The 267,134-nt window shown below is 43.4% G+C and overlaps 9 protein-coding genes and 1 long non-coding RNA gene across 16 annotated transcripts; 7 read left to right on the top strand and 3 right to left on the bottom strand.

Annotated features, from left to right (window-relative positions):
• Nucleotides 1–7,304: 7,304 nt before the first annotated feature.
• ttc22 (tetratricopeptide repeat domain 22) lies at nt 7,305–20,224 on the top strand. The gene is made up of 7 exons (XM_067989683.1): nt 7,305–7,940; nt 9,056–9,111; nt 12,267–12,382; nt 14,163–14,281; nt 16,599–16,760; nt 17,892–18,044; nt 18,652–20,224. The coding sequence occupies exons 1-7, from the start codon at nt 7,374–7,376 to the stop codon at nt 19,147–19,149; spliced, it is 1,671 nt and encodes a 556-aa protein (XP_067845784.1). The 5' UTR covers nt 7,305–7,373; the 3' UTR covers nt 19,150–20,224.
• A 4,744-nt stretch (nt 20,225–24,968) lies between these two features.
• Nucleotides 24,969–44,452, bottom strand: LOC137325218 (uncharacterized). Its single transcript, XM_067990058.1, has 5 exons — nt 44,435–44,452; nt 30,735–31,299; nt 29,680–29,828; nt 27,024–27,148; nt 24,969–25,644 (listed from the first exon to the last, which is right to left on the bottom strand). The coding sequence occupies exons 2-5, from the start codon at nt 31,225–31,227 to the stop codon at nt 25,536–25,538; spliced, it is 876 nt and encodes a 291-aa protein (XP_067846159.1). The 5' UTR covers nt 31,228–31,299; nt 44,435–44,452; the 3' UTR covers nt 24,969–25,535.
• A 16,884-nt stretch (nt 44,453–61,336) lies between these two features.
• LOC137325216 (uncharacterized) lies at nt 61,337–86,534 on the bottom strand. Of its 2 annotated transcripts, none has more exons than XR_010963845.1 (3): nt 86,359–86,502; nt 76,316–76,384; nt 61,337–62,002 (listed from the first exon to the last, which is right to left on the bottom strand). It is a non-coding gene; the product is annotated as an uncharacterized lncRNA (long non-coding RNA). The 2 variants fall into 2 exon arrangements; XR_010963844.1 differs by lacking the exon at nt 61,337–62,002 and adding an exon at nt 63,034–63,861 and having other exon boundaries at nt 75,979–76,384; nt 86,359–86,534.
• pars2 (prolyl-tRNA synthetase 2, mitochondrial) lies at nt 68,224–75,191 on the top strand. 3 transcript variants are annotated; one of them, XM_067989681.1, is made up of 2 exons: nt 68,224–68,260; nt 73,140–75,191. In XM_067989681.1, exon 2 carries the CDS (start codon nt 73,164–73,166, stop codon nt 74,574–74,576), a length of 1,413 nt encoding a protein of 470 aa, XP_067845782.1. In that variant the 5' UTR covers nt 68,224–68,260; nt 73,140–73,163; the 3' UTR covers nt 74,577–75,191. The 3 variants fall into 3 exon arrangements, with proteins under 3 accessions (XP_067845782.1, XP_067845780.1, XP_067845781.1); XM_067989679.1 differs by lacking the exon at nt 68,224–68,260 and adding an exon at nt 72,261–72,420; XM_067989680.1 differs by lacking the exon at nt 68,224–68,260 and adding an exon at nt 72,261–72,677.
• Nucleotides 86,521–108,283, top strand: ttc4 (tetratricopeptide repeat domain 4). The gene is made up of 10 exons (XM_067990057.1): nt 86,521–86,726; nt 100,048–100,165; nt 100,728–100,889; nt 101,685–101,762; nt 102,505–102,629; nt 103,075–103,161; nt 103,580–103,803; nt 104,366–104,450; nt 105,784–105,866; nt 106,597–108,283. Exons 1-10 carry the CDS (start codon nt 86,619–86,621, stop codon nt 106,694–106,696), a joined length of 1,170 nt encoding a protein of 389 aa, XP_067846158.1. The 5' UTR covers nt 86,521–86,618; the 3' UTR covers nt 106,697–108,283.
• A 1,239-nt stretch (nt 108,284–109,522) lies between these two features.
• Nucleotides 109,523–156,743, bottom strand: si:ch211-121a2.4 (transmembrane protein 205). 3 transcript variants are annotated; one of them, XM_067990054.1, is made up of 4 exons: nt 156,662–156,743; nt 116,189–116,347; nt 112,152–112,315; nt 109,523–111,090 (listed from the first exon to the last, which is right to left on the bottom strand). In XM_067990054.1, the coding sequence occupies exons 2-4, from the start codon at nt 116,307–116,309 to the stop codon at nt 110,788–110,790; spliced, it is 588 nt and encodes a 195-aa protein (XP_067846155.1). In that variant the 5' UTR covers nt 116,310–116,347; nt 156,662–156,743; the 3' UTR covers nt 109,523–110,787. The 3 variants fall into 3 exon arrangements, with proteins under 3 accessions (XP_067846155.1, XP_067846154.1, XP_067846156.1); XM_067990053.1 differs by lacking the exon at nt 156,662–156,743 and adding an exon at nt 128,726–128,835; XM_067990055.1 differs by lacking the exon at nt 156,662–156,743 and adding an exon at nt 126,506–126,576.
• On the top strand, nt 129,356–154,045 carry pigb (phosphatidylinositol glycan anchor biosynthesis, class B). Of its 2 annotated transcripts, none has more exons than XM_067990052.1 (12): nt 129,356–129,599; nt 132,981–133,078; nt 136,680–136,793; nt 138,035–138,139; nt 139,677–139,807; nt 141,819–141,959; nt 144,930–144,981; nt 145,628–145,839; nt 147,866–147,930; nt 148,519–148,735; nt 150,820–151,000; nt 151,832–154,045. In XM_067990052.1, exons 1-12 carry the CDS (start codon nt 129,476–129,478, stop codon nt 151,946–151,948), a joined length of 1,557 nt encoding a protein of 518 aa, XP_067846153.1. In that variant the 5' UTR covers nt 129,356–129,475; the 3' UTR covers nt 151,949–154,045. The 2 variants fall into 2 exon arrangements, with proteins under 2 accessions (XP_067846153.1, XP_067846152.1); XM_067990051.1 differs by having other exon boundaries at nt 129,357–129,599; nt 132,939–133,078.
• A 37-nt stretch (nt 156,744–156,780) lies between the features above and the next one.
• Nucleotides 156,781–169,265, top strand: uqcrh (ubiquinol-cytochrome c reductase hinge protein). Its single transcript, XM_067990056.1, has 4 exons — nt 156,781–156,874; nt 163,357–163,380; nt 168,098–168,259; nt 169,094–169,265. Exons 1-4 carry the CDS (start codon nt 156,830–156,832, stop codon nt 169,124–169,126), a joined length of 264 nt encoding a protein of 87 aa, XP_067846157.1. The 5' UTR covers nt 156,781–156,829; the 3' UTR covers nt 169,127–169,265.
• Nucleotides 169,266–176,289: 7,024 nt separating this feature from the next.
• Nucleotides 176,290–185,592, top strand: nsun4 (NOP2/Sun RNA methyltransferase 4). The gene is made up of 6 exons (XM_067990050.1): nt 176,290–176,425; nt 176,609–177,033; nt 178,322–178,476; nt 179,633–179,793; nt 183,990–184,114; nt 185,292–185,592. The coding sequence occupies exons 1-6, from the start codon at nt 176,324–176,326 to the stop codon at nt 185,566–185,568; spliced, it is 1,245 nt and encodes a 414-aa protein (XP_067846151.1). The 5' UTR covers nt 176,290–176,323; the 3' UTR covers nt 185,569–185,592.
• A 3,433-nt stretch (nt 185,593–189,025) lies between these two features.
• LOC137324888 (vitamin D3 hydroxylase-associated protein-like) lies at nt 189,026–253,454 on the top strand. The gene is made up of 16 exons (XM_067989581.1): nt 189,026–189,094; nt 195,481–195,636; nt 197,362–197,478; nt 199,343–199,483; nt 204,447–204,580; nt 208,547–208,753; nt 210,116–210,156; nt 211,456–211,580; nt 217,999–218,124; nt 225,782–225,879; nt 232,154–232,253; nt 240,413–240,456; nt 241,893–241,932; nt 245,341–245,449; nt 246,558–246,703; nt 252,999–253,454. The coding sequence occupies exons 1-16, from the start codon at nt 189,026–189,028 to the stop codon at nt 253,122–253,124; spliced, it is 1,779 nt and encodes a 592-aa protein (XP_067845682.1). The 3' UTR covers nt 253,125–253,454.
• The last annotated feature ends 13,680 nt before the right edge of the window (nt 253,455–267,134 follow it).

Below are 267,134 nucleotides of genomic sequence, written 5' to 3'. Positions count from 1 at the left end.
TGTGCTGTAACCATTCTATGTTACAATAACTTATTTGTCATTATTGTTTCCATGACTTTTAATATGGCTAGCAGTAGGGATACTGACCTGTAGCTATCAGAATCTCACCATAAAAGAGAGGAGGTAAACTTCAAGCTGTATTTAACTCAAAGGATATCTGTAAACCTGATATAATCTGAACCATTTGATAAATTGTTTTCTTATTACTCACACCCAGCCATCAATAATTCTCTACGTAGTTCTCTGCTAACCTAATAATCTATTATTTGCTGTATAGTTTCCTCCTTCATTTCCATTATTATTTATGTAACTATTCTAGATATCCATTATCCTGTATGTAACTTTGTCCTAAACAACTGTTTTGAAGCAATTCCTTCCTTACTGTCGTTATGTTCAGTGTAATTTTGCAAATGTCCATTAGAGTACTCTCTTGTAAGTCCCTCCTAGGTGTCCATTATTGTCTTCTAATTCCCTCTTTGGCATCTGCTATTCTCTATTTGACATTATTCTCATTGTAATCAACAGAGTATATTTAATTCCATGCTTTTTTAAAAATTGAATATTGGACTGTGACATTGATTGAAACTATCAACATTAATTGTACTAATAATATATTTCCTTTCTGCATTGAGTAGATTTAGGACTCCTGCATCTGCCTTAAGACTGACAGGCAAGTTCACTTCCAGTAGGTTGATGTTCTTGTGATACAGGAAGGACATGCTCTGTCACATTTTTCAAATTAGATCCAGTCCTAAAAGAATGTGAAGCAACACCTTAGCAATAGCTGCCAAACACACCCACATTGCATAGATTTTTAAGCACTTGATTGATGTATAACATTCAATAAAGGTTGAGCAGTTCTGATAACAGATTCCTCAAGTAAAAGAGAACATTGTTGCGTGGACCTTGTCTGGCAAGGCGTGTATACAGCAATGAAGATTATATTGTGTTGTTGTAATGTATTGATAGTTATGCCTTTCCCACCCTCTCCAAGTGGAGAGACCTATCGCCACATCATTTTCTTCTGAGTACCCACAGTGTTTCCTATCACTCACCCAATGTGGTGGAAAATCTCCACTCCCATCACTGCTCCCTCATTGTGAGGAAGACATTTGTGCACATATGCAGAAACATGTGCATTTATTTTATTTCCAATTGCAGTATGTACCAAGTGCTCTATTGCCTCACTTAATATCCTTTTGTGGGTTAAATGTTTGTGCTCGTCAAGGTGAGGAATGTAGGTGTTTGATAATTGAACACTTTCCCAATTTGGGCATTCAGGATCAATCATTTCCAGGTCAGATTACAGAGCGATTAGATACCCTATTTTGTACAGACCAATAATGGGAGGATTAAGTGAAGACCAATCTTATCACAAGGGTCCCTCCCCCATCCCAAAGAGAATACCACTTACAAGAACAGGTGGTTCGCATCAATGAGTGGCTCCGGCCAACCAGGGCTGAGATTGGGTGGCAACGCTCCATTCTCATAGAACCCTCTCAATGCATCTAACAGAATCAAGGCCTAGCATGGAATGTGTTGGTGACACACAGATGTAGCAGAAAGACATGTGTGACTAACATCTCTGTTGACAGCCAGTCTGCCTGTCCATCCCTGACCGATAAGCTTTGTGGCTAGGGTCCGATTATTGAATTCACTGTGTGTTGTTCAAACAAAGTGAATGCAGATAAGATTTGAGAAAGAGTGCCCCAGTGAGCATCACTGCTTCGTCAACCGGAGAGAATTCTGCTCCACCTTCAGCAGATCGCAGTAGGAGACAGGCAGATTAGACAGGAAAAATGTTCACAGATCATCAGAAAAGTTTGCTATCGTAGTTCAGGCTGTGCAGCAAAGGACAGAAAAAGATATTAGCAGAGTGCAGCTGATGAATTGCTTTTCTTAACAACAACAACTTACATTTCTATAGCGCCTTTAATGTAGTTAAACATCCCAAGGCACTTCACAGGAGCGAATATCAAACAAAATTTGACACCGATCCACATAAGGAAATATTAGGACAGGTGACTAAAAGCTTGGCCAAAAAGATAGGTTTTAAGGAGCATTTTAAAGGAGGAGAGAGAAGTAGGGAGGCAGAGAGGTTTAGGGAGGGAATTCCAGTGCATGGAGCCTAGGTAGCTGAAGGTATGGCTGCCGATGATGGAACAATTAAAATCAGGGATGCACAAGAGGCCAGAATTGGAGGAGCGCAGAGATCTCGGAGGGTTGTAGGGATGGAGGAAGTAACAGGGAGGGGCGAGGCCATGGAGGGATTTGAAAACAAGGATGAGAATTTTAAAATCGAGGCATTTCCAGACCAAGAGGCAATGTAGGCCAGCAAGCACAGTGGTGATGGGTGAACGGGACTTGGTGCGAGATAAGATATGGACAGCAGAGTTTTGGATGAGGTCAAGTTTATGGAGGGTGGAAGAAGGGAGGCCAGCCAGGAGAGCATTAGAATAGTGAAGTCTAGAGGTAACAAAGGCATGGATGAGGGATTCAGCAGCAGATGAGCTGAGGCAGGGGCGGAGATGGGCGATGTTACGGAGGTGGAAGTAGGCGGTCTTGGTGATGGAGAGAATATGGGTTGGAAGTTCAACTCAGGGTCAAATAGGACGCCAAGGTTGCAAACAGCTTGGTTCAGCCTCATTCAACAGCCAGGGAGAGGGATGGAGTCGGTGGCTAGGGAACAGAGTTTGTGGTGCGGACCAAAGACAATGGCTTCAGTCTTCCCAAAATTTAGTTGGAGGAATCATCACAGAAATCATATATCTGTAAAAAACTTACAGCACAGAAGGAGGCCATTTGGCCCATCGTGTCCGCGCCGGTCGAAAATGAGCCACCCAGTCTAATCCCACTTTCCAGCACTTGGTCCGTAGCCTTGTAGTATATGGCGCTTCAGGTGCGTATCCAGGTACTTTTTAAATGTGATGAGGGTTTCTGCCTCTACGCCCTTTCAGGCAGTGAGTTCCAGACTCCCACCACTTTCTGGGTGAAAAAAAATTTCCTCAGCTCCCCTCTAAGCCTTCTATCAATCACTTTAAATCTATGCTCCCTGGTCATTGACCTCTCTGCTAAGGGAAATAGGTCCTTCCTATCCACTCTATCTAGGCCCCTCATAATTTTGTACACCTCAATTAAATCACCCCTCAGCCTCCTCTGTTCCAAAGAAAACAACCTCAGCCTATCCAATCTTTCCGCTTAGCTAAAATTCTCCAGTCCTGGCAACATCCTCGTAAATCTCCTCTGTACCCTCTCTAGTGCAATTACATCCTTCCTGCAATGTGGTGACCAGAACTGTACGCAGTACTCAAGCTGTGACCTAACTAATGTTTTATACAGTTCCAGCATAACCTCCCTGCGCTTATATTTTATGCTTTGGCTAATAAAGGAAAGTATTCTGTATGCCTTCTTAACCACCTTATCTACCTGTCCTGCTACCTTCAGGGATCTGTGGACATGCACTCCAAGTTCCCTCACTTCCTCTACACCTCTCAGTATCCTCCTATTTATTGTGTATTCCCTTGCCTTGTTTGCCCTCCCCAAATGCATTACCTCATGCTTCTCCAGACTGAATTCCATTTGCCACTTTTCTGCCCACCTGAAACAGCCTTCCAGTCACAAAAACACCCGTCGACCATTATGCTTTGCTTCCTGCCACTGAGCTAATTTTGGATCCAACTTGCCACTCTCCCTTGGATCCCATGGGCTTCTACTTTTTTGACCAGTCTGCCATGCGGGACCTTGTTAAAATCCTTGCTAAAATCCATGTAGACTACATCAAATGTACTACCCTCATCGACCCTCTTTGTTACCTCCTCAAAAAATTCAATCAAGTTAGTCAGACACGACCTTCCTTTAACAAATCCGTGCTGACTGTTCTTGATTAGTCTGTGCCTTTCTAAGTGACAGTTTATCCTGTCCTTCAGAATTGATTCCAATAATTTGCCCATCACCGAGGTTAGACTGACTGGCCTGTAATTACTCAGTCTATCCCTCTCTCTCTTTTTAAACAACGGTACAACATTAGCAGTCCTCCAATCCCCTGGCATCATGCCTGCATCCAGGCAGGATTGGAAAATGATGGTCAGAGTGTCAGCTATTTCCTCCCTTGCTTCTTTTAACAGCCTGGGATACATTTCAACCGGGCCTAGTGATTTATCTACTTTCAAAGATGCTAATTCCCTTAATACTTCCTCTCTCACTATGTTTATCCCATCCAATATTTCACACTCCTCATTAACTACAATGTCTGCATCATCCCTCTCTTTTATGAAGACAGACACAAAGTATTCATTAAGAACCATAACAACATCTTCCGCCTCCATACATCGGTTACCTTTTTGGTCTCTAATAGGCCCTTCTTTTTCCTCTTGCTCTTAATGTATTTATAAAACATCTTTGGGTTTTCCTTGATTTTACTTGTCAATATTTTTTCGTGCCCTCTCTTTGCTTTCCTAATTTCCTTTTTAATTTCACCCCTGCACTTTCTATACTCCTCTAGGCTTTCTGTAATATTGAGTTCTTGGTGTCTGACATAAGCTTTCCTTTTTTGCCTTTTCTTACCCTGTATGCTCCTTTTCTGCTCATCCATTACTAGATGTCAGATAAGCAGTGTGCCGTATCAAAGACAGTGGAGGGGTCAAGAGAGGTGATAGTGAGGTAGAGCTGGGAGTCATCAGCGTACGTGTGGAACCTGAAGTTAAAAGCTAGAAAGTAATTAAGAAAAAGAGAAAGTGATTAACATGAGTCTTATGGCCAATTAGAACCTGTCAGCTCATAATGGAGACATGGCCAATAACAAAATCTCTTACTATGTGACTGTGGATCATACTGAGGCAAATACCAAGGCATCAAAGTGCAAAGATCTCTTTAGGTTACAGAGGGTGTTCCACATCTGAGGAAAGAACAATGTTTATAAGTTTTTTTGGATGACGGTAATTGTGTGAGAATAAATTGGCTCTTAAAGGGGAAGTGTACTCCTCTGACTTGCCACACAATTCTAAATGATATAAAGTTAGAAAAGATGAATGGGGGATAAAGCACTGTGTGGACCACTTCCAATTCATTGGAGTGCATTTTCACAATGTCGCTGAAAAGAGAATCCTATACAAACCATATGTTTCCAGACTGTCTGTGACCAGCAGTTTTAAAATATAAGGCACCAGTGAGTGTATAGGCAGCTCCCTCTATAACACTTATGAATATGTGACTATTCAGATGAATGCCTTTCCTCTTTAAATAAATACTCCAGAAAAAGGCTTTATACCTTGAGTTTCTTTCATAAAAACATTGCTGCATTAAAATATAATTGAACTGTTTATAATTTTAAGTTTAAAACCTCAATTCATCCAGAACAGCTTTTCGAGCTCTTTTCATCGTATTTTAAATCTGGTTCGATTAATAATTTTCATGGAATCTGCATTACAAAAATTTCAGTTTTACATGCATTTAAAAAAAAACTATTGAGTATCGATGAGGATAGGAGAGAAAAATACTTTAGAAAGACACAATCTCAAACTAAACATATAAGTTAGTGAGACAGATCCAGGAGTGTAGTGCACAAGATGGCAAATCACACAAGGTCAAGATGATTATGAATAGTGATCTAATGAGAAAAATTATAAGACTGTGTGACAGTTATTGCAATGAAGAGGTATTTTTACACTACACAATTATATTATCAGTGATCTACTTTGAGCCCAAAATCTAGAAATTGCCATTGGCAATATTAGCAGATGAACATTTGAAGTGTTCATCTAATGTTCCTTTACCTGCTATTTTAATAGAAATTTTACATGTTTAAAATAAATAGGTTAAATAGGAATATTATATTATCACAAATAGTAATTTATAGGCTGAAAAAGGTATAATTGTGTCACAAGAAACAAGTATATTATTAATAATAGATTACCACAATGTACATGATTCATCAATATAGTTTTTGTTCTGGCTTAGTGGGATGTATTGGGTTGATTTTCCACTTCCGGTGTAACCAGGACAATGGTGGTGACAAATTGGGTGGAGATTAAGGTTGTGAACTCTCCCAGAATTTCCTGGAGCCCATAAGAATTAAAGATTAATCTCCCGGACACTGCTGCGAGCAAGCCTGGAGGAAAGACTGGTGAAGGGGAGGGGGTTTGTCTAAACATTGGGGGCTGTACAGCCACTTGGTCACTAGGATGGCAATATGTTCAACAAATGATTCTTCCACAACCCAAGGTGCGCTCAACCAAGATATAGATCACTTTTGGATCAGGAGGAACTGTTAACAGTTACTGTAGGGGGTCGCTGACTTATGCAAGTAATCAGCTCAACCACTTATCTGTGTAACTGCAACCGGGTATCCATGTTACCGTATCCAGCTATCCATGTAACTGCTGCCAGCCATTCATTTGACCGAAGCAAGCTACCCGGTCATTATTTTCCACTGGCGGCAAATTGTGGGCAAGCTGCTCACTCCAGAGTTAATGGGTTGAGTAGCTTAACCCTTAAAGCCTTTATCACATTCCATGTGATGAAACCTCCCGGAATATGTCCAACCAGAGTTGGCAACTCTAGCAGGGACCTGTCCCAGCAGATTTCTGCCGCTATCTGCTCCCGGAGCAATCTTCTGGCATCACTTCCACGAGATGGCAGAAGCGTGGAATGGTGTAACCAATTAAGGCAGGCATGACAGAGTAAACTCTTATGTCACATTTCCTATCATTACCACCCAAACGATACTGGATGTCAGAAACATTCTGTGACATGAAGCGTGCCAGGAGCATGTCAAAAAATATTTAAATTTGTCTGTTCCCAAGAAACTCCTTGAGGTCAGCAGTACAACTGTCAGGCAGGTGGAAAAATTGCCAGCCTGACGAAGGAGATAATCTCCGAAAACTTGTGATTTTAAAATAAAATTGTTGGACTATAACCTGGTGTTGTAAGATTCCTTACATTTGTCCACCCCAGTCCATCACCGACATCTCCACATCACAGCCATACATAGGGCAGCACAGTCGTCAAAGAGGGAAACGCTGGCTGTTCTCGCAGATGAAGTATCATTGCATGTCACAAAACATAGCATCTACTCCAAAATAAAACATCAAACATAAAAAAGAATTTGGGTTGCAGGGACGGGATGCCCCAGTTCTCCTGTACCTGATTTACATTATACCCATGTCGAAAAATGCCAGTACATGATAGGTAGATGTAGATGGATGGGCGGACAAAGTTACAATGTAAATTGCCTTGGAATAAATAGGAGAAGTTTGGTTGTTTGCAGTCGCACCCTTGTCAAACCCCACCCACTAGAAAGGACAGCAGTACCAAGAGATTGACATTTGGTCATAAAAAAATAAAACCAGATGAGAGATTTTATTGTGTAATAAAAGATGGGGGAAGAGCCGGATCGGGACATCGAGGAGATTATTCAGGAGATGGATTACATTCCCGGACACTTCCACCTGGAATTGAATTTAAACTTCGAGCCTCACCAACCCGAGAGGCTGCGCCGGAGAGATACCAAGCTGAAGCGGGACAGCCTGCAGCTGGAGGCGGAGAGCGGGGCTCAGCCCTTCGCCGTGCGCAACCTGCTGGGCGTCTTCGCCTTCCACCTGGACGAATATCAGGCGGCCGAGGAGATCTTCTCGAGCATCTGCCAGGAGGAGCCGGGCAACCTCAACGCCTGGGCCAACCTGGGCTACGTGTACGACCGGCTAGAGAAGGAGGGGCAGGCGGCCGAGTGCGTGGAGCGGCTGTCCCAGCTGATGGGGCTGAAGCCGGGCGCCGGGCAGGGGGAGGACGAGTCCCTGCGCTGGCTCCGCGCCGCCAGGTGCTTGGCCGAACACGGCTACGCCAGCGCCTTCGACGTGGGGGTACAGAGCGAGGAGGATCACGCCGAGAAGCTGAGCACGGCCATCGGGCTCTACGACAAAGCCTTGCTGTACGGCAAGAATAAGGTGTGACAAGAGGGTGGTCCTGGTAGGAGGTCTCTGCAGGTCGTGCTTTCGTTTCATAGAATCATACAGCGCAGGAGGAGGCCATTCGGCCCATCGTGCCTGTGCCGGCTCTTGGGGGAAGACCTATCCGATTAGTCCCACTCCCCCCCCCTCCCTCCCTCCCTCCCGGCTCTTTCCTTGTAGCCCTGCAATTTTTTTTCCCCTTTCACGTATTTATCCAATTCCCATTTGAAAGTTACTATTGAATTTGCTTCTACCACCCTTTCAGGCAGTGCATTCCAGATGGTAACAACTCACTGCATAAACGTTTTTTTTTCATTCTGTAGCCTCTGGTTATTTTGCCAATTACCTTAAATCGGTGTCCTCTGAGTGGTCATTACATAAGGATGAGTCCATCAAAGAAAGGGTTGGCATAATGAGCCCCTCCCCATCTCTTTGTTTGAAACATTGTTTTTTTAAATCTTCCAACCTGTTTTTAAGGTAAAGTGTCACGTGCAGAAGATTAAGGTTTTGTGTTGTCACAAACCCTTCGTCGATTCTATTTGATACAGAATAATAAACTAAGTAATGAAATAAGTAAATGCTATTTAAAATTGCAAATATCTCTTCAGAACTAAAGGTGAGTTGGAAGCTTTCAAAAGGGAATTGGATATATACTTAAAAAGGAAAAATTTGCAGGACTATGGAGAAAGAGCAGGGGAGTGGGACTAATTGGATAGCTCTTTCAAAGAGCAGGTACAATGGGCCGAATGGCCTCCTTCTGTGCTGTATGATTCTATTTTTTTATGATTTATTAAAGGAAATTCATTCATTCTTGTGCCACACACAAAACAGAAAAGAGTGGACAGGTTACTTGGTCCCAGGTTTCTAACAATGCTGCTCTATTAATGGCCTTTAGGCGGTCTGTGAGAGTGGCCCCAGAGAATTGGGAGGGAGCCCACTCAGATGTCAGTGTTGCAGTATTTTGATGAACAAAAGAAAGCTCTTTCAATTGTCTAATGAGGCAGAACCAACATTATAAACCTAACCTATCATGTGTATATTTAAAAATGATAATGCACTTTTAATTGAGTTTCCATTTTGAAATAATGTATTTTATTTCTTTATTATTGCAGGTAACCTCAGAAGAAAAAAGGAGCTGGTATTTTACAATGGCTACCATGTTTATTAGGTGAGAGAAACTGTTATAATATCTGCACCAGATCAGTCAGCATGAATGACAAAAATATCTCACCTGAAGAGTACCTCAGTATTATTGCACAACACAGTGGGTTCCCAATGGATTCTCACTTTCCTAAGAGGCCTGTGAGCAGGTAGCTGTGTGTCGCTCAGGCAGCTTATTCCTTACGTATAACTGTATCCAGTACAGACTTGTCACGTACCCTCCATTTAGATCCAGCGATCAGTGTTGTTTTTGTTGTGTCAAGATACAAATAATTCTGCTAGAGGAAACACAGTGCCAAGTCAGACATTAATTTAGAATTTTCTCCAATTGCAGTTTAATTTGCGTGGGACCATTGTATGTATTAACAAAAATAAGAATGGTGCTTAAGTTCCCTTTGCTTTGAAACACAGTAACCATTCATAATATTGATATATTCCACTCTGTAAAATACCACATTCCTCATACTATTAATATATTCCACTCTAATATACCACATTCCTCATACTATTAATATATTCCACTCTAATATACCACGTTCCTCATACTATTAATATATTCCACTCTAATATACCACGTTCCTCATACTATTAATATATTCCACTCTAATATACCACGTTCCTCATACTATTAATATATTCCACTCTAATATACCACGTTCCTCATACTATTAATATATTCCACTCTAATATACCACGTTCCTCATACTATTAATATATTCCACTCTAATATACCACGTTCCTCATACTATTAATATATTCCACTCTAATATACCACGTTCCTCATACTATTAATATATTCCACTCTAATATACCACGTTCCTCATACTATTAATATATTCCACTCTGTAATATACCACATTCCTCATACTAATATATTCCACTCTGTAATATGCCACATTCCTCATAATATATGCTACATTCCTCATACTAATATATTCCACTCTGTAATATGCCACATTCCTCATAATATATGCTACATTCCTCATACTAATATATTCCACTCTGTAATATACCACATTCCTCATAATATTAATATACCATCACATCCCTAACTATATACTCTAGGTCTCTCACTTAAAAAAAATCTGATAAATTCCCTTTACTATCCTAAGACATACCCCACCCTCAGTTTTAAAAAAAACCTCAATATACTTAAACCTGCTGACACTGGAATTAAGCCTGGAAGGCTGAATTCTAAAACTAGTGTTAAACTAGGTAAAGCCCAGAAATGTCAACGGCAGCATGTTACAGTATTGATGTGATGAATATGGCCTCTTTAGGTTTCAGGGTGTGGGGAATAGTTATATAAGAGCAGGGAGCACTTCACCTTCTTACCATATTGAAGGGCAACATCAACATAGAGTGTACCTGCATCATGTATAAACAACCAAAGATGTTTCCTGAGAGGGGAGGTGTGTAGTTATGATACATGCCAACTGCTTTAGCATGACACTTTGTGAAGCTAGTTGTAAATATTTCTTACTCCAGTATTTTATTTGTCTCTTCTGAAGTTGTTTTATTGATTTAAAGTTTTCTGATTGAACATTTTTGACCTGATAAAGCACTAATTTGCTTGCAGCTGATTTCACCTGATTATTATGGCCCAAATTCAGGAAAAACTAAAATCTGAAAATCAGAAAGCCTAGCTGTGCAACAACTTCTGATGTTCAACAACCCTCATTGGAACACTGATGAACCAACTTAGGGAGAGCTGGGGAAACAGTTTCTCTTCTAATAAATTTGATGGTGCAATGCACCTGCCAATCTGAGATCTGTTATCAAGTTGCTCAACAGTCACCTGCTGATTCCCTCAGGTTCACTACCAGCCTCCAGCATAGCTTTCAGTCCCAACTCTGCACTGGCATTTGTGAAGAAGAATTTTGTAGGAGGACAATGCTGACTTTTCACTTTGTTTCTGACTTTGCACACAGTCACTTGGGCATGGGGCTGTATAGGCTGGGGCTCTTTTCTCTTTTTTAAAAAAAGAGAAGACTGAGGGGTGACCTGATAGTCTTTAAAATTATGAAGGAATTCAGCAGGGGAGACATCGAGAAGATGTTTCCATTTGTTGGGGAGTCCAAAACTAGGGGCCATATTTATAAGATAGTCACTAATAAATCCAATAGGGAATTCAGGAGAAACTTCTTTACCCAGAGAATGGTGAGAATGTGGAACTTGCTTCCACAAGGAGTGGTTGAGGCAAATAGCCTAGATAAGTAGATAAGTAGATAAGTAGATAAGTACATGAGGGAGAAAGGAATAGAAAGATATGTTAATAGGGTGAGATGAAGAAAGGTGGGAGGAGGCTCGTGTAGAGCATAAACACTGACATAGACCTATTGGGCCAAATGGCCTGTTTATGTGCTGTAAATTCTATGTAATATGTCAGCTGTAATTGCCTGTACTGCACTGGACTGGCTGATGTGTCAGATGGTTGGGGAGAAGTCAGCAGTCAGGGCAGGGCTCTCTGTCTACTTGAGTGTGCAGAGGCAGCAACTTAGGAACATTAATCCTGCTCACCCATTACCCACATCCTTGCTGACCTACATTGGTAGCTTTCTGTCCCCCAAAGCATTAAATTTAAAATCCTTGTCCTCATCTCCATAGCCTAACCCTGCCCTATCTGTACAAACTCCTTCACTCCTATATTCTCTCCTGAACATTCATTCCTCTGACTCCAGCCTTCTGTGTATCCTCCCTTTCCTTTGCTTCACCATTGGCAGCAGAACTTTCAACTACCTCAGTCCTACTTTCTGGAACTCCCTTTCTAAACCTCTCTGCCTCTCCACCTTTTAAAAAACTTCTCAAAATCCATCTCTTTGACTAAACTTTGTCATTTACTCTTTCACTGGTTGGGCATCCATGTCCTCATGTCTATTTCTAAAGCTTCTTGGAACATTTCTTTATATTAAAGGTGCTCTATAAAGGCAAGTTGTTGCTGCTGCTGTTGTTAACAATATTACTGTGAATTGCGTGAGTGTATGGCAGTAACTGGCAAGTTGGATTGTTCAAATTGGCCCAGTGGAGTTTTTGTTGCAGGCTCTTTAGTTTTAAAAGTATGAGTTGCTACATAGGCGATGCTTATACTCAAATTTAAAGTAGTTTTATTTAATCCAAGGTCAAAATACTCAACTCTTCCTCTTCTTCCTTATCCTCCGGTAGACTGGATGGAATGTTAATGAACAAGGACGCCCCTGCTCCTAAGAGACTGCTGTCTTTCAACAGATCATTAGTGTTGCTGCGGGAGGTTCTCAAGTCTGACCGTGCTCAATATAGAGGTAGTGTAAGAGGTGGTGAACCTCTCTTTTTAATTGTCAATTGAAGGTTATTGTTCTGAGAAACAGCTGCAATTTGTAGCTTTGTGATTTTTTTTTAAAAAGTAATGAATTCCCTATTTCAGCCATGCCATTGGGGACGGACAGAAAGGAGGTCTGTATTGTTCCTAACAGGGAAGAGAGAGAAGAGAAACCAGAGTGTGAGGCACCATCCTTCTCTTCCTTTCCTCTCGCACGTTGCACATGTGCATTTCCTAGTGGTCGTCTTAAGAGTAGCACTGGCAAAATTCTGGTAGCAGGCAGTCGACCTGTCCTCTCAGTTGGAAAGCTGTACGTGGTCTGGCAGACACATAAAGAGGGGAGTAAAATCCATTAAAAAAATACGAGCAAATAAAGAAATAAAAATGGAGGATCAGATCAATCCCATATCGCAGTCTCTGTGTACAGACGTTTATTTTCTGTATTGGGACTGCTTCTAATAAATGTGGGGAAACAGCACAAAACATTGCTATTATGAAGCTCTTTAAATGTTACTTCTGTTTATTTACATTTTTCTGTGTCACATTGATGCATCTCATCCTGTTCATCTGTCAGATCTGTAGCTGGTTAGGCCAGGAGATGGAACAGCGGTGAAATGTTGTAATAAAACAGTTTCTGTTATAGCAGATAAAGCATCTACTTCAGCTTAAACCTTTCCCTGTGGGCCAATGTTAAAATGTAAAAACAGAAGGGGCAATTTTAACCCTACATGCCCGGCAGAAACCAGGCAGGTAGTTAAAATAGCCCAGGAGAGTTACCCACCTGCGTCCCACTCCTTGCCTTTACTTTTATAATTTAACTTGCTCTTCTGAGTAGGCGGGAAGGACACCCACCAGAAACCGGCAAAGTCCTTCTTTCAATATGCAGATCAGGCTCCGGTGACGTCATCGGGGCCCGACTGCTATTTTAACTGGTGGCCTTTGTGGTGGGTTTTGGGAGCGGTTTTGGCTTTTCTGTCAGGTCAACCTAGCGAGAAGAAGAGTCCAGGCCAGAAGAGGCCGAAGCAGGTACATTTTAAAACTTTTTTTACTGTCCTTGTACAGCCAGGAGGACCAGAAGTTCATCTGAGCCCCACAAGGGAAATTTAGGCCTCTCCTGCTGCCCCCTTCCCAATCATAAGGCCCTCCAGAAACTCCCTCCCCGTGACTTACCTGAGTGCCGGGGACCGTTTCTTTGGTCACCGGTGATGGCCTCCTGCTGCCCACCAAACGTTCTGCTCCCTCTTGCCGGCCAAATGCCACTTCCCGCAATTTTGGGTGGGCGACCGACTGGGGTCATGCAGAGGCCTGGGCAATTAAAATCGCCCAGGCCTCTCACTGCTGAGGTCAGGACGGTTTGCCACCCGCCTAGGATTCTGCCCGATTCGTGCCCTGGGTTAAAATCAGGGCTAGAGTTTTTGGGGCGTGTTCTTGGCTATTCCAGGAACTGAGCCCGCTGGGAGACTCCATACTGAGTTGTTTGTTTAAATAAGCAGCTTATGGATCTAACTATAGTCCATTTATAATCCTCTCCAACTGGATTCATGATCTGTATATTGTATAAGTGCATTTATAATGTGCAAATGCATAACTATTTTAAAAATATAACTTATGCATAACTATTTGTAAAATTATTTGAATAACTGTGGACTGTGTAACAACATTTGTAAAGCTAGATAAATATTTTCCACTCTATAGCTATGATCTTCAATGATTAGCAGCCATTCGCCATTATCTGTGTGTATATTTTGTTTTCTCTTTGCCAGCTCTTGCCTGGTGTTATTTGGGGATGATGCTGGAACGGAAGGACTCTTTCCCCAATACTCCAATGGCAGTTCATGATTGTGGCTATTCTGGGACTGATCCACTCGACTGTTATGGACAGGTGAGGCCTCGTTACATTTAGCAAATTTGTAGACCGATCAGGGCTAGGAATAATAAAATTATTGTTCCAGGAGATTTTAATTACCCACTTATTGATTGGGACAGGGAGGGAGTAAACAGAGAAAAGGAAATACAATTCCTAATATGTATGCAGAATATTCATATGCCTACAAGGGGCGAGGCATTGCTAGATCTAGTTATGGGTAACAAAATAGATCAGGTAGATGAGTTAAATGTGGATCGTCACCTCAGGAATAATGATCATCATATTCCTCCATGGCCCGGCCCCTTCCTATCTCTGTAACCTCCACCAGCCTTCCAACCCTCCGAGAACTCTGCGCAGAATGTTTCCTCACCCAATTTTCTGTCTCCATCTGCCTGAGGTACATAAAAGAAAATTCTCCCTATTGCCCATTTGGTTCCTTGCACCCGTAGTAATTATTTGGCACACCTGCTGAATTGTACCTGCCATCTATTAGCTTAATTACAAAAAGATCTAAATCCTTCTCAATTTGGTTATATCGTTCCTCATTACTTGCCCTGCCTCCCATTTTCATGTTTACAATATGCTTATACTGAGTTACTCTACTTGTAATATCTTTCCAGCCTTAAAAGTTCTTATCTATGGCTAATGTTTGTTTCCTATTTTTAATCCACTTTTTTTATCCAGCGTAATATTTTACATCCTATTTTGTGATGCTTTACATTAGTTATTATACTCCTATCTTGGATCTTCTCAAAAGCTTTCTGAAAATCCAAATGTATAAGTCAACTGTATTTCCCCATTCCGCCATGTCAGTAATGTTTTTGAAAAACTGCATCAGATTGGTTAAACAAGACCTCTATTTTCTGAACTGTCCTTTTAACAAGTTATATATTTGTTAAATATTCAGCAACTTGATCTTTGAAAAAAAAATTCAAAGACTTTCCTTACCACAAATGTTAAATTTAAGTCTATAGTTTCCAGGTGTGTTTCTTGACTCCCTTTTAAATAATGTAATGAAGTTAGGTATTTTCCAATCCTCAGGAATCTCTTCCGGTTTAGCAAATTTATAAAAATGTTAGAATAAGCCCTCATCTTTTGTAAGATTCATAGGTATAAATTATCTGGACCAGATACTTTGGCCCTGATATTTACTTGGGGCCATGAAGAGAGCAGGGGGGTGGATTTCTGGACGGGAGACCCGGAAGTACGGCTTTCCCGGACGTCCTAACGATTTTGACGTCACAACGTTTTAAAATTTTTTTCAGCAGGTTTCCCGCCCGACAGGCAGCATGATAGACAGTCTGGCTGCCTGTTTGGACGGGAAAGAAGCCGGGGAGTAGATACCAAGTAAGTGGGACATTGGGTGGGGGGGGAGGGTGGTGGTTGGTTGGTTGGTCGGTCGTCGGCAGGGTGGTTCGGAGATCGTGGGGTGGGTTGGGGACGGATATGGGAGGTGGGGGGGTTCGGCCGATTGCATGTATGGGATTGCAGCAGGTAGGTTTGTTAGGCCTGGAGGAAACGCTCCTGCTCCTCCTGGCCCACAAGCAGTGCAATAAAGGCACTTCGCTGTTGAACTGAGCCATCGTACCTCCTCTTACGTGGCAAGAATCAGAAGGCCCGGGAATCCCGGCCCCCAGGAGTTAAAAATAAAAAACTATTAAAATTGAGGTCCGCAGCCTCCTTTAAAGATTTTACTGACCGACCCGCCTCCTGAGAGCGGATTGGTCGCCGGCCCCTTGACCCGCCAACGGAAGTGGGTGGGTTGGGATCAGGTTTTACAATTTTTACCTTCCCACCTGCCCCCAACCCACCCATGCTTAAGGGTTAAAATTACCCCCTTTGTCTGTTTTAAGAACATGTAAGCTTTTTATAATCATACGTGGATCTCCCATGGCGGTGCTCACTGAAATTCAGGACGAAACAAATTTACCTCAGAGTGCATTAGTGATGCTGTAGGTATAAGTATAGGGATCTGCAACTTCTGAGGCTTAAGAAACACTATCTAATGGTAGGAATGTGCATCTACAGGGATGACTATGTGACAGGTAGCTTTATGATGGGGAAAATCCTGTTGAGATGCCACCCAGAGGCATGACTTAATGGTGCTGCCTAAATAAGAAATGTTTGACATACATAGTAAATTTAATATATTATAGATATATCCTTTCTTATTTACAAACGGCATCACTTATCTTCTGCTGTTGCTGAAAATCTGATATCTGACTTGAGTGGTTTGCCATCATCTTCCAGTTTAAAGACAGATGGAAAGTAACTATTTAATAGCTCTTAAAACGTACAAATTTAATTTTCTTTTCCCCTCTTCATTTTCCAGGCTATTGAAACTGCAAAAACCGATCCATTCATCTTGAATCAACTTGCTAAGGTTTTTCACTTCCTTGGAAAACAAGACATGGCAATTGGTATCTGCAACATGGCCTTGAATATTCTTCCGGACCCAGGAACAAACTGGCAAGCTTATTGCACTAGGGCGAAGGTATTTCACTCCAAACGTTAGTTGTCACCATCAACAATGTAAAAGCTGTTTGTGTGCATGTGGATGTGTGATTGTACGTGTGAGTGTGTGTCTGTCTGTGGGTAGGGTGCTCTGCTGCCTGTCTCGAGGTACAGCTGAACAGCAGAAGTAGAATGAATGGTCTCTACCGGCCCTGAGAAAGGACCCTGATAGGGGAACTGCATGAGCTCAAAGGACTTCTCTTCTACTTTCGGAGGCAAATGAATGTTAGTGCTATTGAAGGCAGCTCTGACATGCGGAAATGCGATGGACTGTGTCAGGAATGGTAGGATGTAGATTTACCCTCTGCATGTCAAGTTCCCTGCTTTGATCATTCTGTCGGGGGAGGCTGGGAGGTGCACCACACCTACTAAGAACTGGGTGGGGGTGGGGGGGATTTTTCTCAATTCTCTTATTCTAGTAAAAAAGTAGACAAATTTGAAGTGGTGATTTCCACTAAAATTAGCAATTGGAAGAAAATATAGTCCCAGGATGAAACTGCTTAAGTTCATAGCACATTTATAGGCAATAGTGAGAGGGGATTTTAAGCCTAGGCTGGATTTATTATCAATGACAACAATTTGTATTTATACAGCTCCTTTAACATAAAAAAACATCCGCAGGTGCTTCACAAAGGTGTAGTCAGAGAAAAGTGGACATCAAGACAAAAGAGAAGATTTTAGAAGGGGTAGCCAAACACTTGGTGAAAGAGGTGGGTTTTAAGGAGAGTCCTACAGGTGGAGAGGCAGAAGGGTTTAAGGAGGGAATTCTAAAATGTGGGACATAGACGGCTGAAGGCACGGCTGCCAATGCTGGGGCAAAAGGAGGAGGGGTACTCGAGTGAGATGAACAGAAGCTTGGAAGAGGGGGTTATAGAGCTGGAGGAGGTTAGAGATAGGGAGCAAGGCCATGAAGGGATTTAAACACAAGGATGAGAATTTTAAATTGTAGGCTTTGGGGGACTGGAAGCCAATGTAGATCAGCAAAGACAGGAGCGATGGGTGAGCAGGACTTGGCGCGAGGAGGACTTAAATCCAATCTCAGGTGAAAAGATAGTACTCTTACTCAATTGACCACCCAGTTGACATTTATTTGTCATATTCCTTCCCCCAGATTTATATAAAACTGTACATTCGAGATCTTAAGCGTGTCAAGATGGGTCAGGGTGGAGTGCCAGACAGGCAGCTACTAACTAAAGCAAAAGCAGATTTGGATTTCATACTGCCTGTGTGCCCCTGCCTAAAAATGTACCTGGATATGGGACAGGTGAGTACTGAGTGAATGGGCTTTGTGAAGTGTAAATGTTCTTTCAGCCAACAGTACGAACACATCACAAGCAGTAGACAGCCATAATGTGGTGGTCAGGTAAGCTTTTCATTCAGTAGCCCTGATTTCAGTAGCTCGATAGCCCTGATTTTAACCTAACCTGTCCAGCAAGAACGGTGCAAGTTCGGGTCAGGTGTCTGTTTTGAAGTCAACGGAGTGTAAAATTGGGTGGGCTGTAAAATGGGTGTCCAACCTGAACCTGCTCTGTTCCTGTCTGGAGGGTTTGGTTAAACTTGGTGCTTATGAGGCTGATGTTGAGAAACCATAAAGTAATCATAGAAAATAGTTTTGAAAATGGCCACTGCTGGAAATACTGTGGTTCAATATGTTGTTATATTTAATGCATAGTAGGCAGATTATACCTGCAATTCACTGTACATTAAATTGATTACTAACAAACTGTTGAAGCTTTGCTCTTGTGGATTATGACCTTCTCTTGAATCTTAGATTTGAATGCAGTCTTGTAATGCGCTCCCACTCATCCACTAATCTCTGTATATTTCATTGTTCTTTATTGAATAGTAACCTAATTCTGTATTGTCAACAGGTCTGTTACTACATGGGTGTTGATGCCGTGCAGGAACTCCAAGTAGTGGATGAAAGTGCACTGAACAGTGCTTTGGTTTTCTTCGCCAAAGCCATGGAGTATGACTTGGGGGACACCCTGCCTGAGATCCAGCTCCTGAGAGGGAAGTGTTTACAGGTTATAGGTGAGGAACACAATGCAGTTGAGTGCTTCAAGCAGGCAATTGAACTCGATGATGTAGGATCCCAGTACTCTGAGAGCTTCCGCTGCCTCATGGAGACGCTGCTGTCACTGTTCAACCAGGGAAAATCCAGTATGGAGATGGTTATCCATGAGGTAGAAGTATGGGTGGAAAAGGCTGAGGCAAAGTATCAAATGGAGAGTGTCAGACAGGAACTGCGTTCAGTTTGTCGAAACCATATGCCAAAGATTTTACAACTCTCCAGAGCTATGATCGTAGCTGGGAAGCTGCAATTAGTAAAGTTACTGTTAGAGACGATGAACCCTGAACATACCTGAATTAGCAAGAGGTCAGGTAAGCAGTGAGTTGTGCGAAGAATCTCCCTACTTGTCCATATAAATGATAGTACTTGAAACAGAAAGACTCATTGTCAACAAACCTTGCCTTTTGTAACTCTTAGTGTATCTTCAGATTGAACAATGGTCAGCTGGTCTGAGGCCAAATTGTAATCCAATCTCATGTTTTTACAATCATTTTGCCTTTCTGTTGACTGAACTGCAAAACATGTATTTGGTGTAAAGCAAAATTCAGTTGGAAGATACTTTTTTTTCAAAGTGATTTGTTCACCCTTGCACACTCTCAAGCATCTTTTAACTGTATAATGTGCATGATTGCTATTTCTTAGACTATGTTGTTGTCTAGGAGTGAACAATAAGACTTAGATAGCCTACTTCTTTAGAGTATCAGCTGGACCAATGGCCAGGTTATTTGGGATGTGAGTGAAGTGTGCAAGGCCCCATTTATTGCCAATTCCTAGTTGCCTTGAGAAGGTGGTGATGGGTCATTTTCTTGACCCGGTGCAGTGTGGAGTTTTCTTGCACAATTTACAATGAGGTAAAAAATCTGCCAGATTGAAGTGGCATTCATAATCATTGAATTCTTTGCTTGGAGGAAACCCCCTGCTAATGAACAAGCATTCTGTTGTAACACTTGACTTTACCACTAGATGTCATCAATGTCACCATACAATGGTGTCTGGCAGTGTGAGTCAGACACTCCAAACTACAGAAGGAACTGAACAAGATATGCTTTGTCTCAGAACTTGACAGTTTGGACTCGTGTCGATCCTAAAGTAAAATCCATTCCATTTGTTGCTGTGCTAGTGTCATGAATGATTCAGGAAACCAAAGTAAGAAATTGTTTGCATATAATGTTTTTCTTTTTAATTTTTAAACTCTTGTATGTTGAAATTGTGCTGTTCATTCAGGGCCTGAGCACCAAGAACATTAGGGGCTCCCTCCCCCACACAACCCCACCCCAGATCCATTAAAACGCGTGCAATAAAATGCATGAGAAAAGAACCCCGTAGAACGTTTACACACTATTAATAATAAAGCAAACTATATCACAAGATACTACGCTTAAACAAAACTGCTTAATTTTGTCTCACAAAAAAGTTTGCTTTAGGAATAATGGTTATAAAATATGCTACAAACACAAACATAGGTTACGTGTACATGTGTCTGATAGAAATTGCCTGCTTTTTAATAATACAATTATATTAAGTGTGTAACCAAATATGAAAGAATACAGATACATAAATGACACAAAAATGTATGTATTAGCTTTTAAATGGTCAGGTTCTTCAGAGCTTTATGGCGGAAATCACGGAGGAGGTCATCGAAGTCCATTTCTGGTACCAGTTCAACTGCATTGCCTTTGCTGCATTGTTGACCTCGACTCACTTTTTAATCCTTTTTCAAAATGTATGGTAAGGTCAGAAAATTCTAAGGGTGATGCCCACGTTAGGAAACATTGACTGACGGCCACTGCGCCTCAAAACTTGCAGCTATTTGCTTGAAGACTCATCTGCCTTAAATAACATTTTAAGTGATTGTCTAGTACCTAGTCAGCATCTATTCCCACTTACAATTCAGGTGCACTCCATATACAAAAACCAGCTTCCATAGGAACGTAGGAACAGGAGTAGGCCATTCAGCCCCTCGTGCCTGCTCCGCCGTTGATAAGATCATGGCTGATCTGTGATCTAACTCCATATACCTGCCTTTGGCCCATATCCCTTAATACCTTTGGTTGCCAAAAAGCTATCTATCTCAGATTTACATTTAGCAATTGAGCTAGTATCAATTGCCGTTTGCGGAAGAGAGTTCCAAACTTCTACCACCCTTTGTATGTAGAAATGTTTTCTAATCTCACTCCTGAAAGGTCTGGCTCTAATTTTTAGACTGTGTCCCCTACTCCTAGAATCCCCAACCAGCAGAAATAGTTTCCCTCTATCCACCCAATCTGTTCCCCTTAATATCTTAAACTTTGAGCAGATCACCCCTAAACCTTCGAAACTCTAGAGAATACAACCCCAATTTGTGTAATCTCTTCTCAAAACTTAACCCTTGAAGTCCGGGTATCATTCTAGTAAATCTACGCTGCACTCCCTCCAAGGCCAATATGTCCTTCCGAAGGTGCGGTGCCCAGAACTGCTCTCAGTACTCCCGGTGCGGTCTAACCAGGGTTTTGTATAGCTGCAGCATAACTTCTGCCCCCTTGTACTCTAGTCCTCTGGATATAAAGGCCAGCATTCCATTAGCCTTATTGATTATTTTCTGCACCTGTTCATGACACTTCAATGATCTATGTACCTGTACACCTAAGTCCCTTTGGACAGCCACTGTTTTTAACTTTTTACCATTTAGAAAGTACCCTTTTCTATCCTTTTTTGATCCACAGTGGATGACCTCACATTTGTCCACATTGAATTCCATTTGCCACAGTTTTGCCCATTCACCTTATCTATCAATATCCCTTTGTAATTTTATGTTTTCATCTACACTGCTTACAATGCCACCAATCTTTGTGTCATCGGCAAACTTAGATGAAGGCATAGAAAGTCTCATATTTAAGTCATTAATAAATATTGTGAATAATTGAGGCCCCAAGACCGATCCCTGCGGGACTCCACTAGTCACATCCTGCCAATGTGAGTACCTACCCATTATCCCTACTCTCTCTCGCCTTTCACTCAGCCAACTTCCTAACCAAGTCTGTACTTTTCCCTCCATTCCATGGGCTTCTATCTTAGCTAACAGCCTCTTAGGTGGGACTTTATCAAATGCCTTCTGGAGGTCCATATAATTAACATCCATTGACATTCCCCTGTTCACTACTTTAGTCACCTCTTCAAAAAATTCAATCAGGTTTGTCAGGCATGACCTACCTTTCACAAATCCATGCTGGCTCTCTCTGATTAACTGAAAATTCTCAAGGTGTTCAGTCACCCTATCCTTAACTATAGACTCCAGCATTTTCCCCACAACAGATGTTAGGCTAACTGGTCTATAATTCCCTGGTTTCCCTCCCTCTCCTTTCTTAAAAAGCGGAGTGACATGTGCAATTTTCCAATCTAGAGGGACAGTTCCTGAATCTAGAGAACTTTGAAAGATTATAGTTAGGGCATCTGCAATGTGCTCACCTACTTCCTTTAAAACCCTGGGATGGAAACCATCTGGTCCTGGGGATTTGTCACTCTTTAGTGCTATTATTTTCTTCATTACTGTTTCTTTACTTATGTTAATTTTATCGAGTCCCTGCCCCCAATTCAATATTAGTTTTCTTGGTATTTCCGGCATGCTATCCTCTTTTTCTACTGTAAATACTGACGCAAAGTAATTGTTCAATATGTCTGCCATTTCCCCATTGTCAATGGCAATATCCTCACTTTCAGTTTTTAAGGGGCCGATACTGCTCCTGACCACCCACTTTTTCCTAATGTAACTATAAAAGTTCTTCGTATTGGTTTTGATATCCCTTGCAAGTTTCTTTTCATACACTCTTTTTGTAGCTCTTACTATCTGTTTTGTGACTCTTTGTATCTTTCCCTATCATAGTTAAGCCCTGAATTGATACATTACCTTATGCACAAAGTAATCTGTGATCGCAGGCAACAGGGTGAACAATGAACTGTTTTACAGATGAGGTAAGAACAAAAAATAGGCAAGAACCATCATACACGTCTCTCTTTGAATGACAGAAAAATAATGCTATGACAAAATGTGTTTTTCAGGTTGAAAAATACTAATTGTATTTATTAAGAAATATTATGAAAAAGAATCAACAACACAACAGATTTGAAAAAAGTAAAAGAATACTTGATTTCTCATCTGTACTTCAAACTCATTTTAAAACAATAAAAATACCAAAGCTATATTAGTTCCCTGTAGTTTGGAGGGCAGGACATTGATGAAAAGCTTTTACATGAGGAAAACAATTCATGAAGTCCTTCATTAAGCTCTGCCTTTATAACAGTACAGCAAGAAAAAAAACTGCCAAACTTATTCAGGCAGCTTCTTTCTACAGACCTGCCAATCAGGAATAGACTTCAAAGGTACCAGCTCCCCCCCCCCCCCCACTTTCTCTCTTTCCCCCCCCCCCCCCAACCCCCAGAAACCTGTTTCAAGCCCTTCATCTATTTCTAGAAGAAAACGTGTTGTCATAAACAGGGTCCCCTGACGACCATCGTAGCTAGTGATCCCTCAAAGGCCTAGTAGAATAACATATAGAATAGACTCTAAATGTGTAAAGATCACGGCCTGGTATCAATATTAATTACTCTGCCATCTGTAGGAACTCATTCTTGTTGCAAGGCGAGGGAACTTCCAATCCACATATCTGACCTCAGTCTTATGTATTTCCTTAAATATAAAGACATGAGAAGTAAAATAACCCAGTTTCACACTATTTGCATAGATATGAGCCATTGATCTTGGAGTCATGGTCCTGATAATGGGTAGAATTTTTCCAATTAATGCTATCTGCCTAAAGGTTTGTGCAATGGGAACACAGACTGGGAATTTGGGCATGGAGGTCAGGGTGCCCCACACAACTTTCCATTCATTAAAATTAATTGATGGAAAATCACGTGGGACATGCTAACTTCTGTGCCCAAATTCCCACTATGGGCTCCTGTTGTGTAAAGTCCTGTGATGGGAGTGCCAATTCATAAAATCTACTCCAATTATGTGTGTGCTTTGTAGACATGCAGCTCCCACCAAGCAGTAACCAACATAAAGTGACCAGGACAGCTAATGTTCTCTCCCACCAAAAAAAGTAGATTCTTATGATATTAAACAGGATCTAACACATGCACTCATTCTCTTTACCTGAACTTGCTGTTATCTATATGTCTAACCTGACTTAGAGGAGAGCAATGGAGACAAAGATAGGAAAATATTGTGGAGGATAAAGATGGGGTAACAAATACTACCTTGCCAGTATTGCCCACATCCCAAGAACAAATAAAAACAAATCAGTAGCTTTGGCAATTGATTATTTCCTTTCAAGACTGCAATGTACCATCTGCCCTTCCCTTGACTAAATAACATTTGTTCTGTACTTCCTTCCTGGCCTTAATGTGAGTGGCTGTGTGCATCAAAAATGTTATCCTCCCTTTATGAGGAACTGAGTCTATGCTGGAATTTCAATTAAATGTAAGCCAGGAAATTCCCTCCCCCACCCCTTCCAGAATCCAGAGCTGGAAACAGGGATCACACTGAGAGATGTAGGATGCCCATCACAGGAGGAGGAACTTCACATGCCAGGAGCAAGTGACTGGATTAGTAACTAATGCCAGGTAGCTAAAAATGGTTATAATTGAAAGTGATCCTGCTCAGAGGAAACAACTTCTCTATCATAGGTGAAGTTAGGAAAATAGATTGCATATGCAGAACCATTTAGTCCATAATATTTCCCCATCTTAGTCTCCATTTTTCTCCTCTAAGTCAGTGCTTGTTCCGTAGGTACCAGCAACCTTCTAGTACCTCACCCAAAGAACCATTCTTTACATGAATGAATGTCAGAAGGTTTTACAATTGGAAGATACTGAGCATGAACAATTCAGTCACTCTTAGTTAAAAAGCTATTAATTAGAATAGATTTGTGACACCAACTCTTTGAAGCGTGCTTTCACTCTCTCATTTTCCAGCCAGAAGTGTGCACGTGCTTCCTGCCCGCCACAGTGGGGCTTAGTAGGCCGCTTATTCATAGGCCCAACTCTGTGGAACTTGTTTTCACTGTCTCATTTTATTACTTATCCTGTTTTCATAGTATTTTAATCTTCTGAGTGAAAGCAAACCTCAAACACAGGTAGAATAAAAGGTAAAACTTTATTTCAGCGTGAATATATTTGAGAAAGTTCTACAAATGAGGCTTTCAGAGAAAATAAAATCAATGGCAAATTAACAAATTGGATTGAAAACAATTATAGTAGAAATAGAAAGTGAGGGGGATTAGAAACATTCTGGATGGGAGGCACTGACAAATAAAGTTTCACATGGATCTCTTCTGGACTCAGTAATTATTTTCCTAAATGATTTAGAGGAGGAACTTCTTATAAATGATTGCACAATATTCAATGACATTAAGTAATGTTTAGACCAGAATTTTTAAAAGTGTACACTTAAGTTAAGAGACATCAATGCTGCAGAATGTAACACTTTTTCTACTCTGTCATTGTCACATATCCCTGGTCAAATAAAGCATTAGATACAGAAAAGCTCTCAATAGTGTTTGGCCCAAGATGATATTTTGGTTAAAGCATAATCTGAATCAATCATATTATTCCATCTATAATTCCCTGTCCCAACATAATATTCAGTGGCATGCTGGTTGGGGATTGAGTAGCAATCACTGGTGTTACTCATGCTAACTGCAACTAGAGATATTGCTGCTGACATGTATCGGTCAATATGTTTTTCATCAGCTTCTCTTGGTCCTCAGGACCGAATCCAAAACTTGTCAGGTATTCTTGTACAGATCCGTATCTGATAAGTAAAAAAAGATGAGTAAAGTCAGTTTGCGTATCACAAATAAGTGTCCAACCTGGGGACAGACAGGTTTACTTGTCTTGGGTGCTTCGGTCACATGTTTACTCTCAACAACTCTTAACTGATACAGTTTACTCTCATTAAAGGGTGAGCCTTTTATCAGTTGCTGCAAGTTTCAATGTAATATGGGGCTGAATTTCAACACCAGTAAACCAGCTTAACTTGGGCAGGCAGGGTCAGAAAATCAGGCTGGGAGCTATTCCTCCAACTCCGCATCACCCAGGATTTTCAGCTGGAAATAATATTGGACATATACGTTCACCCAGATATTAGCAAACGTATTGCAATTGGACGGAAAGGATGAGAATGTCTCATGGTATATTTTACATCATTTGCTCCTTATCAATGCTGGGCACAAGGAATGCAGTACATTCCTGATGCCCAGATTTGCTATGGCTCACTATTAGAAATTTGAATGTTAAAAGGGCCACTTTGCCTAATGCAGTGCATCATTATACCGACTCAGGCACTGTAGCAATTTCACTCCTTGCCACTTGAGGCAGGCAATCTGACCGTAGCAGAAACACACCCAGAACCCACCCAAGGATGAGCCTAGGAACTCTGAGGTCTGGAGCATAGGTATAGGAGGGTGGAAGTCCCAGCCTGCCAAAGATCTGCTGCCATTGCTGCAAATAGGAAAATCTGGTCCTAGTTGTCGTAAAAGCCCCTGTTTCTATTAACTATCCCATCCTTCATCATTTTAAACACCTCTATCAAATCACTTCATATTCTCCTCTGTTCTAATGAAAACAACCCCAATTTTTCAAATCTTACTTTGTATTTCTATTGCCTCAACATCCTTCCTAAACTCCACACAGTACGCCAGCTGTGGTTTTACACAAATTTGCCATTACATCTCGACTTTTAGATTCTATACCTCTTTCCACAGAACCCAGTACTCCATTAACAATGAGTTGAGAAGCTTTCTGAGGCTCTATAAAAGGCTTTCTAAAATTTTACTTACAAACAATATTTCACATTCACCAGCAGCCTATTCTTTAGATCTATTCAAATCTACACTTGAAGTTATGCCAATGAGCTGTCCAAGGAAAACAACCACTTCTATTTGAGTTGCCTAAAACCCACCAATAGCCATTCTAGCAAAGACTGCACCAAAAGTGGAAAATATAGACTTAAGTTTCTGGGACTAAAAACCTGGGAATCTCCCGTGCAAAGCCGGGACCTGGTGTTTCTGGATTCTGGCCTAATTTCTGGTCCTTGCAGCACACTCCCATCGGGGTTATGGTAGAAGTGCTGTAGATCTTTGTCCCCATTATTTTCCAAGTATGAAGCAGGTCCCTACAATTTTCATTTACTTTTTGTCTATGTGCTCCAATAATGTTGCCATTGTTTCTTTTGTACTTGATAGAAACTCTTCAGTCATTCCTCGTTTTCTGACACAATAGTCATAAATTTTATCATAAATTTCCTTCAAGCCTTCCTGAGGAGAAAATAAAATGAAAAAGTCAGCTGTGCAATCAACTGGTGCAACATTAGATTCAATTGCTGAATTCATGCAGACAAAACATAAACTGGAATCTTCAAACCCACAATTAAAAGGCAGCAAACTTTCATATCAAAGGTCAGAGGGGATAATTGATAAAAGGGTCAATTCCATGTTCCTACACTCTTAGTGGGAGCCCTGTTCACTGAGAACTATAATGGACAGAAAATCAAGGACTATACACCCACGATCTACAATGTGCTCCCAGGCAGCGCAGCTACCCATTGGAAGTGTGGGATCAAGAAATAGACCTTAAAATGCATTTGTAATAAATTTAAAATAACCAGAACTATTTGTGAGAAGATGCTGAGCTATTTTAAAGGAAAGGTTAAAAGAAATTGGAATAGAAATTGGATCTCTGCGCCCATTTTAATGGCGCAACAAGGCCCAATTTTGGGAAGTAACGTCCTGGGACTCAACTACTCCTGAAATACATCCGACCTGAAATTGGATCGGGCTATTTTTCAGCAGCTTACAGCAGGAGTTAGGCCCTTTGCATATGCCAGGGGAAATATCCTCCCTGCATCCAGTCTGTCTAGCCCTGTCAGAATTTTATATGTTTCAACAAGATCCCCTCTCATTCTTCTAAACTCGAGTGAATACAGGCCTAGTCGACCCAATCTCTCCTCATACGACAGTCCTGCCATCTCAGGGATCAGTCTGGTGAATCTTCGCTGCATTCCCACTATGGCAAATATATCCTTTCTTAGGTAAGGAGACCAAAACTGCACACTACTCCAGGTGTGGTCTCACCAAGGCCAGTGTATAACTGCAGTAAGACATCCTTGCTCCTGTACTCAAATCCTCTTGCAATGGAGGCCAACATACCATTTGCCTCCCAAACTGCTTGCTGCACCTGCATGTTTGCTTTCAATGTCTGGTGTACAAGGACACCCAGGTCCCTTTGTACATCAACATTTCCCAATGTATCACCATTTAAATAATACTCTGCCTTTATGTTTTTCCTTCCGATGTGGATAACTTCACATTTATCCACATTATACTGCATCTGCTATGTATTTGCCCACTCACTCAACTTGTCTAAATCGCCTTGAAGCCTCTTTGCATCCTCCTCACAACTCACGATCCCACCTAGTTTTGTGTCATCAGCAAACTTGGAAATATTACATTTGGTTCCCTCATCCAAATCATTGATATATATTGTGAATAGCTGGGGCCCAAGCACTGATACCTGCGGTACCCCACTAGTCACCGCCCGCCTCCCTAAAAAAGACCCATTTATTCCTACTCTCTGTTTCCTGTCTGTTAACCAATTTTCAATCAATGCCAGTATATTACCCCCAATCCCATGTGCTTTCATTTTGCACACTAACCTTCTGAAAATCCAAATACACCACATCCACTCGTTCTCCCTTATCTAGCGGTCGCCACTGGAAAGGTAAGTTTCATTCATTTTTAGAGTGATGTGCTCCACGACACTCCTGATGGCCGCTGCTGACCACGATCGCCCCCCCCAACCCCCAAGATCCTCCCGGGGACTTAACTGAGGGGGCGCTGCCAGTGAGGCAGGCTTACCGAAAAGCGATTCTTCAGTCGCTCGAGCTGCCTGTGGAGGCGAGACAGGTGCCGGCAGCTCGCCGTGATTATTTAGATGAGGCCCGAGGAACAATTTCTTACGATCCTCGGGCCTCCGCCTTCAGGTGCTTGAAAACCGGCCTCAATAGATTTCTAGGCCATTATGTCTGTGTCTGTTTTTCAGTGTGTCTGTGTGCAGATGTATATCTGTGGTGTCTTTCTTTGTACAATTTTCTTTTTGACAGTGAGTATTGCCAGACTATTTGATCTTGGTGGACATCACAACTGAATCCAATCTTATCTGTACCCAATGTCCACACACTCATGCTTCCAAAAAGGGCATTTAGATAGTGACCGGGATTGTGAACCCTGGCTGAGGTATAATTTAATGGCACTTTCAGCCTTTTTTCCAACTGCTTATTCCTCAAGTGGAAGTGTAGACACTTTGGTGTAGAAATGCATCAATGGGCAGTAGTGCTTCAGCCACATGGTAAAATTGGGCGGGACCTATAACAGGCAGCCGATACAATGCCTCCTGTTTTGCACTACCTCCCAAATTGAATTTCTACTCCTTAGTGTTGCCATGTACCTTGTTGGCTATTGCTGAGTTGCATTACATTATGAAACTTTGTCCTCCTAATACCACCATCCTGGGTAATGGGAAAGCATTTAGTTCTCAGTGTTCTGCAGGTAACTGCAGAGGAACCCATGGCATCTGATCAGAAAACGTCACGCAAAGGAAAGGTACTTTTCGGAGCAGGATTTAGGAGAAAAGAGGTGGGCCTTGCTCAGGTTTTGAATATCTCCTGCTGAGTAGTAATAGAGGGGCATCGGCAGATGTTGTTCCAGTAGGAGCAAGAGGAGGTGAGAGGCACAACTATATGTAAGATATGAAGCCTGTGTTTGTCCTACATGATATTCAGCTTACTTACTGTGGAGGCTGTGTAGTCTTCAAGAACCTTATCCCTTGTCAAGCCAACACAAGCCTGTATCAAAGCAGAGGCGATCCCAGTCCTGTCTTTCCCAGCAGTGCAGTGTATCAAAGCAGGGACATTTTTTGGTTCACTCAACAACTTCAAGACTGTGAACAACAGTATTAAAATAACTTTTCAATCACAAGGGCAATTACTAATTTCAACCATTCACGTGATTCATTTTGTTTTTAAGTTATTATACTATAAAATACAGCTGATTTAAAAAAAAAATGTTTTAAGTGTACATGATGCATTTAAAGTACACGGGGGAGAAAGGAACAGACGATTATGCTCACAGGATGAGATGAAGTCGGGTGGGAAGAGGCTTTTGTGGAGCACTGATGTTGACTGAGTGCAAATCCCATTTATAACACCGGCGTACAGGGGGAGTGGAAACTTGAAGTGCAGCCTTTAAGAAGTCCATTATGAATAAAGATTTCAGCAACAGCCTTGGGGGCAGCAGGTAAATAGTAAACATTTTGAGTCGAGTGTCAGGTAGGTGTAATCAGTGGCTCTTGTGAGATTTTGTGGCACTTTTAAAGAATGTTTCTCACGGGGAAAACGGGCAGAGGCCACCATAGAAGGGAACAGAGCACTAGGAGGAAGCACAAGAGTCGAAGTTATCATTAGGGGCACAGGTCATGGGTTTAAGCTACTCCTACGTCAGTAGTCTTCATTACCATTTCTTATGGCGAACTCCACGCACTTGTATCGTGGACAGAACCCAGACCCAATGCAGCATAGCTATTAGCGAGCGGAAACTTGGTGTAAACGGGTATCGCTCCTAATTGCAGGCTTCAAAAAGCTCGAAGGATATTTGCGACATAGGCGAGGCACTGGAAATGGCGTGTAAAAAATCCGGGCCAAATGATGGGAAAGAGCCAGCTCTGCAAAGTGTGCTCCAGGCATGCGCCAAGAAGCGGTGAATCGGAATTTTTACCATTACAGCTTTTTTTTTTTTGCAAAAAAAATATATTTCCCTCATTCGGTTTGACAGAATATTAAACTCTTACTTGTAAACAGGTATGTTTGGGAGGTCTCAGTCCAATCGATGTAGAGCTCCGCCAGCCCCCTGGGATTGATAACGTGTTCCATCAAATACCTTTCAACCTCTGACTGATTCAGCTGGCCCATTTCATGCTTTTGCGGCTCTGTCAGTCTGCTCACACGAAGATGTGCACACTTTCCCGATACAAAACCCAGGCCGCAGCGCACGTATGGCACATCCTCACTCAGCAGGTCTCTGGTGGTTCCTTTTGTTTTCATGTCTTCAATGTCTTCCTCTGTAACAATCACTCTTTTATATGCAGCATCAATCGGCTTCTCCTCCGCTGGAGAACTCACTTCGTCAGGCTGCCGAAGGTCGATGATCATTTTAATTCCCAATACATCCGTCAGATATTCCACATCTTCCTCCGTCGCATCATCTGGGAAGGCTGAGCGGAAGATTTTCACTGAGCCTGAGCACAGTTGCCTGAAGTTTACGACCTTTTTCAGCTGAGACATGTTTTTTTTTATATATATATATAATATATCAAATCAGAAAATACTGGAGAAGCTCAGCAAGTGAGGCAGCGTCTGTGGAGAAAGAAACAGGGTTAACGTTTCAGGTCAATGATCTTACGATATTAAAAGAGTTCACGTTTTTAAGCAAATACCGAGCCAGGGAAAGGGGGAGGAAAAGACAAAAGGGAAGGTCTGTGATAGGATGGTGGGCGGGAGTGATTAAATGACAAAAGGGATGATGGTGCAAGGCAAGGAGGGTGGTTATGGGACAAGTAAAGAAATAAAAGGTGGGTCTAGAGGAGCTGTAAATGGCAACATTAGAACCATTACCAGCACTGATGTCTGAAAAAATGGGAATGGTGGTTATGATCTGAAGTTATTGAAATCATTGTTGAGTCCGCAAAGTTGTAAAGTGCCTAATGGAAAGATGAGGTGCTGTTCCTCGAGCTTCCGTTGAGCTTCATTGGAACAGTGTAAGAGGCCAAGGACAGAGAGGTCAGAGTAGGAGTGAGAAGGGGAATTAAAATGGCGAGCGATCGGCAGGACAGGGTCACGCTTGCGGACTGAGCGGAAGGTATTTTCAGCAGGCTGTTTTTCCTTATGTGTGATTTCTGCTATAGCTGAAGTGTAGTAATTGGTTTGAGTTTGCAGAATTGAAATTGGGAGTGCACAGTCTGGCTACTGTGCATCGTCTATAGAACAAAATAGTTAGATTAACCTGTTAATGACTGGACTGAACTTTCCAAAGCAGTACATTCTTTGCTCAGAAAGATATCTTGCACAATGAACAGTAAGAGGTGCCATGTATTTAATTTAATAATCAATGAAATGGTAGCCTTATTGGTTAGAACCAAATTAGTTATATATTCCTTTAAATGTGTGTTAAGGAGCAGTCAGGGAATGGTTCCTTCGCCAACCTGACGAAGTGAATTCTCCAGCGGAGAAAAAGCCGATTGATGCTGCATATAAAAGAGTCATTGTTATGAAGGAAGAAATTAAAGACATGAAAACAAAAGGAACCACCAGAAACATGCTAAGTGAGGATATGCCAAACGTATGCTGCGGCCTTGGTTTTATATCCGGGAATAATGGTCATCTAAACTTCTGTTCTGTGTCTTATGTTTTTCATTATGCTTCCCTATATTGTGACTTCAATATAAATTAAAATCAGGAGAGATGTGAAATGAGCTGCTGACTCGCTGGGCCAGAAATCACGCAGAACGGTAAGGCAATGCTCACTGCAACTCCAACAAATTTAATTAACAAAAATACTCTTGAGTCTGTGGCATCCAATTCCTTGAATTTGAGCTTTAAACAAAATGTGCGCTATCAACCCAGCCTCTGCGCGACTGGAAACGTCTGTGAGGAGAAGACACGCCCACAAAATCTGTCAGCAAGAGAAGCCGTGTCCACAGATTCAGGCTGCATTGCTCAAGCAGGCAAGCAGACTTCATTCATTTAAAGTTAGTATTCTTGATGTCTGTAAGGAAAAACTCAATTAAATGATTCCTCATGGTTCAGACTCGAGCATATTGTCCAAATGCAAGCTTATTACTCAGATGCCAATAGTTTTTTTATTTGTTCATGGGATATGGGCGTCGCTGGCAAGGCCAGCATTTATTGCCCATCCCTAATTGCCCGTGAGAAGGTGGTGGTGAGCCGCCTTCTTGAACCACTGCAGTCCGTGTGGTGAAGGTCCTCCCACAGTGCTGTTAGGTAGGGAGTTCCAGGATTTTAGTATAATAACTATTACGGATATACAATAAACTCATACAACCTGGTTTCCTGCAGACTCAAGGTGATCTGGCCTGGCTTCTGTAGGTTGGACTTCTGACCGTCCTGTCCGTTTAACTCCAAAAAGCCTGCTGCTTGTCCTTATATCTTCCTCTTCCATGTCCAGAACCTTCCCCTTTAATGTGAGTCAACTCACACGATGTCCAGAATGTATATTGAAGTGAGGTTCCTCCAGACCCTGACGTAATGGCCATGTTGATAGTTTAATTGCTAATCAGTTTAACCTGATGTCTCCTGTCTGGCAATACATAGGGACAGGAAATGCCCTGGGCATCCCAGATAGATAATGTGATGACTGGCTGGCCTCCATTGTTCCAGCTAACCTCAGATATTAACACATATCCTTATCTGTTATTCACACCGAGATGTGATTAACTTTGATGGGACACAAAGCAAATTCTAACATTCCCCCCTAATGAATCTTAGTTTTAAACTATTTTTTGTTTCTTTCCTCTCCAATCACGTTCACCTCCCAGCCTGATTACCTTAAGTCTACAAACTCACAAATCACACAGTACCAGCTTATTTACTAATGATTTTGTGGATTTTGCTAATTGCATGGAAGCTCTGCATACTAATGGAGACCTCCCAAAAGACCCACATACATAGGCAGAGCCTGCCAGAGCTGCCACTGGTCCTCCAACCTGCGACACACGCCGCATATATATATCAAATTAATAAGGACAATAATGGTCAATACAAATTGAACAACTAAGAAAGCATGAGAGAGCATACGAGCCCAGACGGATTGCCCCACATTATATACCACGTCGCACCATTTGTTTTGATTCCTTTCTCGCTACCTTTATTATCCTGTTGCATACGAATCAAAAGTTCTTGCGAGGTAGCTGTACGTTGAAGGATTGACTTCAGGCTAAGAGATAAGAGGGGGAATCGGGTGGCTGAAGTGGACTACCGACCTGAGAGCTTCCTTCTGAAGGGACAGCTCCAACTGTATTTTTGTAATGTGGTGCAGGTGAACTGATAAAATTTACCTCCAACTTTGATCGGTTCAACTGGGAAGAGACAGAATATAGGAGTATTAATCAGGCACCGGGTTTCCACATGACGTAGGTGTGAGGCACTGGTTGTAATGCAGTACCTTCCCCTGCCCACGTGGGCCGTTCTCACTTGGCCAGGACTCCATTGGCTTACGGCAACAGTGCAGTTTGGAGAATGTTCGTCCAATGTGAACCCACATGCGGGTGTAGTATGCTGGTACACATCGCATCTACACACCCCTTTGTTTCCAACTTGTCGGCAACACTCGAGGTCTGGGGCTAACCACGTGGCCTTGCTTTGTTAATCAACGATTGGGGATAGTCCCGAAATTCCTTAAAGGTGGTACTGTCATCAGAATGTTCAATGACTCCTATGGATTCCACCTTGTACAACGGCACAGGAGGGGCTGTGGAGTTCACGATGATCGGGATTGCTGATATCACCGGGACCTGGCCATCACTGCCCTGAGAGTGGGCCCAAGGGGTGAAAAAGGCCAGGCTGTGCCAGCTAATGCGTTTATATTCTTCCTCCGTCTTATTGGTCCCTAACCAGGTGGCCAAGTGGTGATTCTTGACAAAGGCAGGAATACGATTAGATTGAAAGGTCAAACAATCCTTTTTATAGTAAGGTAAGCGCAAAGTTTCCATACGTACTACAGGTAACCGCTTTGGAGATGTTCTGCTGCGGATACTCCTGGTTGTTTTCCACAATAATCTTATTGACGTTATCTGAGATAAACTGCATGGCCGCCACTATCTCTTGGGTATATAACAGAGTTTCCCCGCTTTGGTCATTTAATTTGGTCAAAAGCCCTTTTAGTTGCCTCCGCAGGACTTCATTACATTCCCACATAGATTCGACATCGATACGATTCAGGCCGGCCAAGCCAGCGGTGGCTCCTATCCCCACCCGTTCAGCTCGACCTCTTCATTTGTGTCGGACCTTCGGCCCTTCACCCATGTCTGGGTCAGGGCTCCTCCAATCTGTTCCTCGCCTGCGAGTCCCCTACCACTTCATTTAACATGAGGCGAAACATATTAAGATAGCTACAGTGGCACAATCCGTCAGGCATATGCAGAGAGGTTAAATTAAAAACAACCGGAACAATTTCAAAGTGCACATCGTTATATAACAAATCTCCTGATTCCATCACTTCTAACACATTTGTTTGTGGATTAGGGAGTAACCTGGGACAAGGAGGACCCAGACTCCTGGCAGTGTTTTTACCTGGTTTCACGATGGCCTCTAACCTCACATGAGAGCTGACATAGGCACTGTCGTCACTCGGTTCACAACGGACGTTACCACTTTGCCTATCCCAGAACTGGGGCCAGTTAAACTGGGGCCAGGCCATTCTTTCCATCAAGTTGTTGGGATATTTTCCCCTTATAGGACACCCCGCCAAATTGGCCTAGAAACCACTGCCACTGGATGCCCACCGCTGTTCCATTCCCGTTACAGATGCATTTTACCCGAACCCCTTGCCTTTCCTCCACGTGCGCGCCAATAGTTCGAATCCCATACAACACAGTTCCGCTATTTCTCTCACCCTTTCTTCTCCCATCTGATTATATTTATACCGTCTTTCTTGAGGGCCATGCCAGCACCAACCCTTAATCACCGCTGAGTGACACATTTGAAGCACGCCCAACTTGATTATCATACACATCCACCCAAAGATTCTTGCCATACCTGGGAAGTGATCAAACACAGTATCTGGTTACCTATCATTTTTTGCTGTTTCTTCTGGCCTCATCTCCTGCCCTGTTTTGGCCAGTGTGAGGATAACCGGAGTGAGGGAGCGGGGTCCCAGGGCCATATAATCACTGGACCATGCCCATGTGGGCTGGGTAGTTGGACGGGGCTGCAGCTCCCTGTCGGTAACGGCCAATGGTTTGTCATGTGGCCATCATTCATCAGCGTTATCCGACATGATAATCTTTAAACTGTCTGCTCGTCCCTTAGGTACATCACCTTTATATGGTTTCAGCTGGTTAACATGGACCCACCAGTCAGCATTTTTACATTTAGATCCTTGACAGTGTATTTTGTACACTTGTGGACTTAATTTGTCGATGATTGGATAAGGACCCTCGAACTCTGGGTTCCATTTCCCCTCTTGACAATTGACCCGGGCCATCACCTGGTCTCCCACCTCATAACCTTCAGATTCGGCTGACGAACACCCAGGGGACCCTATTCTGATCATACCCAAGTTACGGGCTGTGGACAGCTGCACCTGCTCCAAATGGTTTCAGAGCAATTGCATTCTTTGATCCATGCGGACTCCTTCCACCTGGGGGCTGGATAGACAAACAGCCACCCACACTTCTGGCAGCCGCATTCTCCTCCCAGTCATAATTTCATACAGGCTAAATCCCATACTCTTGGAGGTGGTTCCCCTAGAGCCATTAGAAGGAGGGGTTGCAGGCTGTCCCACTCCTTCCCTGAATCAGTGAGGGCTTTCACTAAATGATTTTTAAGGGTTCGGTTCATTCGTTCCACTATTCCTGCTGCTTGGGGATTATACGGGATGTGGAAACGTGAAAACATGATTTAATCCCCAACAATTTAAGAGTTTCTTTCATCACCTGACCTGTGAAATGGGAACCCTTGATCAGATTTGATATTTTCTGGCAGACCCCACCGGGTGGAAACATGCTCAATCAGGACCCTTGCAGTTTGATTTGCAATAGCCTTGGTGACTGGGAAAACTTCGACCCATTTTGAAAAACAATCTACTACCACCAGGGCAAACGCTTTGCCCCTAGAGGCACGAGGCAGTGGTCCAATATAGTCAATTTGGAGGGTTTTCCACGGACCACTTGTTGCTTTTACATGGGCCGGTGGGACTTTGATTTTTGGGCCTGGATTGTACTGGGCACAGACAATACACTGATCCACCACTTCATCCACAATTTGCCTTATGTTAGGCCACCACATATTTTGGAGTAATCTCTGTGTTAGACTCTCTCCCTTCTGATGTCCACTGGGCACATGTCCATTGGACAATTTCAGCCCGGAGAGAGCTAGGAATTATCACCTGGTTTTGGAACCATCATAATTGATCTGGATCCCAGGTGATGTCCTCCCTGTTTTTGGGACACCCTGGGGGCCATGGCACGGTGCCGCTCATGGCTTGCCTAATTGCTTCAATCCAAGGGTCCTGGCTCTGCACTTCCACCAACGTCAGGCTATTCCGACGGGTGGACTGCACCGGAGCCATGGGAGCCTTAGCCACGATCGGGCTGCCCAATCCTCCCCACTCTCCCAGAAGCCTCTGCCCAATTCATCAGCCTTGCGGTTCTCATCTGCCCAGGGGGTATTTCTGGAATGTGCTTTAACCTCCACCATGGCTACAGGATGTTGCCGCTCCCTCGCTTGGCTTGGACATATTGCAGTAATCCAGCGAGAAGGAATAGTTTGCCATCTGCAGAAGCAAAGCTTCTCTTTTCCCAGATGCATAGATAATCACATCGTTCACCTGACGAAGGAGGAAGCCTCCGAAAGCTTGTGAATTTAAAATAAAATTGCTGGACTATAACTTGGTGTTGTAAAATTGTTTAAAATTGTCAACCCCAGTCCATCACCGGCATCTCCACATCATAGATAATCAGTTAGGGATAGACAGGTAAAGTGACTATCAGAGAAAATAGTTAAAGGCTTTTCCCTACTGGCATTTGAAAGATGTAGGCTACAGCCACCAGTTCAGCTTGCTTTGCCGATCGGCCTCCCACCAATTTAACCGATTTTCCTATGCCCTCCTGGGGTACATAAACTCCAAATCCTGACACAGGTCCCTCTGGTGTAAGGATACTAGGCCCGTCCACAAATACGTGCAGTGAGTCAGGTAGTGGATGGGTGCCAAACAGCCCTTCACCCGGTTTCTCTGGTACCTGAAGGCCAGCCGCTAAATACAAGGGGTGGCCGTATGTCTGACTATCAGGTTATGTTCCTGCAAACCTAACGTCCATCGCGCAATCCTGTTACTGGATACTGTTCCATCCCGCAACAACACGGACAGTAACAGTTCAGTAGGAGTATGAGCAGTGAGGAGGACCACCTCCTCTAAACCAATAATATATGTGAACTTGTTAGTGGCCCAATACACAGCCAGTAGATGTCGCTCACATGCATTATATGTGTGTTCCACAGGCGATAGGCCGTGGGAGGCATATGCCACAGGAACCAGTGTCCCATGTCGTTCCTGCAAAAGGACCGCTAACAGGGATACATCGTTGGTAGCTACCTCCGTGGAGAAGGATGTCCCTGCCTCCGGAGTTTTTAATGCTGGTGCGCCAGCGATAGCCTGTTTAACCTGTTCCGCTGCTTGTTCCTGCAAGGGCCCCCACTCCCAGGGAGTTTTTTTTGATTCGTTCATGGGATGTGGGCGTCGCTGGCGAGGCCGGCATTTATTGCCCATCCCTAATTGCCCTTGAGAAGGTGGTGGTGAGCCACCTTCTTGAACCACTGCAGTCCGTGTGGTGACCGTTCTCCCACAGTGCTGTTAGGAAGGGAGTTCCAGGATTTTGACCCAGCGACGATGAAGGAACGGTGATATATTTCCAAGTCGGGATGGTGTGTGACTTGGAGGGGAACGTGCAGGTGGTGTTGTTCCCTTGTACCTGCTGCTCTTGTCCTTCTAGGTGGTAGAGGTCGCGGGTTTGGGAGGTGCTGTCGAATAAGGCTTGGCGAGTGGCTGCAGTGCATCCTGTGGTTGGTACACACTGCAGCCACAGTGCACCAGCGGTGAAGGGAGTGAATGTTTAGGGTGGTGGATGGGGTGCCAATCAAGCAGGCTGCTTTGTCCTGGATGGTGTCGAGCTTCTTGAGTGTTTTTGGAGCTGCACTCATCTAGGCAAGTGGAGAGAATTCCATCACATTCATGACTTGTGCCTTGTAGATGGTGGAAAGGCTTTGGGGAGTCAGGAGGTGAGTCATTCGCTGCAGAATACCCAGCCTCTGACCTGCTCTTGTTGCCACAGTATTTATATGGTCGATCCAGTTAGGTTTCTGGTCAATGGTGACCCCCAGGATGTTGATGGTGGGGGATTCGGCGATGGCAATGCCATTGAAAGTCAAGGGGAGGTGGTTAGATTCTCTCTTGTTGGAGATGGTCCTTGTCTGGCGCGAATGTTACTTGCCACTTATCAGCCCAAGCCTGGATGTTGTCCAGGTCTTGCTGCATGCGGGCTCGGATTGCTTCATTATTTGAGGGGTTGCGAATGGAACTGAACACTGTGCAATCATCAGCGAACATCCCCATTTCTGACCTTATGATGGAGGGAAGGTCATTGATGAAGCAGCTGAAGATGGTTGGGCCAAGGACACTGCCCTGAGGAACTCCTACAGCAATGTCCTGGGGCTGAGATGATTGGCTTCCAACAACCACTACCATCTTCCTTTGTGCTAGGTATGACTCCAGCCACTGGAGAGTTTTCCCCCTGATTCCCATTGACTTCAATTTTACTAGGGCTCCTTGGTGCCACACTCGGTCAAATGCTGCCTTGATGTCAAGGGCAGTCACTCTCACCTCACCTGTGGAATTCAGCTATTTTGTCCATTTTGGACCAAGGCTGTAATGAGGTCTGGAGCCGAGTGGTCCTGGCGGAACCCAAACTGAGCATCGGTGAGCAGGTTATTGGTGAGTAAGTGCCGCTTGATAGCATTGTCGACCACACCTTCCATCACTTTGCTGATGATTGAGAGTAGACTGATGGGGCGGTAATTGGCCGGATTGGATTTGTCCTGCTTTTTGTGGACAGGACATACCTGGGCAATTTTCCACATTGTCGGGTAGATGCCAGTGTTGTAGCTGTACTGGAACAGCTTGGCTAGAGGTGCAGCTAGTTCTGGAGCACAAGTCTTCAGTACTACAGCCGGGATGTTGACAGGGCCCATAGCCTTTGCTGTATCCAGTGCACTCAGCTGTTTCTTGATATCATGTGGAGTGAATCGAATTGGCTGAAGACTGGCTTCTGTGATGGTGGGGATATTGGGAGGAGGCCGAGATGGATCATCCACTCAGCAATTCTGGCTGAAGATGTTTACAAATGCTTCAGCCTTGTCTTTTGCACTCACGTGCTGGACTCCGCCATCATTGAGGATGGGGATGTTTACAGAGCCTCCTCCTCCCGTGAGTTGTTTAATTGTCCACCACCATTCATGACTGGATTTGGCAGGACTGCAGAGCTTTGATCTGATCCATTGGTTGTGGAATCGCTTAGCTCTGTCTATAGCATGTTGCTTCTGCTCTTTAACATGCATGTAGTCCTGAGTTGTAGCTTCACCAGGTTGGCACCTCATTTTTAGGTACGCTTGGTGCTACTCCTGGCATGCGCTTCTACACTCCTCATTGAACCAGGGTTGATCCCCTGGCTTGTTGGTAATGGTAGAGTGAGGAATATGCTGGGCCATGAGGTTACAGATTGTGCTGGAATACAATTCTCATGCTGCTGATGGCCCACAGCACCTCATGGATGCCCAGTTTTGAGCTGCTAGATCTGTTCTGAATCTATCCCATTTAGCACGGTGGTAGTGCCACACAACACGTTGGATGGTGTCCTCAGTGCGAAGAAAGGGACTCCGTCTCCACGAGGACTGTGCTGTGGTCACTCCTACCAATACTGTCATGGACAGATGCACTTGCGACAGGTAGATTGGTGAGGACGAGGTCAAGTAGGTTTTTCCCTCGTGTTGGTTCGCGCACCACCTGCCACAGGCCCAGTCTGGCAGCTATGTCCATCAGGACTCGGCCAGCTCAGTCAGTAGTGGTGCTACTGAGCCACTTTTGGTGATGGACCTTGAAGTCCCCCACCCAGAGTACATTCTGTGCCCTTGCTGCTTTCAGTGCTTCCTCCAAGTGGTGTTCAACATGGAGGAGGACTGATTCATCAGCTGAGGGAGAGCTGTAGGTGGTAATCAGCAGGAGGTTGCCTTGCCCATGTTTGACCTGATGCCATGAGATTTCATGGGATCCAGAGTCAATGTTGAGGACTCCCAGGGCCACTCCCTCCTGACTGTATATCACTGTACCGCCACCTCTGGTGGGTCTGTCCTGCCGGTGGGACAGGACATACCCAGGGATGGTGATAGAAGTGTCTGGGACATTGGCTGAAAGGTATAACTCTGTGAGTATGGCTATGTCAGGCTGTTGCTTGACTAGTCTGTAGGACAGCTCTCCCAATTTTGGCACAAGTCCCCAGATGTTAGTGAGGAGGACTTTGCAGGGTCGACTGGGCTTGGTTTGGCGTTGTCGTGTCCGGTGCTTAGTGGTCCGATGCCGGGTGGTCCGTCCAGTTATATTCTTGTTATGACTTTTTTTAGCGAGATTGTACAACTGAGTGGCTTGCTGGACCATTTCAGAGAGCAATTAAGAATCAACCACATTGCTGTGGAGTCACATATAGGCCAGACCGGGTAAGGACGGCAGGTTTCCTTCCCTAAAGGACCTTAGTGAACCAGATGGGTTTTTATGACAATCCGGTAGTTTCATGGCCACCATTACTGATACTAGTGCCTTTCCTAAGGGGGCGATTCGGGCCGCAAAGTCCTCAATAAACATCCTATGGTATCCTGCCAACTGGAGGAATCATCGCAATGATGGGACACCGAGAGGTAGCGGGGTACCCTTTACGTTGTCTATCTTATCTTCAGCAATTTTCCTACACTGATGCGATAGGATAATTCCCAGATACGTTACATTGGGTTGTGCTATCTCTGCCTTTTTGGGGTTTAATTTCAGCCCACTCTGGGTGATCAATGTCAACAATTCTTGGAGCAGTTCCACATGGTCCTGCATGAAGTCTGTATGGAGTAGGATATCGTCCACATATTGGACCATGGGCCTCTCTCCGCGAAAAGCATGCCAATTGGCCTTGTAACATTTGGTGAAAGATGGACGGGGAATTGTGGAATCCCTGTGGTAGGTACTGTTGGCCCTGCAGGGTAAGTGCGAATTTATATTGACATGGTTCATTGAGGGGGACAGACCAAAAGCCATTTGAGGCATCCAGTACCGTGAAGACCTCTGATGTGGCCGAGTTACTCATTTGAGCCTCTGGGGAAGAGGCGACCGTTGGCGCCACAGCTGGGGAATGATGATTGACTTCTCTGTAATCAATCGTCAACCGCCAGAACCCATCCGGATTCTGGACCAGCCAGACCTGGGCAATTACAGTTACTGGCTGTCTTACGCAACACTCCCTGTGTTACCAAGGACTCAACGACCTGTGCCATATGTCCCTCTGCTTCCTTCGGGAACCGGTACTGTCTATCGGGCTAGGTGGGATCAGGGCCTTGTATATTAACTTCCCAGTCCATTCTCCCACAATCGTTCTTATGTGTGGCCCAACATATAGCCTGTTTGATCACCCCCTCAACCTCAGGCTAGTTGTGCCTGAGAAGTTGGTCAAGGCGGTACTCAACCTATACCCCCACAGACCATATTTTCCCTTCCGGTCAGAGTACTACATTCCCTCCCGTATTCCCTTGCCACAGACATTGATTAATCATGTTTAACACAATATCATGTTTCCGGAACTAATCCATCCCTAATATGCCATCTGACTCCTCGCTGTCTCCCTTTGTCCAAACCATTGGGTGGCGGGTGGTCATATGCCCACAGTCAGGCTGGTTTCTGCTAACTGATCGTGGACCATCCCTCCCCCAAAGCCTCCCAGTTCTATCACCCCTTTATAGGCGAATGTCTGGGGAATACTTCTCCATATTCATGTGTGGGTCACCCCGGTATCGACCAACAACATTCGGGAAATACCCCCCACACTTGAGGTTACATGGGGCTTGCTGTAGGGGTCTGAATGAAACTCACTTACAGACCCCCGTTACCAGCACGGCCACCAACTGTCCTAGTGGACTTGGGGCATTACGCGACCTGGGCCCTGTGGCGTACATCCGCCTCACCTGCCTGGATTCCCTCATATATCGTTTCAATTCCTCAATCTCTTTCTGCAAACGGTCCACCTCATCGGTCCCTCTTCCTATCGGGCCCTTCCCATGGGGCCCACTAGATCCCCCTTTTGGACATTCCCCGGAAAAATGTCCCCTTTGCCCTCAGTTCCAACACCCTGGAGCTGACCGAGTCTGGGTTTTAGGGGAGTGCTGGACGGGGGGCCCACTCGTCCAGTTCCATTAAAAATTGCGTGGTGCTGCCGATGACATAATCGGGTCACTACTTTTACATTTCAATCAGGCTCCCGTCTGTCAGTAGCGGGAGCTTCAGCCGACTTCAAAGTCGTCAAAGTTAAAATCCCGCTGGGCGGGAACAGACCAACCTCGGGCCGGTAACTCAACTCACCCGATTTTCACCCCTCCCATGCACTGGGGAGGGGTTTCAAATCAACCCTGTTTCATATCTGTGAGAGAAGCATTATACAAGCTTTCTATATAATATTACTAACCTTGCAGGAAAGGCATTATATAGACTTTTCCTGCGAACAAGGCTTTCTGTTCTCTGATATTAAGCATCAACAGGCTTTTGGACACCTTGAATAGATAAGGCTCCCTTGAGTAATGAGCATCCTGTGTCATCCTTATCTCATGTGCATAAGATGGGTAAAGGGAGTTGGCTATAGTTTAGTAGGAATACAGGATGCTTTGTGCAAACATGGTGTCCTTGATAAGTCGGAGACAACTAATCATAAGGATGGCGGTGATGTCAGATGTTGTGTGTCATCTGGAATGTAAAAGAAGTAAAATGGATGGCAGCTCCATGAGACACAGAGGGTGATCGATTGGAGGCCCCATGTTTTCATACAACCCTAATACAACTAATGTGTTAAAAACTTATATAAGCTGAGAATTAAATTGTATTTGTTAGAACGTACTTGGAGCACAGCTGAACAGCTCAACTATAATTTAAAGGACCGTTGAGAAGAGCAGCTCGGAACCTTGTATGCTGATAAACTTTGTCAGGTTGTACCCCAACATTTTATTAGTATCTTTAATTGTACTCTTGTATTTTAACATCTTTGCTACTTATTATAACTTCTTAATAAAGCTATTATTCTTTGGAACAAAACACCTCCTAGCCTTTTTGATTAAAGACCGCACCATTTAATACATCACTCATAATATCTATCAACCTACTAGTATCAAGAAAGCCTCCAGAAAAATGTTTTTTTTACTGAAAAACAAGTAACATATTCACATGCTCAGATGCACTCATACATACATTTATAAATACATGTATGTGTGCCACTATACACGCATTGTAAAGCTACTCAAAAAAAGGGACAAAAATCAGAAATGGAAAAGGAACAAGTCCTCACGCCGTAAAGAAATAAAAGAGAGATGCAGAAAACGACACTAAAATTACATATCAAAAGAATTCAACAAAATTTCTTACCAGCATGATTGCTGAACCTGTTTCTAAACCAGAAAGTTTACTTACTATGGCAGTCCTTTTCATAGCTGAACAGATTAGTACAGATTTAAACTTCTGGGTTCAGTTCAGCAGACTCTTGTTCTGTTTTGGATTGAGCTGACCTTTATATGGTGTTCCTGATTCCAGTAAAGAGGATGACGAGCTTGAAGGGGAACTGCCCCATTTGGACAGCAGGATGTTTCATTTAGATTAACACTGAGAGTTGGAAAGTTGGAATTACTGTGTAATGTTTTCTTACGAATATGTGATATCAAATTTTCCTTTTGCTAGTTTAACAGATAGTAACCTGTTTAAAATAAATGGGTTATGCTTCTGACAAAATAGCAGTGGAATTTAATGCACATGCATTCAGCATTTGTAGCTAACACTTCACACAATAGTATGGTGACTTGGAAGGTTTGGCAGGTTTCCAATAACCGTGGAGTGCTTGGCAACAACAATTGTATTTACAGTTTAAAAACTAGAATTCTTTGAGGAGGAGACATGTATTGTAGAAAGGGGAACATGGGCCGAGAAATGCAATGGCCCCGAGCCTGTTTTTCTGGCGCAAAATGGGCGTCTTAACAGTCAATATGACAGGTGAGGCGGGCCCGCCCATTATGCACTGCAAGTGCACTGCCCACCATACAAGTCGGAGAACCCCTGCATAAATTCACTCTACGACTGTTTCCAGTGAATGAAGGGTCTAGAAGAAGAGACATAGATATAAGATTAAATGCAAGGGATTTAGGACAGAGGGCAGGAGAAACTTTATGAGGTTGTGAGGCAGTGGAACAGTGGGCCACTCAGCCCCTGGGCCCTCTCCGCCACCCACAGGGCATTGACCGATCCATTGACCGAAGGCAAATGGTATGTTGGCCTTTATTACATGATTTGAATACAGGAGTAAAGATGTCTTGCTGCAATTATATAGGGCCTTGGTGAGACAGCACCTGGAGTATTGTGTACAATTTTGGTCTTCTTACCTAAGAAACGATATACTTGTCATAGAGGGAGTGCAACAAAGGTTCACCAGACTGATTCCTGGGATGGCGGGATTGTCGTATGAGGAGAGATTGAGTAGACTAGGCCTGTATTCTCTAGAGTTTGGAAGAATGAGAGGTGATCTCATTGAAACATATAAAATTCTTACAAGGCTCGACAGGGCAGATGCAAGGAGGATGTTTCACCTGGCTGGGGAGTCTAGAATCAGGGATCACATTATCAGAATAAGGAATAGACCATTTAGGACTGAGATGAGGAGAAATTTCTTCACTCAGAGGATGGTGAATCTTTGGAATTCTCTACCCCAGGGGGCTGTGGAGGCTCAGACATTGAGTACATTCAAAACAGAGATCGATAGATTTCTAGATATTAAAGGCATCAAGAGATATGGGGATGGTGCAGGTAAATGGTGTTGAGGTAGAAGATCAGCAATGATCTTGTTGAATGGCGGAGCAGACTCGAGGGGCCGGATGGCCTACTCCTACTCCTATTTCTTATGTTCTTATATGCGTAAACCCTGTTTACATGTGTAAACAGAGATTTCACTGGACTTTCAGTGAAGTTACATCGGTGAAGTGAGAATAGCTCTGAGGAAATTCCCTGTCCATATAAACATTTTACAATAGGTTAGATAAGGAATGTCCTTAAGGTTGGAAACCTGCCATCCTTACCTGATCTGGCCTATATTTAACTCCAGTCCCGCACCAATATGGTTGACTATTAACTATTGACTATTAACTATTAACTGCCCTCTGAAGTGGCCGAGCAAGCCACTCAGTTGTATCAAAATCACTACAAGGAATAATTACACGGACTGCAGCCGTTCAAGTAGAAGACCCACCATCTTCTTAGGGCAACTAGGGATGGGCAATAAATGTCAGCCTTGCCAGTGATGCCCATATCGCGGGCATGAATTTTAAAAAAGGTGGTTGAAAGAAAGAGGATTAAAGGGATAGTGCCAGCAGCATCTAAATTAAATTGTAAACTGAGAGCACTTTGAAACAAGGCTCGAGCTGTAGTTCTTTAGGAAGCAATGACAATGAGAAAGAATACCAATTATTTTGCTACTCTTCGGGATATGATACAGGTGTAAAAATAAACAGTAAACTCCACACTTATAATCCTAGCAATTAGCTTTTAACAATAGCCAAGTTGCTAATTTCCTGAAGTGTAATTCCCATTTCAGTCATTTAATGCAGTATAATTCAATCTTTTCAGATGATCCTCTCTGTTTCAAGTTGCCTCTTATATTATGCAATCACACTGTTTCCAGAGGGTTGTGCTCCTGGTACATAATGATTGCTTTTCATTCCTCCCTCAGAAAGTGATATAGATGCCCACATACATAAAGTACATTTTTATAGTGCACAACGTACCATAAATTAAATACATGTAGCATATGGTAGGGTGCGTGACCTAAAATATGCATCATAATAGAATGTGTCTCTGAAATACAGTGAGAAACAATTTCTTGCAACAATGCAAAAAAATCTAATTGAAAGCCAATATTGTTTGTCTAGCTACACTATTAACAGTAAGCAGGGGATGGAGGTTCTCATGGGAGCAATTGGATTCTTTATTGGTTTCACATCACAGACTCTTTCAGCCAGAAGTGCCGAGTGGACGATCCATCTCAGCCTCCTCCCCATATCCCCACCATCACAGAAGCCAGTCTTCAGCCAATTCGATTCACTCCACGTGATATGAGGAAACAGCTGAGTGCACTGGAAACAGCAAAGGCTATGAGCCCCGACAACATCCCGGCTGTAGTACTGAAGACTTGTGCTCCAGAACTAGCTGCGCCTCTAGCCAAGCTGTTCCAGTACAGCTACAACACTGGCATCTACCCGACAATATGGAAAATTGCCCAGGTATGTCCTGTCCACAAAAAGCAGGACAAATCCAATCCGGCCAATTATCGCCCCATCAGCCTACTCTCAATCATCAGCAAAGTGATGGAAGGTGTGGTCGACAGTGCTATCAAGCGGCACTTACTCACCAATAACCTGCTCACCGATGCTCAGTTTGGGTTCCGCCAGGACCACTTGGCTCCAGACCTCATTACAGCCTTGGTCCAAAATGGACAAAAAAGCTGAATTCCAGAGGTAAGATGAGAGTGACTGCCCTTGACATCAAGGCAGCATTTGACCGAGTGTGGCACCAAGGAGCCCTAGTAAAATTGAAGTCAATGGGAATCAGGGGGAAAACTCTCTAGTAGCTAGAGTCATACCTTGCACAAAGGAAGATGGTAGTGGTTGTTGGAGGTCAATCATCTCAGCCCCAGGACATTGCTGCAGGAGTTCCTCAGGGCAGTGTCCTAGGCCCAACCACCTTCAGCTGCTTCATCAATGACCTTCCCTCCATCATAAGGTCAGAAATGGGGATGTTCGCTGATGACTGCACAGTGTTCAGTTCCATTCGCAACCCCTCAAATAATTAAGTAGTCTGAGCCCGCATGCAGCAAGTCCTGGACAACATCCAGGCTTGGGCGCATAAGTGGCAAGTAACATTCGCACCAGACAAGTGCCAGGCAATGACCATCTCCAACAAGAGAGAGTCTAACCATCTCCCCTTGACATTCAATGGCATTACCATCGCCGAATCCCCCACCATCAATATCCTGGGGGTCACCATTGACCAGAAACTTAACTGGACCAGCCATATAAATACTGTGGCTACAAGAGCAGGTCAGAGGCTGGGTATTCTGCGGCGAGTGACTCACCTCCTGACTCCCCAAAGCCTTTCCACCATCTACAAGGCACAAGTCAGGAGTGTGATGGAATACTCTCCACTTGCCTGGATGAGTGCAGCTCCAACAACACTCAAGAAGCTCGACACCATCCAGGACAAAGCAGCCCGCTTGATTGGCACCCCATCCACCACCCTAAACATTCACTCCCTTCACCACCGGCGCACAGTGGCTGCAGTGTATACCATCCACAGGATGCACTGCAGCAACTCGCCAAGGCTTCTTCGATAGCACCTCCCAAACCCATGACCTCTACCACCTAGAAGGACAAGAGCAGCAGACACATGGGAACAACACCACCTGCACGTTCCCCTCCAAGTCACACACCATCCTGACTTTGAAATATATCGCCGTTCCTTCATTGTCGCTGGGTCAAAATCCTGGAACTCCCTTCCTAACAGCACTGAGGGAGAACCTTCACCACATGGACTGCAGCGGTTCAAGAAGGCGACTCACCACCACCTTCTCAAGGGCAATTAGGAATGGGCAATAAATGCCAGCCTTGCCAGCGACACCCACATCCCATGAACGAATAAAAAAAAAATTCTCATGCATACTCACACAAGTCACTTTGCCCTGACAGAACTACATAAGCTGCACAGTCCTTGCCTGAGCGGCCAAACTGTAGTAGTGACCACTGCAAATCAGCAAGCCTCTGGTGTAAGAATTCCCATCGGAGGCCATGGAAATGGCGTAGCCTCGGTTTCACAGCAGTGAGCCTTGGGGAATCTCTATAACCTAGGAAAGTCTGACACGAACCAATTGGTAACAGTCGAGTACTTTATTTGGAATTATTTGGGCTTATCTTTATAGTAGAAATGATGCCTGATGATCGATAGGCATTAACCCATTCAGGTTACTTTCCTCCATCTCTAATAAGAGTGGGCCAATGGAGGGCTTGCAACATTGGGCCCTGGGCTGGTAATGTTCACATGCCCAAGGGTTACCTCCTTCCAAGTTGGAGACCTTTAACCTTTCTTTGTTCAACTTTCTTGCAGACCCTGCAGTTTTTGTAAAACTATGAAGCACGTAGCCATGCCTGTTCCCAGACATGGGCCTCTGTGAGTTATTGTGTTAGCCAGGGTCGTGCTGACAATTGCAAAGAAACCTTATGCTTATGAATGCATCACAGAAGCATCTGAAAGCATTTGCAACTACATTAATGATTACATAGTTCGAGCTACTGTAAGCTATCATCATCAAGTTTAAATCATACATCATTTGTTTGACCAAACTATCTACACAATTTATCTTCACATACTAGTGATTCAGAAACATTGTGGTTACTTATTGTGGTTTTATATTATATATATTAAGCACAGTATAAACAAAGTTAAACATAAGTAAGTGGAAAGTATAAACATGCACCCTTGATCTCCTTGATTGCACAATGAGGTAAAACTGCTGCAGTCTGCTCCTTTACCTGCTGCTTCACCTTGTAGTCTATGCTAATAGGCTAGGCCTGGGGCTGCATTTCTGCTGCCAACAGGCCGGTCTGAAGGCCAAGCAGGCCGAAACTCACCATCTGTCTTTTTATTATACCGGCCAGGAACCCTATGCTGTTTTGTCATGCAGAGAACTGGTGCTAAGAGTGCTCAAGTGAGTTCAGAAGATCGTATATGTACTCTCCTTATCTCTGTGACATTCCTTTTCTAGATGCCTCACAGAGATTAGGAGAGCCTCTTTGCCTGTGCCTCCATACATTTTTCTGATGGTGGGCTGGGATAATTTTTTGGTTCCTCAGGCGTCCCGTTTTAATCTTTAAAAGATGAGCAAGACCCAGCATGCTATGCATGACTTTCAGGGGGGAAATGGGTGTTTGACTTTATGCATGGATTTTCTTGGGGAAGGCATCATCAAACTCTGCCACTTTGCCACCATCATTTGCAGGTGTGTTAGTGGGCCCATTTGCAGGCCCAATTGCGGTTCAGCTGAGGACCTGCTACATAATCATTTACATTTCTGTGTTTGTCCCTCTGTCTCTTTTCCCTCTCGCTGTCTGAGTCTATTTCTCCTTACTATGGTTGTCTGCCTGTCTGTTTTGCTCTGTGTGTGTTTATCTTTACTGAGGTAGGTATCACAAAGTTGTGTTGTAAGTTGATACCAGTAATCCTCCACACCATTAGTACCTGGTCTCAACTGTCCTGTTGTGGGGAGGTGGCGAACAGGGGCATTGATGCTTAAACTACTGCCATATTGGAGAGCACTTTCTTTTGCTTTGAAGGATTAGAGACAATCACCTCTCAGGGCTACACTGATTTGATTGTTACCATTAGGTCTGTTTTACTGCAGATCAGTGTCAATACAGAGCCAGTGCATGGCTTGAATGCAATCACATGATGGTGCAGTCTCTCAGGATAGCAGCACTTGTGTGCCCTCCTGCTAGCTGCCACGGATACCTGCACATAACAGAAAAGGGGGCAAGACCAAGCTGCCCATGCAGAAGCATAAGAGGTGCAGTCTGCAGCAGGTCTATCTCAGAATGTAGTTGCCGTGAGACAAGGGCCACATCCGTTCCAGGAGACAACCACACTATGTTGGTAGCACCTAGGAGAAGCACGAGGCTAAGTATGAGGTCACAGATGGGATGGTACACACAATGCACACAGAGAAGTGTTTGTCAATGAAGGCATCTTTGGGATTGGAAGAAGGAAGCCATAAATGGGACTGTTCATACCGTGGGTAGATATGGTGGTTAGAAGATCTCCCATACAGATTGTAATGAGTGTCTCTTGCAATTGGCAACATGTTGTGCTCTTCTTCCTCTTCATGTTGCTGCTGCTCATCTACAAGATCCCCTTTCTGCGCTTGGAGAAGGGCATCCCCGAGGAGGCCTCTTTGAAAGGACACAACCACTATTCTTGAGACTATAGCAGCCAGTGACAGTGAATTGCCAATGGTGGAAGTGGGTTGCAGGTCAGGTTCCAGCATATGGCGTAACTCATTGATGGCTTACCTTGCGAAGCATGGCATCCTGGGTCAGCTGGAAATAGGAGCTCCTGATTCTGTATATTCTGATGCGCAGATATCGGCCAGTCAATGCCATACTTCTCCTGCAGTGTCTTACTAGCCTGTCCTCTTTCTCTTCCATCTCTTCTAAAAAATAGAGATACTGGGGCCTTTTTAGATTTGGAGAAAGGACAAAAATGGGAGCCCCCAGAGCAGAAGGCAGATATTGAAGCAGTTGTCAGCAGCTAAAAAGCAAAAGAAAACTAAGGAAAATGGTTCAGAAATAAAGGGCAGAATTTTCTGAGACTCCATGCCACAAACTAAGCAGGCAGCTTTTTGGAAAATCACAGGTCCACTGCCCAAGATTTTCCTTTCATCGAAATCAATGAATGGAAAATTATGGACAATGCACCTTCAATTTTCCAATAAACCGCACATTGCTGGCGTTGTAAGAGCTGCTGACAGCCTCCTGGTATTAAGAGCATGGCTACAGCATCAAGGTGGTGATCACACGCTCCATGGTAGACTGCAGAATGCACACTGGCATGAAGCTAAAGCCCAGCAGGCTTGCCCAGGTTTATCATACGACTGCGCTGCTTATGCTCTGAACAAACAGTGTGGTCCAAATTCACTGAAGTTCACACAGGGAAATGCTGCTCAATATGTCTCTTACAGCCTGTGAACTGACAATCCTTCAGTGATGACAAGTAGTAATAGGACATTAATTAGCTGCATTCAGAAATCGAGCAATGGAATTGGCCAAATGCCTGTAGACAAGGAGACTGGCTTCCCCGAAAGGATACGGTATTCTCACAGAAAAAGGGGGCGCCGATAATACAGCGCTATTGAACTATTCACGGGAGCACTGGGTAAATCTCCCAGCTCCCCATATGGTCAATCCGGCTCTGTATCATCCCCCATTGATGAAGTTTTTCTTCTGCAGTTTCATTAAGCCCTTCGCCACAATAATAAGTAGGCTACCTGTTGCCATGTTTTTGCTTATGTCACTTGATTGATTGTGTAGAGGAGGCAAGTCTTCAGGAAGATGCACCGTCACTCGATCTGACTCTTGCAAGCACCAGCTCAGATACTGCTATCACGTGGACTTTAGGGGCTAGGTTAGAGAAGGCGTCTACATGTGGTGAGTCACTTGGCACAAGTGCATAGGTTGGGGGATAGGACGCCATAGATGCCAGCTCGCCGGAGGGCGGGATCACATACTAGTTCTGCTACAGAAGACTCAGATGCTGATTTTGAGGGCCCAGCTTACTGAAGAAGGCTGATGAATATCTACCAGGAAATGCTTGAAACACTGGGCAGCCTACCAGCGAGCTTGCACAAAGTGTTGCAGAGCATGGAGGAGTCGAACTCATGTAAGTTAGAGATGAGGAAAGGTACTGGGAGTGTATGTGTGTCATATGCAAATTGTAATGTTATGCAATGAATTAAAGCACATCAATATTTGTGGACATTCGGGCCTCCATTTTAGCACCCGCTATCGGGTGCGTTCCTGGCGGGGGGCTCCGAAAATCGGGGAATCCCGGAGCGGGTCGGGAGCCCGGCTCCAACCCGCCCACTTCCGGGTTCCCCACAGATGCGCTGACGTGCGCGCGCAGCCCCCGCATGTGGGACTCCCGCAGGCAATTAAAGCCAGCGGGGTGCCACTTAAGACTATTTACATTGCTATTTCAGGTCATTAACAGACCTGATTAAGGGAATATGTCTGGAGGGGTGGGATTTTAGAAACAACTGGGACTGTTTCCTGTACTGGGGGAAACACTCCCAGTTGAAATGGACGTGTTGCAGCTATCAGCCTGTGGCAGCTGCAAAGTCCATTTGACAGGTGTGGGGGGGAGACCCTCACTCATCGCAGGAGGCCACTCTGTCACTTGGGACAAAGTTTGGCCTCCACCACCCTCCTCCTGACAATCAAATGCACCAACTTGCACACTTACCCCGGGGTCCAGAGACATGTACCTACCTTGCGGACCCCCTCAGATGTACATCTTCCAGATGGGGGCCGCCGTAGCTGCAGTCATGACCTCCTCGGAGGATGAACAGCATCACCAGCCTCTCTGGCCACGCCGTCCACTTCTGACACGTGGAGCTCCACAACACAGTGCTGTGACACATCCACCTGCACAGCAGGAGGGAGGGCAACCGCAGAGAGAGATGCGTCGCAGAGGGCACTACCCTCGCCACAGGGTCCACAGACAGAGGCTCAGCTTCCTGGACCTCTCTGAGCAGCAGTGCACACGGAGGCTCAGAGTCACTCGACATGTAGTCGTGGACATCTGCAGCCTCCTTCATGCCGACCTGCTCCTGGCTGGCCCCAGCACCATCTCTTACCTGTCACCACTGCCCTCAACAACTTCTCCTCCGCATCCTTCCAGGGTGCCACCCGGGACATCACCGACGTCTCTCAGTCGTCTGCACAAAAGAGCCCTGCAAATACACCTACACCCACTCTGCAGTGACACAATGGGTGGCATCAGGTGTGGGTCTTCATTGTGATCCTCAGGAAAGGGCATTATTGCACAAACCAGACAAGATTCGCAAAGACGTGGCAGTAGTGGTGCCAATATAATATGTGATGTGAGTTGGTCAGAAATTAAATAGCAGTAAAAACCATGACAAACCCTCAAACACCCTTGCGCATCCCCTTCATGCTCATGACACGTTTGCCTTACGCTTCCTACTGCACATATGTGATACATGCCCTGTGGCTGCAGCACAGGTAGTGGCAGGTTGAGTGAGGCTGACCGTGAAAGAGATGCATCAGAGGGTGAGTATGAGATAGTCATGAGATTGAATGAGGATTGGGTTGAGTGGTAGTGGCGGGATGAGTACTGGCGAGGTGAGTAGGTGCAGATAAGATGAGGATGAGGTTTGAGTGAGTGTGAGGGGTGATGTGACAGAGTAGTGTTGACAGTGCAGAAGGAGATGTGGGGTGGGGGCGGTGATGTGGCAGACGGAGTGCAGGGGAATGAGTAAGTGTACTCACTTTGGCTGACCTACTTAGGGCATTGCAGCGCCTCCTGCACTGTATGCAGGTGGGCGATATGTTGGTGGTGCAGGTGACTTCCTCTGCCACCTCGAGCCAAGCCTTCCTGGTGGCAGAGGCAGGCTGCTTCCTCCCGCCCGCTGGTGAGAAGATCTCTGTCCTCCCCCTCCTCCTCACCCCATCTAATGATACCTGGAGTGAGGCATCATTAAACTGGAGCAGCCTTCCCCCTGGGCTGCTCCATGCTGTAATTTTTCCTATTTGTTGCAGCATCTGTCAGTGGAGGACTGCCCCTTTAAATAGAGCGCCTCCAGCTGACAGAGCTTACGGCGCATGCGCAGTCTGCCCGACGCGCAGATCAGCAGCGGGGAACCTGGAAGACCAGGTAAGTGGATCCAATTAGGCTGCGATCGCGCACGTGGCAGACTGATTTCACTGGGCGCGTTACCCACGCGTCCAATAGCCCCCTCGCCGTGAACCCGCAGCCCTGGCAATATCGAGCCCTTGGTTACAAGGCAATATTTAAATATTATGTCTAATACAAGAACGATTGGTGTGTTTGAGAGATTTGGAGACAAATAAGCAGTGATTTTCCACATGTTAAATTATGAGGACAGTGTGACAGGGTGATAAGGTGCAATTGTTCTCATGGGAAAAAAAGATGAAAAAGGAACTTGACATGTCTTTAAATAGATGAAAAACACATTTAATGTAAATTGAGATGATTATTTAACCTATGTTTGGTTAAGACCATGAGGACAAGATTGTTTGTTTAATATATGCCAGTTTACGTCCCGTAGCAGTGCATGGATAAAAATAAAAAGTTGAGCTCATGAATAAATAACTGATCTAAAAAATCAGATCGACAGCCTGCCACCCTCAGGGGAGCCTTCAGGCCGAAGTGGAATGAAAATATTTTCCACAAAGGGAAACATGAACTTTCATTGTAAGGTTACCAATCACCTCTGGGATTTTGTGGGCAGGCAATGGCGGGCTCTTTCTTGGTGGCAGGAATCCGATCAGGAGCAGCAATGCTTGGGCGAGAAGGTCAGAACCAAGACATCTTTCCGTGGCTGGCTCATCATCCTGATACCTGAGTGAGAGAACTGCACAGTACTTAATAATGGAACTTTATGTGGTACACCTATCAGAGGGGACTGGGATTCTTCCCACTCAGCTCCAGGTAAGACTGCTGCAAGTCACTTGGGGACCCTTAAGCCACGAATCACTCAACATGGGCCTAAGCTCTCTGGACTTAGGTAGATGTAAAAAGTTGGGCTCATCAATAATCAGTGTGGTCCTCACCTACTGCAGCGTGATAAATAAAGAAATGAGCAGCGTTATAAATACACGTAAACGTGTTTCTCGTACATTACAGTTACCTCTGACTGTCTGGTGATATACTATAATGATGCAACATGGAGCAGTACATTAAGGAGTTCTCTTTATCCACAATTCAGTTTCTAGCCTCATATTTATAGTTTGGGGAAGACAGTGGATGAATCCATACACAGTTTCCTGGTAGATATCCATCAGCCTTCTTCAGTCGCCGGGGCCCTCAAAGTCAGCATCTGAGTCCTCTGCAGCAGAACTAGTATGTGATCCCACCATCCGGTGAGCTGGCTTATGTGGCATCCTATCTCCCAGCCTGTGCACTTGTGCCCAGTGACTCACCACATGTAGACACCTCCTCTAACCTAGACCCTCAGTATCTGAGCTGGTGCTTGTGAGAGTCAGATCAAGTGACGGTACATCTTCCTGAAGACTCACCTCCTCTTCCTCCACTGGCACAGGGGCTTCCACATTCTCAGCAGCTGAAACGAAAGAGAGGGATAAGGGTTATCTTGTGGTGTGAAGGGAGAATGGAGAGGGAGAAATGGGTGATGAAAGCATCTGCAGCTTGTCATGCAGCATGTGTGTGGGGTGGAAGGGGTGAAGAGGATTAGGTATGAAGAAACCCTACACAACATCTCTTTCTGCATTGCCAGTCACCACGGCCTCGGCTCTGCCCCTATCCTTGATGGCAAGTACGCTTTCTTCGAGGGGGGAGAGGGTATGCAGAGGGCCTCTTCCACCTCTGGTACCAGCCTGTTATATGGATCCGTGTGCAACCTTCTACTCCAAGAAAGGAGTGTGTTAGTGAGTCTTGTGAGGTGTATGGAGAATGTGGCTGTCATAGTATAATAGCTGATAGTCAGTGTGTGAGATGTGAGTTGTGGGTAAATGAGAGTTGTAATAGTGATGAGTGTGTTATATGGGGTTGAAGAGGTTTAGTGAAGTGTGGTGCAGTGATTGTAGGAGTGTGAAGAGAAGTGAAGGGGAGGGGAGTCTAATGAATGCTGTGTGCCTTGTGATTAATGAGGCTCTAAGTGGTGCAGCTGTGAGCAAAGAATGTTCCTATCTACATAACTCTAGTTAGATCATTTAATTTCTTCCGGCATTGTAGCCATGACCTGGATGCAATGCTCCTACTATTGAAATGCTCTGTAATTTCTTCCTACTGACGCGGAGTAGATGCCTGGAGGGCTTCCTGCCCTTCGGGGAAAGAAGATGTTCCTCCTCCTCTCCACTGCTTGCACCAGGGCCTCCAAGGCCTCGCTGTCTCTGTAATCTCCTCCAGCTGTACAACCCTCTGAGATCTCTGCGCTCCTCCAATTCTGGCCTCTTGCGCATCCCCGATTTTCATCACTTCGCCGTTGGCGGTTGTGTCTTCAGCTGCCTAGGCCCTAAGCTCTGGAATTCCGTCCCTAACCCTTCTGCCTCGCTACCTCTCTTCTTCTTTAAGATGCTCCTTAAAACCTACCACTGTTGGTCACCTGTCCAAATTTCTCCTTATGTGGCTTGATTCCAAAATTTTGAGGGCTAACACTCCTGTAGAGCGCCTTGGGATGCTATATAAATGCTAAAGGCGCTATATAAATGCAAGCTGTTGTTATTGTTGTTTGTGAATATCAAACCAGTCTCTTGGGCTCTTTTGCTCCAGGACCGAGACATTCAACTTGTTTCAACAAAACCAACTGCTCTATTTACTACAGCTGCATTATTGGAAACATCACCATCTCATCAGTGTGACACCTTCTCCCTGCAGACCCATTTACCCACAGTGCTTTTTATCCCATGGAAGGAAGGAACCCAATGACCCTTCCTCGTACATACTTATGAAACATCATTTTACACTGAAGGAGTGCGATATTCAAGAATAGGAATAGTATTTGTCCTACCCAACTCTGCCCTGACTGAATTCCAAGTTGCTATAGACACTCACTGTGCTCAGTTGCAGCTGTAGTCACTGCTGTTGATCATTTTCTATGGCCTGAATGGCACTCCAGTTGTGGTGTTCGCCTTTGTATTAATTCTTCGTTTTTATGAAATTCATAAAAGTTTCTCCTTGTTTGGTTGACTACTGATTTCACTTCCTCTGATGGTTAGTCTGTCCGCTATGCCCCACTATTCCGATACATTTAATTACAGGGAAATACTGCTCCATTTCCTATTAGTATAAAAAAGAGTAAGGGGCATTCTTGGACCCCTGGGTCTGTCAAGGTAGGTAATTATCATGCGGACTGCCTTGCAGGTTCCGGCACCCAAGGTGGGGGAGGATGAGGAACTATGGAAAGTGCCCTCTTCTATATTGATGGCCACCCCAACAACACGTACACATAAGAACTGGCAAGATATGAGTGGTGGTACGCAATGACTACCATGCATTTCTGCATTACAAGAAGAGGACGGAATGATTCGACCACTTAACAAATCTTTGGAAACTAATGATCCAGATCTGTGTCCTCCTGAATTTTGGCTACACCTGAATAAATTGAAAGAGATAGTGTTCTGTTCAGAACCCTCATCTGTGCTAAAAGAGGGATTTAAAAAATGGGTTGTTCCTGAGCAGCAGAGAATCATGTTATTATATTTGGTGGATCATTCCTCAACGGCAAGACACCCAGGAGTAACAGAGACCATGCACTGGCTCAGCGAATTAGACTGGTGGCCAGGAATGCTGAAAGATGCAATGGCTCACTGTAATAGGTGTCTCGTTTGCACTCAGGTAAACTCAACCACCACCAAACAAAAGGCTCCCGCAGTGACCCAAAAGAGGGACCGTGGTGCTTATTACAAATTAACTGGAAGGGCCTTTATCCATGACTGCGAGGGAAAAGAAATACATTTTGACTCTAGTTGGCCCCTTTTCAAAATGGGTAAAAGCTCTCTCGGCACTGGATAATTCAGCATTAACAATGGCTAGGACCTTGGCCTGATGGGACTTGCCGAAGGAGATTGATTCTGACTGAGGCCCCCACTTTACTGCAGAGGTTATACGTAAAACAGAGGTTCAATATCCCCTACCCCAATCATCCGGGTTAGTGGAGAGAGAAAATTGTATACTTAGGAAATTTGTGGCAATAAATGGTAAGGATTGGGATGTCATTAGCCTTGATGGCCATAAGGTCCACTCCTTCCTCCGCTACAGGGTTGAGTCCCCACGGAGTAATGACAGGGCGAAGTATGAGACCCCCAAAACACCTCATGTATGAGAGGTTGTCAGATGCTGTGGAAGGAGTAGTTGATCAAACTGAGTAATCAATTAATCCGGAGAAGTCCATCAAGAAAATTAATGAGTGGATTGCCCACCAACTGGAAAGAGCTGCTGATGGAGTAGAACTTAAGTTCATGCAGCATTTCACTGGAAATAAAATAATGTTAAAATGGTATAGCAATCTGTCACATTGTACCCAAAATGAAGAAATCCCTTTGTAGTCATAGAAACACTGGAACCTACAATATTAAAGGTTATATTGAAGGACCCGAAGGGACAAGAGGAGGATAATTGGGTCCATGTGGATCAGACAATCACTCCTAACACGATGTTCTTGTGTCAACAGGCAGTGTAGAAAATGAAGGTCCTTATCCTCCTCTGTGTGGTGGGTACACTGTTAGAGAACCCAACTGGTCAATCCGAATTGACTGAGATCATGGGCACTATAAAAACATTGAGGCACCCAAAAATGGTATTGTTACATCCACATCTGGGTACAGTATTTTGATAACTAATTTGTGATATAAAATAAAGCTGGTTGTATTTAACATTTCCCGCCTGGTATCCGGGTTGGATGAAATGTGTAAACATTCACCAATAAGTGTGAATTTCTTTGTTGTATTTGCAGACAATCTTATTGAGAAAGCTCATGAGAGGCTAAAGGAGATAAACCACAATGTAATCAATTACACAAATCCACCTAGACAGATGAAGAATGACCTGGACAGCCATTTGTACTTAACTCTTGTCAATTTAATTAATGGTTATTCCTGCATTCCTCTGCTATTTCAAGTCAATTACAAATTTGTTTTCAATTTCTTCAATGAAGAACATCTGTTTACATGCATTTTTTTGTTATCACAATGAAGCAACAATTTTCCCACAAAAGAACACCAATTTCACATCCCAATTAGTTTACCCAGGCACAACAGGCTGTGCTGGATCTGCCCCGCTGCTCCAGTTGGACTGCATACTCTAGAATCATTGCAATAGCTCTCCATGCATGCGAGAGTTGGACTCCTCCACCCTTTCTGCCATGTGTTGGAAGCTGGAAGATAGTTCCTTCAAAAATTCCAACAATCTTTTGTACTTAAGCATTTCTTTTCAAAAGCTGTGCCCCAGCGATTAGAATCCCCGGCCTCACCAATTGTGGATGAAGGTGACCTTGCACTCCGGTGAGGAGCCTTCTGTTCCTCCCCTTGCGCTTCAGTGCATCATCCAATGAATGCCCCTCAAACAGATGAAACATTAAACCAAGGCCCCGTCTGCCCTCTCAGGTAGATGTAAAATATCCCATGGCACTATTTCGAAGAAGAGCAGGGAAGTTCTCCCTGGTGTCCTGGCCAGTTTTTATCCCTCAACCAACATCACTCAAAAAACACAGATTTTTCTGGTCGTCTCATTGCTGTTTGAGGGACCTTGCTGTGCGCAAATTGGCTTCCATGTTTCCTACATTACAACAGTGACTACACTTCAAAAGTATTTGAAAAGTATTGGTTGTAAAGCACTTTGGGACATCCTGAGGTCATGAAAGCCGCTATATAAATTTCTTTCTCAGTAAAACTTGAATGCAGATCATACAGCTGAAAGTGCCAACATAGTAGTTGTTCTGTGACAGCAGCAAGTCACGTGCAGCGTGATTAAAAAATATCAATAACATGAGTAATGTATTAGCACACACAACAAAACACAAATAAATTCAACTATAAACAGGACTGCAGTGTTTCCATGATTATTGCAGTGTTCCTATTCACTTCACCAGCTGTTTTAGTGGCAATCTGTAAAAGATCTTGGCCCTGATTTTAACCCAATCCACCCGACAGGAACAGGGCAGGTGAGTGGTTAAAATCAGGAAAATCGAATTACCACCTTGTTCCCACCGAATACTTGCCAACCTCCATTTTGACTCTGCAGCTGACTGAGGTTGGAAATGCACCCACTGGAAAGAGGCAGTGCCTCATGAATACATTCAAATAGGGGGCTGATGATATTAAAGGTCCCGCCCAGTGGCCAATCTGTTGAGTAAAACTTAGCGGCGTTGTCTTCACAGGAAGCTGCATTTAAAGGGGCACTCAGGTCATTGGGATCTGTGTGACATTGTGAGTTGTGCATTTCCAAGTCACTTCTGAGCTTCCAGTTTGTTTCTTTCTAATTTTTTCCACCCTTATCTACCCTCGTTAAGCACTCATTGCTTAGCAAGAAGAACAAGGACGTTCTGCAGCTGGGCCTGTTAGAAGATGGCATGTGACGGGAGCTTCTCAGAGAAGGTCTTATCCAGGCTAGAGGGTCTATAGGCTGAGTTACGTTCTTGGATATTTCTGAGGAGCAATCATTAGGCAGGCTGTCGCTGACCCATGCAGCCTGTTGCACCAGGGAGCCATGCTTTGCCAGTAGCTGTCAAAGTCACCAACACCCTTAGCTTTCTTGCCACAGATTCCTTCCAGGCTATGACAGGGAACATCACCCACATCTCCCAGGTCTGCAGTGCACAGCTGCATAAAACAGGTCATCAGTGCCCTACTTGTCAGCTGCAGAGTCAAAATGGAGGTCGGCAAGTTTCCGGTGGAAACAAGGTGGTATGTCGATTTTCCTGATTTTAACCACTCATCTGCCCTGTTCCTATTGGGTGGATTGGGTTAAAATCAGGGCCAAGATCTTTTACAGATTGCCACTAAACAGCTGGTGAAGTGAATAGGAGCACTGTAATAATCATGGAAACACTGCAGTCCTGTTTATACATTACCTTCCTGATGGACACCAACTGTCAGAATGAGAGAGCTCTGAGATTTGCAGCAGTGGCCAGCTTCCCCGTATTCAGGGCTTAACTGACTGCACTCATGTAACTACCAGGGCATTAGAAAGGGAGTCAACAGCTCATGACAACAGCGAGGGCTTCCACTCCATCAATGTTCAACTGGTGTGTGATCACCACAGAAGGATAATACAAGTCTTTGCCAGTTTCACTGGAAGCTGCCACGACGCCTTCATTTTGAGACTCTCATCCATCCCCCCACTTTTCCACCTATCCAGGAATGTCAGTGAATGACTGCTAGGAGACAAGGGATGTCCCCGTCCACACATGGCTGATAACACTCCTCCGCAGTCCCACCACACCTGTGCAACACAGGTACAATGAGAGCCATGGGACCACCAGGAACATCACAGAGCATATCACTGGCATTTTGAAGCAAAGAGTCAGGTGCCTTGATTGCTCTGGTGGCTCCTTACAATATGGATCTTGCAGAACCATTGATCTTGAACGTTCATTGCTCCAGCTCAGACAGCACCGTGAGGTTGGGTGGAACCTCCCCTGGTCTTAGTCCTCTCCCTGCTGTTGTGCATTGTCTTGTACTGCAGAGAGAGAGGGTGAGAGTTAGTGAGTGTCACGTACAAAGCAGAGTACCTTTAATAGCACCTGACGCCACATCAGATTGATAACGACCTGTATACAAAGTAACTTTAACAATAACTAAAACCACCATTACTAGTTTCGTATGGCAGGAGTGGTGATTGGCAATGTTCAGGAACACTGTAACTGACACCGCTGAGACAATCAATGACGAAAGGTTGTCACTGCTAGATTTCACTTACTGGGTGATCATTTGGAAACAGCTGTGACAGCAGGATTTACCCATATCAGAGATACCCTACAGACTGCTCTCATACAGTTTGTGGGGGAATCCAGCTGGGAGACTCAACATGAGTAGAAAGATCTAAATAGCTAGCCTCCTCTCAAGAAGATGCCACAAGTTCCAGCTCCAGCAAGGCCCCTTAAAAGAGTGAGGAAGTGCTCGAGAGCAGGCAAGTATTGGCAGTCACTGCATCATCAGATGTGGCTCCAGCAATTGCGGGAACATCATAAGACCCTGCATCCAAAGGTTCAATGCCATGACTATCCCAACAGGGTTGCAGTACCTCACAGCATTCTAGCACAGATGCTCCTCTGATTTGTGGAGTATTTCTCAAGTGTTAGGTTTAGGACAAGCATGCTCTATGGGGCCACCATGTGGAAGTATAGGTATTAGACCACTTGCATTTATCATAGGAACCTCTTTCTGTCCATATAAATGTTGGAGTTCACATGTGGAGCCCTAATAACTACTTGGGTTTCATCTATGATACTCTGTACTCTTGGAAACCCTGTCATCTAGAAAAAAGTTCTTTGTCCTCTCCAGTTTCTGGGTCCTTTCCGCTGGGAAAGTTATGAAGATATTTCTCCCTGTCCAAAATAAATTATGCATGCGTGAATAGCAGGTTGTCTGATTTGACTGCTGCCTCCTGCAGTGGGCTGGGAGGATCCTGTAGCTCAACACTTAATGCCATTGTCACAGGGACTGCAGTGAATGTAGTCTTCAGATTTTTTTTTTCCAAAAATACACTTTATTCATAAAATTTGCAGCAATACATACAATACAGTTGTCATATCACATTCCAAATATACACAATACAGATTATGCAATTTGCAGGTTACATCAAGTACAGTTCAATGAACACATTGTACATAATTACAGTTCATGACAGTCTAGGGTGCCTCATTGCATTACACTCAATACAGATTATTGATTACAGATTCATTACAGGTACATTACATCAATTTGAATTTTACATTCTGCCCGAGGGGGTTTTTCCCTGATTGCAGCCCATCGGTATACAATGGCAGGAGGGCTCTAAACGGTTGCCTTTTCCCACAGAGCCTTTGCAGTGGCTGCATCCAGCCTCAGTGCGTCCCTGAGCACGTAGTCCTGGACATTGGAACGTGCCAGTCTGCAACACTCAGTCGAGGACAGCTCCTTGCACTGGAAGAACAGCAGGTTTCGGGCAGACCAAAGGGCGTCTTTCACCGAGTTGATGGTCTTCCAGCAGCAGTTGATGTCTGTCTCGGTGTGCGTCCCTGGGAACAGCCCGTGGAGCATGTAGTCTTCAGATCAGCCTGCAGCAGGTAGCACAGTTGTTACTACCTTTCTGGTGCAGCAGAAGCGCTGCAGACAGGTCTCCTCTGACATCCCCAGTACGATTGGTGTGGGGTATCACTGAGAGTGCAACCATCCCTTAAGGTGCCTTTGTACTTGAAAATAGTGTGCCCTCAAATTCAACCTCCTCATCTAGGTCATGCAGCCCAATTGGAACACTCAAATGGATTCCCAGCTTGTTCTTCCTGCACTTTATGAAATAATGACCAAGACTGCAGACTTTACCTGGTAAAATGAAGTCTACAACAAAAAGGAACAAAGATGGAGGCTTCCACAACAAAGTAAATGCAGCAAAACTGAATAAAATCAGCAATCTGTAGGCAAATTCAAACCCTTTTAAGGAAATTCTCTAAAGTAGGCCAGGACCGTTTCTTAGAGAAACTTCCAGTTTTTAATGAACAAGGTCTGCGTTGTGGGCATTTGAGAAATTTGACAGCGGACCTTATTTAAATAAATTAGGTATGGCAAGTGATGGCTTTCAATCCCTGCAATTTGGTCAACTTTAGACAGTCAAAATCAGTCATCAGTGCCTCTAAAAATTAGGGCTTTTGTGTAATAGTCAAAAAAGAAACTTGTATTATGTTAATTTTATGTGTGTTCTCTAAGCCTAGAATCAAGCCTAAGGGAATAGCTTGATTTTATCTATATTACCCAAGGCATTAATGTATTACATTCATTTGAGAACTAGCCCATATTTGTCAGCCTCTCCTCATATTTCAGCTGTGGGAACATGATGATGGTTTCTCTCCAAAGCATCAATTTTCTTTAGAAGTCACATTATAACACATGCGTGGTTCAATTAATATGTTTCACCTGTAAGCAAATGTGGTCGAGTCACTTTGAAGGACTTGATTTGACTTTTGTTGATTGATTAGAAATGCTTTAATCTTTTAATAAGTCTACAGTTTCTATATACCGAATAGGTCAATAAAGACAATGCTATGCTCCCTGAATTTCGACATAACCTTATTCTCTGACAATGACCCCCGAGTGAAAAAATTATCAACTCCTTACAGAGTACCGCTTAGATATATAATAGGTGGTCATTTTGACTTTGTGCGATAGTGTAAAACGGTTGATAGCGAATCGGTAGCTGTTTTGCATCTCTTAAGATTTTTATTTCCATTGACTTCAACGGGCTGCAAATACGCTATCACCCGTTTTACACTATCGCACAAAGTCAAAATTACCCCCCAGAAGGTCTAAAATTCCACATTTGCTCCGATATTGCACTGCTGAGTAGCTGACACCGCCCAATGATCCTCTCCATTGCTGACCCTGTCGTACATTGCAGATTCAGCTGGTTTTAAATATCTATTGGTGTTGGCTCAATGCGACATTCCTGTTCGATGAGAGTACTACGCTGGGGGTTTGGAAATTGTCAGTTGTAGCTTTTAAAAGGCCTAGAATGGCTGACGATTTGCAGCGACGGGTTGGAGGTACGGCAGGTAAGTATTGAACAGTTTGAAGGACTGAGTAGACTGTCAAGTGGCTGTGATAAATGGCTTGTGAGATTTTGAGGCACTTTTAAAGCATATCTTCAACAACTTGCATTTCTATAGCACCTTTAACAAAGTAAAACATCCCAAGGCGCTTCACAGGAGTGAATATCAAACAAAATTTGACACTGAGCCGCATAAGGATGCATTAGGACAGGTGACCAAAAGCTTGGTCAAAGAGGTAGGTTTTAAGGAGCGTCTTAAAGGAGGAGAGAGGTAGAGACACGGAGAGGTTTAGGGAGGGATTTCCAGAGCTTAGGGCCTAGGCAGCTGAAGGCACGGTGGAGCGATTAAAAGCAGGGATGTGCAAAAGGCCAGAATTGGAGGAGCGCAGAGATCTTGGAGGGTTGTAGGGCTGGAGGAGGTTACCAAGACAGGGAGTGGCGAGACCATGGAGGGATTTGAAAAGAAGGATGAGAATGTTAAAATCGAGGCGTTGCCGGACCGAGAGCCAACGTAGATCAGTGAGCACGGGGTGACGGGTGAACGGGACTTGGTGTGAGTTAGGATACGGACAGCAGAGTTTTGGATGAGCTTAAGTTTATGGAGGGTGGCAGATGAGAGGCTGACCAGGAGAGACTGAATAGCCAGGTCTAGAGGTAACAAAGGCATGGATGAGGGTTTCAGCAGCAGATGAGCTGAGGCAAGGGCGGAGATGGGTGATGTTACGGAGGTGGAAGTAGGCAGTCTTGGTGATGGAGCGGATATGTGGTCGGAAGCTCATTTCAATGTCAAATAGGACGCCACGGTTGCGGGCGGTCTGGTTCAGCCTCAGACAGTGGCCAGGGAGAGGGGTGGAGTCAGCGACCAGGGAATGGAGTTTGCGGCGGGGACTGAAGACAATGGCTTCGGTCTTCCCAATATTTAGTTGGAGGAAATTTTTGCTCATCCAGTCAGACAAGCAATGTGACAAATCAGAAACAGTGGAGGGGTCGAGGGAGGTGGCGATGAGGTACAGCTGGGTGTCGTCGGTGTACATGTGGAACCTGATGTTGATGTCACCAAGGGGCAGCATGTAGATGAAAAATAGGAGGGGGCCAAGGATAGACCCTTGAAGGGACTCCAGAGGTAGAGGTGCAGGAGCTCTGGCTACGACTGGAAAGATAAGAATGGAACCAGGCGAGCGCAGTCCACCCAGCTGGATGATGGAGGAGAGGTGTTGGAGGAGGATGGTGTGGTCAACTGTGTTAAAGGCTGCAGACAGGTTGAGAGGATGAGGAGGGATAGTTTACCATCATCACAGTCACATAGCATGTCAGTTGTGACTTTGATAAGGGCCATTTCACTACTGTGGAAGGGAAGGAAACCTGATTGTAGGGATTTAAACATGGAGTTGCGGGAAAGATGGGCACGGATTTGGGAGGTGACAACACGTTCAAGAATTTTGGAGAGGAAAGGAAGGTTAGAGATGGGGCGGTAGTTTGCAAGGACAGAGGGGTCAAGGATTTTTTTTTGAGGAGGGGGGTGTTGACGGCAGATTTGAAGGGGAGGGGGACAGTACCTGAGGAGAAGGAACCGTTAACAATATCAGCTAACATAGGGGCCAGGAAGGGAAGTTGGGTGGTCAGCAGTTTGTTGGGAATAGGGTCGAGGTAGTGGGAGGTGGGTCTCGTGGTCAAGATGCATTCGGAGAGGGCATGAGGGGAGATAGGAGAGAAATTAGAGAAAGATGCGAGTTCAGGGCTAGGGCAGGGGGGACCTCGGGAAGTTTTACTTGGTGGGCTAGAGGAAGGGAGGGAAGCGGCAGACGCAGCTGAACGGATACTCTCAATCTTAGTGACAAAATAGTCCATGAGCTCCTTCAAGTGGAGAAATGGGCACAGGCAGCCAAAGAAGGGAGCAAATTATTGGATGGAGGCAGAAAAGAAGAACACAAAATTTTAATAAGGCTGATCTACAGACAAAGACTTCTGGGTGCCCATTTGGAGAGAGATGGCAGCAGCACTGATTGCCACCTCTCTCTAAACTGCAGATCAATGCTAGAAAAAAGTTGAATAATCTGATGGGGGCAGGCAAGGTAACACATCAACCATTCTGCCTTTTCTTCCTTGGGTACCATGGGCATCAACATACTTGTCACCCTCTAAAATTAATAGGCGCACAAGCAACCACACCACTCTGTGGTTAAGGAGCTCCCTAACTCTGTATCTTTTCTGCCTCCTTCCAATACATGGTGAAACAAAGCCAAAGTGGCTAACTGGTCATGTCCAAGGACTAATCTAATTTAAGCAGAAATACTTTTACAGATTAAAGAAAATAACTCTCATGAAACTAGGGATAGATATCGTAATCAGCTTAAGGTAACAAAAGCTGCTATCAAAGCGGCCAAAAGGTCAGTAGAAAGGTATTTGTGGATAATTGCAGCAACAGTAATAAAATCTTTTTTAGTTATGTTAGGATTCAAAGGGCGATAAAAAATTGCACAGGGCCGTTGAAAGATTCCTCAGGGTAGATTCACTTTGACTCCAAGGACGTGGTGCAGTTTTTAAATGGCTACTTTGCATCATTAATGTGAAAGTTAAAGTAGATGAAAATCTAATCCTGGAGATAATAAGGGATCTCAAATTGAATCAAGCTGCGGGTCCAGACGGCATTTACCCAAGGTTGGTCAAAGAAATGGGGGCTGTGCTAAGTGAGCCCCTTGCTCATATATTTAATAGCTCACTGGTGTCTGGGATCACTCCTAAAGAGCATCAAGTCAGAACGGTGAAATTATAGGTCCATTAGCTTGACGTCAATTATAGAAAAGTTGCTAGAGGAATCCTTAGGGATACTCTGTACGAGGCCCTCACCTTGACTGAGAGGGGGTTATTAGGATAGGCTCTGGAAGCTGGGTCTTTTTACTCTAGAAAAGCGTCGACTTCTGGGAGACTCATTTGAAGTATTTAAATTGATGAAAGGACTAGACTGTGTCCATGTGGACAGATTATTTGAATTAGATAAATTAGGGAGAATGAGCTGACATGCGTATGTTAAGTAAGCATAGAACTTGGTTAGATGTCAAGATGTTTTTCTTTTCCCAGATGGCCATTGACCTTTAGGATATGTTGCTGGCCCAAGCAGTGGATGCAGATTCACTGCAAACATTCAAAGGGAGCTGGGCGAGTTCCTGGAGGGAGCCAATATTGCTGAGTACAAAAGTAGGTGGAATGTTGGGCGATGCACTTTGTGCTCATTGTTATCTTCTAGAACTCTTTTTCAATCGCCTTTGGAGTTGGAGAGGAATTTCCCAGAATTCTTTATTCCCTGAATTGGCCCAGGGATTTATGTATATGCTTTTTTGCCTCTCCCAGGAGATTGCTGCTGATGAGTCGGGAGCATTGAGGTCATGGTGCTTAGTTGCAAAAGGGCAGAATGGAACAGACTCAATGAACCACCTGGTCTTTTTCTGTTCATTGTTTTCGTATATTTGTATCTTACACAATGTATTTCCATCTCCCCTAACAGGAATTACTTGTGTGCAGAAGCTTTAAATCCCTTGCTCCGGTTTAACAAGGTGATACCAACTGATCTATTACATCAGCTGTCTGACGCCACCTTGGAAATATCCCCCATATGCTCACTTTCAGCTAATTCATTCCATCCGGTTGCAGGAGAAACATGCCCACAATGTCCGTGGAAGATAGATCACCAGCAGGGACAGCCTTGACATCTGAGATATGACCCCCTAGAGGAGCAGGCCATAATGCTGGTAGGAAGGCACTCTGCTCATGCAGTGAAAGATGGTGAGATTGGTGGGGCAGTGCAGGCAACAGGTTAGTGGGTGCAGACTTAGTTAGTTGCCATGGGAAGAGGATGATGAGGACCTGGATCAAAATCTTCCCCATTTTCTTCTGCCCCAGTCCCTGCCTTTCTCACTCTCACACACAAGCTCAAATATTGTCACCTGGGGAATTAGTGTAAACGAGAATGTAGCATTGGTTGATTCACAGAGCACGAGGAGCCAGAGGAGTGCGGAGTGCGGAGTGAATGATTAAATGGCATCTTCCCACCAGAGGATTTGTAATTTATGTGAAAGCGGAGAATGAGTAATGGCAGTGGTGCCAAAGGGAGACTGTTAAACAGGTGAGAACACTTCATTGATAAGTTGAGTTCTGATGCCCCTTGCAGCTTTGAGAAGTCCTCTGAGTGACCATCCTCCTGATTCTCCACTCCATGTTCTTCTGTCTCTAAAATAGCTAAGGCCACCTCCCCAGCAAATTCTATGTCCAAGGCCTTTATGGGCTGCAAAGTTTTGTAGGGCACAGCAAAGTAAGCTATGTGGGCTACATGCTCTGGAGCATATTGCAGAACCTCTCCTGATCTATCATCAATGACAACTTGCATTTATATAGTGCATTCGATGTAGAAAAACGTTCCAAGACACTTCACAGAGGCATACTCAGAAAAAAAAATGGATGCCAATCCTCAGGAGATGTTAGGAGGAATAACCAAAATCTCGGTCACAGAGGTGGGTATTGAAGAGAAATTTCAAGGCGAAGAAGGAGGTTTTTAGGGGCTTTAGGGAGGGAATTCAGAGCAACAAAATCACCCTTTTGAGAATCCTGTGACAACTCAGTTAGAGGCATTTGCCTTATTGTAGCACTGTTCAGTTGCTGTTCTTGCAACTCTTTGAAGGGTCCTTATACATGGCAACAATGTCGCTCACAAGTCATTAGTTCACTTGACTATATTCCTTAAGAGCTCAGAATTACTGAGGGTGAATTAATCATAGCAACTTCCAGGAAATCAGACATTGAGATGAAGAATTCTTTGCTTGTGGTCAAACACACAATCGGGACATTCATTAAGTGACGCCCCTTTCTATTAAGAAAGTTGAGGGTGATGGGGAGGGGGGTTAAGTTTAATGTTGTATGTGTGCCATTTATTGCATCCTGCACTTTGCTGAAACCAGCAACACGATAAAACTGGACATTGCTGCCTTGCTGTCATTTAAATTGGAGGGATTCTCCAGCTCTCCTAAAAACCGTGACTGTTATCTGACAAATGCAAGCCCAGCTGGCAACCTGGGTTACACAGAGCCCCCGTGGCTGCTAAAAAATATACTGGTAGCAAAATAATTGAGTATGGTCACCAATTTCACAACCTCAGGCAGAGCTGTCTGGGCTGATCATCTTGACCACAGATCATCATGTAATAGCTGGCACCGCTCCCCTATTGCCTCTTTAGTAAAGCACACTGTTCTGATGCAGAGCCCCTCACTGAGATCTTCATGAAATCTGTGTGGCCTGTAAACTTTTTGGGGGAGTAATATCTCATAAGGCACAACCTGCAAATACGCAGCCTCACTCTGTTTTCCTCCATTTGTACTGCTCCTCCTCCATTACAATTACAAACAAATGAATGCCCATTCGGGAGGAATCATAGTAGACACGACATTAAATATGTTCAACCAATGCAGAGAATGATTACTGCTCTGCATTGGTTGGACATATTTAATGTCGTGTCTACTATGACTCCTCCCGAATGGGCATTCATTCATTGGGCGGAGCATTAGGATCTCTCTGGACGGGTGAAACAAGATGGGTCAAATAATGTTTTGCATCTATAATTATCATGATCATGTAAACCATGAGGTGTCTATTTTGTGTTTTAATTGTATTTTTGTTTATCTATAGCTCAAGTAGTATACAGATCATAAAATATTTACATATGTATAAAAAGTCTACTCCAAAATGCTTGAAAAAGCGCTGAGTAAATCAAAACTTTCTGGCATGGGATAGAAACATAGAAAATAGGAGCAGGAGTAGGCCATTCGACCCTTCGAGCCTGCTCCGCCATTCAATATGATCATGGCTGATCCTCTACCTCAATACCATATTCCCGCTCTCTCCTCATACCCCTTGTTGCCTTTTATGTCTAGAAATCTATCTATCTCCTTCTTAAATATATTCAGTGACTTGGCCTCCACAGCCTTCTGTGGTGGAGAATTCCACAGGTTCACCACCCTCTGAGTGAAGAAATTTCTCCTCATCTCAGTCCTAAACGTCCTACCCCGTATCCTGAGACTCTGACCCCTCGTTCTGGACACCCCCCAGCCAGGGGAAACATCCTCCCTGCATCCAGTCTGTCTAGCCCTGTCAGAATTTTATATGTTTCAATGAGATCCCCTCTCATTCTTCTAAACTCGAGTGAATACAGGCCGAGTCGACCCAATCTCTCCTCATACGACAGTCCTGCCATCGCAGGGATCAGTCTGGTGAACCTTCGCTGCGCTCCCTCTATAGCAAGTATATCCTTTCTTAGGTAAGGAGACTAAAACGGCACACAATACTCCAGGTGTGGTCTCACCAGGCCCTGTATAACTGTAGTAAGACATCCTTGTTCCTGTACTCAAATCCTCTTGCAATGAAGGCCAACATACCATTTGTCTTCCTAACTGCTTGCTGCACCTGCATGTTTGCTTTCAGCGACTGGTGTACAAGGACACCCAGGTCCCTTTGAACATCAACATTTCCCAATGTATCACCATTTAAATAATACTCTGCCTTTCTGTTTTCCTTCTGAAGTGGATAACTTCACATTTATCCACATTATACTGCATCTGCCATGTATTTGCCCACTCACTCAACTTGTCTAAATCGTCTTGAAACCTCTTTGCATCCTCCTCACAACTCACGATCTGGGGGGATGCCTTTCATCCACTAAATCTGCATGATGTAGAATATACTCACTTCTAAAATTGTCTCTACAGTAACAACTTACATCTATATTTACATTGCACCTTTAACACAAATGTCCCAGAACACTTTACAAAAGGGAAAAAACGGCTCACACCTATTATTTAAGTTCATAGCTTAAGAATAACCACTTGATCAAGCTGTTGTGGAAGTGCCTCCTCAGCATCAATCAATGCCAGGACAGTAAGTGGAGAAAGAAATGCTGGAAAAATACTTGAGGAAAAGCAAAATAGCAATTTTTATATCAACAATTCATCCTGTAACGTGTGTGGGAGTAGGGGTGTCGTTTAAAATCATCAGAATTTCCGCTTGGAAAATAAAACTAAAGAACTGTAAATTATAACAGACGGGAAGCCTCCGCCGCTTCAATTCCTGCGCTGACTGAGAGCCGCGCGGTATCGAGATTCGCGATTTCGTCCATTCTGAGTCCAGTGACGGTCCGTTGCAGCGTCCTGCGCGTGCGCAGTGTGCCCGCCAAGTGGAACAGGCCCGCAGGACGAGCGGTCATTTCACGTCACAGCCTGGCCTAGCTCACAGGGCGAGGGTGACCTGCTGCCTCTGACTGTGTTCGAGTCCCGAGTCCCGAGTCCCTCTCCGGCTTTAAGCAGGTCGCCCTACAGGTCTGGAATTGCTGTGACTGAAATACATCACGCTGCATTTATCCCTATTGAAGGACATCGCCCACATCTGGGCCCATTTCCCCACTGTATTTAAATCAGCCTGTTTATTTTGTTCAAAGTCCTAACTCCCACCCACACCTGTAGGATTGTACCCCCCCCCGCCAACACCTCCATCCAAATCACTGACAAGCAATGGTCCGAATACAGATTTCTGCAGGACTCATCTAGTGACCAGACCCCATGCATTACTGCTGCCAGTAATTATTATCCTCTGCCTATACAATAGCAACCAACTCACAACCCAATTTAAAATCCCAGCGGATGTAACTACTTCAATGCCATAGGAGATCTGCTAGGATAATATATATTCCACTCGAGGTTATAGTGACAAAGTATGCTGGACCTACAGTAAAGTAGACAGGAGTGTTTCATGTGATCAGTTCCTTCTCTTGGTTATGCTCCTAGGAATGCTTACTAGAAGTTAGATGCTTAATGGTGACCCTGGATGCCACAAGTGGAAAAGCTTTGCATTCCCCAGCACTGGCATCCCTCATCTTAATAAGCATGGAAATGAAATAATACGACCTGTAATGCAGCAACCCCATTAATTACTAAACATTCAGGGCACTGTACGTTCCTTCCTTAGTAGGTGTGTGGATTTTGGAAGTGTACTGTTTTCTCAGAATGGGCATTAACTTTGTTTTTTTTTTCCTTTCTAGAATTATCTATTTGTTGGACTCATAATGGAGATGGCAATCCATTCATATTCAAGACGACTGTTCAACAGCCTGTTCTGTGGCTTCTTGCATTTACACAGGTCCCATTATCACCATGGTAGGTCCAAGCGTCAATTATTATCTCGCCTCTTTCAGCCCATGAACATCCGCGAGGACAGAATGGTTGGGGCTGGCCGGTCCAGTGAGCTCACCTGCAAGAGCCAGAGGCTGATGCTTCAGGCAGGCCTCATTCAACCAGCCAATACAGGCTGCTTTTACTATTTGCCATATACAGTCCGAGCCATGGAGAAACTTATCCGTGTAATTGATGAGGAAATGCAATCCATTGGAGGCCAGAAGTTGAATATGCCTAGCCTCACCTCTGCGAGTCTGTGGAAGATCAGTGAACGTTGGGACCTCCTGGGGAAAGAACTATTCAGACTGAAGGACAGGCATAATATGGAGTACTGTTTAAGTCCTACACATGAGGAAGCTGTGACGGAGCTCATAGCCATGCAGGGTAGTCTCTCGTACAAACAGCTACCATTGATGCTGTACCAAGTAACAAGGAAGTTCCGAGATGAGCCGAAGCCACGTTTTGGTTTGCTCCGCGGACGGGAGTTCTACATGAAGGACATGTACACATTTGATGTCTCAGAAAGCGCCGCCAAGGAGACATATAACCTTGTTTCTAATGCCTATAGTCGTATATTTGACCGGTTGGGATTGCAGTTTGTAAAGGTGCAGGCGGACACAGGCAGCATTGGCGGAAAGATGTCTCATGAATTCCAGCTGCCAGCAGAGATTGGGGAGGATCGCCTTTTAATGTGTTCTGACTGCCATTTTGCTGCCAATGTGGAAACAATGAAGGACGTTGAAACAAACTGCCCACAGTGTCATGGAAAGCTGATAGAAAGCAAAGGCATTGAGGTGGGGCACATGTTTTATCTTGGGACCAAGTATTCATATATTTTCGGTGCTTCATATTCCAATACTGAGAACAAGCCCATTGTAGCAGAGATGGGTTGTTTTGGCCTTGGGGTCACACGCATACTAGCTGCATCCATAGAGATTTTGTCAACTGAGGATGACATTCGCTGGCCAAGCCTCCTGGCCCCTTATCAGGTTTGCATCATTTCACCTAAGAAAGGCAGTAAGGAGGAACTGATTACCGGTCTCTCAGAGACACTGTATGATACTTTGATGGACGCTGCCCCACAGCTTCGCGGGGAGTTACTGTTGGATGACCGAAGTCACCTGACCATAGGCAAGAGATTGAAAGATGCCAACCGTCTGGGTTACCCATACGTCGTCATCGCAGGGAAGAGGATTTTGGAAGATCCACCTGTTTTTGAAGTCAGTTGCCAAAATAATGGAAAGACATTGTTTCTCACTCAAGAAGGTGTCTTGGATTTTCTGAGGAATGTGCAGATTGCTTAGTATGTGACATTGTTCTAGGGTCTCCTATGCAGGTGAAAATGCCTTAACGTGGTATATTCGACCCTTGAAACCAGGGTCTTTTGGAAGTATACAGAAAAAAAATCATGTATATAATGATATACCAGGTTTAGTTATACAGTTTCCCTTATTGGTGGGGAATCTATAAACATTGTGTTAAGCTATGGTATGTCAAAGAGAGTAATAGTCAAAAGTGTTTTTATCTGATTCACAATTAGTGAGAGAGACGTAATCAATGTATTGCCTTGGCGATTATAGCAAAAAACTTGAAATTGGAAAGTATAGAATCGCAGACAATGTGATCACTATTAGACCAAAGCCATTCATCTGTCAATACATTAAAAACTACAAACTGTACCAAGTATACCTTATACACACTACTGCATATTGGTGATTTGTAAAAATCCTGCATGAGAAGCATCATGCATGGAGCATGCGGTGTTGTTGGATTGTTTTTGCTGTGTTCGTTGGAACAATCACACTTCCATAATCACTGGCCGGTTTCTAAGTGTTCTGATCTTGTTCTGGTGGCCTGATGTTTATTTCAAATCTATATTAACGTGTTACAATGAGGGGGCTACTGTATCTGCATGCTTCCCATTTTACATCCACAAAATATAATTTTCTAAACATTTCCAGTGCCTCCTGTGGAATGGGAGACCCACACAGATTATTACATAATGTCTGAATTCAGAGAAATTAGTTCAAGTAAAACTGTGAGGAAGAATTTAAGAAAGTTGGTCTAGATTTACATACATAGACATAGAATTTACAGCCCAGAAACAGACCCATTCAGCCCAACTGGTCTATGCCAGTGTTTATGCTCCACACGAGCCTCCTCCCACTCTACTTCATCTAACCCTATCAGAATACCCTTCTATACCTTTCGCCCTCATGTACTTATCTAGCTTCCTCTTAAATGCATGTATTGTTAGAAGTAGGCCAATTTTCCTGGAAGACATTAGGAGGGATGGCCAAAAGCTTGGTCAAAGAGATGGGTTTTTAAGGAGGGTCTTACAGGAGCAGAGGGAGATGGAGAAGTGGAGGGGTTTAGGGAAGGAATTCAAGAGCATGTGGCTAGACACTGAAGGCATAGCCGGCATTAGTGAGGCTAAGGAAGGGGAAGATGCACTAAAGGCCAGAATCAGATGAATGTAGAGTTCGGAGGGATGGGGGCGGGGTGGTTTGTAGGCCTGGAGGAGGTAACAGAGATAGGGAGGGGCGAGGCCATGAAGGGAATTAAACACGAGAATGAGAATGTTAAATTCTACATCATTCTTCAATCAGCGATGCAAATGGATGGAAGATTTTCTAACTAATATAGAACGTCTTACAGGTCATCTCTCAATCTAGAAGGTAATATGAAAAATTCCAGAAAACTTACATTTTGCAGTCACTTGCTGCTTCTCCATCATTCAGAGCATCAGATGCTGCAAGGCATCACTGCATTTATAAGATCTTGGCTCAACCTCTTAGGAAATAATATCAATAGTTCTAAAAAACATAATCTTCCTGCAATTTCCTTTATGATGCATTATTATCTTGCTGTATGCCAGACACTGTGGTGTATGTCTATGCATGCTAGGCAGGAGATTGGTGTTTTGCTTCTATCAACGAGGCTGTGTAACTGGCTGCTGAGAGATTGCTAGAAATGTATCTGGCTATTTTATCCCGTCCTTGGGGGTGAGGTAAACTGTCTGTACCACTCCACAATGACTTGCCTGAGAGTGGTGACTCACTGTAGGAACCCACATTCGATCGTTCTGTAGTACAATCTCTTGGAGCTCCCGCTGCAATAAGAATATAAAAAGTCAAGCATGAGAGAAAGTCATTCGACCCATCAGAGCTCTCTGATACCCTAACTCCCTCGTTGGAGCAGACTGAATCTGATCCACGTAATGATTTCAAAATGGCCCACCACGCATCTCCTGCTTGAAGAAAAACCCACTGGCAGAAGCAGCTGATCTGGAATGAAAATAACAATGAGAGAAAGTGCTGCAGGCTTTCAGTGGATGTTCAGCTCCCAGCAGGTGCTGCTCTCCCCCTCCAATCGGAACCTGCTTCAGGTATGTAGACCCTGACTGGAGGGGGGGGGAAGAGGCCGTGGGAAGTGTGTGTCGCTACACAAGGGGAGGGAGGCAACAATAGAAGAGTAAGAAATGGAAAGTGAAAAGAAGCATATGAGAGAGGAGACAGATAGGTAGAAACAACAGAAATGGAGGTGAAAATGTGATTGCCAAAGAATGCAAACTAAATTAGGAGAGTATAAAGAAAAAGAAAATTGCAAATACTGGAAATCTGAAACAAAAACAGAAAATGCTGGAAACGCGCAGCAGTTCAATTAGCATCCGTAAAGGGAATAGACAAGTTAATGTTTCATATGAAATCCTTTGCCGGAATTGAAAGTTTTAGTGGGATTGGAAACAGAACAGATGGACTGATCATAGAGAATGTTAATGATATGAATGACCTACAAACTTTTACATCTGAAGGTTTGCTATTAACAACAAAAACTTGCATCTATAAAGTGCCTTTAATGTAAAAAAAATCTCAAGGCGCTTCATAGCGACGTAATCAGACAAAAATGGGTGACAAGCCAAAGAAGGAGATATTAGGAGGGATGACCAAAAGCTTGGTCAAAGAGGTGAGTTTTAGGGAGGGTCTTGGAGATAGAGGAGTTAATGGAGAGAATTCCAGAGCGCAGACGGTTGAAGGCATGGCTTCCAATCTTGGGGCAAAGGGGGTAGGGAGTTGCACAAGAGGCCAGTCAGGGGAATGGAGAATTTTGGTGGGGGCAAAGGCTGAAAGACGTTACAGAGATAGGGGCAAGGCCATGAAAGGATTTAAACATAAGAATTTTAGGTCAGCAAGGACAAGAGTAATGAGTGAGTGACACGTGGTGAGGATAAGATATAGGCAACAGAGTTTTTGATGAGCTGAAGTTTATGGAGAGTAGAGGATGGGAGGCTGGCCAGCAGAGCATTGGAATAGTTGAGTCAGATGGTATCAAAGGCGTGGCTGAGGGTTTCAACATCAGATAGGTTGAGATAGGGGCCGAGGCAGGCAATGTTGCAGAGGTGGAAGTAGGCAGTCTCTGATGGAGAGGATGCGGGGTTGGAAGCTCAGTTCAGAGTTGAGTAGGAAGCCAATGTTGGAAACAGTCTGGCTCTCTTGAGAAAGTAGCAGAGAGGTGGATGGAATCGGTGGCAAGAGTACAGAATTTGTGGTTCTGGATGAAGATGGTACCTTTGATCATCTCAATGTTTCCAATATAAGTAGAGAGGTGGTGGAAAGGTAGAACTGGGTGTCATCATTGTACATGTGGAAGCTGACCCCATGCCTTTGGATGATGTTGTCAAGGGGCAGCAAGTAGATGTGGAAGAGGAGGGGGGTCTGGCTACGATTGGATAGGTATGAGTGGAATGCAGCGAGGCCAGTCCCACTGAGCTAGACAATGGGGAAGAGGCTTTGGAGGAGGATGGTGTAGTAATCCATGTCAAAGGCTGCAGAGAGGTCGAGGAGGAGAGAAAATGCACCACGGTTACAGACATAGAGGATGTCGTGACTTTGGTTAGGATCACTTCAGCGCTGTGGCAGGGGCGGAAACCTGATTAGAGAAATTCAAACATGGAGTTACAGGAAGGATGGGCACGGATTTGGGAAGTGACAACACGTCGGGAGGGAGTAGGGGATATCGCTGGTTGCATACATAAAAGTGATCAAGACCAAAGGAGTAGAGAGGCCACATAAGATGGCAAGGTTGAGGGGGTGCCCGTGAATATGGGCAGACTGGGTTTAAGCAGCCAGCTCATTCAACCCATTAAAAATTTCTCTGTGGTTGTAGTGTTTTGTATCCCTTTTTTTTAACCCAACCCCAGTAAAATGCTTATCTTTTGGTTTTCAGTTCTGATGAAGGATTTCAACTGTTAATGTTAACTTGTCTTTTTTCGATATGGATGCCAACTGACCTGACCTGCATTTCCAGCACTTTCTGCTTTTGTTTAAAAGAGATTGGGAGTCAGATGTGATGCTTACTCATGATGAAAGCCACTGGTTTGGAGCTTTCATAGAAAAATGGATAGAATCAAAGAATAGGGTCCCAAACAACAGTGAAAATGCAGCGCACTTGCTGGTTAAGGTGAATGGATTAGGCACACTGCTACAAAAGATTGGACATCCCTGCATGAAATCATCCAGCTTCATAGAGTGTCTGTGATGCTTTGGCTTCTCCTACCCCACTTGGAAGATTGTTCCTACATTATAAGATATGTGTTGCCAACTAACAGACAGCATCAGACACTTCTAGGTCAGGTGTAACATAGAGTAAATGCAGATTTATATTCCCTCTGCTCTACCTCAACAATGTGTTATCTTTACAACAGCATTAATATTTCCAATTCCCACAGCTTGTCAATCTTGTGCTGTTTCTAAGTGGGTTCATCGCCTGTGAGCAATTTTATGCCGTGGCCTTTACCCAGTAGAAGGTGGGTTGAAATTACCTAAACCCAGCTGCCAGAAAGAAAAGACTTTCACCCCATCAGCCTGGGTTGGATTTATACCCAGGTGTCAGGATGGGGGGATCCCTGTTCCCCAGGACACACACCGAGACAGACATCACCTGCGGCTAGAAGACCATCAACTCGGTGAAGAAGGCCTGACACCTGGTCTTCCAGCTGAAAGAGCTGTCCACAACCGAGTGTTACCGACTGGCAGTCTCCCAAGGACCAGACCTACTGGAAGTGTATTGGGGCATGCTTCTGGCAGGCAGCATGTCAGAGTCCATGAGGAAAGGCATTATCACCCTCATCTACAAGCCAAAGGAAGAGAGGGAAGAAATCAGAAATTTGCGACCCATTCCCTTCCTAAATGTCGACTACAAGATTCTGTCTAAGGTCATCGCCAATGGGTTCAAGTTTGCTCTGGAGCTGGTGATCCACCCCGAACAGACCTGCATTGTAACCGGCAGGAAGATCTCTGATAGCCGTGCACTACTCAGGGATATGATCGCCTACGTGCAGGACCAGGAGAAGACCTTCAACAGAATATCCTACACGTACATGATGGACGTGCTCTCCAATATGGAATTTGGGGAAAGAATCCGCGTTGGATCCGACTGCTCTACGCAGACATCCTAATCAACGGGTGAGAGTTGGAGAGCTTTCCGATCAGATCTGGAGTCAGGCAGGGCTGTCCTCTCAGGTCTTGTTCGTATGTCGTATCGAGCCATTTGCCGTATCCATCAAGAAGGCCACAGGTATCAGGGGGGTGACGATCCCAGGCAGTGGAGTTTCTCAGATTAAGGCCTCCCTGTACATGGATGACATCAATGTCTCTTGTTCCAACCAGCGGTCGGTCCACAGGTGCTGGGGATCTGGTTTGGGGGGCCTCAGGCCTGCACCAAGAACTGGGAGGAGCGGATTGCCAAGGTCAAACAGAGGCTTGGTTGGGGGGGGGGGGGCATTCCCTCTCCATGGCCGGCAGGAGCCCGATGATAAGGTGTGAGGTGCTCGCGGTGTTGCTCTATGTGGTCATGGTCTAGCCCATTCACCGCTGCTCCGCTGTCATACTCACCTGAGCTATCTTCCACTTTATTTGGAGGTCCAAGGTTGAACATGTCTGCAGGGACACCATGTACAAGCTCCCAGACCAAGGGGAGAAGGGCATCCCCAATGCCGCCCTGATCCTGATGGCCACCTTTGTGTGTGGCTGCCTCAAGATGTACGTAGAGCCCTAGTACGCAACCATCAAGTGTCACTACGTGCTGCGTTTCTACCTATCCACCACACTGAGAAGACTGGGTTTGGCCACGCTGGCCGAGCAGATGCAGGACGACTCACCCAGCTGGATCGTAACCCACCACCTGTCCCAAGCAGAGAAGTTCCTGAGAAGGAACCCCTTCAATCACTAGGCCGTCAGACAGTGGTCAACACGGAACGTTCTGGGGGCCCTGCAGGGAAAGGAGAGGGTGGATCCGATCGGGCAGTTCCCCGACCGGACGGTCGTTGCCATTTGGTGGAACGTCTTGTCACCGGAACTGACCAATTAGCACCAGGGTGTAGTCTGGATGGTGGTGAGAAGGATCCCAGTGCAGTCTTTCCGACACACACAGAATCTCAGCACCACCGCGAGCTGCCCTTGCGGCTGCGGAGGGATCATAAGAACATAAGAAATAGGAGCAGGAGTAGGCCAATCGGCCCCTCGAGCCTGCTCCGCCATTCAATAAGATCATGGCTGATCTGATCCTAACCTCAAATCTAAATTCATGTCCAATTTCCTGCCCGCTCCCCATAACCCCTAATTCCCTTTACTTCTAGGAAACTGTCTATTTCTGTTTTAAATTTATTTAATGATGTAACTTCCACAGCTTCCTGGGGCAGCAAATTCCACAGACCTACTACCCTCTGAGTGAAGAAGTTTCTCCTCATCTCAGTTTTGAAAGAGCAGCCCCTTATTCTAAGATTATGCCCCCTAGTTCTAGTTTCACCCATCCTTGGGAACATCCTTACCGCATCCACCCGATCAAGCCCCTTCACAATCTTATATGTTTCAATAAGATCGCCTCTCATTCTTCTGAACTCAAATGAGTAGAGTCCCAATCTACTCAACCTCTCCTCATATGTCCACCCCCTCATCCCCGGGATTAACCGAGTGAACCTTCTTTGTACTGCCTCGAGAGCAAGTATGTCTTTTCTTAAGTATGGACACCAAAACTGTATGCAGTATTCCAGGTGCAGTCTCACCAATACCTTATATAACTGCAGCAATACCTCACTGTTTTTATATTCTATCCCCCTAGCAATAAAAGCCAACATTCCGTTGGCCTTCATGATCACCTGCTGCACCTGCAAACTAACTTTTTGATCTTCTTGCACTAGGACCCCCAGATCCCTTTGTACTGCAGTACTTTCCAGTTGCTCGCCATTAAGATAATAACTTGCTCTCCGATTTTTCCTGCCATAGTGCATAACCTCACATTTTCCAATATTGTATTGCATCTGCCAAATCTCCGCCCACTCACCCAGCCTGTCTATATCCCCTTGTAGGTTTTTTATGTCCTCCTCACTCTCTACTTTCCCTCCCATCTTTGTATCATCTGCAAACTTTGATATGTTACACTCGGTTCCCTCCTCCAAATCGTTAATATAGATTGTAAAGAGTTGGGGACCCAGCACCTACCCCTGCGGAACACCACTGGCTACAGGTTGCCAGTCCGAGAATGTACCATTTATCCCAACTCTCTGCTTCCTGTTAGATAACCAATCCTCCACCCATGCCAGAATATTACCCCCAATCCAGTGATTCTTTATCTTGAGCAATAATCTTTTATGTGGCACCTTGTCGAATGCCTTCTGGAAGTCCAAATACACTACGTCCACTGGTTCCCCTTTATCCACCCTGTACGTTATATCCTCAAAGAACTCAAGCAAATTTGTCAGACATGACTTCCCCTTTGTAAAGCCATGCTGACTTTGTCCTATTAAATTATGTTTATCCAAATGTTCTGCTACTGTCTCCTTAATAATAGACTCCAAAATTTTACCCACCACAGATGTTAAGCTAACTGGTCTATAATTTCCAGCCTTCTGCCTACTACCCTTTTTAAATAAGGGTGTTACATTGGCAGTTTTCCAATCTGCCGGGACCTTTGCCGAGTCCAGAGAATTTTGGAAAATTATTACCAAAGCATCCACAATCCCTACTGCCATTTCCCTCAAGACCCTGGGATGTAAGCCATCAGGTCCAGGGGATTTATCCGCCTTGAGTCCCATTAATTTACTGAGTACCAATTCCTTAGTGATTTTAATTGTATTTAGCTCCTCCCCCCCAGAGCCCCCTGTTTGTCCAGTGTTGGGATATTCTTAGTGTCCTCTACCGTAAAGACTGAAACAAAATATTTGTTCAGCATTTTTGCCATCTCCATGTTTCCCACCATTAATTTCCCGGTCTCATCCTCTAAAGGACCTACGTTTGCCTTAGCCACCCTTTTTCTTTTTAAATAACTGTAGAAACTCTTGCTATCTGTTTTTATATTTTTTGCTAATTTATTTTCATAATCTATCTTCCCTTTCTTAATCAATCCTTTCGTTACTTTTTGCTGTCTTTTGAAGACTTCCCAATCTTCTATCCTCCCACTAAGTTTGGCTACCTTATATGTCCTTGTTTTTAGTCGGATACTATCCTTAATTTCTTTACTTAGCCACGGATGGCTGTCATTTCTTTTACACCCTTTTTTCCTCAGTGGAATATATATTTTTTGAAAGTTGTAAAATAACTCCTTAAATGAACACCACTGCTCATGTACCGTCTTACCCTTTAATCTATTTTCCCAGTCCACTTTAATCAATTCCGCTCTCATACCATCATAGTCTCCTTTATTCAAGCTCAGTATGCTTGTTTGAGAACCAACCTTCTCACCCTCTAATTGGATATGGAATGTAACCATGTTATGGTCACTCATTCCAAGGGGATCCTTAACTAGGACATTATTAATTAATCCTGGCTCATTACACAGGACCAGGTCCAAGGTTGCTTGCCCCCTTGTAGGATCAGTTACATACTGCTCAAGAAATCCATCCCTAATACACTCAATAAACTCTTCCTCAAGGCTACCCTGCCCAATTTGATTTGTCCAGTTAATATGATAGTTAAAATCCCCCATAATTATAGCTGTTCCCTTATTACATGCCCCGACTATTTCCTGATTAATACTTCTTCAAGACCGTCATCCACCTCCTGACGGACTGCCTCTTCGCACAGAAGTTGATAGTTGGTATCTGTCTTGGTTCATCCCCAACAGCTCGATAACAAAGGACGCTGTGCTCTACGGGCTGTTCCCCGGGACACACACCGAAACAGATATCAACTGCTGCTGGAAGAGCATCAACTCAGTGAAGGAGGCCCTTTGGTCCGTCCGAAACCTGCTGGACTTGCAGTTGAAGGAGCTGTTGATGAACTAGTATTGCCAACTGGCACACTCCAAGATCCAGGAGTACATGCTGCGGGATGCACTTAAGCGAGGTGCGGTCTGTGGGGTAAGGCCATCATGTAAGGCCATCCTACTTTGTATTGTACAGAATGTATTATAAGATATGTACTGTGTTTTGAAATGTAATGACGAGATCGGAGTGTATACGATCCGTATTGTATTTTGAATTGTAATTACGTATTTACATTGAACTGAGTGTATCCTTAAATTTTATGAAATAGAGTATATTGTGAAATGTAAGAAAAGTCAGAAGTGGAAGTGTCAATCACCTATATCACCTAGTTCCTTAGAATTATATTTTTTTCAAAGCATGCTATCGGGTCAGTAACATTTTTAAAAGGTTATCTAGGTAATAATGGCTTCTCTCCTCCCGCCCTCTCTCCTCCCGCCCTCTCTCCCCTCCCCTTCCATCCACCTTGCACCTTCCCTTCTCTGCTTTTTTCCTCCCCTCCTTCCTTCCCGCCATCCTATTCTCTCTTCTCTTCCCCCCTCACCCTGTTGCCAGTGCCCCTCTCCTCTCTCTGCCCGATTCCCCCTCCTTCCCTACCTTGGTTCAGTTATCTCCCTGCCCTCACACCCTGTTTTTCTTCTCTATGAGCCACAACTAATGGATTTATTGCCAGGAGCGCCGATTTTTATTGGAAAAAAAGACCCTATGCTTTTTTAAAAAAATGTAAGCCCCTCAAGAGAAAGGTGGTGGGGGGGCGGGTTGTGTGGACGTGTCCCACTTTACAGGGCCACCCCATGTCATCCTGACAGGTCAATAAACAGAGGTGATACGGTGGCTACTCTCCAGACTTAAGACTCAATTTGCATATCTAAGGAGAACTGAAAAATTGTCAACAATCTCCTCTGACTTCCTTCAACATCAGGGCCCAGTGACTTATAGAATCATAGAATGGTTACAGCACAGAAGGAGGCCATTCGGCCCGTCGAGCCTGTACCGGCTCTCTGTAAGAGCAATCCAGTTAGTCCCATTCCCCCGCTTTTTCCCCTTGGCCCTGCAATTTTTTCCCTTCAAGTATTTATCCAATTCCTTTTTGAAAGCCACGATTGAATCTGCTTCCACCACCCTTTCAGGCAGTGCATTGCAGATCATAACTACTCGCTGCGTAACAAAGTTTTGCTTAATGATGCCTTTGGTTCTTTTGCCGATCACCTTAAATCTGTGTCCTCAGGTTCTCGACCCTTTCACCAATGGGAACAGTTTCTTTTTATTTATCCAAACCCTTCATGATTTTGAACATTTCTATGAAACCTCCTCTCAACCTTCTCTGCTCTAAGGAGAACAACCCCAGCTTCTCCAGTCTATCCACGTAACTGAAGTCCCTCATCCCTGGAACCATTCTAGTAAATCTTTTTCTGCAACCTCTCTAAGGACTTCACATCCTTCCTAAAGTACGGTGCCCAGAATTGGACACAATACATCAGTTGTGGCCAATCCAGTGTTTTATAAAGGTTCAGCATAACTTCCTTGCTTTTGTACTCTATGCCTCTATTTATAAAGCCCAGGATCCCGTATGCTGACAGGGTAGATACTGAGGTTGTTTCCCCTGGCAGGAGAGTCTAGAACTAGGGGCCATAGTCACAGGATAAGGGGTCAGCCATTTAAGACTGAGCTGAGGAGGAATTTCTTCACTCAGAGGGTTGTGAATCTTTGGAATTCTGTGCCCCAGGGGGCTGTGGATGCTGAGTCTTTGAGTATATTCAAGGCTGAGATAGATAGATTTTTGGACTCTAGAGGAATCAAGGGATTTGGGGATCAGGCAGGAAAGTAGAGCTGAGGTTGAAGATCAGCCATGATCTGATTGAATGGCGGAGCAGGCTCGAGGGGTTGTATGGCCTACTCCTGCTCCTATTTCTTATGTTCTTATGCTTTTTTAACCACTTTCTCAACCTGCCCTGCCACCTGCAAAGATTTGTGCGCATATACCCCCAGGTCTCTCTGTTCCTGCACCCCCTTTAGAATTGTACTGTTAAGTTTATATTGCCTCTCCTCATTCCTCCAACCAACATGCATCTCTTCGCAATTCTCTGCATTAAATTTCATCTGCCATGTGTTTGCCCATTCCACCAGCCTTCTACATCTTCTTGAAGTCTATCACTATCCTCCTCACTGTTCACTACACTTCCAAGTTTCATGTCATCTACAAATTTTGAAATTGTGCCCTGTATACCCAAGTCCAAGTCATTAATATATATCAAGAAAAGCAGTGGTCCTAGTACCTGGGGTACACCGTTGTATACCTCCCTCCAGTCCGAAAAACAACTGTTTCACCATTACTCTGTTTCCTGTCATTTAACTAATTTCGTATTCATGCTGCCGCTGCCACTGCCCCTTTTATTCCATGGGCTTCAATTTTGCTATTATGTCGCACTTTATCGAACGCTTTTTGGAAGTCCATATACACATCAACCGCACTACCCTCATCAACCCTCTCTGTTACCTCATCAGAAAACTCAATCAAGTTAGTTAAACACGATTTGCCTTTAACAAATCCGTGCTGGCTATATAAAAAAAATATACTTTTTATATTCATGGATATATATTAATTTACGTACCTATTAAGCCATACTTACCTCCAATTAATTTATAATAATTATTTTAACATTATACTTCGATACATTACTTAATTAATCATTTCTATATTTTACTGTATAACAGTTAGATTTTTTTGCTCTAATAATACAATATTCCTGATGGGGATACGTTGGAGATTTCAGTGTAACTCTGCTCATTGTCATCACACTGTGTATAAACAGAGTCAGACCTCTCACCCCTTTTAATGTCTTGATCCATTATTTTTCCAGCTTTGAGTGCTGCAGATTCCACTGCTCTTTAAACAGAGAGTAAACAGCCCAGCTCTTCCTGTTGTGAGTGTTGTGTTCGGGCGGAACGGTTCTCGGGACCATGGGGACAATTTGCGGCGGTGGAGCCGGAAGCACGTGTCGCTGAATGTAGCGAGTCGCCCAGAGTATCGGTTCTGGACACGGCGCGTTTTTTGAGCTTGTGAGGCGAGTCCTCTGGAGCGGGTACCATGGCGTCCGGTACACCCCCGGGGGAGGACGATGGCATGGATGCATTCATCGAACAGTTCAAGAAGCAGAAGTACAAAGCGGGCTTCAACGAGGATAACTGGGAGGAGGTGGGATTTGGAGAACTGGTTAGAAAATGAGGGGGAGGGGGATGTTTGCAAATGTTAGTTTCCTCAGTTCGCAACTTTGGGAAAAACATGCGATAAATACGTTGCCTAGGGATACTGGCACACGAGGATTAACAAACTCTTATTGCAAAGCTAACTGAACGATGGCTCGTAACATTGGGCGCTTGCTGAGGATGGCCCGGCTGAGATTAGCTACCTCAGGATCAGATCAGAAGTTCAAAAGCAAAATACTGCGGATGCTGGAGATCTGAAATAAAACCCGAAAATGCTGGAGAAGCTCAGCAAGTGAGGCAGCATCTGTGGAGAAAGAAACAGGGTTAACGTTTCAAGGCCGAAGTCCTTTCGTCGGAACTGGAAGATGTTAAAGAGTTAAAGTTTTCAAGCAAGTACAGAGCCTGGGGGTGGGGAGGAAAGAACAAAAGGGAAGGTCTGTGATAGGGTAGAGGGCAAAAGGGATGATGGTGCAAGGCAAGGAAGGTGGTAATGGGACAAGTTAAGAAACAAAAGATTGATCAGGAGTAGTTGTAAATGGCAACAGCAGAACCATTACCAGCACTAGCTGACGGAAAAAATGGGAGCAGTGGTGATGAAGTTATTGAAATCAATGTCGAGTCCGGAAGGTTGTAAAGTGCCCAATCGAAAGATGAGGTGCTGTTCCTTGAGCTTATGTTGAGCTTCATTGGAACAGTGTAGGAGGCCGAACACAGAGAGATTAGAGTGGGACAGGGAATTAAAATGGCAAACGACCGGCAGATCAGGGTCGCACTTGCGGACAGAACGGAGGTGTTCAGCAAAGCGATCACCCAATCTGCATTTGGTCTCCCCAGTGTAGAGGAGACCACATTGTGAACACCGAATACAGTATACTAAATTGAAAGAAGTACAAATAAATCGCTGTAAAGTACTTGTACTTACCCTCACCCCTTCCCTTCCCTTCCAGAACCATGATAGGGTCCCTCTTGTCCTCACCTTCCACCCCTCCAGCCTCCACATTCAACGTATCATCCTCCTCCATTTCTGCCACCTCCAGCGCGATCCCACCACCAAACACATCTTCCCTTCCCCTTCCCTTTCAGCATTCCGAAGGGACGGTTCCCTCCGCATCACCCTGATCCATTCTTCCATCAGCCCCAACACCTGCTTTCCTCCCCACAGCACCTTCCTGTGCGAGTGCAGGAGATGCAACACCTGCCCCTTCACCTCCCACTGTCCAGGACCCCAAACACTCCTTCCAGGTGAAACAGCGGTTTTACTTGTACTTTTTCAATTTAGTATACTGTATTCGCTGCTCACAATGTGGTCTCTACACTGGGGAGACCAAACGCAGATTGGGTGACCGCTTTGCTGAACACCTCCGCTCTGTCCGCAAGCATGACTCTGACTTGCCGTTTTAATTCCCTGTCCCACTCCCACTTTGATCTCTGTCCTCGGCCTCTTACACTGTTCCAATGAAGTTCAACGTAAGCTCAAGAAACAGCACCTCATCTTTCATTTAGGCACTTTATAACCTTCCGGACTCAACATTGATTTCAATAACTTCAGATCATAACCACTGCTCCCATTTTTCTAAGGAGTCTTACAACACCAGGTTATAGTCCAACAGCTTTATTTAAAATCCCAAGCTTTCGGAGGCTTCCTCCTTCGTCAGGTGAGTGTGGGATTCCATAAAGGTACAGTATATATAGTCAGAGAACAATGCCTGGTGATTACAGATAATCTTTCCAACTGCCCGTTATCAAGGCAATCAAAGGAGTTGAATAGTGTTCAGACAGAGAAACGTTACATACAAGACTACTGAATACACAAACAGTCAGAGCACAAAGACAGCGAGAGAGAGAAACATCCGAAAGGCAGAGAAAGAGAGAGAATGACCAGTTGTATTAAAAACAGATAACTTTTTTTTTCGCTGGTGGGGTTACATGTAGCGTGACATGAATCCAAGATCCCGGTTGAGGCCGTCCTCATGGGTGCGGAACTTGGCTATATCAATTCCTGCTCGACGATTTTGCGTTGTCGTGTGTCTCGAAGGCCGCCTTGGAGAACGCTTACCCGAAGATCGGAGGCTGAATGTCCTTGACTGCTGAAGTGTTCCCTGACTGGGAGGGAACCCTCCTGTCTGGCGATTGTTGTGCGGTGTCCGTTCATCCGTTGTCGCAGTGTCTGCATGATCTCGCGCAACAATCGTCAGACAGGAGGGTTCCCTCCCAGTCGGGGAACACTTCAGCAGTCAAGGACATTCAGCCTCCGATCTTCGGGTAAGCGTTCTCCAAGGCGGTCTTCGAGACACACGACAACGCAAAATCATCGAGCAGAAATTGATAGCCAAGTTCCGCACCCATGAGGACGGCCTCAACCGGGATCTTGGATTCATGTCACGCTACACGTTACCCCACCAGGGGAAAAAAGTTATCTGTTTTTAATACTGGTCATTCTCTCTCTCTGCCTTTCGGATGTTTCTCTCTCTCGCTGTCTTTGTTCTCTCACCATTTGTGTATTCAGTAGTCTTATATGTAATGTCTCTCTGTCTGAACACTATTCAACTCCTTTGATTGCCTTGATAACGGGCAGTTGGAAAGATTATCTGTAATCACCAGGCATTGTTCTCTGACTATATATACTGTACCTTTATGGAATCCCACACTCACCTGACGAAGGAGGAAGCCTCCGAAAGCTTGGGATTTTAAATAAAGCTGTTGGACTATAACCTGGTGTTGTAAGACTCCTTACATTTGTCCACCCCAGTCCATCACCGGCATCTCCCCATTTTTCTGGACAGCAGGTGCTGCTAATGGTTCTGCTGTTGACATTTATAGCTTTTCCAGACCCATCTTTTGTTTCCTTACCTGTCCCATTACCACCCTCCTTGCCTTGGACCATCATCCCTTTTGTCATTTAATCACTTTTGCCCTCTATCCTATCACAGACCTACCCTTTTGTTCTTTTCCTCCTCTTCCCCTTCCTCCCCCCCGCTTTTCCCTGGCTATGAATTGCTTAAAAACTTTAAATCTTTAACATCTTCCAGTTCTGGCGAAACGTCTTCGTCCTGAAACGTTAACTCTGTTTCTTTCTCCACAGATTCTGTTTCTTTCTCCACATATGCTGCCTCACTTGCTGAGCTTCTCCAGCATTTTCTGGTTTTATTTCAGAACAGGAGTTACCTGTTACAATTTTTTTAAATGTCCATGCTCTATAACATTCCGTTCTGATGGGTAGGCGATTTCAGTGCCACTGGCTCAGCCAGCCCTTGTTACAGAATCCTCTTTCTGATTAAATGTTGCCACGATTTGCAACCGACTGGAAGCTCACAGACGTGCAGTGTTGCACATTTATCCAGATAGATTCTGTCCTTCTATCAGCAGTGATAATGATGCATTAGTCCTTGCACTCAATATAACAATAGGTGACTGCACTTCAAAAGAAATTCATTGGTTGTAAAGTACTTTGGGATATTCTGAGAAGATGATAAGGGACTACATAAATACAAATTAGATTTCTATCATAATATCAAGCTTCCATTTGTTAAGATAATGATGAGCCAGTTTCCCCCCCTGAATTTAGTGACACTGCTGGCAGCAAATACTGCATAAGAATCTTCATCAAAAGCAAAATATTGCAGATGCTGGAAATCTGAAATAAAAACAGAAAATGCTGGAAATCATGTCAGGCAGCATCTGTGTGGAAAGAAACAGAGTTAATGTTTCAGGTTGATGACCTTTTGTCAAAACTGGAAGAAATTGAAGATTTAACAGTTTTTAAGGTCTCTGATAGGGTGGAGGGCAGGAATGATTAAATGACAAAAGGGATGATGGTGCAAGGTAAGGAGGGTGGTAATGGGACAAGTAAAGAAATAAAAGGTGCAGTGGGAAGCTCTCCTCCCCACGGCACCTTCCCGTGCGAGCGCAGGAGATGCAACACCTGCCCCTTCACCTCCTCCCTTCCCACCATCTAGACCCCCAAACGCTCCATTCAGGTTAAACAGCGATTTACTTGTACTTCTTTCAATTTAGTACACTGTATTCGCTGCTCACAATGCGGCCTCCTCTACATTGGGGAGACCAAATGCAGATTGGGTGTTCGCTTTGCGGAACACCTCCGCTCTGTCCGCAAGCATAACCCTGAGCTTCCGGTCGCTTCCCATTTTAATTCTCCGTCCCACTCCCACTCTGACCTCTCTGACCTCTCTGACTTTGGCTTCCTACACTGTTCCAATGAAGCTCGAGGAACAGCACCTCATCTTTCGATTGGGCACTTTACAACCTTCGGGACTCAACAATGATTTCAATAACTTCCGATCATAACCATTGCTCCCATTTTTTCGGACAGCAGGTGCTGGTAATGGTTCTGCTGTTGCCATTTACAGCTCCTCTAGACCCATCTTTTGTTTCTTTACTTGTCCCATTACCACCCTCCTTGCCTTGCATCATCACTCCTGCTCACCACCCTATCACAGACCTTCCCTTTTGTTTTTTCATCCTCTTCCCCCCCCCCCCACCCGCCTCTTTCCCTGATTCTGTACTTGCTTAAGTATTGTTAAATCTTCAGCTTCTTCCAGTCCTGATGAAAAGTCATCGACCTGAAACGTTAACTCTGTTTCTTTCTCCGCAGATGCTGCCTGACCTGCTGAGTATTATCAGCATTTTCTGTTTTTAGATAAGAATCTTCTTGCTGTTCCCAGGTTTGATGTCTGTTCTGACTATGAGGTTGCTAATCTCAGCTGGGCCAATTGTAGAAATGCTGCAATTGGTTTGAGTCCCTGGTTTAGAAAAGGGGGAAACTGTCTCGGGTTCCTTCTCCTGATACTATCCAACAAACTAAAAAGTGTGCTTTTGTGGAATTAAGGAGAGAATCAATCAGTACCCCTCCCTGCCTGGGTTGACTAACAAGCTAACACTTGCCAAGGCTCACACATGAATAATGCCTGATTTGCAAGGGGGTGACTGTGGTCAATGGAGCCACAAGGAAAGGGAGGCTAGAGGAGAATGTTGAAGAAACATTGCCAAAGGAAGTAGGAATTTTGTGTTCCTTGGACGGTTATGTTGCTAAAACTAAAAAAAAACTTGTATAGTGCTTTATATCGCAACCTAAGGACCTTGCAGAAGTTACAACCAGTTAATTACTTTTGAACTTCAGTGACTTATTATCATGTAGGAAACATAGCAGCTAATCTGCCCACAGCAATGACCCCACAAACAGCAAAAGAATGACCAGATAATCTGTTTTTGGTGGTGTTGGTTAAGGGAAGAATGTTGGCCATGTCACTGGGAGAACTCTCTGCTCTTTGAATAAGGTCATGTGATCTTTTATATCCACCTGAATAGGCAGAACCTATGTTTAATATCTTGTGCAAAATATAGCACTGCTGACAATGCCGTACTTCATTGGTGATGTGCTGGTTAACGTAGATTATGTACTCAAGTGGGCCTTGAGCCCACAATTTCTGACTTAGAGGCAGGAGTGCTACCAACTGAGCTTATCTGCCGCTTTAAATACTGTACTGGTGTAAGGTGATCATCTTGCCATGTTTATTGAGTTGCAGTAACTGAGCAAGTCTATGTGGCATCCCATTCCAATTAGATTTCAGAGTAATAGCTGCCAGCTTTTACTATGAGTTTGTGTACTGGGTGTATATATTGAGGATTTGAGGTCAAGGGTCAAAATTGTGGTCAGTTGGCTAAATTTACTACCTCCAGTGCACTGGATCAAAGCAGCCATTGGCATAAAAAATGTAATATTTTAGCATGTATTTGAATCACATAATGAATTACTTTTGGAGTATAGTGACTTTTATGATGTATGCAAATTTTGCAGCTATTCTAGGGCAGCAACATTCCACAAACAACGAGATTACATTTTTTTGGTATATAGCAAATGTGGTATATAGCAAATTTTCTATCTCCCTCATGAAAGGAGGGAGATAGAAAACAGGGAACTACAGGCCAGTTAGCCTGACATCAGTCATTGGGAAAATGCTGGAATCCATTATTAAGGACCTGGTAACAGGGCATTTAGAAAATATGATTAGGCAGAGTCAACAGGGTTTTATGAAAGGGAAATCGTGTTTGACAAATCTATTAGTTTTTTGAGGATATAACTAGCAGGGTAGATAAAGAGGAACCAGTGGATTTAGTATATTTGGATTTTCAAAAGGCATTCGATAAACATAGAAACATAGAAAATAGGAGTAAGAGTAGGCCATTCAGCCCTTCGGGCCTGCTCCGCCATTCAAAATGATCATGGCTGATCGTCTAACTCAGTACCCTGTTCCCACTTTTTGCCCATATCCCTTGATCCCTTTAGCATTAAGAAATATATCTGTCTCCATCTTGACTACATCTAATGACTTGGCCTTCGCTGCCTTCTGTGGTAGAGAATTCCACAGGTTCACCACCCTCTGAGTGAAGAAATTTCTCCTCATCTCGGTTCTAAATGGCATACCCTGTATCCTAAGACTGTGACCCCTGGTTCTGGACTCCCCAGCCATCGGGAACATCCTCCCTGCATCTAGTCTGTCTAATCCCGTTAGAATTTTATATGTTTCGATGAGATCACCTCTCATTCGTCTAAACTCTAGAGAATATAGGTCTAGTCGACCCAATCTCTCCTCATACGTCAGTCCTGCCATCCCAGGAATCAGTCTGGTAAACCTTTGTTGCACTCCCTCCATGGCAAAGACATCCTTCCTCAGATAAGGAGACCAAAACTGTACACAATATTCCAGATGTGGTCTCACCAAGACCCTGTATAACTGCAGTAAGACATCCCTACTCCTGTAGTCAAATCCTCTTGCAATGAAGGCCAACATACCATTTGCCTTCCTAACAGCTTGATGCACCTGAATGCTCGCTTTCAGCGACTGGTGTACAAGGACACCCAGGTCTCGTTGCACCTCCCCTTTTCCCAATCTATCACCATTCAGATAATTGCCTTTCTGTTCTAACAACCAAAATGGATAACCTCACATTTATCCATGTTATACTGTATCTGCCATGTTCTTGCCCACTCACCCAACTTGTCTAAATCACATTGGAGCCTCTTTGCATCCTACTCACAGCTCACATTCCACCCCAGCTTTGTGTCGTCTGCAGACTTGGAAATGTTACATTTAGTTCCCTCATCCAAATCATTGATATATATTGTGAATAGCTGGGGCCCAAGCACTGATCCCTGTGGTACCCCACTAGTCACTGCCTGCCACCCGGAAAAAGACCTGTTTATTCCTACTCTCTGTTTCCTGTCTGTCAACCAATTCTCAATCCATGCTAGTATATTCCCCCCAATCCCATGTGCTTTAATTTTGGCACACTAACCACTTGTGTGGGACCTTATTAAAAGCCTTCTGAAAATCCAAGTACACCACATCCACTGGTTTGCCCCTATCTATTCTACTAGTTACATCCTCAAAAAAACTCCAGTAGATTTGTTAAGCATGATTTCCCTTTCATAAACCCATGCTGACTTTGTCCAATCCCGTTAATGCCCTCCAAGTGTTCTGATATCACATCTTTTATAATAGACTCTAGCATTTCCCCCACTACTGATGTTAAGCTAACGGGTCTGTAATTCCCTGTTTTTTCTCTCCCTCCTTTTTTAAATAGTGGGGTTACATTTGCGACCCTCCAATCTGTAGGAAGTGTTCCGGAGTTTATAGAATTTTGGAAGATGATCACCAATGCATCCACTATTTCCAGGGCCACTTCCTTTAGTACTCTGGGATGTAGATTATCAGGCCCTGGGGATTTGTCAGCCTTTAGCCCCATTAATTATCCTAGCACTATTTTTTTTTACTAATACTGGTTTCCTTCAGTTCTTCCATCTCACTAGACCCTTGGTTCCCTAACATTTCTGGGAGGTTATTTGTGTCCTCCTTTGTGAAGACAGAAGCAAAGTATGTGTTTAATTGTTCTGCCATTTCTTTGTTCCCCATTATAATTTCCCCCATTTCTGACTGTAAGGGACCTACATTTGTCTTCACTAATCTTTTTCTCTTGACATATTTATAGAAGCTTTTACAGTCAGTTTTTATGTTCCCTGCTAGTTTACTTTCATACTCTATTTTTTCCCCTCTTAATCAATCTCTTTGTCCTCCTTTGCTGAATTCTGAACTACTCCCAATCCTCAGGCTTGCTGCTTTTTCTGGCAATTTTATATGTCTCCTCTTTGGATCTAATACTATCCCTAATTTCTTTTGTAAGGCACAGTTGAGCCACCTTTCCTGTTTTATTTTTGCGCCAGAGAGGAATGAATAATTGTTGTAATTCCTGCACATGTTCTTTAAATATTAGCCATTGCCTATCCACTGTCATCCCTTTTAGTAAAGTTCCCCAATCTAGCATAGCCAACTGGCACCTCATACTTTCGTAACTTCCTTTATTTAGATTCAGGACCCTAGTTTTGGATTCAACTACTTCACTCTCCATCTTAATGAGGATTTCTATCATGTTATGGTCACTCTTCCCTAAGGGACCCCACACAACAAGATTGTTAATTAATCCTTTCTCATTGCACAATACCCAGTCTAGGATCACCTGTTCTCTAGTTGGTTCCTCAACGTATTGGTCTAGAAAACCATCGCATACACACTCCAGGAATTCCCCCCTCCCCACAGTTTTATTGCTAATTTGGTTTGACCAATTTATATGTAGATTAAAGTCACCCATGATTATAGTTGTACCCTTCTTGCATTTGTCTCTAATTTCCTGTTTAATGCCCTCCCCTACATCTCCACTACTGTTTGGGGGCCTATAGACAACCCCCACCAACGTTTTCTGCCCCTTGGTGTTTCTTAGCTCCACCCATACAGATTCCACATCGTGATTTTCCAAGCCAATATCCTTCCTCACTATTGCATTGATTTCCTCCTTTACTAGCAGCGCTACCCCACCTCCTTTCCCTTTTTGCCTGTCCTTCCTAAATATTGAATACCCCTGGATGTTCAGTTCCCATCCTTGGTCACCATGCAGCTATGTCTCCGTAATCACAACTATATCGTAACCGTTAATATCTATTGGCGCTGTTAGTTCATCTACCTTATTGCGAATGCTCCGTGCATTAAGACACAATGCCTTTAGACTTGTCTTTTTAAGATTGCAAGTCATCTTAGTTTTATTTTGCACTATAGCCCTATTTGTTTTTCACCCTTGTTTTCTCTGCCTTCCACTATTGCTCCTTCCCTTTCTGTCTTTTGTTTCTATTCTTGTTTCCCCTTCCTCTGTCTCCCTGCTCAGGTTCCCATCCCCCTGCCACTCTAGTTTAAACCTTCCCCAACAGCAGTAACAAACACCCCCGCGAGGACATAGGTCCCGGTCCTGCCCGGCTGTAACCCGCCCCGCTTGTACAGGTCCCACCTTCCCCAGAACCGGTCCCAATGTCCCAGGAATCTAAATCCCTCCCTCCTACACTATCCCTGCAGCCACGCATTCACCTGGTCTATTCTCCTGTTCATATACTCACTAGCACGTGGCACTGGTAGTAATCCTGAGATCACTACCTTTGAAGTCCTGCTTTTTAATTTATCTCCTAACTCCTTAAATTCACCTTGCAGGACCTCATCCCTTTTTTTAACCTATGTCGTTGGTACCGATATGGACCACGACTACTGGCAGTTCACCCTCCCCCTCCAGAATGTCCTGCAGCCGCTCCGTGACATCCTTGACCCTAGCACCAGGGAGGCAACATACCATCCTGGAGTCACGTTTGCAGCCCCAGAATCGCCTATATGTTCCCCTTACAATTGAATCCCCTATCACTATAGCCCTGCCACTCTTCTTCCTCCCCTCCTGTGCAGCAGATCCACCCGTGGTGCCACGAACTTGGCTCTTGATAAGCCATCTCCCCCAACAGTATCTAAAGCAGAATATCTGTTTGATAGGGAGATGGCCCCAGGGGACTCCTGCTCTACCTGCCTAGTCCTTTTACTCTGCCTGGCAGTCACCCATTTCCTTTCTGCCTGCGTAATCTTTACCTGCGGTGTGACCACCTCACTGAACGTGTTATCCACGATAAAGTGCCACACGAAAGGTTGTTACACAAGATAAGGGCTCGTGGGGTTGGGGGGTTATATATTGGCATGGATAGAGGATTGGTTAATGGACAGAAAACAGAGAGTAGGAATAAACGGGTCATTTTCAGGTTGGCAGGCTGTTACTGGTGGGGTATTGCAAGGATCAGTGCTTGGGCCTCAGCTATTTACAATCTATATTAATGACCTAGATGAAGGGACTGAGTGTAACTTAACAAGGCTGAGATAGATAGATTTTTGGATTCGTAAGGGAATTGAGGGACATGGGGATCGGGTGGGAAAGTGGAGTTGAGGTTAAAGATCAGCCATGATCTTATTGAATGTCGGAACAGGCTCGAGGGGCCGAATGGCCTACTCCTGCTATTCCTTATATCCTTATAGTTGAGGAACGATGTTGGTCAGAACTCTGATCTTCGAATAATGCCATGGGATCTTTAATGTTCGCTTGACTAGTAGACAGGCCCTTAGTTTAATGTCTCATTTAAGAACAGCCCCTCCAACAATGTAGCCTTCCCTCAATCCTGCACTGGAATTTCAACCTGGTTTCTGCATTCAAGTCTTGATGTGCAACTCACACCCACAATTTTCTAATCCAGAGTGAAAATCCTACTAACTGAACCAATTGCACCCATCCCCTTGGAGTGGAGGGGGTGGTGGATTATAATTGAGTTCAGGTGATTGTTTCTTCAAGATTTGAAAGCTGAAATGTGACATTAGTTACATCATTCAACGGGGGAAGGGTGGGCACCTCTGAGCTGATTGTTCAGATGCTGGGAGCTTCACTTCTTATCCATTCTTGGGTAGGAGCCTGTGATGTTTTCTTTGACTTGTTAATGTTGTTAATTGCAGGAATGTTACTCCTGCAAATCTTAAACATAATTTCAATTTTGAAGCCTTATTATTTTGTAGAGGATGCCCATGTATTCTTAAAACACTTACAACTGCCAGCTGCTAGCTAGCCTTGGGCCTTCCAATCGCCACAGTACTTCTGTAGCCGTTGAACTGTTCATCCATTCCTTCACCTCCACCTTTGATGACCTTGTCTCCAATAAAACCTTTACTCCTTCTCATCTACGTTCCCTCAAGTCCAAGGGGTGCAGACTTGATAGAATGCCAAACTCGTGCGCCAGATACTATCACCAGATCTGGCTGGCCCATATCGTGTTATCAGGCTTCAACGACCTCTGCCAAAACTGCCCATTGATCCAGGATCATCCTGGAGAGCAAAGAACACCCCCCCCCATTTCTTTTCTCCAATGCCAAGTGTCCCCTCAAATCCCCCTCCCATTCCCCCTCAAATCCCTCTCCCGTCCCCTCACCTCCAACAAGTCTGAGCAACTCATGGACGACTTCGTTACTAAGTCTGGGATCATTGTTCAACATCCTCTGTTGCTTCCCGTACCCATCCCCCCCTTGTCCTATCCCTGAACCCACGTCATTCTCTAGCTTCTCTCCTATCTCCCATCATGCTTTCCCTGAGCTCACCTTCTCCATGTAAAAAGAAAGAAAGACATGCATTTATATATAGCACCACCTCAGGATGTCCCAAAACGCTTTACAGCCAATTCGCGCCCAGCAAGGTCCCACAAACAGCAAGGTGATAATGACCAGATCATCTGTTTTTAGTTGTTGGTTGAGGGATAAATATTGGCCAGGACTCAAAGGAGAACGCCCATGCTCTTCTTTGAAATAGTGCCATGCGACCTTTTACATCCACCTGATAGGACAGACGGGGCCTCGGTTTAATGTCTCATCCAAAAGAAGGCACCTCTGACAGTGCAGCACTCCCTGGTTACTGCACTGGATTGTCAGCCTAGATTTTGAGCTCAAGTCCCTGGAATGGGATTTGAACCCTCAACCTTCTGACTCAGAGACGAGGTGCTACCACTTATACCGGACCCACATCCTGTTTCTGTGACCCCATTCCCACTAAACTGCTGACCATCTAACTTTCTTTCCTTGCCCCCATGCTAGCTGACATTGTAAATGGTTCCCTGTGCTCAAGTATTGTTTCCCCCTCCCTTTCAAAACCACCGTCAACGTTCCCCCCCCCACCCCCCCTCCGAAAACCTACCCTTAACCCCTCTGTCCTTGCAAATGACTGCCTCGTCTCCAACCACCCATTCCTCTCCAAAATAAGTCTGAACTTATTGTCACCTCTGAAATCCATGCCCATCTTTCCTGCTACTCCATGTTTGAATCTCCTCAATCAGTTTTCCATCTCTGTTACAGCACTGAATCAATGTCACAAATGACATCGTCTTTGACTTTTACCATTGTGCATTTTCTCTCCGTGTTCTCATGACCTTTCAGCAGCCTTTTTAAATGGTGGACCACACTGTCCTCCTTCCATACCGCACCTGAGTGGCACTGCCCTTGCTTGGTCCCACTCTTGGCCCCACTTTCGCCTATATAATTGTAGCCGGAACATCTCCAGCATTGGTATCTCTTCCTGTCCCGGACCGTTACCTCTGGAGTCCCCCCAAGGATCTATATTTGCCCCCCTACTCTTACTCCATCTGCATGCTACCATTTGGTGACATCATCCGCTGACATGGGGTCAGCTTTGACATGTATGCTGACAACACCTAGTTTTACCTCTCCACCTCACGTCCCCTCCATTGTCTCTCTGTTGTCAGACAGCTTGTCTGACATCCAGTCTTGAATGAGACACAATTTCTTCCAGTTAAACATCAGGACAACCAAAGCCAATGTCTTCGGTCCACTGTAGACTTGCCAGATGTTAATTGTATCCATACGATTTATATCAATTAGTGTTAATTGTATTCAGGTGGTGCGTATCAATTGGGGACGCTCTTGTATCCATTTAAATGAGAGCTTATCTAGGGGATGCACGGTGGGTAATGTGGAGCTCTGTGAATAAAGGCTTGGAAGCAACTGAAGACCAGGCTCTTGTATTCTATCCTTCACCTCCTGGCTATCCAATTCATTACACCAGAGAATGTCCATTTTAAATTTTGGTTAAATCAAGTTATTTCAAAACAATGTAATATAAATTACAGAAATTTTCCATTGTTGATGCAGGACAAAAAGTCTGCCTTTGTCTTGAGGAAGAAACCTCACTTTATCAATTGTAAACAATTTTACAACACCAAGTTATAGTCCAGCACTTTATCAGATCATTAAAGGAGAGACATTTCCCCCCTCTAGTCTTATGTTGCCAGGAAGCAACCAGGAGCCAAAGAAATAAATCAATGGCAACAAACTGAGGTGGAAAGGGGTCAGTTCATGCTGACCATATGCTTATTTGCTTTTCCTGTCTAGGAGTTTGACAAGATTCCAATCTTTATGAAAAAGGCACCAGAAGAACTTGATCCTTTGGAGCATCCAGAACTTGCTTGCATCCAGACAATATTGTATGATGAGGATCAATCTCCAGAAGGTACTGGAATTAACTTCAAGCAAAAACATTTAAAGCAAAACCCCCTCTAAATTGCAAATTTTCATTTTGCCCACAACTGACTGTCTCCACTCAGATTCCTTCATCAGAGAAAATGGTGTAGTTCAAGGAATGTAATTTTCTGTTATTGGCAGGGTATTCAGTGTTATCGTGTGTAAAACTGATAGCTGGTAATGTGATGAATTCTCTAAACTGCAGTCTTTTAGCCGGATTCGATGTTTATTTTCACAAGATTACAAAGAAAAAAGATACTCTTGTGAAATTATTACTAATTAAACTTTTAAATGAAGTTTTATTCCTTGATGTAGTCAATGTTGGAATCACTGAAACTGATTGTTTATGGGGAAATCACTGGGGAGAATCTTAAGTCTACCTCTCCCAGTGTAATGCTGCAAACCACCAATTTACAAATTAACTCCTTTTGAAAACCCTTATGGGCCTCCATGCAAGATTAAATGATGAGCCAGATTTTTAAAAAAACAGGTTGGATGGTAATTGCAAAATATTTATAGATTTACACTTTTTTTTAAATGACATTTTCCAGAGCTTGCAAAAACATACAAGAATGAAGGGAATCATTACTTCAAGGAAAAGAATTATAAGAAAGCTATCATCTCCTATACAGAGGGGCTGAAGAGGAAATGCAGTGACTCCGAGTTGAATGCCATACTCCATACGAACAGAGCTGCAGCACAATTTTACTTGGGTATGGCTAGTTGGTACTTGTCAGCTCTAAGATTGTGGAAATGGGGTGGAGTTTGGTGTTGTGATTCTTTAGAAAATCAGTATCGAGGATTTAGGATTGAATCTAGGTCAGAACAATGGGATAAAAGTTGTGTGTCTCTTAGATGTAAGCATCTTAAGTGAATTGAGTTTGGGGCTGCCTGAATCCTATTCCTTATGGATTGGAGTTTACAATATAAAAGTAATCACAATTCACCACTGGTATTAAAACCATAGAAATACATAGAAGTTACAACACCGAAACAGGCCATTCAGCCCAACCAGTCTGTGTTGGCGTTTACCTCAATGCAAGCAAATAGTTCTAAGAACATTTACTCACTCTGTTCCCATATCCCTTCAGCCCCTTTTTCTTCATAAAACCAGTAATCTTACTTGGGGGCCGTAAGGACGGCTGGTGTGTTTAATAGAAATGTCACAATATATAGTTGGGTTGGTTCTGAGGTAAGGCACGATATTCATTTTAAAAGTGTTACCGTAGCACTACCATCCAGATCAAGTCTTGAAAAACAGTTATAGGCCATAACTCAAGAAAGAAAAAAAATGGTATCTATAGTAAAGTGGTGTTTTCTTCCACTTGCCATTGCACTCAAGTAAAGCCAACTGTTTGGTGCGGAAATGAAAATGTGATGAAATTTTGTTTGATAACGCTTCTCTGAAGCGCCCTGGGACGTTTTACTACATTAAAGGCACTATATAAATGTTGAACAGAAAAGTAAAATTGTTTCTCTTACTCTCTGCTTTGATATTTGATATCCAGGTAATAATCGTTCTGCATTAAATGATGTTATTGCAGCTCGGAAACTGAAACCAAATCATCTGAAAGCAATAATTAGAGGTAAGACTGCAGAAACAGTTCTATGTTTTATTTTTCCTCCCCTCCCTTCCAAGGGGAAGGGTGCTCTGTTCCCTGGTTGCTCCTAGAGTTGTTTTGTGACTCCACTAGGAGCAATGAAGCCTCTTTGTTCTTTTCCTCCCTTTTCCCTAGCTTCGAGTAAGTCCACACAGAAGGTTTGGAGGTGCTTTTCCAATTTCCTTTTTCATATTTCCCTTTTCATTTCAGCAGCAGCACAGGTGACATGAGGAACTCCAAAGGCAGGGCACCAGAGTGAACTCAAACTCCATGACAGTATCTTGGAATTCCCAACAATTTGTGCTGCTCTGAGATACACATATGCAATTGTTAATTTAGCAATGTTGTGCTCCACTATTTGATTTTTTTGTTCTTAACAGAAGGTTATAGTCAAAAAATGAGATGTTCAGACAAAACAACATTGTGCAGAATCAATGTTTGTGCTGATTGATCGCGAGCCTTCCCTTCCCGCCCCTCCCCCATTTTTTGCAGCTGTTTATTGTAATAAATAATTAATGGGGCACTGCTAAGAATCAATACTTGCCCCAGAGGTCATGTTCTGGTGACCATCTAACATTAAAAGTAGTACAATATTATGAAACAGAAATGTGTTACTAAGCTAATGTTTCACTGTGACTTTTTGATTAGTGAATAATGTTTTGGGAACTGGGTTCTCCACTGGCATTAACTGGTTGAAGTCTTAACTTTTTATTGTGGTTTTTGACAGGTGTCCTTTGCCACATTGAACTGAAAAATTACAGCAAGGCAATAGCATGGTGTGACGAGGGCCTCCAGGTTGAACCCAAAGAGAAGCAACTCATTGAACTGAGAGCCAAAGCTGATAAACAGAAAGTACGGTTAATGACTACATGTTATATACTGAATGTGGGAGGTACAGTCAATGATTGCATTGTGTGTACTGAATACAGGAGGTATAGTCAACTGTGACTATGATGTGTGTACGTTGCAGGGAAGTGATGGTCAGAGTGGTTGTACAAGGCGGAGAAGAGCTTTGTTGCTGTGGAGAGTGGCAACTGATAAACTACTATGGTGCCTGGCATTGCATTGTAATCTCAGAGACTGGTTTGTGCTATGATCCTGTGATCTCTAGGAGCTGGGTTGAGCCTGTCCAAACACATTGTACTTAAAGCCCTCACAGCAAGCAGAGAGTAGGTGGCTTTTAATGCCATCATTTTGAACAGGAGCGGAACTGAGGTCAAAGACTTGAAAGGAGAATGTTCTGAATGATTATGCCACCTAGTCTCATACTGAATTATTAATGTAATTTTTTTTGTAGCGTGTTGAAGAGCGTAATCTAAGGAAGGAAAAGTTAAAGGAGAAGAAGGAACGTGTGCAAACAGAGGCTTTACTGAATGCCATCAAGGTGGGGAATGTGTAATAATGGAGAAAATGGGCATGTCACTCAAATTAGTTGAGTATTTCTCACGATCTGACTGGAGATGGGTACGTTTCTAGAAACCTGGTCTCTTGGCTTGGCGATGGTATATGGAGACTGACTTACAGAAAGAACATTACATTTAAAAAAAAAACTCTGCTAGGGAGTAAAAAATGATTTTTCATGAACTCTATTTTAAAAGTATTTACTCTGCACTCCCCACGGGCCTATCTCCAGGGGATGGATGATTGTCACGTGGTGCCCCATTCCAGAGTATAGGTGAATATCTTATGGTGGCCATTCTTCGAGGATAAGGGATTAGCTTGTCCTTGGTGCTAGGTGATGCAAGCAAGCATTTTCCATACTTCCTGTGCTTTGCTTTAGTTTCCTTTGTTGTCTCTTGTAGGAAAGGAAGATCAAGTTATTTCAGCCTCAGGAGTTGTCTAGTCAAAACTCTGATGATGAGGAAGATGACAGGGTATTAAAGGCACTGTTGTTTGATGGTATAAACTCTGAGAACGGCATCGTAGTGCACTTGGATGAAAATGGCAACTTAAATTGGCCTGTACTGTTTCTGTACCCCGAATATGAACAAATGGACTTCATCTCAGCGTTTCACGAAAATACCCGGTAAATATTAAAAGAAAGATACCTTTCAGTTTTAGGCAATTGATATCAATATCCTTTTGAAGGTAGGGTACCCAAAACTGTACGCAGTGTTTCACTAGTGACCTAAGCAAGTCTAGAACAATTTGTTTCGGTTTGTAGTCAAATGTTCTTGTGATGTGGGCTGATATTTGATTGTTATGTTGATGAGAGCTACATACTGACTGGAAACTTTCAACGAATGAGCAACAACTACATCTAAATTATTTTCCACCTTAGCTAACGGAGAACTTTTTGTACAAACTTGTGTCTCAGTCCCTGCATTCTGGAGATATCTGCATATACTGGCATTTTGCAATCTTCCTCTGTCCTTGTTTTTATACTGTGAAATTGGATCAAGACAGTTTAGTAGCAGACACTTTCCAAAGGATTTGAACCCGGATCACGAGGTGAAAGGACAATGTGCTGACTGATTCTGCCACCTAGAATCATTATACTGAATCATTAATGTAATTTTTTTTTCGTGTTAAGGAAGGCAAAGAATTTTGCCTTATAGAGAATTAACTTTGGCTGTGCTTCTTTGCAGGTTTATTGATCATTTATCAGTGATTTTTGGTGAGAATGTTCCCCCCTGGGATGCAGAAAAAAAATATGAGCCCAATAATTTGGAGGTATGACTTGAATTGTGTTTAAGAATGCTGCCCTGATTGGAGAGCGAGAAAGTGGCTCCGATTAGGGCGGAACTATTCTTGAATAAAAACGCCACAAATGTTAGCAACCTCCCTCACCATATTAGTTTTCCTCAATTCTAATGCTCTTTACAAAATAATCCAAACTAGAAAAAAAAAACAACATCGTATTTCCTTTAATTACTGAGTTAGAACAGAAAGCTTTTTGTCCCGGTTGACCCGTGGTTATCTTCACCGGCAACTTTACGATCACAAGTTCCAGTTTGACACAGGGCTCCCAGAATTTGCCATAATGTCTCTGTTTAAAAAAACGGAAAAAACAAATTCAGGTTTAAGATGACAAAGTCATCCACACATTTGTGAATACAGCCAAGGAACCTGTACCTGCATGAAGCAACCACAATGAGCGATGGCCCTAAAAGTGAGTCTCTGAAATGGAATTTGTAAATGACTACAGCCCTCACTCGATATTCTTTGGTGCCAAGGAAACTTTGTTGTATCAAGTATATTTGCATGTAAGAGTTTGCTGCCCGCAACCATGTGTTGGTCTGGTTGGTACTTGCACAGTCGTTGAGGAGACCAGATTGATGAGTTAAACAGTAATGTAGGCTGCACATGTCACTTCGGGAAATGTGAGGTAGACAGGGGACATTCTGTTACAACTCTATTTTAGAGTAAAGCAAAATAGGGTGCATGTATCTGAAATAGTGCTGTAAAAGAGCACATCAAGGAACATGGGATTCACATCTTTAAAGATTCTAGTCTTGCGCTCACTTGGTAGACACTAACATTTCACCCCACAGTTTGGTAGGTAATGAAGCTCTGAATGGAGCTGCACTTGAATTACATATTTAAAACAATCATGCAGCATGCAATGTAAATCTTTACCTCTGAATTTTTATTTTCATTTGGGAGGCTGATCACAACTTGCTGAATATGTTAAAATTTCCACATAATAGTCTCTGTATTTCAGGGAGTTGAATTGATCTCTGTGGGTCAGTAATGAAGTCAGAATCCATTCTAGTAAAGACATGATTCCATTTCTTTATTATTCTGCAGAAGTCAGTTTAACTTGTGTTGCGGGTTTGTGAAGAGAAAGACTACTGTGCATGCATGTGGGGACTGGTTACCCACTATAAAATGTCTGCTTTTCTATTGTGGAATCTATAAGCTTCTAATGCTTCATTCTGCTCTGCTGAAGTAACCAAGGGAGGGCAGACTGAGATGTTTGAGAGGAATATTAAAAATGTAATTGAAATCCTTTTTGTTGATCAATTGTTCTCTGATGCTCAGAATACTTTTTTTTTGTCAACAGCTGTATTTTGAAGATGAGCAGGGAGGGGATCTGTTCCAGGTGGACCCCATGTGCACACTGCAGCAGGTGCTGAGTCATGCCAGGTGAGCAGAGTGAATGTTCTTTTAACCAGTTGTTTGCTGCTTTCATTGCCTGCTCTCCCTTTGTCTTTGTTAGGTGTAGCAGTACCATATTTTTGTATAAAGTAGCTTGCGCTCAAATCAATATTGCAAAATCATTGAAGGGGTTGGGTTGCATAGTCAGTTAGAGCATTGCCCTTTTAATCTCATGGACTTGTTGCTAAAAACATGCTTTTGGTCTAAGGGTCTCAAGTGAAGCGAATCTGGACAATATCAGTCCTATTACCTAAAGTCTAAGTCCACAATTTCAAAACTCCTTGTAATAAATTGAAGCTCTCACTCAGGCAATATGGATGGCAGATGTACAATGGGAAATATCACACTCATGCAGTGGAATACTCCCGAAGTTGGGGTTGAGATGAATTGTGCCAGAGAGGAGGGAGTTTTACTACGCACCTAAGCCCTGTTAAACAAGACCAAGGGATGCTCAGTGTTGACAAGGAGAAAATAGAACAGTGGAGAAGAGTTCTCCGAGCTCAGTATTCACCTAAACTCAAACCATTGAAAAGGGTGAAGATTAGACTTGCCTGCCAATGCCTGGTGACACCAAACAGTTCATCGTGCCTGCTATTTGTTGTACTTTATATTTATAAATCAGTTAAGACTTTCTATATTTGGAATATTGATCCTTCCATTCCATCAAGATGGTTGTTGTTTATCAATTCATGCTTCATTGAACCTTTTTTGTCTCTAGATACGTTGTGAAGGCTGGCAATCCAAGAATCATAATTCTGGTTAGAGGTTCATCATTCTCTAGAGACTTTCTATCCGGAAAGAAACTTCAAGTAAATTGAGTTGTCTAAATCCATATTTGCACATAATCAACAGCGGTAACCGGATGTCTTTGGAATACCAAGCAAATACATAAAAAGACAAATTCCCCATGATTATGATTGGCATTTGAAAACTCTACACAGAAATGGGGAAAAATAGACCCGATCACATCTCTCAAAAATGTTGGAACTATATGCAAGTGTAGCAACCATTTTGTGCATAGCAAAATTCCACAAACAATAATGGATGACCAGTTAATCTGATTATAATAGCTTTGGTTGAGGAAGGAATGTTCGCTAGGACACATGGCAAACTCCCTGCTCTTCAAATAGTGCCTTAGGATCTTTAATGTCCACCTCAGCCTCCACAACAAGTAGCTTGGACCTTCATTTAACGCCTCCCTGACAATGCTGTAATTCCTCAGTGCTGCACAGGAGTGCCAGCCTAGATTATATTCTTAAATCCAGCAACGGGACTTAACCTGTCAACATTCTGACCTGGAGGGAAGAGTGCTACTAACTGAGCTAAGCTGACACTGTAAAAAGATACTGCTTTTGAAAACATAGGAACAGGAGTAGGCCATTCAGCCCCTCGTGCCTGCTCCGCCATTTGATAAGATCATGGCTGATCTGTGATCTAACTCCATATACCTGCCTTTGGCCCATATCCCTTAATACCTTTGGTTGCCAAAAAACTATCTATCTCAGATTTAAATTTAGCAATTGAGCTAGTATCAATTGCCGTTTGCGGAAGAGTTTTCCAAACTTCTACCACCCTTTGTGTGTAGAAATGTTTTCTAATCTCGCTCCTGGAAGGTCTGGCTCTAATTTTTAGACTGTGCCCCCTATTCCTATAATCCCCAACCAGTGGAAATAGTTTCTCTCTATCCAATTTAAACATTGTGACTTCTAACTGCAGATAAAAAAAACTCCCATCAGATTTGATGTGAAAAGGCTTAAAATGGGCTGCTTGTACCTATGGACTGACTGGTGGGTTTGAGTAACTCCACCTGGACTATACAGCACCTAACCTGCCCTGGCATCCCTTGGGGATCATGGCAGTCTTCTATTAGCTTCACCTGCACCATCCCGTAGAGGGCCAGTTATCTCCCAGGTTGCTGCTAGGGTCAGTGTACAACTTGCTTCGAGGTGTACAAGAGGAACGGTTGAATCTCTTCCCTTCCCCTCCTTTTGCCCTGGGTGAAGAAATTGCATAACTTCTGCTCGGCATCTTTGAGTAATCTGCACACTACCATTCCACAGCAAAGTATGCTGGAACTCCAACACGTTACTTCATGGTGCTGCTGTGTAACAACAGGTTCTCCTAACATTTCACACCCAGCTCCCGCTGAATGTATAAAATGTTATGGGAAAATAAGCAATTGGCTGACCAGGCAGAGTGCAGTTGGTAATCAGGTACCAAGCAACTGTTTAATTAAACGGGCCTAGTTACATAAATCACAAATTTCTGACCATTCCCAGAACCCAGAGACTGATGTTCAAGATTGTGTATAAAATAGGTAAGAGACTAGTTATTTAAAAATCTATTCAGTGACTGCAGCTGAATAGAGACAAAAATGAACTGGTAATAAAACTGTGATGCAAGGACCTCTGACTAACTTTGGACTCTCATTGTCTCCTCCTCCCAGTTTACAACCAGGACAGTGAAGTGGCTCTCAACTTTAGCATTTGTGATACCACTCATTCAAAATGCTATTTCCTGGCCACTACAACAACAACTTGCATTTATATAGTGCCTTTAATATAGTGAAAGATCTCAAGGCACTTTACAGGAGAGTTACCAGACAAAATTTGACACCAAGCCACACAAGATATAAGGACAGGTGATCAAAAAAGTAGGTTTTAATGAGCATCTTAAAGGAGAAGAGGTTTGGGAGGGGTGGGGGAGTTCCAGAACTTGAGGCCTAGACAGCTGAAGGCACAGCCACCAATGGTAGAGTGAAGGAAATTGGGGAGACACAAGAGGTCAGAATTGGAGGAACACAGAGTTCTCAGAGGGTTGTAGGGCAGGAGGAGGTTACTGAGATAAGGAATTTTTACCTAGTTACCTGAACAGCTGTCTACTTTTATACTTGTAAACAATTTTACAACACCAAGTTATAGTCCAGCAATTTTATTTTAAATTCACAAGCTTTCGGAGGCCTGACGAAGGAGGAAGCCTCCGAAAGCTTGTGAATTTAAAATAAAATTGCTGGACTATAACTTGGTGTTGTAAAATTGTTTACAATTGTCAACCCCAGTCCATCACCGGCATCTCCACATCACTACTTTTATACTGGTATAGGACAGATAACCTGCATTAGCACTGGGCACAATGCACCCAGGCATGGTTTGTACTTTCCATAGTGATCGACCCCAAGTCCAGATGTTTTTTTTTCTTGCTAGTGAACTCAAAGACCGACTGGATCCCTACAAAAAATAAACAATCATCTGCATATGCGCAAGTACCCAGACAGAAACTATTTTTAGGTATGTAAGAAGTTTAAGCTCACACTGGGGTTTTAGGGTATGTCTTGTTTCATTGTGATTAATGACACCAGAGTTTTCTGCTGTTGTGGCTGCCATTATTCTTTTGCAGGGAATTTCCTATGCCAGAATGAAAAACATCATCATTCGTGGGCCTGGCTGATACCAGTTTGCACATAAGGACCCATCAAATCAAACTTACTCACATAGCAGTTTATACATAACTGGTAAAATAAACTATAATCCCACATTGTCAGACCATCAATCATTCTTAATTCCAGAACTTTTTGGTCCTAATCAAAATGACATGCAAAAATGAGTGATAGAGAAGTGCAATAATGGATCTTTCCATAGCCCACATACTCTTACAATACTGAAAGTTTTATTGACATAAGAAAAGCATTTATAGGTGTTTTTGATCTTAGAGGATACATTCAATATACATCTTATACAATGATATGAGAGGCGATCTTATTGAAACATATAAGATTGTGAAGGGGCTTGATCGGGTGGATGCGGTAAGGATGTTCCCAAGGATGGGTGAAACTAGAACTAGGGGGCATAATCTTAGAATAAGGGGCTGCTCCTTCAAAACTGAGATGAGGGGAAACTTCTTCACTCAGAGGGTGGTAGGTCTGTGGAATTTGCTGCCCCAGGAAGCTGTGGAAGCTACATCATTGAATAAATTTAAAAACAGAAATAGACAGTTTCCTAAAAGTAAAGGGAATTAGGGGTTACGGGGAGCGGGCAGGAAATTGGACATGAATTTAGATTTGAGGTTAGGATCAGATCAGCCATGATCTTATTGAATGGCGGAGCAGGCTCGAAGGGCCGATTGGCCTACTCCTGCTCCTAATTCTTATATAGAATGAGAGAAAACCTATAGAAGTTGATTTATCCAGAGGGTCGTGAATATATGGAGCAGACTGCCCAGAGAGGTGCATGTTGTCATCAAATTAGTGAGAACCAGATAGATATTTGGTAGATAAAGATACGAGAGAGAGAAGTGTATGGCATTTTTTGAACTTTGGAACTAGCCAGATTGACCACAATAGTCTCTTCCAGTCCTATCCATTCCTATGAAGGGTGGACTCGGGCTAACTATGCGATATGGCCAGCAGCAGGGAATCTCATTGGCTACCAGCACATATTAGAAAATCACAGGTAGTTCATTCACAATGTTCTGATAAGCCCATGGCACAGTTCCCCACTGCTGGCATGTACTCAGAAAATTCCTCCTCACTGTGCTCCCAAACTTGGCTAATCCCATCATTTTTTGGGGGGGGGGGGGGGGGGGGGAAGGGAAAACACATCCATCATTACATATTGCCTGGGAGACCAGGTGAGCCTACAGCTGGACAGAAATTTACCACCCCAGAACGCTCTCCATTGACTAATTCCAGCAGCATTGTCATCTTTGATTTAAGATTTCTGCTTCTCACTGATTTTTGTACTGTTTAAATATCGCAGATAGTGACATTAACACTTAAAAAAATAATTATTGAAAAGATCATGTTGGATTATTGCCCACCATCGCAGTCAACACTGAAAAACATTTCAAGTTCTCCTGGCTTGTAAATAAATTCTTCTCCAGATGACACTGGCCCTTTAAATATCTTGCACCTTTATAACGTGGATAAATTGGCTGCCATGTAGTACAAACTTATCCCGTTACAGATGATACAACACAGATTACACAAAGAGGAAGCGTTGTGATATAGGGCTAATTGGTGTGAAAACTTCTTGTATTTGGGGTTACTCTCCTCCAGCTGGTTATAGGCTTCTCTGTTGATTGTTAGTCCAATATCCTGACCCAGCCCACAGCTCTGTTCAATCAGATGCATGTCAGTCATGATTTCAGAAGTTATCTGCCCAAACCATTGAGCATTGATCCCAGCAACAGTTACACAAATGAAGAAAATTATAATCTGTAAGAAAATAAATTCAAAATGTTTACACCCAATCAGCATCACTGACTGAATCACATACGCAGATGCAAGGCAAAGTTCCTTCTATGTTGCCAATTAATGATCAAGTTAAAGGCATTTTCTATGGTTATTAGAAACTAGCATAAAGCTATCAAAACATATTTCAGAGGCCCATTAGCAAGTAAGTCACAGATGAAAACAGCACATTTAACAAACTGCCATCTAGGCCCCCTTATTTGACATTCTTGAACATTTTAATACCTATTTAAAATAGGCCCAGAGAGTGCTCCCAAGTATGCGTCTATATGTTTGTGAGTGCATGTTACAAGCATAGGCATAAGCGACCAGATTTCAACCTAACAATCTACATTATTTAACTCGGATTACTGCGTTATGACAGAGCCCTTGACTCATTTTTACAGGACACCCTGGTAAACACCTAGGATAGAGTACATTAAGCTTCCACATCCTCTACTGGCCCTCCCAAAAAGCTGTAGCAGCAGAGCATGAGCGAGTGCTTCAGAGAGACTTCTACAGTATATTTAACAATACAGTGCTGATCTCTAGTTCAGAGGATGTTTCCAGAATCCAAGTAGAACGCTTGACTGCTACTCATCACCCTTTGGTGGATCTAGCAGTGCTCAATGACTAGATTTTCTTTGTACAATGACAAGGGACCAGACAGCACCAATGTGTGCCACCCGCATCATGGTGGGTTAAAGAAATTGCCCATTACTGAGCTCATCTCAGCCAAATAGCTGCAGGAAAGGACCCACAAGGACTGCAAAAAAAGGGGGAGCTGTCAATGGGCTGCACTCCTGCAGCTCCCAAGCCTGGTTCAAAGTAGCAGAGCCGGCAAACAAGTTGAAAAGAGTTTGCGCATACTCCAGACAGAGCTGGAAAAGGGGAAAATGTAACTTTGAATGAAAGGGCTACATCCCCACCCACAATTTAAAAAAAAACAGGCTTCCAATGATGATCATTATCCCCAACACAAGGTATACATGCTCCCATCCATTCCAAATCTTCCCTGTGTAATGGCAAACACTGCCAAATGGTACCTGAAATGTCTCTTCGTTACTTAACAGCTCGCTGGGATGATGCACTGCAAAAATGGTTAAGTTAAAGAAAGCACAGGTAGATCCAAGGTGAAAGTAGTATGGAAAGAGTTTGCTCTGAATGAAGCCAAATGTGTGTCTGGTGAGGTTACTGCCCATAATCAAACCTGTAGAACAAACAGAAACATTAAGGGTTTCTGAGGAGAGCGATGCAAAGAGCTGACTGTAGCTTCAACAGCAAGGAGGAAACCTCCCCCCTCAAATAAAAAGGAAACAAATCTATCATACAAAATCAGCCTTAGGCTATCCACATTTGTTATCTTTTTCACTATTGTATTTACACAATATATCTATGAAGTTCAGCATGAATTCCCTTACTCCACCCTAAGTTATTTTTTGCACTGTAAAAACAGTAATTATGGATTGCCACTCAGGCAGCTTTGCTACAGCAATAACTTAATTACAAAAATAAATTTAGTGCAGCACTCTGGGTTCTCTGATGTTAATATTAAACTGGGTGTAGGGGTACTTAGTCTTGATGTAGGCATTTACCTCTATAAATGTCACATTCCTCATACTGAAGTCTAAATAAAGCAGTTTTCACACAGTGCGCTTGTACAAGTCAGCAAACACAAACACAATAGGAGACAAAACATTTGGAAAGGAAAAAGGATCCTGTGCAATACATAATCACTACAAAGCAATCATTCTCGTGAGCTTAAAAACACAATAGCCAATATCAAACAGACTAGTACATTCCTCTGTGTCCCTTCATTCCCCATTCCAACAGCTGACTCATGACCCACCTTGCCCCATAACCCCTCAATTTTCCGATATGAGAAATATTATTAGGTAAACTGGACCAATGTGCAGGCTTGTCTGCACCTGCAATGCAGACAGCTGACCTGGGCCATATTACATGGGAATCTCACCCTATTTTAAATCGGCTACAGGCACAGGAAAAGCTTGCTCGGACCGCTTGATCTGCAGTACACTTGGCTGAGGAATAGGAAAGTCTGGCAGGGGAGCAGATCTTAATGGGCTCGACCTAGTCATTAAAAAGGGAAATTATAAAAAAAGAACTTGCATTTCTATAGCACCTTTCACAACCTCCCAGAGCGCTTTACAGCTAATGAAGTACTTTTGAAGTGTAGTCGCTGTTGTAATGTCGGAAACACGGCATCCAATTTGCACATAGCAAGCTCCCACAAACAGCAATGTGATAATAACCAGATAATCTGTTTTACTGATGTTGGTTGGGGGATAAATATTGGCCAGGACACCAGGGAGAGCTCACCTGCTCCTCTTCAAAATAGTGCCATGGGATCTTTTACATCCACCCGAGAGGGCAGATGAGGCCTCGGTTTAATATCTCAACCGAAAGGTGGCACCCCTGACAGTGCAGCACTCCCTTGGTACTGTGCTGGAGTGTCAGCCTGGATTTTGTGCTCAAGTCTCTGGAGTGGGGCTTGAAACCACAATCTTCTGACTCAGAGGCGAGTGTGCTACCAACTGAGCTTCGGCCGACACTGCCATGGCTGACATTATAGTAGGGTTAGAAACTGGAGGAGAAGGAGGTGGAGAGGCTGAGAGGTGTAGGGAGTGCTTTCCAGAGCATAGCCGTTAATGGTGAACAAAGGGATTTTGGGATGCACAAGAGGCCAGAGTTTGAGGAAAGCAATGGAACCAAACAAGGAGAGTCCCACTGTGCTGGACAACAACAGAAGAGGTGTTGTAAGGATGGTGTGGTCGACTGTGTCAAAGGCTACAGAGAAGTCGAGAAGGATGGGGGCTGATAATGCACCACAGTTACAGAGGATGCCATCTGTGACAATTGGGGCTGTTTTGGTGCTGTGGCAGGGGCAGAAACCTAATTGGAGAGATTCACATGTGGAGCTGTGGGAAGATGGGCACAGATTGAGGGAACACCACATTCAAGGACCTGAGAAGAAAGGGTGGTTGGAGATGGGCAATAGTTTGCAAGGACAGAGGGTGGGTTTTTGAGGGATGGGTGGTGGCGGTTTTGAAAGGGAGGGGGACAGTACCTGATGAGAGAGAGAACCATTTACAAACTGACAACTTCCACAATGCAATCCCTGAAAATACTGGCCCTGTGATCAAGATTGAGAACAGTCACAATCTTAAAAAAAAATCACTGCTAGATGAATCGATTCTGCATAATCGCTGTCATCGGCACAGTTGCTCAGGGTTGAACTTTGCGAGGTTGAAAACTGACATGAGTCTGTCCTGATGCCTCTCCTTTATTACAAAATCATCCTGACTGGAAAGATTAAAAATTTGAAGACCATGAACAAACATGATGTCAAAGACATTACAGTCAGCAGTCAAATTATTCTCACGCTCAAGTAGGTGATGGCAGAGAGGGGCAGACAAGAGCTTTGCATGCACTACCACTTCCACCGACAGGATAAACATGCGCATTTCTTTGGTCAGTGGCTTCTTAAGACCAGCCAATACGCCCGTTCCTATATTACATCGTCATGTCTGCTAAACTGGTGTATCTCTTTACTATTTGTACTGCCAAATAAAAAGGACACTAACATTCCTATGCCAGTTTTGGGACAGGACTGCTATATAACCTCCCGCCACTTCATTTACTTTTCCATCTGGTACTGTACCTTAACCAGAAGTACAGCCAGCAAATCTGTGACAGTTCATAACATCCATAATAAGTAGGTCTTTGCTGCTACCAGAACGAGGTTTGTTGGTCCTTTTATATTTTCAGGTTTGGCCAATGGCAGGAGTGCTGGTGTTCGCAGTGGGCTGCACTTGTATAATGTAAAAGTAGCCAGTGAGAGAGAGAAAAAGAATGAAATAGAAAGAAAGGCAAAACTGGGAATGGTGCTGGGGGGGGGGGGGGGAAAGAGAAGCTAGGAATGGCATTTTGGAGTGGGGATGGAAGGATAGTGGTTGCATCAAGTGAGGGAGAGGGGAGGGAGTACACCATCATGACATGGGCATGGCAAAAAAGTGCCAGTATGACCTCTGGAGTGGGGGGGGGGGGGTGGAGGGAAGGCAAGAAACAGCACCAGCTTGAATAAGGGAGATTGGAAAACAAGTGCCATCTTAACTTGGTTGGAGAGGGAGAAGAATGGCAGGTTGAATTAGCGAGGGAGTGGGAGAAAAGTGCCAGGATGAACTGTGAGTGTGGGAGAAGAGTGTGCCTCTGGGAAAGGGTGGGGAGTTGGATTTGGTGCAGTACCTCTATAAATTGCATCTGGATGGGTAGAGTGCTTCCATGAATTGTGGTGGTAGAAGGTTACATATGTAAATTATTTTTGGCTGATCACACTACATTTCAAAAATGTTGGAAAGTGTACCAAAAAATGTCAACTATCAAAATTCCCTGGAGGGGGGTGGTAATGCCCCAGACAGTTCTCTTAAAACAAATTGTGCACCATCAGAGTTCACTTCCTTCTTCAAACATTTTTAAATTCACCAATGCGAAAATTGAACTTCTGTGTACATTAGTTTCTTTCCCCCTCAATACAATTGATGGTCTATTGGGTACAGCTGCAACACAAATCAATGCACTTGTAAACTACTTCTTTTTGTATGTCTCACATGGGTTTCATTTTTCATTGAAAAACAAACTGAATTGCAGAATGATCTCAAAACATACAAAAAATCCTGAAATCCAGGAATCCTGTAATACAAAGGAATTTAATTTATTCAAGCCATTTTGATGCAGTGGCCTTGGTTATAGGTCTTTATTAAGACCTATAATCATTGTACATTGTTTTTAAAAAAAAAATTAGTTGTCTTTTTTTTTGTGGGGGTGGGGGTTGGGGTGAGGATTGTGGCAATATTTTTGAAGCTGTTCATCAGCATTCCAAATTTTATAGTTTGGCATGTATGCATGCTGCAGGTGCATGTTCATTGTGACATGGTTTGAACCTGCTAAAACTTGGTTCTGTTACTGGGAATTCAACTATTAATAACAATAGTTCACGATGGGAATCTATTACAGTAAAGAGGAGAGACACAAGAAGATTCAAATAAATATTTTACATTCTTACCTGATATAAATGTGACCCATATCTGCATCCCCCAGAATGTAGACAGGAATATCAGGTGGAGAAGTTTGGCAAACGTTGTGGGTTCTCCTTCAGTAGACATGGCAATTGGCACAGATGACATCACACAACCAAGGAAGGCAGAAACCCTGCACTAAGTTACTGAAAATACATAGAAGGGAGGTGAAGTGGAGAATGAAAATTAAAGCTTAAGGTGATTATCTCTGACCCAATTTGCAATTAGCAAAAGGCAAAATATATATTTGCAAAGTATATGTTTGGTATAGACAAGGAAGGAGTGCGCCTTGGCTCAATGGTACTATTCCAGCCTCAGAGTAGGTTATGGGTTCCAGCTCCACTCCAGTCAGCCCCGGGAAGTGGAGACGAGTGTTTCTGGTCTCTAAATACTGGGTTGACATCCAATGGGATACTAGTGTCCAGAGGAGGATCATCCTGGAATGCAAAGATAATCCCCGGCTTCTCTTCACAACAAACAGTCTTCTTAAACCCCCCCTCCCCTGCCTCCTCTACCCTCACTTCCAACAACAAATGTGTGGAGCTGATGGACTTCTTTGTCGCTAAGATTGAGACCATCCGTTCAGCTGCCTCTGCCACATCCCTCCCTTCCTCTAATCCACAGTCAAACTTACCCTACAGTTTCCCCCTGCCCTAGCATTTTTCTCTAATTTCTCTCCTATCTCCCCGAACTCATCTTGACCGTGAGACCCACTTTCTGCTCCCTTGACCTTATACCCACCAAACTGCTGACCACCCAACTTCCCTTCCTGGCCCCCATGTTAGCTGATATTGTTAATGGTTCCCTCTCCTTAGGTACTGCCCTCCTCCTTCAAATCGTCCTCTCCTCAAAAATACAACCCTTGATCCCTCTGTCCTTGCAAACTACTGCCCCATCTCCAATCTCCCATTCCTCTCCAAAGTCCTTGAATGTGTTGTCGCCTCTCAAATCCATGCCCATCTTTCCCGCAACTCCATGTTTGAATCCCTCCAATCAGGTTTCCGCCCCTGCCACAGTACTGAAATGGCCGTTATCAAAGTCATAAATGACATCCTATGTGACTATATGGAGGGTAAACTATCCCTCCTCATCCTTCTTGATCTGTCTGCAGCCTTTGACACGGTTGACCACACCATCCTCCTCTAATGCCTCTCCTCCGTCGTCCAGCTGGATGGGACTGTGCTCGCCTGGTTCCATTCTTATCTATCCAGTTGTAGCCAGAGAACGACCTGCAATGGCTTCTCTTCCCACTTCTGCACCGTTATCTCTGGAGTCCCCCAATGATCTATCCTTGGTCCCCTCCTATTTCTTATCTACATGCTGCCCCTCGGCGACATCATCCAAAAACACGTCAAATTCCACATGTACGCTGACGACACCCAGCTCGACCTCACCACCACCTCCCTCGGCTCCTCCACTGTCTGATTTGTCACACTGCTTGTCTGGATGAGCAAAATTTTCCTCCAACTAAATATTGGGAAGACCGAAGCCACTGTCTTTGGTCCCTGCCACAAACTCCGTTCCCTCTCTCTGGTCATTGTCGGAGAGTGAACCAGACCGTTTGCAACCTTCGCGCCCTATTTGACCCTGAAATGAGCTTCCAACCACGTCTCCGTTCCATCACCAAGACTGTCAATTTCCACCTCCGCAACATGACCCGCCTCAGCTCATCTGCTGCTGAAACCCTCATCCATGCCTTTGTTACCTCTAGACTTGACTATTCCAAAGCTCTCCTGGCTGGCATCCCAACTTCCACCCTCCGTAATCTTGAGCTCATCCAAAACTCTGCTGCCTGTATCCTAACCAAGTCCCGTTCATCCATCACCCCATTACTCGCTGGCCAAAATTAGCTCCTGGTCCGGAAACGCCTTGATTTTAAAATTCTCATCCTTGCTTTCAATCCCTCCATGGCCTCGCCCCTCCCTGTCTTGGTAACCTCCTCCAGCCCTACAACCCTCCGAGATCTTTGTGTTCCTCCAATTCTTGCCTCTTGCGCATCCTCGATATTAATCGCTCCACCATTGGAGGCAATGCATTCAGCTGCCTAGGCCCTAAGCTCTGGAATTCCCTTCTTAAACTTCTCCGCCTCTCCATCTCCTTTAAGACGCTCCTTAATATCTACCTCTTTGAGAAAGCTTTTGGTCACCTGTCCTAATATCTCCTTATGTGGCTGGGTGTCAAATTTTGTTTGATATTCGTTCCTGTGAAGTGCCTTGGGATGTTTTACTACCTTAAAGTCGCTATAGAAATGCAAGTGGTTGTTGACAACACACGTACAGACGTCTGTTGACCTCACAAACGCCGGAGATCCCCAGGATTCCCAATTTGAAAACCTATAGGGGAAAAATGTCTGAACATTATGAATTACTTAATTTCCCAAGTACCTTGGTCCAGAAAGTAAAAAGATAACTAACCAGGGACTGCAGTTCACAACTGTGATTCCCCACTTCCCTTCTCTCTCTCCCCAACCACCTCCCCCCCCACAATTAGGACAAGGCTGAGTCCCTTTTTGCATTCTAGTCATATTCTCATGAACCACAAGTACGTTCTTCCAGTACTGAACAATTTTATTCCTGAATGCACTAGTTCAACTAAGTGGAACCAGAGAGTGAGAGACAAACAAACAAAAGCACTGAGCTCAGCAATGAGTGTAGCAGAGGTCATGAAGTAAAATGGAGCGAAGGGAGGCTAAACTGCCTATCTAGTGGCCTATTAATCAGAAGCCGCCAACATTCTCTACCAAGTGGTATGTTTATCAAGCCTATTCCCTTGTGTTTGAAAGGAACAGGAGTAGGCCATTCAGCCCCTCTAGCCTGTTCAGCCATTCAATTAGATCATGGATGATCTGTATCTTAACTCGATCTACCCGCCTCGTTTCCATATCCCCTAATACTCGTGCCTAACAAAAATCTATCAATCTCAGTTTTTAAATTTTCAATTGATCTAGCCTTAACAGGTTTTTGGGAAGAGAGTTTTCCAGATTTCCACTACCCTTTGTGTGAAGAAGCTGTTTCCTGACATCACCCCTGAACTGCCTAGGCTTAATTTTAAGGTTATGCCCATTTGTTCTGGACTCCTCCACCAGAGGAAATAATTTCTCTCTATCTACCCTATCAAATTCTTTAGTCATCTTAAACACCTCAATTATATCACCCCTTAATCTTCTATACTCAAGAGAATACAAGCCTTGTCTATGCAATCTGTCCTCATAATTTAGCCCAGGTATCATTCTGGTGAATCTGCATTGCACTCCCTCCAAGGACAATATGTCCTTCCTGAGGTGCAGTGCCCATAACTGAATGCAGTACTCTACATGGAGTTTAACCAGAGCTCTGTACGGCTGTAACATAACTTCCACCCCTTCGTATTCCAGCCCCCTTGAGGTAAAGGTTAACATTCCATTAGGCTTTTTAATTATTTTCACAAAAGGTGCAGGATGTAGCTCACAGATTGATGTCATAGTAATGGCTTTGCTTTTATGTCCACTGATAACTGACATCACCCATTATATCAACCAAGCCCAGCGATTTACATCTATATAGAGTAGCTCAGAGCAATTTACAAGGGAAAATAACTTTAGGCACATAGGAACACCACCACCTGCACGTTCCCCTCCAATTCACACACCATCCCGACTTGGAAATATATCACCGTCCCTTCATCGTCGCTGGGTCAAAATCCTGGAACTCCTTTCCGAACAGCACTGTGGGAGAACCTTCACCACACGGATTGCAGCGGTTCAAGAAGGTGGCTCACCACCACCTTCTCAAGGGCAATTAGGGATGGGCAATAAATGCTGGCCTTGCCAGTGACGTCCACATCCCATGAACGAATAAAAAAAAGTTTACAATCCAGTTTAAAATCAGTCAATCCCAACTTAAATCTTATTTAACAGCCATCTGTACGGCACTTTATCAAAAGCTTTTTGGAAACAAGATATACAATATCTACCTAGCTAATATCATCATCCAACATTGTGACTGATTCAAATAAATTCAACAAGTTGATGATACAGGATCTTCATTTCCAAAAGCCATGTTAGGATTCCCTAAAGACTTTCCAATTCTTAACACAGCACATCTCTAATAATTTCTACTCGGAACTTGCCTATAACTAATGTGAAATCAAATGACCTTTAATTCCCAGGTTCTTACTTGCTCACCACATGAGCCTGCCTCCAGTCCACGGGAACAATCCCAGGCTTCAAAAAATTGAAGACTGATGGCATATTTGATGAGATAGGTTTTTAAAAGAGTGTTTTGAAAGCAGTGAAAGAACAGCAAGGCAAATTGATTTTAGAACAGAATTCCAAGGTGAAGAAGCATAGTGGTTAAAAGATCAGTCTATGATGGGTGAAGCAAAAGAATAGCTAACAGAGGAACAGAGGGTATGAGCCAGGTCTTAGGGCTGGAGAAGAGTTCCCAGTCTAGAGCGAGGCCATGGAGGCATCTCTGTGAAAACAATGATCTTGAAATTGATTTTCTGGGGTACAAAGAGTTAGTGATGAAAATGGGGCAATGGTTATGCAGGATAGAACTCATGCCACGGAAGTCTAGATTAGCTGAAGCTCATAAAAGTGGAGGTGGGGAGGAAAGTAAGAAGAGCATTTGAACAATCAGTCCCCGATGTGATGAAGGGCGTAATAACGATTTCAGCAACAAGGAGGTGAGGTAGACGCAATGTTTTGAAGGTGGAAGGAACCTGTCTTAGCAATGGACTAGATGTGGGGTTTAAAATTCAACTTAGGTTAGCCTTAGTGGCAGCTTGGGGAATTAATAAATTCAAAGCCAGAGAAGATAGTACAATCTTCTTGATGTCAAAAAATTCTTATCCAGGATTTGATGCTTGACAGACATCAGAATAATACCACAACAGCTCTGGAATCAATGGCATTTGTAGAATGTAATATTTGGCCATTATAATGATATTAGAGCTGGTAATTATAATAATAAAGCTGGCTAACTTTTTTTTTAAAAAAAAGATATATCCTTACATTCCTCAAGGCTATATCTGGAAGCATCCAGCTTTCTTTTTAAACCTTACATATTTTAACTTTTTCAAGATATTTATCCATTATGTCATCTTGGTTTAGTTGGTAGCATATTCTTTGAGTCAGAGGTTGCAGGTTCAAGTTCCCACTCTAAGATTTAAGCACATAATTCAGGCTGACACTTCTGAGGGAGTGCTGAAGGTGCCATTTTTTGGATGAGATGCTAAACTAAAGCCTATCTGCTCGTCTAGGTGGACATAAAAAAATCCTACAACATTATTCTAAGAACAAGGACTTCCCCAAGTTTTCTGCCAACGTTCATCCCTCAACCAAGAATAAAAAATCAGATTAATGTAACTGGTTATTCATCTCATGTTTGTGGGACTTTGTTGAGCACAAATTAGGCACCACACTTGCCTACGTAAGAACAGTGACTGTACTTCAAAAAAAAAATCCATTCGCTGCAAAGCAGTTTGGAACATCATGAGACTAAGATAAGGCACTATATAAATACAAGTTCCTTATTTCATTCTATGTCACTGACTGGTTATATATTTGTAATTTTATTTTGTGTGTACTTGCGGATAACTATGTTTGTTCAGCTAAGTTTTCTGATAGGCTAGTGGATTTGAGTGTGTAGTGATTTGGTGGGGGATGGTGCATGTCATTTCTTTGGAGGATTACTGTGGGGAATGTGGGGGAGGAAACCTAAATTTGCTAGTGAGAGACAATGCTCTATGGTTATCTAAAGGACAAAGGATATGTTTGAGTTCCTCTGTAATCCAGTGGGGAGAGTCACATCCATTTTGTCTGGAAGGGAAAGATATCTGAAAATTTAGCAGGGAAGAAGCACCTCAAGACATGATGAGATCCAATGAAATGAGATGCATTCAAGTTCCTAGAGTGGGGAAGAGTGCATCGGAAATCTTCATTATGGAAAAGTTTTCATCTAACTTTCCTGGTGGTTTTATGGAAGAGGATTGATTAGAGCTCACTAGAGATTCATATTCACAATGTATTGTTGCAGTTCTTCATGACAACCAATAAATGGATCTCAAACATTTTTCTTGGCATAAATCAACTAAACTAAAGAAGTTACTAATAGCTGTGTGTGTGTCTGTATTTCAAGCAAAATGAATTTATGCAGTCTCAACCCAGGTCCTAGTAGGTGTTAATCTACACCACAAGCTGTGCATAATTCAGCAAGGAAGAGATTCCATATCAATAATCTTGAACCACTCTTGCATATGATTCCACTCTACACTCATCAACTTCCTTCAGATCACATGCCCGCTATGCTCATACCTTAACTTCTCTTGCAGTGCAATAGTTAAATTACTGTATCTTGATCTCCTCCATAACTTTTGACAAGTGAAAATTTAGCTTCTTTCAAATCTTAAGAAACAGTCTCTTAATTTTATTTTTTACAGGTCCAGCCAACAGCTATATTTTTAATCTGTCTTCATCTATTAATATTCTTAGCTTAACCTTCTCTTCTGATCTCAAACGGAGCTCCTACATCTTTATTGTTAGAGTTACCTCTGAAAAGTATGGTTCCCTCTTTCAGGTCAAATAGTTCTTTTCTCCTCAAAAATCTCAACTCTCAATATACAGTCTCCTATTCTAAATCATTCTTTCCCAGGATCTCCAAACTATGGAACTTGTTACCTCAGTCATCTTTCCACAATCTTCTTCTACTCTGTTCAATGTTGATGGCATCCTGCACTTTGGGCCTTCGCCCTTCACTTAAATTTAAAAAAAAATCTGAGTGAAAAGAACAGAATTCTGACTGTGACACTAACCATATTTGACAATAGGATACCTTTCATATTTGTTATTAAGCATCTGTTGTTTTCCCCTTTGTTAATCACCTCTACACATTCTATTGCATTGACCAGGAAAGCAGGAAGACAAGCTGGTCTCAGGTCTCTATCAATGCTGCTCAATAGCTGGCACCTAGAAGTACTTGACAGCATCCAAGGTGATCATTATCTAAGCTTTTTTCTTACTTTCTAACACAGAATATTAGTGATGAGACTAAGGTAGTCAAATTATTGATCTACTTTTTGGCAGAGACTCTAGTGCTGCATCAGACACTGTGAGGGAACACCTGGGCAACAGTGATCACAACATAATTAGATGTAATCTTATTAGTCAAACAAAAGCTACGAACAATTTAAAGCTGGTTCCTGATTTCAAGAGGGTTAATTTTACAAAAATGGATGAAGATTTGGAAAAGGTTTATTGGGCAACCCTATTGGGGATGAAATTAATGCTAAGGAGAAATGGGTAGTCTGTAACCCCATTCTAAAAAGGAAAAAGAAGTCATGGATGTCCCAAGAGTTTAAAAAAAAGGGCACATGGCAAAACAAATCCAAAATAGTTAATTAGATATGTGCAAGGACAAATTAGACTTAAGCAAAAATACTTTCAGATTAAAAAGGAATATAATTCACATGAGAAGAGACAAATATTGTATGCAATTAAGAGAAACAAAAGCAGCTACGAGATTTTTTTTTTATTCGTTCATGGGACGTCAGTGTCGCTGGCAAGGCCAGCATTTATTGCCCATCCCTAATTGCCCTCGAGAAGGTGGTGGTGGTGAGCCGCCTTCTTGAACTGCTGCAGTCCATGTGGTGAAGGTTCTCCCACAGTGCTGTTAGGTAGGGAGTTCCAGGATTTTGACCCAGCGACAATGAAGGAATGGAAATATATTTCTATCGGGATGGTGTGTGACTTGGAGGGGAATGTGCAGGTGGTGTTGTTCCCACGTGCCTGCTGCCCTTGTCCTTGTCCTTCTAGGTGGTAGAGGTCACGGGTTTGGGAAATGCTGTCGAAGAAGCATTGGCGAGTTGCTGCAGTGCATCCTGTAGATGGTACACACTGCAGCCACTGTGCGCTGGTGGTGAAGGGAGTGCCGATCAAGCAGGCTGCTTTGTCCCGGACGTGCTGTTGAGCTTCTTGAGTGTTGTTGGAGCTGCACTCATCCAGGCAAGTGGAGAGTATTCCATCACACTCCTGACTTGTGGCTTGTAGATGGTGGCAAGGCTTTGGGGAGTCAGGAGGTGAGTCACTTGCCGCAGAATACCCAGCCTCTGATCTTCTCTTGTAGCCACAGTATTTATGTGGTTGGTCCAGTTATGTTTCTGGTCAATGGTGACCCCCTGGACGTTGATGGTGGAGGATTCGGCAATGGTAATGCTGTTGAATGTCAAGGGGAGGTGGTTAGACTTTATCTTGTTGGAAATGGTCATTGCCTGGCGCAAATGTTACTTGCCACTTATGAGCCCAAGCCTGGATGTTGTCCAGGTCTTGCTGCACGCGAGCATTGACAGCTTCATTATCTGAGGGGTTGCGAATGGAACTGAACACTGTGCAATCATCGGCGAACATCCCCATTTCTGACCTTATGATGGAGGGAAGGTCATTGATGAAGCAGCTGAAGATGGTTGAGCCTAGGACACTGCCCTGAGGAACTCCTGCAGCAATGCCCTGGGGCTGACATGATTGGCCTGCAACAACCACTACCATCTTCCTTTGTGCTAGGTATGACACCAGCCACTGGAGAGTTTTCCCCGATTCCCATTCAATTTTACTAGGGCTCCTTGGTGCCACATGTGGTCAAATGCTGCCTTGATGTCAAGGGCAGTCACTCTCATCTCACCTCTGGAATTCAGCTTTTTTGTCTATGTTTGGACCAAGGCTGAAATGAGGTCTGGAGCCGAGTGGTCCTGGCGGAACCCAAACTGAGCATCGCTGAGCAGGTTAATGGCGAGTAAGTGCTGCTTGATAGCATTGTCGACGACATCTTCCATCACTTTGCTGATGATTGAGAGTAGACTGATGGGGTGGTAATTGGCTGGATTGGATTTGTCCTGCTTTTTGTGGACAGGACATACTTGGGCAATTTTCCACATTGTCAGGTAGATACCAGCGTTGTAGCTGTACTGGAACAGTTTGGAAGTTAATGGAGAAGATAGTCGACATTTATGGTAGCAAGTTTTTTCTAAGCTATGTTAGATGTCAGAGGACCGTTAAAGACTGTATACAGCCATTGAAAGAAGCCTTCGGACAGGTTCAAATGGACTCCCAAGATACTGCAGTGGTGTTAAATGATTATGTTGCATCAATCTTAATTCCTGTGGATGATGTTCAACTACCAGCTATAGGATGTACTGTAGATAAAAAACTTGTAAATATTAAAATAGCCCAGGATATAATTTTAGACAAAATAAGGAACCTTAAAATAAATCGGGCTTATGGTCCAGATTACATCCACTAGGAATGATTAAAGAGATGGGGCATGGGCTTTGCAAGCCCCTTGCCCATATCTTTAACAGCTCACTAGAGTCTGGGATTGTTTCCTTGGATTAGAAGGATTCTTATGTAGTTCCAATTTTCAAAAAGGGTAACAAGTCAAACCCAGGGAACTATAGGCTCATTAGTCAGATGTCAGTTATAGGTAAGATGTTTGAAGGGATCTTAAAGAGATACTTTTTGTGATCACCTGGATAGAGAAGGAGTCATCAGCGACACTCAATGTGGCTTACGGAAAATAAGTTTGTGTCTTACTAATTTGCTAGAATTTTTTGAAAAAAAAAGTTACTATGACAATGGAGTATCCTCGTGGACATTGTCTACTTGGATTTTTAGAAAGTCTTTGATAAGCTACCTCACAATAGATTACACTGCAAGACAGAATGCTGTGGAATCAGCAGGAAGTTGCAACAATGGATTATGAATTGGCTGCATTCCTATAGGCAGAAAATTGTTATTAATGGCTGTGACTTGGAGGTCAGTTACCAGTGGAGTCCCACAGGGATCGGTGTTAGGGCCATTGCTTTTTAACAATTTTCATAAATTACCTAGATATAGGTGTTGGGGGAATGGTCAGGAAGTTCGCAGATGATACAAAGATTTGTCCAAGTCTTAGAACTGTGGAGGAGAATAACTTTTTTTCAACAGATTTAGAAGCCTGGGAAAATGGGCCAAACTCTGCCAAATGATCTTTCTCTGCCCATCATTTTTTAATGTTCGTATCTTACCCAACATGTCAGTCAAAATTAGGAACTTACTGAATGGTGAATTCTGCAGCATCTTTTCACTGCATGCAGTAATATATCAGTACATTAATTTAAAAAAAAATATTTCTCCCCCCAAGGTTTCAAACGTGTTTCAAATCTCCTTGTTGGGCAGGAAGATGAGCTAAAAATAAATCATTTCTTAGTCCACTTAATCTTTTTCCATCATCCCTTCTCACCCTCCCCCTACCTCCAGGAATCTCTCCATTCCCTTTGAGGTTTAGTATACACACCGTATCCAGCTTCTTCCAGGAATTGTTTGGTTTCCACGATGGCACACTTTATGCTGGGGGTGGAGATCCAGTATCCATTGCTTTCAAAATAACCTGTCCACAGTGGTTTGATGTTGGAATACAGCTTAAAAGATAATTGTTGGAACTTGTCGCACAACAGCTACTGGCACAAAACCACCAGCAAAAATAGTAAACTACAGGGGACCCAATCCAATAACAGTTGTAGATGTCACGTGATTGAATGTCAGATAATCAGGCATCACCTGATCAAACCTCCAGGAATGCCTCCAACCAGAGTTGGCAACCCTACTCTACCCCCTCCCATTTTGTTCAGTCCAGTTTTGAAATCCGACAAATGATTTTTTCAGATTTTGCCAGACCTGCTGTGTATTTTCTACACTTTCAACTTGTATTAAAAGGCAGACCTGAGTTGCTCAGCTAGGCTTTGGACAGCAATCTCAAATCTTGGAGAACAGTCAACATTAAATGGATCTCAAAAATGACCTTGGGGAAAAAATGTGTATACGTAGAATCATAGAAAGTTACAACACAGAAGGCGGCCATTCAGCCCATCACGTCCGTGCCGGCCAAAAAAAAAAGCTATTCAACTTAATCACACTTCCCAGCACTTGGTCCGTAGCCCTGTAGGTTACGGCACTTCAAGTGCACATCCAAGTACTTTCTAAATGTGTTGAGGGTTTCTGCCTCTACCACCCTTTCAGGCAGTGAGTTCCAGACCACCACCACCCCCCATCTCTGGGTGAAAAACAAATTCTCCTCAGCTCCTGTTTAATCCTTCTACCAATTACTTTAAATCTATGCCCCCTAGTTGGTGATCCCTCTGCTATGGGAAATAGGTCCTCCCTATCCACTATATGGTCCGGTCATAATTTTATATACACTTCAATTAAATCTCCCCTCAGTCTAGTTTGTTCCAAAGAAAACAACCCCAGCCCATCCAATCTTTTCTCAGAGCTAAAATTCTCCAGTCCTGGCAACATCCTCGTAACCCTCCTCTGTACTCTCTCTAGTGCAATCACATCTTTCTTGTGATGTGACGACCAGAACTGTATGCAGTACTCAAGCTGTGGCCTAACCAATGTTTTTATACAATTCTAGCATAACCTCCCTGCTTTTATATTCTATGCCTCAGCTAATAAAAAGAAAGTATCCCATATGCCTTTTTATCCACCTTATCTGCCTGTCCTGCTACCTTCAGGGATCTGTGGCCATGCACTCCAAGGTCCCTTTGTTCCTCTACATCTCTCAGTATCCTCCCATTTATTGTGTACTCCCTTGCCTTGTTTGCTCTCCCCAAATGCATTACCACACACGTCTCCGGATTAAATTCCATTTGCCACTTTTCTGCCCACCTGTCCTGTCCATTGATATGTTCCTGCAGTCTACAGCTTTCAACCACATGCCATTTTTTAAAAAAACTGAAAACTTCTTGATCAAGCCCCCCACATTCAAGTCGTACACAAAGAGACGCACAGATTCAAAGTTTAACATGTTTTAAGTGAAAACGATTTTATCAATGGATGTTTAGTCTGAATTTTAATCTAGGTCTTTGTATCCTAAATGGGGGGGGGGGGGGGACTTGCATTCCTCCCTTCCTGCTGTGCTAATGGTCACATTCTACTCTGGGAGTTGAATGGATTCGCAACCCGACGCCTGCTGAGCCCCAGGGGGAAATGTGGCCACGCCCCCTGCGTTTTTGCGCATGGGGGGGGGGGAGGTAAAGTCCGATGGTCAATGGCAACTGTGAGGATAATCCATGATCTGAGTCTGGTGCAGGGGTCATTAACCAAAGTTACAGAGAGTTCAACAAAACTAGAACGATTTTGTTGTTGAAGAACACATTTCTACACTGTCCACTACAACAGAGCAGATTTTGAAATCCCGTTAAACAAAACACTCAGATCCTACCCCAGGGTCTCAAATGCAGCTTTCCCCCCACCCTCCCTATTTAGGATAAAAAGACCTAGATTAAAATTCAGACTAAGCATTCACTGATAAAATCGTTTTCACTTAAGAAAAGAAATGTTAAACTTTGAATCCGTGCGTCTCTTTTTTGCATTTTCCTAAAACTTGCTCATAAGTTGAACGATCCGGGGGGGGGGTGGGGGGGGGGGGTAGTTTTTCAAGTTAAATTTGCTGTTTAAACTTCCAATGGATAACAAAGTTATCAATGACTTGGGTAAAATGCAGAATGCTTACCCCCCTGTGAATGATCCTGCTCGCCTCTCCTGACCTGGGCAGCCCACAGCCTTAGCGCAGCGCTGGAGTTCAACTCATTCTAACTTTGATGCCAAACTTATGCTCGCGCTCGCTCTCGCTCCCGCCCCCCTTCCCGCCGTTCTGATTGGCCACGTTCTACTCTGGGAGGTGAATGGATTCGCGAGCCGACGCCTGCTGAGCCCCGGGGGTGGCCACGCCCCCTGCGCGTTTGCGCATGCGTTGCGGAAAGCGGGCATCATGGGATTTGTAGTCTTTCAGGCCAGATACGTCAGAAAAGAGCGTCGGCGGTTTTAAAAAAAAACCAAACCAAAGAAAGAATTCTTACGCTTATGTTTAACCGTGCAGCCCAGTGGGAAAGCAGGCGACTAATGTCCAGCCCTGAGATATAATCAGCCTGCGGTGGGGGGGGGACGGGGCATAGGATGGGAGAGCTGTCGCCCTGGTAACCGGCCCCCTCTCGGGTTGGAAGGAGCCTCATCCAGTGGGACCTGAGATACCCGTGGCCCAGTCGGGGAGCCCGACCGGCACCGTGCCGCTGATTTCCCGAATGTTATTTTTAAAATGTGAGGAGCGGGCGGGCAGGCGGGCTGGCTGACTGACTGGTGCCGCCCACCCACCGGGCCTAGTTTGCAGGAACTCTGCGCGCAGGGGGATGACGTGGCGGGAGAGGAAGCTGGCTGAAGAGGGAGTGGATGGAGCGCTGAGCCCGAGTGGAGGGCAGGCGGCAGGATGGAGAAACTCAGGAACAGTCTCTTTAGGGACAGACATTCCGCGGCTTCACAAACTGTCAGGCTGAGAAAGAGAAAATCGACGCTGTACAGCAAAGAGCGCTCCAGCACGGAGCAGGGTGCAGGTACAGGATGGGCAGCCAGCTTAGTGTCTTCTCGCCACTGCTCTGTGCAAATGTATTTGCAATTCATCTCGCTGCATTCTGTTTATAAAAGCCCTTGGAAGAGCCCCGTTCTCTTGAAATATTTCCCAGCTGCCGACTCATTGAACAATATCCCGTGCGTTAGTCTAAAGTGTCTATGAACAACGTTGCGTACAGTTCAAGTACAGCCGTATCATTTGAAAAAGTGGCAGGCTTTAATTCGAATTGAAAGAGCTTGATGCACCCTCTGGACGGGGAATGTTTTTGTTAGCTAATAGTTCCGTAGCATACTCATAAGTCAGTCGATCCTACCTACCTCTTCCGATCAGCTGGAGTGAAGTTTTTCCAATGGGTCGCAGGATCCCAAAGGTCACCATTCGGCCCATTGCGCCTGGATAGTAGCCTGGTGGGAGTCAGTGGCGGGGAATCATCAATTTAAAATTGTCAAAGGGAGCGAGGAGAGAGTTTAGGAGAAATCCCTTTATGCAGAGGGTTGTTGGAGAATGGACTGCTTTGCCACAGAAAGTGGTAGAGTTTAAGGGGAAATTGGAAGAATATTTGAGGCACAGGAAGATACAGAGCAATGGGATGAGAGCAGGGCAGTGTGAATGGAATAAAAACAGAGAATGCTGGAAACACTCAGCAGGTCAGGCAACATCTGTGGCGAGGCAGAGTTAACGTTTCAGGTCAATGACCTTTCATCGGGCCAGATCGGATTAGTTTTGGGTAAGAGCCAACACAAATGCAATGGGCCGAATGTAACAGTACATTATTTCTGTTACTGTGTACGAGTAAATGTTTTCTGCAGTGATAGCATTGCTTTTCTTTGGATAGCTGACATTTCAGAAGTTAGATGAAGGGATCGCCTACACAAAAATGTTTGCCAACCACGGCTGTCCACTATACATTTCTAGGAGAAATAAGGAGTTGTGAAGGGTTTTGATAGAGTAGATAGGGAAAAACTGTTTCCACTGGCAGGACGGTTGCCAACCAGAGGACACAGATTTAAGATAATTGGCAAAAGAGCCAGAGGGAGATGAGGAGAAATGTTTTTACGCAGCGAATTGTTATAATCTGGAATGCACTGCCTGAAAGGGTGGTGGAAGCAGATTCAATAGTAACTTTCTAGAGGGAACTGGATATATAATTGAAAAGGAAAAATTTGCATGGCTATGGGGACAAGCTGACAAATCCCCTGGACCTGATGGCCTACATAATGAGGGCTTTAAAAAGGTGGCTGCAAAGATAGTGAATGCATTGGTTTTGATCTTCCAGAATTCCTTAGATGGGAAGGTAGTAAATGTAACCCCGCTATTCAAGAAAGGAGGGAGAGAAAACAGGGCACTATAAGCCAGTTAGCCTGACATCAGTTGTTGGGAAAATGCTAGAATCTATTATTAAGGAAGTGGTAATGAAGGGGAAATTGTTTTTGACAAATCTATTAGAGTTTTTTGAGGGTGCAACTAGTAGGGTAAATAAGGGGGAACCAGTGTTTGTAGCGTATTTGGATTTTCAAAATGCATTTGATAAGGTGCCACACAAGAGGTTGTTGCACAGGATTAGGGCTCCTGGGACTGGGGGTAATATATTAGCATGGATTGAGGATTGGTTAACGGACAGAAAACAGAGTAGGAATAAATTGGTCATTTTTGGGTTGGCAGGTTGTAACTAGTGGGGTGCTGCAAGGATCAGTGCTGAGGCCTCAGCTGTTTACAATATATATTGATGACTTAGATGAGGGGACCGAGTGTGATGTATACAAGTTTGCTGATGATACAAAGCTAGGAGGGAAAATAAACTGAGGAGGCTGCAAAGGGATATGGACAAGTTAAGTGAGTGGGCAAGAAGGTGGCAGATGGAGTATAATGTGGGGAAATGTGAAATTATCCACTTTGATAGGAAGAATATAAAAACAGAATATTTTTTTTAGAAGTGAGAGACTGAGAAATGTTGATATTCAGAGGGATTTGGGTGTCCTTGTACACGAATCACAAAGTTAAAATGCAGGTACAGCAAGCAATTAGGAAGGCAAATGGTGTGTTAGCCTTTATTTCAAGGGGGTTGGAGTATAAGAGTAAGGACGTCTTGCTGCAATTGTATAGGGCTCTGGTGAGATGACATCTGGAGTACTGTGTACAGTTTTGGTCTCCTTATCTAAGGAAGGATATAGTTGCCTTAGAGGGGGTGCAATAAAGGTTCCCTAGATTGCTTCCTAGGATGAGAGAGTTGTCCTATGAGAAGAGATTGAGTATAATGGGTCTATACTGTCTGGAGTTTAGAAGAATGCGAGGTTGAAATGTATAAAATTCTTAGAGGGCTTGACTGGATAGATGCTGAGAAGCTGTTTCCCCTGGCTGGAGAGTTCAGAACTAGGAGGCATAGTCTCAAGATAAGGGGTCAGCCATTTAGGACTGAGATGAGGAGAAATTTCTTCACTCAGTGTGGTGAATATTTGGAATTCTGTACCCCAGATGGCGCTGGATGCTCAGTCGTTGAGTATATGCAAGACTGAGATCGATGGATTTTTGGACACAAAGGGAATCAAGGAATATGGGGATAGGGCGGGAAAGTGGAGTTGAGGTAGAAGATCAGCCATGATCTTATTGAATGGCGGAGCTGGCTGGAGGCGCCTTATGGCCAACTCCTGCTCCTATTTCTTATGTTCTGAGAACAGGGAAGTGTGACTAATTGGATAGCTCTTTCAAAGAGGCACGATGGGCTGAATGGCCTCCTTCTGTGCTGTATGTGTCTATGGTTCTATGAGTTTGGCAAGATAGGCAAGGGTGTTAGTTCGCTTGAAATAAATCCAAGTAAAAAGTTGGCAGACACTTGTTTTAAAAAATGGTTTACAATGGCTCCAGAATTTGACCAAAACATGCTGTTGCTCATAACAGGAATCAGATATACCAAGTAAATTCTCTAATCACCCCAGTGTGTTCTCTCCACTGATTTAGGTGCGGAGATTGTATACAGGACTTTATAGAATAGGGTGTTTTGGAGAGCAAGACGATGTTCATTATCTAGTGAATATTTAGCATGCATACTATTTACTTATGGAACATGATTTTCTTTAAGAATAAAAATTGAATCGCGCATATTTTTGTGGAAAGTGCTTCATTGGATAACATTTCTCTATACAAGTACTCATGTGAGATTATAAGTTTTTTTTCCCCAAGGTGTAACATTTATTCTATGAAAAATTTCTAAGGTGACCCCCCCCCCCCCCCCCCCCCGCCTCAGAAAAATACAACTGGTATTTGGATCCATCAAAATATTTTACTGCTTCAATAATGCTGTAATTTTTCTGTTTTTTTAATCCAGGATTATTAGGTTCAAACACCTATTTAATTATGTTCACTGTAGCTTTGAGGACGGTGAACTGCATTCTGGTCCAGACGAGCTTTGTTCCTGATGAGTATTGGCAGTCACTCGAAGTTGCACACAACATGGTCTTCAAATATCCTTTGGGCTTTCAAATAAGTTTAAGGTATTACATTTTGGTTGGAAAAATAAGGAGGCCACATACTCCTTGGAAAATAAGAGTCTAAATGGGGTAAAGGAGCAGGGGGATCTGGAGGTACAGATACGCAAATCACTAAAAGTAGCGTTGCAGATTAATAAGACCATTAAAAAAAGCAAACAAATAACTAGGGTTCATTTCTATAGGGATAGAATTGAAAAGCAGAGAAGTTATTTTAAACTTGTATAGAATCATTGAAAATTTACGGCACAGAAGGAGGCCATTCGGCCCATCGTGTCTGCGCCAGCTGAGAAACAAGCCACCCAGCCTAATTCCACTTTCCCGCATTTGGTCCGTAGCCCTACAGGTCATGGCTCTTCAGGTACACATCCAGGTATTTTTTAAATGAGTTGAGGGCTTCTGCCTCCACCACCCTCTTAGGCAGTGAGTTCCAGACCCCCACCATCCTCTGGGTGAAAAATCTTTTCCTCATTTCCACTCTAATCCTTCTACCAATTTTAAATCTATGCCCCCTGGTTATTGACCCCTCCGCTAAGGGAAGAGGTTCTTCCTACCCATTGTATCTAGGCCCCTCATAATTTTGTATACCTCAATCAAATCACCCCTCAGCCTCCTCTATTCCAAGGAAAAAAACCCCAGCCTATCCAATCTGTTGTCATAGCTAAAATTCTCCAGTCCTGGCAACATGCTCGTAAATCTCCTCTGCAGCCTCTCTAGTGCAATTACATCCTTCCTGTAATGTGACCAGAACTGTGCTTAGTACTCAAGCTGTGGCCTAACGAGTGTTTTATACAGTTCCAGGGTAACATCCCTGCTTTTATATACTATGCCTCAGCTAAAAATGGAAAGCATTCCATTTGCCTTCTTAACTACCTTATCTAGCTGTCCTGCTACCTTCAGGGATTTGTGGACGTGCACTCCAAGGTCCCTCACTTCCTCTACACCTCTCAGTATCCTCCCATTTATTGTGTATTCCCTTGCCTTGTTTGCTCTCCCCAAATGCATCACCTCACACTTCTCCGGATTGAACTCAATTTGCCATTTTTCTGCCCATTTGACCAGTCCATTGATATCTTCCTGCAGTCTATAGCTTTCCTCCTCACTATCAACCACACGGTCTATCTTTGTGTCATCCGTAAATTTCATATATTTCGTATAGAATCTTGGTTAGACCACACTTGGAGCACTGTGAACAGTTCTGGTCTCCATATTATAAAAAGGATATAGAGGCACTGGAGAAGGTGCAAAAAAGATTTACTAGGATGATACTAGAAATGAGAGGTTATACTTATCAGGAAAGGCTAAGCAGGCTGAGACTTGTTTCTCTAGAAAAGAGAAGACTGAGGGGTGACCTGATAAAGGTCTTTAAGATTATGAAAGGCTTTAATAGGGTAGAGAAGCTGTTTCCACTTTTGGGGTAGACTAGAACTAGGGGCCATAAATATAAGGTAGTCACTAATAAATCCAATGGGGAATTCAGGAGAAACGTCTTTACCCAGTGAGTGGTTAAAATGTGGAACTTGCTACTACAAGGAGTCGTTGAGGTGACAGGCATAGATGGATTTAAGGGGAAGCTATATAAACACATGAGGGAGAAAGAAATAGAAGGATACGCTGATGGGGTTAGATGAAGTAGGGAGGGCGGAGGCTCGTGTGGAGCATAAACATCAGCATGGACCTGTTGGGCCAAATGGCCTGTTTCTGTGCTGTGCATTTAATGTAATTCTGTGTAAATTTTACATGTAAATTATACATGCGCATTGTAAGAATTGTAACTTTAAGATCAGTCTATTGGAATTCACAGATGTGCCAATCTTTTGGACATCACAGATCTCGTATAACTTTTAATCCTGGTCAGGTTGCATTTTTGATTATTTATGACAGTAGAGTGGAATGGAATTGGGATATATGGGGTCATTACATGCTCCTGACCAATGAGACCTAATGTTACAATATTTGTTTTACAGTAACCTTGACTTAAAAAGGCTGCTGAGTTCCTGAAATTACTTTTTTTTTAAATGTGGTTTTATATTCTTCTCTATCACACACAAAAAAGCTTATGGAGTGATGGTTTACACATTTGCAGCTGTGATTCTGCATGCAGTGAATTGCATATTTCAGACCAATCTGGGGAATTAAGGGGAAGCCGACCTGGCACGTGCGTTTGTGCTCGCTCTTAGTGTTTGATGTCTACAAGACGTCTGATAGCAAGTCTTATGCCCATCCCCATGCAGCTTGGTCAGAAAATGGTCCACAAAATCTAATGAGGGAAGAGGGAAAAATACTAAAAATTAGTAGGTAGTACAAGGCAAATATGAATGAAGGTTTCCTTTTAATTACAGAAAGCAAGACATGAAAACCTTTGTGCGTGCTACAACTACACCTCAAATATGGCCTGACACTATATATATAATTTGTTGACTGGGATTGCCAAAATTAAATACAAATTGTACGAAATGAGGAAAGATTTTGGGATAGCTAGATATGTCAACCAGAATGTATTTCAGTACTGTAAAGGAAAAGTTAGTGTCACTTAGTCACTTGTAAACTTAAACACTGTCTCTGATAGATTGGCATTGTAAAATACAATTTTAATCATCTGTGTCTAAATTAATTGACACATAAAAATTCTCACCCATTTGCCACTGACCACAATGCACTGTACCCAGAGAGAGAGAAATGTGGCACTCTTTGTAAGGAAGTGCCAGGTTCCTGCTCAGTTAAAATTGTGAAGGAAGAACCTGGCCCAAAAATCTGTAATAATATTAAAAATCTCACATCAGTGTGCACTTCCATTATAAGCTCCAATGTGCACATTTATAATGGATACCATCTTGGTAAACTTTTAACACTATTATTACACCTTCCTGCCAATAGTAGTGCTGTAGCACCTCAGTTTTGAGTCTCCCAGCTCCTCAGTCTGCACTGCAAAGAAACCCCCAAACTCCAATTATCTCTGCTTCCCAAATTGCTATATGTGTTCCTATTTAACTATGAATAATAATATAAACTCAAAGTATTGTATAAAAATAAGGATAGAATACATGACTATAAAATGTGAACTGAATTATGTCTGTGCACTCTAATACATTTATCCCTTGCCGCCTGGCACATCCAGATAAACAAAAGAACCCCAGTTGCATTTTTTTGACCAAAGCTATTTGCATTGTTACATTGTCAATCTTCCTTGTTTTTTCTTCTAAAAACATTGCCAAAAGTTTGATAGTACAATCTACTATGAAGGAAGAGCAGGGCCTTAGCAAGTTGAGCGCGTAGAGGACCAAATGTCTCTCGGAAGGTCTGAAGTTGCTTCTGGGAATGAGGGATCGAGCAGCTGTGGAGTGGAGGGGCCAACCATGGGAAAAGATGGTGGGCAATATATATTATATCTTCTAGTAGATTGTTGTTAAACTCTTGCCTAGCAGGGATTAATCAGAAAACAGCTCACACCCAATCAGCTCACATTTTGGTGGTCACATGGTACTCCAGGATCAATCATGGTGCTAACAGCAGACAGATGGATGATTTTATTTATTTTTAAAACAAATAGTTAATATTATAACCTTAACATTCTCAAATATGGTTATTTAACCTGGGAATGGAAAGAGAGGCTGCGAGGCTACACTTACCCATTGTTCTTTGCAAGCTTTTATAAATTGTTGCAAATATTCAAGAAGGATACAGTTCAACTGCTGGTAAGGTACCAACTGTTTTTTAACTAATCAGCCTTGTCTCTTCAAAAATTGCACAGAAAATGAGGTTGATGTTTGTTAATTGAAATGCTAGGAAAGTTAGTGGCTACATTTTTGACTTTTGCTGGAAACCTCTGCTTGTCTGTTCATTGGTATGATGTGTAGTAAATGTATCTTGCAACAATGTCTGAAATAAAATACTGTAATTCTGGCAATTGGTTGATCCTTCTAACTAGCCAGAAGATGCTGAAAATAAAGGCCTTTAAGTTGTATTAAATATTTGATTTATTCCTTGTATGATTTTGTTTTTACCTCAATCTGCTGAAATTCACAGCCGCAGTGTGTTGTTGTGGGGAGGTGCTGACTTGAGGACAGCTGTTTCCCTCAGGATAATTTGTTAGAAGCGCTGCCACCAAACAACATTTGGATTTTTACCACAACTGGCCCAAGAGAATCAGAGATTGGACCCTGAAAACAGGCCTGGGCACAGAATTTTTTGGATTTGGTGAGATCAGATATGGGGTAATATCGTCTATCCCAATTTAAACCATTTTCCATATACACAAGCAGTTTTAAAAATTGGTGTCTTATGGATCCTGGGAATCTTTGTGTGCTGGAAATAGCTCTCAGCTTTTCTGCAGAATGTGTATAATTGGTTTTACCTTAGTCTAAGCTGGGGAAGAGAAAAGAAATAATAAGTACAGAGAAGAAAAAATATTAGTCATGTCTGCACAAGAGTTAAGATTTTTGCATTCTGTCCAATGCTTCTTTCTGTTCTGTTTTTACCCTCCTGTCTTTGTGCTGTGTGCATTGCTGCCTAGGCAAGTGAAATGACCTGCTCCCAGGCCTAATCTGGCTGCTGCAGGGTGCCGTTTGATTTCAGTTCTTCCTTTAGACTAACTTCTTATCCTCTGGTTGGCACCATGCTTTGACACATGAAGAATTAGAACTCGATGTGATGAATTTATAGTCTCAGAGCCACAACTTGCATTGTGTTATGTAGGATGCTGAAGAATTGAATCAATTCAGATTATATAGAAAATGTTCTGATTGTACAGATACATATTCATATAAAAAATGTGAGCTTCACATCCCTGTCTGTACTTTTGTTAGCAGTAATGGTGCAAGAGGGGGTAGTTCTTTCGCTGTGGCCGGGTTGGCGTCACTGAGCAACGATTTACATTTGCAATCTGCCCAACAACTTAAACTTGCTGTCAATGAACCTGCCATAATTGTTTTTGCAGATCTGGGTTCCTCGACTAGTCCAGTCTTTTCTGGCAGCACTGGCAGATGTAAAACTATACTCTATCATAAAAAAACAGGAGAACGCAGAGATTGCAAAATGGGTGGTAAGCAGATTGCTTTTTTCTTTTTTTTTATTGGTGCGATATGGAAATTTTCCAAGGTTTTTGACTCTGCTTCAAGTCTTTCTCAATTTAAGGGAGAGACTCAAAAGTGAGTGAAGCACATGGAAGAATTATCATGCAATAAGCACCGAAGGCATGATACAGTTAGTATCTGTAGTATTCAGCACACCAATAGACTTTATAATGTGCGCACATATAAGATAAGTTGGAATCATTGTCTACTTGGACACTTGTTTTTCTGACAAATTGACAAATTATTGCAACAACTTATAACAAGAGTGAACTGGAACATTCTTCTGTGAGTGAAGCTAGTTTTAACTCCTTAAGTACTATGAACATTAAAGAAGCCAAACTAAATCTTAGACAAAAATGTTATGTGATCTTTAGAAGTGTGAATACAAGTTAAAGGAATTAGGTAAGGGGGACACATTTTTTAATATAAAAATAACTGCACTCCATAAAGAAAATATTTGTTTCGTTAAGCACGACTCTCAGTCAGCCATGGCTCAGTGGTAGCAATCTTGCCTCTAAGTCAAAAGGTTGTGGGTTCAAGTCCCACTCCAGAGATTTGAGCACAAAATCTAGGCTGACACTTCAGTGCAGCATCGGGGGAGTGCTGCACTGTCAGAGGTGCCGTCTTTCAGGTGAGACGTTAAATGTCCTCTTGAGGGGGCCCCAATTGCCATGGCGTTATTTTGAAGTGTTCTCCCCAGTGTCCTGGCCAATATTTATTCCTCAACCAACAAACATTAAAAAAAATAGATTATCTGGTCATTATCACCTTGCTGTGTGCATATTGGCTGCTGCATTTCCTCCATTACAACAGTGACTACACTTCAGAAGTACTTAATTGGCTGTAAAGTGCTTTGAGACGCCCTGAGGTCATGAAAGGCGCTATATGAATGCAAGTCTCTTTCTTTCTTTCTTTCCACCCCAAGTTTATTGTCCTTCAAAGTCTGATCTTTAAGTCCAGCTCCACAGCAGTTGGTCCACCCCAATTTGTCTATTCCTCCAAGCACTAGCCTCCAAGACCTCAAAGGCTCCATTTTAGAGACATCGAACCTATTTTTTTTATAAGGTGATTACAATCTAGATATAGTGGAAAGTTCTCTATTTAACAGGATAATTACTGTCATGAATTGTATTTGTTGCAATGGTCTAAGAAATCAAAAAGGAGAAAAAAGACATTGACACCACAGATCTTGGTTACCACACTCTGTGCTGTGGTAAGAATCCTATTGTAGTATCATTTTGTCTATTTCACAACTGTGCAGGTCTAATTTAGTTTTGTGTGTCAGATGCATGGACTGCACCATCTAAGGACGGTAATGGAGAATGAAGTTGCAACACTGTGCATTCAAAGCTTCAACTTCTAAAATAGGGATTTGTTGCCCTTAACTGTACAACAAAAACTATTTTGTGTTTAGAAAATTATTTTATGTGAACTTAATGAGTATCCATACCAATTCATTTGATGAGACTGTTTTTTTTAAAAAATGTTCTCTTTATTTTCTTCCAGTATTTCTCCCAACTGTGTTCCTGGTTCACGTGGTATTGCAGTACCCGGACTATTACGAATAGTATGGAAGCTGTTCTAACCAGCTTTATACTTTATTACTATCCTTTTCAGGGTACAAAGACTGGAAGTAGGTCAGGAAAATGTTTGCTAATTCTACACCTGTTTCTAAATGCTATTATATAATTTAGCATAGGATGTAAGATTAGCCTGATTAGCAGTATAGCCTGATCTCCGATCTACTTTCATGGCAAGCCATTGAACAGAGTGCTTTTCCATAGAGAAAGTAGGAGGCAGATTCACTTCCTAACTTTTTTTTAAAAGAGTGACATTGTCCGCTGCTAGTGAAAATATCACCTGCGTGCTCTTTCCTCAAAAGCACATTTTGTGGACAGGACAGAATGAAGAATTTATATAAGATAGAAAAAAAAACTTCAATTTAAAAAAAATACAAACATTGAGAGGGAATTGCGCTGAACTAACAGTTTGTTGTTAATCAAATATTCTTGAGTAAGCAGCTTGTTTACACTGACTATTTCTGTTTTGGAAGCTAGCCAGTATGGAAGACCATGTCCCTGTGACTCATTTGTTCTGAGCATTTTGGATAATCAGAAATATATTGGGAACATGAAGGTGAAAAGGTATAATCATTGTTGATCTCTTTTGGGTGGGTCCATATAGACAGGCATATTGCAGTTTTTTTTGCAATGTGTGAGGACCATTAATTGGCAAACATGGTATGTGTGATTTGAAAAGTCTTGAAAGAACAATTTGAATGTTTCATCACGTGATGTGATATTCACCTGAAATTTCTGCGGGGTTCTCCGGCGGGAGATTGATGGAACTCTGAAGAAATGGCGTAAAAGCTAAAATTGGCCATTCACACTGTTTCTGCCAATCTTCTCTCAAAATTACAGGTAGGAGATCAAAAGGACCCTATGGAAATTCAGGCCTTTGTATTTAATGAAGACTCATGAAGTTTAAAGCCATTGCAAACTCTGTGGAGGGAGTGGTAATTTTACTCCCATGAATGATTTAGTTTTCCTCCAATGCTTTCTTTCCACCCCCTCACATCATGTTCTTGCAGCTTCATGGTCTAAATTTGTTTAGTTGATATTGCAGTGCATGGACATCTCTACAGACACTCTTCACTACATTCTCATAACCTACTGAATTGCTTACTTGAGTTTGGTTTGAGGATAGGACCTTCACCCCACCCCACCAGCATTTTTCTGTGTTTTTTTTCTCTCCAGACAACACCAGGTGGTTACACTCTGTGGATTAAATGAATGTGCGCAGGTCAATCTGGATACGGATTTGAGTTTGGCCTCTTAGGGAAGAGTCCCACTCCCTAGCATTGTTGTTTCTACTATCTAGGGAGATAATTTATTTAGCCTTTTTTGGGTTGGAGGTTAAGGAGTTTTTTTCTCCTGAGGTTTTACCAGTGATTATTCTCCCTCCTCAGGAGGCTAAATAAAAACCCCTTGAAAAATTGTTTTTTTTTTGTTCCATGCTTTTTTTTGAGACTGCACAAAGTATTGTACCCTTTGTGAGAGGATGTGTCTATGGTAATGCCCATGGAATAAGTTATTGCAGAGTGATTATTTTTCTCAATGTCAGAGTTGTTTGTAGTTCTCAGTAAACAAAACTTGCTCATCTAGGTCTTGGAGTGAGGGATAATTAATGTCCTCTGCATTTGCTTGAGCTTTATTTATAATTTGCCTACTGTTAAAAGATTATAGTGCATTACTTGATATTCTGTGGATTTTTGTTTTTAGAATGCAATCTCTCTGTGCTAAAATCTCTGTATCTGTGGGAGGATGGGGGGATAGAGGAAAAGGAAAGAGAGAAATTAATACAGTGTGCTATTTCTGCCAGCCTGTTGTCTCTGAAGTAGAAAGGAAGGTGGTGGGAAATTGGAAAAAGACAGGGAAAATGGTGGGAAATTGGAAATGTCATTGAAGAGTAGAGCTCAACTAGGAGGACATGACACTTCGAAGAGACAGAAACTGAATCACATTAATAGGGAAGGAATATCTGATAGCAAAAAATGGGACAAGTTAAAAGAAGCGCTGTTTACTTTTGTGATAACACTTAAGGGCAGCTTTAAGCAGATCTGATTGTGTTATTTATTTCTATCTGCAGTTCGAAATATCTGGCTCTGACCGCGTTTGCAGTTGTTGTGCGCCCCACCGCTGTCATCCTTTGGCTGCCTCTGCTATTTTCTCATTTCTGGCAGGAACTGAAGAAACTGGATCTACTGTTGCACAAATGTCTACCAGTTGGGTATGTACAAGAGTGTGGGGAGGGGGGAGGGGGGAGGTGGGAGGGGGAGGAGTTTGCTCCATATCAGTCCAGACAGCAACAATTTCAGACAAACCAATTTAAGAGCAGATTCTGTCATTTTGGCTGTTGAATACTATTTGCAATCTGCAACTAAATTACTTCACTGTAGATAGTCCTGCATTTGTATTTCATGTCAAGATCAGAGTTTGTTCTGGAACACAAAGGAGCAAAAATTAAAACATTGATTTTCTAACTATAAATTATTAGTTGTAAAATTCCAAGTTGGGAACAGCTGACTACGCAAGATGACTTTGCTGTCTACTCTTGGAAAGTACATGAAAAGGAGGGGGAAAGGCAGGACTATGGCATTAACAAGAACAGTAAGCAATTCCTCGCCAATATTTCAAATTGTTTGTGTCATGTATATATTCATAATATATTCAAGGCTAAGATGGATAGATTTTTGGACTCTAGGGTGAATCAAGGGATATAGGGATTGGGCAGGAAAGTGGAGTTGAGGTCGAAGATCAGTTGTGATCTGATTGAATGGCGGAGCAGGCTCGAGGGGCCATACGGCCTACTCCTGCTCCTATTTCTTATGTTCATATTGAGGACTGTACCTCCTGCCTGAACACCCAGTTGGGACTTGACTCCCAGATAACCCTGGCATGAGCAGGGATTTCATTTTGGACTTGATGGAATAAATACTTGAAGGGAAAAAATTTGAAGGGCTACGAGGATAGGGCGGGGGAGTGGGAATAGCTGGATTGCTCTTGCAGAGAGCTGGCACGGACTCGACGGGCCGATTGGCCTGCTTCTGTGCTGTAACCATTCTATGATTGTATCCATTGCACGGGTATGCTTAGGATTCCAGCTCCTATCACCTATGTGGAACATAGGAACATAAGTAGGCCATTTAGCCCCTCGAGCCTGCCAATCTGAGTTTGTACCGGGCCTGTGAGCGAGCAAACACCAAGGTTCTCTGATGATGCACTAGAGGCCTTGGTGCAAAAGGTGGACAGAAGGAGGGGCATCCTATATCCACAGTGGGGCAAGAGGCCCTCCTGACATATGCTCCCAAGGCAGTAGGGGACAAGGTCAATGCCAGGAGCATAGCACCATAAACATGGATGTAGTGCAGGAAGAAATGCAATGATTTGACACGAGTGGTCAAAGTGAGTGAGGTCAACTGTCAGTGGCACCACTTACCAAATGCACCACATACCAACAAACTCTTTCAATCAGTACTCAACTCTTCCAGTCAGATGCTTCACTTCACCCTCGCACATTATCACTGTTGCAAGCCACACACCCACAACTCACAGGTCACACACAATGGCAGCTATTCAATCATGACAGCCACATCACCCAAACATCTTGCAGGAGAAGGTGGCGCATAACAGGAGGCATCAAGTGGCAGTGGCTCCATGGAACATGAACCTGCTGTCCTCTCTCAGGATGACCTCATTCCGGTCTCACTCTGCCAGTACCCTTGCTGTTGCCTGTCAGCTAGCCAGCCCACTCCCTGTAGAGTATTGAAACTTTATTAAAGGAACAGGAGTGGGCCATTTAGCCCCTCAAGCCTGTTCCGCCATTCAGTGAGATCATGTCCGATCTGTGACCTAACTCCATATACCCGCCTCGTAGCCCCATATCCCTTAATACCTTTTGTTAACCAAAAGGTATTATCAGTCTCAGATTTAAAATTAACAATTGAGCTAGCATCAACTGCCGTTTGCGGAAGAGAGTTCCAAATTTCTACCATCTTTTGCGTGTAGAAGTGTTTCCTAACTTCACTCCTTAAAGTCCTGGCTCTAATTTTTAGGCTATGCGCCCTAGTCCTAGACTCCACAACCAGCGGAAATAGTTTCTGTCTATCTACCCTATCAGTTCTCCTTAATATCTTGAAAACTTTGATCAAATCACCGCTTAATCTTCTAAATTCCAGGGAATACAGCCCTAGTTTGTGTAATCTCTCCTCATAATTTAACCCTTGGAGTCCAGGTATCATTCTACACTGTACTCCCTCCAATGCCAATATATCCATCCTAAGGTGTGGTGCCCAGAACTGAACACAGTACTCCAAGTGTGGTCTAACCAGGGCTTTGTATAGCTGTAGCATAATCTTTGCCCCCTTGTATTTTAGACCTCTAGATATAAAGTCCAGCATTCCATTAGCCTTTTTGATTATTTTCTGTACCTGTCCGTGACATTTTAATGATCTGTATACATAGACCCCTAAGTCTCTTTGGACCTCCACTGTTTTGAGCTTTTCACCATTTAGAAAGTACTCTGATCTATCCTTGCCTACATTAAAATCCATTTGCCACAGTTTTGCACATTCACTTAATCTATTACTAGCTCTCTGGATTGTCTCCAGTACTTTTTCAGAGAATCTGGGCCAGCTGTGCATTAGTCTCACTCCAAGAAGCTCCCTTGATCCCTGAGGAATCATTGTTTACAGAACTTGTGGCCAACTCCTCAGTAATTTTCCATGCACGAAGTAGAGAAAAACCTTAATGTAGGACCATGTCCCAGATCCTCCTGTAAAGGAGTCCGAAAAGCACATGTTGGCAGAAATCGTAGGATATAGAATCATGTCTCATTTTTCAGTGGAAATATCCCACTATTGGTTGTTTTGAGAAGGGGAAAGATGCAGAAGAGAAGCTGTTTACATCGTATGTTGTGTGCCATTCTTTGTTGGTGAGCAACTACTACTAGTCTTTTACCAATATTGTTCTTTTGCACAATTCTCAGCAGTTGGTTAAAGTGGCTAAAGGTGACTCATTCCTTCCTGGTGGCACAGCTAAGATCCTGAACTTGCATGGAGGAAATGTGTGTCCTACAACTCTGATGCTATGTGTTGGTGTGCCAGTCGTTTTCAAGATAAACCTAATAAATGTGTTTTTTTCTAAACGATGGAATTTCTTTTCCACTGGAATCTCTGTGAATATGCTGTTTGTTTTACAGATGCTTAACACTTGGGATTTCTCTGATCATTGACCGAATATTTTATGGTGAGGTAGGGTATTTTTTCTTATTTTTGACTGATTGATCTTTCAAAAGCTACTGTGCTGAAGCCACTGGTCTGGCCTACTTTGGAGCAAATTGTAATGCATCGAGGCAGGTTATTTTTAATAAATCTGGTGCCTGTTATTTTCAGCTTTATAGATTAAATTCTTTTTGCTTTATTTTTAAAAAAAATCTCGAATGGTTAAGTCTTGTGCGTCAACAGAGCAAACAGTTTACCTGCTCTGTACCTCTCCCAATAGTGCATTTACTATGGCTGCTGTTGGATAAGGATAATTGGGGAAGCGATTATTGTCCATTAGTTTCATTGATTAATTTATAAATGCTAACTATGTTAAGTTGTGTATCTATGTAAAATGGTGATTCTGTACCACTCATTTATTTTCCTACAGTTTGTGTCCTTTTTAAAAAAAAAAGTTTTATTAAACAAAATAAACATAAAGCTGTTTTGGATTCAGAAACTTACATAATAAAGAAGAAAATTCTGGGGCAGGGCTACCCAAGATATTTGCTGTTCATTCTCCCCTGTTGGTAATACCTATGTTCTTGTCTTGTTCCATTTATAACCCTGTAATGTAATTGTAATTAATCACCAATTTACATTTTGTTCCTGTCTGTTTTTGCTTTTTTTTCCACAGTGGGTCATGGTTCAATGGAATTTCCTCAGATTTAACGTGATTCAGAACATGGGATCATTCTACGGCTCACATTCATGGCACTGGTATTTCACTCAGGGATTTCCTGTTATCATGGGAACACATTTACCTTTCTTCATTCACGGATGTTTGTTGATGTCCAAGAAGTACAGAGTTTTACTAACAGCGGTGATATGGACCCTCGTGGTGTATAGGTGTGTACCACTCAGTTTGGGGCTCTCTGTAATCCTAATGGCTAGCTGGGATTGAAGACAGGATCAAAATCCTAAACATGGATTTGAAACTATTTCAATTTTGTGGTTTTACACATATTGAAGTCCTGAAATTAGATTCAGCCTTGTAACTCACTCCATGCTCTCTGATTCTTTTTTTTTGGCAACCATGTTCAATGGAGTTGCTGCTTTTGTAAGATACTCTTGACAGCTAAGAGCAGAACAATATGATCTTTACAAGAAGATATTAAAGGTGCCTGTCGTTGATGCAAGTTCATAGAATTCATTTTTAGTTGATTAGTGAAATCTTTATCCAGTTTAATAATTTATATTGGTGAAGCTGCATAACCTCACAAATATGCACTTTAATATTTATTACATTTTATAAGTTATTGTCCTATGCAAAAATTTATTCTAATCCTGTTTTATTCCTGTTTTAATGTAGTGCTGCAAACCAATAAGGTGTAAATCTCTCCCTTCTGATTTTGAGTTCTCCTCTCTTTTTCTCCACCCTCTATACTCTCTCAAATGGTTGTTTCCTGACCTGCGAACGTACAAAGTGGAAGCAAGGTTTGGCAACACAGAACCATGGAAGCTTATAGCACAGAAGGATTGAAGATGAGCAGAATCCTAATCATGGAATTTACAAACTATTTGACCCAAAGGGCTCAATTTTAAGTGAAAAATGGGTGGGTTGGGGGTGGAGGGTATTGAAAATTGCCACCATTTCAGACCCGCCTCCAACCCGCCCATTTCCAGTTTTCACCAGGGCAGGAAGAAGTGCGGGCAACCGACCCGCTCCCAGGAGGCGGGTCAGGCCTTAAAACTTTTCAAGGAGGCTTTGGGCCTCCATTTTTCTGAACTTTCCGATTTCAACCCCGGGGGCCGGGATTCCCCGGCCTTCTGTTTTGTGAAAGGAGGTGAGACGGCCCGAGACTAACAGGTAGGTGCCTAGAAAGGCACAGCTTGTGGGCCCGGAGGAGCAGGAGTGCTCCCCCCAGGCCCAACAAGCCTACCTGCATCGACCCCCCCCCCAACCCTCCCAACCGATCGCAGACCCCCGACTCCGATCCTTCCCACTCCCGATCCTCCCTCTCAACGATCGCGGACCCCTGTGATGACCCCCGATCCTGATTTACCCCCCCCCCCACCCCGTGACTGACCCCCAATCCCTCCCCCCATGACTCATGACCCCCGTGCTCCCCTCCATCCATACAAACAGACTTACCTGCAGAATTACCTGAACTTGTCCTCTCCCTGGCTGGTCTCCCGTCCAACTGTGACCAGCCTGTCAATCAGGCCGGTCAGTTGGGCGGGAAACCGACAAAAAAAATAAAAGATGTCCTTACGTCAAAATTGTAAGGACATCCGGGAAACCCGTACTAATGGGTTTCCCGTCCTCAATTTGACCCCCCTCCCTGCCCGCCCCCTTCCCGGCTCAGTTTTAAAATTGAGCCCAAAATGTCTGTGCCAGCTCTTTGCTGGAGCAACCCAGAACTAATCTTGCTGCCCTGCTGTCTTCCAGTAGCCCTGTATCCTCCTATTTCAAATGGTTATCTACTTTTCCCATAAAATATGCACTGTTCATAATGTAGAAGAATTTGTTGTTTTGGGAAGTAATGCAGAAATTTAGAATTGGGAGAAATAGAAGTACAAATTATGGGGTGACTAAATACTTGCTACATAAAGGTGGTAGTTATGAGGTAGCTTATTTTGATCTCTGCACCCCCATCTCATTCCCTGAGAGCAGACACACAAGCTGTTCTGTTTTGAAGCAGAGACTAGGAGGCGCATGAGTGGTTGAGTTGATTACCTCTTCCCCTTTGCTCACTGCCTTGCTCCATCTGGATGGTGTAGAGAGATTAACATTTGAGGAAATGTGTGCACAGCATGCTGATGCATTGACATGCAGCACTACGAGGTTTAGGCACATGTACACAGTACACTTTCAAATGTCATCTGTGGAATACCCGCTTTAAAACTTATATAGATATTTTCTTTATTACAGTTTCTTAAGTCACAAAGAATTCAGGTTTATTTATCCAGTAATGCCTTTCTGCATGGTGTTTTGTGGTAAGTATCCTCTTGATAATTCTACCTCATGTAAGAAACCCACTTGACTTGTGTAACTGTTACTGTTTAGATTTTAAAAGAAAAAATCATAAGTTAAAAGGTTTTCCACATGAAATGCTTGGCTTTGAAAAATGGAGAATGGATGAGCATTTTAAGATTCTTAAAAGGAGAAATGCATTCAAATTGATTATTTAAAAGATATAACATCTCATTGACTTCAGCCTGTTTATTTCCAGAGGCAGATTGTTGCCAGGTATTTTTGTAGCTCTCTCCTGTTGTGACATTATGAATGGGGTAGTGGTATATATGTTTTTATATTTTAACTTTGTTTCAACAAGCTCCTGAGTTACAATCTTAAACTATGCAATCTTTGACTGAAATATGAATGTAAATCTGGTAAAATGCATAATTTTTACAAAAGTATGCACTTCACTGGAATATATAGTTCAAATTATTTACTGGTCCATTATATTATTTACTCCTGTTTAAGTACAGAAAATGTTATAGGCTTTAGATTTTTTTTACATTTGTATTCACTTAAGTGGAATCATGTAATAAATATTTGGTTTTATTCCCTTTTTTGTATAGGCTACTCATTGGCTAATTTGAAAGCGTGGAAGAAGCCGGCAGTCTGTGTTCTGCTTTTTTCTAATCTTTGTCTAGCTCTGTATACTGGCTTAATTCACCAGCGCGGAACACTGGATGTGATGCAGCATGTTCAGCAACTCTGTAAGGACACTCTGCCGGGGAGAGAAGAGCCCTCCTTGTTCTTCCTGATGCCTTGCCATTCAACACCATTCTATAGGCACGTTAAGTATAGAGCAAAAACAGCTAATGTAGAAATGATGTGGAGATGCCGGTGATGGACTGGGGTTGACAATTGTAAACAATTTTACAACACCAAGTTATAGTCCAGCAATTTTATTTTAAATTCACAAGCTTTCGGAGATTTTCTCCTTCCTCAGGCAAATGTTTCAAGATCTTGAAACATTTGCCTGAGGAAGGAGAAAATCTCCGAAAGCTTGTGAATTTAAAATAAAATTGCTGGACTATAACTTGGTGTTGTAAAATTGTTTACAAATGTAGAAATGGGGTGAGACTACAGCTGTATGGGGTTTAAAACCAAAGCTTTGCAATATTGGGTGCCAGTGAGTTCAGCGTTGGAGGAAGTGACTCATTTTCCAGCAATGTCCGTGACATCTAAATACAAGTAAAAAGGTAACCTGGCAGCAAAGCTTCTGATTTGTTATGAAGGCACTGTATGTTCTTTCTGTATGGATGAACTGAGATGGGGGAATGGCTTTTCTCATAGTCACTATTTATTTAGTAAAGACTGATGGTAGAATGGGTCATAAGTTTGATATTTTTCCTCATGTCTTTAGTAAGTTCTCTATCATAGTACATGTGATCGAGTTCTCGTTCTAATTTTAGAATATTGGTAAATTCATCAATAATGCCCTCTGATAATTGCGAGAATTGTGTTACAGCTCAGGAGCAGCTGATCGTCTTGCCTACAATGAAATAGACATTATTTTTCCCCTTTTCCCCTCCCCCAAAGCCTATATCTTGCACTATTGTATGATAGAATCTATGAAATGAATGCTGATCTTCAGCAAATACAGTTGTGTAGTTTGTATGTTTTTAAAATTTTAAATGCAAATATTGTTGCAGAGTCAGTGTTAGCCTTGGCTCAGTGGTAGCACTCTTACCTCTGTGTCAGAATGTTGTGAGTTCAAGCCCCACTCCATAAATTTGAACACATAATCTAGGCTGACACATCAGTGCAGTGCTGAGGGAGTACTGCACTGCCTGAGAATACCGTCTTTCGGATGAGACATTGAACTGAGACCCTGTCTGCCCTCTCAGGTGGACTTACTATTCCAAGAGCAGGGGCGTTCTTATGTTCTGGCCAATGTTTATCCCTCAACCAACATCTCATGCTATTTGTGGGACCTTGCTAGTTGCAAGTTAGCTGCTGCATTTCCTTGCATTACAACAGTGACTACATTTCAAAAAATGTACTTCATTAGCTTTGAAATGCTTTGGAACGTCCTAAGGCCATGAATGAATGCAAGGTATGTAGTTCTTTCAATGCTATATTGGAAAATTGAATGGATGTATTGGAAATTATGTATGATCTGTAGTTCTCTGGCCATTAATCTAAATGACATTTTTAAGTAGCCAGTGATTTTTTTTTAATGGAAAGGTACTCAGTACCAGTATTTGTGTATAGTAAGGACGTTATTCTCTCTTTATCCACCACAATGTCATTCCCAGTGAAGAAAGTAAGCAAACTAGTGGACCTAATCCAGTAATAGAAGGTGCTCAAAGCATGCCTGGAGTGACTCACCTAGACTGTTAGCAATATTGATGCATTTGACCAGAGGAAAGGGAATGAAAAGGACATTAACTCTCCTACAAATGCATCTCCAGGCAGTTGACTGCAAATTGGGGGGTAACAGTCAAGGAAGTGGTGACAAGTCCAAATTGCATAACCTTCCAACGCAACTGCATCCCCCAAAGCAACGTTATCCAAAAAATACAGGAGAACTATCACATTTCAAAGAGAAAACGCAGACCTCCCTTTCATAATGTCTGGTCCTGCTTGATGCTTTGTAATTTTGAAAAACAAATCCCTAATGTGAAATACTTTATTATCCACTTCTTCATGGAAATGGAGAGAAAATTGGAGGGCTGCTTATAAGGGTATTGGCAGGGATCTGGGAGTAGGCCTCCGATCCATTCTCACAGCTGGAAAAGTCACTTGATGTGGGGAGACAAAAGAAGGCAGGCAAGGAGGAAATAATTAACAAAAAATACTTATTCTCAGTAATTGTGTGGTGCATGAAGCTTGCCTGTCTCGCTTAATTCTTTGTCATTTCTCCACAGCCATGTTCATTGCCCAGTGAAAATGCACTTTCTGGAATGTCCTCCAGACCTGACTGGAAATAATAGCTATATTGATGAAGCTGACTTATTTTTTGAGGAGCCACTTAAGTGGCTGAACATAAGATTTTCTGGTCAAACCTCCTTTCCTACTCACCTAGTATTTTATAATGTAATGGAACAGGTATGTATGTATATATTTTACTGTTTTATTTTTGTTCCCATACATTATTGGCCATCTGACTGATGGCAATTTGCTCCAAGGTTGCTGCCTGTGCCCCTGCTGATCTAGCTATGGAATGGCGTAGGTTGGCTTGACTACATTATTTGTTTTTCTCTTGCTTGCAGGCAGCACTTCCTAATAATGTTGGTGTTGGGTTATAATATTACAAATTGAAAGGCATGCATGCTAGGCCATTATAGAATCGTGCCAGCAGGATCCTTTTTGCACGATTCTTTATTTTTGGTGCTTTGAGTTGAGCAGCGGAGAATGGTTAGAAACAACTGAGTCTTGATGGTGTGAAGTGCCTCTTTTCATGGGATAACTGAGACTGATGTGGAAAATCACAGCCCCAAACACAGAATATTTCAGTTATAATTTTTTTTAAATTTGAGAATTGCTTTTTCTCTCCCTCCTTTGCTATTTAAATTGCAGCCTTGACTGATTAAAATGTGACTGTTCTCAATCAGGGTGAAATAGGTCACATTGACTGAGTGGCAGTAAATGTGACTGAGGGGAAAAATTTGCAGCATGGCCGGTCCTGTCCTGTCACCTAAAATAGGGGAGCATGGAAGTGGGGAAGTTAAGAGGAAATATTTTAAAAGAAAGCAAACTTTTTATATATTTCTTTGCTAGTAAATCTTCTCAAGTCAAACCAACCAGCATTAAAGAGTAACAATTTGAAAGTAGTTGTTGATGTTGACTGTTGACAGTAAATTTGAACAAATAGAGTTAAACCTGCTGCAGTTTTATGCATTCTTTTAACCTGGAGATTTTGTATCTTTCTCATCAAAGAAAATAGAACCATTCCTGATGACCAGAAACTATGTGAAAACTGCAATATTTTTTCACACTCATGTGCCAGAAGGCCAAGTAGGAAGCCACATTCACGTATATGAAAGAAAAAAATGATGGATGATCGATTATTTTTTTTTACACTTTAAACTTGTATGTAAATGTATCTACTATTCCAACTGCTTTATAAATATGTTCCCTCCCCTCTAAATCTGATGTCTTTATTTATGTGTTTCTGGACAATCGAGTTGATGCCCTATAGTGTCTGTGTAACTGTTAAATGAGAGGTATTGCAGGGAAAATGCCCTTTAAATTGCCTAAAATGTGTTCTCAAAATGAAGTTTCAGCTCAAAGTTTCAGCACACACTATGGAGTCAGTAGTTAAACTGAACGCTGGGAAAATTAACTTATTAAAGCCATGAAAATGTTTATTGGAACAGAACATTCCTTGCCAGTGATGAGACGGCCAATATTAGGACTGAGCTCAGGAATAGCTCGTTAGTGGGACATAAAAATGTCATGCATTATCTGGTCCTGTATAGGACCATTTGTTAAAGAAATGATTGAGAAATTAGAGGAGTGAAAATGGGACCTGGTATGTCTACCTTTCCATGCTTTATTAACTTTGTCATCTTCCAGGAACTTAGGTGTCTCTTAGAAATGATTGACACCATAAGAGGTGAACCCTTCTGCTACATGTGTCATCCAGATTGGCCAATTGAATAGAAAGAGGTTTCTCTTTGAATTTAAGATATATAAGCAGGTGCTTGGAACACCTCTCGCAGATTCTCTTTGCTAGTTAGAAGAAGATTCTCTGTCGTCTTCTGTAACAATCTTTACCTAGCAGATGTAGAATGGTACCTTTACAGGTACAAAGTATATTCAGGACAGAGAGTAAGAGGTTATAAAAGTCAGATTGTATGGCTACACCAGCCAATTATAGGCAGCGATAAGTATGATTCTTAATTGTACAAGTTGTCTGAAATCAAGGAAGGGGAGTTAAGCCAGCTTGCTCAGATACAGTTACTCGTTTCTAAGGTGGATTCAATTGGAACAGAGGATCCGAGTGGAACAGATAACCCTGCTAACATCAACTTGATATTCCAGTAGCTAATACTGAGAATCCCTACGTGGTCAGTTTTCGGTAAAATATTAAAATGCCTACGTGGCAAAGAAGCAGAATGCAAAATGGTTAGAAAGGGTTAATTAGTTAGTAACTGAGATTGATACAAGTGGCCTGGCCCTCCTGCTGGGCCATATGTTTGCTTAGTCAGCAGGCCTGCATTGTCTTATCAATGATAGGTCTTTGATGTGAGTCAAGGACTGGTCTGAATGTCTCCATGTTTATGGCAGATCAATATAGGGAACGAGCTTAGCCAAAGTTGAAAGACATTCCAGGTTGGGAGATAAGGAACAGAAGGAACAGGGAAGAACATTCCAAGTTGGAAGATGAGGAAGTTATCCCCTTTGATGTCTAACAGCAGCATGATCAGCACATGGACGATTTATGATTGGCCGGAAATAATGTAACCTCGCATGGCAACCTATGCCCGGCTTATGATTGGTGTTGACCCTCGTTAAGTATGTTCCAACCCTATTCATCTGTATAAAAACGTGTGGATTTCTGTATGTTTTTGTTCTTGCTCTGCCAGCATAGAGGGACTCTATCAGGAGTCCAAATCAATGCTGCAGACTAAGAACCCTGCTATTAAAGATGTGTTGGACTTTAAAATGTATTCGACTTCAGTTATTACTGAACCAGACTGAGGGGAAAGAATCCGGATCGTCAATACCGCCATCCCAGGGATATCCCAACTCGACCATACTGCTCATAAGAACGTGATTGAATAAGCTCTGGAAACACTGCTAACCACCAACACTTGGACTCTAATCTATTCAATAGCCTGGCTTTGCAATGATCTTAAATAGTCAGCTATCCAAGGAGTTAATCGTAAATTAATCTCACCAACTTGTAGTAGTCTCTGACGTTGGTCTCAACTATAATTTAAAATTCAGCAATCCAGTTAATGCTGAATCAGTGATAACTTAAGCTGTCTTTACAACCTCTTAGTTTTATAATTCATAAAGTAACTGTATTAATTATGTTCTTCCAATTGCTAGGTAACCCTGTTTATAACTATTTATATCTATTAATTTGCATACTCTGTTTAAATTTAAGTAGTGATAATTAGGATCTTGTACTCAATAAATAGTTGTTAGTGCACGACTCATTGTCTGATTTTTTTGATTTGGTAAGAAATCACTGTGTCTTGTGGGCATCCTAATTGGTGGCTGGTAAGATAAACTCACATTCAATCCGAACTGGGTGATGAGACAATTTGGCGACCCAAATTTAGGCATCATTCACTCCTAGACCTAAGCTGGGCAGTAAACCCCAGAAGGTTCCTTGGTGAGGAGTTAAGGCGAATGGGGCTTAATGATTCGTCTGGTTCATTGACATATTTGTCGGGATACCAAACCCAGAGTTCTTACAATATGAATTGACCAGTTGATCAGTTTTCACTTCCCTTACAGTGTCTTGTCTGTGTTCTCTATCTCTTTGTAGTGTCTGTTCACATCAGAAAAGGTGGACTGTGGGTTCGCAGTTCCCTATGTGGCATGTTTGCCTCTTATAGGGAAAGGTGAGGCTGTAAATCACTGAATTGAGCAAAGCATTTCCATAATTCTCGGAGCCAAAGACCAGATTTTTTTAATCCAGTATTGTCCTTTTGATAGAACTCGAGTCGAACATTACAAGGTAAACATTCATAAATGTGATGAATGTTGAAAATAATTAAGGTATCACTTTAAATCCAAATTGGAGCCTGCTCCCTGGTAGCATTAAGAAGTTTACTTTTGCTTTATTGTAATTGTCACACAACCCCTGGATAGGGTCTGATTATAGGATCTGCTTTGGCACTGTTGAAGGAAAAAAAAAGATACTTGAAAGTACTGGAAATTGTTAAGGAGGTTGGGGGAGGGGAAGGGAAGGTCTGTGATAGGGTGGAGGGAGGAGTGATTAAATGACAAAAGGGGTGATGGTGCAAGGCAAGGAGGGTGGTTATGAGTCAAGTAAAGAAACAAAAGATGGGTCTGGAGGAGCTGTAAATAAGAGCAGTGGTTATGATCTGAAGTTACTGAAATCAGTGTTGAGTCCAGAAAGTTGTAAAGTGCCTAATGGAAAGACGGGGTGCTGTTCCTCGAGATTTTGCTGAGCTTCAGTGGAACTATGTAGGAGGCCGTGGTCAGATTGGGAGTGGGACGGAGAATTAAAATGGCAAGTGACCGGAACATTAGGGTCACGCTTGCGGACTGAATGGAGGGGTTCAGCAAAGTGGTCACCCAATCTGTGTTTCGTCTTCCCAGTATGGAGGATACCGCATTATGAGCAGTGAATACAGTATACTAAATTGAAAGTAGTACAAGTAAATTGCTGTTTCTTCTGGAAGGAATGTTTGGGGCCCTGGATAGTGGGCAGGGAGGAGGTGAAAGGGCAGGTGTTGTATCTGCTGCGCTTGCACGGGAAGGTGCTGTGGGAAGAGAAGCGGGTATTGGGGATGATGGAAGAGTGGACCAGGATGTTGGGGAGGGAATGGTCCCTTCGGAATGCGGAAAGGGGAGGGGACGGGAAGATATGTTTAGTGGCGGCATCGCGCTGGAGGTAGTGGAAATGGCGGAGGATGATCCGTTGAATGTGGAGGCTGGTGGGGTGGAAGGTGAGGACAAGGGTTCTGAGAGGGAGGGGAAGGAGTGAGGGCAGAAATGCGGGAAATGGGACAGGCACGGTTGAGGGCCCTGTCAACTATAGTGAAGGTGAATCCTCGGTTGAGGAAAAAGGACACAATGGAAATACTGGTGTGGAAGGTGGCATCGTCAGAACACATGCGACGGAGATGGAGAAATGGGGAGAATGGAATAAAGTCCTTACAGGAAGTGGGGTGGGAGGAAGTGTAATCAAGGTAGCTGTGGAGTCGGTGGGTTTATAGTAGATATTAGTTGACAGCCTATCCCCAGGAATGGAGATAGATAAGTCAAGGAAGGGAAGAGTCAGAGGTAGAACATGTGAAGGATGGAAATTGGAAGCAACCATAAGAGATAGGAGCAGAAGTAGACCATTCGCCCCCTCAAGCCTGCTCTGCTATTTAATGAGATCATGGCTAATGTGATTTTTACTTCAACTCCACTTTCCTGCCCTTTCCCCATATCCTTTGACTCCCTTGCTGATCAAAAATTTGTCTAACTCAGCCTTGAATGTATTCAATGACTCAACCTAAGGAAAGTTGATGACATTTTCCAGTTCGGGGCGAGAGCAGGAAACGGCACTGATACAGCCATCAATGTACTGGAAAAAGATGTGGAGATGCCGGTGATGGACTGGGGTTGACAATTGTAAACAATTTTACAACACCAAGTTATAGTCCAGCAATTTTATTTTAAATAAGTGAGGGAGGGGAAAAGAAGTGAGGGAGGGGACCTGAGTAGGACTGGGACAAAGAATGTTCCACCTCGCCCACAAAAAGACAGGCATAGCTGGGACCCATAGGGACACCTTTTATTTGGAGGAAGTGAGTGGAGTCAACATAAGAACAAGTTCAGCCAGGTGGAGGTGGAGGGGGACTGATTGCTATTTGTGTCCTATTATTGAATATTGTATGCAAAAGGTGGCCCCGCCTCGTGCTGCCCATGTTGATCACATGCACCATTCACAAAAAAAAAGACGTACAATTTACTCCGGCAGCGTCGGACGTGATTTGGCGCTCGTTTTTCACTTTGGAGTAAAACATAAAATACAAACAGTTTCTTAGTAAAGAAAGGTAACCGCCGTCATACCGCCTCTGAGACATCATCGTAGTGTTGGAGCCCCGAACTGCACCTCTCGCGCCACTTCCCGCCGGTCCATAACGGTCACAACATCCGGGTGTTTGGATGTGGACGTCATTACAGGCCAGGTGAGCATGCGCAGCACTTTTGCCGGGTCCGAGCGGAAAAGTCGGCGCCATGGGTCTGGGGGATGAGGTGATGTTGAGTAACGGAGAGCCTGAGGTGAGGCCCAGTGAGAGGAGGACAGCTCAGACTCAGGAAGGGGGGAGCTTAAGCAGGAATTAAAGGACCCCCCGGGGGTGGGGTGGCGAAGCAATTGAAGCCGAGGTGTGAAAGTCGCTGTAACTTGAGGCTAGGCCCGGCGGAAAGCCAAGGACAAACCTGGGCCGGGTTTATCCAGGAGTGAGAGCAGCGGGGACTGGGGGTCGTTGGGGCTGAGTCCAAGGACGGTGGGGAGGGGTCGTCGAGCTATAATGTACGAGGAGACCTGGGCAAATGGATTACGGGACAGTGGGAGGAGGAGGGGGTCAGGGTCAGTCTGACCTGGATTTGTCCTCCTTTCTAGATCAGGGGTCACTAATGTGCACGTCGGCTGTTTGTCCTCCATACCGATGCTGACTGACCTGTTGTGCTTGCAGCATTTTGTGTTTTTGTTTCCAGCTCTTGCAGTGTTTTATTTTATTTGTTTTACTTATTTACTAATTATGTTTTGTGATTCCCAGTGGGTTTTTATTTAACTGAGCCCTTTCCCAATATTCCCTCTCAGATGGGAGAAACCTTGGTGCTTGATCTGTATTTTCTGGTGTGTTTTGAATCTCTAATAGTTCCTGATTTAATATTTTCTCTTGAACTGTGGGATTTCTCAGCCCTTGGTGTGGTACTTAATGGCGTCAAGCAACTGAGGGAGGATGAACCAAGCGGCAAAATAACTATAAACAAGGCTCAGTTTAATTACATCCCTGCTCTGTGTTTAAGACCAAGGACAAATGGAAAGGATTGACTGGGATGCTCTGTGTGAGTTTGTATTGCTCAAGATACAAACAATTACATACAAATTAAGAGCAGGAGTAGGCCATTTGGCCCCTTGAGCCTGCTCTGCCATTTGATAAGATCGTGGCTGATCTGATTGTGACCTCAACCCTATTTTCTCATCTACCTACTATAATCTTTGACTCCCTTGTTAATCAGGAATCTATCTAACTCAGCTGTAAAAATATTCGATGACCCTGTCTCCACTGCTCTCTGGGGAAGGGAGTTCCACTGACTCATGACCCTCTGAGAGAAAAAATTTCTCCTCATCTCCATCTTAAATGGGAGACCCCTTATTTTTAAACTGTGGTCCCTAGTTCTAGTCTCTCCCACAAGGGGAAACATCCTCTCAGCATCTACCCCTTCAAGCCCCCTCAGCATCTTATATGTTTCAATAAGATCACCTCTCATTCTTCTAAACTCCAGTGTATACAGGCCCAACTTGTCCAGTCTTTCCTCTTAAGATAACCCCCTCATCCCAGGAATCAGTTAGTGAACATTCTCTGACCTGCCTCCAAAGTAATTATGTCGTTTCTTAAATGAGACCAAAACTGCACACAGTATTCTAGATGTGGTCTCACCAATGCCCTGTACAACTAGCAAAACTTCTCTACTTTTATAATCCATTCCCCTTGCAATAAATGACAACATTCCATTTGCCTTCCTAATCACTTGCTGCATCTGCATACTAACTTTTTGTGATTTGTGTACTAGGACACCCAGAGTACCTCAGAGTTCTGCAATCTCCATTTAAATAATATACTGCATTTCTATTCCTCCTGCCAAAGTGGACAAAGTTACATTTTCCCACATTATACTCCATATGCTAAATTTTTGCCCACTTACTTAACCTATCTATATCCCTCCTTATGTCCTCTTCACACTGACTTTCATACCTACTTTTTGTGTCATCAGCAAATTTAGCAACTTCATCCAAGTCATTGACATAGATTGTAAACAGTTGAGGCCCAAGCACTGATCACTGTGGCACTCAACTCATTACATCTCTACCAATCTGAAAATGACCCATTTATGCCTACTCTGTTTCCTGTTAGCTAACTAATCCTTTATCCATGCTAATATGTTACCTCCTACACCATGTGCTCTTATTTTGTGTAGTAATCTTTGATGTGGCACCTTGTCAAAAGCCTTCTAGAAATCCAAGTACACCACATCCACAGGATCCCCTTTATCCATGTTGCTTGTTATTTCCTCAAAGAACTCTAATAAGTTAGTCAAACACGATTTCCCTTTCACAAAGCCTTGTTGACTCTGCCTGATTGTATTGAGATTTTCTAAGTGCCCTGCTATAACCTCAATAATAGATTCTAGCATTTTCCCTATGACAAGATGTTAAGCTAACTGGTCTGTAGTTTCCTGCTTTCTGTCTCCCTCCTTGCTTGAATAGAGGAGTTACATTTGCTATTTTCCAATCTGATGGGACCCTTCCAGAATCTTGGGAATTTTGGAAAATTAATACCAATGCATCTACTATCTCTGCAGTCACTTCTTTTAAGACCTTAGGATGAAATCCGTCAGGACCTGGGGACTTGTCAGAATCCTTTCCCTGGTGATTGTAAATGTTTTAAGTTCCTCCCTCCCTTTCACCTCTTAATTCACAGTTATTTCTGGCATGTTATTTGTATCCTCTATGGTGAAGACGGATGCAAAATATCTGTTCAATTCATCTACCATTTCCTATTCTCCATTATTAATTCCCCAGACTCTCACTCTAGAGGATCAACGATCACTTACTCTTTTCCTTTTTTAAATACCTGTAGAAACTCTTACTATCTGTTTTTATATTTCTAGCTACCTTTCTCTCGTACTCTAATTTCTCCCTCATTATTCTTTGTCATTCTTTGCTGTTTTTTATATTCTGTTTAACCTTCTGACCTGCTGCTAATCTTCACTGAATTGAATGCTTATTCTTTCAATTTGATACTACCTTTAACTTCCTTCGTTAGCCACGGATGGTACGTCCTTCCCCTAGATTCTTTCTTTCTCTCTGCTGTTACGTCTTGAGTTTGAATCCAGATCAGTCTGATGGGATGAAAATTGTTTCTGATCATGAGAATTCTAACTGAAATTAGTTTGAGCTGTCTCACTGCAGTTGCCAGTGGTCTGAATTCACAGCAAAAACTACCTATAATTTGGTACTAAATTGGCAATCTTGTGCTGTATTTACCTTGGAATGCTGGAAGGTAGATGAAGTCCACTGACCCATTATAGCACTTATTTACATTCCTTATCACTGTATGTTTTTTGTTGTAATACCAGCTGCCTCTTTTTAAGGCCACTGCAGTTTTTTTCCATTGCTTGCCTGTACATTCTATTGGGGAAGGTCCCAGTGCCAAAAAATAATTTTCAAATCATTACTTTCTTTCAGTTGCAGTTGTTTGTTGTGGAATCTGCCCATTAATGTAAGCAAGGCAGAATCTATAGTACTGGAAACCTACAGTATTACCCAGCCCCTTTTGTCTCACACCAGTTCAGTGCTCCAGCATCATTCTGGCTACAAAGATAGCTGTTGTGGGAAATTAAATACCCTACTGGTCCAGTATGTGGCGCTATTCTTATGCAACATTAAAGTAAAAAATGCCAGATGTTTGAAATCTGAAACAAAAACATAAAATGCTTGAAAGACCCAACAGGTCAGGCAGCATTTGTGGGGAGAACAGCCAAGTTAACATTTCAGGTGTGGACATATCAACAGAACTGGAAAATGTGACGGATAAATTTTTTTTTAAAAACAGAGCAAAAGGGGAAGATGCATACATACTTAACCATCTCCTGTTTTCCACTTAAGCACTTTACAGGTCATTATATTTCTTTCAAATGTATTTTTTTCCCTCCTTTCTGTTCCTTTTAAAATGCATCTCATGATAGAATTTTTATGGAGTGTTTGATAGATGCAAAAAAGGTGTCTTGAATAATATTGATACTTTTTTTTTGCCTTTTTAAAAATTCTAATCTAGCTTCCTGCTAGAAGAACAACAACATGCATTTATATAGTGCCTTTAATGTTAAATTCTGTAACCAGACAAAAATGGACACTGAACCAAAGATGATATTAGGGGTGACCAAAAACTTGGTTAGTGAGGTGGGTGTTAAGGAGTGTCAAAAAGGACGAGTGGGAGGTGAAGAGGCGGAGTGGTTTAGGGAGGGAATTTGAGTGTGCGGCCTAGTTTCTGAAGGCATGGTTGCTAATAGTGGGGTGAAGGGGTGAACAGAAAGCCAGTGCCTGAATAATTGAGAATTCTTGGGGAGGGGGCATGGCCATGAAGGGAGTTAAACACAAGGATAGGGGAACGGGCACCAATGTACGTCAGCAAGGATGGGTGAGTGGGATAGGATATGGACAGCAATGACAACTTGCATTTATATAGCGCCTTTAATGTAGTAACCTTTCCCCCCCTCCTAAGGCACTTCATAGGAGTGTTATCAGACAATATTTGACACCAAGCCACATAAGGAGTTATTGGGACAAGTAACCAAAAGCTTGGTCAAAGAGGTAGGTTTTAAGTGTCTTAAATTAGGAAAGCGAGGTTTAGGAAGGGAATTCCAGAGCTTAGGTCCTAAGCAGCTGAAGGCACAGCCACCAGAGATGGGACGAAGGAAATCAGGAATGCGCAAGAGACCACAATTGGAGGAAAGGAGTAATCTTAAGAGTTGTAGGGCTGTAGGAGGTTACAGAGGTATGGAGGGGCGATGCCATGGAAGGATTTGAACACCAGGATGAGAATTTTAAAATTGAAGTGTTGCTGGACTGGGAACCAATGTAGGTCAGCGAGCTCAGTGGTGGTGGGTGAACAGGACTTGGTGTGGTCAGGATACGGCAGTAGAGTGCTAGATGAGCTGAGGTATGTTGTGGGGAGAGGATAAGAAGCCAGCCAGGAGACTATTGGAATAGTTGAGTCTGGAGGTGACAAGGCATGGCTGAGAGTTTCTGCAGCAGATGGGCTGAAGTAGAGGCAGAGATGGAAATTGGTAGTCTTTGTGATTGAGAGGATGTGGGGTCAGAAGCTCAGCTCTGGATCAAATAGGACACCAAAGTTGTGAACAGTCTGTTTCAGTCTGAGATGGTGGCTGGGGAGGGAAATGGAATAGGTGGCAAGGGAATGGAGTTTGTGGCAGGGGCTGAAGATGATGGCTGGATGAAATTGTGGCTCATTCAAGACTGGACAAGTTGTCTGACAACACAAACAGTGGAGGGGTGATGGAATGATAGAGATGGCTGTCATCAGCATAGAGGTGGAAGCTGACCCCATGACTGCAGATGATGTCAGTAAGTGGCCTCATGTAGATGAGGAAGAAGCAGAGGCTTAGAATAGATCTAGGGGGGCCCAGAGGTAATAGTGTGAGGTGGGGGCTAAGCGAACCACTGCTGGAGATGCCTATCTGATTCTAGTCAGAGCAAGAGTGGTACCAAGTGAGAGGATTCCCACTGAACTGGACAGAAGAGAAGAGGAGAGGTGTTGGAGGAGGATGGTGTGGCTGACTGTCAGGCTGCACAGAGGATGATGAGTGATAATCCACCATGGTCACAGTCAGAGAATTTGTCAGTGACTTTGGTTATGTTTTTTCAGTGCTGTGGCAGGGGCAGAACCCTGATTGGAGAGATTCAAGCATGGAGTTGTGGGAAAGATAGACACAGATTTGTGAGGCAGCAACGTGTTCAAGGACTTGAGCGGAAAGGGAGGGTGGAGATGGGGCACTAGTTTGCAAGGCACGAGGTCAACGGAGAGTTTTTTTGACAAGGTACAGCTTGTACCTTTTTGAACCTGACTTTTGAGTGGTCCCTTCAGTGGGAGGACAGAGTTTCTAATCTCTGCCTAATGTAAATCAGTGGTAATTATAATTAAAATGTTAGATGCCCAGTAAATAGTACTAGATTAGCTAACACCTTTTTGACTCTTCTCCCCCTGCAAACTACTGCCCCATCTCCAACCTCTTCCTCCACAAGGTCTTTGAAATTGTTGTTACCTCCCACATTTGTGGCCATCTCGTCCACAACTCTGTTTAAATCCAGACTGCACTTTCAACCTGCATAATAGGAACAGGAGTAGGCCAATAAGCCCCTTGAGCCTGTTCTACCATTCTGTTTGATCATGGCTGATCTGTACCTCATCTCCATTTACCTGCCTTTGCTCCATATCCCTTGATACCCTTGCTTAACAAAAATCTATCGCTCTTAGCCATGAACATTTCAATTAATCCAGCATCAACAGCCTTGTCCCATAGTACTTCATTTAAAATTCTCATCCTTGTGTTTAAATCCTTGACCTCCCTATATTTGTAGGTTCCTCCAGTGCTGCATCCCTCTTCCCCAAACTCTTGCTCTGAATCTGGCCTGTTATCCACCTCCTCCTCTCCCCCCACCCCACCACCACCACCACCACCACCATTGGTGACCCTGCCTTCAACTGCCTAGGCCTCTCATTTTGGAGTTCCCTCCCTAAACCCCTCCACCTCCCTCCTTTAAGACTCTCCTTAAAATGCACTTCTTTGACCAAGCTTTTGGTCACCCCTCTTAATATCTCCTTTCGTTTGGCATCCATTTTTTTCCATGTGCCTCTGAAAGATGCTACCTAAATGCAAATAGTTATACCGGATCAACTGGTCATTTATCTCGCTTCCTGTTCACTTTTACTAATCAAGTTGTTTCTCCTTAGGATGAAGAGGAGGAAGATTTGGTGGTAAGTACACAATGATCTTCTGTGAAATCCTAGATACCTGGAAGTTCTCATTTGATTTTTTAATTACTTGTTTTCGGGATATAGGCAGGGTCGCATTTATTGCCCATCCCTAGTTGCTCTGAGAAGGTGGTGATGGGCGTCTTCCTTCAACCACTGTAGTCCATGTGATGGTGTTCCCACAATAGCGTTAGGGAATTCCAGGATATTGATTTGGCGACTGAGAAGGAGCGGCAATATTTGTCCAAGTCAGGATGTTGTGTGACTTGAAGGTGCTCTCAAAGTAACCTCGGTGAGTTGCTGCACTCCAATCTGTAGATCGTACCTGCCACAGACTCAGTACTTCAGTGATGGGTAGATATTGAGCCTGGTGATGTGTGCCAATTAAGCAAACTGCTCTGCCTTGGATGGTGTTGAGCTTCTCTAGTGTTGTTGCAGCTGCACCAATCCAGGCGCGTATGGTCCATCGTGCTCCTGATCTGAGCCTTGTAGATGGTGGATAAGCATTGAGGAGTTGGGAGGTGAGCCACTGGTTGCTGAGCACCCAGCCTCTGCCCAGATCTTGTAGCCGCAGTGTTGATATGGCTGGTCCAATTCACTTCTGGTCAGTGGTGACCCCTTCCCCCCCCACCCCCCACAAGATTTTCATGGTAGGGGACTCAGCGATGATTGTGCCACTGAAGATTAAAGGGGCAAGTTAAAATAGTAATCTCTCATCAGTAAGGAAACAGCAAGCAATTCTTTAATCTCTGGTTACCAACTCTTTTGTGTTCATTATGTAATACAGTTGAAATTAGCCAGTATGCTGTGGCTATGATGTGGGAGTGTTAAAAATTGAGAAGCAAATTTGTCTGCAAATTTTTGTCTTTTATTTTTATTCCTTGCCTTTTTTCTATTATTCATTCTGCTTCTTGACCTCTGCAAAAACAAATTTAGAAATGTTATGTAGCAGCAGGCAGGCCCGGTAGTAATCTAGGACTAACCGAAGCTGCAACCAGACTTAGAGGGTTAAATATTTGCCATTAATGTTAATTAAATTTGGGGAAGAGGAGAACGTAGATTTGGCCTGACATTGCAATCTGATTCTATGATTTAACAAGAAGGTTTTATATTAAACACTATTCTCTTCTCACCGCCCTCTCCCTCTCAACCCCCATAAATATCATGTCATGTATTGCACTCAAGAAACAAGAGACAGTCATTGTAGCCTCAGGCCTCTGCGTTTGCTGGTGACAAACTAATTTGTCAAACTCGCATGAGCCGACTGACTGATTTCCTGTTCATTTGCCTCCCTCTGCTATTTGGAATACTTGGTTAAATTTGAAAATATCATCTGTTAAGGTGATCGTGAACATGAAGCTACATTCTGATCTGTTACGGCTTTTGCATTGAACCCTGCATAAGGAGACTTTAAGCTTTCCACCAAAAGTTGAGGGAGTGAAGAAAGGGAATCCATAATCAATGCAAGTTACTTTTCAAAAGTACAGGTAAGCCTGCTGCTGTCCCTCCCTCTTTAATCCACTTAATTTTCCCAACGGAGACGAGGCTGTAATTGAAAACACAGCAATGTGGGGTGAGCAGGCCTGAACCACCTCCCTATCACTCCTTGGAGCTCCACTTTGGAGCCTCTCGTTTCTGAGAACCTAGTAATACAAAATGTTACCAGTCGCAAACCCAGAACAAATAAAATTGAGAATTTAATCTAATTTGAAGATAGTTTAACTGTATTAGCGCATCAACGAATCAGGTCAAAGCAGGGAAAAATGGTAAAAAGTTTAAAATTAAAGGCTCTTTATCTGAATGTACGAAGCATTCGTAACAAGATAGACGAATTAATGAGACAGAGATAAATGGTTTGATCTAGTAGCCATTACTGAGCCGTAGTTGCAAGGTGACCAAGGTTAGAATCTAAATATTCCAGGGTACTTGACGTTTCAAAAAGACAGGCAGAATGGAAAAGGAGGGTGGGGGGCGGGGTGCGGGTAGCCCTGATAAAGGATCACATAAGGGCAGTGGTGAGAAAGGATCTTGGCTCAGAAGAACAGGAAGTAGAATCAGTATGGGTGGAAATAACAAATAACAAGGGGTAGAAAATATAGGTGGGAGTAGTTTATAGGCCCCCTAACAGTAGCTATACTGTTGGACAGAGTATTAATCAAGAAATAATGGAGCTTGGAACAAAGATAATACAATAATCGTGGGGGACTTTAATCTTCATATAGACTGGACAGATCAAATTGGCAAAGACAGACCAGAAGACAAGTTCATGGAATGTATTCATGACCGTTTCCTAGAACAATACGTTATGGAACCAACCAGGGAACAGGCTATTTTAGATCTTGTATTATGTAATGAGACAGGGTTAATTAGTAATCTCACAGTAAAGGATAATATGATACAATTTCACATTGAATTGAGAATGACGTACTTAAGTCCGAAACTAGAGTCTTAAAATTAAAGCCAATTACGTAGGTATGAGGGGCGAGTTGGCTAAGGTAGATTGGGAAATTAGATTAAAAGGTATGATGGTAGATAAGCAATGGCAAACATTTAAAGAAATATTTCAATATTCTCAACAAATACACATTCCATTTAGAAATAAAAACACTGCGGGAAAAGTGATTCTTCTGTGGCTAACTAAAGAAGTTAAGGATAGTATTAGGTTAAAAGAAGAGGCTTATAATGTTATGAAGAAGTGTAGTAAGCCTGAGGATTGGGAGAGTTTTAGAAACCAGCAAAGGATGACCAAAAAAATTGATAAGGGAGAAAATAGAATATGAAAGTAAACTAGCAAGAAATATAAAAATGGTTTGTAAGAGCTTCTACAAGTATGTAAAAAGGAAGAGAGTAGCAAATGTAAACGTTGGTCCCTAAGAGGCAGAGACAGGAGAAATTATAATGTGGAAATCAGGAAATGGAAGACGTTAAACAAATATTTGTTTATCTGTCTTCACAGTAGAAGACACAAAAAGCATACCAGAAATAGTGGGGAACCAAGGGGCCAATGAGTGAGGAACTTAAAGTAATTAATATCAGTTGAGAAAAATACTAGAGAAACTGATGGGACTAAAAGCCGATAAATCCCCTAGACCTAATGGCCTACATTCTAGGATTCTAAAAGAGGTGGCTGCAGATATAGTGGATGCATTGGTTGTGATCTTCCAAAATTCCCTAAATTCTAGAACGGTCCCAGTGGATTGGAAGGTAGCAAATGAAACATCGCTATTCAAGAAAGGAGGAGTTAGCCTGACTTCAGTCATCAGGAAAATGCTAGAATCCATTATTAAGGAAATGGTAACAGGGCACTTAGAACATAATATGATTAGGCAGAGTCAACATGGTTTTATGAAAGCGAAATTGTGTTTGACAATTTTGTTTTTTGAGGATGTAACTAGCAGGGTACCAGTGGATGTAGAATATTTGGATTTTCAAAAGGCATTCGATAAGATGCCACATAAAAGGTTGTTCTGCAAGATAAGGGCTCATGGGATTGGAGGTAATATATTAGCATGGTTAGAGGATTGGTTAAGGAACAGAAAATAGAGAGGGATAAACGGGTCATTTTCTGGTTGGTTAACTAGTGGAGTGCCGCAAGGATCAGTACTTGAACCTCAGCTATTTACAATCTATATTAATGTCTTGGATGAAGGGACCAAGTGTAGTGTATCCAAGTTTGCTGATGATTCAAAGCTAGGTGAGAAAGTAAGCTGTGAGGAGGACATGGAGTCTGCAAAGGGATATAGATAGGTTAGGTAGAGGGCAAGAAGGTGGCAGATGGAGTATAATGAGGGAAAATGTGAGGTTATTCACTTTGGTAGGAAGAATAGAAAAACAGAATTTTTTTAAATAGTGAGAAACTATTGGTGTTCAGAGAGATTTGGGTGTCCTTGTACAACAAACACAAGGTACAGCAAGCAATTAGGAAGGCAAGTGGCATGTTGGCCTTTATTGCAAGGGGGTTGGAATACAAGAGTAAGGAAGTCTTACTACAATTGTACAGGACTTTGGTGAGACCTCACCTGGAGTGCTGTGCACAGTTTTGGTCTCCTTATCTAAGGACGGATATACTTGCCTTAGAGGCAACAAAGGTTCACTGGATTAATTCTTGGGATGAGAGGGTTGTCCTATGAGGAGAGATTGACTAGAATGGGCCTATATTTTCTGGAGTTTAGAAGAATGAGGTGATCTCATTGAAACATTCGAGATTCTGAGGGGGCTTGACAGGGTAGATGCTGAGATTCGTTTCCCTGGCTGGAGACTCTAGAACTAGGGGGCACACTCTCAGGATAAGGGGTCGGCCATTTAAGACTGAGATGAGGAGGAATTTCTTCACTCGGAGAGGATTGTGAATCTTTGGAATTCTCTACGCCAGAAGGCAGTGGATGCTGAGTCGTCGAATATGTTCAAGGCTGAGAGAGATAGATTTTTGGACCCTAAGGTAACCAAGGGATATGGGGGTCGGGCAGGAAAGTGGATTTGAGGTTGAAGATCAGCCGTGATCTGATTGAGTGGCGGAGCAGGCTCGAGGGACCGTATGGCCTACTCCTGCTATTTCTCATGTTTGAAGGTTTATGTTTGAAGGTGGCCATAAAAATCCACTTTTGCTTGAAAGCAAGTGTTTAAATATTGGACAAATGCTTAAAAGTTTAAATACATTACTTAGATTAAGATACTATTTCAATTTATTTGATTTGTTTAAAACACTTTTGTGCTTGTGCAGGATCCCATAACAACTATCAGGGATCAGTGCGAGCAGAATGAAAAGTGTGTGGCACTGCGATCACGACTAGGCACCTGTGAGGAGCGAGTGAACTCTCGATCGCAAACAGCAGAGACCTGTACTGAGGAGCTATTTGACTTCCTGCATGCCCGGGACCAATGCGTGAGCACTTTGTTCTTTGCTTGTATACTAAATACGTACCTATGTTCTCATTTTGGTCTTTAGGGAAGAGTTCCATTTTTCCTTACGGGCATTGTCCGTCTTGTGTTTTGTTTTGGAAAAGTAATTCTGGAAAAATGCTATGGCGGCACACAGTTGTGATGTTCCTACTCAGTACCACTTAATAATATCTGACTGTAGTCCCTCATACAGGAATTTTTCTCGAATATCTGTTGAGTATTTTTATAGAATCCATCAAGGACGTTTGGCCCTCTTTTATTGGAACTGTTACTGTAGGTGCCTGATTGCTATTGCTCATTGAGCGATGATGTTCACACTGAAGGAGGATTAAATAGTAATGAAAATGCTATTAATTTGAGTGATCAGAATTGAACATTGGGAAGTAACATGGTCAGTATAAATTCTAAAGAATTCTGATTGAATTTGAACCATTTTTAGTTCTAGTATCATAGGATGATACAGCACAGAAGGAGGCCATTTGGCCCATCATGGCTGTGCCAACTCTCTGAAAGAGCTATCCAATTAGTCCCATTCCCCTGCTCTTTCCCCATAGTCCTACAAATTTTTCTGTTGATGGTTTATTTTTTAAGACCAAAATAAGTGTGAAGTACACACATTTGTGTGTTCAGGATGGCCCCTCTATCAACTGAAAAGCAATAAATCCATCTTGCTGAAAGGTTCTGTTTTAGATGCACTTGCGTTATAAATTGACTCCCAATTCACTTACAGGATATTCATGTTAGGCTGTTCCCAGTCTGCTCTCTGCCCATCCACTGTGCTGTCACAGAGATTAAAATACTTTTATTTTTGTTCCAGGTGGCTGATAATATCTTCAGTAAGTTGAAGTGAAGTCCAGAACCCGAGGAACTCAGCACTGTACAATGATGCAGGCAGTGCTAATGTCAAAAGGTTTATTGTGTGTAATTGAGTTTGGAGCCAGCAATTGTTTGTTGTATTTGCCATTATAAATAAATTTATTGAACCCAAACTTGAATAATCTTGCTTCTCATTTCATTCTCTTTGCATTTGTGTAGACCGATGGTTTAGAGTTGAAATAGGCTAGTGCTGTTCTGAAGTGATGGCTGGGTCTTTTTCATCTATACAAATGGATTCAATCCTGCCTCACTTAAACTGCTACTTAGTCAAACCAAGCTTTTTAAAATAAATATATGTATCTATGTGGCAGGTAAATGGAGATGAGATACAGATCAGCTGTGATCTAATTGAATGATGGAACAGGCTTGAGGACTGAATGGCCTACACCTGTTCCTATGTTCCTAACAGTGAGAGGCTGCATTATGCTCTACTATTGCTGGCACTGCAACGATGGTTGTCATTCAGTTTTCCTTCTTAAAGATCTATTTTTACATTCTGTGGGAAATACTTCTACATTGAGTTGCTACATTATTTGATACACTGCCCTAAATGTGATTTACATGTGACCAAAGACATCTAGTGGAAGCAATTGAGAACTGCAATTCACTGTACTCCTTTGCTGTTGAACTTTCCAAAAATGTTTTTAGGCCTTCAACATAAAGGATTATCAAAGTTTTAATAGCTGCAACATCAGTTGTAGTGAGATAAGGGATTCTTGATCTTGGCCTTGCTGCAATCATTGCAAATTCAGATCCACCTCTCCACTAGGCTGGGGCAAAACTCATACTTTTGATGTTTTTACACACCACCTTTTACCCAGTTGTAGAGTCTGGGTGGCAATCACCTCCAAATCTGGAGTATTGGGGGGAAGGGCATGTATTTTTTTTTAAATTGCATTTCATGAGCTGTACGTATCCCGTACAGGCCAATCTCTCTAACATTGTCTTGAGACATTTAAGTTGTTGGGTCATTTCTACACAACATACAAAGAATGCATCTGACTGAACAGTAGAGCAGGCTGGATAAATAAGTGTGTAGGAACCAACAATATTATGAAATTGAAACTTCAGACATGAGTAATTAATTGAGGCTGCCCTACATTGTGCTACAGCCTTTGCATTAATACATCTGTGAATTAATATATCCTTAAATCCTTACTACCAAGTGATAGTGAAGTAAAATGTTCTGGGTTTATTAAAACTAGCAGTTCTCCCATGGCATTGTTCATAGTAAATTGAATGCTATGTCACTCACCAGAACATCCTGGGCTGCTACCAAACAGGGTGCCCTCCTTCCAAGAACAGACCTCTCCACAAACTGGCCCAGAGGCTGGCCAGGTTGCCTGATATTGCGATGACCCAGAGCCGGCAGGTTGCCCCTGGCTGCTTGTTTTCCTCCCATAGCCTCCTGCTGCTGGCTTTATTGTAACAAGGCTCAGCCCTTGACATCTAGCCCTGGGCTTTGTGGGAAGGCCAATTTAAAAAGCAGGAGACATTCTGGTTCCAGTATTAAGTAGTATCATACTGTACTTTGCATTAGAGTCGGCCTTGGCTCATTGGTAGTACTCTTGCTTCTGAGTCAAAAGGTCGTGGGTTTGAGCCCCTTTCAGAGGCTTTCAGAGCACTGAAGGGTCATGTGCTCATCAGCTGTGCCATGTTTTGAGGGAGATGTCAAACTGTGGCCCTCGCTGCCCTGTCAAGTGGATGTAAATGATCCCATGACACTTTCAAAGAGCAGAAGGAGTTCTCCTGGTGGCCTGGCCAATATTTATCCATCAACCAACATAACTAAAGATTATCTGGTCATTTATCTCATTGCTGTTTGTAAGACCTAGAAAATTTTGCATTAACACTTTTATTGTTAACTGGCATTGAAATGTAGAGGGTAAAGCAAAAGTGAAGGTATTTTAAAAAGAATCCAACTACAGTTCTGCCCGACAACAGCTTGCATTTATATAGTGCCTTTAACATAGTAAAATGTCCCAAGGAAACAGAGACAAAAATTGACACCGAGCCAAAGAAGGGGATATTAGGATAGGTGACTAGAAGCTTGGTCAAAGAAAGAGAGGTTTCAAGGAGTGTCTTGAAGGAGGACAGAGAGGTTTAGGGAGTGAATTCCAGAACTTAAGGCCTAGACGGCTGAAGGCATAGCCGCCAATGATGGGACAAAGGAAGTGGAGGATGCACAAGAGGCCAGAATTGGTGGAGAGCAGCGATCTTAGAGGGTTAAAGGACTGGAGGATGTTACAGAGATAGGGAGGGGCAAGACGATGGAAGGATTTGAAAACAAGGATAAGAATTTTAAAATCAAGGCATTGCTGGATCGGGAGCCAATGTAGGTCAGCGAGCACAGGGACAATGGGTGAACAGGACTTGGTGCAAGTTAGGATACAGGCAGCAGAGATTTGGATGAGCTCAAGTTTACGAAGGGTGGAAGATAGGAGGCCAGTCAGGAGACCATTGGAATAGTCGAGTCTGGAGGTAACAAAAGCATAGTTTCAGCAAAAGATGGCCTGAGGCAGGGCAGAAATGGGCAATGTTACAGAGGTGAAAGTAGGTGGTTTTTGTGATGGAAAAGATATGGGGTCAAATAGGATGCTGAAGTTGCGAACAGTCTGATTCAACCTTAGACAGTGGTTTGCAGGAGGGATGGAATTGATGGCAAGGGAACGGAGGTCATGGAAGTCGAAGACAATGGCTTCAGTCTTCTCAGTGTTTGATTGGAGGAAATTTTGGCTCATCCAGGACTGGGTGTGGGACAAGCAGTCTAACAACACAGGCAGTGGAGAGGTGTTGGTGAGGCAGAGCTGGGTGTGGTCAGCATACATGTGGAACCTGATGTCATATATAATAAATACATATATACAGATTATATCTGAAACCTTAATCTGTCTTTTCTCTTCACAAATGCTGATTGACTTGCTGTGCATGTCAAGCCTTCTCCCCCTTTTTATATTTCTAACTACTTGTTTCTTTATTGTAATAATTCTTAAGATTTCGAATTAAAACCAGCTACTGGCGTATAGACAAGGAGGTCCAGGCAGGTAGTGCAGGAGTCCCCTGAGGGCATCTCACTCTCCAACCAGTATTCAGTTCTGGGTACTAGTGGGGGAGAGGGTTCCTCTGGGGAGTGCAGCCAGAGCCAAGTCCAAAGCACCATGGGTGGCTCAGCTGTACGGGGGGGGGGAGCGGAAGAGAGGAAAGCTTGAGAGAGCGATAGTGATAGTTAAGGGAGAAGACAGGCGTTTCTGCGGCCGCAAACATGATTCCAGGATGGTATGTTGCCTCCCTGGTGCCAGAGCACCAGGGATGTCACTGAACGGCTGCAGGACATTCTGTAGAGGGAGGGTGAACAGCCAGAGGTCGTGTTCCATATTGGTACCGACAACATAGGTAAAAAGAGGGATGAGGTCCTGTAAGCAGAATATAAAGAGTTAGGAAATAAGTTTAAAAAGCAGGACCTCAAGGGTAGTAATCTCAGGATTACTCCCAGTGCCACGTGCTAGTGAGTATAGGAATAGGAGAATAGGCCAGATGAATGCGTGGCTGGAGGGTTGGTGCAGGAGGGAGGGATTTAGATTCCTGAGGAATTGGGACCGATTCTGGGGAAGCTGGGACCTGTACAAGCCGGACGGGTTGCACCTCAACAGATCCGGGACTAATATCCTTGCAGGGGGGTTTGCTACTGCTGTTGGGGAGGGTTTAAACTAGAGTGGCAGGGGGATGGGAACCTGAGCGGGGAGTCAGAAGAGAGTAAAGTTGAGAGCAGCAAAAGAGGGGAGGACCCAGGGGAAATTTACAATATAAATAGTACAAATTGTTGTTCAAGAACAAGTGAAAGGGAAAAGCGTAGAGCAGCAGAAAGAAAGTGTACTTTAGGCACTACAGATAAAGTGAAAACTAGAAGGTGTAAAGCGATTAACCCAGCATCAAAGCTGAAGGTCAGGCTAGAGTGTGTGGCCCAACTAAGAGTTCTATATACAAATGCACGGAGTATAAGGAATGAATTAAATGAACTGCAAGTACAAATTCAAATTGGAGGGTATGACATGATAGCTATTACTGAGACATAGCTGCAGGATGGTCAGGATTGGGAACTAAATATACCGGGTTATAAGGTCTACAGGAGAGACAGGGAAAATGGAAGAGGGGGAGGAGTAGCCTTAGTGATTAGAGATGAAATCACATCAATGAAAAAGGAGGATATAACGAGGGGCAAGCAGCCAAAAGAGACCTTATGGGTTGAATTGAGAAATAGGAAAGGATCTAAGACTATAGTGGGAGTTGTGTATAGGACCCCTGGCAGCAGCTCTGAAGTGCTAGATTGTATAAATGCAGAGATTAGACAAGCGTATAAGAAAGGCATAGTGGTCTTAATGGGGGACTTTAACCTTCACGTAGATTGGGAAAAGCAGACTAGCAACTGTCAGAAAGGTAGTGAATTTCTTGAGTGCGTCCGGGATAGTTTTCTACAGCAGTATGTCCTAGAGGCAACAAGGGGCCAAGCCATACTAGATTTAGTAATGAGTAATGAACCAGATTTAGTTAACAGCTTAACTGTGCGTGAACATCTATCCAACAGCGATCATGACATGATCGAATTCAAGGTAGCGTTTAAAAGGGAAAAAAGTGAATCAGCTGCTAAGATTCTAGACTTTGGTAAGGCCGACTTCAATGGGATGAGACAGAGACTGTCCACAGTAAACTGGGCAAATCTGTTAATGGGTAAAACGACTGACGATCAGTGGGAAATGTTTAAAAAAACATTTAACATGATTCAGAATCGGTTTATACCCCTGAGGGGCAAAACTCTACTTGCCAAAAAAAACAGCCATGGACAACTAAAGAGGTAAGGGACAGTATAAGACAAAAGGAAAGGGCATACAAAAAGGCAAAAAATGGCACAGATCCTGGCGAATGGGAAAGATACAAAGATCAACAAAGGGTCACAAAACAGATAGTAAGAGCTACATAAAAGGAGTATGAAAAGAAACTTGCAAGGGATATCAAAACCAATACAAAGAACTTTTACAGTTATATTAGGAAAAAGAGGGTGGTCAGGAGCAGTGTTGGCCCCTTAAAAACTGAAAGTGGGGATATTGTCATTGACAATGGGGAAATGACGGACATATTGAATAATTACGTTGCGTCAGTATTTACAGTAGAAAAAGATAGCATGCCAGAAATCCCAAGAAAACTAATATTGAATCGGGGACAAGGACTCGATAAAATTAACATAAGTAAAACAGCTGTAGTGAAGAAAATAAGAGCACTAAAGAGTGACAAATCCCCAGGACCAGATGGTTTCCACCCCAGGATTTTAAAGGAAGTAGGTGAGCAGATTGCAGATGCCCTAACTATAATCTTTCAAAATTCTCTAGATTCAGGAACTGTCCCTCGAGATTGGAAAATTGCACGTCACTACGCTTTTTAAGAAAGGAGAGGGAAACCAGGGAACTATAGACCAGTTAGCCTAACATCTATTGTGGGGAAAATGCTGGAGTCTATAATTAAGGATAGGGTGACTGAACACCTCGAGAATTTTCAGTTAATCCAAGAGAGCCAGCATGGATTTGTGAAAGGTAGGTTGTGCCTGACAAACCTGATTGAATTTTTTGAAGAGGTGACGAAAGTAGTGGACAGGGGAATGTCAATGGATGTTATTTATATGGACTTCCAGAAGGCATTTGATAAAGTCCCACATAAGAGACTGTTAGCTAAGATAGAAGCCCATGGAATCAAGGGAAAAGTACGGACTTGGTTAGGAAGTTGGCTGAGCGAAAGGCGAGAGAGAGTAGGGATAATGGGTAGGTACTCACGTTGGCAGGATGTGACTAGTGGAGTCCCGCAGGGATCTGTCTTGGGGCCTCAATTATTTACAATATTTATTAACGACTTAGATGAAGGCATAGAAAATCTCATATCTAAGTTTGTCGATGACACAGAGATTGGTGGCATTGTAAGCAGTGTAGATGAAAACATAAAATTACGAAGGGATCTGTAGAGAGAGAGGGAGAGAAACAGACCCTTCTTCAGACTTCAAAATTTAGAGCCCTTGTGTGATTTGAGTTAGGTGAATGGGAAAAACTGTGGCAAATGGAACTCAATGTAGACAAATGTGATGTCATCCACTTTGGATCAAAAAAGGATAGAATAGGGTACTTTCTAAATGGTAAAAAGTTAAAAACTGTGGATGTCCAAAGGGACTTAGGGGTTCAGGTACATAGATCATTGAAGTGTCATGAACAGGTGCAGAAAATAATCAATAAGGCTAATGGAATGCTGGCCTTTATATCTAGAGGACTAGAGTACAAGGGGGCAGAAGTTATGCTGCAGCTATACAAAACCCTGATTAAACTGCACCTGGAGTACTTTGAGCGGTTCTGGGCACCGCACCTTCGGAAGGACATATTGGCCTTGGAGGGAGTGCAGCGTGGGTTTACTAGAATGATACCCGGACTTCAAGGGTTAAGTTATGAGGAGAGATTACACAAATTGGGGTTGTATTCTCTGGAGTTTAGAAGGTTAAGGGGTGATCTGATCGAAGTTTATAAGATATTAAGGGGAACAGATATGGTGGATAGAGAGAAACTATTTCCGCTGGTTGGGGATTCTAGGAGTTGGGGGCACAGTCTAAAAATTAGAGCCAGACCTTTCAGGAGTGAGATTAGAAAACATTTCTACACACAAAGGGTGGTAGAAGTTTGGAACTCTCTTCCGCAAACGGCAATTGATGCTAGCTCAATTGCTAAATGTAAATCTGAGATAGATAGCTTTTTGGCAACCAAAGGTATTAAGGGATATGGGCCAAAGGCAGGTATATGGAGTTAGATCACAGATCAGCCATGATCTTATCAAATGGCGGAGCAGGCACGAGGGGCTGAATGGCCTACTCCTGTTCCTATGTTGCTACATAAAAAGCAAAAATAAAACTGCAGATCCTGAAACAAAAACAGAAAATGTTGGAAACGCTCAGCAGGTCAGGCAGTATCTGTAGAGAGAGAGGGAGAGAAACAGACCCTTCTTCAGACTTCAAAATTTAGAGCCCTTGTGTGATTTGAGTTAGTTGAATCCCAAAGTTGGCGACCCTCGGGAGGGACGGAACGCTTGTGGCGCGGTCTGTGTTTCTGGTCGGACGGATGAAGTGAGTGGTGGTGTGTGGGGATTTGGGATGGCGGCGCTGAGGGGCTCGAGTTTTCGCCTCAGGACTTTAACCGAGAGACTGGGAGAACCGCAGCGGCTCCTGCGTCGGAACATTTACAAGAAGAAATGGGTGAGTCCGGCAGGGAGACCGTTAGTGATCGAGATCAGCCTGTGTGTGTGTGTGTCCACAGTACAGACACCGAGAACCACCCGCCTGCTTACAGTCGGGCACAACATTAATTGGTCTCCATCAGGGACGGACGGACGGATGTATTTTTTTAATAACCCGATTATCTTTGCTTTCAATTTAAAGGCATCGTCGCGCCCGAGAGTCCCAAACACCCAGCTTGCTTTGCAGAACTTGGACATGAACTGCAGCCTGCAATTCGGCGGCCTCTGGCCCTCCATCCGCCTCAGTTTACTCTCTCAGCAGAAATACGGGGCTCTGGTCAACGGGTTTGCGGACGTGGAGAAAGTGATTGAAGAGTTGGAGCTGCAGCAGGCCAAAGACTTTGTGTACGAGGCCGGAAGGAAGACGGAAGGCCAGGGGCCGGACTGTAAATTGCTCGCAGACTCTACACTGGGGGGAATCCGGAATCTGCAAACTCCCGAGCCCAGTGGTGGCACGGCTCAAGAATCGCCATCAGTCCTGGAAACGAAGGAATCTATAACCCTTAGCCCTAACCTCAAATGTTTTACTTTTCCAAGGGGAGACATCACACGTTTTAAGCCGGCAAGGCACGTTAGTGGCTTGTTGTAAACCTCGTGCAGCTCTGAAGCTTGATTGTTCAACCAGATAGACAACACAAATTTGTATTCACAGTTTTCACTGTGGTGAAGTACTGGTTTATTGGAGGATGTCAAGTTGAAGCCAGCTACTTCCCTATAGGGTATCAAGTAGGGAAAACCACGAGGACTGTCTTCACCCATTTTTTTGTGGTCGGTCATAATGTGGAATTGATGGCTTACCCTTCAAGATCTCTCAATCCCACACATTCCAATGTCATTGGTTCCCATATGAACCATGATTTCTAGTTGGTTTCCTTTTCTTTTCAGACCTGTTCCATGATGCCCAGGAGGCAATCTGCCAGGTTGTCTATCCCCCTAATTATAGAATCTCTACACACGTTCCACCCTCATCATGGGTAAGCCCTTGTTTCACAGTGTAGTGGCATTGCTCATGATTACCCACTCTGTGCCTCCATCCTTATTGTGGGTGGTGAGAACCGTTTACCTGTTGGACAAGTCCAGACCCACAGGGTTTTTCTGTACTGATTCTTCCTCTTCCTGTATGTCATCATCCATCTCACTTTTCCTGTTTCATTATTCCTCTCTATTTGTAGGATGAGCAACTTTTGGAAAGGGTCTTTCAGAAACCTTTCCTTCCTCACATATGTTCCAGAATGTAGTCTGCTGGTCCTGAACCTTACCAGACCTCTGCTCAAGCAACACAAATATCTGACATTTCATGCATGTTTACTCCTACTGGATACTTTGCAGAATCCAGATATCTTGCATCATGCATGCTGAATGCACCAGTAGTTGAGTTCCTAATCTTGTCATTAATGTGCTCCTCTGTGTTACCCCAGACTTAACTAATTCTCTCTTATGTGTCTAGTTTTGTAGATTTAGGCCTACCCTTTCTCAATGCCAAGCACCTATTCAGGTGAAACTCACCTGTCAGTAGAAACCCATATTACGCAGCCAGCCTCTCAGCTTAAATTTTATCATGTTTTAAAATGCTCTTTAAAAAAAGGTAATGGGGAACCAGAGTAGAAAAATAATGGTGCTAAGGAATGGAGAGCTGAATTGGGATTTTTAAAGAGAGGAGAGATAAATGCAATGTAAAGTGGAGGGGAAAAAAGGGATTTCATTTCAAATTAGGCGTTGGCTCCCAAAAGCTTTGCATAGATATTTTCTGAAGATATGGAACTCTCTTTCCCCTTCCTCCTCTCAGATATGGGGAATTTTTCACCACCTGCTATTGTCATAATATATTCTGATACATTATTTTGTCCCATTTCAGACCCGATGGTTTAAGAATGCTGCAATATTATCTGATGGATGCTGCATCGCTCCTCCCAGTACTCGCTCTGGGTGTTCAGCCAGGACACACAGTCCTTGATCTCTGTGCAGCTCCTGGTGGGAAGTCCCTGGCGTTGTTGCAGACAGAATGCTGTCGTAAGTTAATGGGTTCTTTTTAGCGGGGAGCAGGAGAAACTATTAAACATCAACATTGCAAAAATCCTGGAGATAGAAAAACAAAATGTTGTGATATTTATAGGGTGCATTCCCTATTTTTTCTGTGCCACCAGGGAGAGCAAGGTCAGTATGCTTCCCAAGGTAGGGAAAATCAACTGCTCCTAACAGCTGGTTATAGACTAGCTTTCGAAGAGGACTGCGAGCTAAAGTGTGTCCTCTTTGGTATGCAGGGCTGCATGGCCTGTACGTGGAACCTAACTTCCGTATATGAAACAGTCACGTCTGTTTTCACTAAACTCAAGTCTAAATTGATGGGTTTAGTTTGTAAGTTCCCCTGCAGCAAAAGAAACTGATTCAAATAAATCAAATGATTTTTAAAGAGATGTATTGAATTGGAAAGGAAGATATTTATATAGTTACCTGTACCCTTCAGTTTTTTTCATCGATGTGTTTTCTGATATAAAGCTGCTGGTTTTAGAGGGATTCTGCTGTAAAATATTACTGAGTAATCCAGCAATGAGATCAATAGGAGGTTCTAGGGTCAGTTTCCATGAGGATAAAATATATAAGGAGGATGTGGGACTGGGGATTATCCTACTTTTAGTAGCCATGAATTCCCGGCACAGTACTGCCTATAATTTGGTGCCAGTTTGCAGTCTCAGTCAAAGAGGCCTGAAGGCTGGTTTTGTAAAAAATGAAAATGTCAGTCAGTAAGCTGCTGTTCTGAGGTTGGAGTTAAGCCATATTGTGGCGACAAAGTACATGCAGCTTTACTCTGCCCCTGTCTATACTATGTCAAGCCTGGAAATGTTTAATACTGACTCTGCATGTCAAAAGTGGGAAAGTGTGTCACTTAACATCGTTACACTTCCTCATCTCGATGACCATTAAAAATACACCAAAATCTTAACTACACTTCAAAAAGTACTTCATTGGTTGTAAAGCGCTTTGGGAGGTCCTGAGGGAAAGGCATTATATAAATGTGAGTCGTCTTTTCCTTTTTAAAAGAAAAAATTATATAGGGAGTTGAGAAGAGGAGTAAATGTTAGTTGCAGACTGTACCATATTTTGAACTGACCTGCGCTGCTGAAGAGTGAGGAAAAAATGTTGCTTTTGTTCTTTTGTGTTGGGATAGGACATCTCGCTGCCAATGATATATCCTCATCTCGACTCAACAGGTTACGTAAAATTCTTCACAGTTATGTTCCAAAGAATGTCTGTGCAGAGGACAGGCTACGCATCACATCATTTGATGGCAGGCACTGGGGAGTAATAGAAAGGAACACCTTTGACCGGGTGGGTACATTGTTAAGTGACAAATATTATCATTATGATTTAAATAAAAAATATTCCAAATGCATTAAAAAAATCAGCCCGGATTGAGTTATTTTATAAGGCTCCTAACTGAACTTCCAGCTGTCTTTTTAAGAAGTCATACCAGGGGTTACCCCAAACAGCTGACTGCTTGATTTCCACCACGTGGTCAAGCGGTTTAGCTGCAGGTGTCTCTCACTCAACTTTACTTCATTTGGATGAGTTTTGCTAGACAATGGGTCTGCATTGAACGGAGGTGAGATTCATAATTTTTTAAAAAGGAAGCAGTGCAGGCAGTAAAAGGCTGGTCCACATTGAAGTCATATAAGAACATAAGAAATAGGAGCAGGAGTAGGCCAATCGGCCCCTCGAGCCTGCTCCGCCATTCAATAAGATCATGGCTGATCTGATCCTAACCTCAAATCTAAATTCATGTCCAATTTCCTGCCCGCTCCCCGGAACCCCTAATTCCCTTTACTTCTAGGAAACTGTCTCTTTCTGTTTTAAATTTATTTAATGATGTAGCTTCCACAGCTTCCTGGGGCAGCAAATTCCACAGACCTACTACCCTCTGAGTGAAGAAGTTTCTCCTCATCTCAGTTTTGAAAGAGCAGCCCCTTATTCTAAGATTATGTCCCCTAGTTCTAGTTTCACCCATCCATGGGAACATCGTTATCGCATCCACCCGATCAAGACCCTTCACAATCTTATATGTTTCAATAAGATCGCCTCTCATTCTTCTGAACTCAAATGAGTAGAGTCCCAATCTACTCAACCTCTCCTCATATGTCCACCCCCTCATCCCCGGGATTAACCGAGTGAACCTTCTTTGTACTGCCTCGAGAGCAAGTATGTCTTTTCTTAAGTATGGACACCAAAACTGTATGCAGTATTCCAGGTGTGGTCTCACCAATACCTTATATAACTGCAGCAATACCTCCCTGTTTTTATATTCTATCCCCCTAGCAATAAAAGCCAACATTCCGTTGGCCTTCTTGATCACCTGCTGCACCTGCATACTAACTTTTTGATTTTCTTGCACTAGGACCCCCAGATCCCTTTGGACTGCAGTACTTTCCAGTTTCTTGCCATTAAGATAATAACTTGCTCTCTGATTTTTCCTGCCAAAGTGCATAACCTCACATTTTCCAATATTGTATTGCATCTGCCAAATCTCCGCCCACTCACCCAGCCTGTCTATATCCCCTTGTAGGTTTTTTATGTCCTCCTCACTCTCTACTTTCCCTCCCATCTTTGTATCATCTGCAAACTTTGATATGTTACACTCGGTTCCCTCCTCCAAATCGTTAATATAGATTGTAAAGAGTTGGGGACCCAGCACCGACCCCTGCGGAACACCACTGGCTACAGGTTGCCAGTCCGAGAATGTACCATTTATCCCAACTCTCTGCTTCCTGTTCGATAACCAATCCTCCACCCATGCCAGAATATTACCCCCAATCCAGTAATTCTTTATCTTGAGCAATAATCTTTTATGTGGCACCTTGTTGAATGCCTTCTGGAAGTCTAAATACACTACGTCCACTGGTTCCCCTTTATCCACCCTGTACATTATATCCTCAAAGAACTCAAGCAAATTTGTCAGACATGACTTCCCCTTCATAAAGCCATGCTGACTTTGTCCTATTAAATTATGTTTATCCAAATGTTCCGCTACTGTCTCCTTAATAATAGACTCCAAAATTTTACCCACCACAGATGTTAGGCTAACTGGTCTATAATTTCCAGCCTTCTGCCTACTACCCTTTTTAAATAAGGGTGTTACATTAGCGGTTTTCCAATCTGCCGGGACCTTTGCTGAGTCCAGAGAATTTTGGAAAATTATTACCAAAGCATCCACAATCCCTACTGCCATTTCCCTCAACACCCTAGGATGTAAGCCATCAGGTCCAGGGGATTTATCCGCCTTGAGTCCCATTAATTTACTGAGTACCAATTCCTTAGTGATTTTAATTGTATTTAGCTCCTCCCCCCCAGAGCCCCCTGTTTGTCCAGTGTTGGGATATTCTTAGTGTCCTCTACCGTAAAGACTGAAGCAAAATATTTGTTCAGCATTTTTGCCATCTCCATGTTTCCCACCATTAATTTCTCATCCTCTAAGGGACCTACATTTGCCTTAGCCACCCTTTTTCTTTTTATATAACTATAGAAACTCTTGCTATCTGTTTTTATATTTTTTGCTAATTTATTTTCATAATCTATCTTCCCTTTCTTAATCAGTCCTTTAGTTACTTTTTGCTGTCTTTTGAAGACGTCCCAATCTTCTATCCTCCACTAAGTTTGGCTACCTTATATGTCCTTGTTTTTAGTCAGATACTATCCTTAATTTATTGCCTACTTAATCAATTAAGGGGGTCTTTCATAAATGCTAGAGACATGTCTACATCTCAGCCATTCCTGCCCACCTACTTCAAGAACGTCTGATAGTGAGAAGCTTGCAAAGGGAAGAAAAAATACACATGTTGGAGAAAGGAAATATTTTTCTGTTAATGTCATGCACATGCATGTAAAGCAGAATGTGCAAAATAGAGAATGTATCATTCTAAAGTGTAAAAATGCATTGATGGGAACATTTAGGTTGACATGTACTCCATGGAAGGTAACAGTTGGATTGAAATAATCTGTCACTGCCAAAATACTCAGGTTCTCAGGCATTTCACAGCATGAGTTTTCAAACTGAGACCACCAGGCTCAAAGGATTCTCTCGAAGTGATCCCAGGGAGGTCCATGAGACCTGTCTCTCCTTGGGCTGCTGTCTTTTTCTTATTAGTTGACTTACTAGCACATTATTTCTATTGGCATTTACCAATTTTAAAAAAAAATCTCAATTCTGGTACTAACTAACACTGTCTTTCAGAAGTTAGGTTGGGGGCCCTGGCACTATGTCAGTATTTACAGGGATCCCTCACAGAGAAAAGTTTGAGAAGCACTGCTTTACAGGAGTCTACCTGTTACTGTAAAACTGCAGGAAAAAGAGTGGTAAAGCTTGTGGCATACAATGAGCCACCTCTCTGAAAAGAACTGCAGCATTTCTGTTCACCCACATGGCATTTACAGAGATGTGTTCTGCAAGTTCTAACCACCAGTCTGGTGATTTTTGAACCTGTGAAAAATAACATTTTGGATGCCATCCTGACCAAGCTATGTTTGGTCAGCTACTCATTCTGCAGCTTGTTTAAATCTACTCTTAACTGGTAATACTTGGGCTTCCAAGGAGATGCAAAACAAACATTAGATGGGAGAATTTGCCAGTTTTAGTGGATTATTTGGGAAAAGCTAGAAGCCAGGAATGTATATAAGTGCATTTCCCAATATGCCAATTTAGAATTGCTATGGATGGTTTCAATAGAAATAACTGTCGGTGTCAAACTATCCACACTGAGGAGAATCTTGAGATCTAGTGTTGTACACACTAATTGCGATCTTGTTTCGTTAGATTTTGGCATCGAAATGCTGTGGTAATTGACAGAAAGTTAAACAAGGACAGTAATGCTCAAGAATGTGCAATGAGAAATTTAGGAAACCTTTTACTTTTTATTAAGCGGACTTGCACCCTTGGACTTGCAGAAAGGAAATTAGCCCTTCCCTCGCAATCTATCCAGTCGTCTTTAGTCCGGAAAAAGCATTGATCCAGTTTAGATATCCATACTGCTCCTCGATTGACTTGCCAGGAAGCCAGTCATTTCCCAATGATCTGCCAAGCTGAAGATTTAAGTATCTGAAATCCAGTTGTAAGTCTATGTAGTATTGACTCAATACTACACTGAGGTTGAGGTTTAGGGACATGGAAGGCCCCACATGCTGTCATATAGCATGATAGAACCAATTCCTACTTATATTTCCCTGTGTGGAAAGTCCCTAGTCTCAACCATGGTGTCATAGGGAGGGACCAAATGAAAGTCGGATGGAAAATAATTGGACAGCAAGTTCCCACTGGGCCATTCTCACTCATCTCGGAGTGACTGGTTGCAAAGACCTGAGTGGCGGCCTACCTGTTGTCTCGCCCTGTGGTACGTTGGATAGGGAAGAATTAGAATTTGGGGAAAATATAAATAATTATTGCCATACTTCCAAATTTTGAGAGAAATTTTGGAGACAGGCAACTTCCCTGAAAGGCCGGTCAATATTAAAGTTGTTCATTTTAATTGTATTTGCAGGTGTTAGTTGATGTTCCCTGTACAACTGACAGACACTCGGTACTTGAGGAAGACAACAACATCTTCAGTCGATTGCGGATCAGAGAGCGGCAAATGCTTCCTTTATTACAGACCCAGTTATTGGTGTGAGTATTTCTATTATTTTGTTCTCCCCTCCCCCCCCCCCCCCCCCCCCCCATATCTCAATATTTAGAATTTTCTGTGTATGCCATTGTTTTAGCTGCTGTACCCCTCCGAGATTCTGGAGAGATGAAATATAGGTTCCTTTGCTATGCTGTGCATGTAGCTTACCGAGTCTATACTGATCATGAATAGGTTGCCAGAAGACACATACAAGCTATATAGTATTAGATACAAGTATATTGCACCCATTTAATTGTGTACTCTATGCACAGGGATTGAAATGAGTGTTTTGGATACTGGGTCAGCAGAACCAGGAAATCACAAATAGTGAAAGCCAGATAACTTGAGAGACCTTTCAAATTCCATCCCTGAGTTTGCTGATCTTAGTTGGTGCAGCAGCAGGAGCACTATAATTAGATTCTGTTCCCCTGTGCTAGGGAGGGATAAAATATCAGCCAGACTGATCACTAACCAGTGACTCCCAATGGAAAGTGCTGTGTGTGAATATCAGGTGAGGACAGTATTAGGTTTAACTGTAATGTTATTTTTCTTCCCCTTATGTCCACTCATTTCGCCCTCTCCTTCCTCCTCCTCCTCCCTCACCTTCCCAGCCCCTCCCCAGTTCAAAATTCCCTCTACCTCCATGGTTAAAATCCCTGTTTTCATGCTAATATCACTTCTGCCATTTAACAATTTCCTGTTCTCCACTTTACGGATCATTCTATTTCTTTTCTTTTCTTGTGTTTTTTTTCTCTTCCCCCTTCCCCTTGATCTATTCCTTGTTAGATATCTGTAATATCTCCCAGTTCTAAGGAAGGGTCCATACCTGAAACCTCTATTCTCTCCACGGCTGCTGCCTGACATGTTGATGGTTTCCAGTAAATTCTGTTTTTGTTAAAATGCTTGTTCCTATTATCAAGCTGCTCTTAATGATCCAGCATGAATCCCGAAACTTACCACTGGGAATTATAGGCATAAATTCACTTCCTGTTGATCTTTGGCAGAGCAGATTAAAATCCTGTTTTGCCAATATGCAACTTTGCTGCATTGTTAATTGATTCTGCCTTCATTCCCTAAGAAGTCCTCAGATTTTATCTAATTGTCTTTCTTGCAATAGAGTTTGTTCTGTCTTCAAGACCGAGAGTTAATGGTTGATTTTCCTTTGGCTTTCTTTCTCAGTGCTGGTATTCTTGCCACGAAGCCTGGCGGATCAATCATGTACTCAACGTGTAGCCTGTCCCAGTTGCAAAACGAGTACGTGGTGGAGAGGGCAGTGGAAGTGGCAACAACAGAACATGATGTGGAGCTGCGTCTGGAGGACCTGACTGATATCCGGACCCTTTACAGAGACACGTTTAACTTCTATGGCCTTTGTAGAGTCGGGGAACTAGTCCTCCCACATCTCACTGCAAATTACGGGCCAATGTATTTCTGTAAACTGCACAGGATACACTAAAAAAAAATGTATTTTTTCACTTAACATACCAGTAACTGGCTTTATTTACCTTCTGGAAATCTAACTTATACACTAGAAACATAAAGATTAAAATCAATGGAAAAAATGGAAAAATTGTAAGTGACTTGGTGCCAGCTGTAAGTCAGTTGAAATTGAAGACATAAACCATAAAACAAAACTTTAATGTTTTAAAGTCTGAAAGTTGGACCCTGATTGTTATACCTTCTAATTGTGTGTGTGCTGTTTTACATTGATGATCATGGTTATCTAGGAGTGAGATATATATTGTAACTTGAGGTTCCAAATTACAACATAAACTTAGTGATATAATTTGAATCATAGGGTTCTAAATGAGATGAGCTTAGGGCAGTCTCAATTCCATTTATTGTGGGCTCAATACAGAATAGGCCACAATTTGGTACTGAATTAATAATTTTGTTCTTTGGGGCCATAAAAATGTCTGTGTCGAAATTGGAAATGTGACATTGGTGCAGTAAGGGGTGCTTTAATACAGTCGGGGTGAAGGCATGTTGGAACCAAGAGGAGGGAGCTTTAGTTTGGAATGGATATGAGGGCGCTAATGATACAAGATGGGCAAAGGATTCATTGCACAGGAATGGTGTTTGTCACTTTGAGCAGTAGCAGGTAATGGTATGCTGTATTGCGCAATGTAGGCAGGTCCAAGTGTGTACCTTGTGACCTGGAAAAATTGCAGTTTTAAAAAGCTTTCTGGTTTAAAGTACTCCTGATTAGGCAGTTAACTCCCTTCCTAACAGCACTGTGGGAGAACCGTCAGCACACGGACTGCAGCGGTTCAAGAAGGCGGCTCACCACCACCTTCTCGAGGGCAATTAGGGTTGGGCAATAAATGCCGGCCTCACCAGCGATGCCCACATCCCATGAACGAATTTTAAAAAAAGTTGCACTGTAAGGAAAAGGGATTTTGTGTGGAAATGCACTGTTTTTCATAAGAATAGTATTGATTTCTTGAAGCAGAATTTATGTGGCATATGCTGTGTAGCAAGAATGGACTTTGGATAGCTACAGTACTTAGTATAAAAGGGCACTTCCTGTGTGATCAACTGAAAACCCTGGTAGTCTGGATTATGGATTCCTGGATTGGTATCTGGCTGGCATTAAAATTTCCACGCAACATAAATGTTCTTTTTCTTTTTTATTCCCACATATGAACCATTTTTCACCACTTTTCCAAATTAAGAATTATTCAAAATGTAATAATGGGTCTCTGGGCCCATCTGGCTGTGTGCCAGACTCACTTTTCTCTCCTCCCAGTTATCGACAACGTTGGGGCTCCAGGCCTGTTCTTACTTTACCCTAGCCTCACTCCTTTGTTTTTAAAATTTTAATTCTTTAGACATGGATTTTCCCTGTTTTTTTCCCCAAAATGTTTCAATATTTAAATTTAATTAAATGTTAGGATTTCAAAAATTTGCTGACTAAAATTCGATCAATGATTTTAATATTTTACTCAATTAAATATTTCACTTTTATTTCTTTATTATTGATGTCAATCTTCATGTTTTTCATGATTTTTAGAATGTCACTGATTAGGGGGAAGTTAATGTATGGAGAGTGGGAAGAGGTGGATCCTGGGGTTCGAGCGCATGATGCATGGTGGTGTAGTATTCAGGGGCACAATACACGGTGTTGGCAGCGTACAGTTGATAGAGTGGCAGGGAGGCAGCAGTTTGCCCGTAGCCTCGGCTGTACGGGCATAACAGTGGGTGTGATCCTGGTACAATAGAGTGAATGGGAGCAGCTCGAACAGCTCTGACAGAAGGTCAGGCACACAAAAAATCTGACTGTTTCTTACGACTCTCCATGGGCAATGCCGCGAGAGATCAACTAGTATGTGTAGCATACTATTACCTTTATTTTATTAAGCTCCCTACTACAAAAAAAGTTTAACTGTCATTTAGACTGTCATTTATCCTAAAGAAATAAAATGTGGCTAGCAGAAATTGAGACTGAAGGACAAACTCAGCTAAGAGTTATTGGTAGGGTTGAAAACTGCTTAATTTTTGCTTCTGGTTTATGACATTGGAAACTTTCAATTCTCTTACTGCCTTCATCTCTGCCAAATGATTATTGTCTTACAGGTATTCTAAGTACTGACTAAAATACCCTAAAGAAAACTGCATTAGAATTTCATGCACAGTATATTAACTTTTTAAAAATTTGTTTTCGGGACTTGGGGGTGATGTTGGCCAAGCTGCATTTATTGCTCATCCCTACTTGCCCTGAGAAGGAAGTGGTGGGTCGTCTTCTTGAACTGCTGCAGTCCTTGTGATGGTGATCCCACAATGGTGATAGGTAGGGAGTTCCATGTTATTGACCCAGAAAGAATGAACGAATGGTGATGTATGTTCAAGTCAGGATGGTGTGTGATGTAGAGAAGGACTTGGGGGTGATTGTGTTCTCACAACATTGCTGCTGTTATGGTGGTAGAGGTTGTGGGGTAGGGGAAGCGCTGTTGAAGGAACTTCAGTGAGTTGCTGCAGTGTATCCTGTAGATTAAACATACTGCAGCCACTGCGCCAGTGATAGGCGGAGTGAATACTGAGTCCAGTGACCAGAACACTAATCAAACGAACTGCTCTGTCCTGGATGGTGCCAAACTTGAGTGTTATTGAGGCTGTACCTATCCAGGCAAGTGGTGAGTATTCCAACACACTCCTGATGAGCCTTGTAGATGGCAGAGAGACTTTGAGGGGTCAGGGGTAAATTTGCAGACTATACTGGCTCTGCCCTATTGTAGCTACGATGTTGATCTGGCTGGTCCATTTAGGCCTCTAGTCAGTAGTGACCCCAAAGATGTTGACGGTGAGGGCATTGAAACTGTGACTCTTGTCATGACTCCTTGGGTGATAGAATGGAGAGAGTTGTCTATTTTGGTCTCCAACTTATTCGGATTGGAATACAGATAAATGTTTCTGTGTTTCAGGAATCTGATTGGTACCACTTGGGCAGCTTTCTTGCTGCTCAATGATCAACTGGATTCAAGGCCCAGTACCAGCATCACATGATTTCTGTCCCACCGCCCCCCCCCCCCCCCCCACCCGATGCCTGTTCATGTGTCAAGAAGTAGTCTGGGCCAGGCTGCTTTTGCAGCAGTAGACAAGATATAACTCACAGCAGGTTTTTCTGAAGTCTCGGCTGCCTTGAGACAAGGGTCACCTCAGACCCCAAAGGCTACTAGAGGAAAGCAACAGCCAGACATTTCCACCCTCATGCCACTGAGGGAGCACTGAGGAGAAGTAGAAAACTAGGAATGAAAGGGGATACAATAGCCTACTAAGGGTAGCACCGTTGTAAAAAGCATTAGAAAGGCCCACAGATGTTTCATTAAAAAGTTGTCACTGCTGTGATATGTGCAGATTGCTTGAGGGTAAAATGAGGGAATGCCTTGGAGAATAAGTTGACGAATGTTTCCAAAATGGGAACCGTGGATGAAATTGAAATGTCTGGACATAATATGGAACAGGTGGAGCATGATGCTAAGACTGTTTGTAGTGGCCACAGGGAGTAGCTATGAAAAGGCATTTGCTATGAGTTGTGGCCACAAATGCCTCACAGCTAACAAAGGATTCTCCTCTGTAACTTCATTTTGAAGTGGGCCTCGGCTGCCTGCTCACACTGCTGGATTTGTACGCCGTCCTCTTTTCTGAATTTTGAAATCATAGAGCATGCAGCAAATAACTACGACTCATGACTCCCTGCTTGGACTGTTTTTGAGAGTTCCTCCAATCTATCAAGGCAACTGAAGAGTGCCTTCAGAATACTACTGGTCTACACTATCGTGATCCCTATGGTGCTACGGGCCTTATCTATATTGCTCGGCAGGCATGTTAGGGTTACAAAATGGAATAATCAGCCATTACTGCAGAAGGTAGCCCTGATCTCCCAGCAGCCATCAGACACTTGCTTATCACATATAAGCGTTGGTCAGATGGTGGACTGTGAAAGTGAACGGGAGTGAAATTGGTCTTCGGTTGTAGCGGAAAATGGGCGCTAGTGAATTGGCAGCCCATTTACACGGAAGTCAGTGGAAAAGAAAATGGGCAGGATGTAAAGAGAGCTGCTGATTCACTATCGCCTGTTTTGTGCAATGATCAATTTCACCCTCAATGCAGCTTCCTGGATAGAGCCTGTTAATATGAAGTGTTACGGGTTATGAACCCATACCAGCTGGATATCTATTGAATGGAAACTTTTCCTGTTAAGAAAGTTGATGGCATTCTGGGAAGGTGCATGCATGGCAATGTGGGTGCTGTCGATTGCACCTTTTACTTTGGCGAAATTGAGATTACACTTTAACTTTGATGACTAATGTCAATAGGGAAGGATGTTATGCATTCATGTATCAGTTGCTTGCTTAATGTATAGGTGGACAGCCAATTGGGTAATGTTACATATATCCCCTAATATAGCCTGAAAGGACCCACTGGCATAGAAGTTGAGGGTTGCTGTTACTTTTGCTGACATTGGCAATGAAATGCCTTTGGTGAAAGTAAGCTCTTGGTCGTGGGCAAGCAGGTGGCAAAACTTCGGTTAAAAAGGAAATGCAGCCACCTCAAGCACTACTTATTACAAAGAAATATATAGAAGTTAGAACATGGAAACAGGCCATTCGGCCCAACCAGTCCATGATGGTGTTTACCCTCCGTGCGAGCAAATAGTCCTAATCACGTTTACCTGCCTTGTTTCCATATCCCTTCATCCATCAATCCAGTTTAATCTTGAATGTTGACATAGTTTATGCCTCAACCACTAACCCTGGAAGTGAATTTCACAGCCTCACAACTCTGTAAGGAAGTTTCTCCTGCCCTCTGTTCTAAATCTCTTGCATTTAATCTTATATCTATGACCCCTCGTTCTTAACCCATCAACCACTGGAGAAGACTGCTTCTATCTACGCTGTCCAATCCTTTCAGAATTTAAAACATTCTATCATATCACCCTGTAACTTATGTTGTTCCAATGAAAAAATCCCCAATTTCAAAATTTGCAGATGACACAAAACTTGGAAGTGTAGGAAACAGTGAGGAGGATAGTGATAGACTTCAAGAGGACATAGACAGGCTGTGGAATGGGCGGACATGTGACAGATGAAATTTAACATAGAGAAACTGTTCCCATTGGCAGAAAGGTCAAGAACCAGAGGACACAGATTTAAAGTGATTGGCAAAAGGACCAACGGCGACATGAGGAAAAACTTTTTACTCAGCGAGTAGTTATAATCTAGAATGCGCTGCCTGAAAGGGTGGTGGAGGCAGATTCAACTGTGGCTTTCAAAAAGGAATTGGATAAATACTCGAAGGGAAAAAAATTGCAGGGCTACGGGAGCGGGGGAATGGGACTAACTGGATTGCTCTTACAAAGAGCCAGCATAGGCTCGATGGGCCGAATGTCCTCCTTCCATGCTGTAACCATACTATGAATTTTTCACATCTTCATATTTGTATGTGTTATATCCTCTCTAAAGCCTCAACATCGTATCGATAGTGTGAATCGCAATATTGCACACAGTAGTCTTAATTGAGCTCTTATTAAGGCTTTATATAGGCTCATCATTACCTCTTGGCTTTACACTCTCTACCTCATGATAAAACAGCAAGTTAAGGAAATTGAATGTTGGACCTCAATGGAGGATTTAAATAACATTTGTGTGTAGCAGGTAGTATTTTGCTTCAAGAGGGAAAGGGAACTTGTATTCACATAGTACCTTTCACGACCTCAGGACCTCCCAAAGCACTTTATAGGCAATTAAATACTTTTGAAGTATAGTTGCTGCATTATTGTAACAGAGCAGCAGTGAAATGTACAATCTGATTAGAAAGAAAGAACTTGCATTTATATGGCGCCTTCTACGATATCCCAAAGCGCTTCATAGCAGGTGAAGTACTTTTCAATTGTAATTACTGTTGTAATGTAGGGAAATGCAGCAGCCAATTTGCATCCAGCAAGCTCCTACAAATAGCAATGAGTTAAATGACCAGATTGTCAGATTGTGGTTGAGGGATAAACGTTAGTCAGGAAACTGAGAGAACTCCCCTGCTCTTCTTGGAATAGTGCCATGAGCTCTTTCCCGTCCACCTAAGACAGCAGACAGGGCCTCAGTTTAACGTCAAAGTTATCACCTTTGACAGTGCAGCATCCTCAGTACTGCACTTTGGGAGGAAATTCCTGACAGTCGTTTATAAGGTTATGGATTTAATGCAACTCCTCCCCAAGCCAGTTTCCTCTTCAGGTTGCCTTGAATCTGCCTGAAAATGGTGGAAAATGTAAGCCTCTGTTTGCCTGATATGAAGTGCACCCCCATCCTTTGTAAGGACATACCCCACTTACACAAGTCCAGGTATGTGCACAATGATAGAGGTTTAGGGACCACCCCAAGCATTGCTGGAATTTAACCAAATAAACTGTACAGCTTATAATTACCGAGCACTGATGAGCTTTTGTTACTTCATCAGCCAGGGTGAGCTCATTAATGGAGCTGCATTATTTTTTTGAAAGTTTTATACATTTTTAAGTTTTCCTGATGTTACAACCAAACAATTTGGTAATGTCATGTACCAGTAATATACAAGGTATTGATACAGCTAGACCACCTAAAAATAAAAATGAAACTTCTTTTACATGCTTACTGGAACAGTAGGGCCTGATGCACGTTGTTAAAAACAACAGGGTGGGAGAAACCATCTCAAAGGGAAATTAATAAATTGGAAAGGCTTTTGGATTAGGATATATTAACTATTTTAAAAATTAGACCTGCCTCATTAGCAAGATGATCATGTACCTGGTGAGAACCCTCTCCTTTTTCTCTCTGTGCTCTTGTTCCAAGATGTCCTGCTTTCAGCAGCAGTCAGAAATTTCAAGGGGAAACCTCCAAGCCATGTCAAAACTGTACAGAGAATGAAAGTATAATGAGGCTTGAGTGTATGTTTCCCAGATAGAACTAATCTCTAAAAATTATTCCTCACTGTTACTGTTTTACAGTACAGGATACAGCTAGGGTTGCCAACCGTCCAGGATTGTCCTCAAGTCTCCAGGAATTGAAGATTAATCTCCAGGACCCTGCTTACAAGCAACGAGGGAGAAAAATCATAGGGGCGTTAAAAATATTTTTTTTTCATTTTCTTTGAATGTTTTAATTTATTGTAAAATTATTGGCAATGGGGAAAAAGGGCTGTTTCACTAATAGTCAAGATTGATCCAATTGGGTAACAATTGGCGTGGGAAGGCAGTGCGCCCAGAGGACGGGCCAATAGCGGGAGTGTGGGGGTGGGATGGTTCGAGGCGGGAGGTCATGTGATGAAACCTCCAGGAATGCACCCAACCTAGATGTTGCAAGGCCACGTGGTATCTCGTGATATTAAAATCAAAGTAGTCACAAGAACATATTAAAGACGTGTGTGTATAGATTTCACTACTGAGATAACAGTGAAACAGGAATGTCGAGTAGTAGTTTTCATGCGTAGTGTATTCAGAGGAGAATGATTCATTGTTGTTAACCAGGAGTATAAATCCATCTAGGCCCGACTTCAGGCCCAGACTCGGCATTGTGCAAGTGAGTGGGTGGCCCGGAATTGGGCCTCGGGCATCATTAACATTTCAATAGGAAGAAGGAATGGCAGCTGAACACAACCTACCTGCTTCCTTGCAATGGGAGTGAGGAGTAGCGTGAAAGCAATTCACCTGCCCCAACAGTTAGCGTACATGCTGCTGCCATGTTATGCATGTAGAGCACAAGTCAGCTGTTGCTTAAAAAGCCAGTCAGTTGAAAGTCTGGAACACTGGCATTTGAAACTGGCAAGTTCTAGAATGCAATCAAAAGGTATAAAATGATGAGAAAGTGGCAGTTTAGGCAGTTGAAATAATGCCACTGTAAAAAGAGAACTTAAGGGAGGAAGAAAAGTTAGAACTAGTAGAAATGCTGCGAGCCAAATCTAGAAGATAGAGATAAGGACAAAATTTGTAAGAAAAGGAGGCGAGGTAAAAGAGCAACCACAGGACAAGTAATAGAAGATCAAAAGAAGTGGAGAGCAAGATTCTTGAAAAATTAAGAATTGTAAAACTGTCAAGATAGAGGTGAGCTCTGAAACTGAAAAGAAAAATATAACACTTTTATATTTAATACAATAAAAATCAGAAATATATGAAAGTGAATAAAAGGATACATTTAATACAAACAACCAATGAAAATAGCTGGACAATTGAAGCAGGTGGGAACAAAATAGCAGCAACACAAGTCGTAAGTTAATTGTCCTTGACAAGGATGCAACTAATTAATCAACTTATTTGGGGGAATTATTCCTGTAAAGAACAAAGAAAAAACTTGAATTTATATAGTAACTTTCACGTCCTCAAGACATCCTAAGATGCCTCACAGCAGTTACTTTTTAAAGTGTAGTCACTGTTGCTATAGGAACAAATACAGCAGCCATATTGTGCACAGCAACATCTCACAGATGGAAAATGAGTAAAATGGTCAGTTAATCTGGTTTTGATGGTGTTGGTTGAAAGATAAATGTTGGCTAGGACACTGGAAGAACTCTCGCTCTTCTTTGAATAGTGCCGTTTGACCTTTTATGTCCACCTGAAATGTGGGGTCTCTGCTTAGTGTCTCATCCAAAAGACGGTACTTCTGACAATGCACCACTCCCTCAATACCACACTGAAGTGCACACCTAGATTATGTGCTCAAGTCCTGGAGTGGAACTTGAACCCCAACTTTCTGAGATGAAAGTGCCATGACTGAGTCAAGCTATCATTTATGAAGAAGTTCATATTGTTAATATTTATATTAATGAATTGGAGTGAGATGTGAATTTAATCAAATTAATCATATATGTAGTAATACAGAAGGTGTCAGTGTTTACATTCAATAATCTTTAGTAGTAAAGTTTAGAAATTACTGTTAGAACATGTGATTTGGACCAATGGGAAAAAAAGTACAATATCGTTGTTGTGCCAAGTTTATTAATTTAATTTTTTAATTATATCTGTTATATGTTATAAATTAACATATTAAACATAATTAACTTTAAATTGTTAATAATCTAATTGTTAATAATTTTAAAGCTCGACACCATCCAGGACAAAGCAGCCCGCTTGATTGGCACCCCTTCCACCACCCTAAACATTCACTCCCTTCACCAACAGCGCACTGTGGCTGCAGTGTGTACCATCCACAGGATGCACTGCAGCAACTCGCCAAGGCTTCTTCGACAGCACCTCCCAAACCCGCGACCTCTACCACCTAGAAGGACAAGAGCAGCAGGCACATGGGAACAACACCACCTGCACTTTCCTCTCCAAATCACACACCATCCTGACTTGGAAATATATCGCCGTTCCTTCATCGTCGCTGGGTCAAAATCCTGGAACTCCCTAACAGCACTGTGGGAGAACCGTCACCACATGGACTGCAGCGGTTCAAGAAGGCGGCTCATCACCACCTTCTCAAGGGCAATTAGGAATGGGCAATAAATGCCGGCCTCGCCAGCGACGCCCATATCCCATGAACAAATATTTTTTTTAAATCGGCAATTGTACCTGGCTAAGCACTTGTTATTGTCACTTGCTCATCCTCTTGGCTGGGAATGGTGTAGGGAAACCTAAAGAGAGGGAGGAAAAAGCTAAAAATGTAAGTATTAGTCAAAAAAGGTTTACAGTAATATTCTAAAAGTGTTCCAATGATTTCCACCAAGTGGTTCTCTGCCAGGTTTGAGGATAGTCCTATCCAGTCTAGCGATTTTATTATTACTGAAGTGTTGTGTTATTGGATATTCAGCAATGGAGCATAGTTGCATGTTCAAAAGTCATAGAGTATTAACCATTGTCCTTGCTATGATGTCCTAGCTTCAGACTAATTTTATTTCCCTGTAGATCATCTCTACCATTGTAATCTGCACTGTCCTGTCTTTGAAGCTGATGAGATGGCTGGAGACCAGGAAACATCATCAAGTGATATCAAAAGTTCGTTTGAGGAGGGAAGAAGCTTTGAGGAACATGAAAAGGGTTATGAATCGGATTAAAGAGATGGTAAGAGCTAGGGCTCGCGGCTTCTGGCTGGTCTTCTGCAAAATCTTTTGTGTTTTCGTGTATAGCTTTAAATGTTTTCCTGTCTTTATCCGTATTCTATAAAACCATGTTTAACCCAGCCTTTCCCAAACAAAACACTCAATTAACCAAATGGAAGAGGGGTCATCTGCCCTTTCTATAAATATATATAAATAGGCCATTTCAGAGGGCATTAAGAGTCAATCATATAATGTAGATTTGTAGTCAAATGTAGGGCAGACTGGATATGGGTGGCAGGTTCTCTTCCCTGAAGGACATTAGTGAACCAGTTGGGTTTTTATGACACTCTGGCAGCTTACATGGTCATTTTTATCTGGTCTAGTCCACAAATTACCAGATTTATTGAATTCAGTTTCACAGTGTCTAGGTTGCTAATACAGTACTATAACCACCACACTAATGTACCTGTACAATTAGTCTCTGGGCTGGTGCTTGCGAGGAACAAAATGGATGATGGATCATGCTTTGAAGTGCCAGCATAGCCACATGCAAAGTAGCTGGTTCTACTTCCTCTGATTCCCGTTCAGGTACATATAGTGCAGGAAAGATCATGGAAGGTTGGATTGAGTTACTGAGCAGCAAAGTTCACATTAATTTTAGTAGAAGGAATGACATGAGGAGTTTCATAAAATAATTGGCTGACAGGTTATGTGGGATTCAGCAGAATGAGAAAGAAGCGAAGGTGAAGTTTTGTAAAAACCTCGATGGCACCTGCCCTCCTACTTTCTTGCCTGTGCCATTTGGGGGGGGGGGGTGTCATGCCTGCAATTCCCCTCACAGTGAGTTATGAGTCGCTGTCATTGTCATGGGGAGGCACAGCAAAGTGTAGGGACTAGAGGAAGGGAGGAAAGATTGGAGGTTGAATCACCCAAGGGGCTGTTATAACCCTTTATAGCTATAGCTCTTGACCCATCCATTTGGAGGAGTACAGTGTCCTGGAATGAATCACTGTCTGATTTTTTCTCCCTCTCTTTCCTTTGTAAAATGCTTGGCCTCTTCGTCATGCCTCTCTTTGCTGCACACAGGAAATCAGATATTTATATTTTGAGGAAATGTGGACATTAACCTGTGATTAGCCCACTGATAGCTCAGCTTGTTGGTGCTCTAACAGGCACATGTGCAGGTACTATTTGGATTTTTTTTTAGTTCTTGTTTCTTCTGACTGTAGGCAGACAGTGGGTATGAAATACATACAATGACCAGAAAATGGGAGGGACATTGTTCAATTTGTTTTTACTGTGTTGGCTCTAAAATAGTTCTGGCATGAAACTTACTCTAGAGATTGGTGAAATACTAATTTAGTATGCAGAATTCATAGTTTTGATGGAGTCATTGAAAAATGGTGTATGTATGGTAGAGCTTTAACAAAATGTTGACAGCTTTCAATTCATACCTACCTCAAATTGCAGTTGTAAATAGAATTACAAGAATTATCATTTGTAAAAGAAAAATCAGAGTAATAAAGAGAGCTTAAGTATTAGCATTTGTAATAAAACAGATCTAAGACTTCCATCTTCCCTTTACATTTGTTCATCTTATATTAATTTTTTGTTCTTTATTGCACTTTCTGCTCTTATGACATATTTTGTTCCTGAATCTCTATGTTACAGGAGCCCAATCACTTAATCCCTGACTATCCACAATTCTGTTTACATATTAACCGAGACAATTTTTTCTTCCCCCTAGGATGCCTGTAATGTAAAAATTCAATCCGTTCTCTTTCTGTCGCTTCGTGATCTCTGTAAATTGATAACCGAAGAGAATGTATCACCGTGCTACGTGCTGCATGCTTATCTGGAGAAAGTAAGAGAAAAGCCACGTCTCACTATAGATCACAGGCTGTATTCCTCCTCCCCATCCCCCCAAATTTTTCCCTTTTCCCTCCTGAAGGGGTTACTGGGAATATAGTTACACAGGCACCAGCAGTCCTTCTCATGCTTCATGTGTAATGTAGACAGTAAATGTTAGCAGGCAAAGATTTCCCAAAAAGGTTTGTCACTGAACTGGCTTACAAAAATGTCCACAAACTAATTGTTACCCAGGTATGAGCACATAGTGCCTTTTTAAGTGATGTCTTACCTACGCTACTACTCCTGCGATGTGCTTGCCCAGTGGCTTTAGGGTAGGAGGTGGAAATCTGCTGTGGCTCAGATGAGGGCTCTTGAGATGCTTGTGGTCAGCAACCTCTAGGAGCTCAAGTTGAGAAGGACTGTCTACAGACTGCAGCATCTCGGCGGCTGCCGGGACAGTCTGGCCCAGCTGCATTTCTGGCACAAGAGTGGGCATTAGTTGAGGAGATAGCACATCCACATCCTAGCTATCATCCTGAGAGAGGGCAACATGTTCCATTTCCATTACATGACTGCCCATGCTATTGGCCTGCAGCGCAGCACCAACACTGATCTGTGGGAGAGCAGATTGTCGAACATCCGTGATTCAACTGAAGCCCCATATGAATTTATTCTCTCAGACTGTCCAAGGTGGAGGAGATGGTGAAACCCAGAGCCTGCATGGCTCCAGTAATAACATCCCTGACAGATACTACTATGGATGTTGCAGACTCCTGCAAGGAGTGCCCGGATGCAATGTCCACTGAGGTGACCACACACTCCACGGTTGACTGCAGAGTGTTGATACCATGCATAAGAGCGCCACATAAATTGATAGTGGACTCTTCCACCATTTCTGACGTGTTGGTAGCTCCCTGCATGCTGTCCAATACACTGAGCAATTGCTGGAGTGCTTAAAACATTTTTCTTTTTAAGGCTGGGTCCCCAAAATCTGCATCTGTGTCCTCTCAGCAGAACTATTACCTGAGCTTGCCCTCCAGCAGGCCATTTCCTGGGTTGTCCATTCCACTTGTACCTGCTCCTGCTCACTTGTGCTGAGTGAATCATCCAGTTCAGACCCTCTAACTCACTATCCATATCACTTGGAGTGCTGATCTCTGTACTGATGCTTGGAAAGGCTGACCCCTTCTGCCTGCGCAGCTGTAGGACCCATGCTGCTTTAAGGTCCTAGAAAAGGGTCAGAGGGACAAGGCTTATCACGTAATGGCAAGTGTAAGCAGTAGCAGATGAGTGGCCGTGCAATGCAGTGCGTGCGTGTAATGCCTAAAAACGCTGCTCCACATGGGCTCCAGCCTCATTATCTCCAATGCTGCATGTCCTGCCTCTGCCAATGATGCCAATAGCACTGACCTCCATTTGAGTGAGAGTTTGAAACATGACTGCACCTGTCCTGCTGTTGTACTCTCCGTTCTATTTTGTGCCAATTTGTCCTGCAAAAAGAGTGGGAGTGGATTAGTGTGTGGCCTGTGGAAGGGTTGTGAAGATATGTGAGGCAGTTTAGGATACTGTGTCATGCTGAGAGGAAGAAGCAGCAAAGAGGGGTGGCAAGTGCGCCAACATCATCAGGCGGGTGAAAAGGATGCCCTGCCCACCACCCGCCCGATCTGTTGTAAACATGAAAATCAGCTCCATAGACTTTGGGAATGTAATAAGGATAGGGTTAAAAAAAAAACTTTTGTTATCTAGTGAGGCACTGAAATTATGTTTTGGTCAGTAAAGTTTTATTCAGGAAATGTGTGAATTTGTTAAAATGTATTTATAATCCTCATTTACAATCACTGTGGTCATGCTGTATTTCTATATCACTTCTTTTGAAGGCTTTGGAAGCTGCAAGAAAATTCAACTGCATCACAGAATTCTTTCCTGAATGCGAAGCACAACTTTTAGAAATTGAAGGTAAAACAAAAGGACTATTGTATGGTATCCCCGTCAGCATCAAGGAAAACATTAACTATAAGGTACAGGTTTTTGTGGAAAGTGCGTTAATATTGAATGTTGTAAGTTCTTTGGAATTTGATCAGGTTTGTGTATATGTTTTGTTAGTTACGGTGCTTAAAAAGCCAGAAAGACTTTTAAAAGTATTGAAAAGAGCAAAGGTCCCATATTTATGTCAATCCAATTTGTTATTTAAGGAAGCAGTCATTATTTCTTTTTCTTTCCTCACCAATTTTTTCCCTTCCCTCCTGAAGGCATTGACTCCTTGCCAGGATATCATTTCACAGGCTCCAGTCACTTTCTGGCATCTTGTACAAGTTGTCATTGTTTATGGATGAGTCTTGACAGTGAATATTAACAGGTTATACAACCCTATTACAGCCAAACCTAATCCTGTCCCCACCCAACATCCTTATACGTGGACTTCCAGCAGCGACTGTTGAATAGTGCGCAGGAGCAGGAACCCTAGCTTGTTTCCCCTTCCATAACCTAGGGGTGCTGAGGCCAAATGTAACATTCCTACTGCCATCCTAAGTTAGTTAACTTAGCGCAGACCAGGGATCGAAGTCAGTTAACTTAGAGCAGACCAGGGATCGAACCTGCAACCTTCCTAATCTGTATGATGCAGCAGCTCACTGAAGCATTGGGGGAAACTATCTATCATTTCATTGAATATATTTTGGATAAGGTCGTTGACCTAATTTTCTACCATATATTCCAGTACATAAGAAAGACTGCTCTGCCATTAGTAGGAAAGCCAATATCGCTCTTATCTTGTGATTCCTAACAAACAGAACCAAAGGAATCATCCACTAGAAAACTGCACAGAAATGAAGGAATTCTGTTGTGCTGTTACTTGTTCCCACTTTCCAATAGGTATAATACTACTGTTTTTTTGTAACAAGATTTCTTTGTCTTTTTTAATATGGACTCGGTTTTATGAAGCAACGCAAAGGTGAGTCCAACACAAATTGGCTCGTGGCTAGTTGCATTAGCTAACCTAGTTATGGACATACTAGCACACAGCACAGCACTACAATGCAAACTCTAACACTTAAGCCACTATTTTAACATGGGTTGCGAATCGGGCAGGCAGGACCGAGCGGAAAGCCCCATGAGGTTGTAGGCATGAGGCCTGGTTGATTTTAACTCCCTGGCCTCATTTCAATATGATTGACGGGCTGCCCAGCTGATCATGTCAGGAATCGGCTGGCCCATCCACATAATGTGTGCAATTTCTGGTGGACCACCGAAGCCTCTTTAAAGGGGGAATGCGCCTCTTCCTGCAAGGTTACATTCCCTGCTTTGAATTTCATTTGAACAAGGTTGGAAACAATTATGGCACCAGTGATGAGTTGGAGGACTGCCCCCAGTTTTACTGATACTTCTCTCGAGGTCCTGGTGGAGGAGGGCGGGCAAGGAGGGAGATACTGTTCACCCAGCACCTGCCAGGATATCCCCGGGGCCATACTTGTACAGGCCTGGACAGAGGTGGCTGATAGGATCATTGCCACCAGCATCACCCACAGGACCTGGCTTCAGTGTCAGAAGAGGCTCAAAAGAAGCAAGGGTGAGTACAGCTTTTCAACTCTCCAGCTCTCTCAACAACACCTGCCAAATCACATTTTACCTCTCCCCCACCACTCTCAACAATTCCCTCCCTTCCATCACATCCTTCAGCGTACAATCACAAGGGCACACTGCAACGTCTCTCTTTCTCATAACCAAACATTCACCTCTTCCTTTGCTCTCTTCATACCACACACTAACACTACTCTCTTCTTACATCCTTGCACTTGCATAACCACCAATTCCTTCCAGCACTCCTTTCTTGCTTTGCATCCCACACACTTTGGCTTTACATTCATCGCCTCCCCATCCTCATTCCATCTTGCTTCTTCTCCATTTCTCAACACATGCACTATATGCACAAGCCCTACACATCTCCACTTACCTTTTCAATAGCTACTCACTAACCCTCACCCTCTCTTTCTGCAGGAAAGGACAATGCATAATGTCAGGGAGAGGGGAAAGGAGTCCCCAACATTATAGCCTCCACCCAAGTAGAGCAAGAAGCCCTGGAGATTAATGGTCCAGGCAGAGCCATGAGCAATGGGGAAGGTGAGGCTGGCAGCTTACCTGAGCAGGGTGTTTGCATATTACTTGTAACCCTTCATTCACCTCAGCAAATATTCAGCAAGCTTCACAACTTCAAGCTGCATTTTCAAGATTGCCACCTGCTGATGTCCAGATTCTCAGTGCAATTCTAACTCTTGACCCTTTTATCTTTCTCCTAGGTCCTCCTCAGCAGCAAAAGGCCCCTGAAGAAGACACCTCGGAGCACCATCATGCATGGGTGTAGCCTGGCATCATGGGAGGGGGTTTATGCTCGGCCTGCCCCTTGCCTCTCCAACACCTGCTCCTAGTTAAAATCCCCCTGATGAGTCTACGTACCTTCTCTTTACAATTATAATGAAGGATTCTACTTGAAATTTTAACTTTGTTTTTCTCCTTTCAGATGCTGGTGGACTGGCAGTCTATTTCCAGTACTTTCTGTTTTAATTTTAGTTTGCCGGTCAGAGAAAAGAGGAAAATAAAATTGTCATAAGAAAAAAATTCGAAGGCGCTTGGTTAATAGATTAATGATAGGATAATAAACTGCATGTCAGTTCTGCCCAACAAATTTTTTGAGATGTACAATGACTCTCTACATTACACAACTAAGGGATTACTTTCAGCTGATTCTAATGTAAACTAAATAACAGGAATGCTAATTCCTGCACAATATGTAGGAAATAATGCATTAAAATGTCTAATATGTGCCCTATATTAGTTGAAGGATATCAGACAATGCCTCCCCCCTTTCCTTAACACATATACACTGGAAATTGGATTAGGATCTGTCATTCATATCTAGTTGGAAGATGGAAGTAAATTTGAAGGGACATGCTCACAAAGTATTGTTGCTGTTAAACATTATTGTTTTATTTTGTTGTTCCTACCTGCTTTGCCTTTGGCTTTGTGTCATTTGCTGAGGAGCTACATATAAGCCTCCCTACTTTTTCTAAAACAGGAACAGTGGGTTTCCTATTAGGGATAGCCCTCTAACTATACCTCTTGGAAGAACAGAAGGAGTAACTGAGGGAGGCCAAGCTAGCTCGGCTGCACCACAGGCACATTGCGTGCAGCCACCAGTACCTTCACATGAGAGCATACAGGCAGAGGCACATTTACCTGCATTTGACTGAGGAGCAGTGCCAATGGATGGTTATCTTCGCCAAGGAAGCTGTCATAGAATCATGTCACATGCTGCATGCAGACCTGCTGTCCATGCTCACTGTATGCATTGCACTGCCAGTGGCTGTTAAGGTCATGATTGATGTTAACTTCTATGCTGCTGGGTCATTCCAGGTTGCCATTGGGGATATCTGTAACATAAGCCACACAGCTGTGCATCGATGCATCAAGCAAGTCACTGATGCTAGACCTATCAATTTCATCAGCTTCCCCATGGATAACTGGTGCTAACATGCCAGAGCACTACAATTTTGTCAAGTGGTAGGAATTCCCAAGGTCCAAAGGGACATAGATGGCATGAATATGGCCATATGTACTCCCTTCATCAAGGTAGTCTTATGTCAACTGGAAAGGACATCATTTTCTGTGCAGCTTGTTTGCAAACAGCAGCACATCATCATGCAAGTTAATGACACAGACTTATCAGCATTGGGAGTGGCCCTGGGGGCTTACAGCACTGGAAAGGGTGCCCAGGATCCAGCAGTACTGGGATGAGTTCTCAGAATCTGACATTATTTTGAGAGCATCCCATGATTCCAGGAACATTGGTGAGGGAGGTTATGGGATCATTGGGTTTGGATCTGGGATCACTGGGAGAGAGAGACTGGGATCTGGACCCCCATTGAGGGAAGTTTCAGAGTATGGGACTACTAAGGCAGTTCTGGTATCATAGGCAGCACTGGGAATGTGGTCTAGGAGTTGGTGAGCACCAAGTGGGGCTTCTAAGATATGGAATGGTGGTTGTTTGTTTAAAGTCAGAAAATGTAATCATTCTTAATTGCTGACACCTGTGAGAGAGACCGCTAGAGAGAGAGACAGACAGGCAGAGTATCTTTCCCCATCCTAACATGATTTTCATTTTTTTTTACTAAATAAAAGTAAGTTGAATTTTGAAAACAAACAAAGGCTCTGTGAGGGAGCTTGAAAATATGACCTTCAGTATCCTAAAAAATCTCAAAGAAAATCCCACTTAAGGAATATGGCAATTAAAGACCAACCAAATTGATTAATTTAATTACAAGAATCTTTTTCAAAGAAATCATTCAGATGGACAGAAACTATACTATAATTGGCTGATTTTAATTAGTTTGACAAAATCGGATTCCCGATTAGGTGCTTTACTTTTTTCCATTTCCTAGTGCTTAAAATCATGATAAGGCGACGTCTTTTCTGAGATAAAGGTTCTCAAGCTTTGTTAGGTTATCTTTGCAAGGACCAAAGGTCATTAAAGGTTGTGTTGCAACTTTTGCAGGCTCAGTTCAGGTTACATCAAAGTTGTAAATAGGAAAAACTAGCTGTACCAGATTATGTGAATGCTTTGTATCTGTTAAAAAGACATCTGAGATTGCAAAGATTAATGCTTGTAACAAAGTGTCCCAGAATGCATACCCTACAAGGTCCTTCAGCTGATCTTCACATATTGCAAATATGAGAGGACAAGAATGCTCCACCCATTGTGCCAAATTAAAAGTTAATTGCTGATACTTGAAAAATGTACTTCATGTTTCTGATTGAAAAAAATTCATGTTTACTATCAGCCATCTGAGATGTAATTTTGCCCAGAGCTCAATTGTTCCCTGCAAGACAAGACATATTAAATTTTACTCAAGGATCAACAAGCCAGTCAGAACATCACATAACCCAATGACAACAACTATAATAAAAAGTTCTAAAATTATTTTAATATAGGGCTACGATTCAACTTGTGGACTTAGGAAATTCACAAACAAACCTGCAGATGAAGACAGTGTAATAGTTCAGGTGCTGAAGAGACAAGGAGCGATTCCATTTGTGAAAACCAACGTTCCTCAGACATTATTAAGGTAATATTGAGTAGATTGGAGTTGAAAATTGCTGAGCTTTTGAGGACTGAAAGAAATGTTTACTTTTGAGGATTGTGATGGGAGTGGAAAAGGGGTAATTATCGAAGCGACTGAAGAATGTATCAACATACTGTACGTACTTTTTGCCACTGAACATTCTTTAACAAAGAGATAATGGTGTAATACTGGGTTTATTTCACAACTGTGAAATGCCCATAATACACTGTAACTGGTACAATATTGTGTGTGTATATTTTATATATTGTGTGAAAAGATTGGTGGAAACAATATTTGAAAATATTTTGAATTAGCAGTAGAATTAGAGGGCTCTTATTCATGTGATGCCAGTGCAGTGCGTGTCTTACCACACAATACTTTTTAAATAGGGCATGTCCATATCAGTACTTCTTTAAAATTAGCAGTATGTTTATATGCGCTTATCTTTTTTCACCCACGGGATATGGGTGTTGCTGGCAAGGGCAGTATTTATTGCCCATCCCTAGTTGCTCTTGAGAAGGTGGTAGTGGGACTTCTTCTTGAACTGCTGCAGTTCATGTGGTGAATGTACTCCCACAATGCAATTATGTAGGGAGTTCCAGGATTTTGACCCAGCAACGATATATCCAAATCAGAATGTTGTGTGACTTGGAGGGGAACTTGGAGGTGATGATGTTCCCATGCACTTGCTGCTCTTGTCCTTCTAGGTGGTGGAGGTCATAGGTTTGGCAGTGCTGCTGAAGAAGCCTTGGCGAGTTGCTGCAGTGCATCCTGTAGATAGTACACACTGCAGCCACGGTACACCATTGGTGGAGGAAGTGGATGTTTAAGCTGGTGGATGAGGTGTCGATCAAGTGATTGCTTTGTCTTGGATAATGTTGAGCTTCTTGAGTTTGTTGCAGCTGCACTCATCCAAGTAATGGAGAGTATTCCATCACACTCCTGACTTGTGCCTTGTAGGTGGTGAAGATGATTTGGGGAGTCAGGAAGTGAACCACATGCCACAAAATACCCAGTCTCTGACCTCCTCTAGTAGCTATGGCATTTATGTGGTTGGTCCAGTTCAGTTTCTGGTCAGTGGTGACCCCCAGGATGTTGATGGCGCGGGACTCGGCAATGTTAATCCCATTGGTGGTTAGGCTATCTCTTGTTGGAGATGGTCATTGCCTGGCACTTGTGTGACATGAATGTTACTTGGCATTTATCAATCCAAGCCTGGATGTTGTCCAGGTCTTGCTGCATGTGGGCATGGACTGCTTCATTACCTGAGGAATTGCAAATGGAGCTGTGCATTCATCAGCGAACAGCCCCACTTCTGACCTTATGATGGAGGGAAAGTCTTTGATGAAGCAGCTAAAGATAGTTGGACCTAGGACACTGCCTTCAGGAATTCCTGCAGTGATGCCCTGGGGCTGAGATAATTGGCCTCTAACAATCACAGTAATTTTCCTTTGTGCTAGGTATGACTCCAGCCACTGGCTGTTTTCCCCCTGATCCCCATTGACTTCAGTTTTACTAGGGCTTCTTGGTGCCATACTTGGTCGAATACTGCCTTGATCTCAAGGGCAGTCTCTCTCACCTCACCTCTGGAATTCAGTTCTTGTGTCCATGTTTGGACTAAGGCTGTAATGAGGTCGAGTGAAGCCAAGTGGTCCTGGCGGAACCCAAACTGAGCTACGGTGAGCGGGTTATTGGGGAGTAAGTGCTGCTTGATAGCACTGTTGATGATTCCTTCCATCATTGTACTGATGGTTGAGAGTAGATTGTTGTAGCAGTAATCGGTTGAGTTGGATTTGTCCTGCTTTCTGTGGACAGGACATACCTGGGCAATTTTCCACATTGGTGGGTAGATGCCAGTGTTGTAGCTGTACTGGAACAGCTTGGCTAGAGGCACGGCTAGTTCTGGAGTACAGGTCTTCAGCATACAGCTGGGATGTTGTGGCCTTTGCTGTGTCCTTTGCTGTGTCCAGTGGACTCAGCTCTTGATGTCATGTGGAGTGAATTGAAATGGCTGAAGACTGACATCTGTGATGGCGGGAAACTCAGGAGGAGGCGGAGAAGGATCATCCATTTGGCATTTCTGGCTGAAGATTGTTGCAAATGCTTCAGTCTTGTCTTTTGCACTCACATGCTGGGTTCCGCCATCAATGAGGATGGGGATGTTCATGGAGCCTCCTCCTCCATTGGATGCTTAATTGTCTACCACCATTCGTGACTGGATGTGGCAGGACTGCAGAGTTTTGACCTGATCCGTTGGTTTGAGGTCGCTTAGTTTTGTCTATAGCATGCTATAGCATTCATGTAGTCCTGTCAGGTTGGCACCTCATTTTCAGGTACGCCTGGTGCTGCTCGGATTGCTCTTCTACCATTCGTCTCATTGAACCAGGGTTGGTCATCTGTCTTAATGGTGATGGAGGAGTGAGGGATATGCTGGGCCATGAGGTTACAGATTGTGCTGGAATACGATTCTGCTCCTGCTGATGCTCACAACGCCTCGTGGACACCCAGTTTTGAGCTGCTAGATCTGTTCTTAGTCTATTCCACTTAGCACAGTGGTAGTGCCACACGACACGATGGAGTGTGTCCTCAGTCTGACGAAGGACTTGGCCTCCATAAGGAGTGTGCGGTGGCCAGTCCTACCAATACCGTCATGGATAGATGCATCTGGGACAGGTAAATTGGTGAGGAAGAGGTCAAGTAGGTATTGTGCTTATGTATTTATGCATAAAGCGCTTATCCAATTGCTGGTAGTAATTTAGTTTAATTATTTCATCTACAGAGTAAAATTAGGTTTCAAAATGATTGCTTTTGATTTCTATAGTAACTGGTTTATATAATTGATTAGCAAGCTTTTGTCAGGATATGACAAAATGTCATTCCTTTATACTGGGCAATCAGTAAGCAATTTGTGGTGTAGACTCATGACCACTAGGAATTAGATTGAGTTTGTCCTAAACTTATTTTATACAAGTTTAATTTTTACTTGGACGAAAGAGTGAAAAGACTTGCATGTCATTAGTCTGAGCGGTCCAAACCCGGCTCCCAGGGTGAAAAGACAGTGGACTATTACTGTGCATTCAAACCCTCTCTGGGGTTCTGTATAACATAACTGTGATTCTGTTGGGTTTGTCAAGTATTTCAGTTAAATATGTGGGTTAATATCCTCATGTTAGGACAATGAATAGAGGAATGTCAAAAAAACACGTTAAGCATTTATAGTAACTTCTAGCATTTTTGGAATTTTTCGAAAAGGTTTCTTTCCTTCTACTAGAAATAAGAATCATTATACACTGCTGTCATTAAAAAAAAGTGCAAAAAAATGTGGATTCCAGGAAGAGGCATGGAGAGCTGAAATTTGTGCTCTCAGGTATGCCTGACTGCCTCCAGTCTGGGGGTGGCCATCTATTTTAATGTTATTGATTATTAATGTCACTCCTCATATTTCCATGTGGCTATTGACTCCTGTAATACAGGTGGTGTGGGCTGTCCCCAGTTACTCCACAGAACAAAGGGACTCCAACGATGTATGGATAAGCAAACGGTAACCAGCTAAGTTAGAGAAAATAATATAAGCAGGTACTGCCATCATAAACACTCAATAAAAACATCTATAACTATGACTCAATGATTTTGTCTCAACTAGTCTCAAAAACTGGTTCTACTGCCTCCAGATCTGTCCTTGTACGGATCTGATTGGTTCATGTTGACAGTCTCCACTCCCAGTGAAAATGTATGACTTCTCTTGTAAAATGCTGACAAGTTGACACATGGATTGAAATGTCAACTGTGAACGTAAAAAATTATTGGTTGGCATGTATGGCAAATTGTGGACCAACAATCCCTTCCTGAGTTTATAAGTATACAGCAGTCTTTTTGAAGTGATAATGGAGAGGTAGAGTCATTTTAGGTTTCCTATCATCAATTAAGGTTTCAGATCACCTCAAGAAAATTATGTGTTCTTTGCCACAGCTATGAGTGCAGTAACCCCATTTATGGACAAACCATCAACCCACACAATAGCGGGCGGACATCAGGTGGGTCATCTGGTGGGGAGGCTGCCTTGATTGCAGCAGGTGGCTCCATCCTTGGCATTGGAACTGATGTTGGTGGTAGTATACGCTTTCCAGCTGCATTCTGTGGAATCTGCGGTTTCAAGCCAACTGCAAACCGATTAAGGTAAGAAATTTGTTTTTTACTATTATAGGAACAGGAGTAGGCCATTCATTTAGATCATGGCTGATCTGCATCTCAACTCCATTTACCCGCCTTTGATCCATATCCCTTGATACCCTTACCTAACAAAAATCTATCGATCTCAGTCTTGAAAGCTTCAATTGTCCCAGCATCCACAGCGTTTTGGGGGAGAGAATTCCAGATTTCCACTACACTCTGTGTGGAAAAAATGTTTCCTGATTTCGCTCCTGAATGGCCTAGCTCTAATTTTAAGATAATGTCCCCATGTTCTTGATTCCCCCACCAGAGAAAATAATGTTACTGTATCCACTCTATCAAATCATTTTAACATTTTAAACACTTCGATCAGATCACCCATCAATCTTTCATACTCAAGGGAATACATGCCAAGTTAATGCAATCTGTCCTCATGATCTAACCCTCTAAGCCCTGGAATCATTCTGGTGAATCTGCGCTGCATCCCCTCCAAGGCCAATACATCCTTCCTGAGGTGCGGATCAATTAAAATTTCATTGTAAATTACACCCAACAGATTGTCCAATAAACGTCTCCTCATCGGATGCAGCGGAGACCATAATGGCAAGGCCTCATATTACGTTTTTGACAAAAGATTTCAATTTGTTGTTTCTTTGTTGTGACTTTTTATTTGTACATTTTCAAGTGTACGATAATATTAAGGGGAAAAAAACAGAAAATGGTCATCAAGTATAATTTGTAGAAATATACCTAGAGTACGTTCAAGATTTGTGCAGAGGTAGCCCTACAAAAGGATACTACTTCAAGTTTCAAGATGCTGTGGATAAATAGAAAGGTTAGCAACAAAGAGAAATTGAAGAAGAGGGCATATCATACCATTATGTATGATAAAAATAACAGTGTGATCCCTGACCAACTGCCCCTGATATAAAAAGGGACTTATCTTCTTGGGTCCTCTCTCCAATCAGAGAGGGACTGCATAAGGCCCACATCTTCTGGGCACCCTTCAAATGAGTGCCCTTCCAGCATTGGGGGAGGAAAATAAGGCCTCATTAGCATGCCTGCGTTTTGCTTGCAACTGCCGCAGGTGCCTGCCATTAGCTCCAAACTTGTTGAGTCTAAATTGGAAAGCATTTTTGTTCTAATATATAACATATAAGCGGTGAAAGTTGATGTTTCTGCCAATACATTCGGACAGAACATACCAGAGTGTTAGTTTCAAGAAGTTAGCTTTAAAAGGCAACTTATTACTCATTCTGGAGGAAATAATTAGATGGCTGTAATGAGTTTCTGTTGACTAGACTGCTAATATTTATGAAGAGACTTGTTTCTTCAATTAAAGAAATAACGTGTTTTTATTTCATGCAGCAAAAAGGGGTTGTCAGTAAGTGTGCCTGGACAGAAAACTGGTAAGTTTCTACTCTACATAAATTCTGTTGCTATTTAAGAACATTTAAGCCAGTAGCATCATATGTGCTATGCCAAACCTCAGCAAAGGAAGCAAACTAAACTAGAATTGTCCTGAGCTAGTGTAAGATGGCCTCATTGCCTTTCCCTTACGCACCATCTCATTTCATCTCACTGAACTGCTCCTACTAACAGAAATGATGTCTTCAAAATATAGTGCTACCTAAGTACGTACTGCACAATTGTCTCAATGTCCTCACAACTATCATGTAAATAAAAACCATTTATATATAATTATAACTTAACCATTTATGTAAAATTTCTAAGAACGTCCTGTCGTGGACACAGGATAAAGAAACACAATGTTGCTCTGGAACGGTAGGACATGATTTTCTCAAGAAGGCGAGTTGTTTTGACATTTACCAAATGTCCTTGGGGATAGATCTTGAATTTGTGTGATAGCGTAAAACAGGCAGCCTGTTTTACACCTCCCCTTATTTTTATTTCCATTGAAGTAAAATGGGCTGCCGATTCGCTACCACCCGCTTTACACTATTGCACAAAGTCAAAATTACCCCCCTTATCTTTAGGTTCCAGTGTTTCTAATCCTGAAATTAGTGGATGGAAAATCATGGTGTTTATGCCCGAATTCCCAATTTACATTCCCAGTGGGCAAAGCACCATGTCGGAAATCTAATTCATAAAATTATCCCTACTTTCTTTTAACAGTCCTTAAAACATGTGAACTCCTGGGAGAGGTGAGAAACCAGGTAAAAATCCAGTCCAATTTTGGAGGAAAAATGCAATCCATAAGGATCTCCATGGCATAGTCAGTGAAATGGGCATTAACAATTCACTATGAGCCAATACTCTAAAGCTTTGCCTACTGCACAACTGGATTAACGAGATGTTCATTTATACATTTACACTAAGTGGCTTATTAGCAGCTCAGGAAGTGTGAAAGGAGCATCAGTACAGCTGTATCATGATTGGCAAGTTTTCTATTATTCCACCTAACCTTTATATTGCACTTGTAAAATAACACTCAGCCACCATTTTGATTGGAGGTGTTGGTTGAGGAAGGAATGTTGGCCACGGGGAGAACTCTCTGCTTTTCTTCAAATAGAGCCCTCACTACTGCACTGGAGTGTCGGCTTAGATTATGTGCTACAAGTACTGGAGTGGGGCTTGAACTCACAACCTTCAAGAGTGCTACCACAGAGCCAAAGATATATCATTCAATTTTTCTAGTTACCTAACAATGAATACTGTTTTTGAGTGATATAATTATTGTCTTCTAGTTGAGTCAATGATTGGTCCACTAGCCAGAGATGTGGATAGCTTGGCATTATGCATGAAAGCCCTGTTATGTGAAGACATGTTCCGCCTGGATCCCTCGGTGCCACCTGTTCCCTTCAATGATGAGGTAACTTACATAACAACAGCTACTTGCATTGATATCATGCCTTCAACATATTAAACACTCCAAAGCACTTCACAGAGGAGAAATGGATTGTGAGAAGTAATAGAGTCAAGAGAGATGACTGAAAGCGTGGTCAAAGTTATAGGTTTCAAGGAGCTTTCTGAAGGTGGGGAAAGAGCTTGCAAGGCAGAGGGCTTAGAGAGGGAATTCCCAAAGGTTGGACCAAGATGGCTGAAAGTAGTTGTGCAGAGGGAGTGAAATACACAAGATGCTAGTCACAAGACTGAAGTGCATTAGCTGGGATGTAGGGCTAGAGGAGCTTGCAGAAGTGGAGGGATTTGTAACAAAGACGAAGATTTGTAATTCGATGCCATAGGGAATCGGGAGCCAATGGAGGTTGATGATGTCAGGGCTAGTTAGAGAACGGGACTTAGTAGGAGACAGGATGCAGCCAGTGAGGTTTTGGATGAGTTGGAGTATACGTAGGGTGGAGCCCAGCAGTCCGCCAAGAAGGGCATTGAAGAATTTGAGCCCCGAGATAACAAAAGCATGACTAATGGTTTAAGTAGGAGCGGAGGTGAGTTAAGGGTGGAGGCAGACAATGTTGTGGAAGTGAGTTGGACACATTGGATGTTTGAAGATCAGTTCAGAGTTAAACTGAACATTAAAGTTGTGTGCCATTAGGTTCAGCCTGAGTGAGCAGCTAAGGAGGGGAATAGAGTTAGAGAAAGGTTACTAAAATTTCAGTGCTCTGTCATGTTTGCCCCGGTTATCCATGGGCAAGCTGGTCTAGCACCAGTGACTTGTTTGATCCATCGATGCACAGCTGTGTGGCTTATGTTACAGATGTCCTCAGTGGCAGTGTGGAGCAGATTGACCACCTGTCGTAAAACATGCTCGATTTTGGTTCCATTGAAATAAATGGAAATGAAAATCAGGCGGGTTTTATAACTCCCAAGACCTCTAATTGTGAAGAATATGACTCAGCGTGGTGAGATTCTGAGTTTCTTCCGAGCACTCTTGAATCCTCAATTTCCCCATGACAAACTGCAACTCCACACTTTGTGTTTAAAACCCCAACTTCACCCCTGCCCGCCCGACGGGAATTGGATGGTTAAAATATGGTAGAGGACTTACTGCTGCGTTTCCGACGTGCCCCCACCTGCCGCGATTTTATCTGCTTTTGAGAGTCAGCCGAGGCACCTGCCAGAGGCAGGCGGGGGGAGGCCTCATGAATACATCATCAGACCCTGATTTACATGTAATTAGGACCCCCTAACATCATTTTAACTACGAATCACAGAAGTCCCTTCCAGTACATCCTCAGGAGGATTGTCCTCCGTGGAGTTATTTTCTTCAGGAGCCTCTTGCTGCCGAGAAGGACCGAGGGGAAAGAGAAAAGGGACACGCATTAGGATGGCACCGAGAATCTGGACATTAGCAAGCAATAGTGTTCAGAATACAGCTTGAAGTTGTGAAGCTTGCTGAATATTTGCTGAGGTGAATGAAGGGTTACAAGTAATATGCAAACACCCTGCTCAGGTAAGCCACCAGCTTCGCCTTCCCCGATGCTCATGGCTCTGCCTGGACCACTAATCTCCAGGGCTTCTTGCTCTGCTTGGGTGGAGGCTATAATGTTTGGTATTCCTCACCCCCACCTGGGTCCTCTCCCTGGCATTATGCTCTGTCTTGGCCTACAGAAAGGGAGGATAAGAGTTGGTGAGTGGCTGTTGAAAATGTAAGTGGAAATTTGTAGGACTTGTGCATATAGTGTATGTGTTGACAAGTGGAGAAGAAGCAAGATGGAATGAGGATGGGGAGGCGATGAATGTAAAGCCAAGTGTGTGGAATGTAAAGCAAGGAAGGAGTGCTGGGAGGAGTTGGTGCTGGAAGTGAGAAGAGAATGGTGTTAATGTGTGTTGTGAAAAGAGCAAAGGGAGATGTGAATGTGTTTGGATGTATTGCATGTGTCCCTTGTGATTGTATACTGAGGGATGTAATGGAGGGGAGAGAATAGCTGAGAATAATTCCGGCTAATAGGGAGAAGAAACCATTGGAAGAGATTGGCTGCTATCATGTGGCAAGTCAGAGTTGAACCAAGTGAGGGTAGTATCAGGGAGGTGGATCTTGGATGGAGAGCTTAGCTGTGTTGAATGTCACAGGTTGCGCAGGTACAGTGCACCATGGTTGCAGTCACAGAGGTTGTCATCAGTAATGTTGGCCAAGTGATTGTCGTAGTGTGGGCAGTGTTCATGCTGGACGAAAGGGATTTGAATAGAGAGTGGTGGGAAACTTGAATGTGGAGCTGGGCATTAACAATGCATTTAAGGACCTGAGGAAGGAAAGGGAGATTAGAAATGGGTGTCAACTGGAGAGAATGGAGGGGTTGAGCGTTGGAGGGTGATGATAGCAGTTTTGAAGAGGAGAGATATAGTGCTTGTGCAAGGGAAACCTGGTGAAGCTACAACTCAGGACTACATGCATGCTAAACAGCGGAAGCAACATGCTATAGACAGAGCTAAGCGATTCCACAACCAACAGATCAGATCAAAGCTCTGCAGCCCTGCCACATCCAGTAGTAAATGGTGGTGGACAATTAAAAAACTAACGGGAGGAGGAGGCTCTGCAAACATCCCCATCCTCAATGATGGCGGAGTCCAGCACGTGAGTGCAAAAGACAAGGCTGAAGCGTTTGCAACCATCTTCAGCCAGAAGTGCCGAGTGGATGATCCATCTCAGCCTCCTCCCGATATCCCCACCATCACAGAAGCCAGTCTTCAGACAATTCGATTCACTCCATGTGATATCAAGAAATGGCTGAGTGCACTGGTTACATCAAAGGCTATGGGCCCCGACAACATCCCGGCTGTAGTGCTGAAGACTTGTGCTCCAGAACTAGCTGCGCCTCTAGCCAAACTGTTCCAGTACAGCTACAACACTGGCATCTACCCGACAATATGGAAAATTGCCCAGATATGTCCTGTCCACAAAAAGCAGGACAAATCCAATCCAGCCAATTACCGCCCCCTCAGTCTACTCTCAATCATCAGCAAAGTGATGGAAGGTGTCGTCGACAGTGCTGTCAAGCGGCACTTACTCACCAATAACCTGCTCACCGATGCTCAGTTTGGGTTCCGCCAGGACCACTCGGCTCCAGACCTCATTACAGCCTTGGTCCAAACATGGACAAAAGAGCTGAATTCCAGAGGTGAGGTGAGAGTGACTGCCCTTGACATCAAGGCAGCATTTGACCGAGTGTGGCACCAAGGAGCCCTAGTAAAATTGAAGTCAATGGGAATCAGTGGGAAAACTCTCCAGTGGCTGGAGTCATACTTGGCACAAAGAAAGATGGTAGTGGTTGTTGGAGGCGAATCATCTCAGCCCCAGGACATTGCTGCAGGAGTTCCTCAGGGCAGTGTCCTAGGCCCAACAATCTTCAGCTGCTTCATCATTGACCTTCCCTCCATCATAAGGTCAGAAATGGGGATGTTCACTGATGATTGCACTGTGTTCAGTTCCATTCGCAACCCCTCAAATAATGAAGCAGTCCGAGCCCACATGCAGCAAGACCTGGACAACATCCAGGCTTGGGCTGATAAGTGGCAAGTAACAATGGCGCCAGGCAATGACCATCTCCAACAAGAGAGAGTCTAACCACCTCCCCTTGACATTCAACGGCATTACCATCGCCGAATCCCCCAACATCAACATCCTGGGGGTCACCATTAACCAGAAACTTAACTGGACCAGCCATATAAATACTGTGGCTACAAGAGCAGGTCAGAGGCTGGGTATTCTGTGGCGAGTAACTCACCTCCTGATCCCCCAAAGCCTTTCCATCATCTACAAGGCACAAGTCAGGAGTGTGATGGAATACTCTCCACTTGCCTGGATGAGTGCAGTTCCAACAACACTCAAGAAGCTCAACACCATCCAGGACAAAGCAGCCTGCTTGATTGACACCCCATCCACCACCCTAAACATTCACTCCCTTCAACACCGGCGCACAGTGGCTGCAGTGTGTACCATCCACAGGATGCACTGCAGCAACTCGCCAAGGCTTCTTCGACAGCACCTCCCACCTAGAAGGACAAGAGCAGCAGGCACATGGGAACAACACCACCTGCACATTCCCCTCCAAGTCACACACCATCCCAACTTGGAAATATATCGCCGTTCCTTCATTGTCGCTGGGTCAAAATCCTGGAACTCCCTTCCTAACAGCACTGTGGGAGAACCGTCACCACACAGACTGCAGCGGTTCAAGAAGGCGGCTCACCACCACCTTCTCAAGGGCAATTAGGGATGGGCAATAAATGCCGGCCTTGCCAGCGACGCCCACATCCCATGAACGAATAATATTTTAAAAATCCCCATATCACTATTGCTCTCCTGACCTTCCTCCCCACCCCCACCCCCCCCACCCCCCCCCAATACAGCTGAACCACCACGGTGCTGTGGATTTGGCTCTGGCAGCCCTCCCCAGAGAAACCCTCACCCTCACCAGTAATCAGGTTAGCGAGTGAAATGCACTCATGGGACTCCTGCACTACCTGCCTTGTACTCCTTGTCTGTCTGGCGGTCACCCAGTCCCTCTCTGCCTGCACTCTCTTAAGCCACGGGGTGACCACCTTCTGAAACGCGCTCTCCATGAAACTCTCAGCCTCACGGATGAAGTGCAGTGACGCCAGCTGCTGGTCAAGCTCCGAAACCCAGAGCTCGAGATCCTCCAGCTGACGACACTTCCTGCACCTGTGGTTGTCCAGGACACGAGATGCGCCCTGGAGTTCCCACATGGCACTGGATGTGCATTCGACGGGACTGAGGTGCCCTGCCATGCCTCAATTTAAGGAGTCTTACAACACCAGGTTATAGTCCAACAGCTTTATTTGAAAGTAAAGCTGTTGGACTATAACCTGGTGTTGTGCGACTCCTTACATTTGTCCACCCCAGTCCATCAACCGGCATCTTCACATCATGCCTCTATTTATTAGATTACTAACTAAACCAAACAGAAATAAACTAAAGACATAAAAAAAACCACTCACCAGCTACTCACCAATCAGCTCCTTCCCTTGTGCTTATGTCACTTTGGGCTTTTTCTCCCTGACGCTCCCGCTGTCCCGCTCTCCTCTTCTGCCCCTGCTGCTGCTGCTCTCGGGCCTGAAACTCCTGCCTCTTTTATAGGCCGCTCTCCTCTTCTGCCCCCGCTGCTGCTGCTCTCGGGCCTGAAACTCCTGCCTCTTTTATAGGCCGCTCTCCTCTTCTGCCCCCGCTGCTGCTGCTCTCGGGCCTGAAACTCCTGCCTCTTTTATAGGCCGCTCTCCTCTTCTGCCTCTGCTGCTGCTGCTCTCGGGCCTGAAACTCCTGCCTCTTTTATAGGCCGCTCTCCTCTTCTGCCTCTGCCGCTGCTGCTCTCGGGCCTGAAACTCCTGCCTCTTTTATAGGCCGCTCTCCTCTTCTGCCTCTGCTGCTGCTGCTCTCGGGCCTGAAACTCCTGCCTCTTTTATAGGCCGCTCTCCTCTTCTGCCCCTGCTGCTGCTGCTCTCGGGCCTGAAACTCCTGCCTCTTTTATAGGCCGCTCTCCTCTTCTGCCGCTGCTGCTGCTCTCGGGCCTGCAACTCCTGCCTCTTTTATAGGCCGCTCTCCTCTTCTGCCTCTGCCGCTGCTCTCAGGCCTGCAACTCCTGCCTCTTTTATAGGCCGCTCTCCTCTTCTGCCCCCGCTGCTGCTGCTCTCGGGCCTGAAACTCCTGCCTCTTTTATAGGCCGCTCTCCTCTTCTGCCGCTGCTGCTGCTCTCGGGCCTGAAACTCCTGCCTCTATTATAGGCCGCTCTCCTCTTCTGCCTCTGCCGCTGCTGCTCTCGGGCCTGCAACTCCTGCCTCTTTTATAGGCCGCTCTCCTCTTCTGCCTCTGCCGCTGCTGCTCTCGGGCCTGAAACTCCTGCCTCTTTTATAGGCCGCTCTCCTCTTCTGCCTCTGCCGCTGCTGCTCTCGGGCCTGAAACTCCTGCCTCTTTTATAGGCCGCTCTCCTCCCCTGCTGCTAAAAAAAAAACACACACATATTTTTAATCTGTAATGAATACTTAATGATGGAGTGAGTCTTGCTCATCATATTTCTGACAATTTAACTTCTATCATTGTAAACTGTAACTAAAGCTGAGTCCTGAAAAATAAAAATTACCTTTGATAAGAGACATTCTGTTTGTATTTCTGCCAAATGCAGGTTAAAAATAGGCACGTTGTAAATATTTATTCCTCAGTCCAGTTAATCATTGATGTAGCAACTTAATCGAAACAGAAAACACTGAACACTATGTATCCCTCTTTTTATAAGGTTCTGAACTTTGGGGCTTTTTGTAAAAAAAAACTCTTAAAAAGAATTGCATCTTAATAATTACTTTTTAAAATTATTTTTAAGCTGTATTCCAACATCAAACCACTGAGGATAGGTTATTTTGAAAGCGATGGATACTGGATCCCCACCCCCAGCATGAAACGTGCCATCATGGAAACCAAACAACTCCTGGAAGGAGCTGGACACACGGTGTGTTTACTGAACCTCGAAGGGAAGGGGGAGGGTAAGGAGGGATGATAGAAAAAAATTGAGCAGACTAAGAAATTATTAATTTTTAGCTCATTTTCCTGCCCAACAAGGAGACTGGAAACACATATTTGAAAGCCCGGGGGGAAAAAAATCTTTTTTTTAGTGTTCTGATATATTACTGCATGCAGTGAAAGGATGCTGCAGAATTCACCATTCAGTGAGTTCCTAATTTTGTCTGACATGTTGGGTAAGATACGAACATAGAAAATGACGGGCAGAGAAAGATCATTTGGCAGAGCTTGGCCCATTTTCCCAGGCACCTGATCTGCTGGAAAAAAGTTGTTCTCTTCCACAGTCCTAACACTTGGACACATCTTTGTATCATCTGCAAACTTCTATCCTGCACAACCATTGCCCCATTTTCATCACTAACTCTTTGTACCCCAGAAAATCAATTTCAAGATCATTGTTTTCACAGAGATGCCTCCATGGCCTCGCTCTAGACTGGGAACTCTTCTCCAGCCCTAAGACCTGGCTCATACCCTCTGTTCCTCTGTTAGCTATTCTTTTGCTTCACCCATCAGAGACTGATCTTTTAACCACTATGCTTCTTCACCTTGGAATTCTGTTCTAAAATCAATTTGCCTTGCTGTTCTTTCACTGCTTTCAAAACACTCTTTTAAAAACCTATCTCATCAAACATGCCATCAGTCTTCAATTTTTTTGAAGCCTGGGATTGTTCCCGTGAACTGGAGGCAGGCTCATGTGGTGTCTTTATTTAAAAAGGTGAGCAAGTAAGAACCTGGGAATTAAAGGTCATTTGATTTCACATTAGTTATAGGCAAGTTCCGAGTAGAAATTATTAGAGATGTGCTGTGTTAAGAATTGGAAAGTCTTTAGGGAATCCTAACATGGCTTTTGGAAATAAAGATCCCGTATCATCAACTTGTTGAATTTATTTGAATCAGTCACAATGTTGGTTGATGATATTAGCTAGGTAGATATTGTATATCTTGATTTCCTAAATGCTTTTGATAAAGTGCTGTACAGATGGCTGTTAAATAAGATTTAAGTTGGGATTGACAAATTTTAAACTGGATTGTAAACTGATTTGCATACTAATGGTTGCAAGTCTGCTTGGGGTTCAGTCACTGGTAGAATCCTGCAAGGATCCGTATTAGGACCGTTGCTCTTCATCAGCTGTACCAATGATTTGAAGGAAGGCATCAGTAATACAATGCCTAAATTTGCTGATGACATTAAGGCACTGATTTTGGAGGTGGCAACACAGTCAAGGACTTAGGAGAGGAAAGGGAGGTTGGAGATGGGGCGGCAGTTTACAAGGGCAGAGGGGTCAAGGGTGGGTTTTTTGAGGAGGGGTTGATGACTGCAGATTTGAAGGGGATGGGGAACAGTACCTGAGGAAAGGGAACCAGTAATAATATCAGCTAAGATGGGGCAGGAAGGGAAGCTGGGTGGTCAGCAGTTTGGTGGGTATAAGGTCGAGGGAGCAGGAAGTGGGTCTCCTGGTTAAGCTGAGCATGGAGAGGGCATGAGGGGAGATAGGAGAGAAACTAGAGAAAGATGCAAGTCCAGGGCTAGTGCAGGGGGGAACTGTAGGTTAAGTTTGGCTTAATGGGCTCGGGAAGGGAGGGAAGCAACAGGGGCAGCTGAAGGGATGGTCTCAATCTTAGCGACAAAGAAGTCCACGAGCTTCTCACACTTGTTGGAGGTGAGGGTGGAGGAGGCAGGGGTCAGCGATTTAAGGAGGGGTCACCATTGACCAGAAACTTAACTGGAACAGCCACTCAAATACCGTGGCTGCAAGAGCAGGTCAGAGGCTGGGTATTCTGTGGTGAGTGACTCACCTCCTGACTCCCCAAAGCCTTTCCACCATCTACAAGGCACAAGTCAGGAGTGTGATGGAATACTCTCCACTTGCCTGGATGAGTGCAGCTCCAACAACATTCAAGAAGCTCGACACCATCCAGGACAAAGCAGCCCGCTTAATTGGCACCCCATCCACCACCTTAAACATTCACTCCCTCCACCGCCGACGCACCATGGCTGCAGTGTGTACCATCTACAGGATGCACTGCAGCAACTCGCCAAGGCTTCTTCGACAGCACCTCCCAAACCCTCGACCTCTACCACCTAGAAGGACAAGGACAGCAGGCGCGTGGGAACACCACCACCTGCATGTTCCCCTCCAAGTCACACACCATCCTAACCTGGAAATATATCGCTGTTTCTTCATCACCACTAGATCAAAATCCTCCAACTCCCTACCTAACAGCACTGTGGGAGTACCTTCACGACACAGACTTCAGCGATTCATGAAGGCGGCTCACCACCACCTTCTCCAGGGCAATTAGGGATGGGGAATAAATGCTGGCCTTGCCTGCGACGTTCACATCCCGTGAATGAATTAAAAAAATAGATGGTTTGTTGTGGAGAAGAGAAGATAGGGATTATCTTTGCATTCCTGAATGATCCTGGAATAGTGAGCAGTTTTGGTAGAGGAGAGCAGGACCCCATAGTGCTTTTTGTGGTCCAGCCAGACTTGGCGATGAATGGCTAAACCAATTGTCTGCCATAAACGTTCAAGTCTGCGTCCCTTGGACTTAAGGGAGCGGAGTTAAGGGCCGCACCAAGGGGAATGACCATGGTGAGAGAGAGTAATGGTTTTAATGGGGACAAGGTTAAGAACATAAGAACATAAGAAATAGGAGCAGAAGTAGGCCATCCGGCCCCTCGAGCCTGCTCCGCCATTCAACAAGATCATGGTTGATCTTCTATCTCAACGCCATTTTCCTGCACTATCCCCATATCCCTTGATGCCTTTAATATCTAGAAATCTATTGATCTTTGTTTTGAATGTACTCAATGACTGAGCCTCCACAGCCCTCTGGGGTGGAGTATTCCAAAGATTCACCACCCTCTGAGTGAAGAAATTTCCCCTCATCTCAGTCCTAAATGGCCTTCCCCTTATTCTGAGACTGTGACCCCTGGTTCTAGACTCCCCAGCCAGGGGAAACATCCTTCCTGCATCTACCCTGTCGAGCTCTGTAAGAATTTTATATGTTTCAATGAGATCACCTCTCATTCTTCCAAACTCTCGAGAATACAGGCCTAGTCTACTCAATCTCTCCTCATATGACAATCCCGCCATCCCAGGAATCAGTCTGGTGAACCTTCATTGCACTCCCTCCAAGGCAAGTATATCTTATCTTAGGTAAGGAGACCTAAATAGTACACAATACTCCAGGTACGGTCTCACAAGGCCCTATATAATTGCAGTAAGACATCTTTACTCCTGCACTTAAATCCTCTTGTAATAAAGGTCAACATACCATTTACCTTCCTAATTGCTTGCTACACCTGCATGTTTGCTTTCAGTGACTCATGTACAAGGACACCCAGGTCCCTTTGAACATCAACATTTCCCAATCTTTCACCATTTAAAAAATACTCTGCATTTCTGTTTTTCCTACCAAAGTGGATAACTTCACATTTTTCCACATTATATTCCATCTGCCATGTTCTTGCCCACTCACTTAGCCTGCCTATATCCCCTTGAAGCCTCTTTGCATCCTCCTCACAACTCACATTCCCACCTAGTTTTGTCATCAGTAAACTTGGAAATATTACATTTGGTTCCCTCATCCAAATCATTGATAATAGATTGTGAATATCCGGGGCCCAAGCACCGATCCCTGCGATACCCCACAAGTCACAGTGTGCCAACCTGAAAAAGACCCGTTTATTCCTACTCTCTGTTTTCTGTCTGTTAACCAATTCTCAATCCATGCCAGTATATTACCCCCAATTCCATGTGCTGTAAATTTGTTCACCAACCTCTTGTGTGGGACCTTATCAAAAGCCTTCTGAAAATCCAAATACACCACATCCACTGGTTCCCCCTTATCTGTTCTACTAATTACATCCTCAAAGAACTCCAATAGGTTTATCAAACATGATTTCCCTTTCATAAATCCATGTTGATGCTGCCAAATCCTATTATTATTTTCTAAGTGTCCTGTTATCACATCCTTTATAATAGATTCTAGCATTTTCCCTACTACTGATGTCAGGCTAACATGTCTGTAGTTCCCTGTTTTCTCTCTCCCTCCTTTCTTAAATAGTGGGGTTACATTTGCTACCCTCCAATCTGCAGGAACCATTCCAGAATCTATAGAATTTTGGAAGATGACAACCAATGCATCCACTATCTCTATAGCCCCCTCTTTCAAAACCCCGGGATGTAGATCATCAGGTCATTGAGATTTATCGACTTTCAGTCCCATTAATTTCTCTAGTACTATTTTTTTTACGAATACTAATTTCTTTCATTTCCTCATTCTCGCCAGACCCTTGGTTCTCTGGTATTTCTGGGAGGTTTTTTGTGTCTTCTTCCGTGAAGACAAACCACAAAGTATTTGTTTAATTTCTCTGCCATTTCCTTATTCCCCATTATAAATTCTCCCGTCTCTGTCTGTAAGGGATCCACATTTGCCTTCGCCAGTCTTTTCCTTTTTACATACCTATAGAAGCTTTCACAGTTCGTTTTTATGTTTCTCGCTAGCTTACTCTCATATTCTATTTTCCCTTTCTTTATCAATTTCTTGGTCCTCCTTTGCTGAATTCTAAAATGCTCCCAATCCTCAGGCTTACTGCTTTTTCTGGTAACTTTATATGCCTCTTCCTTTGCTTTAATATTATCTTTAATTTCTCTTGTTAGCCACTGTTGGACCACTTTTCCTGTTGGGTTTTTGTGCCTTAAAGGAATATATATTTGTTGCAAATTATGTATTAATTCTTTAAATGCTAGCCATTGTCTGTCTACCATCATACCTTTTAATGTAGTTCCCCAATCAACCACAGCCAACTTGCACCTCATACCTTCGTAGTTTCCTTTGTTTAGATTTAAGACCCTAGTTTCGGATTGAACTACATCACTTTCAAACTTAATGAAGAATTCTATCATATTATGGTCACTCTTCCCTAAGGGCTCCTTTACAACAAGATTATTAATTAACCCTTTCTCATTGCACAATACTAGATCTAAAATAGCCTGTTCCCTTAGTTGGTTCCTCAACATACTGATCTAGAAAACCATCTCGTATACGTTCCAGGAATTCGTTCTCCACAGTATTAGTGCTAATTTGGTTTGCCCAATCTATATGTAGATTAATGTCTTCCATAATTATGGTATTACGCTTGTTACATGCACTTCGAATTTCCTGCTTTATACCATGCCCTATATTACCACAATTATTTGGTGGCCAATAAACAACTCCCACCAATGTTTTCTGCCCCTTGCTGTTTCTTAGCTCCACCCAAACTGATTCTACATCTTGATCTTCTGAGCCAAGATCCTTTCTCACTATTGTACTGATCGCATCCTTTATTAACAGTGCTACCCCACGTCATTTTCCTTTTTGCTTGTCCTTCCTAAATGTTGACTATCCTTGAATATTCAGTTCCCAGCCTTGGTCACCCTGCAGCCACGTCTCTGTAATGGCAATTAGATCATACCCATTTACTTCTATTTGTGCCGTCAATTCATCTACCTTGTGCGAATGCTGCGTACATTCAGGTAAAGTGCCTTTAATTTTGCCTTTTTAATATTTTTTCCTATTTTGACCTTATTTGCTGCTGGCCTTTGTTTCCGCTGCCTTCCAATTTTACTTACTACTTTTCTGCCTTCCACTTCCAGCTTTGTTACTCTCCCTTCTGAATCTCCTCTCAGGTTCCCATCCCCCTGCCAAATTAGTTTAAACCCTCCCCAACAGCACTAGCAAACCTCCCCGCAAGGATATTGGTCCTGGCCCTTTTGCTGTTGAGGTCCCTGTTGAGGTTATCAGTGGTGGAGGTGAGGGTGTGATTGAGCAGATCGGTAGCTGCAGAAATGTCCTGGTGAATGGAGGGCTAGACATGTAGGAATTTGAAAGTGCCGTTGTAAGTGACTTGGGGGAGCGTTTTTTCCAGGGGCGAACAAAGAAGAAAGTGGGGTTGGGAGGGGTAACGGGGCGGTGGGTGGAGAGGGATACAAGGAAGTGATTGACATAATGGGAGTAGGGAAGTCGTGGGAGCAAGGTCGAGGGGGTGGCTGTATCTATGGGTAGGGGAGTTTAGATGGAGGGAGAGTTTAAGGGAGGATAGGAGGGCAGTGAACAGAGGATGAGAGTATGATGAGTTGAGATCGAGGTTGAAATCATCAAGGATGTGAAGTGGCTCAGTACAGAGGCTGAGGGAGGAAAGGAGTGAAGGTATCTCAGTGAGAAACTTGGCGTAGTACTTGGGTGGGCGGTAGAGAACGAGGATTTTAAAGGAGAGGTGAGAGGGGTGGAACAAGATGAGATGGTCAAAGGAGGAGAAGGTGCCAGAGGAGTAGGGGGACAGACCAAGGTGTGATTTAGTTTTAAGGGCCATACCGCCACCGCGGCGTTCTGGGCGGGGCAGGTGGTGCAAGATATCGTCAGGCGGAGAGGCTTCATTAAAGGGGAAAGTGTCATCACCTGTCAGCCAGGTTTCCATCAAGGCCATAATGTCGAAGCAGTCATCCACAGTAAGCTCGTGGATGGCAAGGGCCTTGTTCACAGGTGAATGGACATTCTGGAGGGAGATGCGGAAAGGGGTGGTGATGGCTTATCTGCTGGCAGAGTCCACAGGGTCAGTGGGCACGCTGGGCGAGAGAGTAGGATGGGGTAGTTGGGGTTGCTGCTTGTAAGAATACAGCGCCGAGTGCTACGATGGGCCCTTTGGAGGATGCCAAGAGAGGCACAGAGGGAAGCTGTAGGTTTATCTAAGAGGGAGTTAAGCCTTGGACGGCGGCAGGAGAGTAGGAAGATCGAGGAGTGCTGAAGGATTGGGGTAGAGATTTTGGGGCAGGGTATCCGAGAGGGGAGAAATGAAAGGAGGCATGATGACAGGAGAGAAGGGTGTGGGAGGAGTAAAGAGAGAAAAAGAAAAACATTTTAAAAAGGGGGAAATAGAAGCGATGGGCTCGGGTCCGGAGCGGCAGTTTACCAGAACACTATTTCTGTAGCCTTATACAAGTTATTATTATTATTCAGGAATGATGGCACAGTTTTCCCTTGTTTAGCTTACACTGTGTTTTGGAAGCCAGGACAATGATTACTGGGACTGTGCCAATATTTACAGCAAGCACTGGTGACTGTGTCAGTATTTTCAGGTAATCCGTACCGAAAGGTTTGAAAAGCACTCCCAGTAAGTTTCAAGAGTTCATTGCAAACCAATTTATTTTACCAAGGTTGCCATGTGCATGTGGAATAGATGGAATCCAGCAAAGTTTCCTCATTACATGTTTTTCACTCTTCTACTTCTTTTAATGGATTCAGAGGCTGCAAAACCAACCAGAAAGGTATAAATTGGCCCATAGTTCAATTTTTTTCAGGAATATTTCCGTTTTCACCCTATTTGCATGATTTTGAATTTCCCATTGATATTCTGTATTCTTTCAGAGAAATTTGTAATTTCCATGTTCTAAATTTCAGGCAATGCAGGACCTTGAAATAGGATTATTTATTTAAAAAGCTTGGAGTGTCTGTTTCTTTTTGTCTGCTCCTTTGTCAGTCAGTGCCTTCACTTTAATACACCAAACAGCTTACCCTTTGTCTCTCCCTCTTTTCAGTTGGTATCATTCACACCGCCAAAAATGTACTATGCTATGAACGAACTAATTTTTAAGGGACTTCTTGCAGACCATGGTGCTACACTTGTAGAAAACCTGTAAGTAAGTTCAATGGTTTTAAATGTAGAAGCACTGACTCACAGTTATTGACACCTGACATGAAATCATTATCTGCTTTTATTTCATTTTGTATGCAACAGGATTATTTGTGAGGGGGGGGGGATTAACCCCAGAGTGAATTGGGTGTGTTAACTGGAGTCAGAAAAGATTTGTAAATAATAAAGTAGTTTCTATGCTTAAAGTATATTGGACAAATATCAACACTTTGGTTTGCTTAGGACTTGTATGTCTTTTTTTAAATGCACTTTAATTTTCAGCTCCCTCACACCATCAGTCCCACAGTCATTCACTGTTTAAAGTGTGTACATTTCAACCAAATTTAGAAGAGTGGGCCACCCCCATCAAACAATCCTATATGCTGTGCTCCACTTATGACTGACTGGTTTGCCTAGAAAATCAAATGAACCTGACAGATGCATGCACTAGAACTAAGCATAAGCAACATGCCTATTTTTCCTTTGGTTTGACCTGATAAGATTATTTATTTGTCTGGACAAACTACATATTCTATGTTGTGCTGTCCCAGGCTGTTGATCCTGCTGTCTCGGTCCTTTACATGCTGTCTCCACTATGGGTCCCAGAAGGTCAATCTCCCACTGTTCTATGTCTCTTAGGACTGGAGGGTAGCCAATGAATCACCGTTCAAGAAAGAATTGAGAGAAGGATAAACTGGGTACTGTCAATTAGTTAGTTTAACATCAGTTGTGGACAAACTCTTAGAATCCATAATTCAAGCTAAAATTAGTGAACATTTAGAAATGCATGGGTTAATCAAGGGCAACCAGCACATGCCTGACAAATTTAACAATTTTTTTGAAGAAGTAATCAATTTGATAGACAAAGGGAATGCAGTAGATGTGGTGTATGTGGATTCTCAGAAAGCATTAAGCCCAGGAGGCTTGTTATAAAATTCTCGAGGATTTCATTTTCACATCGTTCACCTGACGAAGGAGGTAGCCTCCGAAAGCTTGTGAATTTAAAATAAAATTGCTGGACTATAACTTGGTGTTGTAAAATTGTTTACAATTGTCAACCCCAGTCCATCACCGGCATCTCCACATCATAAAAATTCAGGGTCATGTTATGAGATCAAATGAACCAACATGGACTGTAAGTTGGCCGACAGATAGGATACAATGGCCCCGATATTTACAGGGAGGTGGGGAGGGAGTGGGGTTTGAGGGGGGTGGTGGGCGGGGTGGTAGCAGCCAGGAAACCCGGAAATACTGATAATGTAGAATTCCTGCTGAATTTAACAGCAGGACCTCATTTGAATTTTTTTTCTCCATTTCCCAGCTGGCAGCCGGCCAGATTGAGAGGCAGATAGGAAGTGATGTACACCATAGGGCAGTGTTAGGTTCACTTTAGTTCTCAGTATATATAGATGATTTGCACTTGAGCATAGGGAGTAGGATATTAAAATTAGCTGATGGCGCACAAAGTTACAGTTTGGCAAATAGCGAGGATGACTGTAAAAGACTTTAGCAAAATACGGACAAGTTAGTGGAATGGGTAGACAGAAGCAATTTAATGTGGATAAGTGCGAGGTAATACGTTTTGGAAGTAAAAATAAGAATCGGGAGTATACATTCAGTGGAAGGATGCTGAAGGGTGTAGATGAACAGAGAGACCTAGGGGTTCAATTAAAAAAAATATAGATAAAGCCATAAAAAAGGTATATAAGGGGTTAAATTGGATAACAATCCATGATTAACCTGCCCCCGGTGCATCCTGCGCAGGCAGGATAAGACATTCACCCTGCCTGTGGATATACCTGACAGCGGCGTTGAAAACTAGGCCTAACATTCAAGGAAATGCGTTCTTTCCACCAGCAGGGGGAGCCCCAATCTCTTAAAGGGAGGATGTCTCTTAAAATCTGTTTAAGATAGCCGGTACCCGTTGTTTGCTAAAAATAACAGTCTGCTGTCTGAACGGAGATCAGACATTGCACACATAAAACACAAATGCGGCTCCCGTCCCTATGTTTACAAACTGCTAAGTTATGTTAAAGCATTGAATAAAGGTTGCGCACTACTAAATCGCACATCCACCAATCTGCCGATCTGAGTTTGTACCAGGCTTGCGAGAGCGCGTGCACCAAGGTTCTCTGCAGCTGCACTAGAGGCTTGGCGCAAGAGGTGGACAGAAGGAGGGACATCCTATATCCGCGGCGGGGGTTGGGGGGGGGTGGGCTAGTGGCCCTCCAGACATATGCCCAAAAGGCAGTGGGAGGCAGCGGGGGACGAAGTCAATGGCAGGTGCACAGCAAAGGAACATGGATGCAGTGCAAGAAGAAGTTCAATGCCTTGACACGAGTGGTCAAGGTGAGTGCGGTCAACCGTCAAGTGGTGTCTCCTACCAACTGCACCACTAGCCGCATCCACTGCTCCACGCACTACACCCCTCATCGCCCACGTACTGACAAACTCTTTCCATCAGTACTCAACTCTTCCAATCGGTTGCTTCCTCTCACCCTTACACATCACCACTGTGCAAGCCGCCCACCCACAACTCACAGGCCACACACAATGACAGTTATTCAACCATGACAGGCACATCACCCGACACACATCCCGCTTGCTTGCAGGAGAAGGTGGCACATAACAGGAGGCAGGCAGTGGCATTTAGCCCCTCGAGCCTGTTCCGCCATTCAATGAGATCGTGTAATCTGTGACCTAACTCCATATCCCTCTACTCCGCCTTAGCCCCATATCCCTTAATACCCTTGGTTCACAGAAATCTATCAATCTCAGATTTAGAATTCACAATTGAACTAGCATCAGCTGCCATTTGCAGAAGAGCGTTCCAAACTTCTCCCACCCTTTCCTTGTAGCAGCGTTTCCTAACTTCACTCCTGCATGCCCTGGCTCTAAATGTTAGGCTATGTCCCCGTGTCCTAGTATTCAAGTGTAGGAGACCTCCAAAAACAGTTACAATGCATCAGCAACCAAAAGCAATAATCCAGCCACTAACCTGTAAATCCTGCATGGTCCCTTTAAATAGCGCTGGTGGGGGGTCCTCCAGGCACTCTGAGACATGTTCAGATGGTCGTGGTTAAGACTGTGCGTTGAGTTGAGTGTTAAGTCCCAAAATGGTGTCCATCGCTTTAAATCAGTGTTGCACACTAATTGTATCCATTTTCTCCTTACTTTACATACTGCCGACGTTCGTTATTTGCGCATGCGCTAATACCTATACCAAGATGGCGTCCAGTCACGTCGCACTAGAAACGTGCATGCACAGCCATGTCACCATCTTGGCACTTCAAGAGGCTGCATAGCGCCAAAACAATGGGCGCTACACGGCCCAATTTCTAGCCCATAGAATTTTAGGCTTTATATATGGAGGCAGAGAGGGTGAGAGTAAAGAATTAGATAAAGTATTTTCTAGGAGTTCAGCAGAACAGGAAGATCCTTAAAGAAGGAAGAATTTGTAAAATGTCTCTTACAATGCCAATTTTCACTCCACCTCAGTGATTGCCAAGGCATCTAACTCCAATGTTTGACAAGTTAATATGAAATGAATGTTGAGTGTTGCTTTGAAAGTAGCTCAATGCCAGGATTTCATGTTTTAAGTGGTACAAGATGGAAAAGGGGACAAAGTAATAATAAAGTTAACCCTATGTATTTCCCTCTATGTGCTCAGTGTATGTGTTCGGTATTTTTTTACTCTGGTGCTTCCCCTTGGTGACCGTGTATGTTTTGTGTGTTCCTTCTGAGTGCTTCCCCAGTGGCAGGAGTAAATAAAATGACCAGTTGTTGGCCTCTTGGCATTGAAGTGGTTCTGTACTTCTATCTGCCATGTCATGATATAGCCCTGCAACCACTTGCGCCACATCTGATACTGTGGCAGCTGCTCTTGCCCACTTTCTTGGGCACATTTTATAATTTGGAAAGGGAGGGGGGAAATATGGCATCACCCAGAGAGGGAGCAGCCACATCCGTGCCTACCCCAGCCACGCCCCTGTTGATGGTCACTTTCTCAGCATGTCCTTCTGAGGCAGGTGTTTGAGGCATGTATACCCTTGGTATCCCAGAGCACAGTTGTAGTTTCCATCCATGAGAAGGGGGAGCATACTGAGCCTGAAAAGTGTTGAAAGATCTCATTGACATAGGTGGCCCTTAGAATCATAGAATCTTACAGCACAGAAGGAAGCCGTTCAGCCCGTCATGCCTCTGCCGCCTCGCTGTTAGAGCTGCCCAATTTAGTCCCACACCCCAGCTTTATACCCATAACCCTGCAAATTAGTCCTCTTCAAGTACATGTGCAGTTGCCATTTGAAAGTTCTGTTATGTGGTACTTATCAAATGCCTTTTGTAAGTCCATCTGCAAGATGCACTGCAGCAACTCGCCAAGGCTTCTTCGACAGCACCTCCCAAACCCGCGACCTCTACCACCTAGAAGGACAAGGGCAGCAGGCGCATGGGAACAACACCACCTGCACGTTCCCCTCCTGACTTGGAAATATATCGCCATTCCTTCATCATCGCTGGGTCAAAATCCTGGACCTCCCTACCTAACAGCACTGAGTGACTTCACCACACGGACTGCAGCGGTTCAAGAAAGTGGCTCACCACCACCTTCTCAAGGGCAATTAGGGATGGGCAATAAATGCTGGCCTTGCCAGGGACAGCAACATCCCATAAATGAATTTAAAAGAATACAACTTCTACTGCACTATCTTCATCAGCCCTTATTGTTGTTCTTCAGATGACTTGGAAACCTACTGACTAATCAGAAAGGAACAGGCTGCATTTTGCTTTCATGTGGAATATGAATGATATCTCAGTGTCGTAAGGCTCAGGAAACCCACTTACATTGCTTTCATTGATTTTTATAAAGCTTTCAACCTTATGCATTGGAAGCCATGGGTGTACATGGACAAATCTTGGATTTTAACAGGGTGTGTACTCCAGCTCCAAGATCCATTCAAGATGGGGCAGATTCACTGAACCTTTCTCTCCCAAAAGAGGTGAGGCATGGGTGGCCACTGGCTCCATCCTTCCTTGTCTTCATCAATGATAGTTTGAATGGCATTGTAAAGGATGGATTTGAAGTGTCCCAGATATTTCTGAAGGAATCGCGATGCTCTTTTCACAGACGATATTGTGTTGGCAGACTCACCTCGGGTTGTAATGCACTTTCCTCTCTACTTGAATAATGGGCCAACCAATGGGATTTGGTGTTGCATGCCCTGAAGCATGGTATTTTGTTTGCATGGTTCAAAAGGGAATCTTGTGGTGGATGCAATTTCATCCTGGAAAGAGGAGTGAAGGACATTATGGTATTTCTTGTAATTCTTCAAACACAGCAAAGTCCCAATGCAGATTAAGCTTGCGTGATATCAGACATGTGTTAAAACCATTCTCCTGCATGTTTCAGAACTTCTAGGCACGCATTGAAAGGGCTTCCTTCAGCTTATGTGTGACATCCAGGACCTCTTACTATTTACATTATTATATAATTCAGCTATGGTATGTACAGTCCTGCTGGGTAAAGTTCACTATGTATTGCCTTCTGATCGTACAAAAATCAAGAGCCAATTAATTTATTAACTACTTTATTTTAATATTAAAAGTATCTGTAACCCTTCCAGAATAATAATGTCTTTAAAGGCAAAATTACAGTATACTACAACATGCTAGAAAATGTAATGTGTGAATAAAACCATCAGCATCCCCCAGAAGGGGAGGGGGTGACTCCTGATTATCAGGGAATAAACCTTGTCTTTTCTGTGCTCACTCCTCCTTTCAGAAATCTCTAAATCTGCCAAAGCAAAAACTGATTCTTTGGTATGCTTTAGTTTTTCCTTCACTACAAGTGATGGAATATTGGGTGTATAAGCAGCTTAATTTATGGTAAGCTCATGTCCCTCTGCACTGTCAGTGCAGCCATTTGTTTATCACATGTCCTAGGCAATGCCTTTGGTTTACAATTATAACAAAAAAACAGGCCGAATTGTGAGGTTTCAGCCCCAAAACACAAATAAAAATGCTGAAATATCATTTAATAAAAATAGAACAATTTATTCAATCATCATAAAGCAGTAGCCTAGCAATAGACCTATATTTAGGGCTGTTTTTGAGTTGTTGTTTTGAGTTGTCAGCTTTTTTGAAAAATCTAGGATTTACATTTTAATATTACAAATATTATGAGTCTCTTAGTCTTCAAGTAGTGATCTATCTTATTTTTACAAACATGCGTACATAATGAAAAGAATTAATGGCACTTAAACCTGTTTGAATTTTCCAGAAAAGGAGACATCATTGATCCTACTTTGAGGCCTCAGATTTCCGCATACATTATGCCTGGAGCAGTGAAAAAGATCTTGTATTTTCTTCTGAAGCCTTTTGTAAGTATACTAGCTCTCTCATAAATTGGTTGGCGGGGGGGTGGGAATCAAAAACACATGAGAAATGTATGTGCTGGGCAGACAGACGCTGCGTCAGGATGTTTGGGTGGTGTCTGACAGGACCATTGCTAAGATTGTATAATGTGAAGGGAATTCTATTTTTAAGTATATGGGTTCAATCCTAATCAATTTTATCCAAGCAAATGAGCTGTGATGGCTTTTAGAGGTGAACAATCTAAGGTGATGGGGAGGTACGGTAGTGCAGTGGTCGGCTGATTGATGGAAAATGGAGACTCAGACAGCTGCCATCTTGGCCCTGGAGGCCAGTGTTGAGAGGGGTTTCCAGAGCGGCACATCACTCCTGCACTCTGTTCTCGTACAGAGCCATAGGAGTGCTGAGGCTCAGTCCCAAGAGAGTGGCCTTGGCTCCATTGGCGAGGCGCCTGCGGTCCACTCTCAAGATGACAATATGCCTGCTCCTTTGTCACCCACTCTGCCACTGCCCTTGTTAGTGCCACATTGCCAGCTTGGCCAGGATGTAGCCGGCCCCTCAAGGTCCGGAGCTGCTCGAGGTTGCGACTATGGCCATCTGAAGTGTCCTCAACAGAAGTTTAGTAACCTTCCACCTCCCAAGCTGTAGCCACTAGGGATACATTTTATCGGAGCACTAGGATATGTAAATGAGCATACAGGACAGGCACTAAGAGGTTTTACAAGGGTAATTCTTAATTATTGCTGTGAACTATTATACACAGATGAAATTGAGTTGTTGGATGAACTTTTTTTTCTGCATATGGTGTTGGTTTTAATATTTGTAGTGAAGCGAGGACAAGACCCATAAGGCTGGATTAAAGGAATGCAATCAGATGGTGGTAGTCAGGATAGTGGTGATAAGGATTGCGGGACTGTTGGCATTTTGGAATGGGAGGGATGGTTTACGTGAAGCACTCTTGGATGAGCTGCTGGGGCACTGGTGGTCGATGCTGCTCATGCCCTTCCTCCTCTTTATGTTACTGCTGCTCCTACTACTCCACCTCCTCCTCCTCCTGCTCCACTTCTGCAGCCCAGATGATGATAAGGGCTGATTCCTCATGATGACAAAGTTGTGCAGCGTGCAGCAGACAGCCACAAATCTGGAAACACGGTCAGAGCTGCAAACGGCCCAGGCACCGACGGTCTGCTCAATTATATTTCTGTTAGCGATATGATTCTCAATGTAGTCATGCTCAGTGGCTGTGCCAGGGTTCTTTACAGGAGTCATGAGCCATGTCTGAAGGGATATCCTTTATCACCCAGAAGCCAGCCTGTGTCCTGACGGCCTGTTTGGAATAAAGGCAAGGAATCTTACAACACCAGGTTATAGTCCAACAGTTTTATTTGAAAATCACAAGCTTTCGGAGATTATCTCCTTCGTCAGGTGAGTGAGTGAAAGGTTCTCAAACCTTTCACTCACTCACCCGACGAAGGAGATAATCTCCGAAAGCTTGTGATTTTCAAATAAAACTGTTGGACTATAACCTGGTGTTGTAAGATTCCTTACATTTGTCCACCCCAGTCCATCACCGGCATCTCCACATCATGGAATAAAGGCAGCACAGAGGATTGGCGCAGGATGAATGAATCATGACTGCTGCCAGGAACTGATGTTAAACTAACTAATTGACGGTTACTCAGTTTATCCTTCTCTCCTTTCTTTCTTGAACAGAGATGATACATTGGCTACTCTCCAGTCTTAAGACACAATTTTCATATCTAAGGAGGATTGAAAAATTGTCAACAATCTCCGCAGACTTCCTTCAACATCAGGGCCCAGTGACTTATAGAATCATAGAAAGGTTACAGCACAGAAGGAGGCCATTCGGCCCGTCGAGCCCATGCTGGCTCTCTGCAAGAGCAATCCAGCCAATCCCACTCTCCCGCCTTTTCCCTGTAGCCCTGCAAGTTTTTTTCCTTCAAGTACTTATCCAATTACCTTTTGAAAGTCACAATTGAATCTGCCTCCACCACCCTTTCAGGCAGCGCATTCCAGATCATAACCACTCATTGCGTAAAAAAGTTTTCCTCATGTTGCCTTTGGTTCTTTTGCCAATTACCTTAAATCTGTGTCCTCTGGTTCTTGACCCTTCTGCCAATGGGAACAGCTTCTCTCTATCTACTCTGTCTAGACCCTTCATGATTTTGAACACCTCTAGTTAATCTCCTCTCAACCTTCTCTGCTCTAAGGAGAACAACTCTAGCTTCTCCACATAACTGAAGTCCCTCATCCCTGGAACCATTCTAGTAAATCTTTTCTGCACCCTCTCTAAGGCCTTCACATTCATCCTAAAGTGCGGTGCCCAGAATTGGACACAATACTCCAGATATGGCTGAACCAGTGTTTTATAAAGGTTCATCATAACTTCCTTGCTTTTGTACTCTATGCCTATATTTATAGAGCCTAGGATCCCGTATGCTTTTTTAACCGCTTTCTCAATCCGCCCTGCCACCTTCAGTGATTTGTGCACATATACCCTTATTAACCTCAACTTCTATTTTTTTTCAGAACCAATCCCTTTTCTACAGTTATTGCTAACAATTCTCTCCCAGTATACCTACATAGAATCATAGAATCATAGAATCATAGAAGTTACAACATGGAAACAGGCCCTTCGGCCCAACATGTCCATGTCTCCCAGTTTATACCACTAAGCTAGTCCCAATTGCCTGCACTTGGCCCATATCCCTCGATACCCATCTTCCCCATGTAACTGTCCAAATGCTTTTTAAAAGACAAAATTGTACCCGCCTCTACTACTGCCTCTGGCAGCTCGTTCCAGACACTCACCACCCTTTGAGTGAAAAAATTGCCCCTCTGGATCCTTTTGTATCTCTCCCCTCTCACCTTAAATCTGTGCCCCCTCGTTATAGACTCCCCTACCTTTGGGAAAAGATTTTGACTATCGACCTTATCTATGCCCCTCATTATTTTATAGACTTCTATAAGATCACCCCTTAACCTCCTACTCTCCAGGGAATAAAGTCCCAGTCTGTCTAACCTCTCCCTGTAAGTCAAACCATCAAGTCCCGGTAGCATCCTAGTAAATCTTTTCTGCACTCTTTCTAGTTTAATAATATCCTTTCTATAATAGGGTGACCAGAACTGTACACAGTACTCCAAGTGTGGCCTCACCAATGCCCTGTACAACTTCAACAAGACATCCCAACTCCTGCATTCAATGTTCTGACCAATGAAACCAAGCATGCTGAATGCCTTCTTCACCACCCTATCCACCTGTGACTCCACTTTCAAGGAGCTATGAATCTGTACTCCTAGATCTCTTTGTTCTATAACTCTCCCCAACGCCCTACCATTAACGGAGTAGGTCCTGGCCCGATTCGATCTACCAAAATGCATCACCTCACATTTATCTAAATTAAACTCCATCTGCCATTCATCGGCCCACTGGCCCAATTTATCAAGATCCCGTTGCAATCCTAGATAACCTTCTTCACTGTCCACAATGCCACCAATCTTGGTGTCATCTGCAAACTTACTAACCATGCCTCCTAAATTCTCATCCAAATCATTAATATAAATAACAAATAACAGCGGACCCAGCACCGATCCCTGAGGCACACCGCTGGACACAGGCATCCAGTTTGAAAAACAACCCTCGACAACCACCCTCTGTCTTCTGTCGTCAAGCCAATTTTGTATCCAATTGGCTACCTCACCTTGGATCCCATGAGATTTAACCTTATGTAACAACCTACCATGCGGTACCTTGTCAAATGCTTTGCTGAAGTCCATGTAGACCACGTCTACTGCACAGCCCTCATCTATCTTCTTGGTTACCCCTTCAAAAAACTCAATCAAATTCGTGAGACATGATTTTCCTCTCACAAAACCATGCTGACTGTTCCTAATTAGTCCCTGCCTCTCCAAATGCCTGTAGATTCTGTCCCTCAGAATACCCTCTAACAACTTACCCACTACAGATGTCAGGCTCACTGGTCTGTAGTTCCCAGGCTTTTCCCTGCCGCCCTTCTTAAACAAAGGCACAACATTTGCTACCCTCCAATCTTCAGGCACCTCACCTGTAGCGGTGGATGATTCAAATATCTCTGCTAGGGGACCCGCAATTTCCTCCCTAACCTCCCATAACGTCCTGGGATACATTTCATCAGGTCCCGGAGATTTATCTACCTTGATGCGCGTTAAGACTTCCAGCACCTCCCTCTCTGTAATATGTACACTCCTCAAGACATCACTATTTATTTCCCCAAGTTCCCTAACATCCATGCCTTTCTCAACCGTAAATACCGATGTGAAATATTCATTCAGGATCTCACCCATCTCTTGTGGTTCCGCACATAGATGACCTTGTTGATCCTTAAGAGGCCCTACTCTCTCCCTAGTTACCCTTTTGCCCTTTATGTATTTGTAGAAGCTCTTTGGATTCACCTTTGCCTGATCTGCCAAAGCAATCTCATATCCCCTTTTTGCCCTCCTGATTTCTCTCTTAACTCTACTCCGGCAATCTCTATACTCTTCAAGGGATCCACTTGATCCCAGCTGCCTATGCATGTCATATGCCTCCTTCTTATTTTTGACTAGTGCCTCAATCTCCCGAGTCATCCAAGGTTCCCTACTTCTACCAGCCTTGCCCTTCACTTTATAAGGAATGTGCTTACACTGAACCCTGGTTAACACACTTTTGAAAGCCTCCCACTTACCAGACGTCCCTTTGCCTGCCAACAGACTCTCCCAATCAACTTCTGAAAGTTCCTGTCTAATACCATCAAAATTGGCCTTTCCCCAATTTAGAATTTTAACTTTTGGGCCAGACCTATCCTTCTCCATAGCTATCTTAAAACTAATGGAATTATGATCACTGGTCCCAAAGTGATCCCTCACTAACACTTCTGTCACCTGCCCTTCCTTATTTCCCAAGAGGAGGTCAAGTTTTGCCCCCTCTCTAGTCGGGCCATCCACATACTGAATGAGAAATTCCTCCTGAATACACTCAACAAATTTCTCTCCATCCAAGCCCCTAATGCTATGGCTGTCCCAGTCAATGTTGGGAAAGTTAAAGTCCCCTACTATTACCACCCTATTTTTCTTGCAGCTGTCTGTAATCTCCTTACATATTTGCTCCTCAATTTCCCGTTGACTATTTGGGGGTCTGTAGTACAATCCTATCAAAGTGATCTCTCCCTTCTTATTTTTCAGTTCTACCCATATGGACTCAGTGGGCGAACCCTCGGATATATCCCCTCTCACTACTGCCGTGATGTTCTCCCTAATCAAGAACGCAACTCCCCCTCCTCTCTTACCTCCTGCTCTATCTTTCCTATAGCATCCTATAACATGATCATTTCCACTATTATGTGTAAAAACTGACACAAAATATTTATTTGATATTTTTGTCATACATTCATAACTAGATTTCCCTCTTCATCCTTGAGTTTTTTAAAATGTGTTCTTGGGGTGTGTGCAATACCGACATTTACTGCCCATCTTTAGGTGCACTGAAGGAATAAAGAGTCAGCCACATAGTGTGAAACTGAAGTCACAAGTAGGCCAGACCGTGTAGAGGTGGTAGGTTCTCTTCCCTGAAGGGCATTAATGAACCCCTAGTTGAGTTTTTATGACAATCCAGCAGTTTTCATAGATTACACATTGAATTCAATTTTATAATGGCAAGATTTGAACTCACAACCCCTGGGTTAGCTGGTTCAGCACCATAACCACTAGGCTACAGTACCCCATCCTACCCTCCCTTTAGCCATACTTTTACCTTTTTTATGCTTATAAAAGCCTTCACAATTTCCTTTTATATTATCTGCTAGCCTTTTTTCATTTTCATTTTTAGCCCCATTAAAGAAATGAATCATTTGGGATTACACAAATTATTTGTCTGACTTCATGTTCGATGACCTTGGTAAGAAGAGGTTAATCCCTAAATAATTCATTGGTGTGCTGCATTCATAGGGTGGGGCTGGTTAGGTTTACATTGTAGGTAATGTAACACTGTTCAGAGATGAGTCAACATTCTCATTTTTCATAACTCTCAAATGAAGGTGGTAAACCTTCAGCAAGCTGGTGCGGCTGCTTTCACTCTGCATACTGGCTGCTGATCTTGCCCTGACCTGCCAGCATAGGGAGTTCTTGCCCCGGCCCTGCCCCCTTCTATGTTGCTGACTTTCTAAGGGGCTCCTTAGAAGGCTTGCAGAAACCCTCCAATGTAAGGCCTGGACCCAACGGGGGAAGAATTGGATAGGGCCTGTTTTTGGACGGGGATAGCACGCGCCCGCGCCCAATGGCCACTGCACAGGCAGGACGAGACTTTCGTCAGGACTGAGGACTTACCTGCAATCGGCGTTGGAAATCAGCGTTGAACGAGGATTCTATGCAATTCTCACTTTCCACCAGCAGGGGGAAGCTCCAATCTCTTAAAGGCAGGCTGTCTGTTAAAAAAAATCTCTTAAAGGCAGCTGGTACCTGTTATTAGCTGAAAATAACAGTCTGCTGTCTGCACAGAGTCCGAACGGAGATCAGACATCGCACACGTAAAACACAGATGCAGCTTCCGTCCCTATGTATACAAACTGATGAGTTATGGTAAAACATTGAATAAAGGTTGCGCACCATTAAATCCCACATCCTACAATCTGTATGCCAGACCGCACCAATCTGCCGATCTGAGTTAGTACCATGCCTGTGAGAGTGCATGCACCAAGGTCCTCTGCTGTTGCACTAGAGGTCTTGGTGCAAAAGGTGGACAGAAGGAGGGACATCCTATATCCGCCGGGGTTGGGGGGGGTGGGGGGGGTGGAAAGAGGCCCACCAGACATATACCCAAAAGGCAGCGGGGGCCGAAGTCAATGCCAGGCGCACAGCATCATGAACATGGATGCAGTGCAGGAAGAAGTTGAATACTTTGACATGAGTGGTCAAGGTGAGTGAGGTCAACTGTCAAGTGGCATCTCCTACCAACTGCACCACTAGACGCATCCATTGCTCCACGTACTACACACCCCATCACCCAGCTACCAACAAACTCTTTCCATCAGTACTCAACTCTTCCAATCAGATGCTTCCTCTCACCCTTACACATTACCACCGTTGCAAGCTGCACATCCACAGCTCACAGGCCACACACACTGGCAATTATTCAACCATGACAGGCACATCACCCAGACACACGTCCCGCTTTCTTGCAGGAGAAAGTGGTGCCTATCAGGAGGCAGCAAGTGGCAGTGGCGTTTAGTCACTCGAGTCTGTTTCGCCATTCAGTGAGATCATGGTGGACCTGTGACCTAACTCCATATACCCACCTTAGCCCCATATCCCTTGATATCCTTGGTTCACAGAAATCTATCAATCTCAGATTTAGAATTCGCAATTGAGCTAGCATCAACCGCTGTTTGCAGAAGAGCGTTCCAAACTTCTCCCACTCATTCCTTGTAGCAGCGTTTTCTAACTTCACCCCTGCACGTCCTGGCTCCAAATGTTAGGCTGTGTCCCCTAGTCCTAATATTTAAGTCGAGGAGATCTCCAAAAACAGTTACAAATGTCTCGATAGCCAAAAGCAATAATCTAGCCACTAACCTGTAAATCCTACATGGTCTCTTTAAATAACCCTGCTGGGGGTCCTCCAGGCACTCTAAAACATGTTCAGATGGCCGGGGTTAAAACTGTACATTGAGTTGAGCGTTAAGTCCCAAAATGGTGTCTATCACTTTAAATCAGCGTTGCACACTGATTGTATCCATTTTCTCCTTACTTTATTTGCTTCTGGCGTTCATTATCTGCGCCTGCGCTAACTCTTGTACGAAGATGGCGTCCGGCGCACGTCACGCTGGAAACGTGTGTGCAGCCAAGACGCCATCTTGGCACTCCGGGAGGCTGCGTAGCACCGAAACAACTGGTGTTACATGGCCCAATTTAGCTCCAACATATCTTCTGTTCCTTCACAATAGGATGTTAAAGGCAAGCCCTTCATTTTCCCCACAAATTACAGTATATGCTGAGGTAGATGATGAGATACCAATCTTTTGATTTTAATTTTAATATAAGGTATGATCGAATGAGAATAGCAGTTACCGAACCAGTTCAGTTGCTTTAGTGGTGGTGATATTCACAAGTGTTCTTCTTTGATCTTTCTTCTTCATAGAGTCCTAGAGTTGCTGATAGCTTCAAGGCAATGGGTGGAATAGGGTGAGTTATGAAAGGATGTGTATGTGTGTATTTTAATAGAGATTTTGGTTGATCTTTTTTCATAGTTAAAGCTGATCTTTTAAAGAGCATATTTCAGAAGAGGTTTGAAGAATAAGTTTCACACAAACTTGCACAAATGGGCCAATTTTCAAAAGGTTTAAAGATTTTAACCCCTCTTTCCCCCGCCTGACAGGGATGGTGAGGGTGGTGCTGGTGGTGGGGGTGGGGGGGTTTAAGATGGCTGGGGGCGGGAGTGTCTGGCCATATTCCTAATGAGATCCCAATCCCCGCCGTTTTAACTTCCATTACTTCAGGCAAGGGAAGCCTCAGAGAATTGGAATTAAAGTATAAAAAGTAAAAAAATGTATTGAAAATTTCTCAAGAAGGTAGATTGCTTAGGTAATTGAAAATGCAGTAGGCAGTGTTTCTTGAGCTTAAATAGAGCAGTTTGATTTTTGAATGTCAATGATGTCTTCTGACCCAGAATCCAATGCAGGAAGAAGTGATGGAGATAAGTACATGGTTCAGAATATTTGACAGTGGATTTTATTGTTATTCAAACTATTCAAAGTTAACACTTTTTAAATAAGGTAGTAGTCCTTGTAATGAAAAACCTAAGGAATTTGAACAGGGTGAATGCAGGGGCTGATTAGGGCAGCCATCCGTCCGCCCCGACCCCCGGAGCGAGGTCCAGGAGATTTGAACTCCCGGGCCTCATTTGCATGCTCCGACACTGGCTCCCGCCTGAAGCCGGCGGGAATAATGTCAACGTCTGCAGGCAGGAGTGGAAAGTCGCAGGGGGGATTCGGGCCGCTGTCATGGACCAACAGAAAATGGTCCCCGGCAAGGTAAATGAGTAACCAGGGTGTGGGCGGTGGAAAGGGGGGGGGGGGGTGGTGGGGTGGTTAGGGGTGGGAAATCATGATCAGGGAGTGGGGGGAAGCCCTGGGTAGGGAAGGCCCAAGGTATCCCTGTGCGGCCATGAAGAGCACTCCTGCTCCTCCTGGCCCACAAGGAACCTTTAAAAAGAAAAAAAATATAAACATACCTGCAATGGTGGTCATGATGCTGCCTGTTGCCAGCTTTCGTCTGTGGGTCTGAGACTGTGCAGCTCTTAGTCAGCCCACAGTTAAAATGGCGCACGTGTCTGTATGATATCATCGGACCATGACTTCACTGTTTAAATAAGGCCCCCAATTCGCTGAGGCTTCCGTTGCTTGAATTAAGGGAAGTTAAGACGGCGGGGATAGGGAACTCATCAGGAATATGGCCAGACACCCCCGCCCCAGCCATCGTAAACCCCCCTCCCCCACCACCACCACCCTCACCATCCCTGTCAGGCGGGGGAAGGGGGGTTAAAATCAGGGCTTTATATTTTGATTATGAAAAATTTGTTCTGTCCCATCTTTAGTATCCTTATTTTTATGTTTTCACAGATCAGTTAAGGAACTATGGAAGCACCACTCTGATGCACTGGTAAGATCAAACATCGCGTCAGCAGCATTAAGATCCATTGATTCTTAAATAAACTACAATATCAGTTTAATATTCCAGTATTGCTCGGATATAGAAACACAGAAACTAGGAGCAGGAGTAGGCCATTCGACCCTTCGAGCCTGCTCCGCCATTCAATATGATCATGGTTGATCCTCTATCTCAATACCGTATTCCCGCTCTCTCCCCATACCCCTTGATGCCTTTTGTGTCCAGAAATCTATCTAGCTCCTTCTTAAATATATTCAGTGACTTGGCCTCCACAGCCTTCTGTGGTAGAGAATTCCACAGGTTCACCACCCTCTGGGTGAAGAAATTTCTCCTCATCTCAGTCCTAAATGTCCTACCCCGTATCCTGAGACTGTGACCCCTCGTTCTGGACCCCCCAGCCAGGGGAAACATCCTCCCTGCATCCAGTCTGTCAGAATTTTATATGTTTCAATGAGATCCCCTCTCATTCTTCTAAACTCGAGTGAATACAGGCCGAGTCGACCCAATCTCTCCTCATACGACAGTCCTGCCATCCCAGGAATCAGTCTGGTGAACCTTCGCTGCACTCCCTCAATGGCAAGTATATCCTTTCTTAGGTAAGGAGACCAAAACTGCACACAATACTTCAGGTGTGGTCTCACCAAGGCCCTGTATAACTGTAGTAAGTTATCCTTGCTCCTATACTCAAATCCTCTTGTAATGATGGCCAACATACCATTTGCTTTCCGAACTGCTTGCTACACCTGCATGTTTGCTTTCAATGACTGGTGTACAAGGACACCCAGGTCCCTTTGAACATCAACATTTCCCAATCTATCACTATTTAAATAATACTCTGCCTTTCTGTTTCTCCTTCCAAAGTGGATAACTTCACATTCATCCACGTTATATTGCATCTGCCATGTATTTGCCCACTCACTCAACTTGTCTAAATCGCTTTGAAGCCTCTTTGCATCCTCCTCACAACTCACGATCCCACCTAGTTTTGTGCTGTCAGCAACTTGAAAATATTACATTTGGTTCCCTCATCCAAATCATTGATATATATTGTGAATAGCTGAGGCCCAAGCACTGATCCCTGCGGTACCCCACTAGTCACTGCCTGCCATGCCAAAAAAGATCCATTTATTCCTACTCTCTGTTTTCTGTCTGTTAACCAATTTTCAATCCATGCCAGTATATAATACCCCCAATCTCATATGCTTTAATTTTGCACACTAACCTCTTATGTGGGACTTTATCAAAGGCCTTCTGAAAATCCAAATACATCACATCCACTGCTTCTCCCTTATCTATTCTACCAGTTACATCCTCAGAAAACTCCAGTAGGTTTGTCAAGCACGATTTCCCTTTCATAAATCCATGTTGACTTTGTCTAATCCCATTGATATTTTCTAAGTGTCTTGTTATCACATCCTTTATAATAGACTCTAGCATTTTCCCTACTACTGATGTTAGGCTAACAGGTCTGTAGTTCCCTGTTTTCTCTCTCCCTCATTTTTTAAATAGTGGGGTTACATTTGCCACCCTCCAATCTGCAGGAACTGTTCCATAATCTATAGAATTTTGAAAGATGACAACTAATGCATCCACTATTTCCATGGCTACCTCTTTTAGTACTCTGGGATGCAGATCATTAGGCCCTGGGGATTTATCGGCTTTCAGTCCCATTAATTTTTCCAGCACTATTTTTTTACTAATACTAATTTCCTTTAATCCCTCCTTCTCACTAGACCCTTGGTTCCCTAGCATTTCTGGGAAGTTATTGGTGTCCTCTTCTGTGAAGACAGAACCAAAGTATTTGTTTAATTGCTCTGCCATTTCCTTGTTCCCAATTATAAATTCTCCCGTTTCTGACTGTAAGGGACCTACATTTGTCTTCACTAATCTTTTTCTTTTTACATACTTGTAGAAGCTTTTACAGTTTTATGTTCCTTGCAAGTTTACTCTCATACTCTATTTTTCCCCTCTTAATCAATCTCTTGGTGCTTTTTTGCTGAATTCTAAACTGCTCCCAATCCTCAGGCTTGCTACTTTTTCTGGCAACTTTATATGACTCCTCTTTGGATCTAATACTATCCTTAATTTCTTTTGTTAGCCATGGTTGGGCCACTTTTCCTTTTGTGTTTTTGCGCCAGAAATGAATGTATAACTGTTGCAATTCATGCATTCATTCCTTAAATGTTAGCCATTGCCTTTGCACGTCATGCCTTTTAATGAAGCTTCCCAATCTATCATAGCGAATTCACTCCTCATATCTTCGTAGTTTCCTTTGTTTAGATTTACTGTTTGGAGGCCTATAGACAACTCCCACCAGTGTTTTCTGCCCGTTGGTGCTTCTTAACTCCACCCAGACTGATTCATTTTCTGAGCCAATATCCTTTCTCACTATTGCTCTGATTTCATCCTTTACTAACAACGCCATCCCACCTCCTTTTCCTTTTTGCCTGTCCTTCCTAAATATCAAATACCCTTGGATATTCAGCTCCCAGCCTTGGTCACCCTGCAGCCATGTTTCTGCAATTGTTATTATATCGTAACCGTTTACATCTATTTGCGCTGTTAATTCATCTACTTTATTACGAATGCTTCGTGCATTCAGATAGTGCCTTTAGATTTGTCTTTTTAACATTTTTAGACACCTTAACATTTTTTTGTACAATGGCCCTATTTGTCTTATTACAAATTTTCGTACCTGGACCCTATTTGTTAGTGCACTCTTTTGTTTGTTCACTGTCCCTTCCTGACACAATCTGGTTATCCTTACCCCAATCACTTTCCTGCACTGCTTCCTTGTCTTTTCTCTTTAGCATTCTAGATTTCTCTCCACCGGGACCCTCCCCCCCATTTAGTTTAAAGCCCTATTTACCTCCCTAGTTATTCGATTCGCTAGCACTCTGGTCCCAGCATGGTTCAGGTGTAGTCCGTCCCAAAGGAACAGCTCTCTTTTCCCCAGATATAGTGGAATCTACATGAAGTGAACTTGAATACAGTGAAACTCACTCAATAATAGGCATATTCCAATCTCTCATCAGTTTTTAAGCAGAGTGAATTTTCCTTGTGCTCAAAATAGCTGCTTTGTAGCATAGTTCCTGAAATGTAACTGCTTCTGGCTTATAAAATACAGAATTGGCACTCAACCTCTAACATGCAGAGCTAGTCAGGAATTTATAGAATACAGCCAAAAATATATCGAACCATGAGTTTATCAGAAGTTCACAGAGCCAAGGCAGCTCTGACTCTGACGATATTGGAGTGGGGGTGATGCTATATTTGTTGAGAGGTACCAGACTAGAATTTAGCTGCTGTCTTCCACTTCTCAAACACTTGCCTCTTGAGCGGTTAAATTCAGAATAAACTGTCATCATTAATGAGGCCGAGTTCTTGTATTTTGTGCAGGCCTACCGTGAGCAATATATGAATGCATGGAGACAGCAGAACATTGACGTCCTACTCTGCCCATCATTAGGTCCTGCTTTCAATATTGGATATGCTGGAAAACTGACAGGTAGGTAACAATTCAGGATTAGCTCCTTCATAAGCACCTACAAGGTAGAATTATACCAGAGAAACAACTACAGTTTCACATTCACCGATAGTATTAATTCACATGGATGAAAATCAGATCAGTCACACACATTAGTACTGGATGATCGTAGGTACAAGCCTAAGTTGGTATTTCATTCACCACGTGAACTAAAAACCAATGCCAGTCCACCAAATAAACATCTGTTATCAAGATGTAAAGAATTATTCTTATTTTTGTTTGAGAATAAATGGGAAAAGTCACATTAGGATGAGATGCACTTTGTAAATTAGGAGGCTGTCATTAACGATGAAGAAGCATACATTGAAGGTGCAGAATTATAGAAATATAATGGAATCTGATTCCAGAACATGAGGTTTATTAGCACATACATTTTAGAAATGATAATATAATAGATAATATACAATATTTTAGACATTATTACAATATCCTGTGTGTATACCATGCAGTGCAGGTGCTGAGATGGGATTCTATGGAGCTGAATGGATCCTAAGGGGTCCACAAGGCCATTAGATTTCTGTCAATGGCCGTTCATACCATCATGAATCCAGTGTCTTGAGAACATTGTATTCTATATTTTTTGCTTTTGCAGACTGACCAGCACATTACTTCTGTTGCTGTGTACTGTTAAAATGTTTTCTGCAACCCTTATTCTTTGGGTAGCTGACACTGTTTGTTGGCAGTTAGGACAGAGGGTCATCAGGAGTGCGTCAATAGTTGCAGCCCATCCTTGGGAGTGTAACAGTATTTGTAGGAGTCTCCCACACAGAAAGAAAGGTTTAAAAACTACTAGTGTACAGGGATGGACTATACCCTACGTACAGAGTTTTACGTTTTACGGTGACTGGATAAGTCAAATTCTGTTTTTATTGCATGGATTCTTAACCATGTTTAGGGTATTGTATTTTACGATTCTGTCCATTTTTCCTTGAAAACTGCAGATCAGTGGCCTTGCTTATGGATATTATCAAAAATACAGAGAATACAGTACCTTATTTTTATTATACAGGGGTATAAGACAGAAAAATAAAATTACAAATAAATTATTCAAAAATATTTTTCCCAACAGCTGCAACTAGCTACACAATTATTTTCAATTTGTTAAATTTTCCTGCGGGTGTTGTGCCAGTTACCACGGTAACAGAGGAGGATGAGGAAGAGCTGAAAAATTATACAGGTTACAATAATGATTTCTGGGACAAAACTTTCAAGAAGGTCAGTGTGACAAAAATGAAGCATTTTTGTCTGTGTTGCATTACGGTATTGATTTCTGTTCTTTCTGTCACAGTAGATGTGGGATTAAAAACCAGGTTTACTCACAGAAAATGGCCCAGCTTGTTTTGCTGCATAAAGCCTCATAATATTAATAGCCTCGAAATTCCAAGGGTTTGGTTGCTTAATGGGGTGGGACTTCCATCTGCTACTTTACTATGGCATTGACTGCATCAGAAATATTCGGGGTTGGGCAGGCAGTGCAAATCTAGCCATCTGCAATGCCACAGTTATGTTGGGTGGCCTATCTTGTGCTGAAGTAAGAACTTGGTCCAACAAACACCCTGACTGGAAGCCATCGTGGGGGAGGGGGTTGCAGGGAGAGGAAAATAGCAACAGAGAGGTAGAATTCTGATGTAGCAGCGGGATATAAACAATATGCTGCTTAAAGGGGCAATGGTATCACTGAAAGAAGAAGCATGAAAATGAGAGCATTCAACTTCAGGATGTTTGAAGTCGATATTTTGCCAGAAGAGATTTGAAGCAGCAGGGACCGACTGTTTGGGGTTGGGAGCAGGAGACCTCTCCACGGGAATCCAAGGAAATGTGGAAGGAGATTGAATGGCACTCAATGTCTCAGTGATCACACCCAAATCTCTTCTGCAGTGTCAAAAGAAACTTAACTTCACCAGAACAGCAAAGCTAAGATACCTGTGACCTATATGTGTGTTAAGTGAACTGTATTTAAATGTCAGTGACACCCATTGCATTAATCCTCATGGTGATATATGGATCAGATGTTACACATCTACCATTATCAGTAAGCAGCTGAAATTTCAACATTGAAATTAACTCTCCTTCTTGGAAAGATGTCTATCAGCATGCCTCCCCAAATGCCCCGTCTTAATAATATTACAAATAAATTATAAAAAATATATTTTTCCTATGTAACCATAGTAAGATGCCGAAGAGGAGGAGAAAGTTGAAGACGAACAGCACCTTGCCATCTTCGCCCCATCAACCTTCTCATCACTCAAACCATCATTCACCCATTCTCTCTGTCAGCAGCCCAGAAAAAAACATCTGGGCGATCTAGATAGTTACGATAACGGCTTGTTACTGGGTGAGTCACAGAACATGAGGGTGCCAGGGGAATCACAGGCGCCAGTGGATTCTCCTAGTGGGGAGTGGAAATACCACAGAAATCATCCCCTAGCTCAGGAGCATCTGGAATCAGATCTCAGTGGTCCTGCATTAATGAGAAGGATACTGAATGAGCATTGCGCTTATGGAGGCACTGAGGATCATTTCTGAGAATGTGAGACAGATGACAGGAGTCACTGTGGAGACCAATGTCATTAAAGTGCCAATATGCAAGATGGATTTGAAACGATGTAGCGCTACTTGGAGCGAGTGGCAGTTCCAGCAACCTCTGCATCCATTTCCCCCCCGAACCAAGAGGCCTCCAGATCAGTTAGTGACTCTTATGTTGAGGCGTTGACCACTGGCTTTCAGATCTTGGGGATCTGTAGCAAGCGAATGTTGATAACTGGCTTCTGAGAGCTTCAGGGTGCCATCTTTCTGGATGTGCACAATGTAAATGCCACCTTCAGCTCTGCCCTCATGCTGATCAATTGGCACTGGTGGCCTTCTCTTTCCTAGAGAAAAGAGCCCCAGCCTGTTTAGCCTTTCCTGATAAGTATATCCTCTCAGTTCTGGTATCATCCCTGTGAATCTTTTTGCACCTTCTCCAATGCCTCAATATCCTTTTTATAATATGGAGACCAGAACTGTGCACACTACTCCAAGTGTGGTCTAACCGAAGTTCTATACAAGTTTAACATAACTGCTCTGCTTTTCAATTCTATCCCTCTAGAAATGAACCCCAGTGCTTGGTTTGCCTTTTCTATGGCCTTATTAACCTGTGTCGCTACTTTTAGTGATTTGTGTATCTGTACTCCTCTAACCCATTTAGACTCTATTATCCAAGCAGTACGTGGCCTCCTTATTCTTCCTACCAAAATGCACCACCTTACATTTAACTATATTGAAATTCATTTGCCAATTACACACCCATTCTGCAAGTTTATTAATGTCTTCTTGCATTTTCATACATTCTTCCTTTGTATTAACTACACCTCCCAATTTGGTGTCGTCCGCAAATTTTGAAATTGTATTTCTGATTCCTGAGTCCAAATCGTTAATGTAAATTGTGAACAATAGTGGTCTCAGCACTGATCCCTGTGGGATACCATTTCCCACCTTTTGTCAGACTGATTAGGAACCCTTATCGCCTACTCTCTGTTTTCTGTTTTGTAGCCAGCTTGCTATCCATTCTGCTACCTGTCCCCTGACTCCACATGCTCTGACCTTAGTCATGAGTCTACAATGCGGTATCTTATCGAAGGCCTTTTGAAAATCCAAATATATAACATCTACTGCATTACCCTTGTCTACACTTTCTGTTACTTCTTCAAAGAATTCAATAATCTACAAGAAAAACGTGAAACTGAGAGAGTGCTGCATAATTGGAGGTGTGGCCTTTCGGATGAAACATTAAACTGAAGCCCCGTCTGCCTGTTCAGGTGGGCATAAAAGATCCAGAGAAAACCTGGGGAATTCTCCCAGTATCCTGGCCAATATTTATCCCTCAACCAACAATACTAAAACAAATTATCTTATTCATCTCAATATTGTTTGTGGGACCTTGCTGTCCTCAAATTGGTTGCTGCATTTCCATACATTACAAGAGTGACTACACTTCAAAACTACTTCATTGGCTGTGAGGCTCTTTGGGACATTCTGAGGACATGAAAGATGTTATATAAATGTAAGTTGTTTCTTTATTTCAGCATAACATTAAGTTAATCAGGTTCAAAAGGTCACAGTTCTTTGATGGCCCAGTAGTGGTGAAAGCAATGGATTACTCATCCTAAACTAGAAAGTCACAGCTATAAGGCCTCAGCTACCTGTCAACCCAGTAACATCAGCAGTTGATCTCATCTCACAATCCAAGGTCATATTTGTTACATAACTTATTTAGACATCCATCGGCAGATGTGGCTAGACAACGTTGGCCGAGTCACAGGAGTATGAACCATGCACCTGGTGGGTGGTGATCGACACAGATACCACCATCACACGAGAGGACACCACCCACCAGGTGCATGGTTCATACTCCTGTGACTCGGCCAACGTTGTCTACCTCATACGTTGCAGGAAAGGATGCCCCAGAGCATGGTACATTGGCGAGACCATGCAAATGCTGCGACAACGGATGAACGGACACCGCGCAACAATCGCCAGACAGGAGGGTTCCCTCCCAGTTGGGGAACACTTCAGCAGTCAAGGACATTCAGCCACCGACCTTCGGGTAAGCGTACTCCAAGGCGGCCTTCGAGACACTCGACAACGCAAAATCGTCGAGCAGAAATTGATAGCCAAGTTCCGCACCCATGAGGACGGCCTCAACCGGGATCTTGGGTTCATGTCACGCTACACGTTACCCCACCAGCGAACAAATGTTATCTGTTTTTAATATAACGGGTCAATTGCTGTCTTTTCCTTCCGGATGTTTCTATGTTTCTGCCTCTCTCGCTCTTTTTTTTTAATTGGCATCTCCACATCATCTGTTTTTTTAGTTCTGGCCGTTTGTATATCCGGTGGCCCTGTAGATAACACCTATCTGTCGGAACACTTTGGTTGCCTTGGCAACGGGCAGTTGAAAAGACTATCTGTAATCACCAGGCATTGTTCTGTGATTTTATCAATGCGATAGGTTCGAGGATTTCATTTCCACATTCACCTGAGGAAGGAGGAAGCCTCCGAAAGCTTGTGGATTTTAAAATAAAATTGTTGGACTATAACTTGGTGTTGTAAAATTGTTTACAATTATTTCCGTTATGAATTACAGCTCCTGTCAGCTGATCACGGGGTGCCAGAAATGCCAGTTATGCTGAAGTCGAGCAAACAGTGGTGCTCTTTGTCACTTGTGTGTAGTCAGTCGACAAGGGGGCATGACACTGAGTATTGGATGAATGCATCTTTCTCCATCCTATATAAAAGATGTTTTACTTTTGTGAGGCACCAGATTGGCTACAGTGTCCATGAGATTTAGTGCCAGCAGCTAACCCTAATTGTTTTGTTAGTTGGCTTAAAAGGATGTTGTTGCTCATGGGGTATGCAGCCATGTGGACTTTCATTATCACCACTCACATATCCTCTTTATATCCCATCAAATGTGGGTGTAGTATAATTGTAAACAATTTTACAACACCAAGTTATAGTCCAGCAATTTTATTTTAAATTCACAAGCTTTCGGAGACTTCCTCCTTCCTCAGGCAAATGTTTCAAGAGCTCCTTGAAGCCTACGCATTTATACATATAGAACAATACATGGTGTTTACAGACTGCCCCTGCAACTGCCCGTTGCCAAGGCAATCACCGTGTTCAGACAGAGAGGTGTCACCTGCAGAACCCCCGAATACACATTCAACAAAAAAACGAACAGGGAAAAAAAACAGAGAAAAAAAACAGAGAGAGGCAGAAACATCCGGAAGGCAGAGAGAGCCAGCAAATGACCCATTATATTAAAAACAGATAACATTTGTTCGCTGGTGGGGTAACGTGTAGCGTGACATGAACCCAAGATCCCGGTTGAGGCCGTCCTCATGGGTGCGGAACTTGGCTATCAATTTCTGCTCGACGATTTTGCGTTGTCGTGTGTCTCGAAGGCCGCCTTGGAGTACGCTTACCCGAAGGTCGGTGGATGAATGTCCATGACTGCTGAAGTGTTCCCCGACTGGGAGGGAACCCTCCTGTTTGGCGATTGTTGCGCGGTGTCCGTTCATCCGTTGTCGCAGCGTCTGCATGTAGTATAAGATAGAATGGATTACATTGGGATATAAGATAATGAACTATAGAGATGAGTAAAATTGTTTGGCATTTAAGCATTCTTCGATATTGGCCAAGAAATTGCTCCGAGCAGCAAATGAACGGCATTCGCCGCTCCATAGATTTATTCTCACCCACAAACTTATCGCGGTCTTTACTGTGTGAAGTTCCTCTAATTCAAAGCTCAAAAGAGTCCAGCGGAGCGAGGACCACATGAGTGACGAGAGGAGCGCTCTCTCCCCTCGACCAATCAGATTGCAGCTTTTTTGACAAACCACGAAGAGTCAGTAAGTCAAAACCAGGAAGGGAAAGGTAAAAAATTAAAAACCTTGTAAAAACAGGTAGAGACAACAAAATAAAGGGAGGGTAAGAAATATCGAATTAAAAGAAAGAGATAAAAGAGACAGAAAAAAATTAAAATTAAATTTTTAAAAAAAATTTCCAACAACTCTTAAAATCACAATTAATGAGACTCCACATTTTTAAAATTAAATTTTCAGTGCCAGAGAGGTTGTTTGGTAGCCGTTAAGACTTACCACGCTGTTAAATCTCAGTTTAGATCTGATATTTTTGAGCGTACCTTAGTTTCCAGCTGGGCAGGAGAGCAAGTTGGCGCTAGTCCATTGATTTCAGCCAGCGAGGTCCCTTTGATGTGAGTCTGTCATATCGCTGGTGAACCAGGAAGCGCAAGTTCCAGATTTCCGGGTTTCACTGGCATGTGCAAATGCCAGAACATGCTCTTCAATTTCACCACTAATAACAGTGAGCGCTGTTGATCTCACCGTTATTTTAGAAGCAATTTCTGAGCCAATATTATGATCTAAAACTGTGTGATAGAGCAGGCTTTGGTAATGCAGGGCAAGGGTTTTCCAACATGTTGTGCCGTAAAGCGATAAGATGTAGATTATCACCCTAATTTTCTCTTGTAGTGCCCAAACGAGACCTTGTAAGGGAAACTCCGAATGGCGCTGAAGCGCCTTCTTCATGAAGAAAGGTGGAAACTGAAGGACAAATGAAATGAAGCAGCCCTTGTATATATCTGAGCCTCTGTTTATAAAATACCCGTGGGAGTGAGCTACCTCTTTTTCCCTATCAGTTTGATGAAACAAAAGAAAAAGAAACAGGACTGTGTAGGTTTAAAAAAACTGAAATTATGAAATACGCAGATTAGGATACAAAGCATATAAAGTCACACGATAAAGATATAATGTGCAACATTTTGGTGATAAGCAGGTTAAACTCTAACATTATTGTACTAAACAGAATTTGCGGTATTAGTTTGTCACGAAAGTCGCCCATGTTGACTTAAATTAAAACAAATGTGAATTTGAGTGGAGAATCATAAAACCTAATTCAGTAAACTGCTTCTCCTAGTACTAATACCTTTGGTTTCCTCGTATTTCAGGCTGTATCGGGAGGTGTTGGTCTTCCTTTAGCTGTGCAGTGTGCGGCTTTACCCTGGCACGATGAACTCTGTCTTTGTTTCATGAGGGAGGTGGAAAGACTCGTCGGTATGAAGAAACTAACTTAGCTGTCTCTGGAACAGAGTGATAATTCGTATAATAACCACAGTGCTCAGTAGTCACCCGTGCCTGATGCTCAGTTACTTAAAGAGTGAGCCTTGCTCTAAGGACGATTTTAAAGAATACATCTTACAGTGTCAATGAGCTAGATTAGTACTTACATTTACAATTACACCAACAGTTCTGCTTTTTTGACTTTCACAAATGATGGTGGGGTAATTATCTTCCGTCATTGGTCTCAGCAACTCCTTACAGTCAGTTTTCTGGATGGTAATATAGCACTCAATGTTTAAACAAGTTATTCCCAAAAACTGAATAGAAATATACAAAATAAAAATAGATGCTTAAGTTGATAATCTTTGTGACTGTTTGCTTCTTCAAAGTGTTAGTGATAGAGCTACTAAATAATTCAAGAGTGTTGCAGGCAGATTTTGTTGCCGCACTTGCATCAAACGTGAAAGGTAAGTTTTAAAAAAAAAAGCCTGTCTCAGGAAATCTCAAAGTGCTTTACAGCCAGTTAAATACTCATGAAAGTTACCGAATTATCTGAACAAAGCTCCTGCAATTAACATAACGGGATTAGTCTGGCATATCATTTCTTGTGGGATGCTGGCTCCAATTGTATTCTCACAGACTCAAGGCCTGCGCTTCGCTTTTTAGCCAAATGTCTGAAGCTTTGCAGGATGGGATACATAACTATGATTTGGTCTAGAAATTGTATTTCTTACATCTCCCTCCTTTTGACCCTGAGTGCAACCACTCTGGGTCACATTTCACCTTATCTCCCCTGAACATTCGTCTTGGTCTTACCTAAGATTACCTTGGGTTTACATTTTATCAATATTATGTTCACATAAACACAGATAGACATATATGTACACATATTGCTTCAGCGAGCCCCTTTTGACATTAAGGGCCCACCCAATCAATATGTACAACATAATTACTAGCCACAATACACAGCATTGAAAAATAACTAATAGTTGTATCACCATTCTTGTCCACGGATGGACAGAGAAATTCACATCTTCAGCTTTTTATACATTGAAAATACTACACAAAACATTATAACAACCATTATAAGCAGAACAAATTGAGCAAGGATTAAAACCTGTGAGAGAATTCTGGCCCAAGGATGTTGAACTATGTTATATACTATTTCCCACCATTTAGGTTCCCCTAGCTGACCTATTTCTCTTTCTAAGGCCGCATTTTGTTGTTGTAGGTCAATTAGGTGATGCACTGAGGTGACTGTCCGGGCGAGTACAGTTTTAAGATTCAGGGGCAGTGGTGGAATCGGATGTCCGAATTGTATAATCACCTTCTGAGCTTCTTCTCTTAAACTGATTTCCACCTGAATTTCCGTAGCATTATGAATGTTCACTGAGATCAGGACTGAACTCACAAGTCTCGTGGGTAACTCGGGTAAAGCAAAATGATGAGGTTAATACAGGGCACTCCTGTTTCCCATGGCGGTAAGCAAAGTCTGATGTCACACAGTAACGACCTCTTCCCATGTATCCGTGCTTTGCCTGTCCTGATTTCCATCTTCTAATTCTAACAGTACAGTTGGGGGAGTGCTCATCTAGGGTGAAACGACAAGCTGGGACACTGTTCTGGGTGATATTGCACCGACACATCCATTTGTCCTTGATCTGAGTACAGTGTAGAGGAGACTGCATTGTGCGTAGCGAATACAGTATACTAAATTGAAAGAAGTACAAGTAAACCGCACTCTCTATTGTTATAAATCTCACGCTGGCCACACTACCCTTAAGTTCGGGTCTGTTGTACTGTTTTAGCTGATTTGTACGAACCCAACGATCCTGGGGTTGATGGGTAGGGCCTTGACAGTGTATTTTGTATACCTGTGGACTTAATTTGTCGATAATGGGACACGACCTTCAATTTTTGGACCGGAGTCATATTGGGCACAAGTGATACATTGGTTTACCACTTCCCCAACAACATTGCCCATTGCAGGCCACCACATATTCTGGAGTAGCCTCTGAATCAGGCCATCTCCCTTCTGATGTCCGCTGGATATATGCGTCCACCAGACAATTTCCGTATACAATAGGGTAAGAACTTCCTGTAATCTGTGGTCAAACGCCATGTACCATCAGGTTTTCTGACTGGCCAGATTGGGGAATTGCAGGTGCTGGCCATTTTGCGTGGCACGCCCTGCTCAACTAGGGAGTGTACTATGGTCCACACTGCCCCTTCCGCCTCCCTTGGGAAGCGGTATTACCTAGCTGGCCGCGGGGGATCGGGGCCTGATATCTGGACCTCGCGATCCACCCTACCGGACATGTTCTTATGTGTAGCCCAGCAACCTGCATTCCTCAATGTGGTCTCAATGTCCACCCATTCATTTTGTAAAAGGACACCCCAGGTTATACATTTGTTTTGTCCCCACAGACCAGATCTTCCCTTCATGTGTGATAACTTGTTTTCCACTTGCCACAGACGGAAGTTAACCATATCCACCATAATGTCATGGCTATCTAGCCAGCCCACTCCCAATATACCATCCTTTGTCTCTCCTTGCATTCTAGTATGCACTATATTATGATGCGTAGTCATATTTCCTATGGTTAAGCCCGTTTCCACTATTTCCCCTTTCTCCCCACCTCCTCCAAATCCACCTAATTCTATAAATCCCTTAAAATCAAACTGTTTTGGTATGTCTCTCCACAGGCACATGTGAGATGCTCCAGTATTGACTAGGAATACTCTGAGATGGCCTCCTAGCCATGCCTCTACATGGGGTCTACCATGGGGGTCCATACGTAATTGACTAATAGATCCCTCTACCGGCGAGGCCAAAGATTGTCAACTTGTATGCTGGCCGTGATTATCCGTATTCAACGGCTGGGTGCTATCTATCCGTCCACCTATTCCAGAATTACCCATATATCTTTCCAGTTGTTCCACCTTTTTCCTCAAGTGTTCTACCTCTGACTTCCCTTCCTTACTATTTCCGTTTGAGCAAGCTACGCCCGCCACCTTCTTAGGACTTTGCCAGGAGAAATGACCTGCCTGGCCGCAACACCGACATTCTGGTCTTGACTGGTCTCTAGTTGGGGCCGATGGAGCAGGACGGTACTGGGATCCTCCCTCATTCCTCCAGGGTGGGGCCATTGGGTCTCTCTAGGGTTGTACCGCATGTATCTTGGCCGTCCTTGCCTTACAGTGTTCCTATTTGCGTTTCACCCACCCCATTACCCATGCCTCATCATGGGCTGCTACCATTGGATTATAAATGTCATTAATGGTCCCATATTTATCATTTAATGCCCTTCGGAGACACTGGACCAACTGCCTTGTGCCGGGGCGGTCCAAACCATTACAGTTTTCCGCCGGGAAGGCACCTTTATAATGGTTCCATATCCTGTTTGCAAAAGCCTGTGGGTTTTCGTTATTTTCTTGCCTACAGTCTAGCAACCCTTCCAAAGCTTTCCGGTTTGAAAGCCCCGTGGCTTTCTATACCATCCCTTTAGCTTTCTCCCAGGTACCTTTCCCATTTTTAAGGTCTCCTGGTAGTGCCTTATATACCTCAGGGTGACATACATGATGTAATAACTTTTTCTTTTCCATGTTATCACATTGGTGTAGATTGGAGGCTTGCTTGATCATAGCTAGGCTGGTACCAGGATCGTCTTGGACCTTTCTTGTCGGGATGTCATGCACCAACTCTTTTAACTGCCAGCTATCATATGCAATTGTTCTTTCCCCTATAGGCTCCCCTGTCCCACTCAGCTTAAGTGCCTTTATTGGCATCATACTAGTCTTGGCATCTCGGTAAATTTCTCCCTCGTTCAGTGGCTCTCTCTCTCTTTCTTTCCCCTGCCTGTTCTCATACTCATAAGCTGCCTCAGCCAAATCCTTATCGTGTATCTCCTTCCGGGGGACCCACTCCCATTATTATCAGTACTAATTTGCCTTTTGGTTACATCATGTTTACTTGATTCTGACTTTAACTTGCTTATCTGTAGTTTGCCAAAGTGAGAGTGCAGCTTTCCTGCGACCTTTCTTAAGTTTCCTTTCCTTAGTGAGGATCCGTACCAGGACCTCCAGGTTTTCTATACCATCAATATCTTTTACCAGGGTTGTTCATAATTTACCGTCGACATATTTCTGAAGTGTCAACACCAAACCATTTTGCATCTTTTCCATGGTTTCCGTAGACAGATATATATATATATATCTCTACCGAGGAATCGGTCACGGCTTTTTGGTTCCAACCATACGATCCTCCAGAGGTCCAATTACCACGGAGTCGTCTTATAATAAATCTCATGTATTACAATCACTTAAAACTCGGGGCCACCCAGGGGTGCCAGAAATGTTGGAAATATGCTATTATTAATGCTATCAAGGGTTGTTAATCCTTCTTAATAATAATTTCCACAATGATTCGGGCCCGAGTGTGACTGAACATTCAAGCTTTATTATAGACACAAGAACAATGTTCTAATGCGGCTATACCAAACAACAAGTATTCATGTAACAATGTTCTAATACAGTTATAGCAAATAAACAAGGATGGTACAACCTGTCCTAGGAAGTTTCAAGCTAATCAGGCCTGGTATCGTACGGTGTGTGGGCCTCCATCGCCCCAGAAGCTGCTTCTAACTGTAGTGGGACAGTGTTCCAGTTTAAAAATCTTTCTGAAGCATATTTGCTTCTGGTAGCTTAACAACATTAGTCCCATGATGTCATCTGTCCTGGGCATCCTCCCCCAACCCCCGCCCCCCCCCCCCCCCCCGCTGCCCCCCAGGGTGCCCATTGTTCCAGACATCTTTATCCATTCTATGGTGTTAACTGTTGTCCATTCTATCTATCTTATAGGGGAGGGAAATGTCCTTATCTTTCTGTGTATTTGGACTGTTCGGATGCAGACATTTAAGATGTCTCATCCTGTATATGCCAATCATGAAAGTTACCTAATTATCTGAACGAAGCTCCTGCAATTAATATAACAGGATTAGTCTTTGTCCAGATCCTGAGTCTTTGATTATGCCTTGGGACGTTTTGTTATCTGTTTCTGACAATTGGTCTTCAATGTGTCTGTTTCACAGTTTTATTGTTTCTGCAATATTCTCAATCAATTATTCTCAATTGCCTGATGTCAGACATATCATTTCCTGTGGGATGTTGGCTCCCTTTGTATTCTCACAGACGCAAGGTCTGCGTTTCGCTTTTTAGCCAAATATCTGAAGCTTTGCAATATGGGATACATAATTATGATTTGTTCTAGAAATCATATTTCTTACAAGGGATAAGGAGCTAAGGTGGGCATATGGAGTTAGGCCACAGATCAGCCATGATCTTATTGAATGGCAGAACAGGCTTGAGGGGCTAAATGACCTACTCCCGTTCCTATGTTCCCATAATGAAGTTTCAATATTCTACAGGGAGTGGGCTGGCTAGCTGACAGGCAACAGTAAGGGCACTGGCAGAGTGGCAGGGGTGGGACAGGAATGTGGTCATCCTGAGAGAGGACAGCAGGTTCACGTTCCATGGAGTCACTGCCACTTACTGCCTCCTGTATGCGCCTCTTTCTCCTGCAAGAAAGCAGGACGTCTGTCGGTGAGTGTCCTGCAAGATGTTTGGGTGATGTGGCTGTCATGGTTGAATAGCTGCCATTGTGCGTGACCTGTGAGTTGTGGGTGTGTGGCTTGCAACAGTGGTAATGTGTGAGGGTGAGATGAAGCATCTGGTTGGAAGAGTTGAGTACTGATTGAAAGAATTTGTTGGTATGTGGGTGATGGGGGGTGTAGTGTGTAGAGCAGTGGATGCGGCTAGTGGTGCAGCTGGTAGGATACGCCACTTGACAGTTGAACTCACTCACCTTGACCACTCATGTCAAAGCATTGCACTTCTTCTTGCACTGCATCTATGTTTGTGGTGCTATGCTCCTGGCATTGACCTCGTCCCCTACTGCCTCCCACTACCTCGAGAGCATATGTCTGGAGGGCCTCTTGCCCCCCTCCCCCCACCGCGGATATAGGATGACCCTCCTTCTATCCACCTCTTGCAACAAGGCCTCTAGTGCATCATCAGAAAACCTTGGTGCATGCACTCTCGCAGGCCCTGTACAAACTCATATCAGCAGATTGGCGAGGTCTGGCGTGCAGATTGGAGGATGTGGGATTTAGTAGTACGCAACCTTTATTCAACATTTTGAAAGAACTCAACAGTTTGTAAACATAAGGACGGGACCTGCATCTGTGTTTCACGTGTGCGATTTCTGATGTCCGTTCAGACTCCATTCAGACCTGTATCTTATATTTTGAAAACATAAGAGTCCGCAAACTTTGAGCAGCCAAGTTGTTGCTCGTTAAAAGTTCCAGAGTTCCCGTCATCACCAGGCTTCACTAGATTGCAGCACAGATTCACTTCAACATTGACTTCCACCACTTCCTGCAGCCACAGCGCACCTCCCTTTTAAGAGGTGCAGGATGCCTTTAAGTGGTACTAGTCACTCGTGATATCTGGGCCCCCTGTTGGTGAGCAGCCACTCAACAGCGCAGGTAGGGCTGGTTGCACACAGCAATCATGTAAGCATGAATGTTACATGCTGCCTGCATCTCAACGACTGGACACGGGTTAAAGTTACCAATTAGAATCATAGAATGAACAGCATAGAAGGAGGCCATTGGGCCTATCGTGCCTGTGCCAGGTTAATTGATACCATTTTTAAGCTAGGTTGCTTCAGTTTCAGCTTTAAGTCAATTCAGTTCTCTTGCACTGTTAGGTTCAGTAACTCATCCAATTCATTAATCGCGCACTGCAACCCCAGCTCCCGTTTTCGGGGGTTAATCAATTTAACCCCCTGTGTGTTTTGATTGGTTCCTCAAAAATAACATTGTTTAAAGTTTCATTTATCAATATACGTAAAATGATGTAGACAATTCTTGAATATAATAACAATTTGGGAAAATCTAAAAGTTGGCGTTTGTGCTTTACATTGAGGAGATTTACTAGGAGAGTGGGAACAACATATATAGCTACTTTAATAAACAGAACTTGCATAAATAAACATCCCCTTATACATATGATTTGCATAATTTACCTCAGAAAAATCCTAAGGTTCAAGTTTTATGTTATTTTCAGGTTTTTAATACAAAAATGTTCAGTTATCTCACAGGCTCATAGGCTTTTCCACTGGACAGGAAAGACTTGAGACTTACGACCAGCAAATCGTGGCATCCTGTGATGTGCGTGGCAAACTCGGATGACAAAACTTACCGTTTCCGACGCAATCGCATGTTGATTGATAGTGGTTAACGTCCTCTCGGGGTCTCGCACCCGGCAGCTAGCCTGATTGATAGGCTGGCTGCCGTCAGGAGCTGCAATGTTGGGGGGGCGAGAAAGAGAGAGCGAGACATTATCTGGCACTGGAACGGAAGACCGGGGTGGGGGGTGTTGGGGAGAATGGAAGATCCGGCACTGGACTGGAAGTGGAGGTGGGGGGTTGTCGGGGAGAATGGAAGATCCGGCGCTGGAACGGAAATGGAGGTGGGGGGAGAGAGGAAGATCAAGGGGGAGAGAGGGGAAGATCGGGGGGAGGAGAGAGGAAGATCGGGGGGGAGAGGGGAAGATCGAGGGGGGGAGAGGGGAAGATCGGGGGGAGGAGGGGGAAGATCGAGGGAAGGAGAGGGTAAGATCGGGGGGAGGAGAGGGGAAGATCGGGGGGAGGAGAGGGGAAGATCGGGGGGGAGAGGGGAAGATCGGGGGGGAGAGGGGAAGATCGGGGGGGAGAGGGGAAGATCAGGGGGGGGAGAGGGGAAGATCGAGGGGGGGAAATGGGAGGAGAGGGGAAGATCGGGGGGGGGAGAGGGGAAGATCGAGGGGGGGAGAGGGGAAGATCGGGGGGAGGAGAGGGGAAGATCGGGGGGGAGAGGGTAAGATCAGGGAAGATCGGGGGGATGAAAAGGGGGACATCGGGGGGTTAAGAGGGGGACATCGGGGGAAGATCGGAGGGTGAAGAGGGGGACATCGGTGGGGGTGAAGAGGGGGACATCGGAGCGGGAGACATCGGACATCGGAGCAGGGTGCAAAGGTAGGTTCGTTTAGTGTTTTCACTTCCTTCCATGGTTTTTTATTTAATTTAATTAGTTTCTTGTTCCCTGATCCAGACCAGGCGTGAATCAGAAGCGGTGGGCAAGCCGTCCAGGTGAGTTAAAAAATCTTTCTAAGTACTTAATCTGTCACAGGTAAAGTGCCTTAAGTACCTCAATGAGGTATATTTGGCTCTGTAACTGTCATCCCGCCGGCTTTAATTGCCGGCAGGACTTTCGTTTTCGGGTCGCCCGCGCACACAGGTGGTTCCCTCGGAAACTCGGAAGTCGGCGGGCTTTCCGCAATTTTCAGAGCTGCCCTGCCCCCATTGCACCCACAATTGCCTCCTAAAATCACCCCCTTGAATCCTCCTCACAGCTTACTTTCCCACCTAGCTTTGTATCGTCAACAAACCTGGATACATTACATTTGATCCCTTCATCCAAGTCATTAATATAGATTGTAAATAGCTGAGGCCCAAGCACTGATCCTTGCGGTACCCCACTAGTTACAGCCTGCCACCTGAAAATGATCTGTTTACCCCTACTCTTTTCTGTCCGTTAACCAACACACAGATGAAGAATAGGGACCAAAGATGGAACCACGGCATAAGTAGAGATGACCTCTGGAGGAGAAGCCATTGCATGAGGTGTGCTGGCTGTGGTAGGATAGAACCACACGAGAGAAATGTTAATGGAGGAGGACCACAAGGAGGCAGTGGAGGAGGATGGTTTGGTAGACCATATTGAACGACACAGGGAAGTTGAAGTGAGCTGGGCATGGCTGGAGGGAGAGGTCTGGAGAACATTAACGCATCTAAGCAGATAGCCTCAGTTTTATTGATGAAGAATTCCGTGAGCTCTTTGCAACTAGTCTGCGTTATTGGTGGACAGATGTAAAACCTTCAAGGCTGGTCAAATATCATTGATCAATATTTAGTTAACAAAAACACTAATCCTAAATGCATAGAAATCCAAAATAAATTACTTGTTTTTTAAAAAAATTGGTAATATTGTGGACCCTGGGGAAGAGATCAATAATGGCCTGGATTCCCCTGAATCACTGCCTGTTTTGAGGTGGATTTGGAATGGGAAACAGGGTAAAATGCATTCCTAAAGTCTACAGCCTTAAATCTGCTGCAAAAAAACTGCACCTGTATTCTCCTGCCAAAAAAAAACAGTTTCTGTTAAGGTCTGCCAGAAGCCTACTAAGCGGTATTTAAATAGGGTCAAGGGGCGTGGCTAACCTCTCTACCCCATTTCTCTCCACTCCCACCTCAAATAATTACTGCCACTATATCAGTGGTGATAAGAACTGATACATGGTATCCCAAAGGCAGATACCACACTGAGAAGGCCATTTTGTGTGCTGCTACTGAAGGTTGCTGGTTCTTTGCCTGCATAATAATCTTTTTAGTACTTTGGCGGTTAAGTCAGGACTTTTACTCAGCTCTGCTCAAAGTACTGTTTCACAATCACGACATTGATTTCTCAATCAGGATACCTTTATTTTGATGTTATGAAGTGGAGGTTAGGTTGGAGGCTCTTAGAGTACCAAAGGTATCTCTTCCCTCTGCATAGTCATTATTCACCAGGGTCAGCAGAAAAAGGTCTTACTTAGGCACTCTACAACACAAGGAGGAAATGAAGTAGAATAAGAGTCAGCAGCCAGAGCAAGAAGAGCACAACTGATAGGCCCTGAACTTTCAAGAAATAAAGATTGACTCACCAAATAGTCACTTCATAGCTGCCTATTCTTCCCCCCTCGCCCAACATCCACACAAAGTCTGTCATTTTTGGCTTGTGCCAAAGTCCTTTATAAGACAGAAATCTACACTTCCCCTGCCATCATCCAAGACCCAAAAGTTGGAAGCAGGCACAGAAATGAACTCACAATTCTATGTGATCAAGTTGTATTTACTTTAAATAATATTCATCAGGAAGTGGCAACAAAATCAATTCTCCCTTTCTACAACTACTTCTTAACACCATGACTATGCTTTGTCTCAGCTAACTTACATTAGTTCCTGATCATCTACTCCTATGAAGTGCTCCCAGAGTGAGAGAAGTTTGAGCGGTAGGTGGCTCGGGCCTTAGAAACTTGAGGTGACTTTTGTCTCAAGGTAGCTGGTGTCCCAAAGGGACCTGCGTCAGGCAGTCTCATACTTGCAGTAGCCCATGGTCCATGCCCAAGTCTGAAGCTCTTTCATGTGAAGACAGAGCATTCAGGAAACAGGTTCTTTGCCACTCTAGAGAGACAATGACATCTGGTGCTCAGCACAGTTTTTGAGGCACTATTGATCGATTTCATCAGATTGAATAGCCCCACTGAGCTCTTGAAGCCCTGTAAAATATCCTGTTCAAAGCATCTATTGTCGCACTAGTAGCTGCCGCCCCAGAAGCCACCAATGCACTTAGAAGCTCTCCGAGGCTGTCACAGTCTCTGGGGTGTTCTGCAGGTCATGAGAAACTTCCTTCCTGCAATGTGTTGCAGATGCAGCTAGTGGACTTCTTCCACTTATCCGTCATGGCTTTTCTCGTTTTGTACTTTCTCCAGCTTCAGTGTAATCGATGAATAATGACATGTTTACCAGCATGGACAATGATGTAGTTGGAAGTTTGTGCATTGAAACTTAGCTGAACGGTTGTTTTTCAGACTGGAGGGAAGTATACAATGGTGTCCTCCACAGGTCAGTATTAGGAACACTGCTCTTTGTGATATATATTAATGATGTGGACTTGGGTATAGGGGATACAATTGCAAAGTTTGCAGATGACACAAAACTCGGAAATGTGGTAAACAGTGAGGAGGATAGTAACAGACTTCAGAAGGACATAGACAGACTGGTGAAATAGGCAGACACATGGCAGATGAAATTTGATGCAGAGAAATGTAAAGTGGTGCATTTTGGGAGGAAGAATGAGGCGAGGCAATAAAAGCGAAATGGTACAATTTTAAAGGGGGATACAGGAACAAAGAGACCCAGGGGTGTTAATTGTATGATTTATGTCAATGAGTGTTAATTGTATTCAGGTGGTGGGTATCAATTGGGGACTCTCTTGTATCCTTTTTATAGGAGAGCTTATCTAGGGTGTGGTGCATGTGTAAGGGGGAATCTCTATGAATAAAAGCTTGGAAACAACTGAAGACCAGGCTCTAGTATTGTATCCTTCACGATATGGCTATCTGATTATAACAGGGGGTTCACATACACAAGTCTTTGAAGGTGGCAGGATAAGTTGATAACGCTGTTCAAAAAGCATATGGGATCCTTGGCTTTATAAATAAAGGCATGGAGTACAAAAGCAAGGAAGTTGTGCTATATCACTGGATAGGCCTCAGCTGGAGTATTGGAATGCGGGTCTTCAATTATGTGGAGAGATTAGAGAAGTTGAGATTATTCTCCTTGAAGCAGAGAAGGCGAAGGGGATATTTAATAGAGGTGTTCAAAATTATGAGGGGTTTTGATAGAGTAAATAAGGAGAAATTGTTTCCTGTGGCAGGAGGATAGGTAATTACAGGACACAGATTTAAGGTAATTGGCAAAAGAACCAGAGGGGAGATGAGGAGCATTTTTTTTATGCAGCGAGTTGTTATGATCTGGAATGCATTACCTGAAAGGGTGATGGAAGCAGAATTAATAGTAACTTTCAAAAGGGAATTGGATATATACTTGAAAAGGAAACATTACAGGACTATGGGGAAAGAGCGGGGGAGTGGGACTAATTGGATCGCTCTTTCAAAGAATCTGCACAATGGGTTGAATGGTCTCCTACTGTACTGTAAAATTCTATGATTCTTTGATTTTCAGGATATTCGAAAGCACCTGATATAGAAGGAATTGCTTTGGAATACAGCTGTTATGCCGGGAAACGCAGCAACCATTTCACGCCCAGTGAATCCCATAAACATCAATGAGATAGATGATGCCTGCGGCAGGTGGTCAGCGAACCAACACGTGGGAAAAACTTACTGGACCGCGTCCTCACCAATCTACCTGTCGCAAATGCATCTGTCCATGACAGTATTGGTAGGAGTGACCACCGCACAGTCCTCGTGGAGATGCAGTCCTGTCTTCGCACTGAGGATACCATCCAACGTGTTGTGTGGCACTACCACCATGCTAAATGGGATAGATTCAGAACAGATCTAGCAGATCAAAACTGGGCATTCATGAGGTGCTGTGGGCCATCAGCAGCAGCAGAATTGTATTCCAGCACAATCTGTAACCTCATGGCCTGGCATATTCCTCATTCTACCATTACCAACAAGCCAGGGGATCAACCCTGATTCAATGAGGAGTGTAGAAAAGCATGCCAGGAGCAGCACCAGGCATACTTAAAAATGAGGTGACAACTTGGTGAAGCTACAACTCAGGACTACATGCATGCTAAACAGCGGAAGCAACATGCTATAGACAGAGCTAAGTGATTCCACAACCAACGGATCAGATCAAAGCTCTGCAGTCCTGCCACATCCAGTCATGAATGGTGGTGGACAATTAAACAACTAACGGGAGGAGGAGGCTCTGCAAACATCCCCATCCTCAATGATGGCAGAGTCCAGCACATGAGTGCAAAAGACAAGTCTGAAGCGTTTGCAACCATCTTCAGCCAGAAGTGCTGAGTGAATGATCCATCTCTGCCTCCTCCTGATATCCTCACCATCACAGAAGCCAATCTTCAGCCAATTCACTCAACGTGATATCAAGAAACGGCTGAGTGCACTGAATACAGCAAAGGCGATGGGCCCCGACAAGATCCCGGCTGTAGTGCTGAAGACTTGTGCCCCAGAACTAGCTGTGCCTCTAGCCAAGCTGTTCCAGTACAGCTACAACACTTGCATCTACCCGACAATGTGGAAAATTGCCCAGGTATGTCCTGTCCACGAAAAGCAGGACAAATCCAATCTGGCCAATTACCGCCCCATCAGTCTACTCTCAATCATCAGCAAAGTGATGGAAGGTGTCGTCGACAGTGCTATCAAGCGGCACTAACTCACCAATAACCTGCTCACCGATGCTCAGTTTGGGTTCTGCCAGGACCACTCAGCTCCAGACCTCATTACAGCCTTGGTCCAAAATGGACAAAAAAGCTGAATTCCAGAGGTGAGGTGAGAGTGACTGCCCTTGACATCAAGGCAGCATTTGACCGAGTGTGACACCAAGGAGCCCTAGTAAAATTGAAGTCAATGGGAATCAGGGGGAAAACTCTCCAGTGGCTGGAGTCATACCTAGCACAAAGGAAGATGGTAGTGGTTGTTAGAGGCCAATCATCCCAGCCCCAGGACATTGCTGCAGGAATTCCTCAGGGCAGTGTCCTTGGCCCAACCATCTTCAGCTGCTTCATCAATGAACTTCCCTCCATCATAAGATCAGAAATGGGGATGTTCGCTTATGATTGCACAGTGTTCAGTTCCATTCGCAACCCCTCGGATAATGAAGCAGTCCGAGCCCGCATGCAGCAAGACCTGGACAACATCCAGGCTTGGGCTGATAAGTGGTAAGTAACATTTGCGCCAGACAAGTGCCAGGCAATGACCATCTCCAACAAGAGAGAGTCTAACCACCTCCCCTTGACATTCAACGGCATTACCATCACCGAATCCCCCACCATCAACATCCTGGGGGTCACCATTGACCAGAAACTTAACTGGACCAGCCATATAAATACTGTGGCTACAAGAGCAGGTCAGAGGCTGGGTATTCTGCGGTGAGTGACTCATCTCCTGACTCCCCAAAGCCTTTCCACCATCTACAAGGCACAAGTCAGGAGTGTGATGGAATACTCTCCACTTGCCTGGATGAGTGCAGCTCCAACAACACTCAAGAAGCTTGACACCATCCAGGACAAAGCAGCCTACTTGATTGGCACCCCATCCACCACCCTAAATATTCACACCCTTCACCACCGACGCACAGTGGCTGCAGTGTGTACCAGCCACAGGAT

Source organism: Heptranchias perlo, chromosome 9 (assembly GCF_035084215.1).
Source record: "Heptranchias perlo isolate sHepPer1 chromosome 9, sHepPer1.hap1, whole genome shotgun sequence".
NCBI lineage: Eukaryota > Metazoa > Chordata > Chondrichthyes > Hexanchiformes > Hexanchidae > Heptranchias > Heptranchias perlo.
This window is presented reverse-complemented; position numbering and strand designations above follow the sequence as displayed.

What these genes read in the sequence shown, in the direction of transcription:
- ttc22 (XM_067989683.1), top strand. Translation starts at nt 7,374, where the DNA reads ATGGGGGAAGAGCCGGATCGGGACATCGAGGAGATTATTCAGGAGATG. An exon ending in TGCTGTACGGCAAGAATAAG is followed by an intron (nt 7,941 to 9,055) that starts GTGTGACAAGAG and finishes TTATTATTGCAG; the next exon opens with GTAACCTCAGAAGAAAAAAG. An exon ending in TGTACCTGGATATGGGACAG is followed by an intron (nt 18,045 to 18,651) that starts GTGAGTACTGAG and finishes TATTGTCAACAG; the next exon opens with GTCTGTTACTACATGGGTGT.
- LOC137325218 (XM_067990058.1), bottom strand. Translation starts at nt 31,227, where the DNA reads ATGTCTCAGCTGAAAAAGGTCGTAAACTTCAGGCAACTGTGCTCAGGC. An exon ending in CCAAACATACCTGTTTACAA is followed by an intron (nt 29,829 to 30,734) that starts GTAAGAGTTTAA and finishes TGTTGTTCACAG; the next exon opens with TCTTGAAGTTGTTGAGTGAA. An exon ending in AAGACTACACAGCCTCCACA is followed by an intron (nt 27,149 to 29,679) that starts GTAAGTAAGCTG and finishes TTTTCTCCTCAG; the next exon opens with GAAGGCTTGAAGGAAATTTA.
- pars2 (XM_067989681.1), top strand. Translation starts at nt 73,164, where the DNA reads ATGGAGATGGCAATCCATTCATATTCAAGACGACTGTTCAACAGCCTG.
- ttc4 (XM_067990057.1), top strand. Translation starts at nt 86,619, where the DNA reads ATGGCGTCCGGTACACCCCCGGGGGAGGACGATGGCATGGATGCATTC. An exon ending in TGCAGCACAATTTTACTTGG is followed by an intron (nt 100,890 to 101,684) that starts GTATGGCTAGTT and finishes TTTGATATCCAG; the next exon opens with GTAATAATCGTTCTGCATTA. An exon ending in CCAAAGCTGATAAACAGAAA is followed by an intron (nt 102,630 to 103,074) that starts GTACGGTTAATG and finishes TTTTTTTTGTAG; the next exon opens with CGTGTTGAAGAGCGTAATCT.
- si:ch211-121a2.4 (XM_067990054.1), bottom strand. Translation starts at nt 116,309, where the DNA reads ATGTCATCTGTGCCAATTGCCATGTCTACTGAAGGAGAACCCACAACG. An exon ending in ATGGGTCACATTTATATCAG is followed by an intron (nt 112,316 to 116,188) that starts GTAAGAATGTAA and finishes TTTGTTCTACAG; the next exon opens with GTTTGATTATGGGCAGTAAC. An exon ending in GTAACGAAGAGACATTTCAG is followed by an intron (nt 111,091 to 112,151) that starts GTACCATTTGGC and finishes ATTTTCTTACAG; the next exon opens with ATTATAATTTTCTTCATTTG.
- pigb (XM_067990051.1), top strand. Translation starts at nt 129,476, where the DNA reads ATGGAGAAACTCAGGAACAGTCTCTTTAGGGACAGACATTCCGCGGCT. An exon ending in GGTACAAAGACTGGAAGTAG is followed by an intron (nt 139,808 to 141,818) that starts GTCAGGAAAATG and finishes TTCTATCTGCAG; the next exon opens with TTCGAAATATCTGGCTCTGA. An exon ending in TGGACCCTCGTGGTGTATAG is followed by an intron (nt 145,840 to 147,865) that starts GTGTGTACCACT and finishes TCTTTATTACAG; the next exon opens with TTTCTTAAGTCACAAAGAAT.
- uqcrh (XM_067990056.1), top strand. Translation starts at nt 156,830, where the DNA reads ATGGGTCTGGGGGATGAGGTGATGTTGAGTAACGGAGAGCCTGAG. An exon ending in TGAGTAACGGAGAGCCTGAG is followed by an intron (nt 156,875 to 163,356) that starts GTGAGGCCCAGT and finishes GTTTCTCCTTAG; the next exon opens with GATGAAGAGGAGGAAGATTT. An exon ending in TGCATGCCCGGGACCAATGC is followed by an intron (nt 168,260 to 169,093) that starts GTGAGCACTTTG and finishes TTTTTGTTCCAG; the next exon opens with GTGGCTGATAATATCTTCAG.
- nsun4 (XM_067990050.1), top strand. Translation starts at nt 176,324, where the DNA reads ATGGCGGCGCTGAGGGGCTCGAGTTTTCGCCTCAGGACTTTAACCGAG. An exon ending in ACATTTACAAGAAGAAATGG is followed by an intron (nt 176,426 to 176,608) that starts GTGAGTCCGGCA and finishes TTCAATTTAAAG; the next exon opens with GCATCGTCGCGCCCGAGAGT. An exon ending in TTACAGACCCAGTTATTGGT is followed by an intron (nt 184,115 to 185,291) that starts GTGAGTATTTCT and finishes TTTCTTTCTCAG; the next exon opens with TGCTGGTATTCTTGCCACGA.
- LOC137324888 (XM_067989581.1), top strand. Translation starts at nt 189,026, where the DNA reads ATGGGAACCGTGGATGAAATTGAAATGTCTGGACATAATATGGAACAG. An exon ending in CCAACTGCAAACCGATTAAG is followed by an intron (nt 208,754 to 210,115) that starts GTAAGAAATTTG and finishes TATTTCATGCAG; the next exon opens with CAAAAAGGGGTTGTCAGTAA. An exon ending in CTGTTCCCTTCAATGATGAG is followed by an intron (nt 211,581 to 217,998) that starts GTAACTTACATA and finishes ATTATTTTTAAG; the next exon opens with CTGTATTCCAACATCAAACC.